At 46.0% G+C, this 286,565-nt stretch overlaps 5 protein-coding genes across 9 annotated transcripts; 2 read left to right on the forward strand and 3 right to left on the reverse strand.

Annotated features, from left to right (window-relative positions):
• Positions 1 to 531: 531 nt before the first annotated feature.
• On the forward strand, positions 532 to 6,755 carry BCL2L14 (BCL2 like 14). Its single transcript, XM_054399722.1, has 6 exons — positions 532 to 747; positions 3,151 to 3,226; positions 3,405 to 3,539; positions 4,677 to 4,741; positions 5,709 to 5,981; positions 6,714 to 6,755. Exons 1-6 carry the CDS (start codon positions 532 to 534, stop codon positions 6,753 to 6,755), a joined length of 807 nt encoding a protein of 268 aa, XP_054255697.1.
• Positions 6,756 to 27,087: 20,332 nt separating this feature from the next.
• LRP6 (LDL receptor related protein 6) lies at positions 27,088 to 154,151 on the reverse strand. 5 transcript variants are annotated; one of them, XM_054399948.1, is made up of 22 exons: positions 154,124 to 154,151; positions 140,201 to 140,594; positions 92,847 to 93,043; positions 91,956 to 92,087; positions 82,065 to 82,461; positions 80,935 to 81,106; positions 65,736 to 65,952; positions 64,127 to 64,416; positions 60,716 to 60,942; positions 59,163 to 59,347; positions 56,664 to 56,990; positions 52,233 to 52,435; positions 49,809 to 50,020; positions 49,112 to 49,302; positions 43,113 to 43,322; positions 40,742 to 40,867; positions 37,608 to 37,844; positions 35,983 to 36,093; positions 33,595 to 33,825; positions 31,614 to 31,750; positions 30,335 to 30,432; positions 27,088 to 27,382 (listed from the first exon to the last, which is right to left on the reverse strand). In XM_054399948.1, exons 1-22 carry the CDS (start codon positions 154,128 to 154,130, stop codon positions 27,088 to 27,090), a joined length of 4,596 nt encoding a protein of 1,531 aa, XP_054255923.1. In that variant the 5' UTR covers positions 154,131 to 154,151. The 5 variants fall into 5 exon arrangements, with proteins under 5 accessions (XP_054255923.1, XP_054255922.1, XP_054255921.1 ...); XM_054399947.1 differs by lacking the exons at positions 140,201 to 140,594; positions 154,124 to 154,151 and adding an exon at positions 107,324 to 107,521 and having other exon boundaries at positions 37,608 to 37,709; XM_054399946.1 differs by lacking the exons at positions 140,201 to 140,594; positions 154,124 to 154,151 and adding an exon at positions 107,324 to 107,521.
• Positions 154,152 to 167,088: 12,937 nt separating this feature from the next.
• Positions 167,089 to 170,451, reverse strand: MANSC1 (MANSC domain containing 1). Its single transcript, XM_054399875.1, has 3 exons — positions 170,232 to 170,451; positions 169,243 to 169,383; positions 167,089 to 168,065 (listed from the first exon to the last, which is right to left on the reverse strand). The coding sequence occupies exons 1-3, from the start codon at positions 170,449 to 170,451 to the stop codon at positions 167,089 to 167,091; spliced, it is 1,338 nt and encodes a 445-aa protein (XP_054255850.1).
• A 1,825-nt stretch (positions 170,452 to 172,276) lies between these two features.
• BORCS5 (BLOC-1 related complex subunit 5) lies at positions 172,277 to 228,710 on the forward strand. Its single transcript, XM_054399836.1, has 4 exons — positions 172,277 to 172,334; positions 172,975 to 173,118; positions 212,476 to 212,633; positions 228,480 to 228,710. The coding sequence occupies exons 1-4, from the start codon at positions 172,277 to 172,279 to the stop codon at positions 228,708 to 228,710; spliced, it is 591 nt and encodes a 196-aa protein (XP_054255811.1).
• A 7,544-nt stretch (positions 228,711 to 236,254) lies between these two features.
• DUSP16 (dual specificity phosphatase 16) lies at positions 236,255 to 263,030 on the reverse strand. The gene is made up of 6 exons (XM_054399782.1): positions 262,800 to 263,030; positions 261,005 to 261,143; positions 245,554 to 245,717; positions 240,697 to 240,856; positions 239,933 to 240,056; positions 236,255 to 237,431 (listed from the first exon to the last, which is right to left on the reverse strand). The coding sequence occupies exons 1-6, from the start codon at positions 263,028 to 263,030 to the stop codon at positions 236,255 to 236,257; spliced, it is 1,995 nt and encodes a 664-aa protein (XP_054255757.1).
• Between the last annotated feature and the right edge of the window lie 23,535 nt (positions 263,031 to 286,565).

Below are 286,565 nucleotides of genomic sequence, written 5' to 3' on the forward strand. Positions count from 1 at the left end.
AGCTGCCTGGCAGAAAAGGACCTGGTGGTGCTGGTCAACAGCCAGGTGTTTGGTGAAAGCTCCTGTAAAAATGTGAAGTATTGGTTGAAATTAATGAAAATAGGCTGATCCCTAAGCTATTAAAACTCAGGGGTTGCTCAGCCTAGAGAAGAGAAGACTCTGGGGGAACCTTAGAGCTGCCTTCCAGTACCTGAAGGGATCCTGCAGGAAGGCTCAGAAGGACTTTTCCTGAGGGTGTCTAGAGACAGGACAAGGGGGAATGGTTTGAAGCTGAGGGACAGCAGGGTTAGACTGGAGCTGAGGAAGAAGTTCTTCAGTCTGAGGGTGGTGAGACTCTGGAACAGGCTGCTCAGGGAGGCTGTGGCTGCCTCCTGCCTGGGGGTGTTGAAGGCCAGGCTGGATGAGGCCTTGAGCAGCTGAGTCTAGTTGAGAGGTGTCCCTGCCCATGGTGGGGAGGTTGGAGGAGATGAGCTCTGAAGTCCCTTCCAACCTGAGCCATTCTATGTTTCTGTGATTCTTGCAGGAGCCAAGATGCCTTTGGCAAATGATGTCACGATGGAAGACACACTCCTGGAAGACGATGAGCGAGACAGCATAGAGTACAAGATCCTCATGGCCTACGCCCGGCGGCGGCTGCCTGCCAGCACATACAGGAAACTCCTGGAAAGTGAAGCTAACGTGCAGAAATCAGCATCCTCAACTGGGACAGGAGTAACAAGTGACCCCCAATGGGATGAAGATGAACCAGTAGGAAAAGTCTATTATCAGGGTTTTGTGACATCTCCCAAGCAAGCAGAACCAAGCTACTTTCCAGGATATCATCTACCTCTTCTCCCCAGCAAAGGAGAGCTGAAAAAGCAGGGCAGCTACACAGCAGATCCCTGCCCTTCTGACATCGTTTCACAAGGGAATTTTCAGGATCAGTCAAGTATGTCTTAGTTCTTTCCTTCTGCTTTAGGTTTAAATCTCTCTCTGGATAGCTTAAATGGCTGGCTGCCTGTGGAGAGGCAGGATGAGGAAGGGGATTTCTTGCACTTTTTGGTTACCTCTTGTTAGCTCTACTGATTTCCAACTAGGAAGGCAGGTGGCCAGATCTTCAGTAGTACTTCCACCCACAGGATTCATGCTTGTGAGTGGCTTTGCTGTTTTCTAGCATATTGTGGAATAACTGCACAAAACACTGTTGTTTTTGTTTGTTTGTTTTCTTCTGAGAATTGTCCTTTTGTTTTTCATGCCTAGTTAAAAAGCAAACATAAAACACTGGTCAGACCAAAGACCTCCACACTACTATCAGGGAAGAGTAGTTGTCTGAAGACCTGTTCAAGGGGCTTTATCATGAGATGAACATTCCATGCCAAAGACAGAAGGGCTAGATGCTGCTTGGAACATGGCAGTGACCAGCCTCAAGCACAGAGAAGCCCATCTCTCTGGTCCAGCTCTTATAACCCCACCATGCATCTCAAATGGAAACAGTCTTTCAGAGTTATCTAAGTCTCCCTTACAGTCTGCTCATATATGAAGTCTGGACTTGCCCTCCCTGGTGTTGCAAGAAGAGGCAGTAGGTGGCTGTAATCCATCCAACATCTTGGGATCCCGTCCACATAAACTTCTTGTACCCCAGCCCCCAAAGCCAGCCCTGTATCAGGTGCTGCACCGCAGCCAATGAGGTTTTTCTCTTTGAGAGAAAGGCTGAGGTCTCCCTACCAAGCTGCCATCTCCAGTGCATGACAGATGAGGTCTTCCCACCAAGCTGCCATCTCCAGTGTATGACAGATTGGCACTTTATGTAGATAAGGCAGAAGATTTTTGGTTTCATTTGTCCCAACTTGACACTATTGGTGTCACAGCAACTGCTCTCCCCTTTCACTGCATGTAAAGGTATGTCCAAAAATTATCCATCAGGGACTTCTCCAGCTAATGCCCATCCCTGATCACTTCAGCTGTCCTGAGCCAGCCCCTGCCCACCAAGCCCATAAATCCAGCTCTGCCTTTCAAGAAAGTGTCTCTGCCTCAGCCCAGTACCTTTTGCTAGGGAGAAGTAATTGTAATTTTCTGCTGGTTTGATTACCAAGGACATAAGTCTGCATCTGGAGAGCCAGTTTTAGGCCCAGTTTATTTTCACATTACCAAGAAAGTGCTCAGGAGTTGGGGGGGTCAATCATTTAATGACCCTGCCAATGCATCACCATGTTGCCTGCAGCATGGGTGGCAGCAAGGCCTTGAGGTCAAATCTCCCCCTGCTGCGTGTTAACTTCCCTGAGATCCTGCTTGGCTTCAAATCTGGGCTTTGCCTGTCCTTCAGCAGATTGCAGGACCAATTCATAAAACATTTATGATGATGATGATGCACACTGCTAGCAGCTGCACTGCAAGGCTGGCCAGGCCATTCTACAAAAACTGGGGGTGCTTTTCAGGATTCCCCACCTAAACTGAAGGCTTGTTCAATTCAAAAGCAGTTGCCTAATCTTAGGTTTCCAAAGACAGCAAGACCCCGGATCTGCTTCCTAGAAGATTAGCAGCTCCTTGACAGGCTATGCAAGCAGACAAGGCCATGCAGCTGGTTCACCAAGCCTTGCAATGCAGTTTTTATTGGTTACATTAACCCTTACTGCTCTCACAACAAATTCTGCTTGTGAATTTTACACGGCATGGGTCAGGCCACTGCTGCTCACACAGGAGCTGCTGCTAGGCAGTGGTGGGGGGGAGATTTGAGGTTTGCATTCCAAGCTATGTGAGGCAAATTGTAAGGATGAGCACCTTTTAGATGAAAAAAGCCTTGCAACAGCTCCTCCTGCTCTTCTTGATGCAGCAGAGTCTCTCTTGGAGTCCCCTCAACAAGCAATGCCTTCAGCTGCTACAGGTCCTGAGTCAGTACATGAGGCGGATAAAGCCAATCCAGTTGCTGAGTGTTCCCAGTGTTAATACAACAGTGCCAAGGACACAAGAAGGTTTTGTGCTAGAGGTGCCTCTGAAGTGAAGTCTGCTTCTCCTTTGCTCAGGGTTAGCCTGTGAGAAGGAGGAAAGAGCTTTCAGATACCCATCTTTTCTGAATCTGCACCTAGAGGTGAACTAATCATGGGCAATGCAACCAAGATCCACAGTCCTATACAGCAGTACTTGCATGTTTCTTAGTATGTGGTGTGCTTCTAGATTGCAAGGATGTACCCCGGGGAGCAACACTTGGTGCTGTATGGCTTAGCTGTTGCTCAGATCCCAGAGAGGGACTGTACCACATCACTTCTCTCTCTCAATTATTACCACCTCATCTCAAGCAATAGTAAGGCCCCAGCAAGGAGAAATGGATCTCCTGGTATGCTCCAGTCACTTCCAAATGAGTCAATCACTGAATTATTTCCTGGAAAGATTAATTGCCTTCTTTATTTCCCACCTTCCTTCCCAACCAGGTGAACCAGCATACATCAGTCACATTGCAGACAATCTTGCCAAGCTTGTTACTGTTGCTCCCAGACCCTGGGAATTTCGGTGTCAGTATGAAGCCCCACGTCAGAAGCAAGACAAAGGTGAATCTACTGCTGGAAGTGAGGCTAAGGAACACAGTAAGGGGGAAGCATTCCTGCTCATGGGCAGTATGCCAGGCTGGGACTGCACACTGCAGTGTTTTCTCTAGACATGCCAAAGCACTTAGGATTTCTGTAATAAGATGCTGTGAAGAGGGAAGTTTGCTCTGCTGGTTCTTCCTCTGTTGCCCACATTTCAGGGACTGCTCTTGCAGTCATCTAATGAGCCCTACCTGCTACTGCAATTAGAGAGAGCATCCCTAAAAATCCAGAGAGGTGAGATATGATAAAAGGAGGATGGAGACAGTGATGTAAGGTCACAGAGCAGTGGCAGGAGTGGCAGAGCTGGGGGCAGAGTAAGACACCAGTGCTTCAAGGCCAAAGAGCAGTCATTGGGGCACAAATGTCGTGGCCAATCCCTATTTGGTGATGGAATAACACTGCTCAACAATTCCACAGAATGGTTTGGGTTGGAAGGGGCCTCAGACCTCCTCCAACCTCCCCACCATGGGCAGGGACACCTCTCAACTAGACTCAGCTGCTCAAGGCTTCATCCAACCTGGCCTTGGAACACCCCAGGGAGGAGACAGCCACAACCTTCATGGGCAGCCTATTCCAGAGTCTCACCACTCTGGTATTGAAGAACTTCTGCCTAAATCTCTGTGAGAAGTTTGAACTGCTTATATTCTATGATGCCTGCAGAGACGTAGTTTTAACAGAAACTTTCCAGAGATTTCTGGTTACAAGAGGGACCCTGCCAGAGCTGCAAACCCACAGTTTGTCCTAATGAGGGGATTTCCTCTCCCTAATTTTAAGTCCATTCTAGCTGCCATTCTGCTAGCTGCTCTTTTGTTCTGGCTTGTTATCAGGCACACCTCAAAGCCAAAAGGGCTGGCAGCGGGGTGTTAAAGCTCCTGCTCTTTCCCAGATTCTTAACTGGAGCATCCATTTTAGCATCCATTGGGCAGATGGAGAAACAGCACAGCTTAGTCCATGCAGACTTACAACAGTGAGCTTGAAGCCTGGGTACACAATTGTGATTGTTCTGCCAACTAGCAGGTGTTCTGATGATCAAATGACACAAAGGCTTTTGCCATAGCTTGCCATCTGGATCTTACTAGAAGGCTGTGAGATTTACATTATTCTTTCCTTTGACAGAACAAGAAATAATATTATCAATAGTTTCACTGTTAAAACAAAGAGGGGACCAACTGGAAGAAAAGGTAACTGCCTACCCTGGCTAGATCATGAGAGAAAGATGACACTGCTCTTGGGAGTGAGGCTTCTGAAACCTAGCACACTCTGTCTCTATCCTCAACTGCCCTTTTTGCATCTGGCACTTTCTGAAACCTTTGCCATTCATCCTGACATCTTCCTTAAGAGCAGAGGACTAGCAGAGATCTCTGTTGGGGTGGGGGGAGGAAGGCAGTGAAAAGATTGTATGTCTCAAAGCAGAACCACATCACTCCTGTTGAGTTTCATGGGATGCTGAGCACTTGACCAACTCAGAGAAACTCTTGTGCTCACATTAAATTTGACATACAAGCTGTTCCCAGTGGAGGGAGGGAAACTTTACAGCTTTGAGAGTTGCTGTAGGGAAAGGGGAATAAATCTTCTGAGTGCATTTTGAAAGCCCTGCCCAAAAGCTATAGAAGCACCTCGACAGGTCCTTGAGCAGGAGTGGGTGTTTTCTTTATTAGAAGGATAGGCACTGGTTCCCTTTACTCATTTTTTATCTGCCCCTTCTGCTCTGCAAAGGCACACTCCCACATAAAGGACATGCCCAGATTCAGGAAGAAGCATCACAAAGACCATGCCTGAGCAAATGGAGCTCAGCACTGCAGCTGCTGCTATGCTTCTTACAACCTTGGCCTTTCAGTTCATCCTCCCAACTCCTTCTCTATTCCCCTGGCTCCTCACCTGCAGGTCTCAATATCAGTGTCACACTTGTTTTGCTTTCTCTCTCTCTGCTTCTCTTATTCAAACACAAAGAATTATGGATCCACCTGCAGAGCCTGAAGGAATGGCATTGCAGTGAGGTGTGGCCTTTGTGTGCCATGTCTTGCATTCAGCACTGGAGCTGGACTGTATTTTGTGTACTACCTAGAAACGTTCTGTTTTCCCAGTGGGGTGGGGAAAGCAATTCCAACCAAATGGCTCAGTTTAAACAATCCTTACTCTTATTTTCAGATGAAAAAGGATGGAGCTTTCTATCAGTGTTTTAAAGACATGCTGTCCTACAGCTTCTTCAAGGGGATCACTGACTGGTTCCTGAAAGACTTCTCAGAAGATTCACCAAGAGTAACAGGAGGCCAAGCACAGCGCTTGAAAATTGCCTATACAATGGAAGTTGCCACCAGACTGAAAGCTATTGACAACCATCCCATGAACCGGGTCTTGGGCTTTGGATCAAAGTACCTCAGAGAACACTTCAAGCCATGGATTCAGGACCAGGGTGGCTGGGTATGCATTTTGTCTCCCCTGACCTGTGCACAGCCTAAAGGGTCTTGAAGCAGCATACTCTCACAGAGCTGACATGGCCAAATGAAAGCAACCCAAGCTGCAGGTTCTTTAACAGTGTGTACTCCAGCTGGGGAATTCCTTGCTACAAGGCATCTTCTATGCTGCAAGTTTTTTATTTGCACAGGTCCAAAAATCAGTAGGAGATTCCTGGAGTATAAAACACCATTAATTAAGTAGAAAGCACCACTCCTGACACAGTCTCTCTACCACAAATAGCTGAGGACTGGGAGAAACACCAGGAAACTTCATGTTTGCCCTAATCCTGTACTTCTCCCTAGAAGGGTGCTGTTGGCAGGTTCTGGGGACAGCACAGGAGTTCATACATTCTGCCCTTATGGTGTGATTTGCTTCCAACCTTCCCTACACAGAAAGCCATCTCCTTATCTTCATATCTCTTTTAAAGTCAGTTGTGCAAGGTGCTCTTTGGCCAGCAGTGGTGCTGAGCTGTTGCCCTTCATAGCTCATTTGCATGGAGTTGCTCAGAAGCACTAGCACTGGACATTACACAGAATGCAAACATTCAGCAGCTGTACAGCCTGTGTCCATTGGCCTAGGTAGCATGGAAGCTCAGAAAACCCTACTGGCAAACCTGCTGACTGACCTCAGCAGAGCTGAAACTAGAATGAGGTCCTCAATGCTTTCTTAATTGTCGGTTTTCTTTCTGTGTTACAGGAGAAGGCTGTGACTTCACAGGATGAGGAAGAAGTGGAGTAATCACAACTGAATCCATTCTTCAGGGTGCAGGAGCCTCCAGTTACAGCACAGGCAGGCTCTTATGAGATGCCAGGGTGACAATGGGTCTGTATTTTATTTTTTTTCCAGGGAAGGTACAACTGCACTTTCTTAAAGCCATTACTGATGTAGAGGGTTTTCCACCTCCAACTTCCTACGAGCATTCAGCCCCACAGACAGCGATTTTAGGTCTCTTTTTGAGTAGAGGTGCTTGCCACTACTCCTGTTGATGGATGTTGAAGTACAAACTGGGGGAAAATATCAAAGCATGCAGTCTGGAACCACTGGACTGTGATCAGCCAAGTGAGACAAGTGCTGCCAGCTTGGTGTGTTTCATAGCGGTATCATCTGTTATCAGTTCCACAGCCCCTTGTTAGAAGACAAACCTACACACTGCTACCAGCTTCCCCTCTCCTCCTCCTCTGATTAGATTCTCCAAAGCACTGATGTCATTTTATACATCTGAAAGACAGTAAGTAAGGCAAATGAGGGCTTTTGACTTCAATGCCTCTCCCATTCCCCCAGGAAAACAGACTTGATTTACCTACAGATGCTTTTAATTTGAGCTCTTCTGTTTTAAACCCCTTCAAAGCACAGCACAATAGATAGTGACTTCTACAAGATTATTTTGCCCATTAATGTGAAAGATACAAGCACTGGGAGAGCTTTGCAGGCCAAGAAATTCAAAACTTACCCTACTGTGTCAAGTTTTCCTCCTTACTCAAAAGGAGCTGGACGCTAGATGTAATCTCAGGGATTTCTACATCAACTCAGCTGGCCCTACAGCCACTGCAAACAAGTGAGCTGATTTGAGTTCTTGAATCTGTGTAGCAGCAGAAGGAACAGCACTGCATCACTTAGATGAGAGGCAGATGTCAGTGAATATAATTCTTGACTTTGAGGCTTGGTTTGTGGCCCATTTACTCAGGGACTTTTGGATTCCATCCCAGGTGGAGAAAGAGGGAACCTGGGACATCTGATGCAACTGTACAAACATGGCACCACTTCTGTGACTTTCCAGTACAGAGAATCACAGAATGTTAGGGATTGGAAGGGATCTCCAGAGATGATCCAGTCCAACCCCCCTGCCAGAGCAGGATCACCAAGGGCAGGTCACACAGGAATACATCCAGGTGGGTTTTGAAAGTCTCCAGAAACGGAGACTCCACAACCTCTCTGGGCAGCCTGCTCCAGGGCTCCATCACCCTTCACCATACACAAGTGTCTCCTGGTGCTCAGGTGGAACCTCCTGTGTTCCAGCTTGTACCTGTTGTTCCTTGTTCTATTACTGGGCACCACCAACAAGAGCCTGGCACCTTCACCTTGACACCCACCCCTCAGAGATTTATAGATATTGATCAGATCCCCTTTCAGCCTTCTCCTCTCCAGACTAAAACAGCCCCAGGGCTCTCAGTCTTTCTTCATAGCAGAGATGTTCAAGTCCCCAAATCATCCTTATAGCTCTTCATTGGATTCTCTCCAACAGGTCCCTATCTTGAACTGGGGAGCCCAAAACTGGACACAATATTGCAGGTGTGGTCTCCCCTGGGCAGAGTAGAGGGGCAGGAGAACATCCTTGGCCTGCTGGACACACTTTCCTTAATTTACCCTAGGATGTTCCCTGAAAAGGCTCCCTGCAAGACATCTTTCCATTACAGATGCTTATTCTGTGTGTAGATGAACTAGAAAGACTGCATGAAGATGTCAATAAGAAATCAGGAAGTTGGAAGAAAGTGCTAAAAGCATTTTGACTGGCTGTATAAAACATGCAGTGCTACCAAAGAGCAAGGGGAGCAAGGGTTTGACTAATAAACCTTCAACTTGCATCTCGTGTGTAGTGAACTCTGCCTCTGTCCGGACATGTACGTGGGGAAACAAAAGTCAGAGAAGATGGAAGCAACCTACCTTTGTTCCCCTTCTTCAAAGGAGGTGGAGAACACTTGCTGCAGCTCCAGACTGTAATCCTGCTGTTAAGAACATCCCCTCTTTCTGATGACATCAGATATCCCCAAATGGGGGCAGATTTGTGGGGGAGAGGCAAGAACCTACTCAAAAGTTCCAACTGTTGTTCTTCCACCTTTCTCCAACATTTTTTTCCTATGGAAAAATTAATAGTGAGCTGTTGTAGCTTCCCACAGCCTGCAGGCTGATGCTTCCTTAGAAATGTGATTGGTTTCCAAAGCAGGCTTGTTAGCTAGCTCTTGGCTCTGAAGAACTAGATCTGATTTCAGTTACACCAAGCCCAGCCTTGGTCAGCCTGCCTGCAGTGGTTTGCCATTAGCTGGCTGCTAGCTCATGGAAAAAGCTTTTTGCATTTTCTCTGCTCAGATAACAATTTGCTGTTCAGGGAGGTGCACAAACTGGGTGTTTGGGAGTGTGATTCTCAAGCTGAAGGTTTAGTAGCCCTAAAGCCACACTTGTCCCTCATCCCCAGTTTGGTAGCTGAGGGCCAGTTTCATGCCAGGAGTGGAGACAACAGCCATCAGCATCTTAAATGGGAATGCAACAACTCTCCACCTCACAACAGCTACTCAGCTGGGGGTTCTTTCAATCTGGGTTGGTAAGAGGGATTTGCTTTTCAGCAGCAGTAGAAGCCAGCATAGGAAATCAGCCCAGGGAGCCCTTTCTTATTTAGTTGTTCTTATGCAAGTTGGAATTTAAGAGGAACCTGTTCCTTTTATGGCAGGGATCTGTGGCAACCTCCTTGCTGGAATGATGGCTTTGGTTTATTCTAAGAGCAGACAACAAGGCTGAGCTCGGAGCTGTTGCCGCTGCTGCTGCCTGGCATGAATGACAAAGCTCTGCTGCTGGCTCAGCCAGAATTCATCTTGCTGTCTGTTTAAAATCCGTGGTGTCTAAAGCAGCAGCAGACAAACGTGTGTTTGAGGTGTGTGTGGAAGGGATGCTGGGAGGGAGGGCAACTGATCATGAACATCTTTGTCTGTGTTTAGCTGTAGGATCCTCTGCTGCTCATGTAAAGCACACAGAGGTTTACTGTTGAAACAAGAAGTGTTTTCTTATTCTCAGCAGCATACTTTTTGTTACAGCTTAATTATAAAAGGAGCTGATTTCACTGAGCATTAAGGTTGTGATGACAGTTTTACCCTGTGCTGGTGGTACGGGGAAGCTAGAAGTATCCTGCAGCTTCCTTCTGCACAGTGTTCAAGGGAGTCAGCCCACTGGGGCAGGCTGTGTTAGTGCCTAGGAGCTGCTGTCTCAGCCTGACATCACCCTCTGAGAGGTTCCAGCAGCAAGTATGACCTGCCCGGGCTACCATTCCCTGCAGCACCAAAAGCATAGGATGAGAAGCCCTCACTGTCCATGTGCACACATGTTGCACGAAGGAGCTCTGTCCTGGCTCGTGGCAGCAGTGTCCTTTGCTCCAGCGAGTAAGGAGGAGGCAGAAATGGTAGAAAGCACTCTGAAGACTTTGCTCCAAACCAGACAATTTATTTGTCTGTTCCTTAATTTTGCTTCACCTCTCTTGAGGAATGGATTTCCTTCACTTCCCAGGAAATGCTGGGCAGTGCAGTATTGCTCTGCCCAAGGCAGATGAGGTATATGGAGGCACCCTTTGGTCTTCGCACAGCATCAGTATTGCATAGTCTCCCTCTTCTCAAGCTGCTGCTCCTTTCCCTTCTTCCCACAGGTGGGTAGCATGCTGCTACTACCAATACACACAGCTGAGTAGCCAGAAAAGCTGCAGGTGGACAGGAAGTGCATTGCAGTGAAGCACCAAGGGGAACAGCTCAACAGACACTATGGCCTGAAATGTAGATTTACTGCCTATGATTTGTCAGCTGCAGAGCCTCACAATTTGGAAGAAGTTCAGGGTGAAAAGTTCACAGCTGGGGAGTTGCAGTGTGAGAGAAGGGTGAGAACCAAGCAGGAACCATTGAAGTTGGTTGCCTCCCTTGCTTTTTATCTGCTGCTGGGATGATCTCGCCAGGCAGGAGGTAAATCCCAGATGGCAAACAGAAATTCCAGTTCTGTTGCACAACACCTAGCACAGCAGGTTGTGGGGTGGGGCTAGGAGATGTGCCAGGATTAGGAGCTGCTGTGATCCATCCTAGTCAGTCCATAGAAAAGGCTTCTCCTATGTATGTCCCATAACTTGCTCCACTGCATGTCTGCTGCAGCCATGCAGATGCAGAGAGGATGCATTTTCCTGCCCCATAAAGAGCTACAGGCTGGGGACAGAGTGGCTGGAGAGCAGCCAGGCAGAGAGGGACCTGGGGGTACTGGTTGACAGCAGCTGAACAGGAGCCAGCAGTGTGCCCAGGTGGCCAAGAGAGCCAATGGCATCCTGGCCTGCATCAGGAATAGTGTGGCCAGCAGGAGCAGGGAAGTCATTCTGCCCTGTACTCAGCACTGGTTAGACCACACCTTGAGTCCTGTGTCCAGTTCTGGGCTCCTCAATTCAAGAAGGACATTGAGACACTTGAATGTGTCCAGAGAAGGGCAACAAAGCTGGGGAGGGGTCTGGAGCACAGCCCTGTGAGGAGAGGCTGAGGGAGCTGGGGGTGTTTAGCCTGGAGAAGAGGAGGCTCAGGGGAGACCTCATTGCTGTCTACAACTACCTGAAGGGAGGTTGTAGCCAGGTGGGGGTTGGGCTCTTCTCCCAGGCAACCAGGAACAGAACAAGAGGACACAGTCTCAAGCTGTGCAGGGGGAAGTTTAGGTTTGATCTTAAGAAGAAGCTCTTCCCAGAAAGAGAGATTGCCCATTGGAATGGGCTGCCCAGGGAGGCGGGGGGTGTTGATGTCCCTGGAGGTGTTTGAGGAGAGACTGGATGAGGCACTCAGTGCCATGGTCTAGCTGATTAGTTAGGGTTGGGTGATCAGTTGGACTTGATGATCTTGGAGGTCTCTTCCAACCTGGTTGATTTTGTGATTCTGTGAAGAAGATAGCCAAGAAGCTCATCATCACTCAGACTGAGGGCTCTGCTCACATCTGGAGGCAGAAATGCAGGCAAGCATGGGACTATTTTCACTAAGCAAGGCCTGAAGCAAGCCTGGTGATGCCAGTGATGCCTAAATATTACTGTAGGTACCTTGGGTGAAATTGAAATCTTTTGGTAGGTCAGGGTTCTAGGATCAGCCAGAGGCAGGGGTATGAAACACACTGGGATACAGGAAAGCTAGGCAGATGCTCTGTATTTAGAAGTTGCTGTGCGTGTTTGGCTTCAGCTGTCTTGGTTTCTCCTCTTTTATCAAATTTGGGAAAGGTGGAGAACCTGGGTTACAAAGGTTTTGTGTGGGGCAGGGGATACAGGAATTGCTTCAGGCATTATCACCATGTGAAACATCAGAGAAAAGGTGAGGGTGACCTTGTGACTCTGACAAAGCTATGGCAGGCTGTTAATAGCAGCTAAGTCTTGTGCTGTGCTTAAGCTGTGAGCACCTCAGCCCCTCCCAGAAAACCATCAAAGATTAACCCCCTCAGGTGGTGTTCAAGATTTTTGTGAAGGCTGAATGTCATATTTACCTCCTATATTTTATGCTCTCAGGTAAATGCAGACCATTCAGTTACTTTCCTTCAAGAAGCAGGAGAATGAAGACTGTTAATGGAAAGCTGAGCTCTCCAATCCCATCCTCGCCAGAGCTGGAGACTAAGCAGATAGCTTAGACTAAGCTGGAGACTCTGTAGAAATAATTACAACAAATTCACCCTGCCTAGACAAGCTGTATGGACAGATGATTTTCCCAAGCCAGTGCTCACACAAGAAAAGCTCAGCTCTTTTCGTAGGAGTGGGGAGCATTCACCACCACCCCTTCAACAGCCTCTCCACTTCTTCTGTCTGTTGTTTTATCAGTGACTCCTGGTATGCATCCATCTATGTCAAGGAATCCATCTGTTGTGCCAGTTTGGGGTATTTGGGTGAGTGGGACATAATCTATTCACTGTCACTGTTGCCAGTGTGGGGCAGCTATTGCTGTACTCTCCCAGCTCACAAAGAAACCTTTGAAGGTTGCTGACCAAGGGAGGCCCTGTGTGGATTCAAGTGGTGAAGGAGCTAAGCACCCACAATGAAGTCCTAGATTTTAGCCACAAGAGGACACAAGTTAAAAACTCCAAACCTCAAAAGTTTAAATATATAACTCCAAGCCTGAAACCCAGGCCAGATAGCTAACAGACCTCAGAATATCCAACAGATCCTGGGAAAAGGGATTTCTGCCAGTCCAGAGGGCAAAGCACACAAGCCAGAGAAGGTCATGCAGGAGATGGTGCAGCTACAAAATGCAGATGTCCATGGAAACATTCACTGGGCACACATCTGCTTGTTTTCAGCCCCTATGCCCAGTGGTACCACTCCGTGCACCTGCTGCCTCTTCCCTCCCTGTGTTCTCACAGGTGAAAAGCAGCTGGGGTGATGGAAGCCTCCTGCCAATAAAGTAAAACTCACCCTTAAAGCAGTGACAAACAAACAAGGGGTGGTGGTGAGGCAGAAACCTGAGTGTGCTCTGCTGAGCCTTGGCCTGAATTAGCAAGGGAGAGGGCAGAGTTCAGGGCTGAGGTCAGCCTTCTGCTTCTCATTAAGGCAAGGAGGAGAGCCAGGAAAGACAATATCTCATTACTGGGTGGGCAGAGCCTGTCATGTTAGATGCAGTGTCTGCAATCAATTAGAAGAGGCAAATTAGCCTCTAGTGCCAGAAGCAAACCCCAAAACAAGAGCCAGTTTGATGGATCAAAATGAGATGTGAGACAGGAAGAATTTATCATCCCCACAAATACGTTTGGAATACACACTGGGAAGGAACTTCAAGAAATCCATGGAAATGCTTTGAGGGGCAGTGACTCACCATCACTTTGAAGGCTAAATTTTCCTTTTTAACTTTCTGTTTTTGAAAAAGGTTTTAAGATTCATGAACTCTATTTAGCTCTAAAGGAAGGGGCCTGGGATAACTTTCTACTCCCTGCTACCTCAGACACTACTGAGCAAAGTGCTTATCCTAGAATCATAGAATGGTTTGGGTTGGAAGGGACCTCCAAAGGTCATCTAAGTCCAATCCCTGCTTGCAGTCAGCAGGGACATCCTCCACTAGAGCAGGCTGCTCAGAGCTCTATCCAGCCTTGAATACCGCCAGGGATGGGGCCTCAACTACCTCCCTGGGTAACCTGTTGCAGTGTTCCAGCACCCTCATGGTACAGAACTTGTTCATCACATTCAATCTAACTCTCCTCTCATTTCAAACCATTGTCCCTTGTCCTGTCACAGCAGACCTCTGCAAACAGTGTCTCTGCAGCCTTCTTGTAGCCTCCTTCAGGTACTGTAAGGCTGCTCTTAGGTCTCCCTGGAGCCTTCTCTTCTCCAGGCTGAGCAAACCCAGCTCCCTCAGCCTGTCCTTGTAGCAGAGGTGCTCCAGCCCCTTATCATCTTGGTAGCCCTCCTCTGGACCCTCTCCATCAGGTCCATCCTTTGCTTACCACTGAGCCCCTGCAGGGGGATGCTCAGCATCCCATCCTCAGTGCTCTGTTGTAAGCCCAGCAGGGTGAAGAGCAAGTGGCAGTTACCGGGTGGGTAACTCCTGCTTGCACAGGACATAGGACAAAGCACAGGAAAAGGATGGACATGTACAGCAGGGTCTCTCCTTTGGGGAGGAGGAGTAGGCAAACCTGCAAAACATTATCTGCACTGACTGGCCTGCTTTGTAGAATCACAGAATGTCAGGGGTTGGAAGGGACCTCCAGACATCATCCAGTCCAACCCCCCTGCCAGAGAAGGATCACCCAGGGCAGGTCACACAGAAACACAGCCAGGTGGGTTTTCAAAAGTCTCCAGAGAAGGAGACTCCACAACCTCTCTGGGCAGCCTGCTCCAGGGCTCTGGCACCCTCACCATACACAAGTGTCTCCCTGTGTTGAGGTAGAACCTCCTGTGGTCCAGCGTGTACCCATTGTTCCTTGTCCTATCACCAGGCACCACCAAGAGCCTGGCACCTTCATCTTAACACTCACCCCTCAGATATTTCTAGACATTGATAAGATTTCCCTCTCAGCCTTCTCTTCTTGCCCCAACACTACTCACCCTTTGCAAAAGGAAGGGTTGGAAAGTGTCATCATTTTATCTACCAAGAGTGACTGAAGCAAAACAAGCTGAAAACCACCATGGGAACAAATTTGCAGCTAATACTGTGCTTGTGAGTTTGCGGTTCCTTTGTGAGGATTCAGCAAGGACATTAGCAAGAACATCATCTCAAAAGAAACTTGGCTAATTACCTTCTGGCCTCAGGGTCCCTCTTCACAGCAGCCCAGGGATGAGGAAAATTGGCTCTCTCTCGCAGCTCTTACAGAGTTGAGCTGTAGTTGTTCCCCAGAAGGATGTGCTGTCAGTTTCTTTGTGCACGTAAAAAAATAAAAATAAAATCTATAAACCCAAATCTGTTTGTTTTTTTTTTTCTCCCTGAAAAAAAGGGCAATGAGAACAGTGGAAGCAGTTGTAATTACCAGTAAGGTATTGAACTCTAGGTACATAAAAATATATATCATACATATAATATAAAAGAGATTTTAAACCCCCTCAAAGGTGTAAATCACTGAACTTATTCTATCTGGAAGGAACTGATGTAGAAATCATTCAACACAAAACCAACATCACAGCTGCAAGGCAACAGTAGCAGACAGAGGGAGAAGAGCAGATTCTTACTCTTGATTACAATTCTGTCCTTTCTCAGAATGTTTAGACTTACAAGTAAGAAAGTACCTTTGGGCAGAGATCTTCATATTTCATTCATAGAGTACCAGGTTGGAAGGGACCTCAAGGATCACCTCGTCCAACCTTTCAAGATAAGAATGTAGCATAAATGAGCTGGCCCATTTCATATGTGCCCTTGTGGCCAAGAGAGCAAATAGGATCCTGGGGTGCATCAATAAAAGTGTGCCCAGCAGGGCTAGGGAGGTTCTTCTCCCCCTCTACTCTGCCCTGGGGAGACCACACCTGTCCAGTTTGGGGCTCCCCAGTTCAAGAGAGACAGAGACCTGCTGGAGAGAATCCAACGGAGAGCCAGGAGGATGCTTAGGGGACTTGAGCATCTCCCCTGTGAAGAGAGACTGAGAACCCTTGGGCTGTTTAGTCTGGAGAAGAGAAGGCTGAGAGGGGATCTCATCAATGTGTATAAATATCTGAGGGGTGGGTGTCAAGTGGACGGTGGTGTGCAGTAATAAGAAACAACAGCTTCAAGCCTGAACATAGAAAATTTCACCTCAGCATGAGGAGAAACTTCTTTACAGTGAGGGTGTCAGAGCACTGGAACAGGCTGCCCAGAGAGGTTGTGGAATCTCCTTCTCTGGAGACTTTCAAAACCCACTTGGATGCATTCATGTGCAGACTGCCCTTGGTGATCCTGCTTTGGCAGTTGGACTGGATGATCTCTTGATGTCCCTTTCAACCTCTAATGTACTATAATATTGTTTGCTTTGCTTGCAGTGCTCTTGTATCTCCCTCCCAACTCTTCCATGTCACAAGACAACACAGCAATAGAACTGGCCAGGGATCATTAAAAATATGGAATGGTCTCACACAGCTGTGCAATGAAGAAGAACATCTTACCCCAAGCCAAACCCTTCTGTCTGAAGCAATCTTTTTCATGACTTACAGCTGGCTCCCAGCGGTGTGCAGGCGGCAGGAAACCAAATCCAGCAAGTACCTGCTTACAGCACCGGCAGCTGACCATGCACAACAGGGAGACAAATGCAAGGGAACGGGAAACAAATATTGGAGAAATCCTGCAACAAACCTTCAGGCTGAATCACCAAGTCCTCCTGGTGCCACAGGTGCTCTGCCCCATGCTTTTGCCGTCGTGAGCAGAGATAGGTTTTATTAGCAACACAAAATTGACGCAAGCAGATAAACAGCAGGGGTAGGATGATCACAACTCATCTGTTTTCTTGCTCCTCTCTTTTTGGAGTTAGCTAAAGCTGAAGGATGATTCAAACATCAGATGAGAAGAGAGAAAACCACCTATGTGACAGAAGCCAAGCATCTTAAAGCAGTGGAACTCCCAGCTGTCCCAGTCTCCCACCCGTTCCCATGCTCTCTGCACTGCCAGGCAGACCTATGCTTTCTGTAAAGACTTGTTAAAACAAGAGGGACTCTTCCTTACCTGATGCTGGTCACCAAAGAACTTCCCCTCAGATCTTCTGGCTCTCTGACAAGCCTGTAATTCTGTCTAACTTTTGACTTCTGAGCACTTTTTTTTCTGTCTCTGAAGAAGAAAAAAGGGATGCCAGTGAAGGCCACAATTGGTGTCTCTTCCCCTCCTTCTTCAAAACCTGAACGCATCTTTTCTGCTCAGTTACTGAAGCTTAGCTGACATCAGCTCTTTTCCTCAGCTGTTCAGGAAACCCTGGGTGTGGGATTGCCTGCAGAGCAGTGGTTTCCCTCTTTCCTCCTTCTCCCATGCACCTCACTTCTGCCTTAGCTTCTATCCCTGGGAAGCACCATTTGCTGCCCTTCCACATCACCACTGTGCTACTTTCCCCTCGACCACCTCCTTCCCACTCTGCTCCTCACACGTGCAAACACCAGAGGCGACTTGCCCAAAAGGGTACAAGTGGCAGAGGTCCTCACCCACCCTGTGGGGTTGACCTTGCTGCTGAGGAGTGCTCCTCAGCATCAGCTGCTGGTAGCTCTGGGCACAGCCCAGCACTGGATCCATTGCCTTTTTGCACAGTCAAAACCAAGGGGTGTCAAGGCAGGAGTTTGAGAGGTGGAGGCAAGGCAGAGCCAGCACGGAAAAGGCGTGTGGGCATTGCACGGGAAGGACAGGGAAGAGAAATAAATTCTTTGAAACAGGAAAAAAAAAAACAAATTAGCCTTCATTATTAACACACTGCTGGTGGAACAGTTTTGTATTAGAAGCATCTGAAAGTGGTTTTCTTCCATCAAGTAATTAATCCCAACCAGCTGCGCTACAGCAGAAGAGCCCACATGAAGGTGCCTGCGCTGCAATGCTGTGGCCAAAGGGTTTCTCAAAACACTTGCAGAACGGGAAGAAGAAAGTGGTGTCAGGAGAGGGCTCTTTCTGTCTCCAGTGTGCACCCCAGCGTGCTTGAAAAACAAAGTCACAAAAAAATACACCAATGGGTTGTTGGTTTTTTTTAAGTGTCATTTACAGACTCTCCTCCTGCCCACAGCAGGGGCCAGTTTCTGATCTTCTCCTCCTCGGTGTTTCAGCACTGGCCATGTTGTTATCTGCAGGGCTAACCTGCTGCTCGCTTCCAAGCTGAAGGCAGCCGATTTTGTGAGACCCTGTGGCAGTTTTAGGCTGATGCCTAGGAACATTTTCCACAGATTGAGTAGAAAAGTGGTAGAAGGTAAATAAATTATCATTGGATGTAAAAGGGAAAAATAAGGATAAGGTCTAAATAATCACATTGGTCTGATAACTAACATAAAGTTAGTTGTATAAACTAACTCTTGTTCTTTTTGGTTTTCTAGCAGATACTAGCTGGTTGCTTTTGCTTGGCTGTTGCTGACCTTGGCTGCCTTCTTCTTGTGGCTAAGTGCTAACAAGCTACTCTTTGCTCTTTTCTTTCTCTTTCCCCTTGTATAGGGTGAGGAGCAGGGAGGGGGAAGCTGTTGGTAACACCTTGGTTTTGGCCAGGGGGGATTATTGTGTGGCTTATAAATTGTAAATACATGTAAATGTTGTATATTTTGTATATATTCATTGCATTTCATAGTTCTAGATTTTAGTCTGCTTGTAAATATAGCTTCATTTGCTTTCCAGCTGAGCTGGTCTGGCAACTTTTATTTTGGGGGATAATTTCAACCCACCACAGACCCCCATCTCCCTGGCAGCCAAACGTAGTTTCGCTGTGAGGACAATGGAAGCCTCCACTAAGCAGTGAGCCCCGAAAGGCCTCGGAGGCCAAGATCTGGTTTTCATTAGGCACTCCACGTAAGGAGGGCCAGGGGAGGTGCCAGACAGGAAAGGGGCTGTACACAGGCACAGCTCACAGCAGATATTTGTGGCTTTTTCCATGAGCATCAGCCCTTTAAGAGGAAGGGCTCACAGCACGCCGATTCCTGAGGTATCACCCCCATCACCATCTCCTCCCCCAGCCTGCCTGCTGCCCTCTGACTGGCCCCAAACCTTGGAAGCTGCTAACTCCCAGCACCCCAGTAGCCAGCAGCATTGCCTGTAGCCCTTCATTCAGCAAACCAGCAAGGATCAGCAGTGGTTTGAAACTTGTCACTCAGGGAAATGCAGGGGGAGCTTGGTGCTGGGTCACTCGGTCATTCCTCTCCAGCAAGTGCTCTGTGGGTTGAAGTGGTTACTAGCTTCCTGGCAAGGAGACAGGGCTAAGAATTTTGGCAACACTGACAAATGGAAAGCACCACAGGAAATCCTTCCATCTCCTCCCATTCAAATTATATTCTTTCTGTGTCCTCAGAGAAGTAAACTTGGTTGTTTCTGCAGAGCTTCCCCTTAAACTCGTCCACAAGGTATCCTGCTGTGAAAGCAAAGCTGTGGCAAGATCACTGCTCTGCCACCCCATACCAGGTAACCCCAAGCATCAGATCTCTCCTGCCAGGCCTTTTCTTTACACAGCAGAAGATGGAAGTGGGATAGGGCTGGCAGCTCCCTTTCCTAGCTGCCATCACAGATCAAGACCAAGATAAAGCCTCATTTACCCAGACGCAGTTTCTACAAGAGAAATGAGTTTTGTGTCGTTACTGTTTTAAAGTCACTAAGCTCCACAACATTTCTCTTATGTTCCCAACATGATGCATGAGGCAGAGGGATGCAGGAATAGCTGCTGCACACAGCAGGCTTGATACAAGGTGAAACTTCCCCTTGTAAGGTGCCTGCTTTTCAGCAGGCTCTCCTACCAAACGTGCAGAGGATTCTCAGCTAGCTACAAAATCTTCTCTGTGACAACTGGTTAAACATGTCCAGCAGCTCTCCTACAGCAATAAGCACCTGATCCTGCTTCCTCACCTTAGGGCAGTGCTGCCAATACCAATGCAGAATGGACACTTTTACTCAATGGAATACAAAAGCACATCGAGACCAAAACCAGACACACACAGGGTGCTTAGGGTTATTCCCAGGCTGTGATTTTTATGCATAAAGGCTTGGTAGGAAAGATTTGGGGCTGAGCAAGTGTCCTAATGCTTGGCCTCTAGAAAGTTAATCAACGATGACTCTTTATTAACTCTCAACATCACTAACCCTTTGGCTATCCATCATAGAATGGCTCAGGCTGGAAGGGACCTCAGAGCTCATCTACTCTGACCTCCCCACCATGGGCAGGGACACCTCTCAACTAGACTCAGCTGCTCAAGGCTTCATCCAACCTGGCCTTCAACACCCCCAGGCAGAAGGCAGCCATAACCTCCCTGGACAGCCTATTCCAGAGTCTCACCACCCTCAGACTGAAGGTGGTCTTCCTCAGATCCAGTCTAACCCTGCTCTCCCTCAGCTTCAAACCATTCCCCCTTGTCCTGTTTCTAGACAACCTTATGAAAAGTCCCTCTGCAGCCTTCCTGTAGGATCCTTTCAGGTACTGGGCTCTTGCCACTACCAGTGCTGAATTCCAGCACTTGCAGTCACCTCTGCCCCTGTGTACATGTGATGAAAGACACAGATCATGCAATGGAAAGAAATTGTTTTCAGATTCCCAAGTGGTCTTTCCTCAGACAGGCAGGGAGTGTGTTTTAAACTATGCAAAACATTCCAGTGTCTCTTACCATGGCTGCAGCCCCGTGGCACGTGGCAAACACAGCTTCAGCATCTCTGCAGGCCTTGATCACTAGCACACCTGCTGGAGCTGCTGCTGAAACACAGCTTCCTTCTGCTTCCTGAGCTACACTCTCCCTCTAAAGAGTATTGGAGTTTTTTTCCTTCAGGCTTTAAGTCAAGCTGATCCTGCTCTTTGTGGTGTCCCTCCGTACTGCCTCTCTGCTGTGCACTTCGAAGAACTGCGTTTGAGATGCACCCTGATGCCTACCAGCTGCATCTGGAAAAGACCAGGATTCAGGAAATCTGAAACAGGACAATACTTGCACCAGAACTCTACCACATTCCAACTGCACAGACTTTGTATAAAGGCAGCCTCCCATAGGCCACCAACAATTCTGGCTTTTATGTAGAGCAAAGACACACCATTGCCTTCAGTTACCTGTCTTCCAGATGCTGAAATAAAAAGAGCAGCTCTCTTTTTTTTCCACTCTTAGTTTTATTATAAAAATCAACATTTCATTTGTTACAACTCAGTTTATAGCAATAATTGGACAAGGTTTTTGTACAAGGTTTATATACACTTGACAAGTAAAGCACTTTATTTTACCAAAATTAAAACAAAACAAAAACAAAAAACCGAAAACCAAATCACAAAAAAGTTAGTGAATGAGTGACTAGGAGTGACCAAATATTGGTCATTATAATATAAATACATCCTTGCAAAGCACCATCGTACCAAAGTTGATGAACAAGAGACACCAGCTAGCTTTAAGACAATGACAAACAGGGATTAAAGCTTACAAAAAAAAAAAAAACAACAAAACCAAACAAAAACAAGATTAAAAATCTGAAAGCAGCACCAGATCCTTCACTTGCAAACAAGGCTGGTTCAGCTTAAGCCTGGTGGTATCCTCTTCACCAAAAAACACTTTCATTTCCCCTGGCTGTTTCTTAACTGCTTGGCTTAAGGCTGCAGCCATTTGAATCAGGACTTCAAAGCCACTCCTTGTTCATTTAAAGGAGGGGAACAAGCCTGCTCCTCAAGAGTTTCAACACCACAGCCGTGCTGCCTGCTACCAAGACAATCTCTGGCCTGAATTGAATATAGGCAGTTTACTCACCCTGCCTGACACAGTCTTGGGAGTGGAACACCCAGATCCTGTAAATGCTACACTGGCATCATCCTCTCAGCTGCCCTTTGTATAGATGGAAAGAAAATTGCCCCTCTTGGATCATTGCTGTGTTTTATTTGATTTTTTTTAAGAAAGAAATGGAATGTTTTGCAGTCATTTTCAAGTTTTAGGCCATTCCTAACTTAGTTAATTCTCAAGCAATAACCCAATTTAAAAAAAATCTCATGGCTAAGGAAGACAAAGGTCACATTATCTTTTGCACCCAAAGAACCTAGCTATGTTCTTGTAAGTAAGCTGCTACATGCACAGCACACCTTCAAAAGCAGATGCAGTCTGCGACAATATTGGTGACAAACAAGACAAAAATGTCATGGGGAAGAAGTGACTGATGACTTCTGAAGGGGTATTTTGATCAACAGCAGCAATGACCAAAGAGCTCTGCAGTTCATGCAGTCCCCCCCACAAATGGCAATAATCAATTAATTCAGCCATTGATTAGCTGATCAGCTAATCAATGAGGAATGGAAATACTCACTGTTTCATGACAGTGGCCTTTTCTTCAGCTTAGCACAGGCTTTATATTGAACCTATCTGCCTAAGACTCACCAATGAAGTCAGTTCTAGAGAATGGGCTGTAAGAAATAGAGAAGCAGTGCACAAGTGGAGACCAGAACACCACCAAAGGCCATTAGTGCCGTAAAAAGGGATTCTCTGCACGCACCTTCACTGGCAGTGGATTGTGGCACCTGTCATGATAAGCTGTTTGGGTGCAATTTTCTTCACAATTATGCTAGGACTACAACAAATTAATTTTTAAGCACAGAAGATTTTACTCATCTGTCAAATGGGACTCCAAAAGTAGGGGAAGAGCATAAAGTACATGCTGCTGCTCCTGCTTGATACTACTCCAGTTTAAAGTTGCAAGTGTTCTGTTGTCTGTCCTACACCCTGGCCAAAAGAAGTCCAACTTACATGAGACAGCAGGACAGCACCCAGCACTGGCACTCTGAGTCTGCCAGTGGGGGCATATCAAATGGGTATGCAGGAACATGATGAGCTTTGGGTAAATTCACATAATCAAAAGATCTATGTACCAAGAGATACACTTGTACCTGCACCTGGGGGGAAAAATGTTATAGCAGTCATCTGGAATTTAAAATACTGTGAGTTCCAACTGGCAGCAACAAGAATCCTTTGATATCAGCTGGCTCATTTGCATATTTTGCATTACTGCAAATATTTCACTTAATGTTGCATTAATTGCCATGAATGGAGCCCATTCTTCATTTCCAATGCAAATGCTATGTCCATGTTCCATTTCTTGGATCTAAGGTCTTTTCAAATAAAGATCTTGGTATCCAAAAGCAGTGGAGGAAAAAGGAGTGCTCCTTAGGAAGGTATGACATGGCAGGTAGACTTCTAAAATGCAAGGTTAGGTCTCATTAATAGCACATGGACAGGGCAGGTTGGTTGGAACTAGATGATCTTTAAGGGCCCTTCCAACCTAAACCATTCTATGACAAGCTCCTGTGGAACATTTAATAAATGCTTAGAAATATCTGGGAGCTGGGTGTCAAGAGGGAGGGGACAGGCTCTGCTCAGTTCCAGTCTGTGATAGGACAAGGGGCAATGGATACAAGCTAGAGCATAGGAGGTTCCACCTCAACATGAGGAGGAACTTCTTCACTGTGAGGGTCACAGAGCACTGGAACAGGCTGCCCTGAGAGGTTGTGGAGCCTCCTCTGGAGACTTTCAAGCCCCATCTGGATGCATTCCTGTGTGACCTGTGCTAGATTCTATGGTCCTGCTCTGGCAGGGGGGTTGGACTTGATGATATTCAGAGGTCCCTTCCATCCCCTGACATCCTGTGAGCCTGTGAACATGCAAAGATTAGTTTACAATAAACTCTGCTGCAGTGTCTGGTTTTGTTTTGTTTTCAAACCACAAAGGTCTGTTTCTCTCCTAAGTGACATGCCAACTATTTCCATCACTAACTAGCCAGCTAGGAACACTCCCCCCAGGTGTCTACACAGAAGGTGCACAAAGAGTTAATGTCTCACTGTGTGTGTATCTGATGATGTAAGGACATTTGTACTTAGTTTAAAAGACAAGGAGCAGCTTTGTTGACATCAATGAGACCATTTCTATGGTTACAAGACAAACTCACTTGAGCATCTCCTGCGCTGACACGTGTGTCATCTACAGTTCTGACATCCTGGCTGGCCTGAGAAGAGGCAGAAAGCATGGCCCTTTCTGAGGGAAGAGGAGAACAGTGGTGAAGAAAACCAGAAAACTTGTTAAGTGTCAGTCTAGGGTCCATTCCCTGGCAATGTTCCAGGCATGCATATTGGCTGCATCAATGCTTCTGTCATCTGGAGATCAGCCTAAGAGGAACTTCAAAGATCATCGACTCTTTCAAACTGCTACTCTAGATTCACTGGGAAAACACATGGACTTGCCAAGGCAGATCACAGCTTCCCACTAAATACATTCTTTGGTTAGGCCAGATGAGAAACAGCCAAAGCTCTCCATGCTGGTCAGCTTCAGTGGAAAAACACAGTCTGTGCAATTTGCCCCTCTTCACATGGACCTGCCATGGGACAGGTGACTCAAAATCCCTGATGCAGGAACTGAAATGTATGGAACAAAAAAACTCGACCAAATCCTACCCTGAATTTTATGTCCACTCCACTGACTTCAGCTGAGCAGGCAGCATGACCCATATGCAGAGAAAATACTTGCTGGAATTAACACACTTTAGCAATTTACCTGCAGGAAGTCCCCTCCCCAAGAGGAAGCCTCAGTGAGGCAGTCCAGCTGCAGCCGAAAGAGGATACCACCACTCCTTAAGCTCAACCACCTCATCATTTTTCAGACAGACATTGGCACAGTGAAAAAAGTCTTTTGCAAGAAGAGCTCATTGCCATCGCAGTACAAGCACTTGGACTGAGATACAACAATGCAAGATTCTTCTGAGTTGATTAGTGCAAGTTTCCACATGTGAACCCCCACACGGAATGCTGCACGTGAAAAAATGTAAACAGAGAACTTTCTAATCCTCATCGGTGTGCCAGCCTCAGCAACCTCCACCCTGACACACCTGCCCTCCCCCCCTTCATATCAATGGTTTCCCTTATAGTTCATAATACCCTCCCCATCATCCATCCTGCTGGAGAACACAAGCAAGCTTCTTCACCAGCAAGGAAGAGCCAGAGTAACAGCCACTATGATTCCTAGATATCTAGAATGGAGCTGGGAAAAAAAGCCTTAGTATGCCAGATCCAGAGATCAACTGCAATAGCCTGGAGACCACCAAGGCTTTTTAAGGTTTCCTCAGGTAAGACCCTTTATTGCAGCTGGCATCCCAATGCCACAGATGTACTGGGAGCTGAAATCAAGGGAAGCTCCAGGACTCCAGATGAGTGGCAGCACTAGCAAGAATGACTTGTCACCAATTCTGACAACAGCATTGAAGGCCCAGGCCACATTTTCAGCTTATTTCTCTTTCTGTTCAAACTGGCTGGGAAACAAGCAACAGAGAACAATAAAACCCAAAGGGCACCTCTGAGCAGTTGCTACACCCATACTATGCCCAAAGGCTAGGAGGCAGAAGCTCCTCAGTATCTTTGTTTTGAGAGGGCAGATTCAGAGAGCCACTCTTTGAAGGCATGGAGCACCTTTGAGGGATTAGATGTTGAGAGAAGGTGCAAATGCATAATGCCATTCTAACATCAGGTACTCTTTGAGTTCCACCACAGCCAAAGCAAACTCAAAACACTGCACTGAAGTCAGAGAGGAGTTAATAATATTCTAGGCCGCCCCTCAACCTACACAAATAATGTTTTCACTTGATTCTTATATACTCTCCCTGTCCAAATCACCATGGTGAGGCTGATAGGAGAAGGGGCTAAATATGGGAATATACAAAAATAGAGATGCAAATATAAAATGGTTTGGTTAAAGAATGTCTTCAAATGTGACATTCCCAGAGGTTAATACCAAAGTATTAAACTCACACCATGCAAAAGAGGAGGTATGTCAAAAATCATACTGAGAAAACTTGCCTTTACCTAGCACAAAGCAATCAGGAGCAGTTCATACAGAATGGGAACCCCTTCCAATAATCAAAACATCTAATTTGTTTTTTTTTTTCCTTTTCTATGGACAGATGCTCCACTGAAAGTTAAATGCTTCCTTATATTAGGAAAAAATAATATATATATTTTATATATATATATATATATATGATTTGTATACTGTGATATCAATATACACTGAAAGTACTGCAAGGATATATTATAATAATAATTATTATTATTCATTTACAGGAAAACTAACAATCCATGGTTAAATTTATAGTTTATAAATATGCTGTCTATATTATATGTGTTATAAAAATATTTGACATTTTGTGGGCACTAGATCAAAATAAGGTTTTCTTTTTTTTAAGGGACAAAAAAAAAAATCATTCAGGTATATGAATATTACCCTTGTCAATGATGCGAAAAATCATACTGACCTGGTACAAAACAGAATCCTACTGCACTGGTAAATGAAGGAGGGAATCCTACCTCTACTGGCTGCATGAGAAGGCTAATTGGAAGAAAAAAAAAAGAAGATAATTTACAGCAGCCCAGTTCTAGCAATACTTTAAATAAGGATATTGTGATTTAAAGTGACAAGGGCAGGAAGAAAGGATACAGAAGAGATGGGAAAAGCTAAAAAGAAGGGGGGAAAAAGGCAAACTTTAAAACAGGGCAGATAAAACTCATTGAAATTCCAGAAGCAGGGAGAAAGCTCTAAAGGCTCTAGTTTGGTAAATTCATTAAGGAAAAGCAGAGGTGCATTAACTTTAAAAAGTGTGTGATTGGTTTTGTGGATTCACTGCTACCATTGCTGTGTTCCTGTAGAAATCAAAGCCCTTTGTGTAAGGTTCAGATCTGTCCTGATTGCATTTTCAAGTTTAACTTCAGTTGCTGGCCCTCTGTAGTTAACATAGAGGTTATTTGGCTACTTCCAAGTATCTATGGTACACTGCTCCGAGGCAGACTTCTTTATTCTCCATTACTTTAAACATTTTTGGTATTGACAAACCCCACAGCTCACCTCGCTGGACAAGTGACACATCCCGGTCCTTCCACTTCCTTATGTGCTGAGTCACTTCACTGGATTTAAGGCATGTTTTTGTGTTCCATTTGCAAAAATAAACACTTTTTTTTTGTACAAACGTCTGGGTTCTTTTATACAAAAATTTTTTTTCTTCTTATGGCACAAGCAGCAGTTGCTGGTTAAGAAAATATATAAATATCCTTTTTTGTTTGTTTTTCTGTTTTCTTCTGTACAAATATCTTCAGCTTTCCTCCACCCCATTCAATAACATTTAACTGTACACTGTCCTACCTCAGCCACGGCCGAGAAGCTCCCCAGCAGAACATTTGGATATTTACACTTCCAGGGCAGAGGCAGAGAAGGGGGTGGGGGAGCTGCTCCTCATGAGGAGTCCGTGCAGGGGGAGGGGGGCGGTGGGTAGAGGTGGTGCGAGTAGCTGCGCTCCGTGTAGGGCGAGGGCGGGCAGCTCTCGTAGTTCTCCTCTGCCGACAGGTACTGGCTGCGCGGCGTGGGCGGCGGGGGCACGGGCTCCGAGTCGTAGTTCAGGTCGCTGGTGTAGCCCTTCGCTGCCGCCGCCGCCGTCACCCGGCGGCTGGGGGCGTAGTCGCTGTCGCACACGTCCGTGCTGCAGGGCGTCGTGGGCGGCGCGAAGTGCCGGTAGCTGTACGGCCGGTAGCTGCAGCGGGGACAGGCAAGGCAACACCGTTGGCGTCTAAGCACCGTCAGTTGTGCGTTTCAGGGACTGCCCTTGCAGTCCTCAAATTTAGAGCCCTCCCTGCTACTCCAATTATAGAGGGATGCTACTGCAATTGTAGAGGGAGCATCCTTAAAAATTCAGAGGGGCACGACACGATAAAAGGAGGATGGAGGCAGTGACGGAAGGTGGCAGGAGCAGTGCTAGGAGTGGCATGGCTGGGGGCAGAGTGAGACACCAGTGCTGCAAGGCCAAAGGCCAGTCATTGGGGCACAAATGTCATGGTCAATCCCTATTTGGTGATGGAACAACACTGCTCAATAATTCCATAGAATAGCTTACATCGGAAGGGGCCTCAGAGCTTATCTCCTCCAACCTCCCCACCATGTGTGTAAGAATGCTGCTGCACAGATTTTCTCCCTGAAACTCATGAAAGTTCTCCATTCTACAAAGAGGAAAGAAAAAAAACCTATGCATGCACACAAGGACATGCTCATACTGCTTCAAATCTCAGTCACAGAATCCTAGAATGGCTCAGGCTGGAAGGAACCTCAGAGCTCATCTATTCCAATCTGCCCACCATGGGCAGGGTCACCTCTCAACTAGGCTCAGCTGATCAAGGCCTCATCCAACCTGGCTCTGAACACCCCCAGGCAGGAGGCAGCCACAGCCTCCCTGTGAAGCCTATTTCAGTCTCACCACCCTCCAGGAGGAATTGCAGCCAGCGAGTTTGCCTCTGCCAGCTGAGCTCTGGTAACCACACATCCATCTCAGCTGGACATCTAAGCAAATCTTTTTATCTACATATGTGAGGAACACACTGAGAAAGTTACTGCAACTCCTTCAATGCACATGAAGTAATTAGCTATTCAATAGAATCTCAGAATGGTTTGGGTTGGAAGGAGCCTTTAAAGGTCATCTAGTCCAATCCTCCAGCCATGGGCAGGGACACCTTCCTCTAGAAGAGGCTACTCAAAGCCCATCCAGCCTGACCTTGAACACTTCCAATGATGGGACACACAACTTCTGGCAGTTCCAGTGCAGGCTGTTCCAGTGTCCCACCATCCTCACCATGCAAAATGTCTTCCTTATGTCCAGTCTAATCTACTCTCTTTCAGTTTAAACCCATTGTTTCTTGTGCTGTCACTACAGGCCTTGGTGGAAAGGCTCTCTCCAGCTCTCTGACAAGCCCCTTCTATATATTGAAAGGCCACAATAAGGTCTCCCAAACTCTCTAAACCTTTCTTCACAGGAGGCATCCACAGCCTCCCTGGGTAGCCTATTCCCTAGTCTCACCACCCTCTGACTCCCTTGCAGAAGCCCCACCTTTGCACTACAGTGTCAGTCAAATCGCAGCAACTAGTGAAAGGCATGCTAATTGTTAATTATCTGTGGACAACAGGCCCCCTGAGGACTCACTTGAGGTAGAAAAAGTTGCTCCAGAGACAGTGGGGCAGGAAGGGCACAGGGGCAGTGGGGGAAGGGAACCAGTTGTGTTGCAATTATACAGAGAAGATGCTGTGTTTCCATCATGCAATTTATGGATACCAACTTCCAAGCCCAGGAAGAGAGACTGAAAATTGCCTGGCACATTCATAGCATTCAGGAGAGTCACTCACCAGAGCAGTAATTAGGGTGGAATTCCCAAAGGCTGATACCACAAAACATGTTTTAAAATGAGCCCAAGATAGCTCAACAGAAAAAAAAAAAAACAGAAAGGGAGATTCATGGTGGCTGCAACTACCAGCATCACAGTCAGTGGTTAGGGACAGGTAGGGATGCAGCCCACTTGAATCTATATTCAAGTCAGAATTTTTGGACAGAGAGGAAGATCAGAAGAAGCAAGGCTAGGGTTGATTTTTGGATGGGGGAGCACTCAGAAAACATTCAACCCTACACTACATCTCTAATAACATTTATAATACTAAAAGTCACTAACCGGCACTCAGCATGATTTATGTCTGGGCCAAAATTTGGGTTTCTTTCATTAGAAAATTACTCATCATTTTAAAAGATTTTTCCTATGGCTGCAAGGGATCATTATGAAGATCTGGGCTGACCTTCTGCACAAGAGAGGCTGCATGTCTGCTAATGGAGAAGAGATGTCTTTTCAGCCCCAGAGACCTCATTATCCAAGAGCCCCCAAAGGCTCTGTGTTAGGCAGGCATTCCTTTCACTAAGCAAGCACAGAGCTCTCTTCTCACTGACCACATCTACTGGTGATCTGGGAGGGGAGCATCTACACCCTTGGGTACTAGGTGTTTCTTTCTCTATTTTTGGTAACTAGTTATAAAACTATAATGAACTCTGTATCTTTTTTTTTTTTACCTTCCTCCCAAGATGCCATTCAAGTAAATAGAGCTAAAGCCTGGATGCCAATTATACTAGTCAGAAAACAACCAAAAGGTTAGCAATCTTTTTCAGATACCACCCTTAACACACCAAACTAGAATTTCTATGCTTTATCTGGGCCATAATAGTAATGTTACTTCTGACCTCCTAGCCCTTGCATTGCTGAGTTTCCTCCCATGGCATTTGTTTGTCTCTCACTTCTGGTAATTACATGACAAATTATTTATGACAGAAGCCTAAACAAAAAGTGGAGTTCACTCCAGGGTAAGCATTTTTGGCTCAAAGTTATTGTGGTACCTTTTTTTTTTTTTGCCATTTATCTGATTTTGTGCTACATGCTGCCATTCCGCCTAAAGCAAAACAGCCCAGAGGTGTGCCACTAACCCACTTGCTGCAGGATGTGCCTCAAACAATGCTGCACTTCCAGGCATGCTTCAGTGACTTGCTGCATGTGAACCTGTTTCAGTGCTTGCAGAGCTAGGGCCTTTGATTCCAATTCTCATGGAGCAAAGGCTGTCTTTATTCTGCATTTTCTCCACTAACTGCTCTGAATCTGATGACAGCTATTGCAAGGGTAATTACCTGTAGGATCTATGAGTGGAGGGGCTGTTTGAAGAGTAACCAAATTCCATGGTGTAATGGGAGCGTTCGGTAGCTGGGGACGGTGGTGGGTTCAAAATCTGAGAAGAGGGGGGAAAAAAAGCCAGTCATTAAAAAAAAAAAAAAACAAACCACAAAAAACAAAACACAAGATATAAAGGAGACTCCAAAAACATGTTTATAGAGTTTGTTTTTAGCAGTTCTTAATAAGAACGTCAAGTAAAGACCTGCATGCATAGGCCCTCCCAGCAAGCAGGATTCTTCTTCTGTTCCTCTCCTAGTTCTTAGACACTGGAAATGCTGCTTGTTCCCACTCCCACAGAAGCTCTTACTAAGCTCTTTTTTCAAACAAATGCTGACTGCTGTTGCTATTTTGACAGACCCAGTGCTGGAAAGTAAAGTTGAAGCTGGCTGTTCAATACTAGATAGTCACTAGGGATACCACTGCCCTAGGCAAACTGGCAGACGCCTGCCTCCTGCAAGCTGGAGTCCCCAGGCCTTACGCTGTTTATAATCCGTGCAGTGTGCTGTCCACAGCAAGCTTTTCTTCCCTGTACAGGCATGCTGCTACTGCAGGCAGGATTTGGATTACAGGTGCAACATGATTGCTTGATTCTCAGAACTGAAGACAGACAGTTGAAGGTTTCATCCTGCACTGACCAAGCCTGAACCTCTTTAACACTCAATTATGTCTGGTGGACTCCAAATAAAAATGCCTAACCCAGCAAGCACTGCAGATAGAAATAGAGACAGGGAGCCCCTCTAGGGCTGGTGCCAGCTTTTGTCTAGCATCTACAGCAGCACACTACTCATTTGTGACTAGAGAAATGCTGTGTAGTTGCAAGACACTCGTTTATTTATTTAGCTGTCACTCACAAGACACATGACACAACATTTCTATAGAGAATCGAGCATAGTTTTACCTTTTTAGACACAAGGAGGAGTATAATGAAAGGGGATTGTACTGCCAGAGCTGCTCAACAATTACAGGGCTTTTTTCATCTCCCCTGACATTCCCCCTAACATCTTTTTCTGGCACTGAACTCTCTTGTAACTTTTTGAAATCAACAGAAAATCCCCATCCCGTTTTGGAAAAAGACAATCTCCCCTCCCTTCCCTTTCAAAATCACTTACTCCAGATTCAAACAAGTTTATTAGGCTAGAAATGGAAACCGAAGCATTCCTCTGCCAATTATCCTCACAAAGACATTGGTAGTACCTTTAAAGTTATTAAAGGTCTATGAATAACAGAATGACTTACTGGAGGAAAGTAAGTGCCTTTGGTACTTGAAGAACTACTGGAAGAGGCTCCAGTGACATGGGCCCTGTCATAAGGTGGTCCACTGCTCCCTCCCATAATGCTGAGGGAGCTGATCACAGACTTCCCTCGGGACATCCCTGAAGAACAAAGATGTGTGTCAGTATCCAATTCTTTAAAGCAGAGAAAGGAAAGCTTAACAAATTAATACTCTAGAGGATAACAGAAGTATAAGCACAATTCCTAAGCCCAAAATTAATCTTCTTGGTATTAAGAGCAAATTCAGTGCTTCTTGATGGACAAGTGGAATGAAGACTGTCGTGGAACAAACAGGTTGGTTTTGTGAAGCAGCTACTCAACTGCAGGACTTGGCACCAGGCTACATTAGAGCCGTGTGAAGAGAAGCAGATTTATTTCACTTGAATAGCTAGAAAAGACTTTGAGAGAACAGGCATTCAGGAACTATTTCAATGCTTCAGAATGAAACATGAAACTGACTCTGACCACCTCAACTGAGCAACTGAAATGTGTGGGAGAGAAGAGAGGGTTTGTGTTCTTTCATTTCCACACAGTTAAGTGAGCTTTTGCTGCTGGTCTGAAGCATGCTGGCAGAGAGTCCAAGTGGGAAATGGGAATGTATGCCCCCTGTGCACAAAATAATGGTGACAATCCTGCTCAAAGGCTCTCCTTATGAAAGCAGCTCGTTACAGAAAGAGAAAAACAACACCAGTGGTGCATTATTTTAACCCTGCAACAGCCTCACAGAACCTCTGTGTTCAGACTGGAACCTGCTGGATCCAAACCCATGAGTTACAGTAGAAGTGCAACACTGTGGTTGAGTTTTGCTTTTCCAACAGCAGTAGCATCACATGTGTTGTTTGAGTGATGTTTGAAAACTTCATCATCAAACAAAACAAACTGAGACCACAATTATTGCTGGTCATGACAGACTTGACAGGAAGTTTCACAAACATACAAACCCAGGCTACAAATTTAACAAAGATAATTACATAATATTTAAAGTCTTGTGAATATAACTCTGTATAACTTTACCCTGTATTGTCACAACACCTTGCTGCTGCTGTAATAGTCCAAAAAGAGGTTTCTTTAGTAGCAAACCAGGAGAATTCCCATGGTATGTGCATCTGTTTGAGCTTATGGTTCTGCTAAGTACCTAAATGCTTCTGACTACTATAGGTAAAATAGTTCAGTATTATGTAGACTGATGGTGACGAGCCCTGACAGTTCCAGCTTCCAACAGCTTACAAGAAGAATTCATAGAATCCTAGAATAGCTCAGGTTGGAAAGGACCTCAGAAATCTGCTGCTGCACAGATTTTCTACCTGAAACTCATGAAAGTTCTCCATTCTACAAAGAGGAAAGAAAAGCCTATGCATACACACAAGGACATGCTCATACTGCTTCAAATGTTAGTCATAGAATCCTAGAATGGCTTGGGTTGGAAGGGACCTCAGAGATCATCTCCTCCAACCTCCCCACCATGCCCAGGGACACCTCTCAGACTCAGCTGCTCAGGGCCTCATCCAACCTGGCCTTGAACATACACAGCGAGGAGGCAGCCACAGCCTCCCTGGGGAGCCTATTCTGGAGTCTCACTACCCTTGTGCTGAAGAACTTCTTCCTCAGCTCCAGTCTAACCCTGCTCCCTCTCAGCTTCAAACCATTCCCCCTTGTCCTGTCTCTGGACACTCTCATGAAAAGTTCCTCTGCAACCTTCCTCTAGGATCCCTTCAGGTACTGGAAGGCAGCTCCAAGGTCCCTCTGGAGTCTTTCTTCTCTTCTCCAGGCTGATAGCTCTCTCAGCCTATCCTCATAGGTGCTCCAACCCTTGGATCGTTTTTTGTGCCCCTCCTCTGGACTCAGTCCAACACCTGGAAGACTCTCCTGTGCATACACACAAAGTATCCTCAGGTACAACTACGTGGTGCCAAACATCAGGACAAGGATCACACCATTTACTCACCAGGAAGAGACCCTGATAAAGAGCTTGGGTGAGGCACATATCCAAGAGGCACAGAGGCTGGTCCATGCACCACGTAATCATTGGTCATTGTTTCCCCATCTCCCTTCATGCGTGGGCACAGCACCCTCTGGCAGATGAAGTACATTGCTCCAACCACGAACACTGTGAGGATCACCCCAATAATGGAGCCTATGGTGTTGTTGGGCTGTGGGGCAGGCTCCTCCGTTGTGTCTGAAGAGAGAAAAGAAAACCAGCCTATGTAAGCTAATCCAGCAGCTTCAGGTACCAACATCAGTTTTCCTGGCATCTTTCCACACAGGAAAAATAAAAGTGTCCTCTTCTGTCAGCAGATAGTTTTCAGGTGAATACAGGAGGAACAAAGGGGCATGGAAACAGGGATGTTTATGGACTCCAGGTATCCGTAAGGGCTACCTGGGCACAAGATGACTCCCAGACATGCAGAGAGGTTTTTGAATCACAAGTGACAGGAAATGAGCAGTGCATGATTGTGTGAGGTGAGTGATGAATGAGGTCCTGACCTTGCTTCATGCTGACAGGCAGGGCTGTCCTTTGAACTCGATGGACAAGACCTGCAGCCATGGCTCTGGATGGCACTGTGCTGGGGACTCCGGTGAGATGACTTCTTGTCATTAGAGGCAACGACAACTACTTTTCAAGTTGCACTTCATCACAGAAGCACCCAGGTTATCACTCAGTGTAACAGATCAACTATTTATCATTCACTTATGCTGAACACAGAGGTGCTGCAGCAATGCTGAATTCTGGATTTGCTATTTATTCAACTACCTACCCTCTCCCCATCTGACCCACACTAATGGGCATAGCTGACATCAGCTTTAGAGGTGCCATCCTCCTGTGAAATCTCTATCTGAAGTGATTATTCAATTCAAAATGAGTGGCTTTCCCTACAATACCATTCTAAGCAACGACATTTCTGGGAATAACTGACAACCCCCTGCCTGTGCTTCATGAATCTGACAAGAAAAGCAGACTTTAAAGTATTTGCCTGTTCTAGTCAGTGTTTTACATCTTATCCATTACTGAAAGGCTTTTCCTCAACACGTTTTCTTGTCCCTGAACACCAAACTCAACATTTCAACTAACTTGTCACAGCCTACAGAGATAAGAGAATAGACTTCTGATCACAGTGTGAGAGGGACAGTGACAACTGCAGGCTTACTCTGGGTGGGCTACTTTGCCATCCTCTGTTCCCAACTCAGAAAACAAATGAACCATACTAAAGATAACTAAACACCTCTGTGATAATGTCACTAATAACTTGGTAGTATGACATCTCCTATTGCTCCTTTGGGTCCAACTCTGGCTTTGCATGCTCAAATTCTGTGTGTCAGTCAGAAGGATCCCTAACAGAGGAGGTGTCTGCATCTTAAAGCATCAACAATGTACTAGCAAAAATGAACTCTTCAGATGGAATTTTAAAGGCAGTGGTTTACTTGCAGAGCTCTGGGGATTGCAAGGTGGGGGATATCACAGGATCACAAGATGTTAGGGGTTGGAAGGGATGTCCAAAGATCATCAAGTCCAACTCCCTGTCAGAGCAGGATCATAGAATATAGCACAGGTTGCTCAGGAACACATCCAGATGGGTCTGGAAAGTCTCCAGCGAAGAAGCCTCCACAACCTCTCTGGGAAGCCTGTTCCAGTGCTCTGTGACCCTCCCAGTGAAGAAGTTCCTCCTCATGTTGAGGTGGAACCTCCTGTGCTGGAGTTTCTTGTAGTACCCCTTGTCCTATCACAGGCTGTAACTGCGCAGAGCCTGTCCCCTCCCTCTTGACACCCAGCCCTCAGATGTTCATAAACATATATAAAATCCTCTCTGTCTTCTCTTCTCCAGACTAAAAAGCCCTAGGTCTCTCAGCCTCTCCTCATATCACATTACAAATCATAAATCAAGCCCAGAATTACATCAGTATGAGATACAAAAGGAAATTTTAGAAGGTTTCCTTTATAGACAGAGTGCCCCCCGATTCTCTGGATGGAGTAGAGCAGTTGTGTACAAAAAGCCTCTTGCTGCTAGAAAGATCTTTCAAACATGGCACCAGCTCAGCACAGTAACAGATTATAGTAAAACAAATCCTTCACTTTCTTTAAAAGTTTTTTAAAATGAAGTGACAAAATGATTAGGCTGCTCTGCCTCAGAAACTGCTGGTTCAGAGTACTAGTCACTTACTCCTCTTCCACCACGTTGTTCCTTAAGTGCATGAAAGCAGTTACAAAGAGGAGCATTCCATTTGGGAAGAGCTCATTAAATCTGGCTGGTTAGCAGGATCTAATCCAACTCATAGGAAAGGTAGGAAATAAAGCTCTGACAATGCAATCAAGTCTAATCTCAGGTTTTACACTTACAGCATCCTTGTTCATCTGAGCTGTCACTGCAGTCCAGGTTGTGATCACATTTCTTGCTTTTCCCGATGCACTGCCCACTGGCGCAGCGGAACTGATCGGTTAAGCAAAGCACTGGAAGGAGAACCCCACACACATCAAAGGTCAGTACCAGAGACTCATTAAGAAAACAAGCTACCACAGCATGCAGTCAAGAAGTATCCTGGGAGAGCTTAGCCTGCTCCTAGCTTCATTTCTTAAACATCCAGTGGCACACAAAGTCCCTTATGTCAATCACGTAGAAGTAGTGATTGAGTGTTCTGAGGACGCTGCATGGTGGGTACCTGCTCCTCCCTGCATATTTACAGTAAGGACACTACAAATAAAGTTACCATGACAAAAATAACTCAGAAGCAGAAGGCCTCTGACAACACAGACACTTACCACAAGCATGGTTATTGAGAAATTACTGTAAGAATATCTTCTGTAATATAAGAATTAAGGTCTAAAAATAAATCTGCCAACCTATGATAATTAAAATTGTTTAGGAAAGGTAGATGTAGTTCTCCAATGCCCTTGTGCTCTTCCTGGAAACCAGAACACCCCTTGATCACAAGACAATGTATTTCACTCGACATTATGTTTTTAAACTGAAATGAAAGACAGAAGATAGAGCTGGAGCTTCGCCAGCACACTCCACAAATCAGCTTCCACTTTGGGGAAAGAAGGTGCTGCAGGCAAGGTGCTAGCTGCTGTTGTTTACACAGATGTTTGCTTCCTGTTTCTCAGAAATTCTTTCTGACTTCAGTTGATTTAAGAAGATAAACCAAAGGCTTTTCTGATCTGTAATCAACTGCATAACAGGGACATTGAAGGTGACAAACAGCCCTATGTCCGCTGTCTCCCGCGGCTGGATGGCAACTAGGAAGCTAACTTTGTACAACCTATTTTCAGATGGCAGCATCTCATTTGGCTTTCTCATCACCTTTCATCACACAGGAATTTCTGCATAGAATCACAGAGTGAAAGGCAGCTCTAAGGTCCCCCTGGAGTCTTCTCTTCTCCAGGCTAAACAACTCCAGCTCCCACAGCCTGTCCTCACAGCAGAGGTGCTCCAACCCTCGGGTCATCTTTGTGGCCTCCTCTGGACACACTCCAGCAGCTCTGTGTCCGTATGCTGGGGACACCAGAACTGGAGGCAGGATTGGAGGTGGGGTCTCAGCAGAAGCAGAGTCAAGGGGCAGAATGCCCTCTCTTGCCCTGCTGCCCACACTCCTCTGGCTGCAGCCCAGCACACAGCTGCCTTCTGGGCTGCATGAGGGCACTGCTGGCTCAAGGTGCACAAAATACTATGATAATGGTTTGCTCCACTCTGTAATTCACTCCCAGTTACCAGGTTTTTTGAGCTTAAACCCACACTGTTTTTAGTAGCACTTCTCACAAACAGACCTTAAACCATTGTGCAGGAGATCAGTGACGGAGAAACTCAAGTGTGGAATTGTGAAACTGTGTAGAATTGTGAAATGTCCCACTTAAAAACTAGCAGGAGCTCACATCCTTCCAAATCCTGCTCAGCAGTAACTTTGGGACATTGTGACAGATACCAATCACTGCTCTGTTTTCATCACCCCCTCCAACAACCTCTGTACCTTCGCAGTTCTTCTCATCCGAGTTGTCCTGGCAGTTCGCCTCCCCGTTGCAGCGGAGGGCGCTGTCTATGCACTGCCCACTCTCACACTGGAACTGGCTGTCTGAGCACACTGGGCAGTTCTTTTCGTCACTGTGGTCTTCACACTCAGTGAACCCATCACAGCGCCAGGCGACCGGGATGCAGTCAATCTCACCTGTGAAACAGGTGAACTGCTGAGGGGAGCATGTTGGTGGTTCTTTAAAAAAATCAAGCAAACAAACAGAAATTAAAAATCCAGGTGAACAAACAGCAGATCAGGACAGGCAAGGACAAGATGCGCTCAGCTGCTTTCACTTAACCAAGCAGCTGACAAACGCGCCACGTCATAAGGCAGCTCCCACCCCTGCTGCCTCCACAGATCTTGAGCCCCATATGACCGAGGAAGGCTGACATCAATGTGGGGCTCATCAGATAAAGAACAAGAGGAGCAGAGAAACATGCACACTCAAACCCATTATTTCCTTCCCTGCCCACTTCAGCCTCTAACATCCTTCTCTTGGTAGGTCTTCAGAAGTCTTCACTTAAAGACAACAGATTTCTCCTCCTCCTCCTCCTTTCCTGCACCATACCCAGGGTGGATGGCCTAACTTTCTTTGTAATGCTCCACAGCCATTGTATAGAAAACAGTCAAAGGATGTAATGTGCTGCAGATGGATGCACTGTGACTCAGTGTCTAGTTATGTGCCCTCGACAGCTCTCTTCAGTCAAAAATTCTTTTAAAATGACAAAAATCTGCTCCATCTAGTCAAGTCCTGCTATCCCAACACAGCTGTTAGCTGTTACTTCACATTTACTACAGTAACTGTTAATCTCACACAGTAAGTAAATGTGGATTTTCTCCCCCCTTTTTAATCCCCCTTTCCTCCCCCCTCCCTCTCCCCTGCCATTTTTGGCCTGGAATTAAACTTTTTCTGAGAAAATATCTGGATTATGTTAGCTCTTGTTCCCTTGTGAGACCACATGTTGCCTCGATGGCCAGGAGATTGCAAAATAAATCCATTCAGTGGCACAAAGAGACCCAAGCACCAAAGTGCCTTTCCTCTGCCCCATTTCAACCCCACCCTCCAAGACACCATGGCACAGGCTGCAGTGGCTATATTGCCATGGAGGGGGCAAGTTGCCCTTCTAGGACTGCAGTTTGGAAAGACACACACAGGGTGAGCTTGATAAGGCCAGGAGAGAATAATGAATTGGCACAGAAATGGTGCAACAGGCCAGAATGTGAAAATCTACCACCATCTAAAAAAGAAGAACATACAGAGTGGTAGGAAAAATAATAAGATTAAAAAAAAAAAAAAAATCAACACAACACCAAGATTAAATAATTCAGTGGCTTAAGTAGAAAGAGTGAATAGAAATCCTTACTGAGCTAGTGAAGTTCTCCTCTTCCCTTACTAAATCCTTACTGAGCAGTCAGCTAGTAAGCTTCTCCCTTACCAAATCCTGAGCATCCAGCTCGTGAACTTTTCCTCTTCCTTTACCAAATCCTTACTAAGCAGCCAGCTCGTGAACTTTTCCTCTTCCCTTACCAAATCCTTACTGAGCAGCCAACTCGTGAACTTTTCCTCTTCCCTTACCAAATCCTTACTGAGCAGCCAGCTCGTGAACTTTTCCTCTTCCCTTACCAAATCCTTACTGAGCAGCCAGCTCGTGAACTTTTCCTCTTCCTTTACCAAATCCTTACTGAGCAGCCAGCTCGTGAACTTTTCCTCTTCCTTTACCAAATCCTTACTGAGCAGCCAGCTCGTGAACTTTTCCTCTTCCTTTACCAAATCCTTACTGAGCAGCCAGCTCGTGAACTTTTCCTCTTCCTTTACCAAATCCTTACTGAGCAGCCAGCTCGTGAACTTTTCCTCTTCCTTTACCAAATCCTTACTGAGCAGCCAGCTAGTGAACTTTTCCTCTTCCTTTACCAAATCCTTACTGAGCAGCCAGCTAGTGAACTTTTCCTCTTCCTTTACCAAATCCTTACTGAGCAGCCAGCTAGTGAACTTTTCCTCTTCCTTTACCAAATCCTTACTGAGCAGCCAGCTAGTGAACTTTTCCTCTTCCTTTACCAAATCCTTACTGAGCAGCCAGCTCGTGAACTTTTCCTCTTCCTTTACCAAATCCTTACTGAGCAGCCAGCTAGTGAACTTTTCCTCTTCCTTTACCAAATCCTTACTGAGCAGCCAGCTAGTGAACTTTTCCTCTTCCTTTACCAAATCCTTACTGAGCAGCCAGCTAGTGAACTTTTCCTCTTCCTTTACCAAATCCTTACTGAGCAGCCAGCTAGTGAACTTTTCCTCTTCCTTTACCAAATCCTTACTGAGCAGCCAGCTAGTGAACTTTTCCTCTTCCTTTACCAAATCCTTACTGAGCAGCCAGCTAGTGAACTTTTCCTCTTCCTTTACCAAATCCTTACTGAGCAGCCAGCTCGTGAACTTTTCCTCTTCCTTTACCAAATCCTTACTGAGCAGCCAGCTCGTGAACTTTTCCTCTTCCTTTACCAAATCCTTACTGAGCAGCCAGCTCGTGAACTTTTCCTCTTCCTTTACCAAATCCTTACTGAGCAGCCAGCTAGTGAACTTTTCCTCTTCCTTTACCAAATCCTTACTGAGCAGCCAGCTCGTGAACTTTTCCTCTTCCTTTACCAAATCCTTACTGAGCAGCCAGCTCGTGAACTTTTCCTCTTCCCTTACCAAATCCTTACTGAGCAGCCAGCTCGTGAACTTTTCCTCTTCCTTTACCAAATCCTTACTGAGCAGCCAGCTAGTGAACTTTTCCTCTTCCTTTACCAAATCCTTACTGAGCAGCCAGCTAGTGACCTTTTTTCCTCTTTCCTTACCAAATCCTGAGCAGCCAGCTAGTGAACTTTTCCTCCTCCCTTACCAAATCCTTACAGAGCAGTCAGTTAGTGAACTTGTCCTCTTCTCTTACCCCCCAATACTTGCAAATTTGGTTGGGGAGGAGGCAAAGAAGTGAGCATGTAGCAGTGTCTAACAGCATCTGGTACAGTCATGTTCTTTCTACTCACAAGCAGCCCCTGAAGATGGAGACTTCCCCCCACCAGAAGCTGAGTGCCCAGTGGCAAAGAGCATGGGAAAGACTTACCTCCACAGGACAGCTCATCCTGCAGCAGAACAAGGTGCACTGGGCACGAGCAGCGTGTGGTGCCATCACCCTTCACAATGCAAATGTGTGAGCAGCCACCATTGTCTTGAGAACAAGGATGTTGTCCTGTGATTTTAAAAATAAGACAAACAGGCACTGACAATAAATCCCCATCTCTTTTCCCACCTTTCAATGTTGTTTTTTTCAGCACATGGAACTCCATTCTTTCCTTCCCTCTGGGGAGCGCACTACTGAAAACAACTCAGACTATTTTGCTGTATATGTTTTTTCCCTTTATACACATCAATAATTATCATACACATAGATTCATAGAATAGTTTGGGTTGGAAAGGACATGGAAGACCATCTGGTTCCAACCCCCCCTGCAATGGGTAGGGACACCTTCCACTAGAGCAGGTGGTCTTGAACACTTCCAGGGAGGGGTCATCCACAACTACCCTGGGCAACCTGTTCCAGTGTCTCACCACCCTCACTGTAAAGAATTTCTTCATAATCTCCAGTCTAAATCTGCCCTCCTCAAGCTTCAGTCCATTCCCTCTCGTCTTACCACTGCAGGCTTTTGGAAACAGTCCCTCTCCAGCTTTCTTGTAGGCCCCCTTGAGGTACTGGAAGGCTGTTCTAAGGTCTTCCTGGAACCTTCTCTTCTCCAAGCTGAACAACCCCAGCTCTCTCAGCTTGTCCCTGTAGGGCGGTTCTCCAGCCCTCTGAGCATCTTTGTGGCCCTCCTCTGGACCCATTCCAGCAGTTTCATGTCCCTGTTATGCTGGGAGCAGCAGAACTGGAGGCTGTGCTGCAGGTGTGGTCTCAGCAGAACAGAGGGGCAGAATCCCCTCCCTGTGCTGCTGCTCTTCCTGCTTTGGATGCAGCCCAGCGCAGAGCTGCATTCTGGGCCACCAGTGACCACTGCTGGCTCATGGGGAGTTTGTCACCAACTGACCCCCCCAAGTCCTTCTCAAGACTGCTCTCAAGCCATTCTTCCCCCAGTCTAAATTTGTGTCTGGATTGCCCAAACCAAATATAATATAGTACAAAGAGATGCCTTGGACTCCATACTTCATTAAAAAAAAAGTAAAGTTTTCTATGATTTCTGAAGTTTCTACACTGCAACTCAAATTACCATGCTCTAGATAAATATGTCTCCTCATTTTAATGTTTAATAAGGACAACATACTTCTCTTAGAACTCTTGACAGATTTACTAAGATTAATAGCAAACAAAACTAGTAGTAGTCTGCACTGATGCTTTAATTAAACATCCCCAGACATTTTTCTACATATGTCTCCAAGGCATGCACCACAGCCTATTAAACAGCCCTATTTCCTCCAGGATGACAGCAGCTCCACTGCTTTAACCAGCCAGTTCCCATCCTTCCAAGTGTATGTGTGGAAGGCTACATCCTGGTAAACAGAGAGCTTTCAAAAGTGCAGCCATGGTCCAACCAAACTCTCACTGAAGACACATTGCCTTGGGGCAATGCAGCATTGCTCTTCTGGCTTTTTCTTTCAATACAAATGGCCACCAACGAGAACTGTTCAAGGCAGGCAGTTCACTGAAACATTTACTGCTAGCAAAAGGCTCCCAGAGCTGTGCTTGTGTCAGTGTGTCAAACACCTACAAGGATGACTGGGGGACTTGAGCATCTCTGCTGTGAAGGGAGACTGAGAGACCTGGGGCTGTTTAGCATGGAGAAGAGAAGGCTGAGAGGGGATATGATTAATGACTACAAATCTCTGAGGGGTGGGTGTCAAGGTGAAGGTGCCAGGCTCTTTGTGTTGGTACCTCATGACAGGACAAGGAACAACAGGTACAAGCTGGAGCACGGGAGGTTCCATCTCAACACAAGGAGACACTTCTTTATGGTCAGGGTGATGGAGCTTTGGGAGCAGGCTGCACAGAGAGGTTGTGGAGTCTCCTTCTCTGCAGACCCACCTGGATGTGTTCCTGTGTGGACTGCCCTAGGTGATCCTGCTTTGGCCGAGGGGTTGGATTAGGATGATCTCTGGAGGTCCCTTCCAATCCCAAACATTTTGTGATTGTGTGATATTTACTCTGCCTACAGACACTCAAATGCCAGGTGCCTTGTATGAGACTACCAATAAAGCTGTCATCAGCCACAAAACGTGATGCTGGGTTTGTAACAGATTTCCAACCTATTGCCAACTGCCTGAAGGCAACAAACCTAACTGTACCCTGGCAATGTCCAGGCACAAAACAATACCAAGTTGTGGCCCCTCCAATCTGCACTGATGTGGATCAGTGCCATGGCCAATCAGGTCTCCCTGCAGCCCCTCCTTGCCTGAAGCCCCACGGGGTGCTGTTTGCACTTGCAAGCAGGGATGATGACACCTACTGTACTCCTGAAGGTTGAGCTCCTTCACAGCGTGGATGTCACTGAGCTGTGCAATGCGAGCCTGGACCTTTGTGCGCCCTTCCCGCCCGGTCATGTCGATCTTCTCGATCATCTGCTGCTGCCTGTCGATCCAGTACAGCCAGTTCTCAAACACAGTCAGGCCCACGGGCTGCAGGATATTGGAGTCCTCCAACACGATCCGGTTAGCACCTGCGGGAGGGGCAAAGGCTGCTTCAGCTCCACTGGAACCAACTGAGAAACCATCACAAACATTTTCCACACTGCTCCCACAACTATTTGCTACTTGACATTGCCAGGGAAGGCTCCTATAAAACCACAATGTTGTAATGTGGTGGGTTGAAAGTCCCTTCCCACATTAACACCATCAGACTAGCTCAGTTTGGAAGCAAATGAGGCTGTATTTTACAAGCAAAAACTACAATTTACAATGAAATGTAATGAATATGTATAAATATACACTATTTACAATATTTACAAATATGTACTATTAACAGAAACAGCACAAAACCCTCCTGGCCCAAGCCAGGAAAGCTGTCCCTCTGCCTCCCCCTTCCCTGCCTTCTCCAGACCCCCCCGGCAAAAGGGAGAAGGAGAAGCAGAGAGGTTGTTAGAACTTAGCATTTCAAGATCAAGAGCAGGTGTGTTATCTCTCAAGCAAAGCCAGAAGAGAAGAGCAGAAACACCCTGCTAGAATGCTGCAGAGAGAACTGAACTTTGTTTTGAGAACTGAATGTTAAAGGTTTCTATCTCTCCAATGGAATCGTTTGGAATAATCATTATTTTTCTTTTTTACACGCAATAGTGATTTATTTGCATTCTTATTACTTTCTGCTTAAGATCTGTGAAAAATTTCAAAGGCATAGCCCTAAAACCATCACACACAAGAACCCTGGGCCCTCCAATGCAAGGCTGACGCATTCAGCAGACAGGTGACGGATTTGTTCTCTGCTTTCATCAAGAAGCCACTGCTTGTGCTTCAAATCTGTTTCCTGTATTTAAGAAGCACCTGGAGTTGGGAGCTCAGCCTTCAGGAGGCTATCCAGTCTTTTATCAATATGATGGGAACTGGTCTTTCTTTTCATTCTTCTTTCTGGAGAGCCTAACTGCTTTGTCTTGGCATACAACAGGGAATAAGAAGATGGATTATTAGCTTGAGTTAACTAAACAAGATAAAATCCAAGTGAAGATGAGGTAGTTAGGACTTCTCACATGAATTAGGAGATTAAGGTAAACACTTCTGACTTCCTCACGGTCTTTCATTTCAACTATCTATCTCCATTAAGGTTTTCATGCTAAATTGGGAAGGCTCCTTTCTTTGTAGCAAAGACTTGCTTTCCTCAGTTCCTTTAGCAATGACCAGCAGCAGATAAAAGGTCTTACACCTCTGAAGAGTACTTGTTGACTTTTATGCTGATTACCTGCTATTAAATACAGTCAAGAGTAACTGTCACATTTCATAGGTAACACTCCATATGAACAGAGGACAGTCCACAACTGTTTTCTAAGTATCATTGCAGACAGTAAAGACCTCATAGGTCCTCCTACACAGCAGGAAGGCCTCCTAGCTCCTACACAGTAGGAAGACCTCCTAGCTCCTACACAGTAGGAAGACCCCCTAGCTCCTACACAGTAGGAAGACCCCCTAGCTCCTACACAGTAGGAAGACCCCCTAGCTCCTACACAGTAGGAAGACCTCCTAGCTCCTACACAGTAGGAAGACCCTTAGCTCCTACACAAGTAGGAAAATAAGCTATTCAAATCTGAGAATTCAGGACTGCTTTGCTTATTTTGCATGGTATAACATGGTCATTAACACTGCGATATTCAGTGAGGTTTATCAGATACTGAGCATAGAATTACTCACAAACACAAGGAATCTGCTTCAGTTATGAAATGCTGGAACAGTATCACAGAGTCTGAACATGTGCCACACTGAAAATTCACATATCAGTCCTGGTGTTGCAGGTGTCTGCCCACTGCTTACTTTTCACTTTGCCTACAGCAAATAGCTTTGCCTGTGTTCATTCACAACACAATTTCCAGTAAGTTTTTATATTGAGTCCTGTAAAACTACACTGTAGAGCTGAAAAAAACCCTCCCATGGCTCTACCACACCTACACAAGATAATGTCATGGACAAAAGACAAAGCTTTCATAATTTTATACTTTGATTCAATTCTACCCCTCTCTTTCCTTTAGAAGCAAGAATGGTTATTGACTTGTTGAGAATTGAATCAAGAGTAGGTTGATTAATCAACAGGGATGATGACCTACAAGAAAACTCAGCTATGAAAAGTGTCTGTATCCCTATGTCACTAAATGCATACAGAGCTCAGAACTGAAGCAACCTTCCAAACATTTAGCAAGTGGTAACAGCTAAAGCAGAACCAAGACAGTAAAATATTAATCCTCAGCTGGACTGAGCTCTTGGCCATCACTTTGGAACAACACCAGCCATAATCTGATTAAGAAAAGATGTGGCTGGATTCTGTAGAAGACTATACCCAGACTGATGTAGAAATTAACAGACTGAGTGATGCAAGTCAAATTAAACAATAGCTGCAACCATCTCTTAACCCCCACCAATATGAATCATTGCATAAAGGTAAGAAACAGCAACCTGTAAGGAGAAGAAAAGCTAAGCTGGGAATAGGGGAAAATACAAAGATGACAGGAAGGAATCTAGTTAAAAGTAAGGCCCAGATGGAGCCTGCCCTGCCCTGCTCTGCCATGCCCATGTTAATCAGCATGGCATTTTGCTCCAAAAATTTCACTCCCTTAATGTCTTCATCTTTCTTTTTCATCTTTGTGACCAAGTGTAGCTGACTCCTTTTGACTAAACCCCGACACTGAAATCCCTCCTTCCATAAAGCAACAATAAAATTCCATTTTGGGCTCATCAAGGGTGTTAGTCCCCTTTATTTGGAACGTCAGATGAAAGGGAGGTGTGATAAAGAGAAGCTTTGTCTCCTGGCATTGCCATTCTCTTTCCAGCAATACCTTTGACAAAAAGACTTAAACCCAACCAAATAAATACAAAATCCAGGGCACACCCACAGCTCATTCTATTTCCAAATAAAAATTACTTAATTCCAGAATCATCAGAGGTTTCCAAATCACAGTAACTATTCTGGACGAGAAGAATCCATTTCCAAATAGTTTCCATGGTAGGGAACTAATTCCAGTCATCTTGTCATAAACAACCCCTTAATCATCTGAAGAATCTGGTTAGCTTCAATAGGATCTTGAATTTGGGCAGCAGAACTAAGTCCTAATGCATGCCTGAAGGACTGGGAGGAAGGCAAGGACTGCATCACATAAAAGGCATTCTAGCTCTCCTTCTCTTTATAGATACTGGCAACTACAGGATCAATAGAGCAAGAAGCTGTGCATGTTTTTAAGAAACTAACATGCAGCAAAAGGACTGCTGGTAAAAAAAAGAGCCTATTAGTGAGCATTCCTGAGCACAGGAACACAGCTCAGCAGTTAGCAATTTATTGTGGAGATTACAGCAGTCTATTTGTGGTGCAAATGCCAAAAAGCAAGAGAGGTTTGGAATAATATTCCCTCATATTCTAGGAAAACATAGTGAGCTTTTACTACACCACACACTGGGGATCCAACAGCAGCATTTTTGGAAAGTTTAAAAAAAAAAAAAAAAAGCCCAGCAGAATCATTAAACCCAGACTGATGAGAATTCAGGCTTGTCTCCATCTCTGATGTCCTTAATTTCTGGCAAATAACAGACAGAGAAACAAAGCACATGTGAAGTTTTGCCACCCAAAATCTGCTGCAGAGTCCAATGGAGGCTATGAGGATGAACTGGGGTACTTGAACAACTCTGCTGTGAAGAAAGACTGAGACACCTAGGGCTGTTTAGTCTGCAGAGAAGGCTGACAGGGGATCTGATGAAGGTCTATAAGTCTCTGAGGGGTGGGTGTCAAGATGAAGGTGCCAGGCTCTTATTGGTGGTGCCCAGTGATAGGACAGGGGGCAATGGGGGCAAGCTGGAGCAGAGGAATTTCCACAGGAACGTAAAGAAAAACTTTTTCCCTGTGAGGGTGCCAGAGCCCTGGGGCAGGCTGCCCAGAGAGGTTGTGGAGTGTTCTCCTCTGGACACTTTGAAAACACACCTGGATGTGTTCCTGTGTGACCTGCCCTAGGTGATGCTGCTCTGGCAGGGGGCTTGGACTGGATGATCTCTGGAGGTCCCTTCTAACCCCTGCCATTTTGCTTTACTAGTGTTGGATCTGGGACAGCCTGGAACAAACTGGGATACACCTTACCTTTTTGTAAATTTTTTTTAGAATGATTCCCTAATTCAGGCTCTGGCCTGAGTTTTAAAGTAGTAAATAATCAGAATATCACAAATTCATTAGTGACCCTGAGTCCCCAGTGACACACCACATGAATCACTGGGAAAAAATGCTATCTAGCTGGGCTTAAAGTCCAACTATCTAGAAATGACATGCAAAACAAAAGCATATTTTAGTAACTTCATAAAAGGCTGACAATCCCAGTGGTGCCAATGGGATTCCATGCTGCTACTCTGAATGATGGGAGCCTGTCATCAGTGCAAGACCTTACCCCAACCCACCACAGTCCCTGTTTTCAAACGTTCTCACAGATTGCAAAGGGTGTCCTTATTTCCTTACAGGGACACTTATGCTGAAGTACAGGGACATGCACTGATCAAACTGGGGATGGATTTACTGTAGAATTAGGAGAGACTGCCACTGCAGAGCAGCAGCAGCAGTGCTGTGAAGGGGGCTATATCTCATAATCCACCAGAAATGGGTATGCACATGCTTAGAATATCCTGTCACTGCCAGCAGCAACATCCAGCCCAATTCACAGAATCACAGAATGGTTTGGGTTGGAAGCTCATCTAGTCAAATCCCCACTGCAGTCAGCAGGGACATCCTCCACGAGATCAGGCTGCTCAGATCCTCGAACAGCCTCTCCAGGGATGGGGTCTCAACTACCTCCCTAGGCAACCTGTTGCAGTGTTCCACCATCCTCGTGTTAAAGAACTTTTTCCTCATGTCCAACCTAAATCCACTCTTCCCTCATTTCAAATCATTGCCCCACATCCTGTCCCTGCAGGCCTTTGCAAACAGTCCCTCTGCAGCCTTCTTGGAGCCCCCTTCATGTACTGGAATTCATATCACAACAAATTACTGCTGAAGCCACATGAGACAGCTGAGCTGATCCAGCAGCTTGCTGAATCTGGCTAGTAAATAAGAGATATCTCAGCCTCTCACCCAATCTGACTACATAACTTTCCCTCTCCTCTTGTTCCAGTTCTGGTTGTTTGCTGGATTCTTTCCTGAATCAGTTCAGCTTCCCAAACCAACAGAACATTGTTCTCTGGTTTTCTATTTTTTTATATATTGTTACATTATTGTTTTGCTTATGTGACCTGAATGAACTCACAGAAGGTCAGACAAGCAGCATAACGAACCTCAGCGAGCAGGCAAAGAGAATTCCATAGCTGCAAGAGGAAGTTTTACTGCCTTTTGAGAACAGAGAGATGTCAAATCTGCCCTATCCTTCTCAGATAATTTCACTCTACATGATAGATACAGGAAAGATTTTCCCACTAACAATAAACTTTCCTCTGCTTGACACCTTACTGAACCAAAATCAATGCCTTCAGAAACAACCCTCTCCCTCCCCTTCCCCAAACTGCTGCAGTTTATCTGTGAACTGCCTTTGGAAAACCACACAAAGGTCTTGCAATGAGAAATGGAACTAAACAGCATGTGTAGCAATTAATAATGCAAATCACAGATAGAAGCATGAGACTGTAAAGGCACAATGTATGAATCATGCACATTCCCTGGCTGGGAATTTAGGGAGAGATTAGAATCACAGTACAGACTGTTTATAGTAGGAAGGAAAAACCGACAGCTCTCTCTTCGTTCCCCCACACCCACAGCACCCAAGTGAATCACTGCCTTCAAGTGATACTCTACCTGACAGGTCGCTGCTCTCGATTCTGCGCAGGTCTGAGTCAGCCCAGAACAACTTGCCCAGCTGGCTGTCGAGAGCTAAGGCTATAGGCTTGCTCAAGCCACTGAAAAAAAGCACCTCTCGTTCGGTTCCATCCAGGGCTGCCCGCTCGATTTTAGGAGACCTTTCCTGCAGGTTGGTGAAATACATGTACCTGGAACAGGAGTGAGCAGAGGAACAAGACTTTATTTGATCTTTCCATGGGTTTGCTGTATGACCTAGATAACAAATTCAGAGATTCACAGAATGCTGTGGGTTGGAAGACACCTCAAAGATCAACTCTTTCTAGCCCCCATGCCATGGGCAGGGACACCACCCACTAGCCCAGGTTGCTCAAGGCTTCATCCAGTATGGCCTTAAACCCCTCCAGGGAGGTGGCATTCACAGCCTCCCTGGGCAACCTGTTCCAGCATCTCACCACCCTCACTGGTAAGAATTTCTTCATAATCTCCAGTCTAAATCTCTCCTCCTCAAGCTTCAATCCATTCCCTCTTGCCCTATCACTCCAAGCCCTTGCAAAAAGTCCCTTCTTGGCTTTCTTTTAGCTCCCCCCTTCAGATTCAAAGGTGTTTTTATTCCAACAAACAGCAACCAACCTGCAGCAAGCAAACAATCTGACCCTCAACCTGATTTCCCCACATGGCTCTTTCAGCTCCATACCCTTTCTCCGGATTGACCACAATGGCCCTGGGCCTATCCTGATCTCCTTTGAGTACCACTCCCATGGGTCTGCCATCCAGGCGGGTGACATTGATCACATTGGTAGCTTCACAGGTCCAGTAGATGTAGCGGCTGTAGATGTCAATGCTCAGGTCATATGGCTGCATGTCGAGGTTCTGGTTGGGAACTGGACTTGTCACCACAGTCAGGCTCTACACAGGAAACAATAACAAGCCACAGAAGAGCATTTAATCTGCCCTAACGTGAGCAGATTCATCTGCTATGGATGCACCACATCAAGTTACTGCTCAGCAAAAGGAGGTTGCCAAAATATCATTAACTAAGGAGACACCCAGGTCCAGCTGCTCCACCAGCACCTTTGATCAGATACAGACACTTAGTGCTGTGGGTTTGTTGTAATGGCGATCTTGTCAGTTGGTTGCAGCTATTAAGACTTAAAAAGTCTGACTAGTAAGTTCAGTTTGTCTCTGTGCTCAAGATTCAGGGTCAGCTTCTTGTTTCCTCTGCTTTCTTGACAGCCCTATAGATTGGATAGAGCCAAACTCAGCACAAGTAGCACTCTGCAACAGAAACTCATTACTACTGATTCCAAAGCTGCAGCTGAACAAAGTGAACACAAAGTGAGGCCAGACAGCACTTGAAATTCTTGCCTCATTCTTCTCCACCATCACTGCCATCACTTTTGGGGCACACAATGTAGGGATGAATAAGGAATGGAAAGGCAACTCTGCCAACAGACAGAAAGGACATCAGCTAACATACGAAAGTGACTAGAGAACATTCCCAGCTAAGACCTGTGATATCTTCCAAAAAACCTAAAGTGACCAATAACTGCCGAACCACATAGCCTTACAACAGCTTTTTGGGAATCATAGAATCAGTCAGGGTTGGAAGGGACCACAAGGATCGTCTAGTTCCAACCCCCCTGCCATGGGCAGGGACACCTCACACTAGATCAGGCTACTTTATATGCTTTTGGGGGGAGCAGCCTCCAACTCTCAGCTCCCAAATTAGACTTCACCAGAAAATGTGCCTAACTTTTTTTGGCTTGTCACCTCTATGGAAGGGTGTGCCTGCAAGTTTGACTTTTGTTTATTCTGCTGAAGCTGCCAAAACCCTGGTGCCTTCGATTAGCTTTGAGTACTAAATTATTTAGATGTTCCAAAATTCAAACCATTACTAAATTAAGAGTTAAGGTTGAAGGGCATCCAGCAGGATTCAGCTACCACCACACCCACCACCAGAAACCACAGTCTCTTACAAATGAAACTGAATACAGCAGCTCTGTGTGGTTCATCTTAGTCTCCTGCTCCTCCCCCATTCAAAAGCTCAGGCAGGATTTATCTGAACATGTGAAAATGATTAAGCAGGCATTGCTCACAATTCATGTCACTCAACTTGTATAATATTTTGCCTCCTCCTTCTGTACTCCTCAATCAAATATGTTTTGCCCGTCTTACTACATCTCTTACAGGTCACTAGTTTCAAACTTCTTGCTCAGTGCCTTGGTGGTTGACAACTCTCTTCCTGTCCTCATCAGAACCTGGCTTTGGACACTCAGAACCTGTCTATGGACACTCAAAACCTGGCTTTGGACACAGCCAGACACTCACAAAGGCCAGCTCTCTTCATTTCAGAGTCAATGTCTCACATCCTGCTCACTCAACAACTCTGCCTTCTCTTGTGCACATTCCATTTCTCCAAAGAACCCTCCCTCCCAAGCTTCACTTCTTACAAACTGAAGTTTCCACCATTCCCCAACCAGAAGATAGCATTGACCAAATGATGTACTGTGAACAACAGCATCTGGAACCTAGCCTTCATTTTTCCATGCCTTATTTCTTGCTGCCCCTCTCAGATTACAAGTTGAGGACTCCAGAAACTCCAAATGCCACTTGTTTTGCCAAGTGACAGCCAGTAATCTCCAGGAAGTCCATGTATCTAAAGGATTCTTGGTTGGGTGTAAGGGATGCCTGCCCCATCTCTCAGGAATCACAGAAACATTCAGGTTGGAAAAGACCTCAGGATCACCAAGCCCAACCCAGAACCCTACTCTACAAGGTTCACCCCTAAACCATAGCCCCAAGCACCACATCCAAATCACCTTTAAACACATTCAGGGCTGGTGACTCAACTACCTCCCTGAGCAGCACATTCCAATCCCTGACCACTCTTGCTGGGAAAAAAATTTTCCTAATGTCCAGTCTAAACCTACCCAGTCACAGCTTGAGGCCATTCCCTCTTGTTCTATCACTAATTACCTGTGAGAAGAGACCAGCACCAGCCTCTCTGCAACCTCCCTTCAGGTAGCTGTAAAGAGCTATGAGGTCTCCCCTCAGTCTCCTCTTTTCCAAACTAACCAGCCCCAGATCCTTCAGTTACTCTTCATCACCCTCAGCATACCTGGCTGCCATCCTCCTGTGCCTTGCGGATGATGTTCTGCCGAGAGTCAATCCAGTAGAGCTGCTTCTCCAGGGGGTCGTAGTCAATGGCTCGAACATTCCTCAGGCTGTGGATGGGGAGTATCATGTCTGGACTCTGCTGCTCATCTATCACCATGCGGTTAATTGCATTCTTCTGACTGAACAACAGAAAGGTTGTCGGAGCTTGATTGGGTGGGAAAACAAAAAGAGGGTGACAGGGTTACAGACAGCAGTAACAGTGGGTACTGCACACAGAATCACAGAATGTTAGGGGTTGGAAGGGACCTCAAAAGACCATCCAGTCCAACCCCCCTGCTAGAGCAGGGTCCCCCAGGGCCAGGTCACACAGGAACACATCCAGGTGGGTTTGGAATGTCTCCAGAGAAGGAGACTCCACAACCTCTCTGGGCAGCCTGCTCCAGGGCTCTGGCACACTCACAGGGAAAAACTTTTCCCTTCTGTTCCCACGGCACCTCCTCCCCCATTGCCCCTTGTCCTGTCCTTGGACATCCCTGAGCAGAGCCTGGCTCCATCCTCCCCACACTGCCCTGCACATCTTTATCCCCAGGAATGAGGGCACCCCTCAGGCTCCTCTGCTCCAAGCTGCAGAGCCCCAGCTCCCTCAGCCTGGCCTCACAGGGAGATGTTCCACTGCCTTCAGCAGCTTTGTGCCTCTGTGCTGCAGTCTTTCAAGCAGGTCCCTGAGGTCTTACTTGAACTGAGCAGTCCAGAATTGGACATGATATTCCAGATGTGGCCTCAGCAGGGCAGAGTAGAAGGGGAGGAGGACCTCTCCTGACCTACTGATCACAGCCCTTCTAATCCACCCCAGGATGCCATTGGCCTTCATAGCCACAAGGGCACATTGCTGGCTCATGGGCATCTTGTTGTCCACCAGGACCCCCATGTCCCTTTCCCCTGTGCTGCTCTCCAAAAGATCAGCCTCCAACCTCTACTGGTCCATGGAGTTGTTCTTTCCCAGATGCAAGACTCCACACTTTGTCTTGCTGGATTTCATTCAATTTCTCCCTGCCTAACTCTCCAGCCTGTCCAGATCTCACTGTATAAACATTTTTGTATGTCCAATGACAACAACTACTGTATATAACCAGACAGTACCTACTATTTCATTCTCCTTCTCCTCTTGGAGAAAAGAAGAAAATCCAAAAATCTGAATCTCTCTTCAGTTTTGAAGGCCTTTCAAATGACTTTTTTTTACTATAGATGTCAGAACTGGCATGTAACAGGCAAAGATAATTTTTCAAGTTGCAGGACTAATGGATGTGAAGATCTGTGTCACAATCCTTTCAAAGAAGAACCATCAACCACGTCTCTCTAAGACCTGCCCATTTGCTTTCTAAAGCAGTTCCAGGGAAATGCAGCTCCACTGTGCTGTAACTGAACCTTCTGCTAGGTGCACTTCTACTTGCAGAGGAAGCTGAATGAAAGACAACACTGGTTCCTTACTCAGAGGTCCAGGCAAGAAAGTGCCATTGGAGTGGTTCAGTCCTGTTCCCACAAACCCTCTTCCTGCCTACACTGGAATGGAACCACAACTGACTCTCAGGGACATCTCTTAAGTGTATTTGCTCTTCTCAAATTTATCTGTATTTCTTATTTTTCAGTGCTCATCTGGGAATACTGAGCTGCAATCAGAACAAATAATCTGATTCCCTGCTCAGGCTTTCCAGATGCCCTGCAAAAATTTCTCAGACAAATTCTTTTGTTCTCAGAAACACCATCAAACATCAGAAATAAGATTCCCTTGCTCTAGGTTGCTGCAGTTTACTGGCTGTACCTCACAGTAAGTGAAAGCAGCACTCAATACGTTGTTAAACAGAAATTATCCCTGCATTACATAACTGGGTCAGAAACCAGAGGAGGCAGTTCAAGCATTTTTCCCTTTTCACAGCTCTCTCTTCAATAATGTGCTACCTGGAGCCACTGCTGTGCAAGACAGCACAAGAGCCAGAAATGCAGTTTGCAGCCTCCCTGAAGTCTGTACAAGCAATTCTCCAGAGCACAAGTCTGGAGAGATTAGCAGTGGGACACTGCACTCATTGAATCCAGCCTGCAAAACAGGTAATGCAGCACCTCCATGCAAGGAGGAGGTAGCAAAAGTCTCCAGAGAACATCATCACCCTGCTTTGCTTTTTTAGGCAAACACTTTGAACATTTGTTCTGGCAGCTGAAAAAGGTGAAGAGGAGTTTCCTTGGTAACTAACACTCAGTCCTAACATCCTGTAACAAGCAGACCTCACTGCAAGGTATTTTTGCTTTCTGGAAAATCTCCATTGCCCCTCCAAGCATTTCTCCAATAATTTAAGCCACCTTCTCCTTAGCTCTAAACTGTAGAGGAAAGCACAACAAAAGCAAAGCAGCAAAATAACGATTCAGAAACCATCAGAAGCAAGCAGTTAGGAGAGTAATGGAACGGGAAGGTTAAAGCAATGCAGGTAAACACACCATCAACCACGTAAAATTCTTTCTCCTTTTCCCAGCAGTGTCTCACTAAGATTGCTTGGCCTGCAACTTCCAATTGACTCGTGACAAAAAAGCAGCAGCAGGATTGCCCCCTTGAGTCCTCCAGTCTCTGAACCAGTACCAGTTTCAGAAATCCCTTCCCAGTTTTCATCGTTCTCCCCCCCCACAGCCACAGATTTTAACTAGATTTTTGGCAGGCAAACAGAGTGCAATGAGCATGTCTCCTGTGTAACATTCCCTTCAAACTTCAGGACACGTGGTAGGTCTGATGAGATACCACATCTCACCAGAGCAGTATGTCCTTCCCATAATTAAAAGAATCTATGCATGCATGAGCACAGTAATCCAAAAGGGAGGAGCTGGCCTCTAGACAGGACTTGAGCTAATAATAATATTCAGGAGTACATAAGCAAGTAAAACAGGCATGAGAGTTAAAAACAATTCATGTTCAAACTCTAGTGGCCAAGAAAAAAAAAATTAAGCTCCAAGCAGAGAAGGCTAAGTCTCCAATTACCTACAGATGAGGAGCTGGAAAGCTCCCAGGTTTGAACATGGCAGAAGGAAAACTTCTAATAGCTCATAAGCAGCTCTGAATTGTAACACAGAGAAACTTCTATTTTGCTCACATTTCCTGTGTTTTCCTCTTTCCTTTGTTTCCAAAAGCATTTTTACAAGAAAACATGACCTTTGATCATTTTGCTACTTAAATTCCACTGGAAGTCAATCTCCTCTACCTACAAAATCAGTCATCACCAGAGAGGTGCCAGCTGTGCTTCTCTCTGTATTGCAGGAAGGGATGAGAGTGGTAAAAGTACAAGAATCCAGTTGCAAGTGCCCTGTGTCATCAACCAGGAAAGGAATAGCAGGGGTGGGGAAGCAATGTTTTCTCTTCTCTGAAGAGCATGATACTCAAAAAATGCCATGGTGTGGCATTCGTGGAACCAGCTGCCCTGCTTCTGGCTGTAAAACAACAGTTGGCTCTCTCTACTCATGCATAATGTGGATGAGATACAATCTGTCTCTCTGCACCACGAATCTCTTCACCCACTGACTAATCTGAATGACACCAGTGGAAATCAGCCATCCAGTGTGGCTGCCAAAATTATGGGAGCTTCACTGGCAGCCAGTTATTGAGAGACGGATAAACTATTTGGTTAGAAACTAATTACACACAGCCTGAGGGGCCTCACTGTTCGTATTCTGCACAACAATAAAGTGAAATGGGGCTTGGCTGCACTGAGAACAGAAACCTCTGCTGTTGAGCGTCTCCTCACTGAGGAAGAAACACTTCTAGGTATAAGAGTGTACCTCAGCATCTCACCAGCCAGGAAACACAGCTACTATAGAATTAAATCACCACCTAAAGGTTACCACATAGTCCAGAGTACAGACCAAGCTATCGCATATCCTTTATGCCAGGCAAGATTAGAAATAAGAAAGCTGATAAATAAACAAGCAAGCAAGGAAGGACTTGAGAAGGGTCTGACACAGATACAAAACCCAGAGCATTTTGATCTTTCCTGTTTACACAGACTTCTCTGAGTCACTGAACCATTCACCAACAGCCACTCTCCTTATTTCAAGGTGTTACTAGTATGTTGCAAGATTTTTTTTTTTTTTTTTGCTTTCAATATCCCAGACTCCCTTAAAAGTCAGATTTTAGTGTTAGGTAACTCTATTTAAAAGCACATCTTTTGATTGTTATCTTTATCTAGATACATCTCCTGCTTCCTGTGGAGAAAGGAAGACAAAGAAACCAAATATTTTTCAAATGCATGTTTAAAAGAAACTAGCTTTAACTTGGCCCAGCAGCAAAGGAGCTTCACTATCTCATGTAAAAATCAAATTCCTCTTCCCTCCAAGTACAATGTTTGCATTTGTCACTGACATCTGCTGCTCTGCTTTATTTTCATTCATTCCAGCTTACCACTACAGGTCCTGTTGTCAGAGTTGAGGGAATAGTGAGCTGGGCAGCCACAGACAAAACCACCAACAGGGACTGCTAAGCAGAGGTGGGAGCAGTGACCATTGCTAGAAGCACACTCATTCCAGCCTGCCTGCCTGGAGGAATGGAAGACCAAGATGTCCATAACATAATCCAGGTGCCCTTGGATGATGGTTCTGTTCTGGCCACTGGTCTTGTTGGCTCGCTCGATACTGCGCCGGCTCCAGTCTGTCCAGTAAATGTAATCCTGGTATTGAGTCAAGCCAAAGGGGTGAGGCAAGTCATCAGCTATAATCTCACGGTCAAGGCCTGTTTGCAAAAAAGGAAGGGAGAGAAAAAGCAGAATTATGTGCAGACAAATTAAATGCTCTTTAATGTTGCTGGACATTCACCCTGTACAGAAAGGTTAGCAGGTAATTTAAAGTTACTCTTTATAATTTACTTTTGTAATAATGAAGGTAACATGCACTGTTCAAAAGACCACCCTGAGGTCTCAAAGCCTGAGGTCTCTGCTCATCTTGCTTGTGACTCACAGAAGACAATATGGGCTTACTAAAAAAGAAGTCTCAGTTTTGAAAATTATTAGGGTTCTGTCCCATGCCTCCTCCCTGAAGCAAACAGGATCCCTCTGGAGGAGATGCAGGATTCTGTGTTACTAGTTCAGTGTCTCTCACACCAGATTTGAGTCTCTGCCTGCTGCTTCCAGAGACAGAATTGAAATGAGCTTAATATTCTACATCATATTATGAGAAAAATTAACTGCACAAGGTTAAGCTGGCCTGTCTCTGGAAGGACTAAAAAGGAAGGAGCAGTCAGACACTCAAGGCAGGAAACAGTTAATTGTGTATACAGTGGAAATGTTAAGAGACCTTAGGGAAGGGAGCACAGGAGGTAAATGATCTCAAGCCACTTTATTACCACGGAAATGCTGCTGTCCAGTCACAGAAAACGAATGGGGGATTCTGAAGCAAGAAGTCATTATTCCCCCTTTGCACAGAGAAGTCAAGGATGCACAGCCCTGCGTTCTCTGTTGCCTCTAGCCATAGACACGGGCACAGGATGAAATTCCAATGCTATGTCCCGTTCCACACAGGGGAACACACCAAAACACATGAGGAGCTGAAGAAGAAGCTTTTTTTTTTAACATAGAATTATAGAATTCCTAGAAAGCATTTTCCTGTTTTGACCTTTTTCTAGCTTTGTTCCACTACTGCAAACCTACTGTTTAAAGCAGACTAACTCCTTCAGCCTGAACTACTGGCTAGTGATAAGGCTTATCCGAACGATGTGGCTCACAACAAGGCAGCCCAGAAATGCCACAAAAAGATACTGTGCAAATCTGAGAGGGTTTAGGTCCTCAATGCACTACTCTAGAACAGTGACAGAACAAAACATTCTGCCTTCATTTAGCTGCAATGGTTATAAAACAATTCCACAGACCCCAAGTGTGACCAGTGCTAGGGCAGTGATGGTGTCCTCATACTGGGCCATGCTGAAGCCACAGCTTAAGCACTGGGTTCAGTTCTGGGTGCCACAGGACAGGAAAGACATTCAAGGACTGGAGGGTGTCCAGAGAACAGCAAGGAGGCTCAGGAAGGGTATCATATGGAGGAGAGGCTGAGGAAGCTGGGGTTGTTCAGTCTGGAGAAGAGAAGGCTGAGGGAAGATCTTACTGCTCTCTGCAGCTACCTGAAAGGAGGTTGGAGTGAGGCTGGTGTTGGTCTCTGCTCCCAGGTGACCAGCGACAGGATGAGAGGAAATGGGTTTGAGTTGTGCCAGGGGAGGTTTAGGATGGACATGACAAAAAACTTCTTTAGTGAGAGAGTGGTGAGGGGTCAGAAAAGGCTGCCAAGGGAGGTGGCAGAGTCACCATCCCTGGAGGTGTCCAAAAAGCTGTAGATGTGGTGCTTCAGGAAATGGTGCAGCAGTCATGGGAGTTCAGTTACAGTTGGACTAGATGATCTTGGGGGTCTTTTCCAACCTTAAAAATTCTATGATTCTACCATCCAGGAAAAGCTCCTTAGCATGCAAGGATAATGGCAATGACAGTGCCTGAACTCTGAGAATACCAACAAAGATTAAACCCCAAATTGTGTTAAATCACATTGTGAAAAATGTCCAATGAGCTGTTATCTTGGCTTTCTCTCTACCCTTCTACAGATGAAGTGTTTGTTATGTTTGCCAGTGCTCTTCAGAGCAGCAAAATAGGAGTCTCCAAAACACTGAAAGTTGACAGCTTTGTCCTACTTGTACAGCTTGTATATTTTAACTCTGTGAGCAACTACCTCACCTACAAGAAAATTGAGGCCTTGCTAAACACTGTGTTGCATAAACATCAGGTACAGAAACATCAAATGTTAAAGAGCTGTGAATTTAGAGAAATCTATTTTTATCTTAAGACCTGTATCTTTGCATTATTTAAGCAGTAATTTGCCACAGGGAGCTGTGAGAAAGCAGCCCAGATGCTGCCCAGAGGCTTACCTAGCATGTTGGAGGACTCTATCAGGTTGGTGTCGAGGTCGGTCCAGTACAGGCGGCGTTTAGCGTAGTCAATGGTTAAGCCATTGGCACGTCCCACGTTGGGTACCAAGGTGGTCCTCTCACTGCCATCCATAGCAGCTCGATCAATCTTTGGCTTACCACCCCACTCAGTCCAGTACATAAACCTGATGAAAAGGACAAAGCAAAAAACATCAATCAATCCATTACGTTCAGTCCAAAAGAGAACTCAAGGTGAGAAAGAAAACCCCTTAGAATGAACCAGAAAAAAACAAGAGCTGTGAAATCTGAGCAGTTATTGAGTCCCTTCACACTAAATGTTGTTTGCAAAATACAAGCAAGGTAGTGAGGCAATTTTCCTCAAAATGCTTCCAACATTGTTTTTTCCACTTGGAGCTAAATTTCCACCAGCAATTTCCACGTGAAGCACTTCAATCCCAATTACGTCATGCACATCAGTTAAGAGGTTGGCTGTTGGGCACCTTCATTTCACGGAACCACAGAATGTTAGGGGTTGGATGGGACCTTGAGAGATCATCCAGTTCAACGCCCCTGCCAGGTCAAGATCATCCAGAGCAGGTCACACAGAAACACATCCAGGTGGGTTTGGAATGTCTCCAGAGAAGGAGACTCCACAACCTCTCTGGGCAGCCTGCTCCAGGGCTCTGGCACCCTCACAGGGAAAAAAATTGTCCTTCTGTTCCTGTGGCACCTCCTCTGCTCCAGCTTGCCCCCATTGCCCCTTGTCCTAAACATTTGAATCTGAGAAGCTTCTTCTCAGAAACTCTTTCATTTTAAGGCGAGGTGGGTGTAAACGTCTCCACCTGTTCTATGTCTTGGGTTCCCTTGTCCACACCAACTGAAAGTGCTGCCTTATCCAAAGGGACACACCTGCCTTATTCTCAGACAATAAGCTTCACTCCCCCACTCTCAAGTTAAATTACTTAATACTTCACTGGACTCTAACTTGTGATATAAAGGATCTGAATTTTTAAAAGGACAAATATTTTCTTTTCATTGCCACAGTCCTTTTCTAATTAATGAATTTCATCAGCCTAAAACTACTTTGATTCTTTGGTTAATTAAAAAACTAAATATAAATCCCTTTTTAATGAGCTGTTCTGATTTTTTTTTCCCCTCAGTGATTATTCAGGACATTAGGAGTGTATCCTTAGGAAGAAGTTATTCACCCTGAGGGTGGTGAGATTCTGGAACAGGCTGCCCAGGGAGGCTGTGGATGCCTCCTGCCTGGGGGTGTTGAAGGCCAGGTTGGATGAGGCCTTGAGCAGCTGAATCTAGTTGAGAGGTGCCCCTGCCCATGGTGGGCAGGTTGGAGGAGGTGAGCTCTGAAGTCCCCTCCAACCTGAGCCATTCTAGGACTCCTCCAGCCCCCATAAACTACCAGGTTGTACTCCTCAGCTCAGTTCTCTCAGGAATTCCACACCTAACTGCCATGCCCTAGAGGAAGCAGCAGTGATGTTTTTCCCAATTCCTGAACAGAAAATTCTGAACATAAAATTACATCAGCAACTTACCCCTCAGCAGGGTCCAAGGCCAAGGCACGGGGACTATCCAGATCTTTCCACACCAGCACCTGGCGGTGCTGCCCATCCAGCTTGGACACCTCTATGCGGTTAGTTCCAGTGTCAGCCCAGTACAAGTTCTTTCCCAACCAGTCTACAGCCATGCCCTCTGGGTAATCCAAGCCAAACTCCACCACGTGCTCCAGTGCACTGCCATTCATGAAGGCTCTGCTGATGGTCTGCAGGGATCCAGAGATACACAGGCAAATGAGAACCTTCAGCAGTCTGTCACTGGGCTGCTCGATTGCTTTGTTGCTTTTTAAAGACTTTCAGATTTTAGGCATGGCAGAGGAAAGAGGACCTTACAATATGCTACTTATTTGCAAGGCAAACAATGCTGCTATTCAGAAGTAATGATTTACTGTACTCTGTGAATGTATTCTCTGTCAATTACAGCAATGTTTCACTGGGGAAATAAATGGGATAACTGGTCTGGGTCAATTAAGCAGTCTGCATGCCAAAGTGACCTTAACAACTCAATGCCAACTTCAAGAAGGAAAGGTTTTGGCTCTCCCAGGACTATACAAAAGCATCAGTGCTATGGCACAGAACACTTTTTAAAAGCAGCCTAGAAAAAAAGTTCAGGACAGAACAGCAAACAGAAGAAACCAACCAATGACTGATTTACAGAATCACAGAATAGTAGGGGTTAGAAGGGACCTCCATATATCACCCAGTCCAACCCCACCTGCCAGAGCAGGGTCACCTAAGACAAGTCACACAGGAACACATCCAGGTGGATTTGGAATGCTTCCAGAGAAGGAGACTCCACAAACTTTCTGGGCAGCCTGCTCCAGGGCTCTGGCACACTCACAGGGAAAAAATTTCCCTTCTCTTCCCATGGTACCTCCTCTGCTCCAGCTTGCCCCCATTGCCCCTTGTCCTGTCACTGGACATCCCTGAGCAGAGCCTGGCTCCATCCTCCCCACACTGCCCTGCACACCTTTATCCCCAGGAATGAGGGCACCCCTCAGGCTCCTCTGCTCCAAGCTGCAGAGCCCCAGCTCCCTCAGCCTGGCCTCACAGGGAGAAGTCCCACTCCCTTTGCATTAGCCATCCTGGCCACAAGGACACACTGCTGGCTCCTGGTCATCCTGTGGTCTGTGAGGACCCCTATGTCTGCTTCCCCTACACTGCTCTCCAACAGGTCAGAGCATGGGGTCCATAGGGCTGTACTTTCCCAGATTCAAGACTCTCCACCTGTCCTTGTATTTCATTGGTGCTTCAGTACTAATAGTTTAATCTAATTTCACTAAGGATAATTTCTTCTTAGTCTTTTATTCAAAAGACTTCTTTTAACTCTTGCTACCATAGATCTGCCTGTGAGAGCAGATACATTTTTATTATGTGCCAGAATTTGTGCACTCCCTGATTTACTATGAACATCTAACAAGCCTGAAAGTAAAGGAATAACATTAGGGTGGTATAAAATTCTTTCTGGAAAATGTGGGTTTCCTTCTTGTGTTCTTAATATTCCTCTCCTCAAATTGGTAACCCACCAGAAGTTAACACAGAGATTGATTTCTTGTTTACTTCCTCATTTGGATGCTACCTGCTAATTATGGCAGCTTGTGACAGTACACAGCAGGTGAAGCTTGCATCTCAGTCTTCAGCTCTCTCACCCTTGCTCAGATCATTGCTTTATTTTTCTTTCAAACACAGCTCAAATGAATCCCATACCGAACGAGTTCAGCCAAGTCACCTCTCTCAAACTCATTTAAATTGTGTTTTGAACTGTTACAAAGGTCCATGGGTTATTACTGGCACAGGTCTCAACCAAGCTGAATTTTATCAAAAATTCCTTTTTGGTGCTCCCAATTCTGGAAAAACAAAGGGAACAACCAAACTCACTGAGCACAGAGCTGACAGACAGATGATACACAGGCTTCTGTCACTCCCTTAGCCACCATGTTTCAACACCTACCCTCAACCTTTTCCAATCTGTCAGTCCAGACCATAGACCTGTTTTCCAAAGCCTGTGATTCTTCATGTCTCATATGCAGTAGCTATAGAAGTTAATGAATGGGTAAAATTCATTTTCACCTGATGATCCAAGACAAGACCTCACCCATTAAGCACGTCTGGCAAAACATCTGTGACCCCCAAAAAAATCTCCTGCCATATGGCATTTTTTTCATCTTTCAGCCAAAAAAAGCACTAATGTTTGCAAGTTATCCTTTATGTGAAAATGTATACATTAGATTTGACTGACATGATGGGTTGAGCCTGGCTGAATGCCAGGTGATCACTGAAGCCCTCCATCATTCCCCTTCCAGCTATGACAGAAGGCTTCTGCATTGAGGTAAGGGCAGGGAGGGATCACTCAGCAATTACTGTCATGGGCAAAGCAGGCTCAACTTGGGAAAAAAAGTAGTTTAATTTACTACCAATCAAATCAGACCAGGAGAATGAGAAACAAAACTGAATCTTAAACCACCTTCCTCCCAACTCTCCCTTCTCCCTGACTTTAGCTTCAGTCCTGATTTTCTCTACCTCCTCCCATCCACACAGGGGTACAGGGAATGGGAGTTGTGGTCTGTTCATCACACACAGTGTCTGATGCTCCTTCCTCAGGAGGGTACCACCTCACACTCTTGTCATGCTCCAGCATGTGACCCTTCCATGGGGTGCAATCTTTCAGGAACAGACTGCTCCAGCATAAGTCTCCCAAGGGATCACAAGTCCTGCCAGCAAACTTGCTCCAGTGTGGGCTCCCCTCTCTCCATATGTCCACAGGTCCTGCCAGGAGCCTGCTCCAGCATGGGCTTCCCACAGAGTCCCAGCCTCCTTTGAGTATCCACCTGCTCCAGAGTGAGATCCTGCAGGATCTCCACCGTTAACCTCCATGGGCTGCAGGGGCACAGCCTGCCTCACCATGGTCTTCACCACAAGCTGCAGTACCTGGAGGACCTCCTCTCCCCACTCCTTCACTGACCTGGGTGTCTCCAGAGTTGTTTCTCTCACTCCTCTCTCTGGCTGCAATTGCTACTGCAGGGTCATTCCCCCTGCCCTCTGATAAACGTTATCACAGAGGCATCATCACATTGCTGATGGGCCTGGCCTTGACCAGTAGCAGGCCCATCCTGGAGTCACCAAGCACTGGCTCTATCTATAAAGGAAGGTTCTAGCAGCTTCTCACAGAAGCCACCTCTGAAGCCCTCTCTCCTTTTATCTCAACCTTAGCACACAAATTGGATAGAAATGATTTAGAGGAGAAAATCCTGATGACAAAAATGTAAGACATCCTTAGAACAATTTCTTCTCCCTGTTTCTTGACTCCTGTAAATCACATTTGTCAATCTAGTCTTGAATAGCTCAAGAATCTTGCAACAACTTAGGAGCCAATATGGAATAAAGTTCTACCTTCAGTGAAATGTCAGTCCAGTAGATCCGATTGTCTGTCACATCAAAATCCAGGGCAGAAGCTTCCTTGACTCCGGTGAGTGGAATGGCAACGTTGTTGTTGTTTGTTTCTAAAGAGATTCTCCTGATATCTGCTCTCCGAGAGAAAAGCAGGAAAGCTTCTGGGACAATGCAGGTCTTCATGTCACTGATGAGCTCCAAGCCTATGGGGCAGGCACAGCGAAGGCCTTGGGGCCTGTACAGACACAGGTGGCTGCAGCCACCGTTATCCTCTGCACAAGGGTTTGTACCTAAGCAGGCAAGAAAAGCAAAGCAATCACTGCAAACTGAATTCAGCCAGGAGAGGAAGCCAGCCCTCACAGGCAGCAAGAACACTGCAAGAAATACAGCTAGCTTGTCTCCTTTTATTGTCTGAACCAATTCACTTTTGTCCATTCCTGTAACCCTCCAGACAGGAGTGACTGGGCTGGAAAGCCAGTGCTTGTTTTCTTGACTCATTGAAACAAACCCTGTACAAGGGAATGGGGATCTGGACTCCAACAGCTACCCATGTTCCCAACTCACAGCACAAGCACTGATGGCAATAAGCAAGCACTAGTTCTGCTGCCTTTTAGAGTTACTTACCCCAGATGAGCTCCTAGAGATGAAAATCTTGCAGCTCTGTTTTAACACCCATTCAACCTTCTCTTTTCCCAGGATGCTCATAAAGCAGCTCTTTGCAATACTACCTTGTCTACCAGCACATGCTAGTAGACATACCAGTTGTACCATCCACTAAGAGAAGTCCAGAATTACCAAGCTCAGGTGGTGAAACAGTTGGAAAAGGAGCTGCATTTAAACCACATATACCTTAGGGCACCTTGTTAACGTGGCAGCAGCAATGCAAACATGCAGCTCAGTTACGTTTGACTCATTTCCTGGGACACAATCCAGACACAGCAGCACGCTGCAAGTCCAGTCCACACAGCAGGATATTCAGGGAACCTGATGAGTTCTGCAATTCTAGATTGCACTGCTACCAGTGTTTGAAAAGCCAAGAAGAGCAAATGTAAAGATCTTGCTTTTTTTACACTTACCTACACTACTGGAGAGAAAGTACTTCCAGTTACTTTTAAAGATGGTTTTGCAGTATTTATGTGAATAAAGCACTAAGCAGGCTAAAACTGGCTCGTTGTTAACTTTTGCATACCAACAGCACATGTTCAGACTGCAAGATGAAAAGCTGCTACAGCTGCAGCTTCATAAACATCTGGGTAATCTAACAGCTGGCTGCTATAAAGAGAAGTTCTCACCCTCCATGATCCTTCTTCTCCCCTTACTGGTCTCAGGGTTGTTCAGACCTATAAGCTTCTCCAGTTCTCTAAGAACCAGAAAAGTACCTGTTTCGTGGGGTGCTTGGTTGTTTCCCAGACTGATAATACTTCCAAGTTAGAGAACTGAAGCACCTCACCAAAGACCAACCTCTCCCCGTCCAACTGCAGCCTGCTCTTCTCACACAAATAGAACTGGACTCTGCCCATTTCTGAAGATGTGCCCTGGGCTAAGTGGTATCTGCAGAAGAGCACTGCTGACATTTTGTTTCACTTGGCTTGGTTATAGTCTCACTCACCAATGATCTGGTGGACGTTTGTAGCTTTCAGGCCCATCAGATCAGGCAGTTGATCTATGATGATCTCTCTCTCTGCTGTGCGCTTATGCACACGTTCAATGCTGCGTCTCTGCCAGTCTGTCCAATAAACGTAGTCCCCAAGCAGTGTGAATCCAAAGATGTGAGGCAGCTTGTCCTCCACCAGAACTCTTCTCCCAGTTCCATCAGCATTCATGACCTATGGATACACACAAACACAAACTTATTACATATACAGAATAATTCTGTCACTGTTTATCAATGAACCAGCTGCTCCAGTTAGATTTCAGATTAAAGAACAATATCCTTAGCCACCAAAGTTATGCAGCAGCCTAACAGAAACACAGACTATTTCATGGAATCATAGAATGGTCCAGGCTGGAAGGGATCTCCAAAGGTCATCCAATCCAAGCTCCCCCAAATCAGCAGGGACATCCCCAACTAGATCAGGTTGCCCAGGGCCTCATCCAGCCTCACCTTGAATATCTCCAGGGAAAGATCCTCAACCACCTCCCTGGTCAACCTGTTCCAGTGTTTCACCACCCTCACAGTGAAGAACTTCTTCCTGATATCCAATCTAAACCTGCCCTTCTCTAGTTTGAAGCCACTGCCCCTTGTCCTGTCACTGCAGGCCTTTGTAAACAGTTTCTCTCCATCCTTCCTGCAGGCCCCTTTCAGGTACTGGTGGGCTGCTATTAGGTCTCCCTGGGTACTTTCCACAGGTACTTCCTGAAAAGGCCACGGAGGATTCCTTCTGCATAAGGCTAGTCTCAGAAGATCACGATGTGAAATTATGACACAATACTTCCTCTGTATGTGCTTTAGGAACTAACATTATGTGTGCACATTAGATGTTGCCAGCCTCTCTCATTTCCAACTGGTTTTCTAACATGTCTCTTGGTTTTATGTGGCAGACACTGTTTTGCAGAAATGAAGCCAAGCTTGCAATGCCAAGCAGTCCTGGCTCAGCAGCTGGTAGTCCAGAGCCCCTCCCCAAGCAAGCTTTCCCAGAATCACAGAATTAAGGCTTGAATAGACCTCTGAGATTACCAAGTCCAGCCTATGACCTAACACCACCACATCGACTAGGCCATGCCACCAGGCTACAAGATAGCAACCACAGAAGGCCTCACATCAATTCTAGAATGGTCTAGAATATCTATGGAACATGTTTATATTCCCAAGTCTGAATAAAGAACCAGTTTTACATTCTTCAAAAACTGAATTTCATTAATTCTTCTACTGATAGGAACAGTGAGAGTCTGTAAATAATTGCATGCCTTTGATCAAGACACCTGAATTTACTCTCATTTTTCTCTACTGCTAAAATGAAGTAACACCTACCTCCTCCAAGAGGCACTGAAAGGATTAAACACATGGATGCATGTTCAAGTGAGCAAACACCTTATCCATGCCAAATATTACTACAGACAGTACCACTGACATCACTGAAGACAGTCCTGTGCTTTAAGAGAGCTTAAAAACAGTTCAGCACTGCAATTTAACAGAAAACTTCTGAAGCATCTCTGCTGGTTTAAGTTTACAGTTTCAGTTTCCAGCAGGTAGACTAGCACTGAAACAAACAAACACCCTGCAAAACAACCACCAAGCCAACAGGAAGGACAAAACCTGCAGACCAATGTGATTCACAACATTCACAGCAGCATCCTGAGGCATTAAAACATCCTTCCTGCTACCCAAGGATGTTCCAAATTAAGGACTGGAAAAAGAGTGGCTTACAAAAATCACTTCACCGTTTCCAAATCTCTCTCTTCTTTGTGGAATTAAGAGAGCCATAGACAACTTTGGATGGGGTTGGGCTTGATCTCTGGAGGTCTCTTCCAACCCCAACCATTCTTTGATTCCTGTTCTTCCCATGACTCAGACTTGTGCAATGACAACCTTCAGGTTTAGCAACTCTGGCTAGACGGATGATGTTTTGTGGTCAGAAGGCTAGTTTGGAGCAACTCCTACCTTTTGCCTACCCAAGCACAGATGGGAAGGGAGGAAAGCAATAGAGCAACAGAACTGAAACCCACACCTTTCTCACTATATAGGATAAAGTGTAGGATAATAACATATTTTTAAGTTCACTAAGAAAGATGGAAAAAAATGTTAAAATATTCACAATAATCCAATTTCTCCTTAGAACTGCTCCCTGTCTAAACTTCTTGACATTGCAACACTTGCTCTAGGCATGCCTAGGAGAAGAGAAGGCTCCAGGGAAACCTAAAAACAGTCTTCCAGTTACTGAAGGGGGCTACAAGAAAGAAGGCTGCAGAGGAACTGTTTGCAAAGGCCTGCAGTGACAGGATGAGGGGCAATGGTTTGAAATGAGAGAAGAGCAGATTCAGATTGGATGTGAGGAACAAGTTCTGAACCAGGAGGGTGCTGGAACACTGCAACAGGTTGCCCAAGGAGGTAGTTGAGGCCCCACATCCCTGGAGATATTGAAGGTGAAGCTGGAAAATGCTCTGAGCAACTTCTCTACTAGAGGATGTCCCTGCTGACGCAGTGGGGTTGGACTAGATGACCTTGAAAGGTCCCTTCCAACCCAAACCATTCTATGATTCTCTGTTAGAATGGCAACTGGATACCGATGAGCACATTTCCTACAGAAAAACACAAGGGGCTCTGTGACTGCTGGTTCCTAGGAATAAACTCCATTTCGCTTTCTTTAAAAACAGCTCCCAATCACTCCATGGAATCAGTTTACCAAAACACCTTCAGTCTAGGAACATCCATGACACACCTCTACAAACACACTAGTGCCCACATGTTTTTATCCCCTGCATTCTCACCAAGGTGCTTTAGAAAGTCAAGAGTAGTACTTGGAGCTTCACTTTTGCTGTATCGTGCATTTAACATCCTAAAGCTGTAACTTATGTCTTTCCACTGATAAACAAATCAAAACATAGTTTTTGCTATCACAGATTGTTTAGCTGGGCTCAGAGCCCAGCATAATTGCCTAATTTCTGGCCTTCCCTCTGCAAACAAGACCTGCTATTTCATTTAGTCTACTTCAGAAAAATCTCAGCATCTGCTGGCTCTCTCAGTTCCTAGCAGCATGCCTCCTACGCTCTGTTTTGATAAATGAGGTTGTTAAACAACACATAATGGCTAACTTTAAAACCAGGGACAGAGATTTGACATCTGTAAGATGAACTGTCAGTTATAGCCCTGAAGTGCATCACCCCTTCAGGAAACCATCACCACCACCAAGCAAAACTGGTCATGCCTTTTTGTTTATCACTGCTTTCCTACCCTAAGTCATCTTACAGCTCTGTGATGCCTTGTTTTTCCCTCCCCCTTGAACAGGAGAGATAAGCCATTTGCTTGCAGCTAATTAATACATGCCAATTAGTGCTTGCTAAGCAGACCAAAAAGATACACAGAATGGATGGATGGATGTTGCAAAATGAATCAACTACAACCACACAGTAACAACCACTAAACCAGCACTATTTCAAAGCAGTAGTTTTAGAAGCTACTTCTTGCCTAGTACTCATGAAGTGAAAAAACTTCTAGATTAAGGGGGTGCTTAACCATGGGAAAGAGATTTAGTTGGAATTTGTACACTTCAAGATGATTTTTAGTAACCTTCAAAAGAGAAGCTGTTCTAAGAAGCTTCCTCTTACTACAGAACCACAGAACGCTAGGGGTTGGAAGAGACCTCCAGAGATCATCCACTTCAACCCCCCTGCCAGAGCAGGAGCACCTAGGGCAGGTCACACAGGAACACATCCAGGAGGGTTTAGAATGTTTCCAGAGAAGGAGACTCCACAACCTCTCTGAGCAGCCTGCTCCAGGGCTCTGGCACCCTCACAGGGAAAAATTTTTCCCTTCTGTTCCTGTGGCACCTCTTTTGCTCCAGCTTGCCCCCACTGCCCCTTGTCCTGTCCTTGGACATCCCTGTGCAGAGCCTGGCTCCGTCCTCCTGACACTGCCCTGCACATCTTTATCAACAGGAATGATAGTAATAAGCACAAGAAAAAAGAAACAATCACTAATCAAAGTATTTCAGCACCACATTTTCACACACAGAAATTCGGGTGACAGCCCTGTTCCAGCTAGTTCTGCTTTATGCAGAAAGTACATTCATTCCCCGTCCCAGCTCACCAGAGTTAGCCCCCCACAATAGACCCCCACCTTCTGCTGCTCTGAGGCAGTGTCCCGAGCCATTTAAGCTGCTTCTAACCACGATGTAGTGTGGGTTTCACATTCTGAGGCCATTCGGAATCCCACAAACCGCAATGCGAATACAGACTACAACGGCTGTGGTACAGCCACAAACACCACCCTTACTGAAAAAATGAGAAGTTCTATGAAAAAAAAAACAACAACCCCAAACACCACAGAATAAAATGAACTCCACTGCAGTGAAATCCTGACAAATCAGCAGCAGGAATACCTGGAACCTTTTGTATTTGCTTCAGAAACCAAATGCCCCCAGCCAGCTTCACCATTTCTTACTGTTAATTGTTTTCTAATAGCCATTACCAATTTCTAATTTAACAGTTCCCCAGCACCCTCAGTTTCCTTTGGAGCTGTAATTATTTCCCCCACCACCACAAAAAATCACTATCTATTTGTCCTGAGCATGGATAATACTCCTAATAGGGCTGAAGATAAATATGGGAAAAGAGAAGAGAGATTAACTTCATAAATAGCCTTTTCTACTATGCTACAGACAGTGTTATAAGCTCATTTCTTTCCCCATAAGACAACTTTCCTAGCTTGCTGATCAATCACTGCCAACAGCAAACTGTTTTCTCAGCAAGTTTAGAAACAACTACTTGGGTTTGCAATGACTTCAAGGCTCAGGTCAGGTGAACTGACAAGCAGGCAGGCAAATGAGTTTATAACCACTGTGACAATCAGATATGACAGGTCCTAGGCAATATCATGCAATTCAAAAACCTCCTGCATTTGGAAAGAACAGAGTAAGACAAAAAAGATGAGCTCAAACAATGAACAGGATGGAAGAGAGGTTTTCACAGGAAAAAAGGAACTCCTCTAAGAAGATTCAGTGTTAAAACGGGTACATAAAGATGCTTATGCTTGGCTATAGAAATTCTTGAAGGTGATTCTGCCCCTTGACTCTGCTCTGCTGAGACCCCACCTCCAATCCTGCCACCTGTTCTGGTGTCTCCAGGACACAGAGCTGTTGGAGTGAGTCCAGAGGAGGCCACAAAGATGACGTAAGGGCTGGAGCAGCTCTACTGTGAGGACAGGCTGAGGGAGCTGGGGGTGTTCAGCCTGGAGAAGAGAAGACTCCAGGGAGACCTTAGAGCTGTCTTCCAGTACCTGAAGGGATCCTCAGAGGGACTTTTCCTGAGGGTGTCTAGAGACAGGACAAGGGGGAATGGTTTGAAGCTGAGGGAGAGCAGGGTTAGACTGGAGCTGAGGAAGAAGTTCTTCAGTCTGAGGGTGGTGAGACTCTGGAACAGGCTGCCCTGGGAGGCTGTGGCTGCCTCCTCCCTAGGGGTGTTGAAGGGCAGGTTGGATGAGGCCTTGATCAGCTGAGTCTAGTTGAGAGGTGTCCCTGCCCATGGCGGGGAGGTTGGAGGAGATGAGCTCTGAGGTCCTTTCCAACCTGAGCCATTCTGGGATTCTGTTCTATTTTATGGCAACAGTCAGACCATGTTTCTCTTCCTTCCCAAAGTATCCTTCTAGTACCCAGGAATTTCTCATTTTTAAATTGTTCTCTATCTAACTTAGTGCTTTCCAGACTCCTTCCTAAGGGACTACAACTGACTTTTTTGTAGAAGGAAAGAGCATAGGAGGTTTTCTGCTGTTTTGACATGTTCAAGCGGTTCAGGGAACAGTTCAATGAGTGACTCAGGGCAAAGATAGGGGAGGGGTCTCAGATACTTTCTACTTTTGATGGCATGAAACTAGGAAGTTGATTCAACTACTCCCTCACTGAATCACTCCAATTCCAAAGATCTCTGAATGTCCAAAATCTTGGTTTTCCACCATATGTATTTACCTGCCCAATAACAGGCATTAACTTTCTTATCTTCCTTTTCTCGCAGATTTTTGCAAAGTCACAACATCATGAATGGTATAAAAATTGCTTTAGGTTAGGACTACAAAATCTCAGAGTGAAATAAAAAGCCTGTGTGAGCAAAGCTGTTATTGAGAGGGATCACAAGGTCATGTGAATGCTTCTGAAGAAGCCCAAGTCCAAGATCAGTACAATTTTATTTTGTACAGTAATCTAACGAAGCTTGAGAGATAAGAAACAAGCCAGAGAGCAAGGAGATAATAGCAGACTGACAAACAGCACTGAGCTGAATCAGAAATGCATTCCCCAGCTTACCTTCAAATATTATTTCAAGCATGTCAGACTCAGTGAGGTCAGGTGACAGCTCCAATTGTTCAAGTTTGAGAGTTTTTTGTATTTTCCCTTAGGTAACTGTTACCCATTGAGGCTTGTAACTTTCTAAATGAGACAACAGCATAAAATAAAATACAATATCCTAGCTCCAGTGGGAAAATCAGGAAGCATGCATGGCACATTAGTGGGGTCCAAATGCTGTACTTCAATTAGCTTCATGCTGGGCCACTGGGAGCTATAAGGTTTACAGTGCCTTCACTAGCAAAACAGGACTGTTTGTCTGCTAGCAAAGCTTGTAAGAAACACCTCTGAATTTCCAACAGGGAATGTTTCAGTCAGGCTACACAGATGTAAGCAGAGATAAGCATCTGAGCTGGGGCAATCCAAGCATCAATACAGGCTGGGCAGTGACTGGCTTGAGAGCAGCCCTGAAGAAAAGGACTTGGGGGTGCAGGCAGATGAGAAGCTCAACAGGAGCCAGCAGTGAGCACTTGCAGCCCAGAGAGCCAAGCAGAGCCTGGGCTGCAGCAAGAGAAGTGTGGCCAGCAGGGCCAGGGAGGGGATTCTCCCCCTCTGCTCCACTCTGCTGAGACCCCACCTGGAGTACTGCATCCAGTTCTGGAGCCTCTATTACAAGAAGGATCTGGAGGTGCTGGAACGTATCCAGAGAAGGGCCACGAGGGTGATCAGAGGGATGGGGCTCCTCTCCTATGGAGACAGACTGAGAGAGTTGGGGTTGTTCAGAAGAGAAGGCTCCCAGGAGACCTTCTTGTGGCCTTCCAGTATCTGAAGGGGCTACAAGAAAGCTGGGGAGGGACAAAACTAGAAGTGGGTAGATTCAGATTGGAATTTAGGGTGGTGAGACACTGGAACAGGTTGCCCAGGGAGGTGGTGAAAGCCTCATCCCTGGAGGTTTTGAAGGCCAGGCTGGATGTGGCTGTGAGCAACCTGCTGTAGTGTGAGGTGTCCCTGCCCATGGCAGGGGGGTTGGAACTAGATGATCCTTGAGGTCCCTTCCAACTCTAACAATTCTATGACCTACGATTCTAAACTTTTACTACGAACCATAATATGCAAAAAGGTACTAAAAGACAGTGCAACTTTCTGCTCAAATGTCTCTGAAGGATGTGCACCAGCCTCTGCCATGGCCACCACCAGCTCTCCTTAATGTTAACAGGAAAAAATTGGTGCTTTGAGAGAAAGACTCATATGCTATACACTTCCTTTAGGGTTAAGCAAGGCACACTGCAGAGTGCTGATTTCTTAACATTTTCTGTAAGGGCAACTTACCGAGTTGAAGGTATCTGTACCCATCAGATGAAAACCACCCTCAGATTTCAGGGAAAAATGCAAATGTACAGCACAAGAAGCATTTTAAAATTGAAAGTCAAAGTCTTCTGCAATATCACATCGTTTTTAAGGCAGTAATTTAACTTAGAAAAATACCATGCTAGGTACTCAGATCAGAGTCCAGTTACTCTTGGACCAGAGTTCTGACTGTATCTACCCAAAACCTTCCCTGAGGTGCTGGGAATCTCTCCCTGTTCCATTGACAGCTTACTGACAGAAGCTCTCTCAGGACTTTCTCTGAGAACTTGTCAGCACAAATGCTTTGCAACAGGTGTCTCAATAACCAAACTTATCACATCTACATGTTCTCAATTTATCAAAAATAACACGAAGTTGACTCTTTAATGTTCCTGAATTGAAACTGGCATGGATGTTTTAAATGTTTCTTCATTTTTTACCTTTTACACTCAAACACTATGCACAGCTGCAGAAGCTCCAGGCCTAAGTGCAGTACCAGCAAAAGGAATGGAAATAATAATAATACATAAATTTACATTAATAATAACAACAACAACAAGCTTATAATGCCAAGGATATCAGCTCAGCTTTTGAGGGCTACAGACATGAGATGTACCCTGCTCTTCCATAGTCAGAAGACCTTACTAACATGTGATGTGTGGCTGTCATTCATTTGCTTTGTAATAGAGTTTTGCTGTCTTGGGTTTGCATCATGAAATTTAATTCTTCCCTACGTTCATTCAGAATCATAGAATGGTTTGGGTTGGAAGGGACCTCCAGAAGTCACCCAGTCCAACCCCACTGCAGTCAGCAGGGACATCCTCCATTAGAGCAGGTTGCTCAGAGCCTTGTCCAGCCTCACCTCAAAGATCTCCAGGCATGAGGCCTCAACTGCCTCCCTGGGCAACCTGTGCAGTGTTCCAGCATCCTCATGATGCAGAACTTGTTCCTCACATCCAATCTAAATCTGCTCTGTTCTCATTTCAAACCATTGCCTCTCGCCCTGTCATTGCAGGCCACTGCAAACAGTCCCTCTGCAGCCTTCCTGCAGGCCCTGTTCAGGTATTGAAGGCTGCTCTTAGGTCTCCCTGGAGCCTTCTCTTCTCCAGGCTGAACAAGTTCAGGAATTTCGAAAGCAATCTCCCAAATGGAAATGATACAAAGCAGAAACTTTTTTTTTTTTTTTAAAAAAAAAACAACCCCTTACTACTGTTGTTAAACACCCACCTGCTCATTTCACAGCTCTCCATTATTTGTCAATGTAGGCCTAGCAGGTGTTAGGAAATGGTGACAAAATAAGCTTTCAATTTCTGAAACTGGGACAGAGTAGAGGGATCTGCCCCCACCCTATGAAGCACACAGTTGCTGTTCTTCACTGAATGAAGTTCCCAAGTGCAATAACTATCCAAATCAAGTGAACAAAGCACGTTGCCAAAATAAACAGTAAAGCAACTTCAGGTATTTGTTTCAGCCACCTTATTGCCCTTTACCTGCAAAAGCTTCAAGCAAACATATAAAAGCAGCTGTGTTCAACAGCCAGGAATTCAATGCTTTGTTTCTCAATTTTCAAACCTCTGCTTCAAAGTGGGGTGGATGGGCTAGGATCAGTAATCGAGCTTAGAAGTCACCAGCATTTCACAGCACAAAGACTAATTCTGTCAGACAAAATTTCTCTGAAAATAAATGGAGAATGCTTAGAAAACAAAATTTCCTTATTAGGGTGGGGGTAAAATTGAGGGAGTTGTCATCAGAGGGAAATGTAGCCCTGCAATTTCAGGATTAGAATATGAATTAGAGCATTCTCTAGATGCCAAGCTATTACCTCCTAGGTCAAAGACAAAGAGGTCTTCTCTGTTCAAGATTTCTACGCTCACAAAAAGTCTTAGCATTTGTGTTCTGTTGTCCTACGAGGCTGGGCTCTGAATACTTGTGGGTACTTATGCTGAAAACCAGCAGGCTCTAAGACTTTCCATATTAATAATGAGGATTAGAGACAGTAATGCCAGGCACAGCTAATAGATTTGGGAATGCAGAAACACTTGAAGTTAGCTGATGGTTGGATCTGCAGAGGAGGCAGACAATCCTTTCTTTACAGCCACCACTAGTAGGTGTCTGTCTGTGCCACCTCTGGCTCTGCGAATGGAGAACAGGAAAGAAGATGAATAAAGAAAAACGAAGTAAAGGCTGAAAATTTGTGAGAAATCAGCCATATCATCATTAGTTCCTCTTGATGCACCCAGGCACACATACAGACAGCCATTTCTAATTGCTTTATCAATATGGGCTCCGCTGACCAGTTTTAATCCAACCTGTGCCTTAAAACAGGTAGCGGACGTGCTCAGAAGGCAAATATTCACTTGAGCAGGAAAACATAAGACCAATTCAACAGAGCAGATCATACATTTTTAACCTCATAGCACGGCAGGAAAATGCTTTAAACCTGTAGCAAGTCAATGAGAAATCTTCCCTACTGGTAAGCACAATAGCAGCCATCCATTTCAATAGAAGTTTATCAGCAGTGAAACCTGACCGAGATAAATGACGAAGCTGTTGAGCCACAGCCTGCTTCTGCCTGCTGCAGGCTGCCAGATAAAATAGGAACAAAAGCTCCCTGCTGTACCCCCTACCAGTCTCCATTAACCCCTGCTGATGCTTTATTATCGTCTGGGGGCTCCAGAACAGCATAGCATGAATCACTGTGTAGAAATAAATAAATAAATAAACAAACCCCCTCATGTGTAGCACAAACAAACCAGAAATACAGCTGGCAAAAAAACCGTTCGTTTTGGTAGCACTGCAATTAAATCATGCTTCTGAGGAATTCTACAGACTGAGGGAAAAAAAAAAAAAACAACAACAGAAAAGTACAACGTGTGTAAAATCTTGCATGAAAAACTACCTACAGGCAACAGACTGCAAGTACACAAATCCCCCTTCTCCTGTTTTTAGACCCCTTTCCAAATATATGCCAGCACATACAAGAAAAGCAGGGATACCCTCTGTGCCTTCAAGTCCAATTCCAAGTTTCAAATATCCCCTTTGTTGCATCTCCTCCAAAGGTAAGCTTAAAACGTTTACTGAAGGTCAAAGCATCTTCTATTAAACTGATATTTAAAAAAAAATAGATGGGAAGAGCAGGAAAAGTGTTACAAATCTCCTCAGGATTCATGGTTGCCACAGGAGAGAAAGGCAGTGGGAGGAAAAAAGCAGACTTGAAATGTTAGCAACGTTTTACTACTCCAGATTTAGATGTGTCATTGCAGGCTGAGATTTCTGTAGCCTACCATAAGAAAATCAGTCTCTTAGATTACAGAAAGACCCCCAAGACTCATCAGTAAAGAAACTCACCACTACATCTGTGTTACTTAGCACGTTAGAGGGGAAAAAATAAATCCATTTCAGACTGACCCATTCACTTGTAACACTCCCTCTTTATCCTATAGAGCCTTTCCATGCTTTATTAATTACAGAAGTTGTACTGAACTCAATCTGATCTATCACTATCAGAGGTCATTGATTTTTAACCTGTTCCTGCCCCTCTGAAGTGAAGTTAGCAAGCAGCTCTATTACATCTAAAGAAGAATATAAAGTTTTTCCCTAAAGCTACTGCAAGAAGCCAACTGAATAAAGACTCCCCAAAGCTTCAAGGAAGAAAATGACCTCACCACAGGAAAAAAAGATATGCTATATGGGTTCAATCCAACAGTTCATGTATCCCAGTATGCCATCTTGGAGGCTAATCACAATGTACCCTTGCAGAACAGCACAATTCATAGATTCATAAAATGGTTCACATTGGAAGGGACCTCAAAGATCCTCTAGTTCCAACCCCCCTGCCACAGGCAGGGACTCCTTCCACTAGAGCAGATTGCTCAAGGCTTCATCCGACTTGGCCTTGAACACTTGCAGGGAAGGGACATCCACAGCCTCCCTGGACAACCTGTTCCAGTATTTCACCACCCTCACTGGAAAGAGTTTCTTCCTAATCTCCAGTTTAAATCTGTCCTTCTCAAGCTTCAATCCATTCCCTCTTGTTCTATCACTATAAGCCTTGTAAAAAGCTCTTTCTTGGCTTTCTTGTAGGCCCCATCAGGTACTGGCAAAGCTGCTCTAAGGTCTTCCTGGAGCCTTATTTTTCCAGGCTGAACACCCCAACTCTCTCAAACTGTCCCCATAGGAGAGGTTCTCCAGCCCTCTGATCATCTTTATGGCCTCCTCTGGAGCCACTCCAACAGTCCCATGGACCTCTCATGGTGAGGGTGCCAGAGCCCTGGAGCAGGCTGCCCAGAAAGGTTGTGAAGTCTCCTTCTCTTGAGACTTTCTCTGGGTATGTTCCTGTTCCACCTGTCCTGGGTGCTGCTGCTCTGGCAGGAGGGTTGGACTGGATGATGTCTGGAGGTCCTTTCCAACCCCTAACATTCTATGATTCTATGATTATTCTGGGGACACCAGAACTGGAAGCAGAATCCCCTCCCTGTCCTGCTGCTCTCCCTGCTTTGGATGCAGCCCAGCACACAGCTGCCACCTTCTAGGCCACCAGTGACCATTGCTGACTCATGGAACATTTGTCACCAATTGACACCCCCAAGTCCTCCTCCAGACTGCTCTCAAGCCACTCCTCACCCAGCCTGTATGTGTGCTTGGGACTTCCCTGACCCAGCTGCAGGACCTTGTTGAACTTTAGGAGTTTGACTTGGCCCCAGCTCTGCAGCCTGTCCAGGATGGACCCCTTCCCTCCAAAATGTCAGCTGGGCCACACAGCTTGGTGTCATCTGCAAACTTGCTGAGGGGGACTCCATCCCAATGTCCATGTTACTGACAAAGTGTTAAACAGCATAGAACCCAGTACCAACCCCTGGTACTGGGGTACCAGGTGTGCAAAGCAAATACATACTGAAGCTTTTCAAGATTTTCATTCTATAGCAGCTTCCAGTTCAGTGATTTGTGGTTCAGAAGGCAGCTCTATTTTCTAGGGAACTGCCCTGGAATTCCCTTCCACAGACGTACCCAGCAACACATGGAAACTTTTAACATCCACAACCACTTCCACAACTTAGTGCACACTGTTTGAACAACCATCTGCTTTTGTTTGTTCTGCACCCACCACCTGCCAGTATTATTTATAAATGCCAATTTCTTCTGTCATAAAAACGTGCGGGGAGGAAGCCCTGGTCACCTTAGACGTAATTTTCTTGATTTTATAGGACTCTGTCTCACACTCCTAAATTAAAATCATCTGCAATAAAAACCAAAAACAAACCAACCTGCCCCTCCCCCCCAAAAGAAAACAACAAAAAAACCCCCAAGCAACAATCAGCCCCCTATGCAACTTAAAATCCAAAATACCAAAAGAAAGCTTGTGGGAGAACTTAATCTACGTTGCTTTAAAGGTTTTAGCCAGACTTTTTTCCCCAAGACTTTCAGGACACTGATCAGAGTCAACAAATGTTAACTTTTAATACAAAGCAGCAGCAGTAAAATCACAACTGATCTAGTGTGAGGTGTCCCTGCCCACAGCAGGGGGTTGGAACTAGATGATCTTTGAGATCCCTTCCAACCCTGACAATTCTATGATTCTAACATCTGAAGCCTCATAGGAAAAAATTAATCAGTAACTCTGAAACCTTAAAATGATCCAAATTCTCTTGATGTCCTGCATAGATTGTACATGTCAACCTGAAGCAAACTCGATCTGTTGTCTCTCATTGCTTTAAAAACAATGAAATGGAAATGTTCCCAGCAGACTTGGTGCCAGATCAGATATCTTCTGTCCTGCCACAGACACCATAACGTTGGCATAAGCACTGTGTCATGTGTTCTAGACGGGCTGACAGAACCACAGCAGTGAGCTCATGCCTAAGCAAGATGAATATTTCTAACCACAAACTGATCCAGGATTGAACAGGATCTTTATTAACAAATATGGAACCAGGGTCTAAGTAAGACTGAAGCACATGACAAATGTTCCTGTTTTGGCGAGCATGAGAGTGGAGAACAATGAACTTTGCTTTTGCAAAATACATTCAAGTGCAGAAGAGTATCATAGAATGGCTCAGGTTGAAACAGACCTCAGAGCTCATCTACTCCAACCTCCCCACCATGGGCAGGGACACCTCTCCACTAGACTCAGCTGATCAAGGCCTCATCAGGAGGCATCCACAGCCTCCCTGGGCAGAGTCTCACCATCATTGCACTGAAGAACTTCTTCCTAAGATCCAGTCTAACCCTGCTCTCCCTCAGCTTCAAACCATTCCCCCTTGTCCCATTGCTACGCATCCTTAGGAAAAGTCCCTCTGCAGCCTTCCTGCAGGATCCCTTCAGGTACTGGAAGGCAGCTCTAAGGTCCCCCCAGAGTCTTCTCTTCTGCAGGCTGAACATCCCCAGCTCCCTCAGCCTGTCTTCATAGAAGAGGTGCAACAGGGCCAAAGTGCTCAATCTGTTAGAAATAAATCTCTAAGCACAGCTAAGACTCTTCCCCCCTCTTTTCTCAGAGCTAATATGTTAGGTGAATATATTATATACTAAAAATCTTGTTTTCAGGACAAAGAAAACTGCTCCCTGAGGCTCCCCCCCCAGAGTGCTTCAAAGCAACTCACCTTGCAGGACTGGAGTTAGTTTGACTCTGAAGGAGAACAAGCAGTTACGTGACCTTCCAGCACAAGACTATGACTTGGGCTTATTTTCAGTTATAAATAAACAAAACAACTTCCCAAGGCTAGAGAAGACATCGTACCTAATATGTTAAGTGCAATGCTAAGGAACCACTAAGGAAAGGTAGAATTCATCAAAAGAAATGGAAAACTATGAGGATATAGCAAAGGTAGATGGTGCCACCATGCCCCTGGTAGTGGCCATTTCTCCTCCTTCCAGATAAACTTCTGCCTTCAGTATTTTACAGTTTACTACTAACAGTATTTTTTTTCAAAGACTGACAGAGATAATACATGTCAAATTTGTTCCAGAAAAGTCATCTAACAAACTAAACACAACATTTTCAATGTGAGAGAGAAGGAAAACAGAACATTTTTACCCTTCTCCAACTAAAAATTTCAGCAAAATATAGCAGAAAGAAAGGAAAATTTGTCTCCTCACTGGAACCCTAATAGAAAGGAAGATGCTAAGATTAGAGAATTTGTGGAAACACAAATAATTATATGTAAAATGAGATTCAGTTCTGTAAAATATGTTCTACTAGCCTCCCAGCTGAGCAGTGCAAGGAACGAAAGATGAAATTTTTTAACATTACTCCCAGTAAAAAGCTTTTCTCCCCCCTGTGATGACCTAAGAAAAATCTTATCATACATTCTTAAAAAGATGGAACTACTACAAGGGTATAATTTCCATTTCACACACAGAAAAATGAGTAGTCAGTGTCTTGCCCAAAGACAAAAAACCTGAATTGCTTCTTAAAGCACAACTCAACCATTATCCCATTGCCCTTTTGGGCTAGATCAGAATTTGAATGTCCAGAAAAACAGTAGCTACATTCTATAGCTCCATGGAATTCAAACTGCAGGTGCAATTACAAACCTCTATTTTGTCTGTTTTGGCATCTCCCCAGTATATCTTGCTTTCTGCATAATCCAAGGCCAGTCCATTGGGCCAGCCAAGCGAGGTGTTGACCAGCACAGTTCTGTCTGAGCCATCTAAAGCTGCCCTCTCGATCTTTGGGATTTCTCCCCAGTCAGTCCAATACATGTACCTGCAAAGAAACACAACCTTAAGAACTCTTATCAATCCAGACTTTCAATATTCACACAGCCTCTTCTGAACTACAGTTTGCCAAGATCATACTGCAGAAAAGGACATTTCTAAGACATTCTTACCTAATTAGTGCAATGGGTTGCCCAGGGAGGTGGTTGAGGCCCCACATCCCTGGAGATACCCAGGGTGAAGCCTGACACTTGTTGGCAGGGGGGGCAGGGACATCCTCAACTAGATCAGGCTGCCCGGAGTCCTGTCAGACTTCACCCTGGGTATCTCCAGGGATGCGGCACAAGTCGGGGGGTGGACTAGATTACCTTTGGAGGTCCCTTCCAACCTAAACCATTCTATGATTCTACGAATTAAGTCTACTCAAACCATTCAGAAAGCACTGACATGCAAACACACTGTCCCTTTACACAAAGCTCCTGTATCAGTTTGCTCAGCAAGCCACCATAACCAGTGCTATTAGCTACGATAACAAACAGGTCCACACAGTTCCCCAAAATATGTTAAAATTGGAAAATAATACACAAAGATAAGATGACCACCCACGTGGTCAAGACATAGAGGTAGTCCCTGTGTCTCAGAGCCTTGACTTTAAAAGAATCCCAGTGCTCTCATTTTGAAGGCTCAGAAGCTCATCTTTGTATCCCATAATCTGCATGTATGTAGGCAAAGAATCATAAAATCCTAGAATTGTTAGAGTTGGAAGGGACCTCAAGGATCATCCACTTCCAACACTCCTGCCATGGCAGGGACACCTCACACTACATCAGAGCCACATCCAGCCTAGCCTTAAAAACCTCCAGGGATAAGGCTTCCACCACCTCCCTGGGCAATCTGTTCCAGTGTCTCACCACCCTCATGGTGAAAAACTTCTACCTAACATCCAATCTGAAGGATCGTTCCTCACATTACTGACACATTAAAAACGCTCAAGAACACATCCTCACCCAACCATGGGATCCAGCACAATAGCTCTGGGTTCTTCCAGGTCTTCTGAGATGAGGATTTTCCTCATGGTGCCATTGAGCCTCGTGACCTCAATGCGGTCGGTGCCGGTGTCAGTCCAGTAGAGGTTCCGGGCGACCCAGTCGACAGCGATACCGTCGGGATGCGCGATCTGCGCGGTGACGACAAACTGACTGCCGGAGCCGTCGATGAAGGAGCGCCGGATGGCCCTGACCTCATCGTCAGTCCAGTAGATGTATCCCTCCAGAGGGTCGAAGTCGATGGCGATGGCGTGGCGGATGTCCTCCAGGGGCAGAACGATGTCGGTGAAATCAGGGGTGTCTAAGGAAATCCGCCTCAAGTCTGTCCGGCGGGCTAGGAGCAGGAGTTCAGTGGCACCTACGTGAAGGAGGCAAGAACACAACCATCACAAAAACGCTGTGCTGGAAGCCTGGCAATAACGAGCCTGAAGCTATACTCCTAGCACAAGCTGGCATAGCTACCTAGTAGAGAATCTCACTCCAAAGCTTCGAATGGGAGGTTACTCTGCTGCAGAACAAGTCAAATGTGTTTAGAGAAAAAAATCTGTGCTTATTTCCTCCTCCCAAATCTATTTTCCTTGTTCCAAAATCTATTTTCCTTGTTCCAAAATCTATTTTCCTTGTTCCAAAATCTATTTTCCTTGTTCCAAAATCTATTTTCCTTGTTCCAAAATCTATTTTCCTTGTTCCAAAATCTATTTTCCTTGTTCCAAAATCTATTTTCCTTGTTCCAAAATCTATTTTCCTTGTTCCAAAATCTATTTTCCTTGTTCCAAAATCTATTTTCCTTGTTCCAAAATCTATTTTCCTTGTTCCAAAATCTATTTTCCTTGTTCCAAAATCTATTTTCCTTGTTCCAAAATCTATTTTCCTTGTTCCAAAATCTATTTTCCTTGTTCCAAAATCTATTTTCCTTGTTCCAAAATCTATTTTCCTTGTTCCAAAATCTATTTTCCTTGTTCCAAAATCTATTTTCCTTGTTCCAAAATCTATTTTCCTTGTTCCAAAATCTATTTTCCTTGTTCCAAAATCTATTTTCCTTGTTCCAAAATCTATTTTCCTTGTTCCAAAATCTATTTTCCTTGTTCCAAAATCTATTTTCCTTGTTCCAAATGTATCCTGCTGGATGTTTTCTATCCATATAATTCCCTTCAAAGCTACTGAAATACATATTGACTACGATGCCACTTTATGCAAATCAACAGATGGCCTGCAGCCTCTTAGATGAAAAATTAATTAGGTAATAATTTACTGGCTGTTTGCTGTTGTTGGTATAGGGGACAATCACAACAAACAAGCTGCATGTTTCAACAACACCCTTAGAAGGGGGGCAAAAAAAATAGAACAGAATGCCACAAGTAAATCTCCTTTGAGAAAGTCCCATTGGAAGAATCAGATCTGGTAAGTGACAACTGTCCAGTGACCAGACAAAGCATGAGGGCTGTCAGCTGCTCCCTTATTTGTTGAGAACAAGCTTATTGAAGACATGAAGATAAATAACAGTGCCTCATTTTGAGTTCAGGCACACAAAAGCTTTGCTGTTTTTTTTTTTTTTTTAGGTTAGAAGTCAGAATCACAATAACTAAACTAGATCAGCTTGGACTGCAGAAGGTACTTTCAGCTAGAGCTGGTTAATGGTACACGTGCTGGGCATCTCATCAGGGCCAGCTGTACTCATTGGCTATTCTAATTCATTCTCATTTCACTTTCTAGTCTATGTCACTAAATTTCAATGTAATGAAGGATAACCACCACACCCCCATTGAAATCGGCTTATCAGTTTGGAGTCTCAGAAAGATAAGAGCAGCTCAGGCCTCAGGGAAGCCTGAGCTAAGGTGAAAAATTTGTGCATTCTAAATGCAGGGAGTGTTGCAATTGTCTCCTCAAACCACGAGGGGAAAGGGCTTGGCAGGGACTGATGTAGGTGTGAGGACAGCAGCGGGGCAGGGAAGCTTTAGGAAAATAAATGCATCCAGAAGCTACATTGTGTCCATCTGTTGGACCTTACAGAGGTGTAAATATCAGGACTGGAAAACCAAAAGGACCAACAACTAAAGCAAGTTTGCTGATGAAAAAAGGAATTTGGTGTCTGTTGATAACTTTCTTATTAAAAAAGTAATTGTTGGTGGTGCTAGATGAAACCTCTCTGCATGCTGAACTTTGGAGAGATGCCAAAGCAGCCATTGCTTCATTTGCAACAAATTTAAAACATTAAAAACATCTAAGACACTTTCACAATCTTGCAAGAAACAGCACCTTTCAACAACTCCAGCTGAAAACATTATTGCAAGTGTTCCTGCTAGTCCAGAATGGATTAAGATCAGTTTTGGGATCATCTGTCCTGAAGCACCTTGTGTCAGAAACACATGTACACACTACTCAATTGTTCCCTTCTGCATTAATTAGTATCAGGAAGGGGATCCTGTAATTACATGTCTGTGCATCCTTCAATAATGTGAAGCATGTGACAGAGTAAATGGAAGCCAGGCATGTTAGTAAGGTTTTTCTGTAATTACAGAATCAATTAATCCTGTCACGGCAGACAATCAGTACATCTGCATTTGTTGCTACTAAGGATATCAAACAATTCAGCATCCAGATCTAAGCATTCAGCTGCAATATGGTCATATAAAGTATTCATGCATAACTAATCCAAACAACTCAAATGCAGAAAAAAAAATCCCTACTCCTTACTTTCTCACCACCTGCAGTCATTTACCCAGCTTGCCTTTTAAACACTATGAAGATCAGACTAAAAACCTCACACAAAAAAAAATAAAACCAAAACACAAACTTTCCTGCACTACCTGGTGAAACTAAGGTTGAGCAAATGCACTCACTTCAGATTTCTAACCAGTTAAAAAGCTAGATATGGTCTATCACACACAGAATCCTAGAACCTAGAATGGCTCAGAAAGGGAAGGGACCTCACAGACCATTTACTAAAACCTCCACACCATGGGCAGGGACATCTCTCAACTAGACTCAGCTGCTCAAGGCCTCATCCAACCTGACCTTCAACACCCCCAGACAGAAGGCATCCACAGACTTCCTGGGCAGTGTATTCCAGAGTCTCACCCTCTAGTATTGAAGAACTTCTTCCTAAGATCCAGTCTAACCCTGCTCTCCCTCAGCTTCAAACCATTCCCCCTTGGCCTGTCTCTAGGCACCCTCAGGAGAAGTCCCTCTGCAGCCTTCCTGGAGGATCCCTTCAGGTACTGGAAGGCAGCTCTAAGATGCCCCCAAGAGTCATCTTTTTTCCAGGCTGAACACCCCCAGTTCCCTCAGCTTATCCTCCCAGCAGAGCTGCTCCAGCCCTTGCATCATCTTTGTGGCCTCCTCTGGACTCACTCCAACAGCTCTGTGTCCTTCTTCTGCTGGGGACACCAGAACTGGAGGCAGGATTGGAGGTGGGGTCTCAGCAGAGCAGAGTCAAGGGGCAGAATCCCCTCTCTTGCCCTGCTGCCCACACTCCTCTGGCTGCAGCCCAGCACACAGCTGCCTTCTGGGCTGCATGAGGGCACTGCTGGCCCATGGAGAGCTTCTCAGCAATCAACACCCCCAAGTCCTTTTCTTTAGAGATACTCTCAACCCACTCTACACCCGGCCTGGATTTGTGCCTGGGGCTGGCCTGACCCAGATGCAAAAATCATTTGTCTGCTCCACCTGAAGCTGACGATCATTTTGAAGAACCAATGCCAAGTCCCCAGAAAGGTTCGCTTGAGTACAACCTCAGCCGCCTTGGCTGAAACTCATCCAACTGACCAACTGACCTTCCACTTCTTCTCAAAGAGGATTCATTTCAACAGCTTCAGCATTCTGGTTTCAGGTTTAGCCAAATGCCCTACTGTAGCTAAGCTTTAATTTAGCACTGGGAAATGACTGGCATTCAGCCAACCCATGATGGACTCTGGATCACTAAGCTAAGAATTTCACGGTGTTCATCTGCAGGGTTGGCAAGCATTCCAGCCCCAGTCAAACACCACCACCCCTCCAATCAAGCAATAAAAAGTTTAAAGCTTACTTTAGAGCTCTTACCCACCCATCTGCAAACTGACACCTCAGCTGCTTAGTCAGATCACCAGTCATTCTGTTTAGGACAAAGAAACTTTGAGTTGCACAGAAGCATCTCACCTCAACATAGGTTGAGGGAAAGATCAATCTGAATGCCTTCAGGATGGTCCCAGCATCAGCAAAAAAAGAGCTGGGCACACTTATGGACTGATTCCTTATAACCTTGATAGAGAAAAAGAAGGTGGTTCTCAATATCAAACCAATTTGCATTTGTGGTGACATCAGCTGCACAAAGCTTACTTAGTCAGGCACTGATGATTACTCACTCAGAAGACTGCTCAAGGTTGCCAGGACATAACAGAATCAACCAATTTTGTTCACTTCTATTCCAAAAACCAGTTACAGTGCATGGAAGCTGCAAGCAGAGCTCTGCCCTCAGCATGCACATTCTGCAGACTCGGGGCCATTTCTCCTCTCCACACCTTGGACTGCATACACAAGGAAGGACAAAGCAGCCTAGATTCATACACAGGAGACTGGGTGCAGTGCTTACTGCCTGTGCTGCTGTCTTCTCTCCAGCTACTGCACCCAACACAAGGGTGCCTGAAGCTACAAGCGCACCTCAAATCTCAAATACAGTGCTGGGCTTGAGGGCACAGCTCACCAGGCATACATGTGGTAGTTTTAGGCTGTACCTTTAAAATTTTCCACAGATCTTGAAAAGAAAGTGGTAAAATGTAAATAAATCACCATTGGGTGTAAAAAGGAAAATTATGGTAAGTTCTAAACAATCCCACTGGACACACTATCAATAATGTGGGGTTGTATATACTATCTTTCTCTCTCTTTTTAGGCTTCCTTGCTCTGAGAAACACTAACTGGTGCTTCTGCTGGCTCTTTGCTGACCTTGGCTGCTTTGTTTTGTTTTGGCTAAAGTCCAACAAAACAATTCTCTGGTCTTTCTCTTGTCCCTTTGTGTCCAAGGGGATAAGCAGGGGGGCAGGGAAGGGGAGGCTATTAGTTCCCCTGGTTTTTGTCCAGGGGGTTTCTTGGGCTATTTATAAATTGTAAATACCTATAAATATTGTAAATATTGTGTATTTTGTACATATTCATTGCATGTCATTGTAGATTGTAGTTTTGCTTGTAAATACAGCTTCATTTGCTTCCAACTGGGCAGGTCTGGCAAAGTCAATGTTGGGGGGGAATTTTCACCCACCACAAGGTGTCTGCTAGCAGCCTTCAAACCATGGGTTCCCACACAAACACTTGCAGGCAGAGCAGTCATATGGCTGTCCCCTACCTAAGGTCTGATCCTCCTGCTTATGCTCCGTGCTGGTCTCCCACACGAAGGGATTTTAGGAAGCCATCACTGGTTTTTAAGAAACTCTCCCAAAATACTCAAATTGAAGACCAAGTTTGAGATTCTTTTTAATAGTTCTTCCAGGCATGGGGTATTCAGAGACATAGCAATTTCTCTAAACTCAAGTCCTTAACTTAAGATGTCTAAATATGGACAGAAAAGCTTTACTCCACTCTCTTATTTTTTTGAGAGCTTTAGCCTACTTTTCTTAAGCACTTTGAAAGCTGGGATTACAAGCTCACAGATGGTGCATTACATTAGTCCTGTAACTAATACTTTCCTCAAACAAGTCACTACTAAAAATCAAAATAATTTAAATCTATGTGCTAGCTGAAGTCAAGGGGAAGGGGAGAGAAGACGAAACAAGACAAGCGTGTGGATACATACAGTGGCTAAAAGTTCAGTGTCTAATGCCCTGCTAACCTTTACAATTAATTACATCCTCTCAATGGTATCCAGGACTTGGCCATTTGTAGGTTGCGGAGCTTGAAAACCATCGGTGATTGCTGAGGCCAGAAGAGCTGCACAGCCTCGGGAATTCATACATAAGAAGTGCTAGAAGTAGGACAGATATAAGGCATTCTCTGTATCCAAGAAATCAAGACTATTAATACATCCTCAACAGAATTACCACACATTTGACTAAAGTATTTCTTTCTTAAACGTCTTTCCCCGGTTATAAAGTCACTATCAGCACTGATAGAAGAATACCAAAAAGATTTTTTTCACCTAGATGAGCTCAACCTTAAACTACAAAAGGACATGCACATGCATTTAATTTTTTTTTTCTTTCCTTTTAAAGAAAGAAAATAATTAGGTTGTTAAATAAGCATCTTGATCTGTACACTCAAATCTGGATTGCGTACTTGTAGCAAACACAGGAAGTAAAATACAATAGAGGGACAGGCAGAAGCTGAGCACATGGACAGAGAGATCTTGGAGCAGTAATATAAATATTAACTCCAATGACAACCTCAGAAATTTTCTCATAAAAACAGCTGTCAAACAGATCATTTAAATGCAGCACTGCCAAACTCAGCACAGCAGTGCTTATAATGCTGGAAAAAAAAAAATCCCAGTACATCCTGCACAAGGGGACAAAAAATTCTGAAAAAGATTATGAAATGGGTAAAATCTCTCTGGCAGAAGCACCTGGGTGCTCAGACAGGACTCTTTGCTTCAGATCTTACTGACTAAGGGATGAAAACTGCTTCTTCTGCCTCTCTTTGAGGGTTTTTTTGAGGTTTTACAACTTTTCACCTAGGCAGTGGGGGAGTTGAGAGCTTGCTCCATGTCCACATCTCTGTTACTTAACTGTTTTGTTTTATAAGAGAAAGAGGAATTAAGACATGAACAACCTGCCAGTATAATCAGTTATTGAAAAACCAACTAATTTTATTCTCAGTTATCACCCTTCCCTGAAGCACTATGGAGAAGTGTTTCCACAAGAGGGGTGGAGTATTTTATCACAAGAATTGTTAAAACTCTTCTAAGGTGTGAGGGAAAAAAAAAATACAAAAACCCCAGAGAAACTAAAAACTGGGAGAACAGGGAGGCAGGAAAAGATTTCCTATAAACCAAAATTATTCAAAAATAGTAGGTTGTCATGGAAACTGCTGAGGGAGGGTCAGCTAGCCTCACCTTTGGCTGCAAGGATCATCTGTCAATGCCAAAGCACTGCAAACACCACCAACACACACTCAAAATCCACCCGTCACAATCTTTCCAGTTCAGGCTGATACCCTTAACAGCACAGCATGAAATTAAGTTTCTCCTCAAAGACAGCATGAAACAATTTGGTTTAGGAACCAGGCTGGGTGTAGTCCACTGCTAGGAGATAAAACCACCCTAAAAAAAAGAAAAACTTAGCCTCAGTTTTCACCTTTCTTCACCTATAAGTCACCCCTCCCTTCCTCCACAGTCACATTCATGTTCTAATTGCAAATAGAGATATAATCACTTCAGCAGAATAGATGCATACTGAAGTGATCCAAGGCAAAACTGCTCATTTCCCCAGGTTCTGCTCTGCTTTCAGAGCAGATACAGTACACAGGCAAGTATGAAAGGAAAAAGCACCCTGAGACACCAGAACCAACTCCCCCACCTCACACAGCTGGAAAAGAGGAAATAAATTTACTTCCCAAGAGTCACTGTGCAGCCTAAGAAAGAAAGTCAGCAGATGAATACATAGATTTACACCTCAAAATCTGCTTCGTGGCTACTCTTCCTCTGTTAACTCCCTTCCCTGAATCAGTAATTGCAGCCTTTGCAACTATGAGAAGAAATTCCAGTGCTTTTCCTTAAAGAGCTCTGGAAAGTTGTAGATCACTTGCAAGAGCCCTAAGTCTCCCACTCACACCTCCTCTTCAATGAGAGGAGTGAAAAAAGGTCAAAACTATCTCAGTGTTTTGGGGTAAGCTGGGCTCTATTTGCTGAACCTCAAGCTCCCTGATGCTCCTCTCAAAAGTTAGCTCTGCAGAGGATCATCAAAGTGAAACCAATGGATCTGATGCACAGTCAGAGCAGGCTGACCACCTGGATGATGTGCTAACTGGTTTTTAAGTTCAAGAAGCAGTGCTATGCATCACTCACTGAGCCAAATAAACACAGACTCAGGTTCGCTATCCCTGCCTCCCCACCCACCTCCCTTGAAAAGGGAGGAGAAAGACACAATAGCAGAAGGGTGTTTAAGAAGCTACTATAAATAAATGTTGTTGTATAAAGTGTTTTGCATACAGACAGACCAAGTGCTGGATAGAGGGGATTGATATACAAAGTTGCCGACAAAAGGGAAGCTCTCTTTGGTCAGCCAAAGACACTTTGTAGCTAACTGGGAACATGCAGTTTGGCTTCTCATGCTTCTCATGGCTTCTCATTCAGGAAGTGGGAGAAAAAGAGCAATAGTTTTAAATTTTGAGCCATAAAGGTGGGCTGAAAAAATGACCTGATGATTTTCAGTATCTCTGCACAAGAAGTCCTTTTTAGAACACCATTCCTCTACAGGCCTTTGGGAATTTACGTTGATACACTAGGAAGGTGCCAACCAGCATTCCAGCGCTGGGTGGTAGGTTGCCTCCATGAGGCCATGGAGCTGAACCTGAACAGTGAAGTGGGCACCTCTGTGCTACATTACCTGCTCCTTGGAACACGGCACACAGGGAATTTTCCTATTAGCAGCAATCCTCTCTCTTAATCACTCCAGGGCTTGTTCAAACCATTGACTTTATTCCTTCAGCCTCTGCTGCCTTACCTTTCTACATCTGCTTGACAAGTGACCAAACCTTCACCACTCCTCATCCCTACATTGCCTTGAGAAATGTGCCTGTACTAACAACTGCTTTAAGTATCTGCTGCCACAAAGGAGTTTTTCTGTGCCTATCAAGCATGAATTTGTGTCACATTCTGACTAAATATGACCAACCCATAGCAGTGTTATAAAAGCTTGCTTCTTGTGGTGGCAGAAATAGAAAAATACCCACCTTGTGCATGTATTAGTAAATTCTTACAAACAACCCTGCAAGGCTAAACTGGGAGTTGCTTTCTGAGTTTTTCACATAAAAGCAGCAATTTATTTCAACAAGATTCACAGACACACAAACAGCCACACAAAAATAATCAGCAGAGAGCATGAAATAAAATGAAATGAAGCAAAACACTGAACAGCAATTGAGAAGCCTAGAAGAATCTTGGAAATATAAAATGGCAATTTAATCAAAATTCTTTCTGCATCTACTTTACTTTGCCTCTTTACAGTAAGTCCTGCTGTATTTGCTTTTTCCTCCGTTTACCCTTGTCATAAGAGATGATCTGCATGTGACAGTGTTTATTTTCATCCTGCTAATGCACCATTTTGCAAGACCTATTACTTAAAAATGTAGCCATTTAACATCATATAACATTAGCCCACAATGAGACACTAAAACCAGTTTGGGGTAAATACTTGGAGCCCTACACCTCAGTCATATCTTAAGGCTAAAACACTTCTACCACCTCTAAAAAGATGCCATTCTTTTCAGTTCCTCGGTGCAGAGGTAGGTGCCTCACTTTCTGTATCTGAAATGAGATATTCCAGGTGTGTGTGTGCACAAGGTCATAAAAAAAAAAAGTGTTTACTCCTGTTAGCCAAATACTAATTCATGACTAATGATGTCATAAATATTTTAGAGACAACAGAGAAGGCAGGTTGTCATTTTCTCTAAGAAACAGTAGAGCTTCCCCCCCAGACTTGCAGGGAATTAGTGTTTGTAATCGAAGTGTTGTAACTGGAGGTAACCTGGACTTCAGCCATGAGGCTCCTTCCCTTTCTGAACAGCTGGGGGTATTTTCCAATCACTTTTATCTGCACTGCAAAAGCATGCACAATTTCACAGTCTGTCACCCTTAAGGTGCATGCTAGAGTGCAGCTACAAGCACCCCTTTCCCTCCAAAAGCTACTTTGTGCTTAAGCTACAAGAAATGTTAAAAACACAGCCTACCATCTTTGCAGGTCTTGCCATTCTCAAGAAGTTTCACACCAGTGGGACATGCACACTGATAAGAGGGCTTGGTAGGAGACATCAAACACAAGTGGGAGCAGCCACCATTATTAATTCCACATGGGTTTGTAGCTGTTAAACATAAATCACACAGATTAATGCTTCTGATAACGAATGACCTCATCTCATGTTAAGACACAAACGGTGTTTCAGTGGTTGAAGTGGTGGCAGCAGCAACACAGATTAAAGAAGGAAATGATAAACACAGAACAAGGAAAAATTAATTCCAAGTGTGGAGTAGTGGGGTACTTATACAGTACCAAAGTGCATGGATGTTAAACGTTTCCTCTCTTGGGGAAGTGGCGCTCAGCTCTAAACTAGAGCTTTGTTTCAGCTCTCCCCAAGCTATTCAGCACCTTGGTGCTGAATGCAGAGCAGGTTGTATAAATAAAAACAAAATGCAAACATAGTAAATCCACACAATGGGTAAGACAGTGGTTATTACACAGAGCTGGTTGTGCTTAATATCACATGCCAAATTAATATTACTTTCCATTCAAAAACTACCACTTGAAAAAAACCCAAAGATGTTATGCTGCCTAAAGTTATGGCACACCAAAAAGAAACTGAATGCAACAACAAGATAAATGTGGCAGGCTGGAAAGAAGCAAGAAATATTTTTTTCCCTTTAAAAAACAAAACAAAACAACACAGAGAATAGTTGGGGTTTGCTTTGGGTCTTTTCCCAATCTCTGCACTGGAAAAAACTGCATCATGACGTGAGTGAAGCCACCCACTGCCATACAGAAAGACTAATTAAGATTTTTTTTTTTTTTTTTTTTGCAAATCAGTTCCAACTCGCAGTTAAAAAAAGAAAGCAAGACAGCTTACCATTTGGCTGCCTCTTCTGGCTGAAAGCATGGATATCCATGGGAGAGAAGATGTTGGAATGTACTTCACGCAGGTCCTCCCCGGAGTACTTGCTGCAGGCCAAGATGGAGTGCGTGTTCCAGTCAGTCCAGTACAACGTGTCCCCAAAGAGCGTCAGAGCAAAGGGATGTGGAAGGGAGCCTTTAACCACTGCTTGCCTAACAGGGGAGAGAGAAAGGGAAGAAAATGAACACCCCAACACAACTCATGCTAAGTTTCATGGTGTATAGCAGTGCTGGGCAGAACTTTCCCTTCAGTTACAGGGAAAAAATAGAGCACACCTACTTTGGGGAATAGCACAGGAGTCCTATTTCCAGGCTGCCTCCTGACACCAGGGTGGCCAAGAGATGCAGACTGGAAATCCTTACCTAGGTCTGTGGCTTTTCCTGAGCACCCTTTTAACACTCAGCACCTATGGGGTCTCTATGTCACCACATGCAAGAGAGGAGAACACCAGCTGATGTTATGCAAGCCTGATTGCTACCTGCTGATTTACGATCTCCATCAGCCTCAGCAGATTTCAAACTGAGACAGCATTTAGTCAACTAGCAGCCCATCCATCTCTTCCAGGGTCACTCTTTTGAACCATCAGAAAAATGCTCTAGTGGCAAAACGTTCCACTATAAAGACATCCTTCAGGTGACTTTTTGTGATTCATTCCTATGACAATTATGAAGCTGTTGTCTTTATTCTAAGCAGTGCCATTAAAGGGAGTTCTGCTGATCTGCTGGCATGGTAATGGTCCCTGCTCTGAGCAAACTGGGTCACCGCCTGTCTGCAGGTTCATACACAAAATTAAAGAGTAGACCCATGTATTTTATGTATATATACAAACACATGCTCATTAGCCATGACAAAAATGCAGCACACATTGCTGAAGACAGTTTTTCCAGGTTCTTGTGATGTAGAAACTAATTATCTGTAGCCAGGTTCCTCAGAACTGGATTAAGTAGCTTAGTTTTTAAGCTTACTTTACTGAGAATCATAAAAAATACTTAGGGTAGAAAGGATGCTGAAGGTCAGCTGGACCAACACCCTGTTCAGAGCAGGGCCCCACACAAGTACCACAGACACAAGCACCTCTTCCTACCTCGTTGCTCCTCACCTGTGTGGGTGCACAACCATCCCCATCTACACAAGCTCCCGCTGAACAGCAGCAATCACCACCCCTCTCTCAGACTAAAAGTGTAAGGGATGGATACACAACACTACTGCTCCTTCAGGTATAGCATATGCTGTGATCACCAGCCTCCTAATTTTCTCCTTGCAGGGATGGGTCTGTGTATTTACTGAGAAAACACAACCACACTGTGTGCATCACTTCTGCAAAGAATCTGGGAACTGAAGTAGTTCAGAAGAGGACAAACCCACTCTTATTTCCTAAATATTTTCTGTTAAAATATAACAAAAGAGTATATTAAAGCAAGACACTTGAAGGTGTCTTCCGCCAACGATTTTAAGTACAAAGAGACTGCAGTCATCACTGCTCTTTCACCTTAGCTTCTTCAACAAGATGCTTTTCTCTTTAAAGATTCTATTTTTCCCTTCTCCCAAGCAAAACACATACAATCCCTTACTTGTCACTCCACTGTTCTGATTCTACACCAAACAAAAATTTCTACTTCTTGATATTTTACACTCCAAAGTAGGACATGTTATCTCCTCTTTCTTATCTCTGTCTGGAGTCAGGTATATATTTGCTTCTAATTAAATGCAACAGCTAAGCATCTTCCAAAAGCCTGTTGTAATATAATTTACAGCTGAAACCTACCAACCAAAGAGTGAAGGCAGAATTACACAATATGCTGCTGTATTCTAATCAGGTAAACATTTTTACCATCCCCACCCCCACCCCTTTGCCTTCAAATTTGATAATTTTACTTCATAGCAGGGTTGAAGACTAAGTCTTTATGACAAATTCTGACATTTGTCCTATGGGACAGAAGCAACAGAGGTCCAAAGCCTTCACAATAACCAAACATGCACCAAAGGCAGCATTCCCATGCACAAGGGAAACCACATTTCTCTGAAGCCTTCCATCTGCAATTCACTTCAAAAACCCCCAAAAGCAACAAACCAAACCAAAATCACCAGAGAGTTTTCAAATGCCATAATGCTCACTGCCCCTGGTAGGAATAACTTTAGAGTACAATAAGCACTGTGACATGCCCAACTTCCAGGCAACCATCCATTCCTAGCACAAGGTGAACCCATATTTAAAACAGACTCATCTTGAGAGATTCAGAAGCACTTCATCTGACTGCACTTTCAGCCACAGCCTTGACACAGCAGTCAGGTTGTGCTAAATGAGCTGCCGCAGCCTAAGGGCAGTCAGGGGGGCTGGAAAGCCAAGGTGATAAATTAAAACAACAGGGAAAGGAAGGGGAGAAGGAGCAATAAATGTCCTTCTGATGACTGCCAGGAAGCAGTGATGCTTTAGCATGATCTGTGTTAGGAACTGCAGGGCTCTGATTTTTGCAAGTGAAAAGAGAAGTCCCTGATTCTGCTTTGTCTGATTGTCATCTCCAAGGGATCAGAGAATCACCTGGGGTGGAAGGGACCTCTAAAGGTCATCTAGTCCAACCCCCCCGCAATGAGCTGGGACATCCTCAACTAGATCAGGTCTCTCAGAGCCCTGTCGAGCCTCACCTTGAATATCTCCAGGGATGGGGCCTCAACCACCTCTCTGGGCAACCTGTCCCAGTGCTCAACCAACCTCATGCTAAAGAACTTTTTCAATACTCCCATGTGAATGAAGGGGACAAGAACGTCACCCATGGCACCCAACTGCTGGAGAGGGTTGACAGAGCAGGTGCTTCCCACCTACATTGTGTTTCAGAAGCACCTACAATGGGTCAGGAAGAAGCCAGGGCCACACGTTCCTGGCCTCACTAATAAAGCCACCAACCTGAGCACCAGTACTGTGCTGCAGGTGTAATTGGACTGACAACCTGACAGCTTCTTGGTTGCAACCACCTTCAGCCTGTGCATTAGCAGCCCAGGCTTGACTGGAACAAGAAATAGGACAGCAGAAAGCACCACTTCCTATTACCCTTAACTAAGCTCTTCAGTTCCTTCAAACTGCTGTACTCATAGCATTGGTCTTGTTAAAAGGAGGTGATGAGCAAGTGAGAGATGAGGATGAGTCGTTATGTTATGGGTGCAGGAGACATCTCCAGGGCTTCAGGAACATGCAAACTGGCTACATCTGAGAAGGCAATAAGCACACACCAACCTGAGCCAGCCAGATAAGCACATAAATCTGCCTTTAAAATCTTGATGGCAACTGGGATTTAAAATACCCCCATCTCTGTGCTCTTCAGTTAGCTGGGAAGGAAATGAAGAAGGGGACAGCAGAGAAGGAAGGTAGGGAGAGAAAAAGAGAGGGAAAACAAGCAGTTTCCAGAGGAATTGAATTCCATCTCTGCTGCGTATCATTATTTTCTCAATAGAATTCTTAATGGTATCATGCTGGTGGATCAGAGATGCAATTACAATAAACATTTATCATAGAGGAGAATTGTGTAGTGCCTGAAGAAAACACAGATCCAGTTTCAATCCATCCACCTTTGTTCCATTCTTACGCTGTTAAAAAGGCCTGGGAACTACTTTGTGAAGAGATAGGCAACAAATAATACACAAATTAAAGCAGGCACTAGAAGAGGAGCTACTGATGTCTGAAATGGAATAGCCACAAGAAAATCCACAGACAATCTAGCAAGTTTTATATTAACAAGGATAAAAAGCTCCTGCTTCAGGATAAAATGCATTTCAGACAAAGATTAAAGTGCTTGAAATGCAAATTTATCAGCAAAAGGAGAATAAAGCACATCAATTTTGATGTCACAGCCTTTACCACAACCAGGATTTCCTCAGTTGGCCTTTATTTTTACAAATCTAGATCACAGAATCCTAAAATGGCTTAAGTTAGAAGGAACCTCAGAGCTCATCTCCTCCAACCTCCCCACCATGGGCAGGGACACCTCTCAACTAGGCTTGGCTGCTCGAGATCTCATCCAACCTGGCCTTCAACACCCCCAAGCAGGAGGCAGCCACAGCCTCCCTGGGCAGCCTGTTCCAGAGTCTCACCACCCTCCTGCTGAAGAACTTCTTCCTCAGCTCCAGTCTAAGCCTGCTCTGCCTCAGCTTCAAACCATTCCCCCTTGTCCTGTCTCTAGACAGCCTCAGGAAGAGTCCCTCTGCAGCCTTCCTGGAGGATCCCTTCAGGTACTGGAAGTTCCCCCCAGAGTCTTCTCTTCTCCAGGCTGAACACCCCCAGTTCCCTCAGCCTATCCTCCCAGCAGAGCTGCTCCAGCCCTTGCATCATCTTTGTGGCCTCCTCTGGACTCACTCCAGCAGCTCTGTGTCCTTCTTCTGCTGGGGACACCACAACTGGAGGCAGGATTGGAGGGGGGTCTGAGCAGAGCAGAGTCAAGGGGCAGAATCCCCTCTCTTGCCCTGCTGCCCACACTCCTCTGGCTGCAGCCCAGCACACAGCTGCCTTCTGGGCTGCATGAGGGCACTGCTGGCTCCTGGGGAGCTTCTCAGCAACCAACACCCCCAAGTCTCTTTCTTCAGAGCTACTCTTAACGCACTAAGCAACCAGCCTGGATTTGTGCCTGGGATTGGCCCACTCGGCGGCAAAACCTTGCACTTGGACTTGTTAAACCTCATGCAGTTGCCACTGGCCCACTTCTCAAGCCTGTCAAGATCCTTCTGGATGGATCCCTGCCCTCACCAAGTCCACCTCAAGTGAGTCAGGTGAGTCCACTGTCAGCTATGAAATGTAAGAATTCTTCCCAGCAAAAGCAAGGCACCAAAAATCCATGTAATAGAAATGTAAAATATCATTAGAATTATGATTTTTTTTCCTCCTTAGAATTTTAACAGCTAATGTTTTCTATCCAAGCATAACAACATTTCTGCACAGAAATGAACAGGCACACACTTCCCATTAACCAAATCCCTTCTATTCTGACTGCAGTTCTGTTGTCCAGCTTCAAAAACTGAGCAGAATATCTGAAGAAAACATGGGGTGCTTGAGACATCTTGGCCTGTACATCTCTAAAATGTTAACATTCCAGCTTCACAGTAGCTAAACTCCTTTCAGGTGACTTCTAAGGCTGCCTGTGCTCAGTCTCCAGGGCAAGGTTCTAGAATTTTCATGTTCGTATTTCAATCCATTTCTCCATGTTCCCCTGGAGGATCCTGTGTCTACTCGCAGCTCCCATTCAATCAGACACTGGAAACAAAAATAACAATAAACCTACTGCTGTACCAGGCTTTGCAATCCCATGTCAAATACAATTGTGAGAACTAAGGAAAAAAGCAAGTAGTTCATGAGTATTTTCGACGCTCAAGAGCGAACAGAAGAGAATAAACCTGTATTAAAGCTCTCTCTTATGCCTTTAAACTCCAGACAGCCAAAAGAAGGGTAAGTATCACAGTATATCAGAGGTTGGAAGGAACCTCAAGAGATGATCAGGTACAATGCCCCTGCCAGAACAGGATCACTCCACAAACCCCCTGGGCAACCTGTTCCAGTGCTCTGTCACCCTCACTGCAAAGAAGTTTCTCCTCATGTTGAGCTAAAATCTTCTATGTTCAAGTTTGAACCCATTGTTCCTTGGCTTATCACTGTGAACCACCAAAAAGAGCCTGGCCCCCTCCACTTGACACCCACCCCTCAGATATTTATAGACATTGATCAGATTCCCTCTCAGTCTTCTCTTCTCCAGACTAAACAGCCCCAGGGCTCTCAGTCTCTCTCCACAGGGGAGATGCTCAAGTTCCCTAAGCATCCTTGTGGCTCTCCATTGGATTCTCCCCAGCAGGTCTCTGTCTCTCTTGAACTGGGGAGCCCAAAACTGGACACAGTATTCCAGGTGTGGTCTCCCCAGGGCAGAGTAGAGAAGTAGAAGAAGTTCCTTAGACCTGATGGACACACCTTTCCTGATGCACCCCAGGATCCCACTGGCTCTCTTGGCCACAAGAGCACATTGCTGTCCCAAGCAGAACTTGCTGTCCACCAGCACTCCAAGGTCTTTCTCTGTGGAGCTGCTCTCCAGTAGGGCAGCCTCTAACCTGTCCTGGTGCCTGTTGTTATTCCTCCCCAGATGTAGCACACATGATGTAAAGACACATGATGGAAATGAAGGGTTAAACCAACCAGTTAGTGAGACCCTGCACATGGACAACTCAGTCACACAGCCTGAGGACAGAGCAGTGCCTGGCCCATGCTGAGCACTATGGACAGGCTCACAGCAGTAACGTTTTCTAGCAGTGGGACAAGTTCTGTAGTGGGATGAACATCCACAGCTTGAGCCAGAGATGATCAACCACCATGCCAAATGGGTTTGTTCAGAAAGCATACAAGTGCCTGGTGTTTGCTTGATCATTTCCACTACTCTGAGATGCCTTCATTTTGTAGAGCTAACCCAATTCTCCAGCAGCAAGGTACAGAGGCACAATTACACAGAAAATGGAAATGAACTTACAGAGTCTACATAAATCACCCACTGCATTTACTGCCCAAGGGTCTCTCTTTCTAGAGCCTAAGGAACAAATGTGTCTTCCTGCTTTTCAGGACAGGAAGAAAACTTCCAGCTCCTCAGGGAGTTAGTCAAGAGGACCCCTGGGAAATGGTCCTCAGGGACAAGGGAGTAGGGCTGGCAGATCTTTAAGGATGCTTTCCACAGAGCACAAGAGCTCTTGATCCCCAGGGCTTAAGAATCCAGGCAAAGAAGGGAAGAGACCACCATGGCTGTGTAGGGCGAGACCTGCTGGCCAAAACAGAAAGCAAGAGGGAGCTACACAGACAGTGGAAGCAAGGACAGGTAACCCAGGAGGAACATAGGAACCCGACCTGGTTCTGTAGGGATGAGGTCAGGAAGGCCAAGGCACAGCTGGAGCTGAACTTGGCAAGGGATGCAAAGAATAACAAGAGCTTTTACAGGTTCATCTCCAGATGACTTAATGCCTGAACATTCAAGAGATCCCAAGAATTACACAGCTTTGACTTGTGGCAATTGGAAATACCAGCAAGTGACTGAAGCACTTAGAGCACAAATTCCAAACACCATCAAATGAAGCAGGGTGAAAGACCAAGAGACACACCAACGATGCCCCAAGGAGGGCAGGTACCTCCAGCTCCCTCAGAGGCTTCCAGGTTTCCTCTCCTGCTAACCTAACAAAAACATTTGTAAGCAAATGGAAAACCAAGCTGGATTTTTACCAAGAATGTTTGTTCAAAATATTTGTTAGAATTCCAGCCTGCTTCTAATTACCTGAGAAAAATAAACAGGAAACATGGCTTGTGGGATAGCATAATGTCTGTTAAAGCCAAATTATTTTCTTTTCTGCCACAATTGCCACGTTCCCAGAAAGTGTATTTAACATCTAACAGGTCTGGCAATGACATTTCAATTCCACCTTCAATGAAAGTCTGATCGAGTCAATCAGAAGTAAAAGCAGGGCTGAGAAATGAAGTCACTCTCTGGGTCATTTTTCAGGCAAATACCACCCTGACAGGCAGTGTAGATGAAAAGCCTCTGGAAAGAGGGGAGGAGGCTGGGAAGCCAGCAGGGAGACACAGGATGGGGTTTAGGATGACGCAGAGAGGTCTGTGTGCTTCCTAACCCAAGCTGTTCTTCCTTTGCTTTCAGCTGGGATCCTGCACTGATGCTGCATTTGCTCTCTCAGGTTGTGGAAGCAGTACTGATGAGCTGTTCCACTGAGCCACCTGGGCTAATGGCCCTGTGCTACAGATTTCTATTTAAAGACTACCAACATGCAGAAAGGTGAGCCCTGGTGTCTGGTTATATACACAGTGCATGTCCTTCACATACAGCCCAACACAGAGCTTTGAAGCTCCACCTTTCCACCATTTTATTTCAGAAACACCTTGGGGAAGAACCAAGAAATTCACCCTAGCTCTGTGTCCAAATAAGCTAATTAATTCTGCTTAGGCAGGCTTCTCCAGCAGTTTTAATTAGAGTAGTACTCATCTTCTGCACTGGTCTGTAATGTGTCGCTGAGGATTTTCACCACAGCCTAGTGCCTCTCTTCACTGCTTGAGGGTATTTACCATTTTTACCTCACAGCAATATACACAAAGCTATACAGAGAGCACAGGATTTTATCCCTTCCACATAATGTCATTTACTGTGTGCATTACATGCATAGAATGAAAACAGCAACCCTTCCAGATGCAGAGACATGGTATTTTTAGTGTTTCATCAAACCTGCAACTAATCATCTGGCAGACAGACATGAATTGATGCTTGAAAACAGAAACTGGGGGAAAAAAAAAAAATCAATGCTTGAGTGCAAACTTAAGACATTCACCTCCTTGCAAGCTCTTCCCAGCTTTCTGACAGTTGCTGAAAGTATGTTTTCTTACCCTCAAAACCCATCTCATTAGCACAAACACTTCCTGAGGGACCTTGTAAGTGCATTTCCCTTCAGCCAGTAATGTGTTAACTTATTAATTAGAACTGCTGCTGCAGGGTAAAGGAAGAGAAAATTAATTCAAGAGCTGCCTTAGCAGGCCAACCTATCTCGGGTACTCTACTCACAGGAGAGCTGTCTGCAATTCAGTTTTGTTTAATTAGTCCCACAAAAAGCAACTGCTCGCTCTGATAAGAGTGGGGCGAGAGCTGCAGAAAACAAAACCATCTCTTCTGTGCACCAATTTCAGTGTTTAATTATTGCATTCTGACATGAAAATTCTCTTCGCTCCTTTCTCTGGCTGGCAAACCAAGGGCATTAGTCATCAACTTCTGTGCTCTTCCCCTGGATTCTAACGAGCCCATGGCAGCAGTAGCTAGGGTTAATAAATCCCAGGGCTAGCAGGTAACGACAACACATCATCCCTGCAAAAATCTGCTGGAGATGTTTCCTCAGGAATGTGTGACTCTGCCACATATTTACTGAGAGCTACTGCCAGTGCTGTCATGCTGCTTGCTAGTTTTGATGTGGAGGCTCAGGACCTCCAAAAAGAGCTTACCATGGTCCTGTCCAAAAAGGTGACCCAAAAAAACCAAAAAAAACCCAAAACAATTAAAGAAGCAATTAAAAAGCAAGGCCTCCTTTGTTTCTCCCCCTGTATGTTCCTCCCACCTGCCTGCTGTACTTGTGCAAGCAAGAAGCGAAGCATCCATGCATATCAATGTCCTCCTCTGACATACAAATGTTTAAATTTTAATTCTTGTGTAGTGCCAGGTGTAGAGATGTGATAGTCAGCCTTACAGGAATAAAAATACAAAAGGAGTTAGAGATTTCTTAGAGAATTAGAAACATGCCAAGAATGTTCCCCTTTCATTCATTCCAAATTTTAGAACACTGAGTTCTGAATCTCAGCACTTTCATACTGTCAGTGACACTAATTAAAATCTTTTCCTATTTACATTGTATTCTCTCTCACCATCCAAATCACAAAAGCACTCTTCTTTGAACTGCCTGAAATTCCTTCTTGATATAAAGATGTTAGTTCCTGCTAAATACTTCTCACTTCCCCCAAAGCAATTAAAACTTGTGTCATCCCGCTTTGAATGAAGCTTTTACAACCACATTTATCTGCTACAGGCTCTTTCCCACCTCATGTTATGCAACACTAAAAGATTCGAGACAGGTCAAACCTTACTCATCTGCTTCCTTTGCTGAAAGTTACCAAAATTATTCAGATTCAGAACATCACATTTTTATGAACCATAGAATCACCAAGGCTGGAAATGAGTCCAACCATAACCCAATTCCCATAATCACTAAACTATTTCCTGAAGCACCACACCTACAGCATCTTGAATATCTCCAGGGATGGAGACTCCACCACCTCCCTGGGCATGCCTGTCTTCGAATAACTCAGCTGCATTTTTCACTTCTCCAATAAGCTCCAGCTTCCAGGAGCATAGTCTCCCAAACATGCTGACAGCAGGTAAACCAGCAGAAAAACTCTGCAAGAATAAGGAACATCCCTGGTTTAATCAGGACAAACGTAGATAACAAGAAAAATAAACTTACTTTTGAAATATAAAAGAGCAGTTAGAAAAATGGTGTAAATACTAATAATAATCCATAAAGATGCTGAAGGGAGTGGAACATCTCCCTGTGAGGCCAGGCTGAGGGAGCTGGGGCTCTGCAGCTTGGAGCAGAGGAGCCTGAGGGGTGCCCTCATTCCTGGGGATAAAGATGTGCAGGGCAGTGTGGGGAGGATGGAGCCAGGCTCTGCTCAGGGGTGTCCAAGGACAGGACAAGGGGGGCAAGCTGGAGCAGAGGAAGTGCTACTGGAACAGAAGGGAAAACTTTTTCCCTGTGAGGATGCCAGAGCCCTGGAGCAGGCTGTCCAGAGAGGTTGTGGACTCTCCTTCTCTGAAGACAATACAAGCCCACCTGGATGTGTTCCTGTGTGACCTGCCCTAGGTGACCCTGCTCTTGCAGGAGGGCTGAACTGGACAACCTCTGGAGGTTCCTTCCAACCCCTTCCATTCTGTGATTCTGTGAAGACTAGCAGTTTCTAAATAAGCCAAAACGTCTGTTTAAATTTGGATTACGCATTATTATCCAATATGATATATACATGATCTTGCCTTCCCCCATTCTTGACTCTTAAGGAAAATTACTCTACTCTAAAGGTGGCCCTGATCAAAGGGGATGCTAAAAGGTGGGAACAGTTGGCTAATCCTTGTGGCCAAGAAGGTCAATGGTATCCTTGGGGCACCTTATGAAGAGTATGTCCAGCAGATTGAGGGAGGTTCTCCTCGCCCTCTAACTCTGTCCTAGTGAGGCCTCACCTGGAATAATGCATCCAGTTCTGGGCTTCCCCAGTTCAAGACGGACAGGGATATAATGGAGAAGAGTTCAATGGAGGGCTACAAGGATGATTAAGGGACTGGAGCACTGCCCTCTTAGGAGAGGCTGAGAGACATGGGGCTATTTAGTCTGGAGAGGAGAAGACTGAGAGGGGTTTTATAAATATCTGAGGGCTGGGTGTCAAGAGGGAGGGGACAGGCTCTGCTCACTTGCACCCTGGGATAGGACAAGGGGCAATGGATAGAAACTCCAGCACAGGAGGTTCCACCTCAACATGAGGAGGAACTTCTTTGCTGTGAGGGTTATGGAGCACTGGAACAGGCTGCCCAGAGAGGTTGTGGAGTCTCCTTCTCTGGAGACTTTCAAGCCCCATCTGGATGCATTTCTGTGCGACCTGCGCTAGACTCTATGGTCCTGCTCTGGCAGGGGTATTGCACTTTGATCTCCAGAGGTCCCTTCCAACCCCTAACATCCTGTGTTCACACATCATCACCTTTGCACAGGGAAGAAAGGCTATTTGATCACTCTAGCTGTGTCTGTACAGTTTCTATTTCCTTCGACTCCACAATCCAACACTTCTCGTAAGTCTTGGCCAAACATTCAGGAAAGCAGAGACCACAAAGACATTTTTACTTTTGCTTTTTACAACTTTGCCTTAACAACTGGCTGGCTCTGAGGATGCGAGCAACTCTAAACCCCTGAATTCAACCCAGCTGAAATAAGCTGCCTGGGAACACGTTTGTTGAGATGCCAGACCCAGAAAGAGTGCACAAGGGACATAGACAGGAGGAAGGGATAATGCTGGGTGAAGGAATCTAAGGAGCCACGGGATGGAAAGAACAAGGAAGGAAAAAAAGGAGGCATGTGCATGCACATAGCAGGTGTGCACAGGAACTCACAGAAAGAAGCCAGAGACACTGCTGCTGGAGCAGAGGCAGAACTGCAAATCTCTCTAAGGCCACATGTTATTCACAGAAAAATCTCAGTAGTTTTGGTTTGGGGTTTTTTTTGGGGGGTGGAGGAATGGTTGTTGTGGGGGGTTTTGGGGTGGGCAAAGACTAGGAGAAAAGACTGAATAAAGGCTTTGCGGAGTTTGGTTTTGGCTGGTTGATTTTTTTTTTCCACTTTAGAGGAAGCTCTCAAGGTTGTTTGTTTGTGGTTTTTTGGTTTTGTTTGTTTGTTTTGGGGTTTTTTCTCCTTTGTCTGCAGCATTAGAAATTATCTTTTCTTTTTAAGTGTTAGAAAATCAGTTATTGAAAAAGATGGATAAAATAATCAAGAGCCAAAAACAAGAAGTACAGCTGTAAGATACATTGATAAAAGTGAATTTACTGAATAGCTGACAGTATTTAACCAGAAAATCACTTTAGGCTCACCAAAAAAAAAAAAAAAAAAAAAAAAAAAAAAAAAAAAATCTTCAGACAAGCAGAGGCTATGAGGTTACAGCAGAGGAAAAAAAACCAACACATAAAATCCCACTATAGAACAGCTCAACTTCTGCAATTCTTTCCTTTTTCCCTCCGTCCTGATGATGTAATTGCAGAGAATAGAAAACCAAAATAAAAATGCCTGGACACAGATGTTGACTATTTTCTGAAGCTTCAGAACTTTCGCACATGCCTAGGGAAAAACAGGTGCTGTTAGAAGTGCTGTTTGCCTCTGAGTGCTCAAGGGAAGTCATATGTGCTTTCCTCTCTAAGAATGATTTCCCTTTCTCCCCTTCAAATGGTAACATTTAGCCTCCTGACATATTTTTGATACATTTCAGTATGTTTAAAAATTAAGCCCAACAACTTTAAAGGATTACACTTGGTGAGTTTGTTTGTTTGCTTTTATTAATATGCAAGAAAGAATTAGCAGACCTAAAAATCTAAATTTCTTGTCTATACAGGTCTTTATTACAAGTTTTACCAATTACAGAGAATTTGCTCTGGAACGAATGAGGTAACTGCTGGGACCCAGGTGACTTCACTTCTGTGTCAGGAGACAGCTGTTAGAGGCAGCACTTTGCATTCAGACAACACTGATCAGCCCCTCATACTAAGGAAGACCAGCCCCTTCACAGCCTCATCTCCAGAAGGCATCACTTCCAGGTTAGCTAAAGGCAGACCAGGGAATAAACACCATGAAAATAAAAACAAAGTACCCAAACTGCAACACTGCTTTGCAACACAGCACCAGTAAGGCAAGAACTGCAAAGAATGGGGAGCAGTTTGAAGCTGAGGGAGAGTAGATTTGGAGTGGAACTTAGGAAGAAGTTCTTCAGTAAGAGGGTGGTAAAACTCTGGAATAGACTGTCCAGGAAGGCTGTGGATGCCTCCCCTCCCTGGAGGTAATTCCAAGGCCAGGCTGGATGAGGTCTAGTTGAGCGGGTCTCAGCAGAGGATCAAGGGGCAGAATCCCCTCTCTTGCCCTGCTGCCCACACTCCTCTGGCTGCAGCCCAGCACACAGCTGCCTTCTGGGCTGCATGAGGGCACTGCTGGCTCCTGGGGAGCTTCTCAGCAACCCCAGTCCTCTTTCTTCAGAGCTACTCTAAACTCACTCTGTACCCAGCCTGGATTTGTGCCTGGGATTGGCCTGACACAGATATAGATATCCATTATCTCCAACTTTTGAATTAACAATGCTAGTTATAATATTTATATCCAACTCTTATTGCTTCCTGTGAACAAACAGGGAGAATTTAAGAGCAAAATGACCTAACCTTCCAAAGCAGTGTTACAAGAAACTGCAGTTCAAAAGAAATATCCCAGGAAGACAGTGGACATGTTTCATGTGTGCCATGTTCCTACTCACAAGCCCACACAAAACATCTGTCTTGTCAATATGATCAATTTCTTTATGCTAAATTAACATTGATGGTGAAAGATAAGACAAGTCCCCAAGAAGGTAGAATGAAGAGCAGAAGAAAAAAATATGTCATTCTGATAAACCAGCTGAAGCATCACAAATGCTGGCAAAGAATAACCTCAAAAGAATCATATCTCTATAGGAAACATTTGGCACAAGTAACTGTGTGTGCAAACAGTACTTGTCAAAGCTATCTTGTTAAATGAAGAGGGTCTACAGCTCAGTTAGTGATAAAACCTTCTGCACAAAGTACCAGTTATATCCTTCATGAAGGAGTAGCCATGACTGGATCAAAAAGAATTACATCCTTGCTATAATACCATTACAGAAAAACAATAATTTCAACACAGTTCTCTGTAAAGTCTGTTTTCCACTCATTTCCCACCCTCCAGACTGATGAAACTGAAACACTACTATATGATGATCCACTTTTTTTCAGATTCTTTCCTTCATTTCTGAACACCACAGCCACAGAGCACTGAAGACCTGTTGAAAAGGGACAATTTTGCTATGTACTCTTACACAGTTAAGAGCAGGAGTCAAGGATTTCTTTATGGGACTGGTTCTGAGAAAAGACTTAGTGGGAGGTACAGGATATCCAAAAGAGGAGCACATGTTCACCTTCATGGTGGGGATGGGTAGAAGTTTCCCATTGCAGTAGTTTGCTGACCAGTTTGTGAGTGCTAACATGCCAATTCCCAGCCACACACGTCACAACATTGCTTAAGCAACACCTAAGAAAAGCAGCAAATCATACACATCAAATAAATCTTCTTACCTATGACTTCCATCCAGATTTGACTTGTGGATGAAATTCAGTTTAGCATCTGCCCAGTAAAGCTTCTGTTCCTCATAATCCAGAGTCAGTCCATTTGGCCAATATATGTCTGTGTTAACTATAACGGAGCGGCTTGAACCGTCCATCCCAGCACGTTCTATCTTTGGCACTTCTCCCCAGTCTGTCCAATACATGAACCTAAAAGCAGAAATAAACAAAACAAAAGTTTAAAACATTTAAATCTACAGCTTTGTAATATTGCCTAGAACTTTCACAAAGGCCCTCTGCTCTGCAGAGACAGTGTCTGTGGGGTTCTAATCTACAGGGCAACAGACACGCATGTCAACCACAACAGCACCAAGTTACTTAGCAAAATGCTGAAGAAAAATGACTTCAGACAGACCCACAGCACTAGAGCAGGTCACACATCCATGTGTGTTATTCATTCCTTGAGTCCAGTGAGGAAGTTGAGAATAACCAATGGATCTTGACAATAATTTGAGAACTCAACAGAGACCAGTGAAGAGAGATTGCAGACTGTCAGTAAAGCACAACAGCTTCTTTAGCCTGGCTCAGAGCACTGGGGAGAGGGGGGAACTAAAAAGGAAGGGCTGTGGACTTACAGTAGACACAGCAGTTACAGGCAAGGCAGGGAAATGGATTTGATGGCAGACCCATTCTTGCCCTTTTTCTCCAGAAAAATTCAGACAGGCAGCTAAGCCAACATGTTTAGGAGCACAGTTTGCAACCAGTGATGAGGAAAACCACTCCCTTAAAAATGTGAAGATAGGGGAAGCAAGTTTAAAACATGTTAGCATACACAGGCACTTGTTTAGACATTGCTTAGCAGCTAGTGGGGGAGGGATGTTATCTAGTTGCTTAAAAATAAGCCTGAGGTGAAGCAAAGCAAACCACTTCATTATGGCTGGAAACTAGCAGGGGTTAAGAATATTTGTCCTTTTTCTGCAGGTGGTAGAAAATGGATTTACTTTTGTAGGTTCTTAACAGAATGCATAACTAAACAGGACTAACATATAATATAAACAGATCAGAAAGGGCATCCATGGGCCTTGCTCTATTTTGTTGTTGCAGCTGGGACAGACAAGAACACTACTGTCCTAAATTGCTTCTCATAACTTCATGACATCTGCCAGTATACCTGCCTGTAGCTGTGCTCCTTAACCTCGCTCAGTCCAAACAATCTAGATAAGGAAAGAACTGAAACCTTTAAACTAACTCAGCACATCACACAACCACATCATGGCACTGTATGGTGCCCACATGTGCAGAGGCATGGCCACCCATCATTTAAGGAAAAACAAATTTGAAACACATTAAGAAAATTTTGCAGATGAAGTTATTCTTGGCAAAGATTTATTTGCTTTTCTTATTTGGAAAAGTCAGGAAATTCCATGTCTACAGTGTATTTGTTTTAATGCACAGCTGAATCTGTGCCAGAAATGCAGCTGATCAACACAAATATATATAGAATCCTAGAAGGGCTCAGGTTGGAACAGACCTCTAGAGGTCATCTATTCTAACCTCCCCACCATAGGCAGGGACACCTCTCAACAATCAAGGCCTCATCCAACCTGGTCTTCAACACCCCCAGGCAGGAGGCAGCCACAGCCTCCCTGGGCAGCCTATTCCAGAGTCTCACCACCCTGGTATTGAAGAACTTCATCCTAAGATCCAGTCTAACCCTACTTTCCCTCAGCTTCAAACCATTCCCCCTTCTCCTGTCTCTAGACACCCTCAGACACCCTGCCTCCTTCCTGTAGAATGCCTTCAGGTACTGGAAGGCAGCTCTAAAGTCTTCTCCAGGCTGAACACCCCCAGCTCCCTCAGCCTGTCCTCACAGCAGAGCTGCTCCAGCCCTTGCATGATCTTTGTGGCCCTCCTCTGGACTCACTCCAGCAGCTCTGTGTCCTTCTTCTGCTGGGGACACCAGAACTGGAGGCACTGTTGGAGGTGGGGTCTCAGCAGAGCAGAGTCAATGTGCAGAAGTTCTTGCCCTGCTGCCCACACTCCTCTGGATGCAGCCCAGCACACAGTTTGCGTTCTGGACAAAAGCACTCTGCACTACGCAGCTGGACCTTCAGGTATTTGAATTGTCCCAAATTAAAAGGTTTTGCCCCAGGAAAAGCCAAAGAAGCAAACAGCTTTTCTTGGCTCCGTTCTGTGCAATGAACAAATGTAGCTCTTTTTTTCCTTAAAAATGTAGCTCTTTTTTCCTTAAAAAGTCATGAAGTCCAGGCAGAATATCCCCATACACAGGAAAAAAGCTTGCGGAGTACAAAATGCCCAGACTAAACACTCTAATTTAGCAGAGATTTCTGACAGTATGCACAGAGGGAGAGAAATTCATCGCCAGCACCCATCAGCTTTGCAACTTTCTGATCCATACCGCTCCCTAACACCGATGCAGATCCTTTCAGCCCTCCTCTCCTGCACCAAACTAGGCTCCTGCCAGGAATGTCATTAAAACACCAGCCCCCATTGAGATGCATGCAACTGTTTCACTCATTGAACAGAGATACCCCACACGACATAGCTGATTTTAAGGCAGTTAATTGGGACACCTCACAGGGCAGGCAATCGTTTACCTTCCTGAACATTATTCAGTGGGAAGAACAGCTGCTTAATTGGGACAGCCAATTATTTGGTGAGGCCCTTCACAGTGAATGCTCCAACTTTTGCAATTATGCTGGTTTCAGCCCCTAAGAACCTCTGAGCTCTACAGGGACCCAAATAGCCGCCAAACTTCAGAGCTCACAAAGGTTTCAGAAGTGCAGCAACCCCTGTGGAGCTAATCAGCTCTGCAGTGGTCCTAGTGAGCTTACAGCCTCTCCAGCTCCAGCAGTGGCAGGACTGGCATTCACCTAATGAAGAAACACAAAGTGAAATGATAGGCACTGGAGTAGCTCAGGAAAATGACGCACAACAAATGTGTCTGGCTATTAAAAACAGCTCTTGGCTCGAGAAGAAGAAATGTTCATGGCCTTTTAGGAGTTTAAGGCAAGACATTCAAATCAAGTGATCTTTCAGTTACCAGAAACTTCTCGGGGTGGGTTCACAGAGGGATGGAAACTGGAATGCAGAAGGAAATAAAGTATTGAAAGATGCAGCAGATAGGTTTTCAACTACGGAGACTAAAAATTACACAGGGATGTTTCAGTACAAAGTTTCTCAGTCGAACACAAATCTAGAAAAGCTTTTCAGTCCTCCATGAGAAGCAAAAAATGCACATAAATTTAGAGATAATTCTTCATAAAAGAGAGGAAGAAATATCCCTTTGGGATGCAATCAAGATAAACATGAGAGAAAAGATATTCTTAGCTAGCTGAGAACTCTGCTCTCTTGCAGCAGCTTGTCTCTGTGAATCAGTAAGCATGGACATTGCTTCAATGTCACTTTCAGAGGTGCTCTGCAGTAATTTCTCACGTTACCATTCACTGCACTCAAGAGCATTTGTTTGTGAAGTAACTCACCCTACACACAGCTTGCCAGCTGCCTCCACGACATCACTCTTGCATTCCCAAGGAGCATGTAAGGAACCAGTATGAAGTAGTGAGCTACTAGCATCCTAACACACAATCTCCTTGTCTTAAACTTACTGGTTTTAGGAGCCCACAGGTTCCCAGTGAAGCTGCAGTTTCTCCTATCAGCTAGGCACAGCTGGCTGGGAACCACCTGTCAGAAATACTGTTAAATACACCAGACCAAAACAAACCAAGATTTCAAAAGCATTCACAGCCTAGCAAAAGCGTTCATAGTCTAGCAAACGACTCATCAATCCAGATGTGCTTGACAAGCAAGCAAGCACCAGTGGACCAAGCTGCACCTTTTTGGCTCCCCCCATCCCCTGTATCCTGGTGAAGGCTGCAAGACTGGCAGGATTCCACAGGTGCTTGCAACTCAGTTATTCCATTTCACAGCCCCAGATTATTACTGCTCAGACCATCAAAACTAGACACGAGCCTGCCCAGTGGCTGTAACACAATGACCTGTAAGAGACATCCAACTCATTCCACCACTGCTGCTAGCAAAGCAGTAACCTTGTGAAGAAACAAAGGGCAGTAACCATCACCTACTTCAGCCTCCACAGCCAATCAGCCAAGGATGCTAAAAGAGAGATAAATCAATGGGCAAAATTCTCTATCTATGCATGTCTACTATACACCAGAAAAAAAGTGTTCTGGTACCTTAAGACATACAACTTTTTCCTCAGTAGATTCTATGCTGGTTTCCTCAAGAGTAAGGTATCCTGGTGATAGAAGTTCTCTGCAAATAACTGCATTTATCCTAGGACATTAGGTAGTATACTAATTAGGCAAAGACCCACCTGTAAGCCAGTATGGCAATGTGAGGATTTTCCTTTTAGAGTTGACTTTACTCCCCTATTCAGATCTTATCTAGCAGGAGAAAGAAAATTATCATCAGACCTTCCCCTTTCTTGGAATTAATTTCTAAAACCAGGGATAAATTCAAACACTTAAGTTTTTGTAAAGAAGAAAACCAGTTATGAAATGACCAGATGCTGATGCTTTCTTTCTAGCTCAGAATCAACAACGAAACCAGGATGACGTTTTGGAGATGGTTTTCACAAGCCCTGAAAACAATACCTGAGCAACAACACTGAAAGCCCTTCAGGAGAAATCAGCATGGAAGCACAAACTTTCACAACATTCTCATTTCCTAACCAGAAACAAGCATCTTGCTACGCAGGATGATCTCTTGGCCATTGTGCTGTCTGTTCTCAGGTATTCTGGCTGAAAGAATAAGCTGGGAAATTTGACAAGAAAAACACTGCTGAGAGATTGTTTTTCATTTTCACTCAGACATTTCCGAGAGGCCATAGGAAGGGAGATTTGACTTCAGTGTCAAACACCCACTGCTGCACTGCAGAGTCACAGGCATATGGTTGTCCTCTTGGTCACAGATCCCAAGGAAAAAGTGAAAGAGGTTCATTAAAAACCAAGGAGCAGCTTTTTTTTTGCTGAATGCTCACAAAGGCACGATTCCAATTGTTGGAGCATGTGGAAAGGTCTCTTACTCCTTGAACTTGTAAATTAACCTTTACTACCTCAGACACAAAAAGGTCTAACAACATGCCTTCCACAGTTAGCAAACAGAAGCCATTTTCTGGTTTCTCCCAGAGCAAGCAGGAAATAAAGCTTGTCAGAACTTAGAAGCATTTTAAAACAGTATTTGGAATAAAAATGTTCCCAGTTTAAGCCAAATAAATATAGGATTACAGAGAGGAGAAACTGATTCCATTTAACACCATCCCTAGACCCCAGCGGAGTCCAAGATGGAAGCAAGAGGCAGATGTTCTTTAAAAAGCCTCAGCCTGCCCTTTACACAGGAATCACTCCAGGAGTAATACACCAGAGCCTGTGGTAATACACTAGACCCTGTGAAGTTCAGCCAGCTTTTTAGTGGCAGGTAAGCCAACAGAAAGCTAAAACCTAAGTTAATGTAACAGGAGATAAACACATTACCAAAGGAAAATTCTTGCCTTCCAACCTACCTGGGTTCCCCACCTATAACAAGAGGATAGCAGAGAAAAGCAAACCAGCTGTTGGTTTTGACAGACTTTCAAAAGACTGTGAAACAAAAAACCTCAACAACTCTTTCCTCAAGAGGCCAGGAAAGAAGTTGAGCTAAGACTATGGACTGCCACTGGGTAGCTCTTCAGGGCTGAGAAGTCTCACAGAGCTCTGCCCTGGCTCGAACTGTAGTTGCTCAGCATTGCCCTGCAGAAGTCCAGGTAGACAGAACCACCTCTTTTAAACAGCTCTTACAAGCTGCAGATCTATACACTTGTAAACTGAACAAAATGTTGAAAGTATAAAGGAACATTTAGGTACAATAAACCTAAAAGTGGTGGAGAGCAGTGAAAAAACTATGGCATCCCTGCTCACCATCTTCCCCAGATGAAATATAAGTTCTTTGGACAATGCAAAATAATCTGCTTCTTCACAGCGACTGAAAAATACAAACATCTGTACTGCAAGCATTTAGTTTGTAAATAAGAAGTTGTAATTCAGTAATTTCAAAGAGCCCTTGCCTGAAACTAAGCAAATCAGGTACTTGAAAGATCTTTTCAGTTCAGTCATAATCAAACTTGCTTCTTACCTTTCAATAAAAAACTGGGGGAATTCTTCTCCTTATTGCCCTATACATCCTGAACACAGGAAGTGGAGAAAGGTTTTCCCTATACTTGTATCTTAAATTGAAGCCCCAGGAACACACCCTCTGCATGGCAAGAGAGAGGCTCATACATCCCAACTGTGCCACCGAGCGAGTGAGGGCAAGAAGGAGAAATCTGCCATTTGCCAAGCTGGGCTGTTTCTTACAAGCAAACATCTTCTGGGCCCCTTGATTTAAGAAAGATGTTGAGATGCTCCAATGTGTCCAGAGAAGGGCAACAAGGCTGGGGAGGGGTCTGGAGCACAGCCCTGTGAGGAGAGGCTGAGGGAGCTGGGGATGTTTAGGCTGGAGAAGAGGAGGCTCAGGGGAGACCTCATTGCTCTCTACAACTACTGGAAGGGAGGCAGAACAAGAGGACACAGTCTCAAGCTGTGCCGGGGGGGTTTAGGCTCGAGGTGAGGAGAAAGTTCTTCACAGAAAGAGGGATTGGCCATTGGAATGGGCTGCCCAGGGAGGTGGTAGAGTCACCATTTCTGGAAGAGTTTAAAAAAAGACTGGATGCCATAGTTTAGTTGATTAGATGGTGTTGGATGGTAGGCTGGACTTGATGATCTCAAATGTCTCTTCCAACCTGATTAATTCTGTGATTCTGTGATCTAGTCAAAGAATCATAGAATGGTTTGGGTTAGACCTCCAAAGGTCATCCACTCCAACCCTTCTGCAGTCAGCAGGGACATTCTCCACTAGAGCAGGTTGCTCAGAGTCTTGGTCCAGCCTCACCTTGAATATCTCCAGGGTGGGGCCTCAACTCCCTCCCTGGGCAGCCAGTTGCAGTGTTCCACTGCACTCATGGTGCAGAGCTTGTTCCTCGCATCCAATCTAAATCTGCTCGGTCACCTCTCTCAACCTTCTGTCCACACTGCTTTTGCTGCAGCCCAGGCTGCCATTGGCCTTCTGTGCTGCAAGCACACACTGTGGGCTCGCGTCACAGTTATCCCACTGTATGTCATTGTCCAAGACTGAGTCACAAACTGCACAGAAGATACTCACAGATACATCAACCCCACTCTCACTCAAAGGAATGTGCTGCTATAATAATCCTTCATGCAGAGGCAGCTTACAGCAGGAACAGTTTCTATCCAAGACCTACTCACAACTTCATTATCTGTTTTCCTGGATTAAGCTGGGGCCTAATTAGTTCCCTGCAGCAGCTCACCACACCATGCAGTGGTACCTGTGCTAAAACATGAGAAGGCAGGATGGCACAGCCAGGAACAAGAGGAGGGATTAGCTGAAATCAGATGGAAAACTATCAGGGAGATGCCCCATTTTCCATCATCTGGGGAATGGCATCTTCAGTACCAGGAGATGTTTCTGGAATTTTTCCTTGGTGAGATTTTTTTTTTTTCTTTTTATCATTCCAAGTCAGTCTTTCATCAGAAAATATCCCCTTGTTATTCAGCTCCTCTCTCAGTACACTGCTACAAATGGATCATTTTTATGGTTTTGATTTTTGGCTCCTCTAAGAAATTCTAATGAACTGCAGTGCTCTACCAAACCAAACTGCCTCTTACTCTTCTTATCACATTTCCAGTGCTCTGCTAATTCTTTTCTCATAGTTCCCATCCTATTGCTTGGTATGTAAATCGGGATTACTTATACGCAACCATAATTCCTTAAGCTTTTTTTTTTAATTACTATTATTATTTTGATGATATGAATTCCTACTGTCATTTAGGAGTTCAGTACATTTGCAGTGCAGTTCCTGTCGTTGTGATTTGTTTACTGGTCTGTTGATATGGAAACCAACCTGATGCCCTCAAAAGGCAAGGCTTGCAGGCAGGCAATTCATTCATTTCAGCTTTTCTGCAATGGCTTTATTTGTCTTGACTAGTGGGGATTTTCCCTTCTATATTTTGATCATCCACTAGATTCACTAAACCACCCTCCTGTACGAAAGCAGCAAGCACCAACTGGTCTTTTCATGCCACAAAATTACCAAAAAATAAGGCCTTATTTTTAACCCATCAAAAGCTACATGAATGTTCACTACAGAATAAACAACAACAAAACAACAAAAACAAGCCAAACTGAAGGGAAAGAGGAGAGATTCCTCTATGGAGAGTAGAAGCAGACAGTGTAATTAACGCAGAATGAGACAGGCTGCATTACACTGGAGAATTGGTTCAAGCCCTACTTCTGGAAATACAAACCTAGAGGGGCTTGGCTTTCATCAAGAAGGAAAAATGTTTTCACAGAGCCTTCAGAAAGACCCAGTAAATGTGATCTGAATACCTGGCAAAGGCTTCACACTCAGATGAAACAAACATTCCTTCATTTCTTAGATTGAAAACACCATCAAGTAACTGACATGTCAGGGACTTCACTCAGTCTTTTTCCTATCTTAGGAATTAGGATTACTTTTACTTTACCATTCCTAATTTAAACAGCCCAATATCAAGTATTTAGGTTTGTCTTTTATGGAAAAAGTGGCTATGCTTTCTATAGTAACTCCTCCTCTAGAGTTTATGCACCTGGAACGCTGAAGTTAAAACTCAATTAAAAAAAACTTTAAATCCAAGTCATTAGCATCTCTCTCTACAAGTTTCTTTGGCAGGTCATTCACCTGCTCATCTAGTAAGAGCCAGCATTAAGCATGCACACTGCATACAAATAATTTCTGGCACAGAGATGCATCAAAACAGGGGAGAAACATCCCAAATCCTTCGCCAAACACAGGCCTCACCCACAAGACTTTTTCTAACAAGGCACAAAGAAAATGCCCACTAAATTATTACACCAAGGGGAGAAAACCAAACCATGCCTCCAATACAGCAATATCCACACAACTGTTCTGGAGTATTTTAAGAAAGTAATGAGATGGTGTTTTGCATTTAACTTGCAAAACCAGCTGTCACAGTAAACAAAACACTAACCACATATAAAGTAAATGATATGCTAAATACATGGAAAACAAGCAGAAGGAGAAACCTCAGAAACAAATAGACATCTTTTCTGTATCTAAAGACATTGTGAATTTACAGTCCAGTACTTTAAATCCTCACTGTTAGGTATCATAGAATGGCTCAGGTTGGAACAGACCTCTAGAGCTCATCTACTCCAACCTCCCCACCATGGGCAAGGACACCTCTCAACTAGACCCAGCTGATCAAGGCCTCATCTGACCTGGCCTTAAACACCCCCCCAGGGAGGAGGCAGCCACAGCGTCCCTGGGCAGCCTGTTCCAGAGTCTCATCACCCAGGTACTGAAGAACTTCTTCCTAAGCTCCAGTCTAACCATGCTCTGCCTCAGCTTCAAACCATTCCCCCCTTGTGCTCTTCCCTAGACACCCTCAGGAAAAGTCCCTCTGCAGCCTTCCTGTAGAATCCCTTCAGGTACTGGAAGGCAGCTCTAAGCTCACCCTGGAGCCTTCCCTTCTTCAGGCTGAACACCCCCAGCTCCCTCTGCGTGCCCTCACAGTAGGGTATGAGAGACCCTTCTAGTACACAGGTGCTTTATTTCAGAAAGCTGCAATTTTCCATTAAGAATAGAAAATGTCCACTTTAAACGTGCTCTAATCAGATGCAATATTTGTTGCTGTCTTTCCACTCACTACAGTTCATCTGTTAAAAATCTGTAGAGAAAAAGGCATTAAAAAAAAAAAAAGTTGGAAACACTGAACTTCAGCAGAGCAAAAGCCAACATGTACAGGTGGGGAAAATTTCTTCCTGAACCAGTGAGAGACATCAGCTTATTGAAACTGAGCAGCACAGAAGCAGCTCAGGCACTAATGTCATTTGAACAGGTTGCAAGAGGAGGGGAGGAGGGAATTTTCAGAAGTACCTCTTTTACTGCACTCCTTATACTTCAAGATTTCTAATTATTAATTCTCTACCCCTGCTCCTACAATATTCCTAGATACCCAAAAGCAGAGGGTTGGGGGTTTGGTGTAACATTATATCTCTGCTCCACTATTACTTAGCTTCATTTGAGAGTTTCTCAAGTTGATTGAATGGGGATCCAGCTGCCATCAACCCAAGCCCACCAAGCAACTGTGTATCACTCCCATGAATTCTGAGGCAGGACAGCATTAGTAGCCCTGTTTTTAAGAAGACAAAGCACTTCTACTACAAAATTGTGACTCTTCCAAGAGTCACAATTAAAATCTTAGGAATGGAAAAACTGAGGGTCAAAAGATAGCTCCATTAACTGTGACAGCACTGAGCAGGACTGCTGACAGCTTCAGATTTGTGTCCAAGCCATGCATCATTCCCAGTTTTCTCTGTGTATGATTTCTGTCCCATTAGTTCCTCTATGTTCTGGGGTTTCCTTGAAGCTTACATTTTGCAGGGAAATGCAGGAACATACTTATACAACTCGACCCCTCAAGGTTTTGCATCAGCCAGTACTCATAACAAAACATAAGTACACCCCAGATTATGTACGTTTACAATTTGGATATTTGTTCTTTTCCCCCAAGACGTGAGTTTCTGTACATCAGGGATGCACTCAGATCTCAAGTGCAACAATTTCTGAAAAATATCTGACAGGGTAACTTCAAAAAACAAAACAAAAAAATTGCATTTTGTTCTACACTGAATGTAGTGCTTTCACATCAGGTCAAATTTAGCCTGTCCATTCTGTGCTCTGCAAAAGAAAGCAACAATACTTTCTTTTGTTGTAAGTCACGAACAGTAATCCCTTCATGCTTGTTATCCAATTTTACCAAAGGCTTTTATCTGCTTTATTGACAATTACTGTTTAACTACTCTGCTGTGAGCTGAATTAAATTGTAATAAAACGGATCTCCAGTTCCGTAAACGACAGGGAGAAAAAAGTCTGGGATTACCACCGAGGGCAGAAATGTTTGGAAAAGAACTATGTGAAGGAATTCAAACAAGAGGAGCTGTTCTAACAACACACACAAGCGGTGACAACAGTAAGGCCTTTCTCCCCAAGAGTGTAAGAAACCGAGATGGTGAATCTATTCAGAAGACTCTTAACTCTTCAGAACCTTGCCCCTGCGGTTTTTTGTGGACTGCACTGTGAGCGGCCAGACTAAGTTAGTTTTGCACACTGCTAATAGGGAGGAGGCAGGGCACACAGACAGGCCAGGGAAGATTTGGATTCGATGGCACCTGACACTGACAGCTTGACAGAACCAGGCCAATTGCACAAAAGCAATAGCTAGACCAGAAGCAGATACTTTGTTGCTTGAGACTGGAAACTAATGCACATTTACCTCCACTTGACTAATTAAAAAGCCAAGAAAACAGGTACTGTAGCTTTTTCTTAAGCATGGGAAAAGAAAATGGACTTATCAAGGGCAGTAGGGCTTGCCCTAGCTGCTGAAAGCTTCTAACCAACTCCTTTCCTACATCAACAACAATGCCTATCTCTAAGTCACAATTTAGACATTTGGAGAAAAGTGGTGGGAGCCTTGAGATATTTTGTCCACTCGGAGTCTTAATTTTCTAATATCTTCAGCATCAGCTGAATGAGTTGACAGAATTCCTTGAGGAAAGGCTTTTCCAGGCCAGCAAGAATTTTTCTTTCAATAAGCCTTTTTCTGGAATAGGAACTTGAGCTGTTTTCAATACCATGCCCTGTACTCAGAGAAGCAAGAAGCTGAAATAATACATAAAATTACAGAGCTGTACATATTGGTGGCTTTATTAGCACCTCTTCAGCACAAAAATCTTGTCTGCTCAGAACCCTTCGGTGCTCCTCTATGGTGGACTGCAATGCCTAATAGAAGACTTTCTGACTGCTTTGGAAAGGAATGCTGTTGCAAACATGAGTTCTGTTAAAAGGAAAACCAACAACAAGTGAAAGGTTTCAATTTGCTTCGTAGATAAGCCAATTATTTTAATTTGAATACAAAGCAAATCGAAACCTTTCACTATTGGGTGTAAAAAGGAAAATAATGATTATTCTAAACAATCCCATTGGAGAGATATCTACCATAAGATTCAGTTCCCAAAACAATCTCTCTCTCTTCTTGCGACTACAAGTGATTTATTTATATTTTACTACTTTCTCTTCAAGACCTGTGAAAAAATTTTAAAGGCATAGCCTAAAACTACCACAACCAAGGAGCCTCCAGTGTGGGAATTTCTATGAAGCTCTAGTTTCTCACACTGGGATAGGAAAGTGAGATGCCCTTTCTGCTCAGCCTTTTACACCACATGAATACATTATCCAATAAACTCACATTAGAATCATAGAATGGGCTGGGTCAGAAGGGACCTCCAAAGCTCATCCAGTCCAACCCCCCTGCCATCAGCAGGGGCATCCTCAACTACATCAGGTTGCCCAGAGTCCTGTCAAGCCTCACCCTGAATATCTCCAGGGATGGGCCCCCAACCACTCCCTGGGCAACCTGTTAACATTAATGGTGGGTGCTTTATTTTAGGGGCCATTTTTTGTTGGAAGCTCATTTGTTAAACTGCAGTCATTTTTCAGATGAAGAAGATTCATTTTTGCCTCCTTGCTTTTTTACAGTCCATGGAAGCAATTGCACTCATCAAGTTTCACAAGCAAGCAATTATTTTTTCCGATGAGGGCAGGTGGCATTAATCACAAGGTTAAATTTTACAATACAGTTCCAAAGGGTTTTTTTTTCTTTTCAGAGGCAGAGTCACAAACCCAAACTGTGGTCAATGAAGCAGTTTTATCCAGGACTAAGCAAAGGCACTAACTTCTGCTCTTTAAGCAGGGACATCATCTCTTCCTCTGTAGGCAGCTCCTCCTAAAGAGATTGGAAAGCTTTGTCCAATAAGAGACTGATGATTTTTACAGTGCAAAGTTTAAGCGATCTAGAAAAGTTTGTTCTTTGCACTGAAAAAAATGACCCAGCCTCTTGCTTTAACAGAACTTTCATTTCCCTCTAGAAGAGACTGGGTCTGGCTTTTTTCAGGACAAGACTCAAGCACTCTAATATTGACTAATGGGCTGAAAAAAGACCAATTCAAGTTTCTCTGTGAACACTGGAATTAAGAAAACTTTGCTCTTCTAGAGAGAGGCACGTCATGGCTAGATTCCTTCAAGTCTAATGGAGGCAGAAGCACTGAAAAGTTCATCCAGCTGCTATAGCTCTTGGAGCAGGTTTATCCCATGTGAGTGCCCTGTTACAGACTTGCATGATGCCACTGGGCTCCTGCTGGGAGGTGAAGCTGGTGTCTGACTTCACTGAATCTGAGCAATACATTGCAAAGATCACATTAAGATTTATTTTCAGTCTCAGGCTCAGTTACTGTATTCACCCATGTATCTTATCCATTAGCTACAAGTGATGCTTGTCCCTATTTTCAGGCTACTGGCAGCTCCTAGAGTCATAATTTTTTGTCTGCTAGCTTAGCATAACCCAAGCTCATACACTTAGTACAAAGAGCTGTGAACACCGCTCTTCTCAGCTACACAAACCTCAGATGCACAAACCTGTAACCTCAGAGGAGCTCATTAAGAGTACAGCAAAATCCTGCAGCAACCTTTTTCCTTAGCACTTGTACATGTGACCCAAGGTCAAGAGTAGAACTAACCACCTATCACCAACTCACCCACCCTCCTAACACTTTTTGGCCTTTAATTGCATTGGCAGAGGTAACAAGAAACACCAAACATCTATCGCATGAAACACGCAGAGCTGTTGGTAAAACTGATACAGAGAAACATGAGGTCTTCAGCTGATTGCTCATTTGGTTAAACCCTCCATGCTGTGTCAGGGCTGCTTTTGAGCTATGTGTATTTAAGCCAAAATTATCAGAGAAAATAGGTATTAGTTTGCAGAACAACCTGTCACTAATTATGCTGTCCCACCAAAATGCTATCCAATCCCCATGCCATTAAGCAGCTCATACATCTGGTTAACAGCTGTCTTGATGAGATCGGAGTGCTTCATGAGCCTCAACTTTTGTTTTACTGGCAGTGTAACGCTGCTACTTCTTTTCTATCCTCCCCAATCCTACCTGCAGATGCAAGAATATCTACCAAATGCTAACAAGTGTCTGCTAAGCAACAATGTCTATTTACTTTTTTTAAATCCGCTCCCAGGACTGTCACAAAGTAAGCTATTCACTGTTCAGATAGAAGATGACCAAATCACAGGATGAATTAAAAGGCTACTGGCTGCAATTTAATGGCAATGCTTTTGACAAGAAAAATGCTTCTGCATTTCCAAGCACAGACCATGAAAATCTGACCTTTAATACAGGTTACACAGACCTTAAAATTTGTAATCACTTTAGAGAACAAAAGCCAGTGAGAAAAACGTAGAAAACTGATAGATAGCTTAGGAACTCTTAAAAAGAAAAATACATAATTGCCTTTGAAAACAATTAATGGGTAATTAGCATTCCTATATGATAACCAGAATTTGCAGCCAAGTATATACAAGTTAACCACCACAGGAAGCTAAAAGTTCTGACAAAGGGAAGAAACCACAATCTCTCCTCAGCTGCTCTGCTCCTGTACCAGAGCTGGAAGCTCAAGGCTCCAACCATGCAAACCAGGGTGACAGCCTGATGAAAAGCTGTCAAAACAAATGTTCCCACAAAACATTTCCATTTTGATGAAACAGCATTTCTTTTTCACCAAAAAAAAAAAAATGTATATATAAACTGCCAGATAACTCCCCACCAACTTTAACTCACTGCAAATCCTTTAATGAATGTATTAGCTCTTATTTCACCATTTAATGCAGTTTCTATAATTCATCTCCCCTAATTAAGAAGGCAGGTCAGCACCTCTTTCTTTGTAAACAGTTCAGCAACACATTAGCACCAGGTTTGTTGCATTTGGGGATGTAGCAATGAACTGAGTGCTTTTATCACAAGCATTCCTTGAGTCTGTCTCAGCACCCCCCCCGAAGTGTTCCCCAAAGTATTTATACTTACACTAGGTTTAGAAACACATTTTTCCTTCTCCTCTTCTAATTAATTTAAATTGTTTGACAAGCAGTGCTGTTATAATGAATGTGCAACAGCACAGCTGCTGCCTGAGAGGTTTTAAAACAATCACAAAAGGCTGACAGCCTTGGTCCAGGCCTACACCATTCAGGCAAACAGAATTTTAGTTTCTCTTCCAGCAAGCATCTGCAGGAGCGGGAAGAGGCAAAAAGAAAAGCAGAAAACTGTGCTGTGCTCACAAACCGGCTAAATAACACCAAATGTCTTGGGGAAGAAGTTATGGCAGGAACAGTGATTTGCCCACAACTTCTCATCAAACCAAACAAAACCCATAAATCACAACACACTACACAAAGAAGACTCAGACACAAAATTCTCAGTCATCCATCCCTTGAAAAATGTTGCAGGTAAGCAGTGCATTTGCTCAGTGATACTCCAATCATCCCTCCCAACTAGAGTCATAAGGCAACTGCCCCACCACCAAATCTCGTCCTTTTAGATCCTTTACACCACTGAACGTGTGCTGCTTTTACAAAGTTATATGCTTTATTGCTATTTCAAGGCACAAAGTCTTCTGACTAAATCTGCACACAAGCATTCCTTAGCTGCAGAAGTAAGCTCTGCAAGATTTGACAAGAAATCTATGCTGACATTTGAAGAATGACCATGCTGTGGATGCCTGTTAATTTATCATGGGCTGTTCTTCTTCTAAGCACAGGAGTTAAGCTTCCTCTGTACCAGGAGTAAGTACCCACAGAAATTTTCCCCTTGAGAGACTGCATATTTATCTATGCAAGTGGTTTGACAGCTTTCAACTTTAGAAATTAAACAGTCTCTGACTCCTCACTAAGATACCTGGCTGCTGAATACAGGCTATGTTTAGACCTTCACTCACAGCTCATGCCCTGACAGATAATCATAGAACAGCTTAGGTTGGAAGGGACCTTAGAGATTATCAATTAAACACTCCTTTAAATACCTGCCTGTTCTAGGCTTTGGCTAGTGTTGTGATTTTTAAACTATCATCTCTATGCTTAAAGAGGACAAGAAACAATTCCCATAGAAATAAGCCACACATACCCCACAACAGCTAACTTTATGTTCTGCAGAGTAAGTTGTTTTACCACAGGGCTCTCACAACATGCCCAGCTCTGTAACACAGCACAGGCAAATGACTGGCAGCACTGCCATACCACCACACAGCTTGTGCAACCTGCTGCTGCTTGCTCAACTGGAGCTTTCTTAGCACTACCAGGTGACAAGACCAAAATACCAGCTGCTCGGCTGCAGTAGTTTTTGCCATCTCAAAAACACAGAACACACAAGACCCAGATCCTTCAAGTCACCATCAAACCACACTAGTTTCAATCTGAGCCTGGGGACATCAGCATTTTGAACAGGCTCCCTACAGGCTATGCAGACCAGATCAGGTCATTTCATATTGCCCAGGGAGGTAGCTGAGGCCCCATCCCTGGAGATATTCAAGGTCAGGCTCAACAAGGCTCTGAGCAACCTGCTCTAGTCGAGGATGCCTCTGCTGACTGCAGGGGGGTTGGACTAGGTGACCTTTGGAAGTCCCTTCCAACCCAAACCATTCTATGATTCTCTATGTGAAGCTGTTCAACCAGCTCAACACAACTAGGAAGAACCAGTTGAGCAGTTCTGTCCCATAGGTGTGCACACAACCTCCACCCACCAAATGACTAACCAAGTGTGCAAGACAACAGATGTCTTCAAGAAGATTTCGGTTCCAACCTAGCAGCTACCATTTCCATTCACACAATCATTCAAAAAACCCACGTGCTTAACTGTTTGTATGCAAAAAGCAGGGTTTTTTATTTGTTTATTTTAAAAGGCCTCCACAGAAGTCTCATCTATTAACAAATATCCCAGTAGAGGACATTCACCCCACTCACAGTCACTTAGAAGTTGACACAGACTGGCAAAGACAATTTTATGACTGGATTTACAACACAGTGTTACCATTAAAATGCCAGCTCAAGTGAAGGGGATTTTTGCTTCTGGCAGCAACAGGAGTCTGACTGCAGGATCATTCAGATTACTTTTGCTGACACGCTTTGCCCACTCTTGTGCTTCTAAAGAGAAACAAAAGAACTGCTTCTCTAAACAAATTCATCCAGTGCACTCTGAAACATGTCAGGAGTGACACAGACACAACACTACAATGCAGATTAAAGGCTGAAAAAGCAGAGGAGCTCTTAAAAAAGTGATTGGCAAAACAAAAATAGTTTGCTTCCTTTTATATGTGAATCCAGCCCTGTTTCTGACAAGAAGAATAGCAGTAAAACATTTCAGTTGCAAAGAAGTAGTAGGAAGGAGAAAAGCAGAGCCTGCTGTTCATGTGTGTTTGTGGAAGATACTGTATCAAGCCACACTGCCGTCACTAGGAGTCATTTTTAAGCTAGAGCATCCTATCTTTCTGCTTCCAATAGCCAACACAGTGCTAGACACAAACTTCCAATTCAGTCAAACCTGCACAAAAGAGACAAAGACTAAAATAAAACTGAATTCTGAAATAACCCAGTAATCTCTTCCACTACTGAACTGCAGTCACCTTTGCTGAAGGGCAACCCTATGCCAAAACCTGAATGCTGCTGCTGTCTCTGAACTCACCTGCTGACTACAGAGAATGTTGGGGTTTGAGAACATCAAGCACCTCGAGTCCTAGAGAGGGTAACAAATCTATGCATGAAAAAAGGTCTTGGATAAATAAGACTAAGACATTTACGCTCTTGAATAAAACTGGACACGGCCATTCGTGTCAGCAGTTCCTACTGCTGAGACACTGAATAAAGTATTGTAATTGAATTAACTATACAACAAGGCATTGTGAATTACATAACTCAGCCTACACATGTTCAGGAGAAGATGGAACCAGACCATAAATTACTATTTCATTAACTCACATGATTTCTTGTCATGCACAGAATCACAACTACCTCAGAAAAGTCTTGTCTTCACTTACACTAAACAGGGTAATTCTAGGTGAAACAAAATGATTTAGGGTCAGAAGGCTTCTCCTGTACCTAGTTTGTCCAAAACTTGTCGACTCCCAGCAACTGTTCATATTGCTTTACAATTTTGGAGCATTCTATTATTCCTATTTTGTAAAGATTGACAACTCTACAGCTAGCCACACAAAGAAAACACCAAGCTAGCTCTGTGAAGATTAATATAGAGCTCTCAACAGTATGCAGAGAATAGAGGCCAGAACTTCGTGACTTCGTAACTCCAGAGGACAGGCTGAAAGGAAGAAACAAGTCATGTAACATCTTCAAAGCTACTCAAAAAAGGCTTACTGTTCCCATAGATTTTTCCTACTGTTTCTACCAAAAAAAAATAAAAAAAAAAGAGGAGCCAGAACTTTTCCATCAGAAAAGCACTCACTGAACATGTTTGACAAGCTGTGTCTCAATGTTCATGTGAACTTCTTGACTTCTTGTGTCTTAATGTTATTGTGGCCTTTCAGTAATTAAAGAGCCCCGTAAGGGGCCAGTAAGAAAGTTGAGAACAACATTTTTAGCAGAGTCTGTTGTGACAGGACAAGGGGTGATGGTTTTAATCTAAAAGAGGGGAGATTCAGCCTAGGTACAAGAATTTTTTTTTTTACACTGAGGGTGGTGAGAAGTAGCATAGGTTGCCCAGACAGGTGGTAGGGAACCATTACAGGACAGCTTAGACAGGGCTCTCACCAACCTGATCTAATTGAAGATGTCCCTCTTTACTGCAGGGTGGTTGGAGTAGATGACATTGAAAGGTGCCTTCCAACCCAGACCATTCTATGTGAGGATGATTAGGGCACTTGAGCATCTCCCCTATGAAGAGAGACTGAGATCCCTGGGCCTATTTAGTCTGGAGAAGAGAAGATTGAGAAGGAATCTCATCAATATCTACAAATATCTGAGGGGTGGGTGTCAAGTAGAGGGGGCCAGGCTCTTTTTTGTTTTTCACAATGATAAGGAACAATGGGTTCAAACTTGAACATAGAAGATTTCACCTCAACATGAGGAGAAACTTCTTTACAGTGAGTGACAGAGCACTGGAACAGGCTGCCCAGGGGGGTTGTGGAGTCTCCTTCTCTGGAGACTTTCCAAACCCACCTGGATGCATTCCTGTGGAGACTACCCTAAGTCATCCTGCTCTGGCAGGGGGGTTGGGCCCAATAATCTCTTGAGGTCCCTTCCAACCTCTGATATACTGTGAGACTGTGAACTTCTTGACCATGGTCACACCAAAGGAAACTTTAGAAGCAACAGAGAATGGTGAAAATGGCAAGTTTCAAGAACAGTTTATTTGCCAAGAAGATGTACAGGTAAGAGAAAAAGGTTAAATTCTTTTCACTAAAAATATCAAAAAAGCTCAGTCATAGGAGTAATCTGATACTTGTTCTCAGTACTTAGCTTGTACATTTTCCAAATGCTCAGCAGAACTCCATCTTATTAATTTCCATAAAACAGAACAGTCATCCATCACAGTGCTTTAAATGTGATTTTGAGCTTTCCTTACTTAATAGAAAAAATACACAGATTAGGCTTACTTATACCCCTTATGATCTCAATGGGGAAAAAATTGCAGTTAATATTCAGCAATTCCTGAACACAAGTTTTATACCAACACCTAGGTCCTGACATAAGAAAACAAACATTCAAGTCTGGACACTGGAATGCCACAAACTCTGTGCAAAACCACAGTTCTCTACATACCCAGCAGATTCTATATTGCTATAGCAGAATAACTGCTCATGCTGTGATTTGATCTATCTCAGCTTCGTGCTCTACCACAACAGGCCAGGCCGAAAAATGAGGCAGTTCATAAAACAGATTCTAAGAACTACCTTTAAAATCTGGGGGGACCTTGGAGTTGCCTTCCAGTACCTGAAGGGATCCTACATGGAGACTGCAGAGGGACGTTTCATGAAGGTGTCTAGAGACAGGACAAGGGGCAATGGTTTGAAACTGAGGCAGAGCGGGGTTAAACTGGAGATGAGGAAGAAGTTCTTCAGTACAAGGGGTGGTGAGACTCTGGAACAGGCTGCCTCCTCCCTGGGGCTGTTGAAGGCCAGGTTGGATGAGGCCTTGAACAGCTGAGTGTAATTGAGAGGTATCCCTGCTCATGGTGGGGAGGTTGGAGGAGATGAGCTTTGAGGTCCCATCCAACCTGAGCCATTCTAGAATTCGATGATCTCTTGGAAAACAGAACCTCAGAAAGGAAACTGCTTAAAAGCCACAGCAATAGAGAATATGCCTGGATGTTGTCTTTTAGAAAGCTGAATGTAAAGAATACTTTGAAAGCTGAAACTCAGAAAAATGGAAGGTGTACATAGTGGGGGCAAATGGTGGGGATGGGGAGGAAGAGAGTGAAAAGAAAGACAAAGTTAAAGAATCTTAATAATACTTGATAAAAAAAAATCCATAATCTTGATGATCACATCAACTGGACTAGTAAAATACTTTAAGTCTCATCTTCCTCCACTTCCAAATGCAAATACTTGCTTCTATTCTTTTTAATGCAGAAACTTCACTAAGTACAACTATTTTCAGAATGCTACTGACTGTTCCATTAATACACTTTTGTTTTTTTTTTTACACCCCCCTCCCCCCCCTTAGTCACTTGATAAACTTCCTTTACAGCTAACTGACTCTGCAGAATCTTTCACTGGCACAAAAACAATTTTTTCTTACTTAGCAGGCAATTGTGAATTCAGGAATGATCATTCCCAAACAAACTCCGTCTTGCACATTAACAATAGAAGAATCTATGCCAAATTATTCATGACCAGAAGCCAAAGATTAGACATCTTAATCCATAATATGACAAGAAGCACAGGAGCCAAGGTTTAAGTACAAAGTAACTATCATAGATGATCTTCCACTTGATTTCAGGAATGTTCTCTTCAAGCCTATTTTATTTTTTGAGGGTCACTTTCTTCCCTTTTCTCTGGTTTTAAACTCAGTATTTCTGCCAGTCTATAAAATAGCTGTTTATGCAGCTTTCCCTCCACATGAAAAATTTTACTTCTCATTTTCAGAAAGTTGCTTTTAGAGTATCTGAAGAAGTTTCTCTCTCCTCCATTGTTTCATCCTCACAAAGATAATGATAGCTATGCCAGTCTCAACTCCAGGAGCACAAACAGGTAAGTAAATATTCAGCCTGTATCCTGCAAAATAGACAGTTTTAATTTGCAATGAGCAGTGCTGTAAGGATCAACAGAGCAGTCACAAGTAACATAAGATTCTGCCCCTTGACTCTGCTCTGCTGAAACCCCACCTTCAATACTGTGTCCAGTTCTGGTGTCCCCAGCACGAGAAGGACACAAAGCTGTTGAACAGAGTTCAGAGGAAGGCCACAAAGATGATCTAGGGGCTGCAGCACCTCTGCTACGAGGATAGGCTGAGGAAGCTGGTCTTGTTCAGCCTGGAGAAGACTCCAGGAGGAACCTCAGATCTGTCTTGCAATACCTGAAGGGACCCTTCAGGAAGGCTACAGAGGGACTTTTTGTAATGGTGTCTAGAGACAGGACAAGGGGGAATGGTTTGAAGCTGAAGGGAGCAGGGTTAGACTGGATCTGAGGAAGAAGTTCTTCAGCAGGAGGGTGGTGAGACTCTGGAATAGGTTGCCCAGGGAGGCTGAGGCTGCCTCCTCCCTGGGGTTGTTGAAAGCCAGGCTGGATGAGGTCTTGAGCAGCTGAGTCTAGTTGAGAGGTGAGGAGGTTGGAGGAGATGATCTCTGAGGTTCCTTCCAACCTAAGCCATTCTATGACTCTATGACATGCATTGAGGGTCACCAGATAAATCTAAAGGCTTTAAACCTCTGAAAGACCAACAGCCACGCCAAGTTTTTCTGTAACTCCATTCTGTAATAGAAATGAGGCATTTGCAGATTGTTTGGCATATGTGCTGTTAACAGCTTGCACTGGTGAACCCAACTGTCAGATACAATATGCCTACACAAGCCAACAGCCACATGAGCAGCCAAAGTAATCCACCATCTTTACAAAGCTACTTCTCTTCAATCAAAGCTTTGGCTACGGCTATCTGTTTCTAGGTGTCACATTCTCTAAAGGAGCTTTTAATACGTCATTTATAAGGAGGATGAAGGGACTACACAAGAAGCCTTGGGAGATTTTAAAAAACATGCAGGTCAGGGGTGAGGGTGTGTGGAAAGAGTCCCAAACTACACAAATCCAAAGTATGTCTCATGCTTTGTGTTTTGGAGAATCACAGAAGACAACTAATACTTTCACAGCCACACATGAAAAATTCAGCTCAGAAGATCTCAAGTTTAGATTACTAGCAGTTGTTTGCAGAGGGCCAGGCCTCAAAAGGAGAATAGTGACAAAGAACTTAAATAGGAACCAGAGCTCAAAAATCTTAAATCTTCCCTTTCTGTTGCATGGGTGGCCCTTTGGCTCTCACTGAAGCAAATGACAAGACTTCTGTCTCTGGATCTGTACTGCCCCCAGATGACCAGAAAGAATTTCAAACTCAAAAATCACCAAGCCTTTCTCCAGATCATTGCTTGCCTCCCATTACAGCTATATCCTGCTGGATATGTATAAGATGATGCATAGAAATCCTTTGTATTTTGGTTTGGATTTTCCTTTTTTTTAGCCTTTATTAGCTAATTCTATGTGTGAGAGAGCGGTTGATAGCACCCATTTTATATGAAGGGGGATAGAGAGACAACAAAATATGCAACAATAGGGAATCTGGGAGCAAAGAGACTCACAGAGTTACAGAGTATCAACAAGACTGCCCTTAAGGATGCTTACTGGAGTGGGTAAAATGCTCTGGTTACAGAAGCTCCTGAGATGTGTCACAGGTTTTCATGAAGCTAAAATAAATACATTAAGGTAGTTTTCTGGGTCATTTCTGCCTTGAAAGAGAAGAACATTTTTCTGTAAGGAGACAATTCTTCCCTAGTTAAGTAACTCATCTCTGTCAAACCTCAAGAACACTTTGTGCTTTCATAGTATCCATCTCTTTACATCCAGATTCGGTTTGTAGCTATAAAACATTGATCAGGACTATGGAATTTATTTAATGCTAAAGCTTTTAGTGGTTATGAGCAGTGATCAGACCTTTGCTGAAACAAATCTCTGGTTTAGCTATTGACTGTTTGGCCAAGCCTTTCTGTGCCTGACAGCTTGACAATGAATGTTGGCTTGAGCACCACATCCAGCAACCTTTCTCAGACAAGTGACTTTTTTTTTTTTTTTTAATGTCCATCTAGAAGCCAACAGAAATTCTTAGTCAGAACTTCCAATCATCACTTTCGGCCACAATAAGCACATTATAAAATTATGTTAAAAACAGCATGGGCTACAAGAACAATGAAGGGATTGGAACATCTGTCTTATGAGGAAAGGCTGAGAGACCTGGGGCTGTTTAGTCTGGAGAAGAGAAGACTGAGAAGGGACCTTACTCTGAAGAAGGGGCCAGTCTCTTTTCAGTGGTGCCTTATGACAGGACAAGGGGCAACCGATGCAAACTGGAACACAGGGAGTTTCACCTCAATATGAGGAAAAAATTCTTTACTGTGAGGGTGCTGGAGCCCTGGAGCAGACTGCCCAGAGAGCTTGTAGAGTCTCCTTCTCTGGAGACATTCAAGTCTTGTCTGGATGTGTTCCTGTGTGACCTGCCTTAGGTGATCCTGCTCTGCCAGGGGGGCTGGACTTGATGATCTCCAGAGGTGCCTTCCAACCCTTAATATTCTGAGATTCTATATCAGGCTATCAAACTAAACCAACAAATTATTTAATCAGGAAAGTGTAGTAAAGTCAATGCATAGTGTGTACTTCATGCAATTACCACAACATGTGTGAATCACATGATCAGGTGAAGCACCAGAAAAAATAAACCAGTCAGCTCTGTATTGCTACCAACTGCTCAAGGTCCATCACATTTCACAGAATCACAGAATATTAGGAGTTGGAAGGAACTTCCAGAGATCATCCAGTCCAAGTCCCCTGGCAGAGCAGGATCTCCCAGAGCAGGTCACACAGGAATACATCCAGATGGGTTTTGAATGTCTCCAGAGAAGGAGACTCCACAACCTCTCTGGGGAGCCTGCTCCAGGGCTGTCACCCTTACCATAAAGGCCTCCTGGTGCTGAGGTGGAACCTCCTTTGTTCTAGCTTGTACCCATTGTTTCAAGTGTTCACAGTAAGAAATAGGCCAGCTTTGTTTCACACAGTTGAAGACATTCTGCCAAAATTTTCTTACAGCTGGATACCTATCAGAGCCCATTATGTTACAAACCACTTGTACCTCTTGAGTAATTCCCTCCCCCTAATTTTCACCTGGGACTAACCAAGCCTGCACCTAAATCTAAATATGTACTTCACAGAAAGATTTTGTTGTTAAATGTACACAAGAAAAATGCATGCTGAAAACAAAAAACAAATATCAGCCTACTCAGAACCTTGCCAGGGTTTAACCTAGAGGTTAGATAAGGATATAAGATAGTTTTATTCTGCAACAAGCAGATGCAATTTCAGTAGAAGAACCTTCTACTCAAGAATTGAAGAGATTTTTATGCATCATTGCAATTCACAGCAAAAGGACCACATAAGCTTCCTTTGCAAGCCAGTTTTCTTGAATTTTAGGGTAATTTTGAACAACCTGCTAAGAGAGCAGAGATCATACTTAGCCTTTGAATAAGAAAAATAAATTTCACACTTACATAGATTTATTTAGGGGGAAAAAAAGCTCTCCGACTTAACAGAGCTTTTAGCTGCATAATCTTCTATCTTTAACACTTCTTGCTCGACGTGACAGAAGAAACTTAATACAAGTAATATCTTATGCTGAAACATGGAATTAAGATGTAAAAGCGAGAAACTAAAAGGTTCCCATGAGAAATGAAAATGTAAAGTATGTGTTAAACAACCCTAGGGAAAGAAAGGAGGCAGTGGGGGGGAGAAGCCCAGCATGGATGCTCTTTTTTAAAGTGTTATTAGAAGGATTCTAATTAAAGCATTAAGGTCCAGAAAATGTGTTACTATTTTTTTTTTAATATTTCTACTCATCAGTCCAAGGGCAAAAAAAAAAAAAAAACGGTTTCCACATTTATGGGAGTTTGGGTCTTTTGTGTGAGGGGAAAGAAGAAGTGTTTGGGGTTTTAGGTTTTAAGGTACAATATAATTAGAATATTTCAAGCATAAGATACAATTAAGTAGACACAGACACCACAAGTACATATTACATATACATTCTCACCCACACATATGCATTTAAAGCATTCCATTTCAAATCTAGTGCATTACTGTGGGACAGCATCACTGAAGTGACCCTGCTCCCACGGCCAAGGCTCAGGTTTTTCTATTGCTTGTTTTTATTATGAAACACCTGCTACTGGCCCGGATGTTTTAACAATAGCCTGGAAGGGGACAGCCCCTACCAAAGAAACAGAGACCAGAAACTCAGTGCATAGGATACAACCATACAACAAAGAATTAAAACTAGTAATTCTTTCTCCAAGCATCAAGCATCAACTTTTGCTTTGCTCAGCTTATTTTCAGGTCTTTTAGTACACAGATCCTGAAATGGTAGAATTGTACCAGTTCAGACACAGGTCCAAATGGCAACTCTGGCATGCTAAGTGCTATGCAAATCAAATGTGAGACTCTGGAATAGGCTGTCCAGGGAGGCTGCAGCTGCCTCCTGCCTGTGGGTGTTGAAGGGTGGCCTTGAGCAGCTGAGGCTAGTGGAGAGGTGTCCCTGCTCATGGTGGGGAGGTTGGAGAAGAGCTCTGAAGGTCCCTTCCAACCTGAGCCATCTTGTGATTCTCCTGTCCCAAGGTCACAAGTTCCAGAAACTTACTTAGGTATTTTATTAGGCCACCTCACAATTTATGTCCTTGCTATGTCTTCCTTTCTTACTAGCTACACTGCAAAAGCTGCATTTGCTTGATGCCCTCTCTACAATGTATTACCCCATGACATTTCATCTGAGCACTCCACAGAGAAGACAGTACTGAAATACACTCATTCTCCACAGGGATAGCCTTATTTTTTCCAGGAATGCAGCCAAACTAAGATGGTTCTTATATAGATTTTTTTTCCTCTTTCTTAATGGTATCACACTTTCATACAGCTGAGAGCCATGATTTTCAATTTTTAAGCAAACACTCTATAGTTTCTGTAAAGCATATTATCAGTATGTTTCACATCACGCTATCAAGCAAATTTATCAGCTTTCAGCACAAAATAAGGCATAAATCAATCAATCAATCTTTTCTGTGAACAACACAAATCCAAAAATCAGCTTCCTCCAGCAGGCACAAAGTTGACTTCCTGCTCCATTTTCTGCAATGCAGATAAAATCCTTGGGTCTCAAGTTTGGAAAAAACTTTAAAATGTCCACATTTCAGTCACTCCCCAAAACACTAAGGAGGGGGTAGGGAGGAGGCACACAGTCCACAACCAACCAAGCAACGCTATATTGATTTGTTTTTTCTTTTTATTTTTCCTTCAGCATTCCTCTTTCCAGGCACACACTGCACAAGCCCATGAACAAGCAGGCTCATTAAGGCCAGACACTACCACATGTACAATGTGTTTGCCTACACATCACAATGCACAGGTATACAATGTGTTGGCCTATTCATCACATTGAGGATTGAAGAGTATAATCCCAGGTGATAGCAGAAATTGTTCTTGAGAGCGAAGCTCATTTAGAAAGTGAGATAGTCCCAAGATCACAGAACGTTAGGCGTTAAAAGAGACCTCAAAAGCTTATCCAATCTGACCCCCCTGCCAGAGAAAGTTTCAATCATATTGCAACAAACTCTCTATGAAGTTATCATTTCTAAAAATCTTCCTTTCACAGCATCCTGCCTTTAAACAGCAGAGAGATTACAAACAGCTTTTTCCTAAGATGAAGTATAAAAATAATTTCTTGCAGCAATTTGCAATTGCTAAGCCAAGTCAGCTGCAATGATTTTAGTGAGCAATAGAAAGCTCTCTCCTACAAGTCTTATTACACATCATGGATTTTCAAGTAATGATTTCCTGACAAACACTGTCAAATTATGCAAGTTAGAACTAGGGGGGAGAGGAGGGATCATTGTATTTGTTTGGTTTGGGTTTTTGTTACTCTGATCCTTTTCCCAGAAATAGCACAGATGTTCCTTTAAAGACACTGCTTCCTTAACAGCAAATGTGCCTTTGAATTTCTCAGTCAAGAATGCAGAATGAACAATATATCAGATTATAAGTCTCTGCTGTAAATTAATATGGCCCCTTTGAGTTCCTCTTAATAGTTACTAAAAATTCTTAGAATTATTTTATTTTTAGAAGTGTGTGAACAAGCATTTTTTAATTACCACCTAGCTAGTAACACTTACCAGAAGTCTAAAATCATGATTTAAAGAAAACCTCACATTCCTTGTGTTCACTCAGCATAAAGCTTCATTGAAAATACTGTTAGTGAAAACTTCTTTGCTCACAATTTATTTTTTTTTAAACACAACAGGTCTTCACAGTCTAGACTTCGATGCTAAGTTATAATTGCAGGGCCTGAAAATTCAGCTAAACAGAAGCATGCCCAAAGACTCATCACCAGAGGTTCTTCACACAGACCAGAAATTACTACCTCAGTTTAAATATTTAGTTCTAACTTATTAAACAAACACTGCATGCAAATCTCTGAAGTACACATTAATACTTTACAGCCAGTTGCATACAATTTACTAATTCTTATCACCCCTGTCAGTGCAGCACTGAGGCACTGTCAGTGCAGGCCAGATCATCCTCTTGACTCCAGACCATCATTTAACACACTACATTCAGAGGCCTCACCAGAACAAGGCCAACACCGAAGACACAAAGTGACAAAAAGCCACTGAATGCAGTGTTTTGACAAACTCTAGGTTTCTAGATGCAACTATCTTATTAACAGGGAGGTTGGCAGAAGGGAAAGCACAGCTCTAACCTGAGCCAGACCATGGTCTTGTTTTCTAGCCCAAGCACCAAATGAAGGAGGTAGGAATGAAAATCAAAGGCTATTTTCAGACTTGCCCACAGCTGGAGGAATATGCAACTAGGATATCTGAGTCTGTAAGAACAACGGTTGTCCTGCACAAATCAATTCTGTGCACTCTAGTTTGATTTCTAACAAGCCAATTCTCTCCCATCTCTTTCCACAATGAGAAAACTGAGGTAGACTATCTGAAAAGTAAAGACAAGACATTAGTGAAAATGTTCCTCAGAGTTTCTGGCAACCTCTAGCAGCAGGGTGAGGATAGGCAGTCAATGGCAGTAACATCTAAAACCAGCACAGCGAGATTTACAAGAGAGGTCACCTCTGCAAGCCTTCACTCTTTTAAATATGTGGGTTTCTGGTTACTTTCTGGTTACCTCCCTTCACCTCCTCCTTCAGATGAGAGGAGAAGAGGAGAAAGAAATTAACATTTTAAGCCGTGCAATAAAACACCACCTTTAAAATTTTAGCTTCTAGCCACATGGAAATATCCTAACTTAGGACTGGAAACCAGATCACATGAACCATACATGACAAATCTCAACTAAATCTTGCAAAGCTTTGTGAAAGAGCCTTTCAAAATGAGCAGACTATCAAAACAAGACAACCACTCCCACCCCCACCCCCCAGAAAAAATAGAGTTCAACTTCAGTGCTATTACAGTAAGTATTTCCAAAAGCCACAAATATCTTCATAGGACCAACAGCCATACCCCACACACCCTATATTTCAAAGGCAGAGAGAGCAGAAGATGGCACTCCAGATACTATGCTAACCTTTTGCAGGATGAAGCACTGCTTTGCATGCTGGCAAGTTTTGAATCCTGTAGTATAATCCTGGTCTAGGCAATCTTTCATTTGTAGTCTCCCATGCTTAGAGATTCAGGTCACCTGACAGTCCCTGTGCTAGGATCACCAAGCTCCTAGCAACACAGGTGCTGCATTTCAGATCTTCCAAGAGGAAGCTCAAGAGGCAGCTCAAGAGGCAGGCCATTCCTGCTGCATATTGCACAATACGTGCAATCATATTGCAAACTTTTGTGTTAGTGTCACAAAAAAAACCCACCCTTTTGGTTTAATATCCTAGCTGTTACCACAATTTAGTGCTGTATTTGCAATCAACATCATCTTCCAATCAACAGAGCCTCCTGAGGTGAAGAAAGATTAAATACACCTTAGAAATCTATGCACCAACACCACAGCAGTCTGCAGATTTCATATCAGCTAAACACTAGGGTAGAAGTCAGCTAGACAACCTCACAATTAACTCCTTACTGCACAGCAAATGCTTAGCCTGTGCTATAAGCTACTATTGGCAGACAAGCAGCAGAAAGATTTTCAGCCAGAAGCAACCTGCTCAAGGGAGAGGTGACATCAAGCAAGAGAGATTACCAAGTACAGCCTTCAGTTATTTGCATTATCTGGGTAATTTGCATCTAAGGTATTATTTTATATGATGCTAACTTGAATGCAAACAAAAAACCTCTTCATTCAACTGAATTTACAAAGAAATTCTGGGGTTTTTTTATTTAAACTCCCCCCCACCCCCCGCCCAAATCAGAGACACTGTAACTATTATTAGAGCTGTCCATTTTCCTTTCCTTATATTGTTGTACAACATCTACCACTCAGCAACACCTACTACCAGTTCCCAGGAATCTTTTGTTATGATGTGCACATATAAGGTCCATACAGCTGCCTTTGTGCTTGACATGATCAGACATAAGTTTCCAACTCTCAAACAAACAAAAGAAGTAGGTCCATAAAGAATGAGCATAATGTATTCTCTGCAAAGGTTGGCATGAAAAAAATTATAAAGAGAAAAGCCTTCTGAGGGAGGGGTCTGTGTTAAATCTGAAGATCTTCTCCAGCACACAAGTATTTCATCTAGAAATCAACTTCAGCTGTCAAAAAGCGTTGTAGCTCTTTGTACTAATTCCATTCATTAACTGGAAACCTTTACAACCTGAAAGCTTTACAAGAGTTTAACAATTAAGGTAACTCTGTAGAGTCACTTGATTTAAAACATGTCCTGAAAAGTAAGCAATTAGTCAGCACTTGCAGAAGGCACTTAAAATTCTCTTTGTGTTGAACAATGCATCTAGAAGTGAGAAAAGCCAGTTCACTTGGTCCCTGCTTCTTAAGAAGAAAGCTGATCGACTTGTCTGAAAGGTAATTTGGGGGGGAACTGTAACAACGATAATGAAGCCTTTCCCCCGAGGACATAAGGGCAATACAAATAAAAAAACCAGCAAGAAACGGCAGTACACTGCATTTTTAAGCACTACTTGCTCAAGAATCTAAATAGTTGTTTGGTTCTTGGTTGTTTTTTTTGTTTGGTTGTTTTTTTGTTTTTTTATCTTGAGTGCTGAAGCAGAAAAATAACTCTTCCACTTCCTCGACTTTCATATGAACCTCAATCTGATGCTTTCCTGCACATGGTAGTCTAACACATGAACTTCCCCTGGCAAAAAGTCAACATTCAAGTGTCAGAGAATGTATTATTCCCAGCTGCTGATCTTATTAAGCAGGTCTTGTGTTTTACAGAGTTCAGACATGAAAAGTTTCAGAGGATGACTAGGATCAAGAAGACTTCCTGAAACTACCCCAAAAGCCCCTAGATCACTTCAGAAGAAAGCTGAACAAGCACCTCATGCCCTTCCTCTTCATCTAATGTCCCTTCTCCTCTCTCCTGGTACACACACAATATTTCACTAGGTATCAAGACAACTAAAATAGTGTACTGTATGAACATGTGAAATGAGAAGCTTGAACTTCAAAATATACATAGGAGATGACCCATAAGAGTCTTGATATTTTAGATTCTGATGGCTTCCCAGACACAAATGCCTGAGTAAAAATTAAATTTGGCTGCTGTGCCTCAGTTACCAGCTGAGAAATATTTTCCATCAGCAAAGGTATTACAATTCTCATTACTGCTAACAGAAAAAGGAGCTAAGTGACTTCTGCTCTAGGATTTCAGTTACATACACACACAGCTAAGGGATGCATTTGGCAGTAGTAGCAAAGTTACTCTTTATCACTTCTACTGTTGCTGTAATGTGCTCTGAAAGAGTCAAATCATATTCCTCTGAATTATCACAACAGCACTGAGTAGTGATCGCTGAATACCCTACAGCAGATCAGTTGCTAAGAGAAACAGTGCTGGTAAAACACTATATTTTTCCCACATGGCAGACTGGCAAGAAAACGCCCTATTGGTGACTACCTATTTGTGCTAGTTCACACTGCTCTTTACACTTCATTTCAAAGTAGCACTCATGTTCTCAGTAAGAGTGATACATATAATAAATGTGTGTGCACAAACACAGAACAGATGACTAAATTGGCACTTAAGTCATCTTGACCATGAAATATTTGATATATGCTATTTTAGATCAAGTACACTTGACAAACTCAAATGGGACTTGTGGGTAATGATAACCTTAATGCAAATTTTGCCCCTAAATCATTTCATGAATTGCAAGAGTTCATAAAATTCTATCTGGAATAGCCATCAACCGAATGCAACAGGAGATGGATTAGACTGCAGGAAAATGAGAGTGGTTTTGCTTTTCCAAGTTTCAAATTTTATTAACTGTTTTTCGATCCTTCTGTGGCTTATTCCTGCCACTGTCTGCCAGGCAATGGTGAGAAAAGATATTTACAAGGCTAAAAACCTGTAAATGGAATGCAGAGAGGCAAACATACAGGAATAGACTGGGGATTGACTTGTTTGTTGTTTTTTTTTTTAATTCACATCGCAGTGCTGACATCACCCTTCCACCTACATGTCGGAGGCCATTCTGAAATGTAACCAGATTTATTGAAAGCTTCTCTTATACAACTCCAAACAAGAACTGCACTTTTCACAAAGGCAGTATGATAAGACAGAAGGAGCACTGCTGTATTGCCTTCCCGAAAAAACAAAGGTGATCTAAGGGCTGGAGCAGCTTTGCTATGAGGACAGGCTGAAGGAGCTGGTCTCATTCAGCCTGGAGAAGAGAAGACTCTGGGGGGATTTTAGAGCTGCCTTCCAGTATCTGAAGGGATCCTACAGGAAGGTTGCAGAGGGACCTTTCCTGAGGGTGTCTAGAGACAGGACAAGGGGGAATGGTTTGAAGCTGAGGGAGAGCAGGGTTAGACTGGATCTAAGGAGGAAGTTCCTCAGTCCAAGGATGGTGAGACTCTGGAATAGGCTGCCCAGGGAAGCTGTGGCTGCCACCTCACTGCGGGTGTTGAAGGCCAGGCTGGATGAGAGGTGTCCCTGCCCATGGTAGGGAGATTGGAGATGAGCTCTGAGGTCCCATTCTATTATTCTGTGATAACCTCAAACTAGCAATTTATGTAACATCACCAAGCACACCACTGAATTCAGGATCAAAACACCATAAGCCAGATGCAGGGGTTCAAATGAGAGCTAAGAAGAATTAGTCTTGTTCCCTCAAGGGTGGAGACAGGAACCCTTCTGTAAACATTCTGGTGAAGTTCTGTTAGAACTTCTCCTTTCCTGGTCACCTTCTGCACTACTGCCAAATAGGTTTCCAGTGATTTTAAAAAAATCTGATGATTCCCAGTCAGTCACAAACCAGCATGAACGCGATTTCAGAAGTGTAATAAATTCTTTTCAGACCACACTAACGGAAAGAGAAGCAAACAATGCAAAATGGCTTGGGCTAACTTTGATAACAATACCATCACACTTACTTAAAATCATTCCAAAAAATGAGAAGTAGCAGCAAGTTTACTACTTGTAATTATTTTACTTTACCAATTATTTTATTTAATGTTTGTAATTATTTCAGACTTACCCTCTCGCAGGATCTAAGGCAATCGCTCTGGGCTGATCCAGTTCTTGCCAAAACAAAACTTTTCTCAGTGATCCATCTAAATTAGAAACTTCGATTCGATTTGTTTCGGAATCTGTCCAGTATAATTTTTCTCCCAGCCAGTCGCACGCCAGCCCATCAGGTGAGAGAAGTCCAGAAATGACCACATTTTGTACACTCCCAGATTTATTGAATTCTGTTCGTTTAATGGCTTCTTCACTGACATCACTCCAGTATATCAACCCCTTCACAAACACGAAGTCCACTGCTGCTGCATCCTCCAAGCCACCCACGATCACCGTGGCGTTCTCCTTCCCGTTGGCAGCATCCACCAGTCGCAGGTCACGTCGGTTCGCATACAGCAACAGCGGGGCAGCTTGAAATGGGAGAAAGAAGGGGTGAGGGGACAGAGAGATGGATTAACACCACTCATGTTAAGTATAACTTGCTCTAAAATGGTGTATTGGGTCATAACTACTAACTTAAGACATTTTTTTAACAATAACGGGCCAGGTGACATTTTGACATTTGACTGAAAAGCAGCATCCCAAAGCCTTTCAGCAGTGCTACAACTCAAGATGGTAACTTCATAATGGGCAGCTCATCATTCTAGGCTGTGCATTATTAAAATAACATTAAAGAAGTAGTTGGATGAGAAAGTGGGATTTGAAGTGATCAAGTGAGACTGTTTATAGAGAAGGATAGGATGCTGAAATAAAAGTCTGAAAGACCAGGGTAAACAGTTTTCTAAACACTTGGTGCTGGCCTACCTGAGGAAAGATTCTTTTTTCTTTTTTATTATTTTTTTCTAGAATTTAGTCACACACACCCCACTTCTACAAAAGCAGCATGCAGGTACATACTACGATTGGCTCCTCTACCTGTCACCACACAGATTCAACAAAAATCTTGCAGATTTACTCATCAGAAAAGGTGGGCAACTTTGAAATTCTAGCAGGATATATGTCCTAAGCCAAAAGGTTTGCATTTATAGAGCCAAACATGAGAACAATGAAGTAACATCAAGGGCTACGCTGCCAGAAAAGGTACAGTTCTTAGTATGAGAAACCCACACTGAAACACTAACAGAGCCTTCCTGAAATCCAAAACCTAGTTTCCACACTCAGACTGCTCCACTCATTACCACAAAACTCTATCAAAGACATTGCCACATGTGCATTGGGACAAGTTGAAGGAATGAAGAAATTCCTTAATCTACTTCCACATAAACAAGAGGAACAAAGAAATCCCTTATCTACTTTAACATGAACAAGTTCTGCTATATATGGAACCTTTTCTTTCTTCTTGTGGTTTTGGGTTTTGTTGGGTTTTGGTTTGGTTTGTTCATTTTGTTGTTTGGGTTTGGTTTTTTTAAACCTAAATTGTTTAGGCTGTCATCCTCATCTGAGAAACGTAAAATATAAAACGATTTATGGCAATCTTTAGATACAGAGCTTTCAATATGAAGAAAGAGGGGAAGCTTTGTTGCTTTTAATAATGCTAGATTTGTATTTCCTTGCATAATTTCTCACCCTCTAAAAATGTAAAATTAATTACAGTGGAGTTTCTTAAAGTGAAAGCTGCTTATGATTACTACATTTTTCAAGGGGGGGTGGGAAAAAAAGTGAAGTGCATTAGATGTACAACCAAGCCCTCTATATTTTAAAGCTTGCATAGAATTTTAACCTGGCAAATCACTTTAATAGCCATCCCAGTGTCATCTGGCACATGATAGGAAAGCATGCATCCAACTGGCAGAGCTCTCTCTAATCAGAAAGCATGCCCAGCATTGGAAAGAGGTAAATCCAGGCACAAATGAGTACAGGTTCCATTATTATGTGCAACACAGAGCAAGAGTACCCCTGCACACAGCATGCACTGAATTGGAACATCAGACATGTCAAGTGTAACCACCGAGGCCTGAAGGCCCTGCTAAGCCTAACACAACCTCACCGCACAGGTTATTCACTCCTTGCTGGAGCTCAGAGCTGGCTGAGGAAGGTCTGGAGAAAACCTCCTGTTCATGAATGATAGAAGTTATTTCAATGATAGTGAAAAGAAACACAGCTACACTTAGGATGTGCAGTTTCAGGCAGACTGATTTGAAGCTGTAGCTTGTAACACATTCTGCAGGGCTGGCAGATGAAGATATGAAGCTTTGCAATTTGTTGTGACATTCTGGGATGAAGCATGCATCACCAAAACAACAAAACCAAGGTTTGTTCTCTCAACCCTCTCCAATCCTTACCAGAAAACACAAAGGCTTCAACATCCTATCAACCCCAACCACTGAAGCTGGCAGCATTATTACCTAGTATCATCGTTGCCGTTAATTTGGATCAAACAGCAATGCCAAATGGAAAATTGTGGCAGACGATCCCACCCTGCTCAATATAAATCACTTTTAAAGAAACCAGGATAATGAAAAGATGTACAGTTAGCAACTGTACTAAAAACCCATGGGGAAGAAGTCCAACAGAAACTCCTTTCAAATCTAGGCAACTGTTTTGCAGTTTCAGTTATAAGAGTGCAAAGAGATTCAACTCCAGTTTTTAAGAAGCTGAACTATTTAAATGTTTCTATTTCCTTTTCTCTAGACATCATAAAAATACATATTTTAATTGCAAAAAAACCCCAACACCTATAATATACTGAAGAGAGGCACTGATTTTAAAATGAAAAAAAAACCCACACTGCAAATCAACAACTGAAGGAGAAGTGAGAGTTCCCATGTCCTCTACCATCTGAGAGACCTGCATGGAATTTATTTTTCTGATTAAAGAAAGGTACCCAACACAGAGTAAAAGTTATGCTTAGTTAGAAAACATTATTTATTTACTTAACCCACCAGCAGGAACAAATCCTTGTTTAGAGAACATAAGGGTTAAAACCACCTCATGTTTAACACATTTGAACTCTTAAAAATAATTCCCATCATAAGAAATTCCTGTGTTACTGAGGCTAACTGCTTCCTAACTCAAATATTCACATAACCCCCCTCTCTAAGCTTGCCACATTCAATATTAACATCCAGACACTGCATTTTTTTGTCCTACCTTAACCAGTACAATCCACATCAGCATCCTTTTCCTCACCAAACTCCAGTTCTTGCACCAAATACTTCTCTTGGCTGCAACTCCTCTCTCTCCCCAACATACTGGGAGTTGTTAATCTCCAAGATACTTCAACCTAGTTTCCCTCACCCTTGGTTACTGACATCTTGCTTTGTACATCTGATTCGTGAGCTTTAAAACGCTGCAGCCCACAGGATGTGTGATGGTTTAAAACCGTCTTTTTAATTTTTCTTCACAAAGCATCCATGGAAACGTCAGGATGCAAAGTGATGACAACATAAAAAGATCACTTCACCAGCTATAAAAGTTTTCCCATTTTTCTGGTGTTTAAGTAGCAACTTGAAGCTGTCAGAATTTGTCTTTTTTTTTTTTTTAAACTAAGTCCTGAGGCCTTTTCCACAACTCCTGCGGCCTTTTCCATAGCTCCTGCTTGCTCCCTTTCCACTTTCAATGATCCATGATATCTCTGTGTGCCACAAGGTCAGTATTACCTTCAACATGCTCATTTTCCTTCACTGATGTGGAATCGAGCCTGGATAGAGCAATTAGCAGTCTCATTTTCCCCAAGCCGTGTTTTCCTCATACCCAACCCCCAGCAATGCTGTTCTGCTCCCTCACTTAACTAGGGGCCCCTTCCCCAGCTGATTCAAGGCGTTATATCAGTGACAGGTTTGACTGGGTTAGTGAGGTGAATCAGGTCAAGAAGTGGTCCAGCAAACTCCAAAACTAACATAAGGTGAGCAGCAGGGAGCTGGAATTTAGAGCAGCTCTCCACCCTTTCACTAGCAGCTTCCTAGATCTGCTCAAGATGTGACTGCAGCCACATCCTTTCTCCCCAGCTCTACTCTCAGCTGTCAGTTCCCAACTTCTCTTTTGCTTTAGCACCAGTACTTGTCCCATACCATGTCAAGACAACACAGAGAGCTGAACCATCGGAAAGCTACCAGGAGCCCCATTCCTCCTTTGCTGTGAATGGAGAACTGCCTCCTTCTCCTTGAACACCTTTGTTTTCACAAATAGACTTGCAGGATACAGCAAGCAACCATGAGTAGTAAACAAGCATAAGGCAGCCCAAGCATATCAGAAAGGACCTTTTTCTCCTTGTTTCAGCTAATCTAAATTATAGTCCACATGTAAAGCCAACTGAAGGCTGTTCAGATGGTAACTCAAAAGGTCACAGAAACAGTCAGGCTTGCAGTGAATTAGATGAGTAACCACATCAGTGCAAGAGCAGACACCAAGTAACAACATCACCACCATTTGGGATTCTGCACCAAGCTTCTACCATGACTTTTGCAGGCCTTTGGCCACACTGGAGCTGTGGAGACCAAGACACCCTGCAAGACTAGATGGTACAGAGGCCTGCTGAACAACAGGAAAAAAATTATCTTACTAAAGAGCTAGAAGGATGGAAGGAAGTGAAGAAGACGACAGGGTGGGAAAGGGAGTACAGAGAAGTCAAGGCATAAAAAGCCAAGAGACCTGGCACACACAATTGAAGTACACCACAAACTGCAGCTTATCTCAGGCTAAGAACTTTCTAAATGTCAGACACTGTCCATCAAATCATGCTGCTGGCAACAAGAGCCATACATGCAGCAACTGATGATTTCCAAATTATCACAGCATGCCTCTTCTCACTGTTGGCTAGCACACCCACACCAAACCTCTGGCCATCTTTCCATTACCTTGACTCTCCTACGCTGAAGTTCTTTCCATTGCACTCTCATGAGGATAAACCACAATACTTTAGCAGCTGACATTATCTTAACTTTATATGCTAAGACCACCTTGCCAACAACAATCTAGGATGAGCAGAGAGCTGTGCTCCCAGGTCAGATATCTACTTTCAGCTGCACTGCTATGTAACACCACCACCTTCTTCTGTTAACCTGCTGCTTACAAGAGGGAGCCACGAAGTGACAAGAAAATAAAGGTCACGACCTGGAAGCAGCACAGTACACTTTCCTTGGCCAGCAGCAGACTCTGGAAAGCAGGAAGGCTCCTAGGGATGTGTGACCAAGTCATACCATGACCCACATTAATGTCTGCAGAACCTCAACATTACTCTTCCCTTTTCCTTATAACCTTCCTTCAGCACTCTCCCAGTTTCTCGCATTTGTCAGAAGAACACACAGTGCTGCAGATGAAGTCATACCAGTTCCACACACACTGGCAATACTTTCCTAGTTCTCCTCTAAAAACAGCCATGTTTAAACTGACACAACATGTGTGGTGAAAAAGATAGCATGCATACAGCCTGCTGCAAAGCATCTCGTGTCTGCAAGGTATGTTTCTGACAGCTCTCCCAGCACACACCTTTGCTCACATAGAAAAGAAACTTTGTCAAGCTATACTGCACCAATCAGAGCCCCACATCTGAATAGGGAAGGTATTTTGCAATCCAAACTTGAAGCTGCATGATGACAGATGAGAGGACTCGATTGCACTGAAATAAAACTCTACCCTTCACACCTTCTGGTGCCATCATTTCCTACATCACTTCTATCAGCAAAGAACCAAACCCAAATCCTGTCACAGTCCTCACGGAGGTGTCGAGAGACTGTGCATTGCTTAAGGCCTCCACTGAATTGGAGTACCAAGACTAAACAGCACATGATGCTGTGACAGAGGTAGCCCATTTCTCAAAGACTAAGGCGGCTAAAGGCTGCAAGGTACATCTTGAACACCCTGGCAAACTGATATGGGAATGCTCCCAAAGTTTGTTGCTACTCTGGAGCTACTGCACTTTGTTCTGTGTTCCAGCCTGAACCTCACTTTTGAGGGTGCACGAGTAGTTAACAATGGCCTGGGAACGTCTGCCCTTAATCACTCTTGCCTCCTCACTTGCCTCCCTAGCTGGAGGACCCATGATGGCTAACACTCTGAGGAAAGAGCTCCAGTCAAAGGGTTTCACGCAGATCGGTAATGCCAAATGGACCAGAAAGATTCTGAGCAGCAGCAGACTAGTTTACCTTCAACTAATATAGGCTTTTTCCACACAGACAAGAAGTAGCAATGAGCTACTTTCATGAATTTATCTGAGCTGGCACGTCTAGCACTTAAAAAATATTTCTTAAGTCTGTCAGTTTCATCAGGTAAAAATTTGTTTTGTGGGGCTGTTTAGATTTTCTGAAGCAGTACCAGGAAGTTGTTATAAAACATGAACGCAGAATTTAGCATAAAAGACCCCAAGTGGAGGGCAGAATGACACATAAAACAGAGAAAGTTGCCAGTGCTGATAAGTACACCACAGAAATGACAGCCCTCAGCTGGGACACCATGGTGGAACTGATTTAGGGTGGAGGAAACAGGGTGGGGAGCAGCAGTACTGCCTGGAAGGCTTTATCACATTTTCATCTTCACTTCTCTGCAATTCTTCAACAAAGAATGTATCAGCTAGCCAAGGATTTCTTTGTGGCATGCATTCTAGACTAAGCTTGGTGAATGGCATCTTTGTCAGTTCATCCAGCACAAGACAGAATAAAATAAACCAGGTTGCCAGCTGGTAAAACAATTACACTGGGTTTGTTTCTCCAGCAGGTTAAAAAAAAAAAACATTTTCCCTAAGACAAGACAGTATCAACAACTTTGCAAAAATATGAAGAATTCACACTGAACTAGAAAATAGTTTTATGATAAAATGTGAAGAAAACACTCACAGTACAACCTTAAAACAACTTCAATCAGCCCAAAGGAAAAAAGTTCTCAAACCAAAATTACAGCTTTAATGGTCAAATTCTTAAGATTAGTAAACTTGCTACAGACTAATGGAATAAATAAGAATTCAGGTTAAAATGAACAGTTAGGGGCTGTTTTTTAAGAGGCAAGATGTGCACATATTTCAAAAACTTTGAATATTATGACACATCTGGGTTTTTTTAATGTAGTTGGGCCCAGGTGACTGATTTTATTTTTTAACATTCAAAAATGCTCACATCCCAGCATCATTAATGTCAAATCTTCAACAGGCTTACACTAGTTGTAGTTAGGAGGGATAAAAACCAAATCAAAACATACAGGCTCAGGATCCCTTGAAAAAGGTAAATGATTTACTCTTCTTCATGTTGAATAAGATTCCCTTATGGTTATCCAAAACAAAAAGAAACCAACCCATAAACAAAAAAATCATCAGCTTGGAAATATTTTACTTATGAATTTTACCATTACCCACTACAAAAAGATTTAACTGCTGAGTCCCAATTAACTTTTTGAGTTAGTAGAACAGCAGCGCATTTTCCAAACGGACACACAATAAGAGTCACCACAAGGTTTACAAATTCCTGCTCCTCTGTTATTCCTAATATTCCTACTCTATTCATCTATATGTAGACAAGAGGATTCTGAGATTTTCAAAGTGTTACCATTTTGATTACTATACTATAAGTAGCAGAGTTTTATTCAATACTTTGAAAGAAGAACAAAGGGAAGAAAGTCTGAAATTCTACACCACCTTAAAGATCTCTTACCTTCCACATACCCTTAGCTTTCAGAATTCAAGTAAACACATCAGCTGCCTTCTAGAAGCCTGAACTCTTTGACAACAGAGGAGAATGCTAAACACTGAGGAGTTCTGGAGGTATAAACAACTGTATCTTTACAAAACAAAGCCAAAACCATGCAAACTGTTTTTCTTCTGCAAACATATTGGGGAGGGAAGAGTAAGAGGAAAAACACAAAGGAGAAAATTGCATTTTGGTATCATAGGGATGAAACAAAATTATATAGCTAGTTGATTAAGATTTTCCATCTCCAATATGATTACTTTTCAAATCTGACATCAAGAGCTCACACATGGCCCTCATAAACAGAATTAAAACTATAATCCCATTTCTACCACATTGATTATATCACGAGGGAGTAATTCTATTTAGGTAATGTGATCCTGTAACAAGATACTAAAAAAAAAAAAAATCTGTATGGATGTTGCCATTTTCCATGTCTGTTTATATTAAAAACATCTCCTTATTGTTCTCTCTGTATAAATAATGAAGCTTCGAAAGCATTCCATCTTTTAAACTGACATGCTTCTTTCTCCAAAGAGTTTATAACATTTTGCAAAGGAAACAAAGTATTACTCACTAAATTATTGCTTCTTTGAAACTGCACTTCAAATGGTGTGTCCTTAAAAGTGTATTACAGAGGACACAGGAAAAAAATGTATTACAGGATTCCCATTCCATTCAGAGACTGCTAGGTTTGACTCAGTTTCAAAACTGGCAGGGAACTGTGCCAATGACATTGACATAGAAAGGTCCATAGCACAGCCCTCTCTCACAAAGAGACAAAAGCCCCACTCTGTTTTCACAACCATTTCACAGGAGAACACATGGAAAAGGAGAAACAGCGACAAGCTCACTTCTACTGCAAGCACCATCACAGTGTTCAGACCAAGTTCTGTCCACCTTGAGCAAGCCGAGCCTGTTCATGTTGTGAATCTCTTACCATAAATATTTATAAACTACAAGAATATCTAAAGAGCTTGCTGAGGGCTATGTCAGCTTGCCTGCCAAATACATAAATAGCAAAAAGTTACTTAGCATCTAGTGTGTCAATAGCCAGCATTTATGTCCAATCCATGATACCACAAAAGTATGACACAGCTTCTTTGTTCAGAGCAGTGTATTCTGCAACTCTGCAAGCAATATATACTCTGAAACTACACAACTGAGGTAGAAGTTGAAAAAAAACAAAACAATGCTGTTATTAGAGAATGCATTTCTTCCACCGAACAGCAATTACTCTCTAGAACAGCCATCACTACAAAATACTTGGCACAGAATAAGTGGCAGCTCTCGTTGCTTGTTCATCCTAAACCTCAAGTCCACACACCAACAATTGCCCTTGGTGAGCCACAGCATTTAGGTTCAAGGGCTCAGCTTTTAGGTGAGCAATACCAGCTGCTTTATACAGATTTTAACAGACCATCCCTGAAGTGTGTAAGCCAGTTGTACTCCCCCATGTCTTTCTAAGCAACTTGTATCACTTACCAGTTCAAGTCCATCTGTGGGAAATTTCTCACCAACCTAAATTCTGCCTCACTGGCAACAATTGCATTCAAAGGATAAACTGCCTCCACACACCATCAAAGAAGTGGGTGACAGCAAAGAACCTCACCAGCCATGTGTAGTTTACTAACCAAATCTCTTTTAGGTGAGTGGGCTGAGGTGTGAGGGTTTCCCACATGAGAACTGGGAGAGGAGCTGTGCACACTCCATGGCACAGCAAAGCCATGGGCTCAACCAGAAGCAGGAGCTTTGGTACAACTGCATTTCTGGTGCCACTCAACAAGAATACCTTCCTCTCCCTACAGCAAAAGGGAGGGGACTCTTTTGAAGAAGCCACCAGTAAAGCAATCCAAGTATTTCACATTTCATAGGAAACTAAAGAGGTCAAATATGCTGTGGACAAAGAATAGTGGTTAAGTCTGCAGATTGACTGCCACAGAAGTGAATGGTGACAAATGAGCAACTGAGACCTGTTGCTGTTTTTTTTCTCCTACTCCATTCCCTCAGAAGGAAGGGCAAAATTAAAAATCTTTGCTCTACTTGATTTGAGCTATAAAGTAGATCTTTTATTACTTGTACTGCAGTAGATCTTTTTGAAGCCAGCATTTTTGAGATGCGACATCATCATAAGGGTGGATTAGAGATGTAGAAAGGAATCAGATTTTTTCAGCTACCAAACACAGAGAGTTTAAAAGGCTGCTATGCTCCAGATCCTGACCTGTCTTCCTCCAAAAAGCTCCTCTACCCATTCTACAGCTTTTAGACAAATTCCTCCTTTACCTAGAACTCAGGGAACAGACACATAATCAGTTCACTAGGGAAAAAGGAAACACAAACATGGTTAACGCCCCTCTCACCAGTATTGGTGCAAAACCTAAACAAAGCTTTTTCACCTGAATCTCTTTAAACAACTGTCACTGAAGGAGACAAGAAGCCCATCATCCCCACATAACTCTGACAAGATAAACACAGCTTCATCCACATACCCAGAACTTCCCCGTGTGGTCAATGCATCTTGCCAAAAATGCTGCTTCACCTTACCTCCAAGACACAGTAAAAACATTCCAGCCTTTCTAAGTCCTAACTTTTTCAGTTTTAGAGAAAAGCTAAAGCAATCTGATGATAAGTGAACTGTATCACAGAGATGCAATTGCAAAACCTATTAAAGTAATGGTGGATTTTGTAACACCTTAGATCACGCTAATTTTAGACTGTTCTGTGGAGAGATGAAAGAGGAAAATGCATTGGAAATCACAGCAGACAAAGGCACACTGATTTGTGAGGAATCATACAATGACAAAACATGACTAGAATACAGTTGATTCAAGCTTGGGTGAAGAAATAGACTATGATGGTTTAAAAAAAAAAAATTATTCCAAGTCTCGCTGTCAAAACCTAAGTATTGTACAATCCTAGGTGAAGAGACCCAAAACATAGCTCCAGCTGAAATGCCACATTTCATCTCCAGTGTGGTGCTTCAGAACTCAAAAGCCTATTCCTTGCCCCCTTCTCTGGTTTCTAGTAGAAAAATACACACAAACACATTCGGTCACAGCTTAGCAAGTCCTGAACACTAGGCTCTTTTAAACTACAAGCAAAAAAATATTCAACAGCAAAGATTGCGTTTATCAAAAGCAAATAACAACAGATTAAAACCAATTAAAACATCAACAATATTTAAACAATAACAGATTAAACCAAACCCTCTTAGGAATGCCTAACAGGGCAGCAGTACTTTGAACGTGCCCATCACTAAACAGGCATTTTCCTTTCTTCGCTAACTGACCTTAAGCACAAAGATCTGCAACTTTCAGCATGTCTGCACAAATATAATTTGTAAGGTTCCTATTCAAGCAAGAGCTTTCTGCACTGTCTGCATGCTCAGGGTTTAAAACCAACACAAACTAGCAATTGCATTCTGACTGGAGAGTTATTTCTGCAAGAAAAGCCAGCCATGAATACTTGCAGAGGAAGAACTATCACTTATTAAAAAGCTGAAACCTCAGTTAAATACTTCTCTGTAGCTCCATGCCAGATGCTATTGCCTCTCTGAAGTTATCTAAGCAGATCCCGATTGGTTTCACAGCTGTCATGAAGAATATGGCAAACCTGCCATGCAGCAGCTCTACTTCATACCTCTGGGAAGTGGCTTCAGGAGGCACCGCTGATGGTCAGAGAGACTGGACTGTGACAAGGGTCAAGATGTTCCAGAATCATAGAACATTGTTAGGGGTTGGAAGGGACCTCCAGAGATCATCGGGTTCAACCCCCCTGCCAGAGCAGGATCACCTAAGGCAGGCTGCACAGGAACATGTCCAGGTTGGCTTTGAAAGCCTCCAGAGAAGGAGAAGTGTGACCCCTTTCCTCCATCAGTCAGAATATTAATAAAAAGAAGAAAGAAAAAAAGAACCTAACTCCAAATGACAGAACCTCCATAGCAAGCTGTCATGACAGTTACCTCCCACCTCTGAGAAATGCGAACGTCTGCCCTGAAAATGCCAGTAGGATCTAGTTTGATATCACAGTCATTGGATGACTTTGAAATGTGCCTTGCCCTGTGCATCCATTTCTGGCTAGCATGGTACGTCAAGTCATTATTAGTTTACAGGGCACTGAGCTTCCAGGTTAGCAGTTTTGTTCCTTGCCAGATCTGTAAACGAGCCTACCATAGTTACCTCAGACTATCAGTCCCAGTTCAGCTGCTGTAAAGCTCTGTCCATAGTTGTGTTTTTCTTAAGTCAACCAGAACAGGGAGACTAGTTCTGCAAACAGAGAGGATGCTGCAATCCACAAATAGACACTGTCACATTTTCTGCATCTGTCTCCAGCACTGCTGGCTTGGCATCCTTCACAGCACTGAATTCATGAAGCAAATAGTGAACTTCATAACTTCACCTCGACTTTCATGTATAAGCTCATTCATACTCATGCTGACACTGCCTCTGCCTCATTAAGGAACTGCTGACATCTCTTCTGAACTCAACACATCTTATTTAAACCAATCCTACTTGCATAGATGTTGTTTATTAAGGAGGATGCATGTGTTAAAATCTGATTTTTGTTTCTTCAGAGTTCAGCTGTTCCTGCTGTTTATCTCTATCTAAAGGTAACAATTAGTCAGTAAGAAATTATTCTCATGTCACAAACAGAAGATTAAGGCTTCAGGTAGATGATCAAACAGCAGGAGCACGTGAACACAGAAGCAACAAAAATGATGTCCTTAGAAACAGACATAAAGACCAGAAAAGAAATGACAGTCCAGATGGTTTAGGAACTAAATCTTTCTTCTGAGTGTCTTTTTAAGCATCATTAGGTATACAAATATCTGCAAAAGGACAGGTCTCTATTTCAGGATTAACCTGAAGAAATGACAGTGAGGCTATTATGTGACATTATATATGCCAGTGATTTCCACCAGAGCCTAACAAATGGTTTATTAAGAACGGGTAGGATTGCTGCTTAATAAAATGAAGTAATGGGTAGCAGTTTCTCTCTACACTACAGACCAAACTCAACTTTTAAAAACTGGGATTTAACCACCGCAATAGGAGAATGAAATGTTACACAGTCCATTGAAATAAACATTCTTGTATCTTTGGAAACAGGATACAATATGGCAAACAGATGCATAGGGGAGGGGGAAAAAAAAAAAAAAGAATATGGAGGAAAGGAAAAATTTTGTTTTCCAGACGACTGAACATCTGGAGATTGAGCAGTCACTTTGACCTAAACCACCTTTACTGTAACTTTGTTCATAGCACAGTACTGTTGAATAATTTTCTAAATCAAAGTGTGGTCGATTAACTGTTAGTAATTAATCTCTGACCTCATCTAGCACAAAAAAATAGAACAGCAAAATGACGGATGCAAATACCACAGGTGACTGAACCCGATCAAGAGTTGCTGTAGCAAAGTTTACAACATTAAAAAAAAAAACCAACCCTCTCTTTTTTTTTTACCAGTTGTGCCCTATCAGACAAGAAATGTTGTTGGAGAGGGAAACTGGAATAAAAATCTCAGCTACTTTAAGTGACATCCTCTTGTAAGGCATTCGACTGCCGACTGCAAAGTGTACGAACATCCATGGCAGTTTCACCAGAGAAACACAAACTTCTCTGGAGTCCCAGCGCAAAGCCAGCACAGCTGAGAGGGAGCCTTCATTCCTTTCCTCGCCAACTCCGCACGCTCACTTCGGAGGGTTTCAGTGAAACACCACTTCCCGGGCGCTTCCCAACTTTCCTCCCAACACCTCCCCGCTAAATACGTGAGTCTCCCCGCACCCCCCAGCAGCCGGCAGGATGAAACCCCACTCTCAGTGGGAAAACGACAGGAGCCGAGTCACAGGGGTATCAGACTGACACCGGGCACGGCAGAGCTGCTGCCTCACGGCCAGCTCGGGGGGTAAGGAAAGGCTGGGGGGGAGGGGGAGAACATGTACAGCTTTTGAGGAGGTTGGATTTTTTTTCTTTTCTTAAAATATTTTTTTTTAAAAAACGATAATAAAGAAGAAAATAAAACAACAACAAAAAACACCACAACTTGAAAACAACAATGGAGTGACGAGCGAAGCGGCCGGTGTCCGCTGGCAGGGCGAGCTGCTCCCCAGCACGGCTGGGGCTGCCGAGCCGGGCCGGGCCGACGGGGAAGTTGCTCGGGAGCCGGGGTGGCCGCGGCGGCGGCTGGGCGAGAGAGCTGCCCCCGCGCCGGGCCCCGCGCCCTGCCGGCAGCCAGGCCTCTCCCCTCCCGCACGCCCAAACATGGCCCCTCGCCACCAACCCTGCAACTTTTCCCCCCCTGCCCCCCCTCGCCGCCGCCCCACTCACCTCTCATCAGGGAACAAAAACTGCAGGCAAGTAGGCTGCGCAGGACGGCCCCCATCTTCCTTCCCTCCTCGCTCTCACCGGCGGGGAGGCGGCGGCGAGGAGCAGCACCTCCACTGCCAGTTCATGCTTCCAGGCGGGCGGGGAAGGTGGCGGGGAAGGAGAGGGAGGGGGTGAATGCGGGGAAGGGCGGCCACGGAGATTTTTTTTCTCCCTCGCCGGTTCCTAAGAGGCCACTTGCCCCACCGTGCCGCCACGGGAGCGGGCGCTGCCTTCCATGCCGGCCGCTGCCGCCACACCGCAACCACCGCGGCCGTTCCCCCACCCACCCCTCCGCTCGCTCGTCCGGCCTTCGCCTCCACCGGGCGCGCACAGGCGCAGGGATACACTCCTACTCCTCCTCCTCTTCCTCCTCCCCCTCCTCCTCCTCCCCCGGCCCAACCCCGCCTCCCCGCGCCGCGCCCGGTCGGTTCCTGGCTGCCAGAGCAGTGCCCGCCCCCCCCGGCACCTCTACCGGGAGGGAGGGAGGGAAGGAGCGGGCGGGCGGAGGGGCGGGGCAGGGCAGCTTCCTTCACAGGGCCAGTCCCAAGCACACGCTTGGGCGCCCCGCGCCTGACAAAAGCCCCGCGGAGTCCGAGGCGCGGCGGAGTTGGGCCGCTGGCAGGGAAGTGGGTGGGTGGGATCGCGGTATCCCCCGAGCTGCCCGCCCACGGGGTAGGGTGAGGGACGCGGCGGGGGACGTCCGCCTCTTTCGCATTCCAGCGGCACTACTTTCCTACCTTCACCGCCGCCTGCGATACGATCCGCGGAGCAAGATCGGTTGGGAGGGACGGAACTACTTTCCGCCACAGAGCAGCCGCGGTCGGCGGTGGCACAAAGCCAGCGGCCGGACCCGGGCCAGGTGTTGGCCGCTCGGCCGGACAGCGCGGGGCGCCTCGGAGTCACCGGCTCCGACCTTGCTTGCCAGTCCGCTGGCTCTCCGTGAGGGACTCGTTGGCGCCGCTGAGGCGCTCCCTCGGCCCTTCCCTAGGGCCTGGCGCTCGGGGTAGCAGCAGGGGCACGCTCCCGGGTAAATATTTATGGGCCTGAGCTGGCCTGCCGATTGAATTAGGAACAAAACGGAGGGGAGAGCGGGGACTTGGAGCAGTAGAGTGTCGCTGTAGAGGAAAACCAAAGCAGTATGATGAAATGAAGTTACAGTTACTAACCTCTTTGGGGAGGTTCGAGAGCTGTAATGTTGACCCTTCACAGAGCGTTCCTTGTCGGCATGCTGCTTGCCTGAGGGAATGGGGGGGTGATTTATTTTTCTTCATTTTTGGGGTGGCTTGGGGGGTTTGCCCCTCTTGCGAAACTAAGTGAAGTGAGCTGAGTTTGTGCTGCTCTTAACAAACTAAAATGAGTGTCCAGTGTGCTGTGAGCTTACTCTTCCCCCGCCCCCCATCCCCCGTATGTCCACTCTTCTTTGCTCTGAGGAAGCTAAAAAGTTAGGATTTTGTAGTATACTCTCACTTGGAAAAAGCTTCCTTTCCTGTTTTGGTTTTGTTTTTCATTCATAGAAATGAAACAGAATGCAGCTTTCTTGCATTTCCTCTAGATTAGAAAATCTACTTCAGGATTTCTACAGGGAACTTCAGGTGTTTTCATTAATTTCTTCCTCATAGAGGATGGCAGCTGGTTAGAAGGGTCATGATACTTACAGCAAAGTTTGGCATCCCTACATCCAGACGTGTGTGTTATTTTCAGGATTATTAGAAGCTTACAGAAATGTTTAATTTCATATCTGCTGAACATAAATTTTCATAGCTTCTCTTGTGAATTACAGTAGGAGAGGACATCTAGGTTAGGTTAAAGGCCTGGGCATTGTAGACTGACTCTTAACATCAGGCTCCTGGATTCACATAATAACATCAGACTCAGCTTTTACTGGGGGGGGGGGGGGGAAAACAACCTGAGCTTTTCATGAAAAGAAGTATATTTCCAACCTTCAAGGTTGAAAAAAAAAAAAAACCAAACAAACAACAAAAACCCACTACAAACATTTTGAAAATGTAAACAATGTGACTCAACGGCAATACCTGCCTGAGGCCAGGTGTCCATTACAAAACTTTGTCCTTGACTGTGGGATGAAATCACCTCTTCCACTCCTGCAGTGTCAGCTGGGGGCTTAGCAAACACCAACAAGACCCACACAGATAGTGGAGGGGAAGGGCTTCCCCTGCAAAAATATACCCAGACAGTAGCTAACCTGCATCTACCTAGTAGATTTTGCAGGAGCAGGCAGAAGGTGCACACCTTGATGTGTGTTTTCATTCCTTGACTGGAATCAGAGGAGAAAAAGTGGTTTGTTGGGGGGGAGGGGGTTTAACTTGCCCTGCACTCCCATAGTGTTGCACAATCTGTGATTAACTTCTTGGGAAGTATGGCAGATCTGTAATGAAACTCTTCATTATCTTAATCACCCAGTGCACAGCTGAGGGAAACCTCAGTGAATCCCTGAATCACAGAACATATTTCTCTACATGCAGTTCCCTCTCACATCTTACCAGCTTTTGCTGGCAAAACTCTGGTGTCTTGACTATCTCCCTTGGGAGCCTGATGCCCTGTCTGGTTGCTACCCTTAATCTTAAAGATGTCTTCTCTGCTGACTGGGCTGACTGGTTTATTTTTAGCTTTCAAACATGATATGCTGTCACCCCTCACACTGGTGCATTTCACCCTTTTTATATAATCCCAACCCTTTTCTTCCCTGCTTGGATTTCCCTGTATCCATTTAATGAATGCTGGCTTCACCTCTCTCAGCCTAGCCCCTTTCCCCCAGGTAGCCTTTTTTGAACTCTTTTCTCCATCAATGCTTAGGATTCAAGACCAAGACCATCCTTGCTGCTTCTCAGCTTTCCTTCTAGTTCATACATGTAGAATAACTCAATGGCAGAGATTTTTATGGAGTAAAATAGGAGACATGATTACCACACAGAGAAAAGCCTCCAACAGGCAAGGTGTCTCTGAGATGATGATGATCATTTATTTCAGCTTAAAGTCAATGGGAGTGAAGAGGGAATGTCTCTTTTGTTTTAGTAAGAAGCTTCCCTTGTTGATTGCAGTTACTTTAATGAACCTTAGGAAGAGAAACTTTGCTTTGTTGCCTCTAATCCAATACGAGACTCCAACTGCTGAGAAGCCTTACCCTTACTTCCAGACTGAGATGATGGCTCAAGGACATGAGAGCTTTCATGAAATTTTTTTGGTTGGTTGGTTTGTTTTGTTGTATTCAGGTTAATTCCCTGTTTTGGTTGGTGTCCCAGCCTCACAAGCAGTTTTGTCAGCCCACAGGACAGCAAGGGATGGCAGCTGAATCTCCGGAATCCAGCAGCAAATAGCAAAGTCAGTGCAATGGGACTTTTTGTAGGACTGAGACCCAAGTCCCTAAGGAGCAAAAGCTGTTAGAAGATGGCTGCTTAGCAAATGAATTTGTGGCTGCCCACATCACAGAAACCACTATCATAATTAGCTCTCTCAGTGAATGTCTCAACAAGAATTAAGGGGCATGGTGTGGTGAAATCCTGGTCCCTCTGAAGGCAATGGCAAAATTCTCCCTGACTTCAAAAGGGACAAGTTTTCATACTGAAACTCGAGCTCAAGTCATCTCTTGCCCCCAGCAGGAAAGTCTGCAGCACAGTAGCTTGGGAGATGGGATGTGATGCAGTGACAACTTCACCAGTGATGCCTGTTACAGTAATTTTGCAAGTAAAACAGAAGACCCTGACCTGCAACATCAGCACCTTGCCACTTTGCCTAGGTTGCACAGTTTGTAAAATAAAATGCTTCATCCACCTCCTCCCCCAAGCAAGGTCAGCTCTAAGAAATGTGACAGATGTGCCTGAGGAGGTTTATGCTGTTTCAGGAGTGCAATGGTTTCACCATGGTATTCCTTCTCCAATGAACACAGTAGTGGATCATGTCTTCTTTCTGCTCACTTCAGTAACAAGCAGACACACTTCTCTTCTCAGTTTTACTCCCATGCCTGTGAACTGCACCTTTTCCCTGGGACACAGGTAGCTTATGAGCAGATTTCCTTGGGCTGATAGTCATGTCTCTAGCCCAGAAATTTTCTCCAGGCCATGAGACCTTCCTTGGTTTTGCAGTTACTGTCTGCAGGGCTCCCCACAGTCAGTCAAACCACAGCAAAAACTAGCGCTTGTGCTACTTCTGTGACAATTTTCCCATCAAACATTGCATCAAATCCCCTTTTTTACATGCACAGAACTGCCTCTTCTCCCTGCATGTCAGCATTACCTTGTTCCCCACCCTGTATAATATCCATTCTTTCTTTCCCTTCTCCTCTCCCAGCAGTGGCTGCCTGGTGCCCAGGACAACAACTCTGTTTCTTTGTGTCTGAAAAAAATCCTTACAACAAAAACTTCACAGAGCAGAAGGTGCTTGAGTTCAGCAGCCCATACAGGCAAGCGAGTCCAACAGGAACCTGGTGATATCCCCAAGGGGAAATATGAAATAAGATGACCTGAAAGGCTTGGGCATTTTCTTTACACCTTTGGAGCAGCATTTGGACTCCTGCTGATGGTGCATCCAAGGTCAGGCTGTCTACCTACTACATCTTTTCTCAGCCTCCATCTCCCAGGGAGTTGAAAACAGCACTACCTGAGGATACTTTTCTTCAGTGGTTGTGTTTTCAGTGTGAGCCATGCGAGATTCTGACTTTAATTTGGTGCTGCCAACCAGACCACAGGGCAAGTCCAACGTTTTGCTTAGGAATATTTGGCCATGGCTACATTTCAAAGCCAAATCACAGAACTGTCATTTGAGAAAGTTGCAGTTCTAACATTTGTAGAGCACTTCAATGCTAGGTCAATACAGCAAAAGCATCTTTGTAAAAGAGCTCACATTTCAGACAGACACCAAAACAGTATTTTGGTTTAGTTTACCCAATTTTTCCAAACCAGGCAGCATCTGGTCTCTATCAACCATAACATGCGTGCCTTCTAAGCAACAACAATTTAAGAAGATTTCCTTTTCAACCCCCTTTGGTGGAATTCAGCATTTTGCAGCATGCATCCCTAACATTTAACATTTCTGCTTGGCACTGCAGCTTTTTTTGATGTTTAAAAATTAGTTACTGCTCAAGTGTTGTACATTTGCTTGAGCTCCTTTAGACACAGGGATTCAGGACTAGAAGTTATGCCTATGGTCAAGAAAGGTAAGTCCTTGTGTCACAGCAATTAGCAATTTTTCCTATAAGAATTTCCAGTTTCTGTGAAATGTAATCAGGATGCCACATCTTCTCTGCATGGGAAAGAGCTGATTTGAGACTTGAAATAGCCACTTCTGGGCTACTCTGCTGTACCACTGAAGTGCAGTTTATGACAACCAAAGAGATTTGTTGCTCTCCAGTTTAAACTCTGGGAGGAAAGTTCATATTCATAGAATCGTAGAATGGTTTGGGTTGGAAGGGACCTCCAAAGGTCATCTAGTCCAACACCCCTGCCCTCAGTAGGGACATCTTCTACTAGATCAGGCTGCTCAGAGCCTTGTCCAGCCGGATCTTGAATATCTCCAGAGATGGGACCTCAACTTCCTCCCTGAGCAACCTGTTGCAGTGTTCCAGCACCCTCATGATGCAGAACTTGTTCCTCACATCCAATCTAAATGCTCTTCTCTCATTTCAAACCATTGCCCCTTGTCCCGCCACTGCAGGCCTTTGCAAACAGTCCCTCTGCAGCCTTCTTGGAGGCCCCTTCACGTACTGGAAGGCCACTGCTATATCTCCCTGGAGCCTTCTCTTCTCCAGGCTGAACACCCCCAGCTCCCTCAGCCTGTCCTCATAGCAGAGCTGCTCCAGCCTCCTGAGCATTTTCATGGCCCTCACCTGGACCTGCTCCATCAGGTCCATGTCCTTCCTGTGTTGAGGGCTCCAGAGCTGGATGCAGCACTGCAGGTGAGGTCTCAGAATCACCTCTCTCCGTCTGCTGGCCGTACTGCTTTTAATGCAGCCTTCTTAATTGCTTTCTAGGTAGTAATTAAAAATAAGGAGGCACATTCTTGGTGAGAATTTCATTGGATTACTGTTATCCAGGATTTCTCAGAGAAAAATCAGTGCCTCTGACAGTTCAGGACTATTACTTGTACTCTGTTCTGTAAATTTTGTGTTTTACTATGGGAAGAGGGTTTCAAGGCCTCTTCAAGGCCAAAGGTAGCATGCAGGACATATGGAAGTCCCCTGTTTAGTTGAGAATCATAACATGTTTTGTGAATGCCCTAGAGGATGACACCCCTCTTGAACAAGTAACCTAAAGGACAAAATCCTTACCTCTCTTTTTTTTTTTAAATCTTTAAATTAGCTAATCACAGTACAGATAATAGATTTAATTAGTTCTTGCTCACTTCTCAGCTAATGAAATCATTGACAGTGGCTGATTCTCCAGTCTACCCCTTTTTTAACAAGCCTTTGCCAGAAACATAGTCAGTGAATTTCTGGTTTATTCAAAATGTGATCTTTGCATTAAAGCCATGGGGCCTAGAGGGAATGGCTGAAGTGCCAAATTCTCCCCACTACACCACTATCCACTGGCAGCAGCACAAAGTGCAGGGAATGCTGCAGCCACCTGTGTTTCAACAAGACACTTGAAATTCATGCCCAGGACAGCTAAAACCTGGGCACATTCACCCTGGCCATTAGCTAAAGTGTCTCCCATTGAGTCCATTGCTTGTTAGAGCAGGGATGAATGTAGGTCCTTAAGCTTGCACTGGCTCTGTATATAAAGGTTTCTGTGCCTTATGGCCTGTAACTCTCTCTTCATGTGCTGAGGGGAGGGAAGAGGCAATTATATATGGCTGAGGTCTCATTTACTGCTTTTCCATCTCCATTAGTTCTTTGAGTAATTTCTTTACAGTGTGGACTTTGATAAAGACTCTTCCGGTCCAGCTAGCAACTAAGTGTAGGTGAGTGACAAAGGAGAGCACAGAGACAAGCCAGACCTACTCCCCACATGTGTATTAGAGGAGTTGTGTCTGCTAGAAGGATATTACTGAGCGATCATCACATTCCATTTGGGAATAATTAGTTTCTATTTTCTCCTCTCAAGAAAAAACAGTGATTAGAGTGAGGCTATCCAATCCATTCCTCAATCTTCCTTCTTCCACCCCCTCTCCAGTCAAACCCACAAAGAAGGTATTTGGTCACATGGATCTTTGAATAAAAGACAGGAATCGTGTGTGAATAGCCCTGACTCATAAAGCTCCTTCCAGTGCCTTTTTCACTGTCAGAGCTTTGCAGTTAATGCAACTTCTACTACTTTTTTTCCTTACTACAATTGTGAAAAATCTAATACCTTTAGAATGATCTGCAAAGAGCTTACACAGAACAAAATCCCTGTTTAATCTGGGCATATTAAGAAATCTTTTCTTTGAACAATACATTAAACATGCTATTTTCCCCAAACAAAAAAGAAAAAAATAAAGAGAAGTAAAGCTCTAAGTGTTGCCAGAAATGGTGATTTAGAATCCTGTCTTCATTTGTGTTTTAGGAATCCCAGCACTTCACCTGGAGGAAACAGGAGTGAGGTTATGTGCATCCTATGACACACTGTGGCAGTAAATCAGTATGGCAAATGGGGTTCTAGTCACCATGTTTTAAAAAAACAATGGGAGCCACAGGCCCAAACCTCTCAAAGGTAGGAGAAAAAATGTTTGCAGAGCATCATACATACCAGTGGTTTAGTTGTTGTTACTGCTATTAGGTCTCCCCAGAGCTTTCTCTTCTCCAGGCTGAGCACCCCCAGCTCCCTCAGCCTGTCCTCATAGCAGAGCTGCTCCAGCCCCCTAAGCATTTTCTTGGCCTCCTCTGGACCCAAGCCATCAGGTCCATGTCCTTCCTGTGTTGAGGGCTCCAGAGCTGGATGCAGCACTGCAGGTGAGGTCTCTCTATAGCAGAGCAAAGTGGCAGAATCACCTCTCTCCATCTGCTGGCCACCCAGTTGCCATTGGCTTTCTCAGCTGCAAGTACACGCTGTTGGCTCAATCCAGCTTCTCATCCACCAGAACTCCCAAGTCCTTTCCTGCAGGGCTGCTTTCTATCACTTCATCCCCCAGCCCATATTGATAACGAAGATTTAATCTACTTTCAAACTCACCCTTGGGATGGGATCTCGAACATATTTCTGGGAAAGCTTACACTCTCTCTGGATCGGTTGGACTGGATGATCTTGGAGGTCTCTTCCAACCTGGTTGATTCTATGATTCTATGATTCTCTGCTAGCCATAGCAGGTGGATACACTTTAGCATTCAGGCCTGTCACTTTTCAAACTCTACCAACCTTTCCAACATTCATTTGAACAAGCTATATAGCCTTGCTTGGTATATTGGTCGGTGTAGGAGAGCCACATGTGTATCTTGTTAAAGTTTAGTAGTGAGCAGCATAGCGTGAGCTGTTCTCACTTGTTTCAAACTATACCTCACAAGCAAATTATTTTTTACCCCTGCTAAAATGGGAGTGCTCCACAAAAGCAACACAGAGCATCTGCCAAATCTGGAGTCTTTCCAGAAACAGTGCGTGAGTTATCACATGGTGGAAAAAACGTTTGAACTCCTCATTTTGTGCCCTGAAACAAAACAAGGGCAGTGCTGCCATAGTTAAATAATCAGAAGCAGCTGGGGAAAGTCTTCAGATTCTTTCAGAAATGTTACCTCTGGGCTGAGAAGTCCTCTCGTCTTATATGGCAATTGTTTTGGAAAGTTATGAGCCAGTAAGTGGGAGGACTTCACTTATAGCCATAAGCCCTGTGCTGGAGGACCTCCCACTGATAGCAATGGGAGTTGCAAGCACAAAGAGCAGGGCACAGCCACTGAAGTAAAGGGATCAGCTCTTTCCTCCCTTGGGCTACATAGGACTTGGGTAGTGTCAGTGGAGCTTGGATTTGGGAATAGGGGGAAAAAAGCTCATAAAGCCAGAAAAACTGACTTGGAAACTAAGTAAACAGCAGGAAAGTCCATAGGAAAACTGTCTTAATGAGGAGTTTTCTATGAATAAATTTCAAAACATTTTGCAAATTGTCCATCTTGGTAATGCTGAGAGGAGTTGCAGAAGTCACAATACTGAAGTCTGTGCACTGTTGATCACATCCTTCTTTCCATGGAAGTGGGGCATGGAGAAAACCTGGTGCTGCTCTCAGTGGCTCTTGAACAGCCATCCAGAACTCAGATACTTCTCTAGTGGGGCAGGTACCAAAGCACATTATGAGTACTTACACCTTATACAGCCATCCCTCAGTAGCCTAGCATTTTGAGAACCACCTTTGTGGTCTTCAGAGTGACTGCTCAAATCAGCAAATGTTTCAAAACATTCCTCTGGTTTAACCAATCTAACCTACAACATCTTGAAGTTGTTCTGGATGTTAACAGCTTGTTAAATTTCTTTGAGGAAATACAGAGGGCATAAATTATGTGATATCTATTCCTTGGTGGTGTCAGTACAAGGAAACTTTAAATTGTCTGTTAAAAATACAGCAAACCAAGAAGATGGATCAGAACACATTGGACAAGGCATGCCTAAACTCCTTTGCCACTTAAGACAATGACATTTTATAGTTTGGAAGGAGAGGAGTAACAGAACAGAATTTAATGCACAACCCTCGGTTGGTTTTTTTCATAAAGTAAGCCAATATACAGAGAACAGTCATCTGGTGCAGTTGTACTGAAACTTAAAAATGCATTTATTCATTGTTTATAATGCCTATCAAACACAAAGAGTAGCAGTTTTATGCTTTACACCTTGATATCATCAAGAAATGTAGAGACCTAGAAGAAAAAAGCAAATTCAGACTCTGAGATTGAGAGTAGGCTTCCCAAAGATGAAGCAAAAGTTTCAATATATATATCCTCATCCTTCAGGGAATGTATTTATGAAGAGGCTGGAAAAGCATCTGGGAATAGCATGTGTACTTCTGAAGGCATGTACAAGACTTTTAAATCCTAGAATGGTTCAGGTTGGAAGGGGCCTCAGAGCTCATCTCCTCCGGCCTCCCCACCATGGGCAGGGACACCTCTCAACTAGACTCAGCTGCTCAAGGCCTCATCCAAGCTGGCCTTCAACACCCCCAGGGAAGAAGTAGCCACAACCTCCCTGGGCAGCTTATTCTAGAGTTTCACCAACCTGGTACTGAAGAGCTTCTTCCTGAGTTCCAACCTAACCCTGCTCTCCCTCAGCTCCAAACCATTTCCCTTGTACTATTGCCAGACACTCTTATGAAATGATGGGATGCAGCTATCCCATGAGGGTAAATGAACAGAGAGGTAGAGAAGTATATTAACTGTATGAGAGAATGAGTAATGCATAGGAAGGGCCCAGTTGCCTATGCAAATTTGAGAAGTGTGACAGAGCACAAATAGCTCCTCTGTATGAAGGGATACTGAGTGCAAAGTATTGCCTGTGGCAGTGACACTTCAAATTCTGTGCTTCTGTCAGCATCCAGTGTGGGATGGTGGAATCAAAGCAGTATCTAATGGTATAATCAGATCCAAATCCACCAAGATGGTAGGAGGAAGGAAAATGAGATTCAATTTTGCAACTGTCTTCACATGCAATTCTTTTTTTTTTTTTTTTTTTTTGGTTGGTTGGTTTGGTTTTGTTGTTGGTTAGCAATTTGCTTGACTGAATCCTGAGTATCAGCATTTCCTAGCCTTACAGGAATTGCAGTATACTGAAGCACTGTTGGAAGACAACCTGCACACTGAGTTTGCAGCCCTTTGAGACAAGGACTATGCACTCTTCTCATACCTCTCAAACAGATCTGCAATTTATTTCTTTATGATTGTTTGCAGTGGTTATAAAATCTGGGCTTTCTCTTTGCCATACTGAACAGTACCACCAGTTTTTGTTCACGACAGCCTATATTTACACACCTCATGTTTCCTCAGCACTATAAAGCAACATGAAAACAAGCAGCTACAGTATTTATTACACTCTCCAGGTGATTAAAGTCAATCAGCTTTTGGCCTTGAGCCATCACGTAACTGGTTACTTTCAGAAAGAGCCACCCCAAGTGCACAGGTTGTCATCATAGCATGATGGCTAATGATCCAGTCCCTGTGTGGTAGATGTCAATGGGAAAATAGAAGAGTGGACAGAAGTTTTAGATAAAGCAGTGCTGAAAAGCATAACAAATAGATGGATTTTTAGTCTCATTCCTTTCTGTTTCAAAACACAAGAACATTATCCAGACAAATATATAAGCCTCAGAAATGCATATATTTAAGCATCATATTTGGAAGAATGATGATGGGAAATCTCCCTCTCCTGCTCTGTTAACTGGCAATGCCAATACATGACTAATAATGATGGAATAGGTCCAGAGGAATGCCACAAAAATTATTATGGGGCTGGAACACCTCTGCTATGAAGACAGGCTGAGGGAGCTGGGGTTGTTCAGCCTAGAGAAGAGAAGGCTCCAGGGAGACCTAATAGTGGCCTGCCAGTCCCTGAAGGGTGAAGGGGGCTACAAGAAGGCTGCAGAGGAACTGTTTGCAAAGGCCTGCAGTAACAGGTCAAGGGGCAATGGCTTCAAACTAGAGAGGAGCAGATTTAGATTGGATGTTAGGAACAAGTTCTTTAGCATGAGGGTGGTGGAACACTCCAACAGATTGGCCAGGGAGGTAGTTGAGGCCCCATCCCTGAAGATACTCAAGGTGAGGCTCTATAATATAGTCTCTGAGCAACCTGACTTAGAGGAGGATGTTCCTGATGACTACAGGGGGGTTGGACTAGATGACCTTTGGATGTCCCTTCCAACCCAAATCATATTATGATTTTATGATTACTAAAACAGAGAAGACACTATATTGAGTTTTGTTGTCTTCTACAGCTATCTGATATCATAGAAGTTTTTAAGGTCTGTTTATATATTCCTCCACCTAGAATTTTCCAATTAACAAACCAGCTTTCCTATAAAACAGCCATTCCCTGAAAAGTTAAAAACTGAGCTAATTAAAATGTTTCTCAATTATCATCCTCAAAATTTGTCACTCCTATTTCATAAACTGTTGTTGCCCTCTAGTGTTCAAGCACAGCTTGGAAGTACCCCTCCAGAAAGATCCAGACAGGTGATCTAACAATTCCCTCTTTGGTCTTCACCCAACAAGACATATGACAAAAAAAGGAAGTGTTTCAGTACACCTGCCTAAAACCTGCTTTTCTTTGCTCAAGCACCAAAAAAAAAAAAAAAAAAAAAGTAAAAAATATTTCAAGTTGGTTGTTTCACTCAAAAATTGTGACAGGCCACTCAGCTTGGGGTCCTCACCCACTTAGGCATGGTACCCATGCAGCTCTCTGCTTTACTTCTGCCATTCACCATGCTCAGTACATATTGGAGGGCATGTTTCTAATGATATTAGCCAAATACATGCCCAGTGCTCTGACTGACCCCAGGATATGATTGCCTGCTCTTAAATCTATCTCTACTGTACAATAACTGTATTAATTTTTGCCACTCATCTCTCCCTCCAACAGATTAATTGCAGCAGAAATGTACAGTGAGGATTCAAGGTTTGTTCTCAGCACTTCTCCTGCCGTTAGTTGCCACGATGGCACCAGGAATCACAGAACCATAGAACCATGCTGCACGGGTACTAAATCTATAAGGTGAGCTTCTATTCGAATCACTGATCTCATCAGAGTACAGATTAAGCTCTTTAAATGTTTTTTCCCCTCAAATATAAGGCCTTCTTGGTTTAACTTGGATTCGAGTGTTGATTTTCAGGATTTAGTCATAAATCAAAAATTATGGACATAGTTGAGAGCAGAAACAGCAGCTCCCTGCCCTGCCAAAGCCATTTCCTGTTTTCCCATTAGCACCCACAAAACAAATCTATCCTCTGCTGAGATTTCAGTATCTACTGTTACATTTCAGAGTGGTTGTCTCAAAAAAACAGTTGCTCCTCACAATATCATTCTCTCTTCCCATCACACATCAGCATACATTCCATTGATCAAGTAATCCAACCTGGTATAATGCCTCTTCTGAAGGGATTCATACATTTTCTTCCCTGTCAGTGCAATAACTAGCAATAAGAATATCACCCCAAAAAGCAAAGCTGCTATAAGGCTGATTTCTTCACCCAGCTCAATGACACCTTTCCCTCTCAGAACACTCTCTAGCAGGTTGCTTTCCGAGTCAGATGGGTCATAACCCCCAGGGTTGTTTTGGGAAGATGTGAGGGAATCCTTGGTAGACAGACAGAAATCTGAAGCAGAGAGGAGAGAGGCATGACTGGTATGGTTGGAAGAGACACCTGTTGGCTCGGGAGGAAAGGCTGAAGTTCTTTGCCCTGACAGGGCAGTAGCAGATCTGGAATTTGTGGTCACCTGCTTGGTTGTAGAAGAAGTTGGTATGTGTCTGGAAAGAGGAACATGAGTAACAGTGATGCTGGTGGCTGGGAGACCAGACTTAGCTCCAGTGGTCCCAGTAGGCAGAAAGGTAGCTCTGGTGGTGGAGGTGGGGAGAGCAGTAGGTTTAGTATCACCAGTAGGCAGAGATGTTGTGTGAGATTGCAGCTGTGTGGTACTTGTGGGCAGAGGAGTAGGAGCAGTACTGCTGGGTTCAGGAGCTCTAGACTGAGTGGTGGGGAACAAAGCAGATGGGGTTCCAATTCGAACAGCAGAAGACATATTTGGTGGCAAGTTCTGCCTTGGAACAGGGTCTAAGTTCTCAGGATGCTTTGCACTTTGAGACTCAGGAAGAACTGTATGAAATTCACTGTGGTCTAACTGCTTGCTCACATGCTTCTGGAGTTCTGATTCGTAAGGAAAGACAGCAGCAGCAGGATTCTGATGGCCAGGCTGGCTGTGAGGAATAAAGGCTCCAGCATCCAAAGACAAAGAATGCCCATCTGAAGAAAGATACTCACTTTTGAAAGATGGATCCTCTGGGACAGGGGTGTCTGGGAACAGAAAGGCAATAGCAGTATTTCATTATTTAATCCATTTCTGATTAGCAGAAGCTTACTGTATGCTTCTAAGAGAGATCTAAGGGGGTGTCCTGAAGGGTCAAACCCCCAAACATGCCCTAGCCCAGACAACAGGCTAAGCGCCACCTGCAAATGTGCTAACCTGGACAGTTCCTGGGGTCCAGATGGCCAAGGTAAACGTATAGCACGTATGATTAACATTGTAAGCACCTGTGAATGTGCAAACCTGGACACTTCCTGGGGTCCAGATAAACATGTACCATGTGTAATTAGCTTTGTAACACAGCTGTGAATTGTGTGTGCCCCTGTCTACAAAGCACCTGCAGCATGCTGTATCATCATCCTCAGTTTGCTCACCTGTGGAGCAGCTAGAAAAGCACAGAGCATGCAGGTAGCGCTCAAAGGATGGGTAGAAGGAGCTCAGGGATGAGGAGTTAAGTTATCACTGCTGCTCTGCAGCACTCGTTAATTAACATACCTGTCTGCATTAACTAACTCTACTCCACATTTTCTGTACCAAACATTGATTTTGTAGTACTCTTTGTCTCCAGTTTAGGCTACCAAGTTCCCAAATGCAGTTGCCCCAATCTGTCACATGTGAGGTAGAGCTGGGGTATGAGGTTAGATATGCTTGTTGCTAAGAAAGAACACAGGCACTACACAAGTCAACCCTTAAAAAGAGATTGAAAAAACCAAAGTGATACAGCTGATATCTCCAATCCACTAAGCTGCATTACGAAACAAACTTCAGGTCATCTCTCTTAAAAAACAAACTAAACACCTCCTGAGTGTACTTGGTAGAACCTGGGTGGGGTGGAGAAGACGAAAGTGCATGAACAGCAGAACCCAGAAATATCATTTCCTTTTTAGCAAGAGCTCTTTGCAACTGGAACCAGGAAGTGTTTTGGTTCCCAAGCCATAGGATGTTTCCATTAGTTAGCAGGGTCAGGATGTTATTCCAACTGGGAAGCTAAGCCCACACAGGAGCTCACCACACACCTGCCCGTCCATCTCCAAAGCAAAAAAGCAGCATTTTCAAATTACAGTGCTGGCAAACACACAAGCCCCAGATATTTTCTGGTTACCACTGAAAACTCAGAGGTGCAAAAGTCATCTAGTGTGGAGACTGGTGGTTCTAACTATCATTTACCTCTCGTTATCTTGTAGCTGACGAGTCCTGTTGCTGGTTTCATTGGACAAGCCTCTGCACTCGGGCAGTAAAAGAGGTAGCAGTTTGGCTGCGTGCTTGTCCTTCGAGCATCAAAAATCAACAGATTACACTTCTTGTCTCCTGCAAAAAATGGTAAATACACGTTTCAGCCATGAGAACTTTTATGGCACTTTGATAACGAGCTTTAGTTTGTTAAATTGTTTTTTTCCTCATGAGAGCAAGAGAAAAGCTACGAGTGTGTAACATTCCTACAGGAAATCAGCCCAGGAGTGCAAAAGAATGGCTCAGGGCCAATATACAAAGGGTCACACCTTCCTCTTCCTGCACAGATGAGCTCAGGGAAATAATGACTCTAATCCCTCACCACACCAAGCACCATTTTATATAATAATTTATCACTCACAAATCCTGATAAATCTGAAAACCTCCTTGATATCCTCATGGGGAAGGAAATTGTTTATACTCCTATCACAGCCCAGGAATTGTTTGGCTTGTTGCTGTTTGTGAGGGTCATCTTTTACCACTGTCATTTCTACTTGCTGCTCTACCTCCTACTGCTCCCAGAGCTTGCTGCAAACCATCAGTCTTGGAGAAAGGTAAGAACTTTGATTTTTTGCTAAAAAGAAACATAGCACAAAACATCACTTTGCAGGTTAGGCATCTTAACACTTTGGGGATCTGAAAGGTTTTGACACTTAAAACTACCACTGTTTCTTTGCTGCAACCATTTTCCTGAGCAGTACCCTGGGCACTACAGGGTTTTGCATTAAGATCCAAAATCCCCCTTGGCCAAAAAGGATAGCAGCCACAGGCTGGTACCAGTCGCAGCATGAATGGAAGGGCAGATGAGTATTTCTGTGCTGGATACAGAGAACAGCCTTGTCCCTTCTGCTTCAGTACCATGCGAGCCCAAACTTCAGAGGCAATTTCCAATTGTTTGTATGTACTGAAAGACCAAAGCCAGTTACCTGAGAGCTTTTCCCCCGAGCAGCAGGCATGAACGCAAGCCGCTGGGCTTGGGGCGTGCAGTGGCTCTGCGCCCCTGACGCCTCTGGGCAGAGATAAGTTGATATCGATGATGCTATTTTCCATTTTCTCGGCGGAGCACTCTGCACTCAGGGAAGGTCCGGCCATCACCCAGGTGATCATGAGCAAGCAGAGCGGCCACCGCCTGCGACCAGGAGACATGGTCACTCGGCTGGGGTCCTCGCTGGCCTCGGGGCTCCCCTTACCGCAGGCGTGCCGGACCCTCCTCCGCCACAAACCGGATTTGCCGGCAAGCTTCCTGGAGCGCTGGTAGTCGGGGAAGCCGCCGCCGAGATACCTCCTCTGCTCCCGGGGCGGGGATGCGTTCCTAGGGGCCTCCTTCAGGCCGCCTCTCCGCCGTCCGGTGGCGGAAGGGTAGCGGCGAGGGCCAGGGCGGCAAGGCAAGCACGGAGGAACGGCGGACACCCCACTGCCCCGGCACGTCCGGGAGGAGGGGCCGCGGGGGAGGCGGGCCGGGGCCGCCTGCCTGCCCTGCTCTGCTCGGCGGAGTCGCGGTGGTATCCCAGCCTCTTGAGCTGCTCGCAGGCCCCAGGGGCTGGTAGCCGGCGTCAGGTGTAAAGGAAGTACAACCTGGTGGAACTCTTCAGGTCGAGGTGATGGTCAGGCTCATGCAGTTCTGCTTGCTGCCTTGGCCTGTCTCATCTCCGACTGAGATCTGCTTTTGGAGGCTGTAATGAAGGTCATTAATATCCCTACCCTGGCCTAAGTGAACAAATATATGTTTCAATGTCTGCTAACTGAGGAATCCTGGTCAAATCATAGCCAAGCACAGTGCACCTGGGAGCTTATGGTTAGGACTGTCTCCTAGGAGCAGACTGGAGGCTTTGCCATTCTTCCCTCAACAGCCTCAGTGGAATTGCTTGCTTAAATGATGTTTTTCCTTGGAAATTTTTCATTTCCTTTTTTTAAAAAAATATTTTCAGAGCAGTATTTACGAGTAAAAGTGGCACAGAAAGCAGAGTGCAACGAATTAAAGGATTGTAAGATATAATCCTTTGCTTTCAGGTCACTCATCCTTAAGAGTTATGAGAGTCATAGAACACTAGGGGTTGGAAGGGAGCTCTGGAGATCAAGTCCAATACCCCTGCCAGAGCAGGATCACTGGGGCAAGTTGCACAGGCAGGCATCCAGATGGGTCTTGAAAGTCTCTATAGAGAAGGAGACTCCACAAGTTCTCTGGGCAGCCTGCTCCAGTGCTCTGACGCCCTCAAAGTAAAGATTTTCCTCATGTTGGGGTGGAACTTCCTGTATTCCAGTTTGTTACCCCTTGCCCTACACAAGGCACCAGTGAAAAGAGACTGGCCTCTCCTTGACACCCTTCAGACATTTGTCTTCTCTTCTCCAGACTAAACAGCCCCAGGTGTTTCAGCCTTTTCTCAACAAACAGATGTTCCAGTCCCTTCATCATTCTTGTAGTCTTGCTTCCTCCTGCCCGGGGGTGTTGAAGGCCAGGTTGGATGAAGCTTTGAGCAGCTGAGTCTATTTGAGAGGTGTCCCTGCCCATGGTGGGGAGGTTGGAGGAGATGATCTCTGAGGCCTTTTCCGGCCTGAGCCATTCTAGGAAACTATGGAAAAAAAAAAAAAACTAGAGAGTTGCGCTGTTTTGCTGGCCACCAGCTCTCCGAGTCCCCCGTCGGCGCTCGCTGCGGCAGGCCCAGCTCACTAGAGGCCCAAGTACAGGGCCGAGACCCGCGCTGACCCAGACATCTGGCCAACACCACCCCATCCCGCGCTCTCCTTATTTCGCGCCACCCTGTGCCGCGGCTTCTAAGCGGAGCCCCGCCTGCCCGCCGTGCCGTGCCGGGCGGGGCCTGCCTGTGACCCGGGCGCAGACGCCGGCTGGCGTAGCCGGAAGCCCCGTGGGCGGGCAGCGGTGGCGGCCGCGGGAGCGGCGCTGCCCCCAGCGCTGCAGGAGCAGCTGGGGGAGGAGGTGGAGGAGGAGGCGGCGGCCGGTGGCCCTGCTGCCATGGGAGCGGAGCAGAGCGCAGAGGCCGAGAGCCGGCCGAGAGAACCCAACACCTCAGGTTAGTACCCGCCGCGTTCTGGGCCCGCTGGCTGGCGGCAGCCGGGGGGGCGAGGGCCCGGGCCTGGAGCAGCGGGGATAGCGATGGGAGGGGTGCGTGGTGCTCTGACGGCGCAGCGTCCCGCTCCGCTGCAGGCGAGGGGCCGAGGCGGTCTCTGTGGTGACAGGAACGGCTTTTTCTTTGCGAGGCAGCAGCCGGTGGGGGCTCAGACCTTTTTCTGGGGAGTGTGCGGAGCCCGCTTAGGGGGGCGAGTGGGCCACCACCCACATGGAGAGAGGCAGAGCCGGCGAGGTGGGTGTGCCCCAGAGACCGGGCTGGGACCGATCTCACTACCGAGGCACGGGAGGAAAGTAACAGGGTGCGGAGCTTGGATGGAGAGTAATCAGGAGGATGACAGTGTTGCGGGAGTCTTAAAATCTGCTGTTATCTGATACTGAAAAAGCTTTGCTGAGCATAATATATTCCTGGAAAGGGGGTGAGAAGGGAGCATGCAGCCCTTCAGTGATTTCGGTAATGTGTTCATACTACAAAAAAAACGTATCTGCAGTATGTTAAACATTGTCTCATTCATTGAAGGTTGAATTGTGATGGAAGGTGCTTATTAATTCACTTGTTCCCTTTCCCTCTTATACCTGTCCAGCAACTCCATCGCCAGCCAAGCAACGAGCAAAAATGGATGACATTGTGGTGGTAGCCCCAGGAACGCAATCCTCCCGGAACGTCAGTAACGATCCAGATGTCATAAAACTGCAGGAAATTCCAACTTTCCAACCGCTTTTGAAAGGTGAGTGATTGCTCTTACTCTGGTTGTGTGCTGTGTGTTGGACACTCGGTGAGCGAATGCTTTTTGATTATTTCTGGCCTGCTGTGCTTGCTTGTGTTGCGTCTAGCACTTGTGCTTTGTAGGCCTGCTGTGGCAGAGAAGAAGGAGCTGGGATGCTGCGTCTTCCCTGCCAGTGGAAGGACTCTTGATTTTGTTTCATTTTTGTGTGTGTGTGTGCTGCATGAGGACCTTGGGACATGACTAGGAGCGGTGCAACCTCTGATAGCCGAGTGGGCCGAATGTTTGCATTTACTGGGTACTGCTGGAGAGGGGACTAGATGTGTGCAGCACAGCCTGCTGCTGCTGGCAGAAGGGAAGGGTAACAAAGCTGGTGAAGGGTCTGCAGAACAGGGCTGGTGAGGGGTGACTGAGGGAACTGGGGTTGTTTGGTCTGGAGAAGAGGAGGCTGAGGGGAGACCTCATTGTTCTTTATAGCTACCTGAAAGGCGGTTGGAGTGAAGTGGGGGTTAGTCTCTTCTCCCTAGTATCAGGTGGTAGAAGGAGAGGAAATGGCCTGCAATTGTGGCAGGGGAGGCTTAGGTTGGATACTACGAAAAATTTGTTTCCTGAAAGAGTGATCAGGAGGGATTGAAATAGGCTGCTCAGGGAGGTGTTGGAGGTGTTCACTGTCTCTGGAAGTGTTCAAGAAACATGAACATGGCACTTCAGGATGTGGTTTAATGGCCACGGTGGTGTTAGGTCGATAGTTGGACTCGGTCTTAGAGGGCTTTTCCAACCCAAACAAATCTATGATTCTATGAAACAGAAATATTTTGGGGGCTGGTGCTGCCATCCCTCTTGACCAAGGAAAGAAGAGTGTATTTGTTACACTGTTGTGTTGTAGGTTTTTTTGCTTGAGCTCTCCAGAGGATGATGCAGAAATCTGTATATTGATTCATTCCTGACACTTTGCCTGCAGTTCTAGAGTGGACTGTAAGATTGCTGATGTTGGTGGAACATTCATGTCAACAGCAATCATTATGTGTGGGTAGAACGTGCTTTGTCTGAGTCCTGCCTTGTACAAAAGGAAGAATCAGGACCTCACCAGTGGCAGTTTGGAATGCAAATGCCAGAACCCAGATCCACAGAAGAAGGAAGTTTTAATCCCGGAGTCCCATCTTAGAAGATGCATTAATATTTGGCACAGGGGTTGTTGTATGTATATAAGAGCATGATGAGGAAGAGTTTCAGTTCCACCCAGCCTCCAAGTGTGATGAGCAAACCTGGTCTGCATAAGAGCTGTGGAAGTCCTGGGAAGCAGGAAGGACTGGCCATCACTTCTAGAGATGATGTACCTGTATAGGTGTCTGAAGAGCAAGGACACAGAGTTTGAGGTAGGAAGTGAGAAAGGAGAAATAGCAGCATCTATGTGTCTGAGAGAGATTGGAAGGCACTGCCTTAGATGGCCAGTCCAGGTCCTTTAACTCCTAAACATGCATGCATTAAATTGTTTGATAGGAAGTCATTTTGGTCTCTGTTGTTCTTGCTGGTCTTACTTTGCACCTGAAGCTGTGCAGGAATGATAGAAACATCTAGTTCTGTGAGTCGGTCTGGTAAGAGTCTCTTGAGCTGTGGTGACATCTGGTGACTGCTCAGGAGTACGGCACACTGAGTCACAGTCATTTGTGTGAACAGCTTTTCCAGCCTCAAGTGCTTACTCCTTGAACCACAGAACTGTGATACTCATGTTCACTACAGAAAGCAATGTGGTCTGTTGAGTGAGTCGAGTCTTGAGACGCCCCAGGTCTCACATAGGCTGGCTTGAGAAGCTGTTCACTTTCAGACTGGTTTCTTCTCTGTTTTGTTCATGTTTTCATGTTATTGATCATGTTGCTGGAATGGATGAAGAAAGATACTGGAGATCCTTTAGGAGTTAATCCTAAAAACCTGTGTCTTGTAATCTACCAGGCTGGAGAGCTGAATTCATAGCTTCATTGTTCTTTTCAGTTGGATAAGCAAAGGCAAGGGGTTTCATTTTGCTTTTATATCTTGAAAGAAGCCTAATAATTGATGGGCTGGGGAAGCACATAGTGATGAAGAGCCTGCCTGTTCTTGAGAGACAAAGCACTCATCTTTCCTAGCCATATTGAGTTGAGCTTGAGGTCAGGGAAGCTGGAGGGCTCTAGAACTGGACATCCTTGTGTGGAAGAACATGTTGGTGTTGTCTGTTGCATCTGTCATACTGTATTTACTTTGACTTCCACAGTCCAGATTGCACCTCAGGGCTGCAGCTGGGTCTCTCTGAGTAATGTTTGCCTCCTTCCAAGTACTGTCATTGTTACTGAGCATGCACAATAAGCAGTGCTTTAAGCATTTGCTGATTCAAGTGTTTTGAACCTGTTGGACATGGGCATTTCATGGGGTAGGTGCTACTGTCTTGAAGTGGTTGTGTAGCACCTACTATGGTGAGTCAAGGACTGGAATGTCTCTTGATGCCAGGGACTATATTCTCTGGTGGTATACTCATGTGGGCAGAAAGATAAAGCTTTATAGCTCGGGCATTTGCAGCTAACAGCAAGCTAAAGCTGCATTTTCGTTTTGATGCAATTAATACTAATGTCTGCTATGAAAATTGTCATTAAATATCATTTTAAAATCCATCCCATTTGTATATGCAAAGTCATTTTGCTATGATGTAAAATACACGGTGCTGTTCATCATGTCTGTTCTCTGGAATCTGGGGCTGCTGTTTTTCACACAGTAATTATTATCCATCTCTTAAAATGAAATCTAATGTCTGGTCCACGCTTGCGCAGAGCAAGAAAAATCATCTATATTCCAGTAGCACCAGGGCTGTTTGGGTTGGAGGAGACCTTTAAGATCGAGTCCAACCATTCTCCAACTCATCCGGTGCTAAACCATGTCCCTCAGCACCACACCTCTGCCTCTTTGAAACACCTCCAGGGATGGAGATTCAACCACCTCCCTGGGTGTTTGGGAACCCTTTCAGTGAAGATAAGTCTTGCAAGGACTGAATGGAAGTGGTTGGACTTGATGACCCTAAAGGTCTTTTCCAACCCTAATGATCCTGCAAAAGGGGAGAGTGTCCCACACATGGTGGGTTTAGGGAAGCATTCCAATGGATGCCTGTTGTGTTGCCATTTGTAAAGGTCAAATCCTCATCCCACCCAAAATGAAGCAAATGAAGTGCCCCATTGTTGTTCTCCAGCAACTGCTGTATGTTTGGGGTGTTTTACATATTTTTTTTTCCCCTGTACATAAAAAACTTTCTCTTAGAAATGGTGACAGGAATCTTCAGTGCTTGATGAAGCAAGACTTTTTTGTTTTAATTAAGATCTGTTATTTAAGTGAGGAACAGCAACAGAGGAAGCCTTCAGTCTTCTCCACGGTCACAAGCATTCCCTCTAGAGACCTATTTGTAGGTGATGCAGGCGAAAATGTGATGTGCTATTTCTTCCCCTTATGAAGCCTCTTAAAGATGTTTACATGAAAATGAAGCTGCTGTCTGTTCAGTGTCCCAGGTTCTTGCAGTCTGTTCACAGCATGAAGTAATCACCCGTTGTGTATAAAGCCCAAGTAATCTTCTCTGAATAACCCAAAAGGGTGATATTTTTGTAGCTGATGAGCACAGCAGCCCATCTTGTGGCAGGGTTTGGGAAAGAAAACCCTCCAAATGCAGTTTTCTGTGTGGTCATGACTATGGAAGGTTGAGAAATGTAGGGTTTATCTCAGAAATGCTCTTACTAGACCTGTAAAGTATCACTTTTGACCAGGGATTTAGCTTTTATGACCAAGGGATCCTCTTTGAGGATGGAGGACTGCTGGCAAGAGATGGAATCCATTTGACAAAGTGTGATTACAGCACTTCTACCAACAAGTGGACCAACCTGAATCCAAGAGTGCAATATTAGAAATGTTTAAGGACTACATTGATAGGGCAATGCCAGTTGCAGCAGACCAAAGCTTCTTTGTCCTCAAATGGTATGCATTTTTTTATAGCTTAAGCTCATATAGGTGGAATGCTAAGGTTGATGTTTGAATGTTAACGGTAAAAACCTTGTGCAGAAAATTGTCCAGTAAGATTGTTAGACTTGGCTTCCCCACCACCTTCCCACCCTTAGGAGACTTGGTTGTTCAAAAGAGTGCTCCCATGTCTGTTTACACATTCTGTATTAAATAACCACAAGCCAGAAAGCATTCAGAGCTCAGAAAAAGGGAACGGGAAATGGGATCCGCACTGCTTCCTTCACTCCGGCTCTCCCCCTTTTTGTTTATCTACCTCCTTCTTTGTTATTCTTTGGCCATGAGTTCTGAGCTAAGGGGTTCCAAACAGCCTTTGACAGGAGAGAGGTGCTGTTGAGATGCTGCTCAGCCTTCATAAAGCTGTGGTCATCCTTGACACACTGCAGCAGGATTTTGACAAAATGCTGGAGCAGGCTGCCCAGAGAGGTTGTGGAGTCTCCTTCTCTGGAGACTTTCAGAAACCACCTGGGTGAGTTCCTGTGTGACCTGCTCTAGGTGATCCTTCTCTGGCAGGGGGGTTGGACTGGATGATCTCTGGAGGTCCCTTCCAACCCCTAACATTCTGTGATTCTGAGAAGTTCTGAAGATTGTGCTGCAGTGCTGTGAGTGCTCTTTGTGGGCTGGTGTCTTGGATGCACGTGAAGTTTCTTGGGGTTTTCTTCTTGTGCGTGTGAGTGGTTGAGTTCCCTGAGTACTTTTACCTGTCTTCCGTGCATCTACTTCTCTTATGTTCCAAAATTATTACTAATACATAATGTTTGTTAATTCCTTAACTTCAGAGAAGACACTTGATATGCCCTGGTTTGCCTTGGTCTGTTCATTACATGTTGAAGGGCAGAAGTAAATGCATGTGCTGGTGTGAGAGGTATTTTGTTAATGAGGTTAAGAGCAAATAGTAAAAGTATTAGGCTGCTGTTTGACCTCTGTGGTTTGGTTTTGTTTTTTTTCCTTCCTTAGCTGATGCATATAAAAAGTACACTCTTGAATCAAATGTGTTGTGGTTTTAACCCCAGCTGGCAACTACAACAGCTGCTTGCTCGTTCCTCCCCTACATCCCCCCTGCTCCACCTCAGTGGGATGGGGAGGAGAATCAGAAAAAAAAGAGTGGCTGAAGATAAGAACAGTTTAATAACTGAAATAGAATAAAATATTCTGCTAGCAGTAGTAACGAAAAGGAAGACAACAGAGGGAGATAAATAAACCCCAAGAAAGACAAAGTGGTGCACAGTGCAGCTGCTTACCACCCACTCCCCATGCTCAGCCAGTCCCTGAACAGTCCTGGCCCACTCTTCCCAGTTTAGATCCTGTGCATGGTGCCATATGATATGGAATATCCCTTTAACTAGTTTTGATCTGCTGTCCTGGTTGTGTCCTCTTTCAGCTTCTTGTGCCCTTCCAAGCCTTCTTGCTAGCAAGATCTGCGAATCTGAACAATGATTTGACTTAGTGCAAATACCACTTAGCAGGAAGGGAAAACATCCAGGTATTATCAACGTTATTCTCATACTAACTCCAAGCCAGCAGTATGCCAGGTGCTAGGAAGAACATTGACTCTATGCCAGGACAAAATGGGAGGGCACAGCAGCAAAAACTCGGTGCTGCAGGGTCCTTTCTCCCTTTCCTGGTTTACTGTCCTTTACCCCGCAGTCCTTTGTGGGTGTGAATACCGAGACTTGGGCAGCCTGCAGTCTAGGTGACTGCCACAGGGTGTCAGTGAAATACAGAAGGAGCAGTGGATGTGGTCCTAGAGGGCTGGGAACCTTGCTCACATAATGTGTGATCACCCTCAGGTCCCTTCCCACCGGGCTGCTTTCCAACCTCTCTGCCCCAAGCGTTGCCTGGGGTTGTTGTGGCCCAAGTGCAGGACCTGGCACTTGGCCGTGTTGAAGCTCATCCTATTGACCTCAGCCCATGGATCCAGTCTGCCCAAGTCCCTCTGTAGAGCCTCTCTACCCTCCAGCAGATCAATACAACCACCTAACTTGGTGTAGTCTGCAAACTTAGTGATGGTGCATTCTAACTCCTCAACATCTTTATCAATGATCTTGCTAAATAGAAGTGGTCCCAATACTGAACGCTAGGGAAGATCACTTGGGACTGGCCACCAGCTGGATTTGACTCCACTGGCTACCACTCTTGGGGCCTGGCCACCCAGCCAGTACTTTGCCCAGCAGAGCCTGTGCCCATCCAAGCTGTGAGCAGCCACTTTTGTCATGAGAATGCTGTGAGAAATGGTGTCAAACACTTTATGGAAGACCAGGTAGACAACATCCACAGCCTTTCCCTCATCCACTAGGTGGGTCATCTTGTCATAGGAGGAGATCAGGTTCATCAAGCAGGACCTTCTTTCTCATGTCTAATCTAAATCTACCCCCCTCTAGCTTGGATCCATTCCCTCTAGTCCTATCACTACCTGACACCCTAAAAAGTCCCTCACCAGTTTTCTTTGTAGGCCCCCTTCATATATTGGAAAGCCACAGTGAGGTTTTCTCAGAGCCTTCTCTTTTCCAGACTGATACTAGAAGGTCCAGGTTGAAGTTTACATTGCATCAGTGACTTAAAATCTAAATTAATTTTCCTGTGCAGTGATCACAGGAGTGTGTCAGAACTCAAGGTGCTGTACCACAGCAATAGGACTGGTGTGGAAACGGTTGATCTCTCAGTAAAGCTACAGAAAGCTGGTTGGATGAGTTGGCCAAGAGTGGACTGTGCTCATGGGTGCTGTCATGGTCAATGTGCAACAGGGAAAGATAAGGATACGCACACAGGACAAAAGGAAAGGGAGAGGTTGGTAAATATTGACTGATCAAGTATACTTTTGGGAAAAGGGAAGAAACTGAGGATGTTTGTTTTCCAACCTCTAATCAATTAAACTTTAACTAGTGGTCTTGGGCAACCCATCACTGCTGTCTCTGCCTTGTAAATGTAGTTTTAGAATGGAAAAAGAAATGGAGTGTTGGCATAACCAAGTCATTATCTGAGAAATAAAAACGGGAAACTCTTTCTGGCAGGCAAGAAACTTGAGTTGGCTCATCATGGGATCCAGCAGGCACTGGAGCTGCTGTGGGGAGCAGTCCCATGGGTTGTGGAGTGAGCTTGCATTGGGGTCAGCTGAGATCGGATTCACAGTGGTGGAGCTGCAACCTCATGTGGTTGAGTAACACTGGAGTGCTCAGGCTTAGGGCTGTCGTTGCTACATCATTGGTCATAAATCCATCACAGAGATTTCCATCTCAAACTTCTGGCACTATGCTGGTTCACACTAGCTGTCCCAGCTAGGTACTTCAGAACTAAGGAGACTCTTACCTTGATTTTTGAAGTGAGCACGTCACCAAACTAGGTTCTAGACTCAATGTAGAGAAGATAATATGCAGAATTTGAGGTGCTTACGTTTCCCATGGAGCATCCTGGCTGGATTCGTTTATCTGCTTTGCTGGCCAGCTTAACCCTTTGGAACTGCAGAGCAGGGTGGGAGCGTGGCCATGCAGCAGCTGTAGGTGGTGGTGTGGTGGCAGGAGTGGAGCTCTGGCTGTCTCAGCTGGACTGGTGGACTAGCACCTCTGTGGCTTTCTGTACAAACATTTGGTATTCCACTCTTCGATTCCCTGTTTGGTTTAGTGATTTTTCCAGAAGCAGGGGTGAACATAACAGGCAAAGCTAAGGATTTGGGATTCTTTCCCCCACCCCTGAAAGCAGCAGAATTGGTCTTTTCTTTGGAAAGCAGCCATTAGAGGGAACTGAGATTGAAAAAGGTACAAAATGCTGAGATTGTTCACAATCCTTTTGTTTAGCAGCTGGTGTGCTGCTCACGAATGGGGGGTTTGTTCAAATAGGAGAGGAGTTAGGGTATAGTTGGGTGGGGGGGGTCGGGCGGCTGGCTGGAAGAGTTGGTGAAAAATGGAATTGATATAGGAGAGATTAGAAGAAGTGTTGATATTGTTGGAAATGGGGAGGAAGGGGATTTTGTTGATGTTTATGTGTTGGGGTGGGTGGGGATGGAAAGGGATTTTTGTTTTGTTTGTTGGCGAAAGATTGGTTTAATATGGTTTGAGAGAGGGGATGGGGAAAAATAAAGTGTAGGTTGGGTAGTATAGGGGAAGGGTTGGTTAGGGTGTGTTGTGGAAGGGAGAGGGGTAGTTTGAGAGGGGATTGGTTTGTTATTTTAATTGGGTAAAGAGGAGATGTGTTGTGGGGGGGTTTGGTTTTTGTGGGTGGGTTGTTGTTTTTTTTGGATGTTGTAGGTGGTATAGGTGGGGAATTTTGTGGGGGAAGGTATTGGGAGGGGGGGATAGGTGTGTGGCGGGGTGTAATGTTTTGTTGAATTGGTGGGGTTTGGAAGTTAGTGTTTTGTGGGGTTGTGTGTGTATGTGGGGTTTTTGGTGTGGGTTGGTTGGGGGGGGGGTGTTGTGTTTTTGTTGGTTGGGTGTTGTTGTGGTTTTGGTGGGGTGGGGTTTTTTTTGTGTTTTTGGGGGGTGTGTTTGGGTGGGTAAGTGTAGAGTGATGATGATGGGTGGATAAATTTTGGGAAATTATAAGTAAGGTAGGAGGAATTGTGAAGTATTGAAAGAAGGAATGAAAAATAAGAGTAAAGGTTAAGAGATTATTGTGTTATTGGGGGAGAAGGAGTTTTGATGGGATTGGAGATTACAAGTGAGGAAAATGCATAAAGAAAAGTGTGATTGAAATCTTCTAGTGGTGGTTGGGGACTGCTGGGCTGGTTCCAGTGGTGCTTTTTGCTGGCAGGTAAAAATAACCAGGTGACTGTGCATGGAAACACATAGAATCACTAAGGCTGGAAAAGACCTTTAAGGTCATCAAGTCCAGCCACGACCCAGCTCCCACAACCACCAAACCATCTCCTGAAGCACCACATCTACAGCTTCTTGAACACCTCTAGAGATGGCAACTCCACCACCTTCCTGGGCAGCCTGTTCCAACCCCTCACCACTCTCTCAGTAGAGAAGTGTCCCCCCATCAAGGAGTCTCCTGTGATCTGCTTTACTGCCTCTGTAAAGTAAGAGAAGGCTGTTGTAAGATCATTTTAAATGACTGCAACCTTCTGTTCAGTGACTTTCTGCTCCTTTTCAGCGTTCAATGTTAAAAACTTGGTCACAAAGTTGACTTTTCACTGTCCCCTGTTTCGGAATGCAAATCAACAGTCATTGCATAGTTGTTTTCTGGGGTCTTTGAAAGGATGCTGAGTGGATACAATCTGTTACCTGAGCAGCAGTTCTGGGTGCCTGAGCTGCTGAACAGCTGTGAGGAGAGGATGCCTTGAGTACAGTTCAGAAATGTTCTAGATTCAACATTTCTCTATCGAGGGGATCAGTCTGGTGTGTTTCTTTTTAGCCACGTCTAGCAAACTAGCACCTCATGGAGGATTTGGTAAAGTAAAGCAAGGAAATAGTCTGCTTTTATTTTTTTATTTTCTTAAATTAACATTTGATTCCTATCAAAATGACATTTATTGCCTTGACATTTTGTAGCCCTCTTGCATTCAAGTGAGGCAGTCACTGCAGAAGCACAGATTTAAAGGGTATTTGCTCTGAAAGCTTGAAGAAGGCAAAATTTCTCTGGCTGTGTGAGTGAAGTGCTTGGCGTGAGCTCTACCTGTAGCATCAGTACCACAGGAATTGTCCTTCACTTCTCTTCTGCAGGTTGTATGTAAGTTTTGTGTTATTTGCCTGTGCTGATGGATGGGACAAGGTGAAAATGGTGCTGTAGGCAACTGGAAAACTGATTGCAGAGACTAACGGAGAGTGGCTGACGTCCTCTCCAAAGCAAAGTGAGGCAGTCTGGCTCCTCAGAGTCAAGTTATGCATTGTAGCTCGAGCTGATGTAATGGCTCCCTCCTGTCCAAAGAAAGAGAAAATATCCCTTCAGATTCCTCCTCTGTGTGTCCTTCTCCCCTTCATCCTCACTGGCTTTTATCTAACCCTATGTGAATCCAGTTTGTCCCAACCTGAAGCTGATTTGTTCCTCTGTCCTGGCAGGAAGCTCTTTTGTGCCAGGTTAGTTTCCCACCCTTAATGAGCTGATTTAGTTTGCTACTATCAGGTACAAGACAGGAGGTAGCTGCAGGACCACCCTTTCCGATAATGAGGACTCTTAGGAGTAAGCTGATACAACTTCATGCCAAGGCTTTGGCTCCTGTGACACTTGATTGAGTGTTTTGGTACTTGATGAACCAGTCCCTTCCCACTTTGCCTTTATGTTGGCTCCAGCACTTTGGATAATGTGCTGAAATATGTTGGCATCTAAGCTGCTGTGAAACCATGGTTGCCAGGTGTGATTAAAGACCTTGCATCTATATTGACCAATTCAGCTCTACTGGTGGATTTCTTTAATTTTGTTTTTTCCCCCTTTTCTTTTTTTCTTTTTTTTCCTCTTATTTTTCCTTTTTCTTATTCTTGCCTTTATTTCCCCCCCTCTCTCTTGCCTTTATTTCCCCCCCTCTCTTGCCTTTATTTCCCCCCCTCTCTTGCCTTTATTTCCCCCCCTCTCTTGCCTTTATTTCCCCCCCTCTCTTGCCTTTATTTCCCCCCCTCTCTTGCCTTTATTTCCCCCCCTCTCTTGCCTTTATTTCCCCCCCTCTCTTGCCTTTATTTCCCCCCCTCTCTTGCCTTTATTTCCCCCCCTCTCTTGCCTTTATTTCCCCCCTCTCTTGCCTTTATTTCCCCCCCTCTCTTGCCTTTATTTCCCCCCCTCTCTTGCCTTTATTTCCCCCCCTCTCTTGCCTTTATTTCCCCCCCTCTCTTGCCTTTATTTCCCCCCTCTCTTGCCTTTATTTCCCCCCCTCTCTTGCCTTTATTTCCCCCCCTCTCTTGCCTTTATTTCCCCCCCTCTCTTGCCTTTATTCCCCCCCCTCTCTTGCCTTTATTTCCCCCCCCCTCTCTTGCCTTTATTTCCCCCCCCTCTCTCTTGCCTTTATTTCCCCCCCTCTCTCTTGCCTTTATTTCCCCCCCCTCTCTTGCCTTTATTTCCCCCCCCTCTCTCTTGCCTTTATTTCCCCCCCCTCTCTCTTGCCTTTATTTCCCCCCCCCTCTTGCCTTTATTCCCCCCCTCTCTTGCCTTTATTTCCCCCCCCCTCCTTTATTCCCCCCCCTCTTGCCTTTATTTCCCCCCCTCCTCTCTCTTGCCTTTATTTCCCCCCCCCTCTCTTGCCTTTATTTCCCCCCCCCTCTCTTGCCTTTATTTCCCCCCCCTCTCTTGCCTTTATTCCCCCCCCTCTCTTGCCTTTATTTCCCCCCCCTCTCTTGCCTTTATTTCCCCCCCCCTCTCTTGCCTTTATTTCCCCCCCCCTCTCTTGCCTTTATTTCCCCCCCCCTCTCTTGCCTTTATTTCCCCCCCCCTCTGCCTTTATTCCCCTCCCTTGCCTTTATTTCCCCCCCCCTCTCTTGCCTTTATTTCCCCCCCCCCTCTCTTGCCTTTATTTCCCCCCCCTCTCTCTTGCCTTTATTTCCCCCCCCCTCTCTTGCCTTTATTTCCCCCCCCCTCTCTTGCCTTTATTTCCCCCCCCTCTCTTGCCTTTATTTCCCCCCCCTCTCTTGCCTTTATTTCCCCCCCCCTCTTGCCTTTATTTCCCCCCCCCTCTCTTGCCTTTATTTCCCCCCCCCTCTCTTGCCTTTATTTCCCCCCCCTCTCTTGCCTTTATTTCCCCCCCCCTCTCTTGCCTTTATTTCCCCCCCCCTCTCTTGCCTTTATTTCCCCCCCCTCTCTTGCCTTTATTTCCCCCCCCCCTCTCCTTTTCCCCCTCTCTTGCCTTTATTTCCCCCCCCCTCTCTTGCCTTTATTTCCCCCCCCCTCTCTTGCCTTTATTTCCCCCCCCCTCTCTTGCCTTTATTTCCCCCCCCTCTCTTGCCTTTATTTCCCCCCCTCTCTTGCCTTTATTTCCCCCCCCTCTCTTGCCTTTATTTCCCCCCCCTCTCTTGCCTTTATTTCCCCCCCCCTCTCTTGCCTTTATTTCCCCCCCCTCTCTCTTGCCTTTATTTCCCCCCCCCCTCTCTTGCCTTTATTTCCCCCCCCCTCTCTTGCCTTTATTTCCCCCCCCCTCTCTTGCCTTTATTTCCCCCCCCCCTCTCTTGCCTTTATTTCCCCCCCCTCTCTTGCCTTTATTTCCCCCCCCCTCTCTCTTGCCTTTATTTCCCCCCCCCTCTCTTGCCTTTATTTCCCCCCCCCTCTCTTGCCTTTATTTCCCCCCCCCTCTCTTGCCTTTATTTCCCCCCCCCCTCTCTTGCCTTTATTTCCCCCCCCCTCTCTTGCCTTTATTTCCCCCCCCCCTCTCTTGCCTTTATTTCCCCCCCCCTCTCTTGCCTTTATTTCCCCCCCCCTCTCTTGCCTTTATTTCCCCCCCCTCTCTTGCCTTTATTTCCCCCCCCTCCTCCTTTCCCCTCTCTTGCCTTTATTTCCCCCCCCCTCTCTTGCCTTTATTTCCCCCCCCCTCTCTTGCCTTTATTTCCCCCCCCCCTCTCTTGCCTTTATTTCCCCCCCCCCCTCTCTTGCCTTTATTTCCCCCCCCCCTCTTGCCTTTATTTCCCCCCCCTCTCTTGCCTTTATTCCCCCCCCCCCTCTCTTGCCTTTATTTCCCCCCCCCCTCTCTTGCCTTTATTTCCCCCCCCCCTCTCTTGCCTTTATTTCCCCCCCCCTCTCTTGCCTTTATTTCCCCCCCCTCTCTTGCCTTTATTTCCCCCCCCCCTCTCTTGCCTTTATTTCCCCCCCCCTCTCTTGCCTTTATTTCCCCCCCCCTCTCTTGCCTTTATTTCCCCCCCCCTCTCTTGCCTTTATTTCCCCCCCCTCTCTTGCCTTTATTTCCCCCCCCTCTCTTGCCTTTATTTCCCCCCCCCTCTCTTGCCTTTATTTCCCCCCCCCTCTCTTGCCTTTATTTCCCCCCCCCCTCTCTTGCCTTTATTTCCCCCCCCCTCTCTTGCCTTTATTTCCCCCCCCCTCTCTTGCCTTTATTTCCCCCCCCCTCTCTTGCCTTTATTTCCCCCCCTCTCTTGCCTTTATTTCCCCCCCCCTCTCTTGCCTTTATTTCCCCCCCCCTCTCTTGCCTTTATTTCCCCCCCCCTCTCTTGCCTTTATTTCCCCCCCCCTCTCTTGCCTTTATTTCCCCCCCCCCTCTCTTGCCTTTATTTCCCCCCCCCTCTCTTGCCTTTATTTCCCCCCCCTCTCCTTTTCCCCCCCTCTCTTGCCTTTATTTCCCCCCCCCTCTCTTGCCTTTATTTCCCCCCCCTCTCTTGCCTTTATTTCCCCCCCCCTCTCTTGCCTTTATTTCCCCCCCCCTCTCTTGCCTTTATTTCCCCCCCCCTCTCTTGCCTTTATTTCCCCCCCCTCTCTTGCCTTTATTTCCCCCCCCCTCTCTTGCCTTTATTTCCCCCCCCCTCTCTTGCCTTTATTTCCCCCCCCTCTCTTGCCTTTATTTCCCCCCCCTCTCTTGCCTTTATTTCCCCCCCCCCCCTCTCTTGCCTTTATTTCCCCCCCCCTCTCTTGCCTTTATTTCCCCCCCCCCTCTTGCCTTTATTTCCCCCCCCCTCTCTTGCCTTTATTTCCCCCCCCTCTCTTGCCTTTATTTCCCCCCCCTCTCTTGCCTTTATTTCCCCCCCCCTCTCTTGCCTTTATTTCCCCCCCCCTCTCTTGCCTTTATTTCCCCCCCCCTCTCTCTTGCCTTTATTTCCCCCCCCTCTCTTGCCTTTATTTCCCCCCCCCTCTCTTGCCTTTATTTCCCCCCCCTCTCTTGCCTTTATTTCCCCCCCCCTCTCTTGCCTTTATTTCCCCCCCCCTCTCTTGCCTTTATTTCCCCCCCCTCTCTTGCCTTTATTTCCCCCCCCCTCTCTTGCCTTTATTTCCCCCCCCCTCTCTTGCCTTTATTTCCCCCCCCCTCTCTTGCCTTTATTTCCCCCCCCTCTCTTGCCTTTATTTCCCCCCCCTCTCTTGCCTTTATTTCCCCCCCCCTCTCTTGCCTTTATTTCCCCCCCCTCCTTGCCTTTATTCCCCCCCTCTCTTGCCTTTATTTCCCCCCCCCTCTCTTGCCTTTATTTCCCCCCCCCTCTCTTGCCTTTATTTCCCCCCCCCTCTCTTGCCTTTATTTCCCCCCCCCCTCCTTTATTCCCCCCCTCTTGCCTTTATTTCCCCCCCCCTCCTCTTGCCTTTATTTCCCCCCCCCTCTCTCTTGCCTTTATTTCCCCCCCCCCTCCTCCTTGCCTTTATTTCCCCCCCCTCTCTTGCCTTTATTTCCCCCCCCTCTTGCCTTTATTCCCCCCCCTCTCTTGCCTTTATTTCCCCCCCCCTCTCTTGCCTTTATTCCCCCCCCTTGCCTTATTCCCCCCCCTCTCTTGCCTTTATTTCCCCCCCCTCTCTCTTGCCTTTATTCCCCCCCTCTCTCTTGCCTTTATTTCCCCCCCCCTCTCTTGCCTTTATTTCCCCCCCCCTCTCTTGCCTTTATTTCCCCCCCCCTCTCTTGCCTTTATTTCCCCCCCCCTCTCTTGCCTTTATTTCCCCCCCCCCTCTTGCCTTTATTTCCCCCCCCTCTCTCTTGCCTTTATTTCCCCCCCCCTCTCTTGCCTTTATTTCCCCCCCCTCCTCTTGCCTTTATTTCCCCCCCCCTCTCTTGCCTTTATTTCCCCCCCCTCTCTTGCCTTTATTTCCCCCCCCTCTCTTGCCTTTATTTCCCCCCCTCTCTTGCCTTTATTTCCCCCCCCTCTCTTGCCTTTATTTCCCCCCCCCTCTCTTGCCTTTATTTCCCCCCCCTCTCTTGCCTTTATTTCCCCCCCCCTCTCTTGCCTTTATTTCCCCCCCCTCTCTTGCCTTTATTTCCCCCCCCCTCTCTTGCCTTTATTTCCCCCCCCCTCTCTTGCCTTTATTTCCCCCCCCCTCTCTTGCCTTTATTTCCCCCCCCCTCTCTTGCCTTTATTTCCCCCCCCTCTCTTGCCTTTATTTCCCCCCCCCTCTCTTGCCTTTATTTCCCCCCCTCTCTCTTGCCTTTATTTCCCCCCCCTCTCTTGCCTTTATTTCCCCCCCTCTCTCTTGCCTTTATTTCCCCCCCTCTCTCTTGCCTTTATTTCCCCCCCTCTCTCTTGCCTTTATTTCCCCCCCCCTCTCTTGCCTTTATTTCCCCCCCCTCTCTTGCCTTTATTTCCCCCCCCTCTCTTGCCTTTATTTCCCCCCCCTCTCTCTTGCCTTTATTTCCCCCCCCTCCTCCCCTCTCTTGCCTTTATTTCCCCCCCCCCTCTCTTGCCTTTATTTCCCCCCCCTCTCTTGCCTTTATTTCCCCCCCCCTCTCTTGCCTTTATTTCCCCCCCTCTCTCTTGCCTTTATTTCCCCCCCCCTCTCTTGCCTTTATTTCCCCCCCCTCTCTTGCCTTTATTCCCCCCCTCTCTTGCCTTTATTTCCCCCCCCTCTCTTGCCTTTATTTCCCCCCCTCCTCTTGCCTTTATTTCCCCCCCCTCTCTTGCCTTTATTTCCCCCCCCCTCTCTTGCCTTTATTTCCCCCCCTCTCTCTTGCCTTTATTTCCCCCCCCCTCTCTTGCCTTTATTTCCCCCCCCTCTCTCTTGCCTTTATTTCCCCCCCCCTCCTCCTCTCTTGCCTTTATTTTCCCCCCCTCTCTTGCCTTTATTTTCCCCCCCTCTCTTGCCTTTATTTTCCCCCCCTCTCTTGCCTTTATTTTCCCCCCCTCTCTTGCCTTTATTTTCCCCCCCTCTCTTGCCTTTATTTCCCCCCCTCTCTCTTGCCTTTATTTCCCCCCCTCTCTTGCCTTTATTTCCCCCCCTCTCTTGCCTTTATTTCCCCCCCCTCCTCTCTTGCCTTTATTTTCCCCCCCCCTCTCTTGCCTTTATTTCCCCCCCCTCTCTTGCCTTTATTTCCCCCCCCTCTCTTGCCTTTATTTCCCCCCCCTCTCTCTTGCCTTTATTTTCCCCCCCCTCTCTTGCCTTTATTTCCCCCCCCTCTCTTGCCTTTATTTCCCCCCCCCTCTCTTGCCTTTATTTCCCCCCCCTCTCTTGCCTTTATTTCCCCCCCTCTCTTGCCTTTATTTCCCCCCCCCTCTCTTGCCTTTATTTTCCCCCCCCCTCTCTTGCCTTTATTTCCCCCCCTCTCTTGCCTTTATTTCCCCCCCCTCTCTTGCCTTTATTTCCCCCCCCTCCTCTTGCCTTTATTTCCCCCCCCCTCCTCTTGCCTTTATTTCCCCCCCCCTCTCTTGCCTTTATTTCCCCCCCCTCTCTTGCCTTTATTTCCCCCCCCTCTCTTGCCTTTATTTCCCCCCCCTCTCTTGCCTTTATTTCCCCCCCCTCTCTTGCCTTTATTTCCCCCCCCTCTCTTGCCTTTATTTCCCCCCCCTCTCTTGCCTTTATTTCCCCCCCCTCTCTTGCCTTTATTTCCCCCCCCTCTCTTGCCTTTATTTCCCCCCCCTCTCTTGCCTTTATTTCCCCCCCCTCTCTTGCCTTTATTTCCCCCCCTCTCTTGCCTTTATTTCCCCCCCCTCTCTTGCCTTTATTTCCCCCCCCCTCTCTTGCCTTTATTTCCCCCCCCTCTCTTGCCTTTATTTCCCCCCCCCTCTCTTGCCTTTATTTCCCCCCCCTCTCTTGCCTTTATTTCCCCCCCCCTCTCTTGCCTTTATTTCCCCCCCCCTCTCTTGCCTTTATTTCCCCCCCCCTCTCTTGCCTTTATTTCCCCCCCCCTCTCTTGCCTTTATTTCCCCCCCCTCTCTTGCCTTTATTTCCCCCCCATTTTTCTGGTCAGCAATCTACAGTAAAAAACAAATCTCTAGTGGAATAAAATTCAATTTCTTTTGGCCATGATGCAGTTGTTCTGGCTATCGAAGACTCGTACTAATTCTTTTTTGTTTTTCAAGTAATTGAATAGCTTGTTCATTCTTGGCTGTTTTGTTCTATTCCTCCTCCTCGTCTCAAGTGGTTGCACAACTTGACATTAAAATCAATAATTCCTCATTGATAATTGCTCCCAGGCTATGACATCAGGGGTTTCTGGCAATATAAATCCATGGTGTTGATAGCAGACTATATGATTTCATTCTGGAAGCTGGCCAGTACAGTTGGGCTCCCTGATGTAGAGGATGCAAGGGAGAGGATGATACAGCATCAATGTGCATATGTGCCTGACACATTTGGTCTGGGTTTTCTAGGGACTGCTGTGTGACAGGAGAACGTCTCTAATTCAGGTGTGCTCTGATAAAACCAGAGTATCTCCTTGCTCTTAATTGTTTTGTTGTTGTGATTCAGCTTTCCTGTTTTCTGTCTTTGTGTTCCTTACTGTTGCCTGGCTGAGTGAATTAACTGCTGCTTACAAATCCTGCTGCAGGCATTTGCCTGCCATAGGCATTCCACTTCTTGCCCTGCCACAATTCCTGATGGCTTTCAGGGGCCTGCTGCAGACCTGCATTTAGGCAGCATTCTGCTCTGAAGCAGATGTCTTCAGCAGCATTATCAGCAACATTCTTCATCTGCACGTGGGTGGAGTGGGCTCAGTGTTCAAGTGAGAAAGGCTATGGCAGGCAACTCCAGAAGTTAGGAATTGCAATTAGATGCTGGAACAGCCAACCACAGGATGCTGACGAGGCCAAGAATTTATCAAGGTTCAGAAAGGAGTTGGATGTTTGCTTAGGGGTTAGGAGTGGAGGGAATTGTCAGACTAAATGATTACCTAAACGTTTTGAAGGGAGTCTGAAACCTTGTATTTTTGAATCTGTGCTAGTTTCCAGGGTTAAAGGTAGGTTACCCAGCTTCTGCTGATTGGAGGGCTCTTTAGTATTGCAAGTGAGGTGCAGGCCTAGTCACATCTCTAGTTAGTGATCCACTTTGGCAGTTCTGTGGTCAGAAAACTATGCCTGAGTCTTTTGGGCACTGGAAGCATCAAATCTGTAGGGCTGACTTGCAGTGTGATGTCCTCTTGGCTGCAAACGTTTGAGATGCTCACACCCCTAGTGGTTACTACTGCACCATTTCTGTGGGAGCACCCAGAGTGCCTTGGGGAGGAGGAAATTGTGTTAAGGGCTCTTAGTGGCTTTTAGACACCGCAAGGCAGTCTGAGGGAGACTCAGACCAAAGCAGTGAGGCAGAACCATTCTTGGCTAGTAAAGGCAGGAAGTGTATCCCTGAGCTGCCTCCAACCCTAGGCCTGTGCCTTTCACAGGATACAGGCTTTGTGGCTCTGCCTGCTTACTGACTCGAGCTCTTCACCAAGCTTGCTCTTTTTAAAGACATTTGCTTCCCTCCCACAGGCACTGCAGGGGGCTTTGGGGAGTGGCATGAGCACAGCAGGTTTCATCTCCTGACATTCCAGCTGGCTGGCCAAGTTCAGTTTGAGCTTAAAGCTGGTTGAAGGCAGTCTTGTTTTCCCTACTCCCTTGTGTTATCCCTGCCTCTCACACAGCCAGACAGGGAGCTGAGCCAACTGAAAACTTAACCCTACCCTCTCTAAAAATAGCACTGCTTTTCCTCAGCCTCAGTTCCCCAAAAGAGCTTTCCACCTACCTGTAAACCCACCAGTGAGAGTGGAAAGGAGAGGTCAATATAATGTGGCCAGTTGTACATGGAGGTGTAGGGCAGCAGGTTTGACCTAAACTGACTTACCCTGGATGCTGAGATCCTGTATTTCTTCCTGCAATCCTAAACCAGATGCAAAGCAGAAACAAGTGAAGGTTTTGCTCCCTTTTTGCCTTAAGAAAAAAGAAACTTTCAGTCTTTGAGCTTAGGCTTCCTGGAACTGTCTTCATTTGCAAGGAAGTCTTGTATTTATTTATTTATTTCCTGTGGGTTAATTCCAGTGCTTTTGGATAAATATGTAAAGAGAATTTTCATCTTCTTCCTATGGTTGCTGGAAAAACCCATTGCAAACAAGGACAGTGACACCCACCATCAAGGAATGCTCAGGTTCTCTTTCTCTAGGAGCAACTTCTTTTCTTGCTAGTGAAATGGTAGGGTCTATACTATGCCTCTACCAGTTTGGATGTTTGTTGTTGTTTTTTTAAGGAAATGTCAAGATGATGGAAAGAAATTTCCAGGATTGCTGTGTATAGCACCGTGGATGAATGGATGAAACCTTGCAGTGTATAGTCTGATCTCTGTTGAGAAGCTGGCATTTACCTTTAGGAAAAATCACCATTATGAAATTACAGAATCACAAAATGTTAGGGGTTGAAAGGGACCTCCAGAGATCAAGTCCAAAGCCCTTGCCAGAGCAGGCTGCACAGGAACACATCCAGGTGGGTTTGGAATGTCTCTTGGACTCTCTCCAGCAGGTCTCTGTCTCTCTTGGATAGGGGAGCTCAAAACTGGACACAGTATTGCAGGTGTGGGTCTCAGCAGGGCAGAGCAGAGGGGCAGGAGAACCTCCCTAGCCCTGCTGGACACACTTTCCTCAATGCACCCCAGGATGCCATTGTCCCTCTTGGCCACAAGGGCACATTGTTGTCCCATGGAGAACTTGCTGTCCACTAGGGCTCCCAGGTTGTTTGGGTGATATGGGTGAATGACAATGCTGCCTTTGATACAGAATGGTTAATGCCAGGAGACTTCAGAGTTTAACATTGTGATTTTTGTGCTGCAGCCATTGTTGAGAAGTGATTCACTTCTCCAGAACAAGGTTTCTGCCAACTGGTTTTCTGTGTTTTGAACCTATCTAGGTGTCTGACAGTGGTCAGGTGAAGGGTAATGTCTGGGCTGCACACTGCTGTCTTCTGGGTCCTCTACTAAGACCACCCCTCTCTCTTTTGGAACTCTTGCAGTGAAACCTGGAGGATGCACCCTGCTGCAAACCTACCTCCTCAACAGACTGATGGGTTAAAGCATGCAGAGGGATTATGGGGCAGCTAAGTTTTTTCTGCTTTTCATACTGTGCTGAGACATGATAGTATTCTGGGCTCAAAACCGGTCGAGCTTGCAAAACTTGTTTTATGGTATTGGCCTGGTAGAAAAGCAGGTGCAGACTGAAGGTGGGGAAGTTGGAGATAAATGGCCATGATGTTTGGTGTGCTCGAGGGGTTAGAGGTCAGGAGGAAATGAAGCAAAAGGAGAGTGGCTTTCTGACCTAGAGCTTTGAATGATCTTGGTAAAGTGGACCAGAGGGAAGCTTCAGGTTCTTCACTTGGAGGAGGGAAGGGCAAAGGGAAGGGCAGCTCAAAAGATGAGCTCCATGTGGCTGTTGAAGGTGGTGGGTGTGGGTGGCTGAAGTTGTGTGAGTTGGGGAACCTTAGTAGCTAGTTGCTGTGTGACCTCGGGGAACGCTCCTGTGTACAATTCTGGAAGGTAGCCATGCATGGTTTTTAAGAGCTTGTGTAGGCATCACAGGAATTTGAAGTTGAAACACCAGCTTTCACAAACCTTAGTTACCTCCAGTGAAAGACTTGACATGGACTGAAGTGTTCTGGTTGAACGACAGCTCTCTCTGTCAGCCTCAGGCACTGAAGAGTTGCAGGCTAACCACAAAAGTTGCCACTTAAGGAATTTTGGGATTTAGCCCAAAAAAAAAAAAAATATATCAAAAGGCAGATGGAAGAAGCATGGGGAGAACATTTGTTTCCAAACTCCGCAGGCAGCATGTCTAGAAGGAGAGGGGATGGTCCTAGAGCTTTGCTAATGCTGTAAATAAAAATCTGGCCTGTGAAACTTGCAGGGCAGTTCTGGGCACGTGGGGTGGGTTCATGTGAACGTTCACACATACAGCAGTCATTACGATAGCCTCAGATTCATGCCCTGACCACAATGATGTTGCTCCAGTTTTCAGTAACTAAGAACGGAATTTGGCCAGTGAATGAACTTGAAAAGCTCTCAGTTGCCTGAGTGATCCCAAGGCATTCCCTAATGTTAGCAGGAACGTGTGGGTTTGATGTTCACAGGCAGTGATTGCTTTAGACCAGAATGCAAACAGAATACTCTTTGCTGCTGCTTCTCTAACTCAGGCTGAACTTGACTAGTCTGCATTAACCAAGGAGGCATCGTGCAGGCCTGAGTTAGAGCTGGGTGTAAGTTTAAGTGTGAGCCTACTGCAAAGGTGTAATGGGCAGAGTGGTTTTCTGATGCTCTTTGAGAGCAGCAGCAGCATTACAGAAGCACGCAAGTCTTTGGTGGCCTTGCAAAGCCTGATGTTTGTCTTTGCCCGTTGCTCAGAACTGCTGAGGGTGGCATGTGCCCCTGCAGGCAGCCTACTCCAACTGCCCTCTTCAAAGCAGGGTCAGTAAGAGTGGGTTGCCCAGGACCCTGTCTCATTGTGTTTTGAGTATCTTCAAGAATGGAGACTGTGCAGCCTCTCTGGGTAACCCATTCCAGTGTTTGATCACCAGAGAAAAAACCAAAACCAAACCAAGCTTTAATTTCTGTGGACTTTTCAGTGTTTCAATTTATGTCCATTACCTCTTGTCCTTTCACTGCATACCTGAGAAGAGCCTGACACCATTTTCTTTACTGCCTCCCATCAGGTGTTGATGTTGATCAGATTGCTCTCCACACATTCTCTTCTTGAGGCTAAACCATCCCAGGTCTCTCAGCCTTTTCTTGTGTGACAGATGATCTAGTCCCTTAATCATCTCTTCACTGGACTTGTGCCAGCATGCCCACGTCTCTCCCATACAGGGATACCCAGCACTGGGCACAGTACTGCAGAGGTGGCTTCTCCTGTGTTGCGCAGAAGGGAAGGTTCACCTCCCTCAGTCTCCTGGCAACTCTTCCCAGTGCAGCCTGGGATCTGTTGGCTCTCTCTGCTGCAGAGGCATGCTGCTGGCTTATATTCAACTTGCTGTCTACCAGGACCTTTGAGTCTTTTTTTGGCAAAGCTGCTTTCCAGCCAGTTGGCCCCCAGCATGTGCTGGTGCTTGGGGTAGGTCCTCCCCAGGTGCAGGGCTCTGCACTTCTTGGTGCTGAACTTCATGAGATTCCCATCAGCACATTTCTCCAGCCTGTCAAGGTGCCTCTGAAAGGTGGCACAACTCTCTGGTGTTTTTAGCCATTCCTCCCAGTCTTGTATAATGTGAAAGTCTGCTGAGGGTGGGATCTGTCCCATCATCCAGGTCACTATGGATATGTTAAACAGTGCTGGCCCCAGTATTGCTCTCCAGTAACACCACCAACTGGACTTCATGCTGCTTACCACAACCCTTTGAGCCTGGCAGTTTAGCAGCCACTTTTTGATCCCCTTCACTTTGTGCTCATCCAGCCCATTTACAGGTTGTACAAGGTTCAAATCTGTATCAGTAAATAAAGACCCATCAAAGTACTGCTGGCTTAAAACTCCAGATAAATATTGTTGAAAACAGGAGGTTAAATAATAAATAGCCAGGGAAAAGCAGATAGAGAACTGCAAAGGAACAGGGAGGGGAAAAGCACAGAAGTACAGTTTGGGATGGAAGGGGAGTTCTGCTAATGAGCTGTGGCTCAGCTTTTCCTTTGTCTAGAAGAGATTTTGGGAGGGCAAACTGATATATTTGTGTGTGTGTGTGTTCAAATCTATTTTAGAAAGTAAGTCAAAATGATTGGAAGGACAAGTTCACAATCTTGCTTGGAGATCTCAGAAAGCTTCTCAAAAATACTTCAGCCTTGCCATGGCTCAGTTTCACAAGGATGTCTGCCTGAAATCAATGCCCTGGATTCAAACCCTGCTGGTCCCCAGAGGAGAGCAACTTTCCTTTGATTATTGTTGATATATACAAACTTTTCTGCCTTGAGTATGGGAAAGGATCCTGCACTTAATTATTAGGCATCATGAACTTGAGGTTTATGTTCTGTACATGTTTATCTCAGCTTGTTCTCTTTAAATTGATACTAATTGGTTTTGTTGAAAGCACAGCTTCTGATAAGATGTCTCCTTATCAGCTAATTAAAGCCCTGAGACAGCACTGCTATATGTTGGGGTTTTTTGGTTTGGTTTGGTTTTCTTCCTGAAAAAAAAAAAAAGTGTTTTTGTTCCTGGGCATAGGAATTCTTGTACTGTACCTCTCACCTCTTGTCACACAGGGCTTTATCTTGCTCTAGCAAATTCTGCAGTCTATCTATTGAAATAAACCAGCTAGAGACAGTCAGAGAGGTGTTGGTTGGCCAAATGCCACTATAATTAGATAGTTAATTATAGTCAAGGGCGTTTGGAAATTTGTGGCCCTGTTGGTATTTCTGTAACCAAACAGCCCATTTCCAGATACTGGAAATACTCAAATAGCATGAATCATGACACTTTACAAAAGAAGTCAACCCTAAAATGAGCAGAGGTGTAAATATTGCCACTGGAACAGGTTGCCCAGGGAGGTAGTTGAGGTCCCATCCCTGGAGATATTCGAGGTCAGGCTCACCAAGTCTCTGAGCAACCTGATGTTGTGGAGGATGTCCCTGCTGACTGCAGGGGAGTTGGCTGTAATTGACATTCCATGTTCAGCTATGGATTTGCAGGGTTGTTTCTGTGTAAATCATTGGTGCATCTGGCTGCCTGTTTAGTCATGAAGGGCAACAACAGAACTTTGAGGGCTATCCATTGCCATAGAGATGTGGCATCTTCTTAGGCCTTCAAAGCAAGAGGAGAATTTCCATTCATTTAGATGCTTTCTTACTGAAAAGAGAGAGGAGGGGATCTCAATAAGTAGAAGCACAGAAATTAATCTACTGGAGTCTGCTTTGCAAAGTATGGATAGCTGATGGCTTTGGTATTTTTTGAAGTGCTGCTACTACTATATTACAGTTTTGAAGGGACTGCTACATAAAGAGGAAGTAAGACCTTGATCTTCCCAAACAGCTTTCTAAAAAAATAAGTTACATTCTCATTAGACACTGATTCAAAATAGCTCTCATTTGTTGCTTAAAGTGTTATTTGAGAGCCTGTGTTTCCTTCCTTCGGGTTTGTTTGAAAACATATTTCTTGGCTGACCTCAACTGTGGTTATTAATGGTACTCTGCTTACTTGCTTAGGGCACTGACGTGGCCATGAAGTTCAGTGGGAGCAGTTGAAGCTTTTAGAAGTTGAGACCGAGTGGAGAACTGTCTTGTTTATTACCATTTTCTGTCTGAAAGAAAAAACAGTAATGGGAAAGGAAGCCTGGAAACCAATGAGCACCTCTACAAACCAGTGTTTGCTGTTCACACTCTAGAATGGCTCAGGTTGGAAGGGACCTCAGAGCTCAGCTAGTCCAACCTCCCCACCACGTGTAGGGACATATTGCAGACAGACTCAGCTGCCCGAAGCCTCATCCATCCTGGCCTTCAACACCCCCAGGCAGGAGGCAGCCTATTCCAGAGTCTCAGCTCCCTGGTACTGAAGAACTTCCTCAGCTCCAGTCTAACCCTGCTGTCCCTCAGCTTCAAACCATTCCCCTTGTTCTGTCTCTAGACGCCCTCAGGAAAAGTCCCTCTGCAGCCTTCCTGGAGGTTTTCTTCAGGTACTGGAAGGCAGCTCTGAGGTCTCCCCAGAGTCTTCTCTTCTCCAGGCTGAAGAAGCACCCTCAGCCTATCCTCAGAGGTGATTCAGCCCTTGGATCACCTTTGTGGCCCTCCTCTGGACTCTTTAAGAGCTCTGTGTCCTCCTTCTGCTGGGGACAGCAGACCTGGAGGCAGGATCGGAGGTGGGGTCTCAGCAGAGCCGAGTCAAGAGGCAGAATCCTCTCTTGCCCTGCTGCCCACACTCCTCTGGATGCAGTGTAGGACATTGTTTTTTAAGGCCAGGCTGAATGTGGCTCTGGGCAACCTGATCCAACCCCCATGGCAGGGGGGTTGGAACTGGATGATCCTTGAGGTCCCTTCCAATGCTAACAGTTCTATGATTCTATGACGTGATTTGCTGCATGAGCACAGTGAGGATGTGGCAGGTAGTCCTGTGGCCACAGGTTTTGCTAACATTTGTGAATTTGCAGGAGTGTCAGGGTCCAAGTTATTGCAGCTGCACCACTCAGAATTGGAGAGGCTGGAAAATCCAAGGAGAGGTTGACTGACCCATCAGAACACTGCGTTCCAATGCTTTGTTTTAAGCCAGGTCATCACCTTTCTTCTAGCAGGTTCCTCTAAGTGGACCATGTTTTCTTAAGTTGTTCAGAACAGCCGCAGCCTTCTCATCAACTCCAGCAGAGGTTTCAGGACTAGTTTCATAGAAAAGTAGGAGTTCTGGTAGCATCTCCTTCCATTTGCAGCACACTTTCCTTCTGGAGACCTGTGCAAATGATTTTTCTTCCCTGATGCCAAGGGAAGGATGCAGCTGTAGATGCAACACATCCATCGTCCTGTAAGTTCCAAGCACTGTAGAGTTCTTCCTCTTCAGTGGAGCTGTAGATAAGAGCCACCCCAGCTGAAAGCTCTCTGTTTTCATTCTTTGTTCACTGCTAGACTTTTCAGGGTTCTTGACTTTTACTCAGTCCTTTTGCTTTTGTGAAAATCTTCTCTCCTTCTTGCTTTAATATATTTCAAGTCCATGCACTGATTGCACATTGCTGGGACAAACAGTCACTCTTTTCAGTTGGTTCTAGTTGCCTGAAGGCACAGGTTGCTGCATTTCAGATAAATGTCAGCTTGGATAAAATGCAAGGGGAGGTTGTGCATAAAGGGATCATCTGTTTCCCTTTGCTCCAGAAAGCTAATAGCTTGTGAGGAGGGGATGAAAAAAGAGGGAGGGGAGAAGAAGAAAACACCCAAGGAGCTTTATCAGATGGGGATGAGACTGCAAGTGCTGAGACAGTGTAGGTGGGCAGTGACTGGCTTGAGACCAGCCCTGAGGAGAAGGACTTGGGGGTGCTGGGGGATGAGAAGCTCAACAGGAGCCAGCAGTGAGCACTTGCAGCCCAGAAAGCCAACCAGAGCCTGGGCTGCAGCAAGAGAAGTGTGGTCAGCAGGGTGGGGGAGGTGATTCTCCTCCCCTACTCTGCTCTGGTGAGACCCCACCTGGAGTACTGCATCCAGTTCTGGAGCCCCAATTATAGGAAGGATCTGGAGGTGCTGGAAGGTGTCCAGAGAAACACCACAAGGATGAGCAGAGGGCTGGAGCACCTCTGCCATGGAGACAGACTGAGAGAGTTGGGGCTGTTCAGTCTGGAGAAGAGAAGGCTCTGAGGAGACCTTCTTGTGGCCTTCCAGTATCTGAAAAGGGCTACAAGAAAGCTGGGGAGGGACTTTTTAGGGTGTCAGGGAGTGATAGGACTGGGGGGAATGGAACAAAACTAGAAATGGGAAGATTGAGATTGGATGTTACAAAAATGTTCTTCCCCATGAGGGTGGTGAGACACTGGAAGAGGTTGCCCGGGCAGGTGATGGAAGCCTCATCCCTGGAGGTTTTTGCAGTCCAGGCTGGATGTGGCTGTGAGCAACCTGCTGTAGTGTGAGGTGTCCCTGCCCATGGTCGGGTGGTTGGAACTGGATGATCCTTGGGGTCCCTTCCAACCCTGACAATTCTATGATTCTATCTGAGCAAATACTGCTGAGTCTTAGTGGAGAGCGTTGTTGTGCACAGAGAGGAAGGGACATCAGCCCCTTAGTCAGGTGCCTTCTCACAAACTTCACAGCATCCTAGGGAAGAATACCAAAAAAAAATTCTGTACAAAAAAAAAAGAGAAAGGTCAAAACTTCATAGGTCTGTACTCCTGCATTGCATTTTGCACATGCTTTGTTCTGTGGTTTTGGCCTCTCCACAGTATCAGCTTTTTGTTGTTCACAGAGAGACAAACAGACTCTTGTTCCAGAGGGAAAGGGGCGAAGGCAAGACCTGGGTAAGCAGGGAGGAATGTCCTCTTCACTGGCTTTGGCTCCAGGTGGAAGACATGGGCAGGGGGGGCAAGGTATATTTCAGTGTGTAAGGAGCCATAGAGTGTCATAAAACAAGCAGCAATGAAAACAAAACACAGCCAGTAACCTTGGGGCTCTGACACTGAGCAAATGTTTATCAGAGGAAGATTCTGCTGGACATCACCAGATAAGAATGAGTTGATGTCACTCTTGGCAAGGGCAGGAGCTCGTTTTTTTCCACTCAAACAGCACAACACAGCAGGGGGGAAGGAGAGAGTAGGGTGGGAATAAGGGGAGGGGAAAGAGGAAGGGAAAGAGAGCGCTGTTTGCTATAAATTGGACTAATAAAAATATATAAAAGCGTGGCTTGTTTTGTTGGCACGGGTCTCACTGCTGGGACACAAATAAACAAAGGTTAAGGATGCTTCAGGGTTCCTCCTCCACTGCAGTTCTGAAGAGCTCTACAGAGTTTCTTGATGGCTGTTGCATAATTTGTTTTCACTTGCTCCCAGTCCAGAGTGTGCAGTGGACTCGTTCCTGTGGCCCTTACTCAATAAAACCTCGTTTGGCTTTAATGGGAACTTTTACTTCAATAGAGAGTTTCAGCTTTTGTGACCTCTGGTAGCTTCAGTGTCTGGCCAGTGAAGAGGAGGGGACCTGCTGGAGATGTGCTGTTTGAGATGCTGCAAAGTTTCTCTTACAATAAACCAATGCTCCTCTTCTACAAGTTTTGTTATATTTTATACTTCACAAGTAATGGAAGAAGAGAGAGCTGTGCCCAAAGGCAGCACAAAAGTGAGAGCTGACTGTAACAAGTCCCACTCTGAATCAAAAAGTAACTACTGGTATGTAGTAAATTTGATGGTGACAAAGAAGAGTATTTGCTTGGGAGCAAGGCTGTCATTGGCTTTACAGTCCATCCCTTCCTGGTATTTTATTTGCTATCTGAAGTCAGAACCTTCTGAGCAGAATATAAGAATTAATTGCTGTCAGTGTCACAAACAGAGATGTTGTTTGAAATGGTGAGTGAAGAGAAATTAAACTTTCTGGGAATGTGTATGTACATAGAGATGTTAATATAGAATTGTGTAGTTTCCTTGAGGTGCTTTTCTGCCCAGTGTTATGTTGCAGGTGTCTGGCTGTTTTACTTTTGCTTGGATGCTGCAGAATCCAGAGGCCCTGGGTGCTGCTGGCAGAGCAGTCCCGTGGTAATGGGCCACTTAGGGCTGAGGAGGTGAGTGCTGCCTTTGCCCTGTGGCAGGAGGCCTGAGCTAAGGGAGCAAGCCTTGCTTCTCACTGCCTAGGCTGCAGTGACCAAGTGCTCCAGCTCTACACTCTGACTCAGAGCCCTTGTTAATCTTAGGTTAAAGTGCTGGAGCCTCACCAAGAGTTTCGAGTGGCTCTGTGCACAAGCAGTACCCACTGGAGATGTGCTGTTTGAGATGCTGCAAAGTTTCTCTTACAATAAACCAAGTCAGCAAGTCTGGTTTGTTTGGGTATTTTTGAAGCCATACCAGATAAAATACTCAGTGGCTGAGTAACTGTTCAGAGGTTTAGGCTTTATTTGGCTCTTACACATACTTTCTAATGTGATGGGCAGAAGGAGTAGATGAATGTCCTTGTGTACCTGTAGCTACTCTAACTAGTGGTATTCTGATGCTGTTAGCATCCATAACATGATGTGTTTTTCTCTTTATGTAGGCAGAGCATGCTGAGAGTCCTGTGTGCCAGACTGTCTTTCTGTCCTCCCAATAATCCTCAGTGTGAAAGAGATGATCTAAGAGCTGAGAAGGAGCAAGGCCATATCTATAGCTGTGAAGTTTGTGCTGCTTCTGAGGCTTGTTGGCCTCCTCATGAGCCAGTTTGTCTTGGGGAGCCAGTAACAATGAGTGGGTGGTTTTTGGCTTGGTTCATAAGCTGAATCCATCAGAGTCCTGTGGCAGGCTGCCCAGAGAGGTTGTGGAGTCTCCATCTCTGGAGACTTTTGAAACCCACCTGGATGTGTTCCTATGTGACCTGCCCTGGGTCACCCTGCTCTGGCAGGGGAGTTGGACTGGATGATCTCTGGAGGTCCCTCCCAACCCCTAACATTCTGTGATTCTGTGAGTTGCTTAGTGAGAATCAAGACTGTAACAAGCACAAGGCCTGGCCTGCTTGGCAAGGAGGGGTGGCAGAGCAATAAGATTCATCTGCTTCTCGGTGGCAGAATGCACTAATGCCAGCTCAGGATGTAGTTCTGTGAGTGTGCCACCTTAAACAGGCTCAGGGAGCTGTCCCTGACTGCTGGGTGGCTTTCCAGCTATAAAGGCTTTATAGGTCTTGAAATGGACTTTATAAGTACCTTGAGGGAGATGTGATTTAGAATGAGCAAAACTCAACTACCCTGTGTTTAGAACTGGTACAGTGAGGAAGCGAAGTTCTGCTGTGAAGTGACTGACACTTAAGATGGCAGAGGTAGGAGAGAGGTTGGTGCTGTGTGTGAGCTGGTGAGGTTTGTGAAAGCTGGTGTTTCAACTTCAAATTCCTGTGATGCCTACACAAGCTCTTAAAAACCCCAAAGCATACGAGGGGGATGTTTTTACAGCTGCACTGTGTGCCTGGGGAGGGGGCTGAGTGGAGGAAGAAATGAATTGCTATATTCTGGGTATCTCCAGCCATAGAGGGAGCAATGGCAGAGCTGGAACGTGGAAGCTGTCAAGGCTGCCTCCAAGATGCAGCTCAGTGGGCTGATGGCCACGCTGGGACTGGAGGCATGGGGAAATGGGGTCTCAGGTGAGCTCACCCTGTGCTCTCACTTGTTGGAAGCAATAAAAGTGTTACTCCTGGATTACCTGTGTGTTGCCTATGAGGACAGAGTCACACAAATGTTGTCATGAGGTATTCAAAGCTTCCTTAAGTAGTGGCTTATTTTAATAGTAAGATGATGCTCTTTCATAATATTTCAGTCCAGAGTTCACTTACTGAAGTGCAAAGGGAATGTAAACTGTTACTGCAGAGGAGGTGCAATTTACTTGATGTTTTGTTGGGGTTTTTCTTTTAAAACACCTCATGCTGGGGATTCCTCATTGTGCTTCGTCTTCCTTGGAGGCACTTTGCCACTTGACAGTGTTTGAGAGGAGATGATAAACAGGGAGGTAATACAGAGCACAGCAGGCCACTTACTTCTGTGTAACTGTTTCATGTTTTAGGTGCCCCACAAAGCTGGGTGATTAGTTTTTTTTTAAACAAACTGTCAAAAGTAATTAGTGTGTGCCTTGTCTCCTCCTTCCTTCCCCGGTTCAAACTTTGAGTAGCCTAAATTTAGCTGCTAAAATTTCATGCCAGCTCTCTATTTCCTTCTGGCAGGGGAAAATACCCTTATGTTGCATTACAATGCTGGGAATGGTAATAGCCATTCAGTTCCTAATACTGCTGGGAAAATGACATCCATTGTATCCCTTGAGTTACTGCTAAAAATGGTTCTAATGGATGTGGGAAAAGAATCAGAGCAGGCTGATGAAGAAAAGTATATCAGCTAACTTCAATTAGGAAGGAAGGGACAAAGTCTGTGTGTTTAAATACAGGTGAGAGAGCTGGGACTGGGATGAAAGTGTTGGTTTGGATTTTGGCAGCAGCTGTTCACAGAAGAAATGTCAGCTGGTAGGATCAGGCCAGTAGAAAATGGCTCTTCCTGAGTTATTTTGTGCTGTTTGGGCAGTGGAGTTGCCAAAGAAATTTAATTGTCTGAGGGCATCTGGGTTTTCCCAAACTGCTGTTTCATTGCTCTGTAGTGAACAGGAGCAATGCAGTGGGGAGGCCTCTTTCTGCTTTACCCAGTTGGACTTGCTAGTAGATACCCACTTACCCACTAATGAGCAAAACAGTGCAGTTCAATTTGTTCTAAGAAAAAGGAGAAATTCCTGAATTGCTGTGGAGTACATGAGAAACAGAGCTATGGTTGTGTCATGTTAAATGTTTCGTCAGCCCCAGCTGGACTTTGCTACTCCTGACTGGTGCACCCATTCTAGTCATGCTGCTAAAGGCTTCAGAGAGTCACAGAATCACAGAATGTTAGAGGTTGGAAGGGACCTCCAGACATTCTCCAGTCCAACCCCCTGTCAGAGCAGGAGCACCCAGGGCAGGTCATGCAGGAACGTACCCAGAGAGAGCCTCCAGAAGAGACTCCACAACCTCTCTGGGCAGCCTGCTCCAGGGCTCTGGCACCCTCACCATACAGAAGTGTCTCCTGGTGTTGAGCTGGAACCTCCTGTGCTCTGTCTTGTACCTGCTGTTCCTTGTCCTATCACTAGGCATCAGCACAAAGAGCCTGGGACCTTCACCTTGACACCCACCCCCCAGATATTTACAGACATTGATCAGATCCCCTCTCAGCCTTCTCCTCTCCAGACTAAACAGCCCCAGGGCTCTCAGTCTCTCTTCACAGGGGAGATGCTCAAGTCCCCCAGTCATCCTTGTAGCCTCCACTGGACTCTCTCCAGCAGGTCTCTGTCTCTCTGGAACTGGGGAGCCTAAAATTGGACACAGTATTGCAGGTGTGGGTCTCAGCAGGGTAGAGCAGAGGGGCAGGAGAACCTCCCAAGGCCTTCAGAGTTTTTGTCTTAAAATTGTAGCAAACTGCATTTTAATAGAAGCTCAAAAGTGTTGAATCCTCCTTATTTTTTCTTTTTTTTTTTAAAGAGAAATAGTGGAGGAACAAAGAGGTAGGTGATTTATATACTTGGTGAGTAATGTCCTACAGGCAGTGGCTCAGACTGTGTTAGAAGGCTGAGGTGCAGTAGTCATATGAAGAGCATATTTGAGCTCTGCAGTCAGCAGGGTTGCCTGTTCAATGATGTGTGACAAGATGAGAATCTTCAGCCCATCTGTCACCCATGCAGAAGTAACCCATCACATCACATGGTACTGACTCCAAAGCAGAGGGAAGATCTGCTGCTCCAGCCAACCCTCCTTGCCACAGTACAAACATGTTCTTTGCTCACATTAGAGCTATTCCGTTTGCCTACAGTCCTTGTGCTCCCCCCATTAAAGTTCAAAGGAACTGAAAATACCCAGTTGGCAAAGCCAACTTGGAGTGAGGATGTACTGTGATCATAGGTTTCAGCAGTCAGCTTTATAGAAAAGAAACTAGTCTGTGAAGAAGACCACATCTGGTCATCCACATCTGACCTGAAAGATTCTGGGTGAGTACCAGGGATTTGATTTTTTTTTTTTTTTAATTATTATTATTTTTAAGTTGTTTGGGTTTTTTATTGGGTGGAGGCCCCATCACTAGAGATGCTCAGGATCAGACTTGATGTGGCCCTAGGCATCCTGATCTGTTTGGAGGTGTCCCTGCCCACTGCAGGGGGTTTCACAAGATGACCCGTAAGGGTCTGTTCCAACCTGATGCACTCTCAAACTACAGAATCACAGAATCCTAGATTGGTTCAGGGCTGGAAGGGACTTCAGAGATCATCTGCTCCAACTTCTGTGCCCTGGGCAGGGACAACTCTCAACTAGACTCAGCTGATCAAGGCCTCATCCAGCCTGGCCTTCAACACCCCCAGGCAGGAGGCAGCCACAACCTCCCAGGGCAGCCTATTCCAGACTCTCACCACCCTCCTACTGAAGAACTTCTTCCTCAGCTCCAGTCTAACCCTGCTCTCCCTCAGCTTCAAACCATTCCCCCTTGTCCTGGCTCTAGGCAGCCTCAGGAAAAGTCCCTCTGCAGCCTTCCTGGAGGTTTTCTTCAGGTATTGGAAGGCAACTCTGAGGTCCCCCCAGAGTCTTCTCTTCTCCAGGCTGAACACCCCCAGCTCCCTCAGCCTGTTCTTATAGCAGAGCTGCTCCAGCCCTTGGATCATCTTTGTGGCCTCCTCTGGACTCACTCCATCAGCTCTGTGTCCTTCTTCTGCTGGGGACACCAGAACTGGAGGCAGGATTGGAGGTGGGGTCTCAACAGAGCAGAGTCAAGGGGCAGAATCCTCTCTGCCCACACTCCTCTGGCTGCAGCCCAGCACACAGCTGCTTTCTGGGCTGCATGAGGGCACTGCTGGCTCCTGGGAAGCCTCCCAAACAGGATTAGTTCAATAGCTGAGTACAGTGTTTTGTGCCTGAAATTTTAATTAACAACTTTTGGAGAGAGGAAGTTTGTAGAAGATGAAGAACTACTGATAAGATGTGGTTTTCTAAATGTCCACTGATGTAAATCATTGGAAGCAGTATTGTGGGTAGACTTCTGGTCTGATGAAAGATGGAATTACTTTTCAAGTCCTCTCCACAGAGAGCTTGGTTAGCTGATGACATCAACCCTTTCTGACCTTAAAATGAGCAACAAGGCCACAGCATCGTTCGCTTTGCTGCCTGCAACAATCAATTCACAGCTGTGGTCCTATTAGTTTACCTTCAGCAGTGTCAGCTCTTAGAGGTTGAAGAGGGCTTGCCAAGTGCTTATCTAGAAGTGAGGTAGGAACATGAGTGCTTTGCAGGTTGGAAACCACTCAGGTGATTGTTAGGAGCATCCATTAAAGGAGCAGAACATAACTCTGGTGGGTTACTCTGTTCTGAGGGTATGTAGAATCAGTAAAGCATAGAATCCATTTTTTTTTCCCAAGAACTTCAAGTCATACAAGTGTTTTTGTTTTGTTTTGTTTGAAGCAACAGCTTTCTTCTGCTCAGTAGGATATGATTTGTTGGAAGTGTATGTTGACCTGGAACCAAGGAGGAGGTGACTAAGGAGGAGGAAAATGGTTAGAACATGCCTCTGCTCTGCCAAGGAATATGGAAACAATCATTGATTTGTCAAGTCCCTGGTTCAGCTGGCCTGATAGTGATGGATGGTGTTTGTCCATGCACAGCATACTTGCTGTATGGCTTGGTTTTGTCTGAAGCACTGCTTAAGAGCTGCAGTGTGAATCTTCCTTTGTCTCAGATGCTCTGTATCATCTTTGTGGGCCTGCTCTTTATTGATCAGATGTATCCAGGCTAGGTGGGAGATCTTGACTTCACTGTGGCAGGCACAGAATGTGATCTGTCTTCTTACTTGTTTGACAGCGTAATTTGAGAGTCAGGACTGTGCATGTTTGGCAGTTGCCAGAGCATTTTTGGTCCATGTGCTAAAGCTCTGCAGTAGTCCTAATGTTACCCCAGCTTTGTTTTTTCCAAACCACATCATCTTCCACACTGCCTTTCCTTATCATGCTGGGGGATGTTGCATCAGTCATCAGCCAAGCAGCCTCTTCTTGAGGTTTCAAGCAGTGTAAAGATGATTCCTGGGATGCTTCCTTCTTTGGGAGAGAACCAAAAGCTTGAAAAATGAATATTCAGTTTAATAAGAAATTAAAACTGTAGGTGCTGTTTACTTCCCATTTATCAGCAGAAATGTGCTCTCCTGGGGCAGTGAGTAATAATCATACAGAGAAAATCACAAGGACAGCTTTGCCTTGGTGAGGAAAAGGTAGGAGCTGAGCACTTAGTTGCTCTGAGGTGTGTGGGTGACTAGGTTCAGCCCAGAAGGCAGCTGTGTGCTGGGCTGCAGCCAGAGGAGTGTGGGCAGCAGGGCAAGAGAGGGGATTCTGCCCCTTGACTCTGCTCTGCTGAGACCCCACCTCCAATCCTGCCTCCAGTTCTGGGGTCCCCAGCAGAAGAAGGACACAGAGCTGTTGGAGTGAGTCCAGAGGAGGCCACAAAGGTGATCCAAGGGCTGGAGCAGCTCTGAGGATAAGCTGAGGGAGCTTCTTCAGCCTGGAGAAGAGAAGACTCGGGGGGGTACCTTAGAGCTGCCTTGCAGTACCTGAAGGAATCATCCAGGAAGGCTGCAGAGGGACTTTTCCTAAGGGTGTCTGAGACAGGCCAAGGGGGAATGGTTTGAAGCTGAGGGAGAGCAGGGTTAGACTGGAGCTGAGGAAGAAGTTCTTCAGTCTGAGGGTGGTGAGACTCTGGAACAGGCTGCCCAGGGAGGCTGTGGCTGCCTCTTGCCTGGGGGTGTTGAAGGCCAGGCTGGATGAGGCCTTGAGCAGCTGAGTCTGTCTGAGAGGTGTCCGTGCACGTGGTGGGGAGGTTGGAGATTATCTCTGAAGTCCCTTCCAACCTAAGTCATTCTAGGATTCTGTGATTCAAGTTGTGGCTTTCAGGAGTGAGCCTGAACCACTCAGTGACCTTTGTCCCTCCCCTTTTGGCACTTGTAAGAGTAACCGTGTGTAGAGCAGTCACCGAGGGATGGCCCTGTTCAGTGGAGAGTTCCAAGTGTGGGCCAAGGCTTGAATAAGAAGCTGTGATTTCCAAGAGGAGAGGTGTTTGATGGTACCTGGAGGTTTGCAGTGCTGCTCTACAAGTGAAGCTTTCTTAGTGCTGAATTTCTAGGGGCTTTTGGATATCTCTTCAGCTTTCTGTTAATGTAGGAACAAAGGACACCAGCAAACCCTTTTTAAGCTCCTGTCCTTTTCTGCGTCTCATTTTTGATTCAGGGTTTTTCCAGTGGGTCTCAGGTTTTTCATGGGTGTGAGGAAGTATGCTGCTGTCCTTTAAGTGCAGAGCTCATGAGAGAGATGTGGAAAACCACTCTGGGCTCACTACCTGCTGCTGGAAGAGGGGAAGAAGGGAAGAGATCTGAGTTCTATTGCATAGGGAGGGTCCTTTCCAGCCCTGCATCTCAATTTCTAGCCCCTGGGCTTTGCTGTCTGGGATCTGAGTGGTTGCAGTAGTCTCTCTCCCATGAAATTTCAAGATGACTATTGCCATCTGATCTTCTGGAGCAAAGCTACTGACTTGCTACAAAATAAAATGCAGTGCAGTAATAGAATTATAGAATGGTTTGGGTAGGAAGGGACTTTCCAAGATCATCTAGTCCAACATCCCTGCTTTGAGCAGGGACACCTTCCACTAGATCTGGTTGTGCAAAGCCTCATCCAGCACAACCTTGAACATTTCCAATGACAGGGCATCTGCAGCTCCTCTGGAGAAGCTGCTTTAGGGTCTCATCACCCTCATCATAAAAAAGTCTTCCTTCTGTCTCATCTAAACCTACCCTCTTTCAGTTTAAAACCATTGTCCCATGTCCTGTTACTGCAGGTAAGAAGTCTCTCATGGCCTGTCTTACAAGCCCCCCTTTAAGTACAAAAGGCCACAGTAAGGTCTCCCTGGAACCTTTTCTCCTCCAGACTGAACAACCCCAACTCTCAGCCTTTCTGAGCAGAACCTGTGCTCCAGCTCTGACCATTTTCCTGACCCTCTTTTGGACCTGCTCTGACAGGTCCATGTCTGTCTTGTGCTGGAGGCCCCAGAGCTCCTGAGTACAGTACTCCAGGTGGGACCTCATGAGCAGGGAATAGAGGGGGATGTTGATGGTAAGAAAATGTTAATTATTTGTAGTGTGAGTGGTTCCTGTGAGCAACAGAACGTGGTGGATGGAGTTTGTGGCAGTGGGAATTCCTGCCTGGTGCAATGCTGCACAGCCCTTTTCATGCTGCTCTTTACGTCTTCCTTTTGTGCAAGTTGAAACTCCAAGCTTTGGCATTGTCAGCAGGAGCCCAGAGGTCTTTAAAGAAGCTAATTTCTTTGGCTTCTCCTTACTGCATCACCCAAACTAATACTCCAGTCTATCTTTAAGCAGCCTATGCTGCTTGTTTTTATTGCTAGTCCAAACATTTGTACTGGGTTGTATTTCCACCTTGGCCGCCTTCTGAAAGAATTCCAGCTGAACAGTTAATGTCTCCCTTAATTGGAGCTTGTCATTTTCTGGGTAGTCAATGAGAGGCTCCTTACAGTTAATGAATTTTGCTTTTAGCATTATGTAACCTGCACTGGGCTGTAAGTAAATAAGTTTAAGTAGCATATTCCTTTAAAGCTCATTTGGCAGTCCTAGGCCTATTCAGCTTCTACATTCTCATAAGGAGTGTAAGCTGGCCAAAATACACACATCTGGTTAATTATGTCTCTTAAACAGAGTCTAATTTTCTTCCTCTTCTTGAAGTTGGTGAGAGATTAGTAATAAAAGGCAATTAGTGGGTTGACAGCATCGTGTGTTTGATCAGGACAGAAATAGGGGAACCACCTGGGGTGTGTGGTGAACTCTTCATTCCTGTGTGAGCATTCAACATATTAAAAGCTGACAACATTATTTGACCATTTATCCTGACAAGATAATTTGATAGGAGAGCCAAATGAACAAACTGAGAAGCAGTAGAAGATGTAACATAACAGATTTGAACAAAGTCTTACTGCCTTCAGAGGGATCACTCCTGTTAAATATTTGCCCTTCAGCTGGAAGTAAGCTTGGAAGATTTGCAGTTGATATTGCTGGACCTGAGGTTTTGTTTGAAGTGATTTTATTATTTTTTCTAAAGCAGAAAAAAAATCATACAATCACAAAATGGCTCAGGTTGGAAAGGACCTCAGAGCTCATCTCCTCCAACCTCCCCACCATGGGCATGGACACCTCTCAACTAGACTCAGCTGCTCAAGGCCTCATCCAGCCTGGCCTTCAACACCCCCAGGCAGGAGGCATCCAACCTCCCTGGGCAGCCTATTCCAGAGTCTCACCACCCTCATGCTGAAGAACTTCTTCCTCAGCTCCAGTCTAACCCTGCTCTCCCTCAGCTTCAAACCATTCCCCCTTGTCCTGTCTCAGACACCCTTAGGAAAAGTCCCTCTGCAGCCTTCCTGGAGGATCCCTTCAGGGTTTGGAAGGAAGTTGCTCTCCTAGTTTTTTCACTTCCGTCTATGAATGTTTTCAAGGAGGTTTAACTTTCATAAGATGCTTCTGTCTTATGTCTTGGTTTCTGTCTTGTTCTTGTGTTTTGGCAAGAACTCCGTGTTACCAGTTGTAGCTTCCAATAGGCATCGGGGGTGGGGGGCATCCAAAATAGTTTCCATTTCCCACTGAGGTCCATTCTTAGAAGGACTTTTGCAATAGAAATGCCTGGCACTTAGTACTTTCGAATTGCTTTGTGTGACACTTCTTACATTTCCTATTTCAATGTCTTTTTCTGTCTATAAACAGAGAATCTCAGAGGGCACAGGGCTGCAGTCACTCAATTCAGTTTGCATAGCTCAATAGATGTTTTGGGCAAAGGAAGTTGTGTGTCTCTGCTGTTTGTCACAAATGGTGTCCCAACAAGAAAAAAAATTGTATTAATGCTGAAGGAAAATGAAAGTAAATAAGTGTAATAGCAAAAAAAAAAACAAAAACAACCCTATGGCAGCAGAGTTTAGCATCAGCTCTGGGGAAAGCACTCAGTATGCTTGAGCACACACATGCTTGAGCTCAGTGAAGATTCTCAAATTGTTATGCAGGCAACAAACAATGGGTAAGAGAAATGTCTCTGGACTTTTTTTGCTCCTCTGGATGTTACCAGTATCCCAATTTAAAGTCTAATACAGTTTTTTGTGTGTTTGTTTGATTGCTTGTTTTTGGTGAGTTTTTGGTGAAACTTGGTCATCCAAGTAGATAAGGATCTTAATGCCCACCCTCAAAGCGTGTTGTAAAACTAGGAAAAACCTTAGAAGGTGAACGAGTTATGAAGCTGAAAAAGTCAGAGTAGGGAAACCAGGGATATTTCATCCCTAATAATTGAACTGAGGTGGGTCTCTTTCTATTCAAGTTTGTTTGGGGGGGAACAGTGAATTTTTGGAGCTCTGATTTTGACAGCGTGCTTCTACTGAAAACAGTTTTGAGCCTTACGCCCCTATGAGAATGCAGATCTCACCTCCTTCACCTTCTGGCACACATAAATGAGGAGGGGAGTTCATTTTTCCCAGTTCAGGATTATTTGTGAAGGACAAGAAGCAGTACTCAATTTATACAACAGACCACTGAAACCTAAGCTGATGGACCTGCTTTTGGAGTTCTGGCAAGGAGGGCTAAGCTGCATGTTCTTTGCACTACTATGAGCCCTAAACAGCCATGAATGTTCAATCCATGCCCTTCCCACTTTTAGCCTTCATTATTACATTACTGAGGTCCATTCAGTAGGAGCAGGGAAGTCATTCTGCCCTGTACTCAGCACTGGTTAGACTACACCTTGAGTACTGTGTCCAGTTCTGGGCCCCTCAATTCAAGAAAGATGTTGAGATGCTGGAATGTGTCCAGAGAAGGGCAACAAGGCTGGGGAGGGGTCTGGAGCACAGCCCTGTGAGGAGAGGCTGAGGGAGCTGGGGGTGTTTAGCCTGGAGAAGAGGAGGCTCAGGGCAGACCTCATTGCTCTCTACACCTACCTGAAGGGAGGTTGTAGCCAGGTGGGGGTTGGTCTCTTCTCCCAGGCAACCAGCAACAGAACAAGAGGACACAGTCTCAAGCTGTGCAGGGGGAAGTTTAGGTTTGATCTTAGAAAGAAAAGTTCTTAGAAAGTTCTTAGAAAGAAGTTCTTTCCAGAAAGAAATGGAATGGGCTGCCCAGGGAGGTGGTGGGGTCAGTGTCCTTGGTGGTGTTTAAGACTGGATGAGGCACTCAGTGCCATGGTCTAGCTGATTAGTTAGGGTTGGGTGATCAGTTGGACTTGATGATCTTGGAGGTCTCTTCCAACCTGGTCGGTTCTGTGATTCTGTAATTAGCTTTTCATTAGCCCTTACAAAGTTTTCCTTCTGGATTTGTTCTCATGCTTCTTGCCTGGCAGCTAAGCTGGTGATAGGAACAATCAGATTAACTCTGTTCCTCCCCTTGCCTTGTAGGCCTCCTGAGTGGGCAGACCTCTCCCACCAACACCAAACTGGAGAAGCTGGACCCCCAGCAGGTGCTACAGCTGTGTCTGCGATACCAAGATCATCTTCACCAGTGTGCAGAAGCAGTTGCCTTCGATCAGAATGCCCTTGTGAAGAGGATCAAAGAGGTACTGCCTGCAGTGTGCCAGCCTCTGCTGGGGCAGGGCTTGGGGCATTGGGTAGCTCTTCTTGTGCTGTGAACACAGGTGCTTGCTGTAGATGGTTGTGGGTCACTTGGAGCAGTCCCCCTCAGAGTAAGCCTTGTAAAGAAACTTGGTGGGTGTGCACTTGAAGCAACATTTCCTGGCTTTCATTGTGATCATAATCACAGAATGCTAGGGGTTGGAAGGGACCTTGAAAGATCATCCAGTCCAACCCCTCTGCCAGAGCAGGAGCACCTAGAGCAGGTCACACAGGTGGGTTTGGAATGTCTGCAGAGAAGAAGACTCTACAACCTCTCTGGCCAGGCTGTTCCAGGGCTCTGGCACCCTCACAGGGAAAAAATTTTCCCTTCTGTCCTTGTGGCACCTCCTCTGCTCCAGCTTGCCCCCATTGCTCCTTGTCCTGTCCTTGGACACCCCTGAGCAGAGCCTGGCTCCATCCTCCCCACACTGCCCTGCACATCTTTATCCCCAGGAATGAGGGCACCCCTCAGGCTCCTCTGCTCCAAGCTGCAGAGCCCCAGCTCCCTCAGCCTGGCCTCACAGGGAGATGTTCCACTGCCTTCAGCAGCTTTGTGGCTCTGTGCTGGACTCTCTCAAGCAGTTCCCTAAGGCCCTTCTTGACCTGAGGGGTCCAGAACTGGACACAATATTCCAGATGTGGCCTCAGCAGGGCAGAGTAGTGGGGGAGGAGAACCTCTCCAGATGTACTAACCACAGCCCTTCTAATCCACCCCAGGATGCCAATGGCCTTCTTGGCCACAAGGGCACATTGCTGGCTCATGGCCATCCTGTTGTCCGCCAGGACTCCCAGGCCCTTTTCCCCAAAGCTCCTCTCCAGCAGGTCAGTCCCCAGCCGCTACTGGTCCATGGGGTTGTTCTTTCCCAGATGCACGACTCCCCCCTTGTCCTTGTTGGACTTCCTTCCATTTCTCCATGCCTAGCTCTCCAGCCTGTCCAGGTCTCACTGAATGGCAGCACAGCCTTGCACGCTGCAGTTGGATTGTCCTTCTTGTGTGTAATTACTCTGATGTTGGAGCTTTTAGGATGGCCTGTTTGGGTTTTTTGTTTGTTTGTTTGGGGGGGTTTTGTGTGTTTTGTGTTGTTTGTGTTTTTTAAAGTCAAGCCAGACTGGCATGAGAAGTGATGCTGTTGGAGAGTGTTTTCTCCCATACTCCCAGGTGTGGAGGATATGCAGGTGAATGCTGCACATGTCAAAAGTCTCTGAGCCCAAGTTGCTTTCAGTGTCAAAAGAACAGTGTGTGAGCAGGTGGTTAATTTTTTATTCGTGCAATATAAACAATGACCTGGATTTGTTGTCTCTTTCTTGGCTCAGAGTTAAGAAAATCCCCCATGACACATTAGATAATAAATTTTGATTCATGGGCTGTTTTGAGAAGCTGCTGTCATCATGGAGTTGTAAGCCCAAAATAACATGGGAGCCATTAAAGAAAGGCCTTTTTACTTTGTTGTGTCAGGATCTGAGGCCAGCTGTTACACAAGATGTACAGATATTTGCAGATGTTGGTGACTCAGGTCATAACAGTCTCAGAAAAGGGATTTAATTGCCAGCCTCATGACAGTGTACTCCATCAATCCAAGCAGGTTGTAATTCTTCTGGCTGTTACAAGTGTGAGAGGGGAATACTGACAGGATTAAAGTCGTGGTAGATGTCTACATTAGTTGGATTTGCCTTCTCTAGGGCAAGTGGTAGGATCCCTTTCAAACAATTGTGATGCTTTCTTCTAGTTGCTAAGGCTTAGGATGTTGGGTTTTTTTCCCCTCTCAAATAACTAAAATGAGAATATTGTCACTACTTTGTTTATCACAGACTCCTCCCTGACAAAGTGAAGGAGAAATGGACAGCTCTGTCACTCTGGTGACTAGCAAGGCAGTTCAGTTAGGGCTTTTTTTGGTCACAAAACTTAAGTAATTTCAGATGCTCTCAGTCCCCCTGCCAGATCTGGTGGGGTTTTCCTGTTCATTTCCCCAATAGTTCCCAAATGTTGTTCTTGCCTTGGCTGTTCCCTCTGTGTGTGTGTGTTCTGGAGGAGCCAGGTGGGACCTACGCAGCTTAAATCATTCTTTCCAAATCGTTTGGGCTCTCCTTGGTGTGCACTAAAGGGACTTGCTGTTGGCAGTCATTGACAACAAGGGGAGCAGCTGACCAAGAGCAGGATCTGTCTCTTGCTGCAAGTGTAGACAAGGGAAATCGAGTTGGTTGTACCCACTTGTCAGCAATGATTAGTTTTGCCCTGTAGACAAAGCTTTGACCATTGGTAAAGAGTAAAAATGAAAGAGAAAATTGTGTTGTGAAGAGCATCAGGTGTGCATGAGTGTTTCCTATTGGAGTTCCAGTGCTGGCAAAGTGGATGTGCTGCTCAAACTATCATAGGATCAGAGAATGGTTTGGGTTGGAAGGGATCTCCAAAGCTCACCCAGTCCAACCCCCCTGCAGTCAGCAGGGACATCCTCCACTACAGCAGGTTGCTCAGAGCCTTGTCCAGCCTCAACTTGAATATCTCCAGGGATGGGGCCTCAGCTACCTCCCTGGGCTACCTGCTGCAGTGTTCCAGCACCCTCCTAGTGCAGAACTTGTTCCTCACATCCAATCTAAATCTGCTCTTCTCTCATTTCAAACCATTGCCCCTCATCCTGTCCCTGCAGGCCTTTGCAAACAGTCCCTCTGCAGCCTTCTTGTAGCCCCTTCAGGTCCTGGCAGGCTGCTCTTAGGTCTCTCTGGAGCCTTCTCCAGGCTGAACACCCCCAGCTCCCTCAGCTTGTCCTCGTAGCAGAGGTGCTCCAGCCCCCTGATGATCTTTGTGGCCTTCCTCTGGGCCTGCTCCATCCAGAATAGGCTACCTCCTCCCTGGGGGTGTTGAAGGCCAGGTTGGATGAGGCCTTGATCAGCTGAGAGGTGTCCCTGGGCATGGTGGGGAGGTTGGAGGAGATGAGCTCTGAGGTCCCTTCCAACCTGAGCCATTCTAGGGTTTTGTGATCTTGCTTTTCAGGAAGGGTAGGGTTTGCTTCATGTTTCTGTGTCAGTGGGGGCATGAGTGTTTCTATGTAAGAATGTTGTTATGCATTATTGCAACACTACTATAAAGGTCTGAAACATTTAATTTGCTAGTAATTAATTAGTGTGGGTGTTGTTTATGCCTGGATGTGTCATCTGCCTCTGTTAGCCTAGATGAAATGCTGAATGACAGTGTAGTAGAATACCCTGTAATCAGGTGTATGATCTGTGCCAAACAGCTGCAGGAGACAAGAAATCAGGTTTTTAATTTTTATTTTTTAACCCAGAAGAGCAGTTGCTGGGAATGGCACATTATCTGAAAGAGCAAATCCTTAATCAGATGAATTCCAGCTGAAAAAGTTGCCCAGGTGGTTGTTGTAAAACAACATAACATAACAGTTATAACAGCAGTGTATGGCAAGGAACTTAAAATCGGAGGTTTTAAGGTCAGGAAGGGTTCTTGGGTCATAAACTTCCCTTTTGGTTAGTAGAATCATGAGACCATAAAATGCATCAGGTTGGTAGGGACCCTTGAAGGTCATCTTGTCCAACCCCCACTGCAGTCATCAGGGACAACTAGATCAGGTTGCTCAGGGCCCCATCAAGTTTGACCTTGAATGTCTGCAGGGATGGGACCTCCATCATCTCTGGGCAACCTGTTCCAATATTTCACCACTCTCATTGTGAGAACTTCCTCCTGATGTCCAAACTAAATCTGCTCCAGTTTTGAACTTCTGAACAGTCCCTCCCCAGCTTTCTTGTAGCCCCCTTCAGGTACTGGAAGATGCCTATAAGGCCTCCTCAGAGCCTTCTCTTTGCCATACTGAACACCTCCAGCTTCCTCAGTCTGTCCTCACTGGAGCAGAGCTGCTCCAGCCCCCTGATCATTTTCATGGCCCTCCTCTGGGCCTGCTCCATCAGGTCCATGTCTTTCCTGTGTGGAGGCCTCCAGAGCTGGACACAGCACTGCAGGTGAGGTCTCCCCAGAGCAGAGGGGCAGAATCTCCTCTCTCCACCTCTGGCCACACTGCTTTGGATGCAGCCCAGGCTGCCATTGGCCTTCTGGGATGCAAGTGTCCATAGCTGGCTCCTGTCCAGCTTCTCACCCACCAGCACCCCAAGTCCTTTTCTGCAAGGCTGCTCTCTAATCATCCCCCAGCTGGGACTGATACCAAGGATTGCCCTGACCTAGGTGCAGGGCCTTGCACTTTGCCTTGCTGAACCCCATGAGGTTCACCTGAGCCTACCTCTCCAGCCTGTCCATGTCCCTCTGGATGGCATCAGCCTCCTCAGCCATCTCATTTGCACCACTCAGCTTGGTACCATCAACAAACTTGCTGAGGGTGCCTCAGTCTCGCTGTCTGTAGCATTGCTAAAGCACTGAACTTTTCAATGTCGAGTTCTCCTGCCAGATTCCAGGGTAGATTTTCAAATGCCTGGTTGCTTTTGATCAGTTTGCTCCAGAGATCCATTTGTAGACCTTAACAAGGAGAGAGAAATACTCAGCCAGTGCAGTTCCATGCAGTAACAATGAGTAACTCTGAGTGGGATGGAGCTACCACTGCTCACTCATTGACCTTCTGTCTGAACTGTTGGAGGGTGGTGGTGGTGGTGGTGGAAAGTACTTTTGGTATTTGGTTTTGAATAATAGTCTGTAGCCTTAGGAGAGCTGATCTACAGTGCCCAGGATTTCTTTGAGGCTTTCCTGAAGCCAAAGATGTTCACAGTATCACAGTACATTAGAGGTTGGAAGGGACCTCCAGAGATCATGGGGTCCAACCCCCCTGCCAGAGCAGGATCACTTAGGGTAATCTGCACAGGAATGTATCCAGGGGAGTTTGAAAAGTCTCCAGAGAAGGAGACTCCACAACCCCCCTGGGCAGCCTGTTCCAGTGCTCTGTCACCCTCACTGTAAAGAAGTTTCTCCTCACGTTGAGGTGAAATTGTCTATGTTCAAGTTTGTACCTGTTGTTCCTTGCCTTATTATTGTTGCGCACCACCCAAAAGAGCCTGGCCCCCTCCACTTGACACCCACCCCTCAGATATTGATAGACATTGATCAGATCCCCTCTCAGCCTTCTCTTCTCCAGACTAAACAGCCCCAGGGCTCTCAGTCTCTCTTCAGAGGGGAGATGCTCAAGTCCCCTAAGCATCCTCCTGGCTCTCTGTTGGATTCTCTCCAGCAGGTCTCTCTTTCTCTTGAACTGGGGAGTCTAAAACTGGACACAGTATTCCAGGTGTGGTCTCCCCAGGGCAGAGCAGAGGGGGAGAAGAAGCTCCCTAGCCCTGCTGGCCACACTTTTCTTGCTGCACCCCAGGAAAAGTGCTCCAGGACTTTTCCTGTGACCTCCAGGAAAGTGCCGGACACGTTTCAGCTTCAGCACTGCCAAGGTATGGTGGAGTAAGTCTTGAGAGTAGCTCTTCTGGGACTGAAGGAGTAGATCCTCCCCTTCACATCATCCCTGGGATGTACTTGGCTCATTTCAAGTTGTGTCTGAACATGAAAGAGCTGCTGTAGAGCTTCAAAAAGATACTTCAGGAATGTTTCAGATTATCAGTGGCTAATGTGATTAGAACTGACATACCTTGGAGTTTCCCTGGTGAGAAGTTGTTGATTGGTACTTTCACATGAGAACTGTGGCTGTTGGGGAAAGAACAAAAGCTTCATCTGGGCTGTCAGGTCACCAGAAATTCCCAGTCCCTGACTGCTGGGCTTGTGTCCCTGCACATCTCACGCTCCGGCCTCCTTGCGTGCGTAGAGGCCATCTGTACAGCACATGGGAGGTAGGGCTGCTGGAGCCACATGTGCTGGGCTGACTGGGGAAGTGCAGCAGGCTGCATGAACAGTCCCTTCCAACCTCTAATGTACTGTGATACTGTGATCTTTGACTGCAGCTTCCCTCACAAAGGAGTCCTTTCTTGCCCAGGTGGCCAAGACAGCCAATGGCATCCTGGCCTGGATTAGAAATGCTGTGTCCAGCAGGAGCAGGGAGGTGACTGTCCCCTTGTACTCAGCTCTGTGAGTATTGTGTCCAGTTTTGGGCACCTCAGTCCAAGAGAGATGTGGAGGTGCTGGAGTGTCTGCAGAGGAGGGCAAGGAAGCTGTGAAGGGCCTGGAGAATAAATCTGATGAAGAGCAACTGAAGGAGCTGAGGATGGTTAGTTTGGAAAAGAGGAGGAGGCTGGGGGGAGACCTCATTGCTGTCTGCAACTACCTGACAGGACATTGTGGAGAGGCTGGTGCTGGTCTCTTCTCCCAGGTGATTAGTGATAGAACAAGAGGGAATGGCCTCAGGCTGTGACTGGGTAGGTTTAGACTGGACAGTAGGAAGAAGTTTTTTACAGTGTTCAGGGATTGAAATGTGCTGCCCAGGGAGGTGGTTGAGTCCCCAAGCCTGGATATGTTTAAAGGTAGTTTGGATGTGGTGCTTGGGGCTATGGTTTAGGGGTGACCCTTGTAGAGTAGGGTTCTGGGCTGGACTTGGTGATCCTGAGGGTCTCTTCCAACCTGAATGTTTCTGTGATAATCCTTTTATTGGTTCACAGACTGTAGGAAATGGTTGAACTTCAGCTCCCTTGCATTCTCCCAGCACAGATTTAAGACCTTCTTTTCATTAAGTAGAGATTTTCCTCTGTTGTGTCCACCCCTGACTAACCATGGCACAGGTTGTATCTTCTTTCAAAAGACCTTCTGTAGGACATGTGGAAAGGAAGACCTACAGTTCTGAGGTCCCACCTATTGTTATCAGGTCCCAGGTGTGAAGCTGATAATAATGTCATTAGATCTGTGAGGGTGACAGAGCACTGGAACAGGCTGCCCAGAGAGGTTGTGGAGTCTCCTTCTCTGGAGACTTCAAGGACCCATCTGGATGCATTCCTGTGTGACCTGTGCTGGATTCTATGGTCCTGCTCTGGCAGGAGAGTTGGACTCAACAATCTTTGGAGGTCCCTTTCAACCCCTAACATCCTGTGATCTGTGATCAGATGGCCTGCAGCTGGAACGGTGCTGACAGGGTTAGATGTTGCCTTTTCACTCAGGAATGAGAGCTGTGCTGTCTTCTGTGAGATCTCTCAGTAACTGGAGAATGGGTTGGGGTGGAAGGGACCTCCAAAGCTCACCCAGTCTAACCCCCCTGCAGTCAGCTGGGACACCCTCTGCTAGAACAGGTTGCTCAGAGGAGCCTCAATCTAGTCTGCCTTGAGCAGCCAGGTCTAGTTGAGAGTGTCCCTGCCCGTGGTGGGGAGGCTGGAGTGAATGAGCTCTGAGGTCCCTTCCAACCTGAGCCATTCTGGGATTCTATGAATTTTAGTGACGACTTTTTTTAGATGGCTGTAGATTGTTCAGTGAAAGCAGCAGCAGAGAGCTCTAGAAGACCTGCTCTTACCAGTTCAAGTCAGTGAGCAACAGAGACATGATTGGAACCTTGTCTTGGGGACAGTTTAGAGAACTGATAAAATTGGGTCTTGTCTTTTTTTCTTTTTTGCCTCTTTCTTAAGACTCTTTTATGGAGACTTTCAAAGCCAACCTGGATGTGTTCCTGTGTGGCCTGCCCTAGGTGATTCTTCTCTGGCAGGGGGGCTGCACCTGATGATCTCTGGGGGGTCCCTTCTAGCCCCTGACATTGTGTGATTCTGGTAAAAGTCTGACACAGCCATGACAAACACTGAGTTAGGATCCAGGAGAAGGTGCAGTGGGAGAGATGCTGCTGCTTTTAATCTGGTGGGCCTTCTGTTTCTGTGACTGTCAGGATGATGGGCCTGTCAAGCAGGCTGCTGAGGCAGAAGAAGAGTGAGCTTGAGAAGACAACTTGGTTTATTCTCCCCTGCTGTCTTAGGTGCAGAATTGAGCCCAAGGTTCTGTAGCTAATTTGAAGGAGGAGGGTGGGACTGCTGCTTTTCAGTCTGAGGTGGTGGTGGATTCTGTGTGATGTCAGGCTCCCTGAGCTTCACTTACAGAGTTAAGAGTTCAGCCCTTTTGAGGGAGGAGGATGCTGAGTAGCTGAGGGAAATGTAAGCAGAGAAAGGCCAGCAGGACAGGATGTGTCCAAGCTGGAGAGCTGGCTGTACCTACAGCACCAGATTCCAGATGGCTGCTGGGTGCAGGGTTTGCTGTCCATCTTCTCCCACCTCTTTGATGTGGGACCCTGCTTCTTTCAAGCACTTGGAAGTCTCCTGGTTTGTTAGTGCTAGGTGGGAGGTAGGATTTGTTTTGATTGTAGCTTTAGGACTTGGGGGTTTGTTGGGGGGGGGGGGAGGGGTTGGGGGTTTTTTTTTGGTTGGTTGGTTGTTTTAGCAGTGGTTATTGACAGTCATAACTTAAGCTGGGGGACTGCCAGATGGCAGAGGGATGCTGGTGTCTCAAGCAGGGAAGGCTGGAGCTGGAGCTGTGAGGGAGATGTGAGTGGTAGAGGTCACAGTGTGGGGTAGTGACAAACATTCCCAGTCCAATAGTGCAATCTACAGGAAAAGATTCACATAAAACTGGGAAAAAAACCCTTCTTTGGAATTCTGAATTCTGTTGTGCAACCTAAGGCCTCCTAAAACAGTTACACCATGATGTCACAGGTGCAGCAGCCTATCTTATGTTATCACTTGTCTACTGTAGCTCTGAGACACCAGGTCTGGATTTAGCTGTAGGTGTTTTGAAGTGAGGGCTCTGCTGTACCTATTAATATTACTACCAGTCGATGTTAGAGCCAGTTCAAATGGTTCCTCTTTGTTCTCTTGCTGGCAAGAGAATAACCCTTGACATGGCTCACAACTCTGGCAAATTACAGAGGGAGCAAAACGCTTTAGTCTTGGAAAGCAAAACTGAAACACAAAGTTGTTTAACTGGCAGTGGCACAGAGGAAGGATACTCATGACTGATGCTGAAAAGAAGGAAGTGGGATCTTTGACTGAGGTCATAGAATGGCTCAGGTTGGAAGGGACCCTCAGAGCTCATCTCCTCCAACCTCCCCACCATGGGCAGGGACACCTCTCAACTAGACTCAGCTGCTCAAGGTCTCATCCAACCTGGCCTTCAACACTCCCAGGCAGGAGGCAGCCACAGCCTCCCTGGGCAGCCTGTTCCAGAGTCTCACCACCCAGGTACTGCAGAACTTCTTCCTCAGCTCCAGTCTAGCCCTGCTCTCCCTCAGCTTCAAACCATTCCACTCATGAAAAGTCCCTCTGCAGGATCCCTTCAGGGACTGGAAGGCAGCTCTAAGGTCCCCCCAGAGTCTTCTCTTCTCCAGGCTGAACACCCCCAGCTCCCTCAGCCTGTCCTCACAGCAGAGCTGCTCCAGCCCTTGCATCATCTTTGTGGCCTCCTCTGGACTCACTCCAGCAGCTCTGTGTCCTTCTTCTGCTGGGGACCCCAGAACTGGAGGCAGGATTGGAGGTGGGGTCTCAGCAGAGCAGAGTCAAGGGGCAGAATCCCTTCTCTTGCCCTGCTGCCCACACTCCTCTGGCTGCAGCCCAGCACACAGCTGCCTTCTGGGCTGCATGAGGGCACTGCTGGCTCCTGGGGAGCTTCTCAGCAACCAACAGCCTCAAGTCTCTTTCTTCAGAGCTGCTCTCAACCCTCTCTGGACCCAGCCTGGATTTGTGCCTGGGGTCTCTGTTTTCTACCCTGGCAAAGATGCTCCCCAGTAAGCTTATCACTTAGCAGTTGTGTGATGAGTGGGAGAAGCAGAGGCTGTTCCCATCATCAGGAAGCCATCACCATCTCTTGTGCTAACTTTGCGTGACTTTATCAAAGAGAGGGAAGGGGGGAGGGGGAAGGCCATTGCCTGAGCACATTTGTTGTGCAGCACTACAGAAAGAAGAGCTGTCTGTAGCTTCCAGTCTGTTAATTGAGAAGTATTTTCACACCAGCACATCGTGACTAATACTCCATGCAGTCATGTTCCTGCCTCTCACTTTCTGATGTGGGTTTTGTGCAGCTGCAGGAAGGAGTTCGTTTAACCCCAGCCAGGCACCTGACAGCATGAAGGAACAGGTCACTTGTGCCCAGAGTGCTGGTGCAGCAAGTCACAGAATCACAGAATGTTAGAGGCTGGAAGGGACCTCCAGAGATCACCCAATCCAATCCCCCCTGCCAGAGCAGGATCCCCTAGAGCAGATCACACAGGAACTCATCCAGGTGAGTTTTGACTATCTCCAGAGAGGGAGACTCCACGACCCCCCGGGGCATCCTGTTCCAGTGTTCTGTCACCCTCACTGTAAAGAAATAATTCTTCCTCCTGTTTCCATGGAACTTCCCATGCCTTGTCTTCCACCCACTGCTCCTTGTGCTGTCATTGGGCACCACTGAGCAGAGCCTGGCTCCATCCTCTGGGCACTCACCCTTTACATATTTATAAACATTGATGAGGTCACCTCTCAGTCTCCTCCAAGCTACAGAGCCCTCAGCTCCCTCAGTCTTTCCTCACAAGGAAGATGTTCCACTCCCTGAATCATCTTTGTGGCTCTGCACTGGACTCTTTCAAGCAGTTTCCTGAGGTCCTTCTTGAACTGAGGGGTCCAGAACTGGTCACAATATTCCAGATGCAGCCTCAACAGGGCAGAGTAGAGAGGGAGGAGAACCTCTCTTGACCTCCTGACCACAGCCCTTCTAATACAAGCCAGGATGCCATTGGCCTTCTTGGCCACCAGAGCACATTGCTGGCTCGTGGTCAACCTTCCATCCACTAGGAGCCCCAGGTCCTTTTCCCCTTCACTGCTCTCCAGCAGGTCAATCCCCAACCTATACTGGTCCATGGGGTTGCTCTTTCCCAGGTACAAGACTCTCCCCTTGCCCTTCTTGAACTTCATTCCATTTCTCCCTGCCCAACTCTCCATCCTGTTCAGGTCTGGCTGAATGGCAGCACAACCTTCCTGTGTCAGCCACTCCACCCAGTTTGGTGTCCTCAGCAAACTTGCTGACAGTGCCCTCTGTGCCCTCATCCAGGTCATTGATGAATAGATTGAACAGCTCTGGTCCCAGTACTGACCCCTTGTTGGAATAAGGATTGCACCTTAATTGTGTGTGAAACAAAACATTTTCTTGTCTTATTGCCGTTGTAAGGAGGCAGTGGAGGAGCTGGACACAACAGTGATCCTCTTCTGAGATGTGTTTGTTTTCTTACCAGTGTCAGCAGTGCCTCTCTAGAGGCTTTGTTCCAAGTGTCATGAAAATTCTAATTGTGTGTTCTGCAACCAGGGAAGAAGGGTCTAGCTGCAACTCTTCCGTCTCAGGCATTGAACTAACAAGCTGTGACCTCTGCTGCCCACCACAGAGGTGCTGTAAAACCATGCCAGGCAAGAGGTATACATAGGGCACTGGTCTGTTTGCAGTGTGGTCTCATTGAAAGGACTTGGGCAGTGTCCAGTACTGACCTCAGTCTTTTTTGTGGGCTAAATTAATGTCTTTATTCTGCTTGGCAGTGTGGGCCAAGAAGAATGTTAAAATGATTGCAAGAATTTGTGGTGTGTGAGATGTCTGAGAGCAGCCTTGGTTGTTTTTGTCTTTCATCAGTGTGGTGTGACAAGTGGCCCTGTGTAGTGCAGAGGTGAGTCTGCAAAGTCCTCAGCCTGCTGCAGGGGCTGTGCCAGGGCCCTTGTAAGTGGGGCAATATCCATTCTGCACTGTCGTGGGGTGTAATCCTGAATCTGTTTTCATGTGAAGAAAAGCAAAGCCCAGCAGATGTCATTTCATGTCTCTAGTGTGAAGCTGGGGCATAAATTAGTGTCCTGCTGCTACTGAGCCATGGAGGAATCATGAGCTTTGGAACAGGAACAGACCCAAATTCTGAATGTTGCTGGCTGTACACGTGAAAAAAAAAAAAAAAGAAAAAAGAAAAAAAAGGCAGGTGAGCTGAAAGGGGACTTTGAGGTTCATGTGGTTTACGATGCCATACTCCTAAAAGGAAAAGGTGAAGAAACTCTTCCATCCTTTTTGATGCAGGAAGGAGAAAAAGCCTGTCTTTTATTCTGGGCATGCCCAGCCTCAGGTTTTCTGTCTTAAGGAGTGGAATTAGCTTTGGAAAGAAACGAAACATACATTGTGAGCTCTCACCCTTTCACGGGCAACACCTCTCTTTCTCAAAACCAGGCTGGGCAGACCCTCTTGCTTTGATGGGAATTAGGACCCTGACATTGAGTGCTGGGCTCTGGCTTTGCTTTTGTTCTATTTCTTCTTAACAGTCTTTTAACAGTCCTGACTCTTTTGTATCTGCAAGCTGGGGGTGGTGATGGCTTACTCGGTGCTGATGTTTGAAGGAGAGATTGGTGATAGTGCAGCCTCAATGGTAAAGCCCTTGAGGGGCTGTTGACAGTGCAGCTCCACATCTGGCAGGCTTATGGGTACAGGGTGCTGACCTCTTGATGGGGAAGTTGTCCACAGCTGTAGTGGCCTGGTGTAGTAGGAACCTTAAAGGAAGCAGAGCAGAAACAGTGGTGCAAATAAATATTTGCAGATGGTTGTAGAGCAGTGGAATTGCTGCTGGCTTTGAGGCTTCTTGCTGGGCCTCCCAGAGAGCTTCTCAGCAAGGGGTAGGCAAGAAGGCTGAGACCTGAATGCTCTCCAGAAGAGAATGTGGTAGGGCCTTGTGTTGGGGGAGGTGGGAATTCAAGGGAGCTTCTCAGAGAAGGCAAATTCACTCATCTGATCCTTGAGGGTGTCTTGGAGTACCTTGGCTGTAGGTAAGGGAACAGACTCCTTGCCTAAGCTCTCCTCCAGATGCTTTTGATGACTCATGTGGAATGAAATAGGTGGCAGTTAGGCAGATTCTCATGCACATTCCCTGGCCATTGCAGATTCCTGAAGGACAGGTTTCATCTCTCTGGTGTGTGAATGGGGCTGACCCTCCTGAGTCCTGTGAGTGAAAGCCCCATCTGAGAGCCAGAGGAACAGGACTGTGTGCCAGGAGTGGTAAAAGCACAAGGTCTGGCACTGGCAGGAGCTTGCTTGGAGGGCGAGGAGCAGGAAGGATGTGAGTGTGTATTTAGGCTTGCTTCAAGGCAAGCTGCAAAGAGGTACTGGCATTTATAGACAGGAGTTAACACTTTCCCTACTCCCCACTTAAAAAGACCAGACTGAGTAAAAATTGACCTTTCTTCACAGTTAATTCAGCTTCAGGCCTCCTTGTCAAGGTGCTGGCTGTGAAGCTGCTGTGGCCTCCCCACTGCAGGCAAACTTGAATGTGAGGTGTAGGGAAGCCATAGGAAATGCTCACTTCCACCCTTTCTCTTTTTTGTGAGGCAGCTTTTTTTAAAGTCATTGTACGTGTGTCCAAAAGTAGCAGAGAGTTTGGAAGGCCATTCTGAATTTCTTCTTCCTTTTGCAGGTCAGCTCCAGCTCCTCCCCATGTTCCCCTCCAGTAAGGGGATGTTACACAAGGAGCCTAAAAGTCAACAGATGTAAATTACTGGAATGGAGACAAAACCGGGGGGTGGGGATGGTGGTGTTTAGTTTTTTTGTTTATTCAGAGCTTGGGAGGTGTGAGCTTTGCCTCTGCTGTGAGGCCACGTGGGAAACCTGCCTGTGGAGGAGAGCTTCAGCACCAGAGGAGGCTTTTGCCTGGGTCCCTGCACTGCTCAGTTTAATGAAGCATGGTGGCTTTTGGCAAGGCCCTGGCTGGCTGCTACTCTGTGCCGCTGTCTCCACAGACAGGACGTTTTTAGGTGCTGGATTGAATTGACTTCCACCCCGTGCAGACCTGGTGGTGGTCTGCTTTTTTACACACTCAGATTTACAGAGCTAGCCCCAAGCCACTCAATTATTCAGCTGAGGTTTTAATGGAAACCCCTGTGTAGGCTTAAATTGTTTCCACTCTATTTGGAGTTTCCTGCTCTGCTGGTTTTTATTTTGTCCTGAGCATGAAAGCGTGAAGGAGGAATTCACAGGAAAGCACAGAGGCAAAGAGGAAGAATTCAGCCTGAGAGAACTAGGAAATACAGACAAAATAAAAGGTTAATTGGTACTGGATGCAGCTCTGATGGAGGTGATGGGGGGGGTGGGCAGGGAATGCTTCCCAATCCTCAGGAAAGTTCAGTGGAAACGTGTGTGTGTGTTTGCAGTGCCATTTGTAACTTAGGTTTCTCAAGAAAGCATTTTCTTGCCTGACTGTTTTGGTCTTGAGTTCTTCCCCAGGGCTTTCAAGGGATGTTTGGCAGGAAACAGCTCCCCCCACTTCTATCCCCAGTTTCAATCTCTGCTGAGATGGCAGCGCTCTCTCTGCTGGGACTTCCCTCCTCAGGGGATGCTCCTTCTAGCTTTGCACCATTTTCACCCAGTCCTCCCCTTGCTGTGGACTCTCTCCCCTACAGCTCTGCACCATTCCAAACAGGGTCAGGACTGAGCCTGCTAATTCTGTATGGTGTTAGTCAGTGAGGCTTGGCTTTTAGCACTGGACTGATACATTTGTGTTGTCTTTGATGACAGTTGCTGTCCTCCACCAAAGGGCTTGATTGTAACACGCTTGAAGTGAGTGCTGCTGTTTGATCCTGTGCTTCCTGGAAGACCAGGAGCTCTGAGCACTGAGTCACCACAAGCAGTGACCTCCTTTCTCTGAGGGTGGTTAAGATGGGAGTGGTTTGGGACACTGGTGGTAAGAGGCATCAGTGGGCTCAGACTAGTCAGCATGCTCCTGCCCTTCATTCAGCAGTTACTGTGGGCATGTGCTGAGTTCCAGGCAAGGGGGCTGCTTTCCACAAAGTTGCAGGATGGAAGACCACTGCTCAGAAATACTGGTTTGAAGAGCTAGCACGCTGGAATGACTGGGAATGCCTAGCATAGCTACAGCAAACTGAAGCAACCCAGCTTTGTGTGTGCCCTTGAGGGCTTGGAGCAGATCTGGAGCCAAAGCCTCTGAGTGTGTGGTACAGTTTATGACACAGACAGCAGCTCAGGCTCTCTGACTCACTTGGGGCAGTAGCAGCAGCTCTCAGCTGAACTCTCCCTGGAGTTTGTAGGTCTGGCTGAAGAGAAAGGGGCTGTGAGTTACCAAGGGCACCTTCCTCACTCAATGGCAGGAATAGCACCAGGTTCCTGTCATTGTCATCAGGCTCCAGCCATGTGTGGGTACTTACTGTGTCTAATTGCATGGCTGATTGACCTAATGCCTCTCCTGGGCTCACTCCTGACACTTGTATTTTTAGGATTTGGGGAAATTGAGGACAGTAGCAATCCATTGTGGCTCGCTCTCAGGACAGGAGTTTTCTAGATGACAATGGCAACCACAGCCATGGCTTAGTCACACAGAGTAACCAATGAAATTAGCACTGCTAAGTGTGGTAGAACTTAACACTTGCAAATGAATGATCTCCACTGAAAACATACTACAGGTGTAGATGGAGGCCAGGAGTTTCCTGGGCTTGGACAACATGGAGGATATCTGTGTCCTTTCTTGGGAAGTCTCTGGATGCCTATTGGCTTTCAACCTTGTAAAAGGAAGAACTTTCTGAACTCGGTGTCTGGCTGTAGAACAGGGGTGGTTATATGCCCTCCCTGCTATACAGCTGTGAATCATCCCATTTCATGACAAAGTGGTTAGGTATTTAGAGGGGATTTAATATGTGTTTACAAATATGAGGGCCAAGAGGGAGGGGACAGGCTCTTCTCCATTGCACCCTGTGATAGGACAAGGGGTAATGGATATAAACTACAGCACAGGAGGTTCCACCTCCCAACCCCAAACATCCTATGATCCTTTTGGTGTCTCCAGTGGGGCACCTGAGGCACTTCTCAGTTGCGTGCAGCCAAGGCAGTGCGCCGAAAGGCCTGTGGCAGCAGCTGGCCTGATGCACCCCGCTCTGCTTGTTGTTTTGAACAGATGGACCTCTCCGTGGAAACTCTTTATAGCTTCATGCAGGAGCGCCAGAAGAAGTATGCCAAGTATGCAGAGCAGATCCAGAAGGTGAATGAGATGTCTGCCATCCTGCGCCGCATCCAGATGGGCATTGACCAGACGGTGCCGCTGCTGGAGCGGCTGAACGCCATGCTGCCCGAGGCCGAGAGGCTGGAGCCCTTCAGCATGAAGCCTGAGCGGGAGCTCCGCTCCTAGCTGGGCGGGCAGGCTCCTCTCCTCGCCTTCCCCGCTCCAGCCTCCAGCGCAGACGCGCTCCCAGCGCAGACGTGCTCCCGGCAGGCTGCCCTGGCAGATGTTGGAAGCGCAGGGCAGCGCTGCCTGACTCGCTGCCAGAGCGCTGGAGGAGGAGCGGCGTCAGCTGCCAGAACTGCACAGCCAGCAATCCAGGAGCTCCCCAGTCCTGTTCGCTGGAGAAAATGATTTACTGTTCCTTCATCTCCCTCCTCTTGCCCTCCTGCCTCCTAGACCACACCACCTCCCGTGCAGAGACATTTGTTTCATTGCTGACTGGGTGGGGGTTGGGGGGGGTGTTAGAGAGGAGGAGTTTGCTTTCAGCTGACCTTTTTGTTGCTGGTGTTTTTGGTTGTTTTTTTTTTTTTTTTAACTAGAGAAATTCAAAGGGATATGGGGTGTGACAAACCCTCTAACATGTTTTTTTGTGCTACAAGGAGATGGCTTCTGAGCTTTTTTACTGAGCTTCCTTGGCCTTGGAAGCATGTGTGTGTGTTTTATAGGTGAAAGTATGGGAGCCAGGAACTGGCCTGTTCAAATCTGCTCATTATCATAATGAACATGGTTTGCATGGCAGGGGTTTGGCACGTCCTCCTTCAGGCTCCTGGCTTTATGGGCTCACTAATTTATGAGGCTGTAAAGGACTAACTGTTGCAGATCTGTGTGTCTGGTAATGTTCAGAAAGCTTTAGTGTTGCTCTCTATGTCCCCATGCCCCAGCTGTTGTGGGGAGAGACCTCCCACCTCATGTCCCTCACCTTGCAGGGTGATTCTGACAGGCTCTGGCACTGACCTGCTCACTTTGCATCCCAGAGTTGGACTCAAGGTGTCTTTTTTTTTTTTCTGTTTTTATTGGGACACTCCAGTTATTTTGGTGCTGTTGTTTCTTTACTTTCAAGTGTGTGAATTTGGAGGAGGGAGACATGAGAAGTCCTTTGGGTCTTTGCTTTGGTATGGGCATTGCTGTGCTGCAAGCTCGCCTGGGCATGGTACTCAGTGCCTGAAACCATCTGGCCCTTGGGGACTGCACTCAGTCAACTGCTCCAAGGGCAGCAGAATCTTCTTTTGCCTTCTCCCAAGCTGAGGGCCCTGCTGGAAGGCAGGCAGAGTGTCCACACCGCCCAGGTGCTAGGCTGGCCTGCAGGAGATGGGTTGGTTGCCAAGTCTGCCCGTGGTCTGCAGGCTGCTGGCAGCACCTCTCCAAGCCTTGGTTTCTCCCTGTATAAAATGGGTATGTTTTACACAGTGCTGTAGAAACACAGATCTGGAAACAGGGCTCGACAGCTGGGCTCACGTTTGTGTGGCAGCTCTTGTCCACAGCAGAAAAAGCTTGAAAGCAGAAGTGAAGAGCCCTCGGTTTGCAGGGCCAAGGGTAGGTTTGTGTTTGTTACGTTAGTCCCAGGATGCTTTTTGCAGATGAGGAGGCTGAAGTGCACCCAGGAACCCCAAGGGTTGTTGTATGGCAGGAGCACAGTTCCAGGGGTAAGGGTAAGGGTAGCCCTCTTTGAGAGAGCTGACAGCAACCCTTCTTCCAGCACAGCACAAGGCTAGGTGACTTACTAAAGGCAACTTGCTTTGGTACCTCTTAAGAGCACTTAATCAGCAAAAGATTGTCTCTGGGAATAAGAGTTATGATGGTGTCAGTTATTGCCTGGTGGCAGGAAGCAGGAGGGCCTTCTCTTGCTGTACTCCCAAAGCCCATGTAGCCCAGAGTCAATCTCTGTGTTGCACACCACAGCCAACTTCAATGTGTATCTGAACCAAAGTGATAATTGGACCCTAGGACCTGCTTGAACAGTCTGAAAGCAGCGTCCCATTGAAATGAAGTCCCCTGGGAAGAGCAATTGACTGCTTCAGAGAGGGCAGGGAACTCAGCATGAGATTTTTCTAGTGAAGGGCCTTGAGTGGGCTGTGTTGTCTGTGGCCTCCACCTCAGAGGTGTGGCATGGTTGGATCTGCTGGATGTTGCACAGGATTTAACATGAGGCTTCTACCCTGCAGTTTGCAGCCTGCTTTGTTGCTTTGCCCTGTGAGGAGAGGCTGAGGGAGCTGGGGGTGTTTAGCCTGGAGAAGAGGAGGCTCAGGGGACACCTCATTGCTGTCTTACAACTACCTGAAGGGAGGCCAGGTGGGGGTTGGTCTCTTCTCCCAGGCAACCAGTGGCAGAATGAGAGGACACAGTCTCAAGCTGCACCAGGGGAGGTATAGGCTGGATGGTAGGAAGAAATTCTTCCCAGAAAGAGAAATTGGCCATTGGATTGGGCTGCCCACGGAGGTGGTGGAGTCACCATCCCTGGAAGTGTTTAAAATAAGACTGGATGAGGCAGTGTCATGATTCAGTTGATTGGATGGTGTTGGGTGGTGAGAGGTTGGACTTGATGATCTTGAAGGTCTTTTCCAGCCTGGTTAATTCTGTGAAGGGACTTAACATGAGACTTAACCCATGCAAACCTGCTTGTCATGGCCATCCCAGGGAGGTCCTGTTGGCCTATCACAGAATGTCTCTGCCTCCCACCAGACACAGCAGAACAGTCAGCAGCTTTAAATAGCAGCTGCAGGTGTTTTTGTCCTCAGCCAGATCCTGCTGTCTCAGAACATGCAGCCTTCAGCTGTCTGCCAGACAGGATCATGGATATCCCACACCCTGGCATGCTGGAATTCTATACCAGTGGGAAAATCCTGATACTGCATCTCCAGGCAGAGGCCAGGCTGCAGATGCTCTCTCTTGTAAAGCTGCTGGATGTGTTTGGCCTTGTGCTATTAGGCATCAGATCAAAGCATTGCTCCTTGTGGTGCTAATGAGGGCAAGCAGAGAGCCTTCCTGTCTGAAGGCTGCAGGAGTGAGGGCTGCAAATCAGCTCTTTCCTTATTTGCTGTAGAACACCCATGTGTGGGGTGATAGTGGGAGAAAATGCTTGTTCCTATCAACACTGCCCTTCACGCTTGGGGATCTGCTGCTGGGCCTGCCAGCTAAGGCTCTCCCAGCAGCAAAACTCTGCTAGCTTACCTAGAAAGAGATGGGAGCCTAAAGTGAAGGCATGCAGGTCATCCTCCTCCTTCCAGAGCCTGGGTGGGGCCTGTGAGGTGTGCAGGCTCCAGCTGTGCTCACATGGTGGTTTAAAACATGGTGAATGGCTTCATTAACTGTGAAGCCTTTGGACCCCTCACTGGGGGGGGAAGGCATCTTCTGCCTTTGGACCCCTCACTGGGGGGGAAGGCATCTTCTGCTGGCTGCTGCTTGGCTGCTCGCCATTTGCTTTGCTGGCTGCACCTCGGATGCAGATGATGCCCAAGGTGAGGCTGTTGCTTTACTCCCTGCTGTTCAGTAGAAGTGAGCTGTGGCTGGAATTACCTTTCTGCTTCTGAATTTCCTTTTCCAAGCCAAATGCTGTTGGAGAAAGTCTCAGGTATCTCTCTCTCACAGATGTGAGAGCCATGCTTCTACCACAGAGCTTGTGCTAGGAACAGAATAATCCAGTGTGCTCTGCTCCGAAAGAAAACCCTTCTGCTCATCTGCTGTTTGTGGTGGGGTAGAGGCCATGCCTCTTGATTTGCAGTCTTCTGAAAAGCTGGAGGACAGGGCACGTCTGTGGGGCTGTGGCTCACTGCTGGCCTGAGATGCTCTGGTTCTTCATCTGCCTCTGCCGTTTGCCACCCCTGCTTTGTGCTGCTGCTGGTGCTTGACTGCATCCTCCCTTGTCCAGTGTACTACACACACACGGCGGAGGTTTGCTTTGTCGTTTCCCTTGGTTTTTGTGATTTAATGCAGTGACAGGGTGCTAAAGTGCCAACCTACCTGCAGGGCAGTTCCATGAAGATCTGGTGAAAGGGATAGAAAAGAGGAAGTACCTGTATTTAAAATTAAATCTATTTAAATAGCTGGAGTGTTTCCCCCTCCTCTAAGCTTTTACACAGGCAGCAGAAGTAGCTGTTTTCACAGGCCCAGTCACTGCCTGAGCCAGCCCCTCTCTGACTGTGTGCCAGTGGTTTCCTGCTGTAATGTTCCTCCTGTTCCAAGCTGCCAGAGTGTATTCTGATTGCCAGCTTTGTGGCTGAGTATTGCTTGGTTTGTGGGTGGTTACCCTGTTTGCAGATGTGCTCTGCTTTCAGCTCCCTCCATGCCATGTGTTCCACAGCTCCAGCATTAAAATGTTTGGGATTGCTCTTTTCCAAGTGTGGTGTTTCTCCAATTGCTTTGCTTGTTCTTTCCTTCCAGTTCTGGCTGTACTGTCTGGGGACAGTGCACAGGCTCCAGAGGGAGAGGTAGGATCTTGGCTTTACTGCTTGGACACAGCTTGGTGCAGCAGAGATGGATGATTTGAGCTCTTCTGGGGCTGCCTCTGCCCTGGGACTGTAAGGAAATAACGTCCTGGAACGAAAATCAATGTTGGATCTTTTTGGATGCTGTCCCAGTTCAGGTTGGCACTGGTGTCCAGTTTAAATAAATGATGTGTGCAGCTGTGCTGGTGACTTGCCAGCAGTAGGGTGGGATCATAACTCAGCTGGCTGCCTACCTGTTCTGTGCTGGGAGCCTCTTGGGAGATGAAAAGGACAGTCTGAGGCTGCTGGACTCAGACACTTGTGTGAGGATGCAGCTTCCCTGCACAAAGCCCTTGTGGAGTGGAGCACTGTGCCTGTTCTGTCAGGGCACCTGCACCTCCTGTGCACTCCATTGGCTTCCCTAAGATTCAGTGGGAAGACTAAACATGAGCAGCAACTGATTGCTCATTTCTCTTTTTCACCCCCACACAGGCTCCTTGCTCAGCCCTTGTCTAGAAACAAGGTACCACTTCTGCTTTTATTTCCTGATAATATCCAGGTAATGCTTGTGACAGAAGATGAGAAACTCACATCTCTGAGACATTTAAGCAGTTTCCATCCACCAGAGAACATTATATTCATATGGAACATGTACACTTTGCCAGCCATCTCATCCTCCACTTTGCTTTCCAAACATCTGCAAACCATTCTCAGCATTGTTCAGGTACAGGACACTCATTCAGGTAAGAGACAGGGCAGAACATGGGGTTAAGGCTTCCTCCTACTGGAAGAAAGTTACTGAGCCTACAGCTTTGATTCAGTGATTAAAGTGTGTTGGAAACCAGGAGCCAGAAGAGCAATTTCAGTTCTTCAGAAGGCCATTCAAAATAACCCCAACTATACGTCTCTGTGTGTACAGAGAGAAGAGGGGAAGGGACCATGCGTGGAGGGGCACAAAGCAGGAGGATTGGGTTCCCACTTCTAGGGCTTGGTTTGTGTTAACCTCCATTAACTGCTTTAGATCCCACTGAAACGTGGCTGAAGGGAGCACTGCTGCCAGCCTGTGCCCATGGGCTGTACCCACAGCAAGTGTCAGTGCATGCAGCACACAGCTGTCCTGGACTTGCCTTTATGTAGAGACAAGCGGCAGCGCTTAAGAACGGCCCAGACCTGACCTGCTCCCCAGTGTGCTCTCAACCTCTCCCTTGCCCAGCCCCCACTTCTTCCAGCATCACAGACACACAGCATGAACCCTCTGGGTTCAGTTACTCTTGGTGCTGCCTCTCTATGCCTTTTGCACTTTTTGTTTTTTAGGCTCAAGTTAATCAATGCTGTAGCTTTCAGTGCTATTTTCAACAGTCTGCTGTAGGAAATGAAAGTCATGTCCTAGCTACAAAACAATGACAAAAATCTTCTCCACTTTTCAACAGAGTAAAACCTGAGATTTGAGTCACAAACTAGCTAAACTTACAGTAAAAAAGCCAAACCAAACCAATAGAACCCAAGCTGGTGACTTAATGAATTAGGGCTTCAGGTTGCTGCTGACATAAAGTCTTTTTAAAGCTGTTGGCCAGGGTTGTTTGCTATGTGAAATTTAGATTTTCATCTGCCTGCACTGAAATGGGACAAAGATGGTTCTGGGGGAGGGTTCTGGGGAGCGCAAGATGAAGGGAGCAGGGACAATGAAGCTTTATGCTGTGCCTCTGGTACCACCCCTCACTGAGTGTCAACCTCCTGCATGCAGAACAACTGGAGCAGCAGCAGCCAAGGTGCCACAGGAACCTCCTCAAAACCCCCAGGAGAAGGGCTGTGCCTGATCTGGCAGCAGGACAGCGATGGCTCCTTGAGCTGGCGAGGGCCAGGACGTCGGACTGGGCGGCAGCAGCACAGCTAGAAGCATCTGCAGCCATTAGTAGTTTGGGAAATCAAGACCCTGCAACAGGACAGAGAGCAACTGCCAGGATCCAAGATCCTCTGGAGCTGCAAGTGCAGGAGGTAAGCAGGCTGCCTATTAAAGCTGTCAGCTCTCAAACTCTCCTTTCTCACAGCACACCGGAGGGATCCTGCTTCCCTTCACCAGGCTTCTCTTCCTTAGATGAGGTTTCCCGTGGAAATTTTAGCTTTAAGAAAACAAAACCAAACCCAACAACAAACCCAAAAAACCCCCACAACAACCCACCCCAAAAAAAAAAAAAAAATCCTTGAAGAGCCATCTATTGAAGTGGCAAGGCCAGGCTGTTGTGGTACTGTACCAGCCTTTTCTCTTGCACATAACCCTAAGTATTGCCCCACTCCGTTGCAGCTCAAGAGCCAGAGCAGCTGCCCTCTGCCCACAAGCCAACTTCCCCTCCAACCCACCAACACTACTGAGTTCTCTTGCAAGAGCTTAAGGGAACAGGCCTCAGTCTGCTTCACTGGGGGGGCTTGAAGAGCTGCTGCTGCTAAGCCAACTGCAAGCCTTGTGCGTAGCCAGCTCCAGGCCATCAAAAGCTGTGTGGCCACTCATCCCTTGTTCACATTGCTTCTGAACTGACTGCCAGCAGCTGGCAGCCACAAAGCCCTACTTGATTTTTATTTTTGAGGTATTGGGGTTTGTTGTGTTTCTTTTTTCTCTGAAGCAGCTCTCTAGCAAATCACCTAAAGCCTATCATCAGTTAGAACAATAGTTACACCAGTATTTACATCTGTCTGGACTGGGTGCTCACATCAGCCTTGCTGTGAGCAATCCCTACCTCCTTTGGAATCTCTCCCATGTCTCCTTTCTGATGGGGGGAAAAAAGATCTCCCTCCAGAAGTTGGCTCAGTGTCAGGGCTAAGGTGCACCAGTGGGGCAGGAGGAGTGGAGAACCAAACGTAGCTGTGATGGGTGGGAGCACATCACAGTAGAACCAGAGAAGAGTGGGCTGCCAAGAGAGCTTGCTTTTAACAACCACTGACAGGGTGGTTGCCTATGATTGCTGCTTCCATCAGGGACAGAGCTTTGCAGGATTCTGCCCTCCTCTAGGAAAGAGGAGGAGAAAAGCCCAGCAGCATGCCTGGGGCTCCTCCAGCAGATGCTCACTCGTCATTTCTTTGCCAGACTAACCTGAGTCACTGTGCTCACACTGAACCCTAACATTTCTTCCCTCCCCCTCCACCTGTTTGCACAAAGTTTGTCCTTTTCAGATTTACCGGGACCGCTCCAAACGCTGGAGGAGCAGCCTGGAGGGAGGAAGCAACTCCACTACAGTCACAGAGGCCTGCTGCCCCTCAAGACACTTCAATGATTTCCATGCTGCCTGAAAAGCTGGACTGGCTGCCCACTTTGCCCAGTTCTTCTCTGGATCTGTTGTCTGCCAGGATGCTCTCCCCAAACTCCATCTGGCAGCTTCTGCGTTTGAACTGCTTTTCGAAAGAGCTTTCCTCGTGCCAGCTCCTCCTGGAGTCGCCTCGGTCAGCCTGCTTCGCCCTCCTGCGCACGGAGCAGGCCTGCTCACAGCCCGTGGGCAGCTGACTGCAGCTGCAGGCGGAGCAGGCAGCGCTGCCCCCATAGATGGCTGAGGCCGAGTAGAAGCGCGAGGACTCGGCTGCCAGGTACCAGCTGCCGGTGAGCGACGCGGCCGACGTCTGTGGAGCCAAGATGTCCGAGTGCCAGCCCTTGAGGCCCAGCCCGGCAGCAGACTTTGCCAAATGCTGCTGGCTGGTGGAGAGGCCAAACAAGAAGTTTGTCCTGTAGTTGTCTTCCACGCTCCCACTCCGGTGCAGGGGGTAGAGGAGGGAGCGCTGAGTGGTGGCACCGCCACCGGCTCGCCCCAGGTGCTGCCGCTTGCTCTGGCTGTCCAGCTGCCAGGTGCTCTGGGGCTCCGTGGGAGGGTTCACTTTCTCCTTGTCAGGGCTGCATTCTGGGCTCTGCTCTGAGACCTCCTGCACAGGGGAGAACTGGCAGAGCTTGCTGCCGCCCTCCAACACTGCCGCGTGTTTGTAGTACTCCAGGGGGTCCTCGGAGGAGGCGAAGCCCTGAACGGCTGCAGTCAGACAGCTACTGCTGGCCGTGTAGGACACGGATTTGATGTCCAGCGAGAAGGAACGCTTCAGACGGTTGCTGTCTTCCACCTGCTCCAGGGAGACCTGCAGCCCATTGATGCCCTGTACCAGGGGGCCATCCTCCAGAGGGGACAGGTGCCCGCGTGCTGTGCCCACGCAGTCCCCGGGCTGCTGCTCCGTCCTCTCGGAGGCAGCGGTGATGCAGAGCTGGTTGGAGCAGAGGCTGCTCTGTGCTGCTTCTGGGCCTGGCACGTGCTCGCTGCTCTTCTCCAAGTGCAGGAGCTTCAGCTTGCTGATGTGTCCGGGCTGACTGCTCTGGGTCTTGATCTTTTTCTCAAAGTCCAAGAGCTGTCCCAGAAAGTTGAAGTTGGGGGAGATGGTTGGCCTTTTCTCTTTCACAAACCTGGAAAGAGGGGACAAACAAACCCAGAATTAATTTAAGGACCTGCTGCTCAGACCTGAGAGAACCCTAAAGAATCTCAAACAGCCTGATCGTGGCAGCAGGCCTGGAACTGAGGGTCACTCAAGTGTAGGAGACATGGATGGAAAAAAACAAAAGGCAGCTTTTAAATAAGATAATGCAGGATCCTCTCAAAGCTCTCTGTAGCTTACTTCAAGGTGCTAAAAAGAGAAACCGTTTTCTTCCCACCTCTTTAGCATGGTCTCAACAAGGTTTGAGGGAATAACTTAACTTACTTTCCTCCCTCCCTGGAGGTTTTTAAGGCCAGGCTGGATGTGGCTCTGAGCAACCTGCTGTAGTGTGAGGTGTCCCTGCCCATGGCAGGGCGGTTGGAACTGGATGATCCTTGAGGTCCCTTCCAACCCTATGATTCTAGGATTATATTTCCCTTAACAAGTGGGATCTCTGCTACCTCAGTTTCTGACCGAAGTTAAGAGCTCAAGTTCTGCATGAACAACATCAGAGCTGTAGCTGGGAGACCTTGGCCTCCCTGATGCTGCAGAAGGTCAATCATCTTCCGCCTGCTAAAGGGGGGAAACCCCACATTCCTTTCAGCTCACGCTGTTACTGCAGTGAGCCCTTCCAGCCTTGATGAACTTTGTCAGGCAAGACAAGGAGCTCTGACCTTCTCCACTAGTAGTGATTTCTGCCATAGGCTGGCACTTACCACTGATAATCACCAAAAAGAAAACCAGAAAGGAGCAAAGGCAGCATTAGAACAAAAAAGAGTGCTGTGGATGTTCAGCAGTGAAGGGCCACAGTCTTGCCAACCCCCTGGAAGAGTGAACCTGTAAGGAAGCAGCCTGACCCACCCTCCTCTGCCTATCTCAGCATGCCCTTGCCTGCTTGGGTTGAATATGAAGGTGCAATGCATGCTTTGAATGTTGTCCTGAACCCTGCAGGACTCTCAAATTCACACATGCCTGAAGCATTAGAAGCCATGTCAGATACTGCAGAGTTCAGCCCAAAGGCAAACTTCCTGCCTGTCTGATCTGCAACAGAGCTAAGGAAGCACTCTGCTTTCTAACAGGTTGCAAACTAGAGAGCTTCCCAAAGCCCTCCTCCTTTGGCATTTTGTTCTGAAAGCATTCCTAGAGTGATGGTGAACCAGCTGAGAAGGGAATTAACAGTACCTTCCAGAGCTAAATCTACTACAAACACATGGGAGCATGAAATGTGAGTAAAATCCCTCTGAGGATGGGCACTGAAGGTGAGCATGCAGGCATGAAACACAGCCTGAGAACAAGTCAGAGGTGAGCTGCTGCAAGAACATGCAGGGAAGCACAAGACAAGTATCAAAGCAAACCCAAACAAGACTAGGAGGAGTGGAGCTGACCTGAACCCTGGAATATCAGACTGCACAAACTGGAAGTGCAAGTTTCCCCCATGAAGGGGTGACACTGGCAACTGGAAGAAAATAAGGAACTCCCCTGAGCTGAGATTCTTGAGTTCTTAACATTGAATCTGGGGGCTTTTGGTCCAGTGCAAGCAGCTTGCTCACAAGAATTCACAGAGTCTTCATTCCCTGTTTTGTTTTCCAGTCAGAGCTGGTTGTTACTGGGTTGGTTATGCAAAGCAAGACCTGGCTCAGCAGCACTGCAGTTTTGGGCCTGTGTTACAAGAGCCTCTGCATATAACTCTGCTCCTTCCACCTTCTCATCCTGCTCAACTACTGGGCAGTCATAGAATCCTAGAATTGTTAGGGTTGGAAGGGACCTCAAGGATCAGCCAGTTCCAACCCCCCTGCCATGGGCAGGGACACCTCACACTACAGCAGGTTGCTCACAGCCACATCCAGCCTGGCTGCAAAAACCTCCAGGGATGAGGCTTCCACCACCTCCCTCAGCAACCTCTTCCAGTGTCTCACCACCCTCATGGGGAAGAATTTCTTCCTAACCTCCAATCTGAATCTACCCATTCCTAGTTTTGCTCCATTCCCCCCAGTCCTATCACTCCCTGACACCCTAAAAAGTCCCTCCCCAGCTTTCTTGTAGCCCCCTTCAGATACTGGAAGGCCACAAGAAGGTCTCCTGGGAGCCTTCTCTTCTCCAGACTGAACAGCCCCAACTCTCAGTCTATCTCCTTAGGAGAGGAGCTCCAGCTCTCTGATCCTCCTCATGGCCCTTCTCTGAACACATTCCAGCACCTCCAGATCCATCTTGTAATAGGGGCTCCAGAGCTAGACACTGTACTCCATGTGGGGTCTCACCAGAGTGGAGCAGAGGGAGAGAATCACCTCCCTCACCCTGCTGGCCACACTTCTCTTGCTGCAGCCCAGGCTCTGCTTGGCTTTCTGGGCTGCAAGTGCTCACTGCTGGCTCATGCTGAGCTTCTCATCCCCTAGCTCTTTTCTTCACCGCTGCTCTCAAGCCAGTCCCTGCCCAGCCTGTATCAGTGCTTGGGATTGCCCTGATCAATTAGTGTGGAGGGAAGGTTGTCCCTACCTGTAAGCTTCATCCAAGGACATATCCATTCTCTTCATGATGTAGGCAATGGCGATGGTGGCGGAGCGCGAGATGCCAGCCAGGCAGTGCACCAGCACGTGGCCATTCGAGGCTTTGGCCTTCTCTGCACAGCAAAGAGATGAGCGAGTGTCAAAGCCAGCAGCAGTACAGCTTGCACAGAAAGCAGTGTCACTTGTAGCTGGGTCACAGCAGCCCAGCCCACTGCTAACTGCAGAGCTTGTGGAAGCTTTGCATAAAAATCCTTTCTTTTCTCTAGCACTGCACAGCGCTGAGTGTAGAGCAAGCACGTGAGGACGCAGGAAGCTTACTGCACCTCGTGATGGACACACAGACAACCCTCTTCAGATGGCTGTGAGAGGAGATTGTTCCCAATTTTATATGCAAGCATTCCTGCTGGAACTACTTGGCCAGTCTAGATCTGGCTAGCTCACTTCTCAAAGCTGAGGACAGGATCTAGATGTCCACTCATCTAATTCTGCAGCTGTAGAGCAGGCATCTACCAGGCTGCCAGGAAGCAGAGTTGTGCTCTTTAAAGGGGTCTTTATTCCATAAATCCTAGAGCATGTAGTGGTACAATCTCTCCCCTGTTGTTTTTCTTCTGTGCTTACCAAGTACATAGATCCTTAAGGTATTTTCATACCACCCAGAGAGCATTCAGGTCTTCTCCAGCCAAAAACAGCAAGGCAGACAAAAAAGGAAATCCAGAAACTGTTTTAAAGAGAGAAGTGAAATTTTCTCCTCACCTATAAAATCCACGGATTTATCCAACCAGGGCAAAATCTTCTCACAAAAGCTGTCGTTCACAGGCACTCTCAGGAAGTGGGAGTCTGGAATAAAATCTGGCTTTGGACAAGTGTTGCTGGCATTCAGTACGTAGCCAATATCATTCTGCTGCATCAGCTCCTGCCAAAACGGAGAAAGATTAAGCCCAGAGAAGTCAAACGAGACCTCTGACACATGACAAAGCTAAAAGCCAAACTGCAATTTGTGGTGGAACTGCTCCAGGTGGATTTTTGTGTGTGAAAAAGACATTTCACAGAACCACAGAATTGTTGAGGCTGGAAAAGACCTCTGAGATCATCAAGGCCAGCCTATGACCCAACACCATGACATCAGCTAAACCATGACACCAAGTGCCACATCCAAGCTTTTCTTCAAGACCTCCAGTGATGGCAACTCCACCACCTCCCTGAGCAGTCCATCCCAGTGCCCTATCAGCATTCCTGTGAGGAAGTGCTTCCTAATATCCAACCTAAGCCTCCCCTGGCACAGCTTCACTCTGTGCCCTCTTGTCTGGTTGCCTGGGAGAACAGCCTGACCCCCACCTGACTACAGCTTCCTTTCAGGTAGTTGTAGAGAGTGATGAGGTCCCCTCTAAGTCTCCTCTTGTCCAGGCTGAGCACCCCCAGCTCCCTCAGCCTTTCCTCATCAGACTTTCCCTCCAGCCCCCTCTCCAGTCTGGTCACTCTCCTCTGGACCTGCTCCAGCACCTCAATATCCTTCCTGAAGTGAGGGGCCCAGAGGTGCACAGAGTGCTCCAGGTGAGGCCTCACCAGTGCTGAGCACAGGGCAGAATTCCATCCCTAGTGCTGCTGGTCACACCATTCCTGACACAGGCCAGGATGCCATCAGCCTTCCGTGCCCCCTGGGCACACTGCTGGCTCAAATTCTCCAAGCAAGGTTTAATGAGAGCCCCCCCAGTGTGTGCAGGTAACACAAGGAGTGCAAAGCCCATGGAAACCAAGGTAACAGCAGCAAGAATGGCAGAATGCTTCCTGCCCCAAGGAAGCACCACCTCATGGAATGAAGTTTGTGCTACTTCAGCTTAAATCCTCACCCTGCAAGCTGAGCAGCTAACCAGACACTTCCCCAAGGGAGTTTGCTGCCCTGGATATCTATTTTCTGAATCCCTTATCTAAGACCAAGATTGCTCCAGCACAGATATCAGTGAGAAACACTAAAAGGAACTAATGCCTCCTGCAGTCACCTCTTAAAAGTGTTTGGGAAGTGCTCATCTCTAAGGGAATGCACAAAACTCACTCAAAACCTTGCAGGAAAGAGCTGAGCAGGATCTAAAGTCCTTGAATGAGGTCATTTTCGCATGACACTAATTGCAGCTTCACAGGAGTTCTGCTTCCTGCTTTAGTTGCTTATATTCTGGTATCCCCAGCATAAAAGGGACACAGAGCTGGTGGAGAGAGTCCAGAGGAGGCCACAAAGATGATCCAAGGGCTGGAGCAGCTGGGCTGTGGGGACAGGCTGAGGGAGCTGGGGGTGTTCAGCCTGGAGAAGAGAAGGCTCTGGGGGGACCTCAGAGTTGCCTTCCAATACCTGAAGGGATCCTGCAGGAAGGCTGCAGAGGGACTTTTCCTGAGGGTGTCTAGAGACAGGACAAGGGGGAATGGTTTGAAGCTGAGGGAGAGCAGGGTTAGGCTGGAGCTTAGGAAGAAGTTCTTCAGTACCAGGGTGGTGAAACTCTGGAAGAGGCTGCCCAGGGAGGCTGTGGCTGCCTCCTGCCTGGGGGTGTTGAAGGCCAGGCTGGATGAGGCCTTGAGCAGCTGAGTCTAGTTGAGAGGTGTCCCTGGGCATGGTAGGGAGGTTGGAGGAGGTGAGCTCTGAGGTCCCTTCCAGCCTGAGCCATTCTAGGGTTCTCTGGTTTAGATCACTACAATGAAGTGCCCCCAAAGCACCTCACCTGCTGTTGTCACTACTTCAAGGTGAGTGAAGAAAACCTGAAATAGCAGCTATGAAAGGGTATGGCAGGGTCACGACCTACATCATGGGTAAAGAAGGGAGGCAGTGAAGGCATTTGTAACGAATGGACGGCCATGGTGCATGCTTCTTCAGAACATGGCCAAAGGGTGCTGTTAGGCTTGGTACATTTAGAACAGAAAATCTCGTGAGTTTTTGTTGAAGCAGAAGTGCTGGTGGGCTGCAGAGTCCAACCACCACGATTCCACAGGGGGTTGACGTGGAATTGATTATCCAAACAAGAAAGGGAAGGCTGCAGATGCCAAGCCTGAAACCTCTGAGCCAGAAAACCACCCAAAAATGTGTTAGTGCTTGTCTTTGGGACTGAGGCTGAAGAAAGAAGTTGTGCTTCCTTCTGTTGTGAAGCATCAATCATTCCTGTGCTACATGCTCCCATATAATAACCATAACAGTGCCTTCTTTGTAAGGCACCCAGGAGGACCAAGTGAATTATGATGGGAGGAAGCTACAGAAATCCCAATGCTAACAGCTTTGTGTGAAGAAGGTAAATGCTCTTTTGTCAGCCTATTTACACTTGATGACTTGTTTAATCTGAAAACTAATGGCACTCTAAAAATGTTATTTTGCTCCAGGAAATAAAATCCAGGGCTGGAAGAAAATGAAATAGTTCTGCAAGTAGCAAAGCAGAAAGGTTCACAGTTTAAATGCTGGGACAAAACATGGGATGTAGGTAGAAGGCTCCTTCAGGCCCACAACCACAGGTTGTTTTGTCTTACATTACCCTGCAGAAGGGACACTCACTCCTGTGTGGGTTACCAGTTAGTTTGCCTTTCTTTCACACAGACCAAAAAAGATCTTTAAAAGGAACTGAATCTCAACAAGTGTAGTAAGTGTAAAATAAAACCTGGCTTGCATACAGCTAAGAAATCACAGAATCAGAGAATGGTTTGGGGTGGAAGGGACCTCCAAAGCTCACCCAGTCCAACCCCCCTGCAGTCAGCAGGGACATCCTCCACTGGAGCAGGTTGCCCAGAGCCTTGTCCAGCCTCAACTTGAATATCTCCAGGGACAGGTCTAAACTACCTCCCTGGGCAACCTGCTGCAGTGTTCCAGCACCCTCCTGGTGCAGAACTTGTCCATCACATCCAATCTAAATCTGCTCTGCTCTCATGTCAAACCACTGTTCCTCATCCTGTCCCTGCAGGCCTTTGGGAAGAGGCCCTCTGCAGCCTTCTTGTAGCCTCCTTCAGGTAGTGGCAGGCTGACAGATCTAAAATGCTTTGCATTTGTTCTAAACCAGGTAAGAAATCTAAATACCTAATTAATACCTAATGCATAATTAAGCCAATATGCTAGGGTGAAGCCCTCCTCCCCTCTCCCCAGTCCAAGTATTCAATGGCAGCCTCTGAAGGCTGTTGGAGATTCAAGTAATGAGCAGGGCTGTCAGATGAGAGGGGAGGCAACAAGGCACATGCAGCAGCATGAATAAAAATTCCCTTCTGAGGGGATTTGAGAAGCAGGAGTTTGTCCTCCTCATGGAGGCAAACACTTCTGCATGTGTCTAGGAATAAAGAGCTGCAGCAATTTGAGACAAGCTCCTTCAGCACCCTACAAAGTGCTGCATTTGGTGATTTTGGTGACTGCAGTAACTCTACCAAAATAACCCAAGCTGTTCTTAAGGCACAGAGACTACTGACTGCACATCTCTTTAGAAACAGAAAAGTTTCTTAGTACAGAGCTACCATAAAATCTCACTGAGTCTCCAGGTCTGACATTTCATTAGGTGCACAAATCTTTGTTTGCAGTAATCCTTCATTATACAAATCATGGCAGGCAAGTGCTATTTCTCTCAGCACTTGAAGGAAATAAAAAAAGCCAGACAATGCCTGAAGGGATCCTGCAGGAAGGCTGCAGGGGGACCTTTCCTGAGGGTGTCTAGAGACAGGACAAGGGGGAATGGTTTGAAGCTGAGGGAGAGCAGGGTTAGACTGGATCTGAGGAAGAAGTTCTTCAGTACCAGGGTGGTGAGACTCTGGAACAGGCTGCCCAGGGAGGCTGTGGCCATCTCCTGCTGAGGGGTGTTGAAGGCCAGGCTGGATGAGGCCTTGAGGCAGCTGAGTCTACCTGAAAGGTGTCCCTGGGCATGGTGGGGAGGTTGAGTAGGTCTGAGGTCCTTTCCAACCTGAGCCGTCCTATGACAACCTTCTTTCGTCGTACTTTAACTGTTACCATAAATGTGTTAACATCCAAGACCTGCCAAAGCAAACCAGCCAGAGCTGTGCACAGGAATGTAGCTGCCCTGCTGTGATGGCAGATTTGATAGCTTGCTGGTGGTTGATAGGTTACTGAGGAAGGTACCACAGCATCTCCAAGATGAAGGAGCAAGGAGCTCAAGTTTCATGTTATGTGACATGTAGATTAATTATGTGGCCTGTGCATCACACAGACTTCCATGGCTCTTTCCAGACAGCCACTCTCTTTAGATCATAGAATCAACCAGGCTGGAAGAGACCTCCAAGCTCATCCAGTCCAACCTATCACCCAGCCCTAAGCAATCAACCAGACCATGGCACTAAGTGCCTCATCCAGTCTTTTCTTGAACATCTCCAGGGACAGTGACTCCACATCCCAATGGGCAATCTCTCTCTCTGTGAAGAACTTCCTGCTAACATCCAGCCTAGACCTCTCCTGGCACAACTTGAGACTGTGTCCCCTCCTTCTGCTGCTGGTTGCCTGGGAGAAGAGACCAACCCCCACCTGGCTACAACCTCCCTTCAGGTGAGGTTTAGTAGCTGTAAGAATGCCACATGACAGAAGCATGGAGGAAGACCCAAGCAAGGAAGTGACAGACTCATCCCAGTGAACAACATGGCAGCCAGAACACTCACCTTGTTGAGGACATCCCGCTGACACCCGAGGTAGAGGTGAGGCAGGATTCGGGTTGGGCCAGTGTTGGAGACAGGTAGGCAGGGCTGAGAAATGCAAGTAGGGATGAGCGTGGATTTTCCTTCACAGAGACCCGGGAAGGAGCTGGAGAAGTCAGCAAATCCACCTAGGAGAAGAACAGGATGGACTGAATTTACAGGCAGTGCTGTAGGGCTTCACCAGTTACTGGAAAGCAGCATTTGTTGCAGGAGATGGGGAGGTGTTAAGGGACAGCATAAGGAAAAGCTTTCTCACTGTGAAGGTGCCAGAGCCCTGGAGCAGGCTGCCCAGAGAGGTAGTGGAGTCCCCTTCTCTGGAGACATTCCAAACCTACATGGATGTGTTCCTGTGTGACCTGCCCTGGGTGATCCTGCTCTGGCAGGGGGGTTGGACTGGATGATCTCTGGAGGACCCTTCCACCCCCAAACATTCTGTGATTGTGTGTGCCTCTTCCAGAGGTACCATGACTGTGCAGAACTATCCATCAGCAAGCAAGGCCTGGCTGTGCATTCCCACTCTGCCTGGAATGTTTATTTCTCTCTCTTTCCATCTCTCAGAAGTCTTTGCTGCTGCTTCTCACTCTTAATGATATATGGAAATGAGACTTTAAAACCACAGTACCCACCACACCCCCTTTCCATTCCATCCCAGCAAGCTCCTTTCTGAACACCTCTCTCTGTGTTAGGTCTATAATTAGACTTCATTAAGCAAAAGTAATGTTTGCTCAATGTGGGAAAGCCATCAATATGTTTTTATTAATGTTTGCTTTTCACCATGTTCTGACAAAAGCCAGCTGCCTTTTTCCAAGCATAGCTAAACCCCAAGCTCAGCCTATGCTCATACTTCATCTTTGCAAACCAGTCTGAAGAGCCACTGGAAGAGGCAGCTGCTGAAAGCAGCACCTTCTAGGCTTATCTTGACTGTTTTCATAAAATCATAGAATTGTTAGGGTTGGAAGGGACCTCAAGCATCATCCAGTTCCAAACCCCCTGCCATGGGCAGGGACACCTCACACTACAGCAGGTTGCTCACAGCCACATCCAGCCTAGCTGCAAAAACCTCCAGGGATGAGGCTTCCACCACCTCCCTCAGCAACCTGCTCCAGTGTCTCACCACCCTCATGGTGAAGAATTTCTTCCTAACCTGCAATCTGAATCTACCCATTTCTAGTTTTTTTCCATTCCCCCCAGTCCTATCACTCCCTGACACCCTAAAAAGTCCCTCCCCAGCCCCCTTCAGACACTGGAAGGTCTCCTCAGAGCCTTCTCTTCTCCAGACTGAACAGCCCCAACTCATTGTCTGTCTTCACAGCAGAGCAGCTCCAGCCCTCTGCTCATCCTCATGGCCCTTCTCTGGACACCTTCCAGCATCTCCAGATCCTTGTAACAGGGGCTCCAGAACTGGACACAGTACTCCCAGTGGGGTCTTATCAGAGTGGAGTAGAGGGGGAGAATTACCTCTCTCAACCTGCTGGCCACACTTTTCACCATTTCATAGCCCAGCAGTAAGGGTGCAAGATGCAAATCACAGTGAAGTCCCCAGCTACTTCCTCACATTAAGGCACAAAGACATGCTGAATCTGCCAGGTGCCACTGTCTGCAGATAACAAACTTTCGTCAAGGCTTGTGCTGCTATTGCCTGAATTCTGCCTATTCTGGGGATTTTAAAAACTGTATCTCAATAAAGACCCAAGGTAGGAACCATGTGTGTATCAGCTTACTGAACAAAAGAAGCCAGCAAGCAGATTTCAGAACAAAAAGTTGTATCAGCAGCAATTCCTGCTCAGTCTCCTGACTTAGAAAATGAAATAGCAAAAGAAATCACTTGCCTCTTTTGTTAGGTAACTGGTCTGAGACAACCACAACAGTGCTTAGCATGGAATTAGGAGTGTGAGGTTGGACTGCATGGGAACAGTGGGGGCAATGCTGTGCTAAGGCAGTGCCCATCACAGAGCCATACCCCTAACGCTGAAGTCTCTAGGCTAGGGTCACAGTAAAGGCTTGGCTCTGCCATACAATCCTGGAATGGCTCTGAGGAAAGGACCTCAGAGCTCATCTCCTCCAACCTCCCCACCATGCCCAGGGACACCTCTCAACTAGACTCAGCTGCTCAAGGCCTCATCCAACCTGGCCTTCAACACCCCCAGGCAGGAGGCAGCCACAGCCTCCCTGGGCAGCTTATTCCAGAGTCTCACCACCCTCATGCTGAAGAACTTCTTCCTCAGCTCCAGTCTAACCCTGCTCTCCTTCAGCTTCAAACCACTGCCCCTTGTCCTGTCTCTAGACACCCTCAGGAAAAGTCCCTCTGCAGCCTTCCTGCAGGATCCCTTCAGGTACTGGAAGGCAGCTCTAAGGTCTCCTGGAACCTCCTCCAGGCTGTACACCCCCAGCTCCCTCAGCCTGTTCTCATAGCAGAGGATCCAGCCCTTGGATCATCTTTGTGGTCTTCTCTGAACTGACCACCAGCTCTGTGTCCCTCTTCTGCTGGGGACACCAGAACTGGAGGCAGGATTGGAAGGGTCTCACAGGAGTCAGTGAAAAATGTGATCAACAAGCTTACACTGCCTGTGCTCTGAGAGAATTTCTTACCATGTCTTTGTAAAGGCAGTTGTGAAATTGAATGAAATTAAGATGAGAAAAATGTGTTCACATCACTTCCTGTGTTCCCCGAGAGCCTGTCAGCTACAGCTCAAAGCAGAATCCCAGCAATTGCTCTTTGTGCCCACAGCCTGGCAGCAAAGCCTGCCACCTTCTCCAGCTTCTGGAGACCAGAACAGCAGCTTTGTACTGCCACACTAAGCAAACATGGGTTTCATAGAATCACACAGAATCACAGAATGTCAGGGGCTGGAAGGGACCTCCAGAGATCATCCAGTCCAAGCCCCCTACCAGAGCAGGATCCCCTATCACAGGTCACACAGGAACTCATCCAGGCAGGACTTGAATAATTCCAGAGAGGGAAACTCCACAACCCCCCTGGGCATCCTGTTCCAGTGTTCTGTCACCCTCACAGGGAAATAATTCTTCCTCCTGTTTCCATGGAACTTCCCATGCCTCATCTTCCACCCATTGCCCCTTGTGCTGTCATTGGGCACCACTGAGCAGAGCCTGGCTCCATCCTCTGGGCACTCACCCTTTACATATTTATAAACATTGATGAGGTCACCTCTCAGTCTCCTCCAAGCTACAGAGCCCTCAGCTCCCTCAGTCTCTCCTCACAAGGAAGATGTTCCACTCCATCATCCTCGTGGCTCTGTGCTGGACCCTTCCAAGCAGTTCCCTGAGGTCCTTCTTGAACTGAGGGGCCCAGAACTGGTCACAATATTCCAGATGCAGCCTCAGCAGGGCAGAGTAGAGAGGGAGGAGAACCTCTCTTGACCTCCTGACCACAGCCCTTCTAATACAAGCCAGGATGCCATTGGCCTTCTTGGCCACCAGAGCACATTGCTGGCTCATGATCAACCTTCCATCCACTAGGACCCCCAGGTCCTTTTCCTCTTCACTGCTATCTAGCAGTTTCAACCAAGTCATTTGAGGGGGTTGCAGAACTGAAGATTTCCCACCTGCCAGCAGTGCCCATCTCACAGCAGAGTCCATGGCCCTCCCAAGGGCCTTTCCTGAATAGCTGGGGCCCACATGGCTCTGCTGCTTGGTCACACCAGCAAAACCACAATCAGCTCAGTCCAACCCAAAACTGCTGCTCAGGGACAGACACTAATTTGAGGCTCTGCACTGCAGCAGTGCTCATTTCCAGAGTGCTTACAAGACCCTCCATTATTTTTTTCATTTAATTACTCCTTTTGTGAAACCTTATTGAGGCTGACCAACAAGCTTAAGCATCTTTTGTGGGTGACAGCAAAGAGACAGACATCATGGCAGCTCCTGGGAGCTTGGCTTCCCTAGAACTCCAGGCTAAGAAAAGCCTGTGAAGTGTTTTACACAACATCCTCAGGGATCCAGCTGGCCCTGCAGCTCTGCATGCTTCACACAGCATGCACAGGAGGATCCTGATGGAGAAATAAAGAGACACTAAACGTGGTGTCTGGTTCTCAGAGGTCATGGAGGCTGCTGGAAAAGCCAAAGGACAATGCACACTGGTAATGGAGCAAACTGGCACTCCTCTTAAGGGCCATTTCCATCAGGTGCTTCTTCCCAACCCCACTTTGGATTCTGACTGTTCAGAAAAGGCAGGCCAAAAGGGGGAAAAAAAATCTTAAAAAAAATCATCTTTATCCAATGAATCCATGGAAATAGACTAGAAAAAACTTCCCTACTTTTCCCACAAGGCCTAACTGTCTGCCAGTTCATCAGTGTGAGCTCAGCATCAAACAACAATTTTAAAGCAGGGAGTGGAAGAGCGGTCTAAGATCCAAGTGGTGAGTCAAGACCCAAAGCCTACATGCATGTACTAGAAAAAGGATTGCAAGGTGGAGACTTTGGAGCTTGTGGATTTGGCTGAAGAGTCCAATGACCTTCATTAAATCCACCTTCATTAATGGCACCAATTATTCCTGCATTTGAATACAGCCATTTCTGTTGCTGGGATCCCTTTGGAAAGGAAGGGAAAACTAAAAGCAGCAAAATTTGCAGCTACTCCTGCAAACCAATGTTTAGAGACTCTCATTTTAGGTGAGCCCTCACCCACTCTGCATCCACCAAAGGTATGCAGCAGAGTCCATTCATCTCTTCACCTTTTCCTTTCTTCTCCTGATAGCAATTTAGGGTCTGTTGCTGTAAATGTTGGTCAGAGCTGAGCATGTAACACAACACTGCCAAAATCTACGCTGAAGGAAAATCAAACCCACTTCAAACAGCACTGCAGCTGAGAGAAAATGCCCAAAACCAACCTTTGCTTTGCCTCCCCCCATCAGATCTGAGTCTCTTACTGCTGGGACTTCACAGCACTTAGAATCATAGAATTGTTAGGGCTGGAAGGGACCTCAAGGATCATCCACTTCCAACCCCCCTGCCATGGACAGGGACACCTCACACTACAGCAGGTTGCTCACAGCCACATCCAGTATGACCTTAACCTCCAGGGATGAGGCTTTCATCACCTCCCTGGGCAACCTCTTCCAGTGTCTCACCACCCTCATGGTGTAAAACTTCTTCCTAACATCCAACTGAATCTACCCATTTCTAGTTTTGCTCCATTCCCTCCAGTCCTGTCACTCCCTGACACCCTAAAAAGTCCCTCCCCAGCTTTCTTGTAGCCCCCTTCAGATACTGCAAGGCCACAGGAAGGTCTTCTCAGAGCCTTCTCTTCTCCAGACTGAACAGCCCCAACTCTCTTAGTCTGTCTCCAGAGCAGATGAGCTCCAGCCCTCTGATCATCCTCATGGCCCTTCTCTGGATACCTTCCAGCACCTTCCATAGGCACATTTCCACAGAACATTAAATGCTTATCTAAAAGCTGCAGGATAGATTTCCCCCCCCCCCCCCCAGCCTTGCCCTGAGGAAGACAAGTTGTAAACTTTCTGACTCACAAAGCTTCATGAATCTACAATGTTTCCACTGTTGAAAGGAGCTGCAGACCTCCACAGGTCCTTACCATTGCAGCATTCCAGCTCTGCTCTTGCAGGGCCATTTTCCATGACACAAGCTGGGGCTGGAGAGCCCCAGTTAGGAGCACTGCCATCCCCTCCCCCTCATCAGCCACAGTCCTTCCAGTGGAGTCAAGGTTTGCTGGTTTGGGAAAGCCAGGGGCGTTTTGGTTACAGCAGCACTCAGAAAGTGGCCCTCTCCTGCCAGGTGTTTTACAAGCACGGTAGCAAGGGAAGTTCTTTTGCCCTGGAGGGTTTCTGCCTTTGGTAAGAGAAGGTTAATAGGCAGGTCAAATAAACAAGGTTGTGTGGGGAGAAGGAAGTCAAGCCTCCTCTCTCCCACCCAAGTGGCACAAATTGGACTAAGGAGAAGTAAAGAAAGCACCTTGGACGCTCACACGTGCCCTGTCTACCTCTTTTGGGTGTTTTTTTCCCTTTAAAAACCCCACAACCCTACCCAAACCCCTTCTTTCTGCCTTTTTTTTTTTCCACCTCTAAAACCACCCCCAACCCTATCCAACCCCCTTCTTTCTGCCTTCTTTTTCTCCTTTAAAAACCCCACAATGCTACCCAAACCCCTTCTGCCATTTTTTTCCTTTAAAACCCCCCCACAACTCTACCCAACCCCCCCTTCATTCTGCCTTTTTTCTTCTCCTTTAAAACCCCCCAACCCTACCCAAACCCCTTCTTTCTGCCTTTTTTCCCTCATTTTAAATCCCCCACAACCCTACCCAAGCCCCTTCTTTCTGCCTTTCTCATTTTAACCCCCCCAACCCTACCCAAACCCCTTTACTTTTTTCTCCCTTTAAAAAAAAAAAAAACCACAACCCTATCCAAACTCCTCCTGCCTTTTGTCCCCCTCTCATTTTCAATCCCCCACAACCCTACCCAAACCCCTTCTGCCTTTTTTCTCCTTTAAAACCCCCCAACCCTACCCCAAACCCTTTTTTCTCTCCTTTAAAAAAAACCCACAACCCTACCCAACCCCCTTCTTTTTGCTTTTTTTCCTCCTTTAACCCCCCCCACAACCCTACCCAAACCCCTTCTTTCTGCCTTTTTTCCTTTAAAAAAAACTCACAACCCTATCCAAAGCTTCTTTCTGCCTTTTTCCCTTTAAACCCCCCAACCCTACCCAAACCTCTTCTTTCTTTTTTTTCTACTCATTTTAAACCCCCCAACCCTACCCAAACCTCTTCTTTTTTTCTCCTCATTTTAAACCCCCCCCAACCCTACCCAAACCTCTTCTTTTTTTTCTCATTTTAAACCCCCCAACCCTACCCAAACCTCTTTTTTCCTCCTCATTTTAAACCCCCCCAACCCTACCCAAACCCCTTCTTTTTCTCCTCATTTTAACCCCCCCAACCCTACCCAAACCCTCTTCTTTCTCTTTTAACCCCACCTACCCACTTTTTCCTCCTCATTTTAACCCCCCCAACCCTACCCAAACCCCTTCTGCCTTTTTTTCCTCATTTTAACCCCCCCAACCCTACCCAAACCCCTTCTGCCTTTTTTTCCTCATTTAACCCCCCCACAACCCTACCCAAACCCTTTCTGCCTTTTTTCTCCTTATTTTAAACCCTCCACAGCCCTACCCAAACCCCTTCTTTCTGCCTTTTTTTCCCCTTTAAAACCCCCACAATCCTACCCAAACCCCTTCTTTCTGCCTTTTTCCCCTTAAAGCCCCCCACAATCCTATCCAACCCCCTACTTTCTGCCTTTTTTCCCTTTAAAACCCCCTGCAGCCCTATCCAGACTCCTTTCTGCCTTTTTTTTTTTTCCCTTTAAAAAACCCCCACAACCCTACCCAACTCCTTTCAGCAGCATTTCAGTCAATGAAGTTTCACAAGCATCCAGAGGTATCCAAAACAAAAGCGAACTTACCAAAGTTATTCTTGGTTTTGGGAACTGTTGTGAGAGCTCCACACTGGTCAAACTCTGCTGGCTCTCAACAGCCAGGGAGGGGATACACATCTGAAAGTAATAAAGCCTGCTCCCATTCTGCCAGGGCTTGACACCATCAGGGCATTGAGCTAACGCTCGGAGCTGCAGCTGAAGTGCAACAGGGTGAGGCCATTCACACAGAGCTGCCTGTAGCCAAGGGTCCTATTAAAAACTCATGGAGAGGCTGCCTCAGAGCTGAGCTGCTCTCTCTGGCTCTCATCTCCTCCCCACTGTCAGTGGCTGGCTTCCTTCCATGGGTTCTGAGACCACTTGGGGAATGCTACACTCCCGTGGCAAGGTTTTTACCTCTTCCATTAGAGATTTGCTTCTGATGGCATCAACCAGGCAGAGTATCAGGGAAGCTGGCATCAGTGTGCAGCTGTCCTTTCCTCCCTAAGCACTGGCAGGGTATCTGACAGCTCATTCATGTTGTAATTACTGCAGCTTGCCGAGAAGTTGATCCAGGATGAGCAGAGGGCTGGAGCTCCTCTGCCATGGAGACAGACTGAGAGAGTTGGGGCTGTTCAGTCTGGAGAAGAGAAGGCTCCCAGGAGACCTTCTTGTGGCCTTCCAGTATCTGAAGGGGGCTACAAGAAAGCTGGGGAGGGATTTTTTAGGGTGTCAGGGAGTGATAGGACTGGGGGGAATGGAACAAAACTAGGAATGGGTAGATTCAGATTGGATGTTGGGAAGAAATTCTTCCCCATGAGGGTGGTGAGACACTGCAACAGGTTGCTGAGGGAGGTGGTGGAAGCCTCATCCCTGGAGGTTTTTAAGTCCAGGCTGGATGTGGCTGTGAGCAACCTGCTGTAGTGTGAGGTGTCCCTGCCCATGGCAGGGGGGATGGAACTGGATGATCCTTGAGGTCCCTTCCAAGCCTGACAATTCTGTGATTTTCCCTGGTGGTTGCCATCTGATGGTGTGCTCTTCACTTTGAGGCACTGCAAAGACTTACACACAGGGAACATCCAGAACTTCAGACCAGGAGCTCCAAATCCAAATGTTAAAAGGTGTCAGGATGTTAAACACAAACCACAGCTGCCTCATGCCAACTTCCAGTCTAAGCTGGGTATCCTCCAATTTGGCACAGGAGACTGTAGAAGTGGGGAAAAGCTCAATCTCAGAGCCCTGGTCACTTGGGGACAGAAATGACCAGCTCTGTCTGCAAGATAATATTCTTTAGACTTCCTGCTTCTCTGCCAGAAGGAACAGTTTTTCTGATGACAAAGCAGGGAGAGAGCACTGGGCTTCTTTCTGTCCAGCTTTGCTTTAGTGAAGTGGTAAATGCACCCTGGAGACACTGACATTTTACACTGGGATTCCTTTAAATGGGCTTCCAATTGCAAATGTTTTTAAGAGAAATGCCAGCATAAACAAGGCTGACAAAGAGTTTCTTCTCCTTGCTTCTTCCATGCAAGTCTTCTGTTTTGTACACACAGAATCCTAGAGTGGCTGAAGTTGGAAGGGATCCCAGAGACCATCTCCTCCAAACTCCCCACCATGGGCAAGGACACCTCTCAACTAGACTCAGCTGCTCAGGGCCTCACATCCTTCCTGGGTAGCCTATTCCAGAGTCTCACCACTCTCCTACTGAAGAACTTCTTCCTCAGCTCCAGTCTAACCCTGCTCTCCCTCAGCTTCAAACCATTCTCCCTTGTCCTGTCTCTAGACACCCTCAGGAAAAGTCCCTCTGCAGCCTTCCTGCAGGATCCCTTCAGGTACTGGAAGGCAGCTCAAGGTGCCCCCCAGAGTCTTCTCTTCTCCAGGCTGAACACCCCCAGCTCCCTCAGCCTGTCCTCACAGCAGAGCTGCTCCAGCCCTTGCATCATCTTTGTGAGCCTCCTCTGGACTTTCTCCACCAGCTCTGTGCCCTTCCCATGTCAGGGTACACCAAGTATTCTAGACCTTGGATCATGGAACAAGTTCTTTGCCATGAGAGTGGTGGAATACTGCAACAGGTTGTCCAGGGAGGTGGTTGAGGCCCCACCCCTGGAGATGTTCAAGGTAAGGCTCAACAGGGTTCTGGGTGACTTGAGCTGGTTGAAGATGCCCCTGCTTACTTCAGAGGAGGTTAGACCTTTGGGGGGGTCCCTTCCAACCCAGACCATTCTATGATTCTTTGATCTTTGTGTCCCTCTTAGGTGAGGGACAGGTCAGAGGTGCCAGTGGTTTGCAAAGTTTCAGCAGAAACGTTGCCTTTGGCAGCAGTCCCTGGCTAATCCCTCAGTGCTCTGTTTCCAGGATCTTTGCCCAGTGGCCCTGGACTCTGCTGACTGCTTCCGTACTCACCCAGCTTGTGACCTCATTCCCTGTCCTCTGCACGTCACCTGCACTCCTCACTGAACAGAGCACTAATCATTCATGCATTTCTACTTCTCACACTGCCTTTGTGCTCTCTAGAAGCTGATTAGAGAGCTCTTGTGTTAGCACAGTCCACTCAGTAGCTCACTGCTGACGTTTCTCATAGGCAGGAGGGATCACAGCAGGCAGTTCACTGCCTGGACCTCCATTACCTGTCAGCACTGCTTTCTGACAGGGTGACTGCACTCACAGTCCAGCCAGGGGTCTGGGAGGAAGGCTGTGGTAGTTTTTAGGCTATGCCTTTAAATTTTTTTTCACAGGTCTTGAACAGAAAGTGGTAACATGTAAATAAATCACTACTGGGTGTAAAACGGAAAATAAAGATAATTCTAAACAATCATTGGAGAGATATCCACCATAAGAGTTGGTTCCCAAAACAATCTCTCTCTCTCTCTCTTCTCCTTTCTTTGCTCTGGGAGAGACTACCTTGCTTCTACTTGCCCTTGGCTGCATTGTTTTGACTGGTATTAACTTCTCTGCCTCTGTCTCTTGTCCCTTCTGTACAGGGGGGTAAGGGGAGGCAGGGAAGGAGAAGCTGTTGCAGCTCCCCTGGTCTTTGGCCAGGGGGGTCCTTGTGCTGTTCATTAATTGCAAATACCAGTAAATATTGTAAATATTGTATATTTGTACTTATTCATTGCATTTCATTGTAGATTGGAGTTTTGCTTGCAAATACAGCTTCCAACTGAGCTGGTCTGGCAAAGTTAATCTTGAAGGGAAATTTTCAAGCTACCACAAAGGCCTGCAGCTCCCCAGCTGAGAGCTCAGTGGTCTTGCAAGTACAGAGGTGGGCTTCATGCTGGGTAGCTAGAAAATCTGTCATTCTCTGCTACTAATTCTCTGACAACCTGTGCAGTAAGCAGCACAGAGAAGTTTGTGGATCCCTTTTCAAGAGTGAGGGATCACAGCTTCATCTCCAAACATGAAACAAGGTTTCTACAAACAAGACTGCAGTATACACAACCCCGATTACATCTGCAGCCCAGGGGGATGCTCTGTAATGAAAGGCATGGCTCCAGTTTTACAAGGACTTGTAGTGATGGGAGAGGGAACAGCTTTTTAAGCTTGAGGAGGGCAGATTTAGACTGGAGATTAGGAAGAAATTCTTGACAGTGAGGGTAGACACTGGAACAGGTTGCCCAGACAGGCTGTGGATGCTCCCTCCTTGGAGGTGTTCAGGGCCAGGTTGGATGAAGCTGAGCAACCTGGGCTAAAGGAAGGTGTCCCTGCCCATGGCACAGGGTTGGAACTGGATGATCTTTAAGGTCCCTTCCAACCTAAACCATTCCAAGAGTCTGTGACTACAGTCATGTACAATCTACTCCTCAGCACACAGGCACTGAGGGCAGGTTAAAACTCTGCAGGCAATTCTGGTAGCTCACCAAAGGCTTCCAGTATGTTTAACTCCTCTTCTGCCCAGACACTTTGTTTGCTGGTCCATTAAGTAAGTCTTACACATTGATTGTTCTCAGTGGCATTCAACTGCCATGGTGCATCAAGGCTAAGTGCCAGTTCAGTGACTTACAGATGTTCTTTGGGGTGTCCTGATAATACACCCTGCTGGTCTGCAGCACTAAAAGGTTCTTAGAGAGTTCAGGGAAACTGTTTCTGTGGTTCTGTATTACAGGATTCTGAAGCTTAGCTTAGTCCTTTGTGGACATTTACCATTGCTCCACATCCACCCCAGAAGAATTACAGACTGGTTTGGGTTGGAAGGGATCTCCTAAGGTCAGCAGGGACATCCTTCACTACAGCAGGTTGCTCACAGCCTTGTCCAGCCTCACCTTGATTATCTCCAGGGATGGGGCCTCAACCACCTCCCTGGGCAACCTGTTGCAGTGTTCCAGCACCCACTCTGTTCCTCACATCCAATTCAAATCTGCTCTTCTCTCATTTCAAACCATTGCCCCTGGTCCTGTCCCTGCAGGCCTTTGGGAAGAGTCCCTTTGGAAACAGGGCTGTTCAGCCTGGAGAAGAGAGGACTCCAGGGGGGACCTTAGAGCAGCTTGCCAATAGCTGAAGGGATCCTGCAGGAAGGCTGCAGAGGGACTTTTCCTGAGGGTGTCTAGAGACAGGACAAGGGGGAATGGTTGGAAGCTGAGGGAGAGCAGGGTTAGACTGGAGCTGAGGATGTTTAAATCTCATTTAACTCAGTGGAATAGATGGAACAATAGGAGTGGGGTTAAGCCTTCAGTCCCCCCATTTAATTATTCCAGGCACTGTTAAAAATGAAGAACCAAACCAAACATTTAAATTCCTGAAAACATTCCCCACCAGATTATATAAATATTTTTATGAAGTTAGATCAAGGGCTTAAACTAATTGGTAAAGGGTTCCTTTGAGGTCTTTACATTAGTTACTTCAATGAAAAACACCCTCAAGGGCAGAGCATACCATTAAGAACAACCTAAATAAGAAAAAAACCTCCTTTCTGAGTGCTCACTAATGAGGGGAAGCAGGAAGAACAGATGCAGGAATTTCAGATATTTGCTAATTGCTACCTATTCTATGCCAACCAAACAAAAAAATAAAAATAACAAAATAATATTTTCCTACCCCAAAATGTTTAGTTAAGGTCCCTGTTGGAAATAACCCAGATTGAGTGGCCCAGGGAAAGCTCAAGTCCAAAGGTTTTGCTTTTTACACAATGCCCTGACCTCTCTTCTCATTGTGGGCCATAAACATTAATGAGCCTTCGTCAGCAGCTTGCTGAGACAACACATTTTATCTGGCTTCCTAGAGCCACCTATCAATAACCTCCACAGAACCCTCCAGAAGACCACATCTAGCACCTTCTCCTGCAACCCACAGCCCAAAAAGCTGTGTTGGTAAAGTGGATAGGGTTTCAAATGGATGTAAGACGACAAGGAGGCTGTGAAATGTATTTGCTCATGTAAAGATTAAAACCAGAGCAAACTCATTAGCACAGAAGGGAATGCCTGAGAGCTGAAGGAATAGAGTTGGAATTCATCACTCTGCTACTAATTCATCTTAGTTGGGGGCATTTCCAGCAACAAGCACCTGCAAAAAACACTTCCCTTGCATTTCTCTTTTTTTCTTACCCTCTTCTACCAATGGTTTTCAAGCCACAAGCTGTTTCTGCACTCAGAAATATCACTATCACCATAACAAAAAAGAGGATTAAATTCATCACAAATGCTTCTGACAAGCTAAAATAAACCCCCTCCTTTCTGTAAGAGCTTGAACACATTGAGGTCTCTTTCCATGAACATGATCAGGGGGTTGGAGCACCTCTGCTATGAGGACAGGCTGAGGGAGCTGGGGGTGTTCAGCCTGGAGAAGAGGAGGCTCCAGGGAGACCTAAGAGCAGCCTTCCAGTAGCTGAAGGGAGCTACAAGAAAGATGGTGAGAGACTGTTTACAAGGGCTTGAAGTGACAGGACAAGGAGCAATGACTTCAAACTAGAGAAGGGCAGATTTAGATTGGATATCAGGAAGAAGCTCTTCACTAGGAAGCTGCTGGAACACTGGAACAGGTTGCCCAGGGAGGTGGTTGAGGCTCCTTCCCTGGAGATATTCAAGGTGAGGCTGGATGAGGCCCTGGGCAGCCTGATCTAATTGGGGATGTCCCTGCTGACTGTGGGGAGGTTGGACTGGGTGAGCTTTGGAGGTGCCTTCCAGCCTGGACCATTCTATGGTTCTGTGATTCTAAGTGCACACACTTCAGGGAGCTCCTGCAGCACTGACTCCTGCTTCTGAACTTCCCCATGATGTCTCTGTATGAAATTCTAGCTCATTTCTTAACCCAGAGTATGAAGGATTAATCATGCCAGGCTTTTTTCTCTTTGCACTGTTGACACTGCACAGGCGCTGTGAAACGCAGGTTCTGTTTTGCCAGCTTTCCTTTGCTAGGGCTTCGTGAGAGCCAGCTGCAGCACATTTCACCTTTGGAGGTCCCTTCTGGCCTGGACCATTCTGTGATTCTATGATTCCCTCCCCCTCTAACATCCAAATGAATCCTTACCAGCTGCACATGGCTAAGTTCACCTCTGCTAGCTACTGTGCACTAGTGACTTGCACATGGTTTAACTTGCATTTGCAGCTTGAACAGACAACTACCATGAGCTAAAAATAAAAAAAAAAATAAATCCTTAACTGCCTAATTCTCATAGGATCATTGTGATCCATGTAACTGCTGTTTGCCCAGACCACCAGTTGAGGAACACTCCCTTCCTGATGCTGTCCATTCCTACAGGCAAGTCTGAGGATGGAGACACTCTGATGACGAACTTTTAGAGGCTTCTCACAATTTTCATTTCCACTCCCACTCTTGTCTAGGCTGCTCCTCTTTGAACATCCTTGCTGCTATTCTCTGTATCATTTCTAGTTCTCTATGTCCAGCACAAGAAGGACACAGAGCTGGTAGAGTCAGTTCAGAGAGGACCACAAAGATGATGCAAGGGCTGGAGCAGCTCTGCTGTGAGGACAGGCTGAGGGAGCTGGGGGTGTTCAGCCTGGAGAAGAGAAGGCTCTGGGGGGACCTTAGAGCTGCCTTCCAGTACCTGAAGGGATTCTGCAGGAAGGCTGCAGAGGGACTTTTCCTGAGGGTGTCTGGAGACAGGACAAGGGGGAATGGTTTGAAGCTAAGGGAGAGCAGGGTCAGACTGGAGCTTAGAAAGAAGTTCTTCAGCACAAGGGTGGTGAGACTCTGGAATAAATTCCCCAGGGAGGTTGTGGATTGCTTCCTCCCTCGGGGTGTTGAAGGCCAGGTTGGATGAGGCCTTGAGCAGCTGAGTCTAGTTGAGAGGTGTCCCTGCCCATGGTGGGGAGGCTGGAGAGATAGCTCTGAGGTCCCTTCCAACCTGAGCCATTCTAGGATTCTGTGATCACCTCCTTCCTGCTTTCCAGCAGAGGAGATAGATGGAAGACATCTCTCATGCAACTCATCTCTAGATGGACAGCAGAAGGAAGGGAGTGATGTTCCTCACTCCTTGGCCTTACTAACTCCAACTGGCCCCCAACTCCTCCTTCCCATGAGATCAAATTCCAAGTTACTAGGGAGCTGTGTCCCCTTCTATCATCCTGCATTACAAGGACCTGCATTTCTGTGGATGCTTTGACCTGGGTTTAAAAACAAAATAAATGGGGAGCGAGGGAGAGCTAACTAGAGCAATGCCAGTAAAGGAGCTGAAGTTTAAAAAGCCACAGAAAACAATCTCCATAACTCTGGGAGATCATTCCTCTTGTTCTGATTGTACTAATTCAGCAAGGAAGAGGTTTTCCTCCTAGCATGTACAGTATCAAAAGACCAGGGAAGCACATTTCTTTTCCTAGTTTTGACCCTAAAATGGCAGATGTGTCTGAAAACCTCTGTGAATCAATTGGCATTTACACAATGTAATATATCCCCTGCAAGGGGCAACTCCTAAGCACTGTAGATAGTGTGAGTGTCACTAGGTGCACAAAGAACCAGAGGAAAAGCTGGGCTAGAGTTGAAGCTCACACCAGCACTGCTGCAAAACTGTGTACACACCTGTTATCACAATAGCATTTTCTTACTTCTTATTCAGGTGATTATTTTGTCTTTTTTTTTTTTCCTTGGTATCATACCTGCAAGCAGATACACAGAGCTGAAATTCTTCTCCAGTTTGCCCAGGAGCACAGTAAGAAAGCAGTCAGATGAGAGAGAGGTCACATCTTTAGAGTTTTGGTCATACACCACCACTTCCTGCTTGCAATCGATTTCAATCTGAAACACAAGGAATGGAGGATCAGATATGAAGGAGGGAAATGATTCAAGCTACACTTCATCACCTCTCTCAGGGTCCCACATTTGCTCTGCAGCAGTTAGGGTACACATACTGCATCCATTACAGGAAGGACTTGGACCTGATGGAGCAGGTCCAGAGGAGGGCCACTGAAACGATCATGGGGCTGGAGCAGCTCTGCTGTGAGGACAGGCTGAGGGAGCTGGGGGTGTTCAGCCTGGAGAAGGGAAGGCTCCAGAGAGACCTAAGGAGGCTACAAGAAGGCTGCAGAGGGACTGTTTGCAAAGGCCTGCAGGGACAGGATGAGGGACGATGGTTTGAAATGAGAACAGAGCAGATTTAGATTGGATGTGAGGAACAAGTTCTGCACCAGGAGGGTGCTGGAACACTGCAACAGGTTGCTCAGGGAAGTAGCTGGGGCCCTACCTCTGGAGATCTTCAAGGTGAGGCTGGACAAGGCTCTGAGCAACCTGTTCTAGTGGAGGATGTCCCTGCTGACTGCAGGGGGTTTGGACTGGATGAGCTTTGAAAGTCTCTTCTACCCCAAACCATTCTATGATTCTATGGTTTCTTAGACAGCTGTATACAAGCCAGTTTTTATTTTACACTTGATACACCTGATGAGATTTAGTTCCTCTGAGAGTCTGTAAACTCATTATATGCTCCAAGGTAAAACCTGCTCTGTAAATTTCTACCATTAGATAATTTTAGGTCACTTGTAAAATGCTTTATCTTCAGCTAGCTTGGTTGGTTTGCTTAAAAACTAAGCTTTTTAAAAGAAGGCCCTACCTCAGCTTCTGTTTCTGGTTGGGTTTTTTTGTCTAAAGAGACCTTAAATTGCCTAAAGCACACACATATTTTGGCCATTGAGACAACTTCATCTATAAAATATGCTTTAGATGCTAGTACTAGTAGTTAGAAGCTCCAGTTTTTAACACGTCAAAGCAAGAAGGTAATAGATTATTTCTGTACCCAAAATATTTGAAAGAAGTACCAATGGATAAAAAAAAAAACCCAAACCAAACCACAATCCAAACCCTTCCAACCACTCACACAAAAAGTGTTTTAAACAGCAAGTAGGAATGAGGACTGACAGAGCTGCAATTTCTTTGCACACTGTATGAGCACTTGCTAAGCAGTCCCTATCACCACAGACCCCAAAGAAGCCTTCCAGGTTTAGGAGCAGAATGTTTCCTGCCTTCATTGCACGTATTTTAGGGACTGTGCTTTGCAAAACATTACAAGAACCCTGAGAGCATTCTGAGTAATTAGAGTCATAGAATCATAGAATTGTTAGGGTTGGAAGGGACCTCAAGGATCCTCCAGTTCCAATCCCCCCTGCCAGGGGCAGGGACATCTCATACGACATAAGGTTGCCCAGAGCCACATCCAGCCTAGCCTTAAAAACCTCTAAATTTCTAAATCTCTCCCCATCATTCTGTCAGTTAGGGGAGAGAGCAGGCTACAAACAATCCCAAAGATCAAAGTCTCTTGGATCAGCAGAGAGCTCAGGCAAACTCAGTCTCCTACTTTTGGTGGGTTTTTTAAAACGAAATACCTAAAGAGAAATTCTTTTAAGTTGCTTTCCAGGAGGTCCTTTAAACAGATAGAAGGAATGAAGGGAAATTGCCCCCTACCTTGTGTTTTGCTGAATGCTGAATGAGCTCTGTAATCAGAACTTTGTCCTGCTGCAGCCTCCTCTTCATCAGCTTGGAGCAGTTGATGTTGATGGCATCCAGGATGTGGGACGTGTTGTACTCCACAAAGGGGCGGCTGTCAATCAGCAGCAATTTTTCTGTGCCGCCCTCCAGCAAAGCCACCAACTTCTCAGCCACCATGAGTTGAGTCCTGATCATCTCATCAGCCATGACAACACTGAGGCCTCTGTCAGCACCTCCCTCTCCAATTTGCTGTGATGATGTAAGGGCTGTGTACTCAAAGGCTTAGCCACAGCATTGTACCAGCAGCGTGTGAGGTCATGCTGGCGGTGAGCGGCGAAAGCGAAGTTGAATCCATCCTCAGCAGCACAGAGCTCTTCAGCTGAATGGTTCCTCTTGCTCCCAGGGGATGTGCTGGTAGAGAGGCCTCACTCCACAAAGCAGCCCCTCACATGCAGGAGATGGCTATGGGGCAGCCATTTCACAATTCACACAAAAGATGCTTTCTGGCTGCTGCTGCATGACATCATTCTGTACCTTTGCTCCCACCCATCGGCCTTACGCTGGACTAAGAGCCTGGAAGAGGGGGAAGATGAGGAAAACAAAAGAAACAGAAACAAAGGAAAACCAGATGAGGCCATGAAAATTTCCAGAACAAAACACTGAGCTGTGAGGCTAACTGCACAGTGATCTGTACCAGCCAATAAACACACTCCTGAGAAGCTCCCCTCTCTGCTGCCTGTGCCAAACACCTAGTGAGAGTATTTGCAAGCACAGCCTCTGAATCTATTCCAATGATCTTGCCTGGACAATTATCTTGGATTTCAGGCAGCATACCCTGCCTTAATTGCAGACTTTTGTTGCCACTAGCTCTGCCTCTCCACAAGACTTTGTCAGCATATAATGAGGAGATACTGCCCTAAATCGTGGTGCTCCTTTCAATAGCAAAAACTCATTAAATGCATTTCAGCACTTCACCAAGTTGTAAAATGAATTCAGATGGAAGGTTTTTCAAAATTCAAGGCTTTGGAAAGCGTTTCAGAAACCAGCACTGCAAGTCAGGGAACTGAAACTGTAATAAAGAGAGGGCAAAACTTAGGTTCACCTCTCTCCTCCAAGAACATGGATGAAGAGAAACCAGAAGAACAAGATGAACACCAGGACTCAAGCAGGGTATTTGAATTAATCATTAGACACAAAAGAGATGCCTCATGAACACCTAGAGAGCAGCCCTGTGGAGAAGGACCTGGGAGTGCTGGTGGACAAGTTCTGCATGGGACAGCAATGTGCTCTGGTGGCCAAGAGAGCCAATGGGATCCTGGGGTGCATTAGGAGGAGTGTGTCCAGCAGGTCAAGGGAGGTTCTCCTCCCCCTCTGCTCTGCCCTGGTGAGACCTCACCTGGAATATTGCATCCAGTTCTGGGCTCCCCAGTTCAAGAGGGACAGGGATCTGCTGGAGAGAGTCCAACAGAGGGCTACAAGGATTATGAAGGGACTGGAGCACTGCCCTGTGAGGAGAGGCTGAGAGCCCTGGGGCTGCTTAGTGTGGAGAAGACTGAGAGGGGAATTAATAAATGTTTATAACTATCTGAGGGCTGGGGGTCAATAGGGGGGGACAGGCTCTGCTCACTTGCACCCTGGGATAGGACAAGGGGCAATGGATGGAAACTCCAGCACAGGAGGTTTCACCTCAACATGAGGAGGAACTTCTTCACTGGGAGGGTCACAGAGCACTGGAACAGGCTGCCCTGAGAGGTTGTGGAGTCTCCTTCTCTGGAGACTTTCAAGCCCCATCTGGATGCATTCCTGTGTGACCTGTGCTAGATTCTATGGTCCTGCTCTGGCAGGGGGGTTGGACTCAATGATCTTTGGAGGTCCCTTCCAACCCCTAACATCCTGTGAGCCTGTGAACACGCTGCTGAGAGGCACAGCAGTGAGCATTGTCTCTGGTTCTTCTAGAGCACGTGGGACAATTACAAGAGGTACAGGACACTTTTCACACATGCCAAATAATATCTGAAGCAAACTCTACTTCTGTAAAATTACAGCCTGACCAGCACCTGAACCACATCTGTTCAAATGGCAGCAGCAGAGCAGCAGAAAAACCTGATGTTCTTCACCACTTCTTTGTGTTACTGCCTCACTGCTGTCCTCAGGCTTTTCAGAGACTCAAAACAACACACTTTGATGGAACAAGGCCCTGTAGGAACACTCCTCAAAGGAGCCACCACAAGAGATTTAACTGCACTTTAGCAGCCACAGACACAACAGCAAACATGAGTCAACTTGCTCTGCTCTCACAGTTCCAAACTCAGCCCCTTGGTGCAATCATGGATTCTGAGAGACAGCTGTCTCCTTAAGGATGCAAAAAACCACCCTGGAGGAAACAGAAGGCACACTTTCAGCTGCCCCAGTACTCAGCTCCAGCAACAGGGGACATCTGAGGGTGGTGACTTCTTCAGTGGAAGCTGCAGAGCTCACAGGTGAGAGCCTGTGTATAAAGGACAAGACTGACAGAGTTCCTCACCTCGTTAGTGTGGCAGACTGGATGTGAGCAATCTGGGCTCAAATCAGTGGAGGGTAAAAAGCAGCCAAGCAAGAAACCAGGTTTCTCTGGTGTGTGTCTCACAAGTTTTCCCTTTTCCTGGTTGGGGAAGCAAATTTAGGTCAGCAAAGCTAAGGCAACGTCTCTTGCACAAGGCCAAGTCTTCAAGCAACTCTCAGGACAGTTCTGGTGCATGCCACCCAGCCTGTGACCCAAGCAACCTGTCACCTCTGCTTTCTGCTGGCAGAAAGCAAAGTAACACAACTGGCACAAAAAGGAAGCGGACAGGGAAGGAAAATAAAAACCCAATGGATTAACACTCTTGAGGCAGCAAAGCATTGGTCAACAGAAGCAAGGTAGGAGGATACAGCTTGAGAGTCCTCAACGCAGGAAGGACATGGACCTGATGGAGCTGGCCCACAGGAGGGCCACCAAAATGATCAGGGTGCTGGAGCAGTCTGGTATGAGGACAGGCTGAGGGAGCTGGGGGTGTTCAGCCTGGAGAAGAGCAGGCTCCAGGGAGAGCTAAGCGCAGCCTGCCGGTACCTGAGGGGGCTACGTGAAAGCAGGAAAGGGACTTTCGACAAGGGCTTGGAGTGATGGGATGAGAGGGCATGGGTGGAAGCTTGAGGAGGGCAGATTGAGACTGCACGATAGGAAGAAATTCTTTACACTGAGGGTGGTGAGACACTGGAACAGGTTGCCCAAGGAGGCTGTGGATGTCCCCTCCCTGGAGGTGTCCAAGGCCAGGTTGGATGAGGTCTTGAGCAACCTGGGCTGGTGGGAGGTGTCCCTGCTCATGGCAAGGGGGTTGGAACTGGGTGATCATTAGGGTGTCTTCGAACCCAAACCATTCATGAATCTAGGAGAGCTCTAGTATTTACTGAAAGGAGGAAGCTGCCAGATTCTCTTGTTTAGAAAGGTCCTACAGAGGAGTCCCAGAGTCTGATAGTACCAGAAACAGAGAGAATTCAAACAAAAGCCCACTTAGAATCACAGAATTGTTAGAGTTGGAAGGGACCTCGAGGATCATCCAGTTCCAACCCCCCTGCCATGGGCAGGGACACCTCACACTACAGCAGGTTGCTCACAGCCACATTCAGCCTGGCCTTAAAAACCTCCAGGGATGAGGCTGGAGCAACCTGGTGTCTCACCACCCACATGGTAAAGAACTTCTTCCTAACATCCAATCTGAATCTACCCATGTCTAGTTTTGATCCATTCCCCCTAGTCTTATCACTACCTGACCTCCCAAGAAGTCCCTCCCCAACTTTCTTGTAGGCCTGTTGCTCCTCCCCTGCCCAGTGGAGCTGTTTGTGTCAAAACAGAGATTCAACAACAGTAACCTGAGGTGACATTCCTGGTATTACTTTGCAGCCATGGACAGAATGCTTTCAGAGAAGCTACCACCTAGCTAGCTGCTCATCTGAGACAAGGAGCCTTGTCTGGTAGCTCACTTGCCTTCTGTTCCTACATGCTCTTTACCCAGTCACCTTACATCACTAGTTTGAATCCTGAAGAGCCTTCTGAAACACAGTTCTAGGAAAGGAGAGTGAAATAATCCTGAAGAGCCTTCTGAAACACAGTTCTAGGAAAGAAGAGTGAAATAATCCTGAACAGCCTTCTGAAACACAGTTCTAGGAATAGTGAAACAATTCTGAAGAGCCTTCTGAAACACAGTTCTAGTAATAGACAGTGAAACAATTCTAAAGAGCCTTCTGAAACACAGTTCTAGTAATAGACAGTGAAACAATTCTGAAGAGCCTTCTGAAACACAGTTCTAGGAATAGTGAAACAATTCTGAAGAGCCTTCTGAAACACAGTTCTAGTAATAGACAGTGAAACAATTCTAAAGAGCCTTCTGAAACACAGTTCTAGTAATAGACAGTGAAACAATTCTGAAGAGCCTTCTGAAACACAGTTCTAGGAATAGTGAAACAATTCTGAAGAGCCTTCTGAAACACAGTTCTAGTAATAGACAGTGAAACAATTCTAAAGAGCCTTCTGAAACACAGTTCTAGTAATAGACAGTGAAACAATTCTGAAGAGCCTTCTGAAACACAGTTCTAGGAATAGTGAAACAATTCTGAAGAGCCTTCTGAAACACAGTTCTAGTAATAGTGAAACAATTCTGAACAGCCCTCTGAAACACAGTTCTAGTAATAGACAGTGAAACAATTCTAAAGAGCCTTCTGAAACACAGTTCTAGCAAAGGAGAGTGAAGTAATCCTGAAGAGCCTTCTGAAACACAGTTCTAGCAAAGGAGATTGCAAGCAGCAAGCATTTAGAAGCTAAGAAACACAGCCAAAGTGAAAGCTGCAGGCTGAAGTTTGTGTATTTTTAACATTCTCCTCTGTTCTGTAGTTTGTCAGCTGCTTTATTTTCCTGTTATTACTTGGCCTTTAAGTCAGCAATTTACCCATCAAAACAAACTGTCTAGCTCACGAACAAACTGTCTAGCTCACAAGGGAGCTGAAGCCAATTCCCACTAGAGCCAGTGGAAAAGTTTTCTTTGAGTTCAGAAGGGTTGGTATCTGGCAGCCTCTGATATCACAATTCATGACAGGACACATTACAAGGAATTAAAAAAAAATATATCTATATAAAGCTGGTGAAAAAAAATGGACACAATCATCACGTTTCACTTTTCTCACCCCCTTGCATAATGGCAGAGTCTTTTGATAGCTTAAAAATTCTGTCTCTGTAGCATTAGAGCCAGGGCAAAGAGAAAACCCCATTCTGTCCATGGGAAACCTCCTGCTCTTCTGGCATTGCTACATCAGACTGGCATGAATTAAGTTTCCTTTGGTTTTCTCTTTGGGTTCTTGAAGGGAAGTTGTAGTTTTTGCAGAATTTAATTTCTTGAAGGCCAACGGCATCCTAGGGTGTGGTTAGTAGGCAGAGAGGGACAGGAGAGAGTCCAGTGGAGGGAGGGCCATGATGATGAGGGCACTGGAGCACCTCTCGTATGAAGAGAGGCTGAGAGACCTGGAGCTCTTCAGCCCAGAAAAGACAAGACTGAGAGGGGATCTGATCAATGCTTATCAATACCTAAAGCATGGAGGTGGAGAGGATGGAGCTGGGCTATTTTCAGTGGTAGCCAGTGATAGGACAAGGAGCAAACTATAGCGCAGGAGGTGTCACTTGAACTTAAGGATGAAATTCTTCACTTTGAGGGTGATGGAGTATTGGACCAGGCAGCCCAGAAATGTTCTCTTTCTCTGAAGACTTCCAAACTCCACCTGGATGTGCTCCTGTGCAACCTGCTTTAGGTGAACCTGCTTTAGCAGGGGGGTTGGACTCTGATCTCCAGAGACCCCTTCCAACCCTTACCATTCTGTGCTTCTGTCATCTCCCATACAAACAACAGGGGGTCTCCCACTGCTGCCACGAACTGCAGGATCTGTCTTTGCTTCAGGGATTCCTGTCCCCATCCCAGGTGGCTTAGATGGAGGGAAGCAGGCAACCACATAACTAGAAGCCTGGCATTTAAGTTGGGCAAGTGATAATTCCGTCACAGTAACTCACATTTTGCATACACTCCCACTTTCTACTCACTACTTTCTACCCACTTTGCCTCCACGCAATTCCCTTCCATCACAGCACAACACTTGGAGTTCTCTCAGCCTTTGGCTCCTATGATAGCAACTACTCTGAAAGAGGCAGATGTAGTGAGAGTGTATTTCTAACATTTTCAGAATGACATTCTAATTCTACTTGGGTTAAGGAACCAGCAAAGAGCTTCAAGAAGCCTTCCTACAATGGCTGACAGACTGCTGCCTGACATCAAAGGACAGCCTTGGAAGTTGAACCTTGGTGTCATAAACACTCAGCAGTTTTGTCCCTGACATCACTAATGGCTGCTTTGTCAGGTGCTTACAGCAGTGCTCCCACACACGTCACTGCTGCAGGGCACAACACCAACAAAAGCAATTTCCAGCACTTGAACAGGAGAAGGTCCTGAAGAGCAACCTTTTGCCTGCTCAGCCTGAGACACCTGCAAGAGCTGTTTTTTTTTTTTTTTTTAAGGTGCCTTCTCTGCTTTCTAGAGGCAAACAGATGCAGATGTGAGGGAAGCAATCTCTCCCCCTCCAGCCAAATCCACTTCCATGTTTCTCAGAATGAGCACTGGCACAAGAAAGAAACCCAAATGCTGAGTCAAAACAGGAGCAGGAGAGCCTAAACTGCAAGACACATGCCACTGCTGTCACATCAGCTGTTTTCAAAGGACTCTTTGGCTTCATTGTCATCAAGCTGGGAGCTGCCAGTGCCAATACCATCAGCAGCAGGCCCTCCTAGCACAGTCACGTGATACTCAACAAACAAGCCTGCATAAACCTCTGCAGCAGAGAACAGCTCCTGCTCTAGGGGTCACAGGCTGAATTCCCACTCCTGCAAGGTGTTTTCCCCCTCAACATCTACGACAGCCATAGCACTCTCTCATCAGCCTCAGACTGAAACAGAAGTTGTTCTGGACAGATGCTTGGAATGTATGCTACTAGGGACTGAGTGACAAGGAGAGAGAGGAAAGATCCCTGCTCAAGCTGCCACTCATCAGCAGAGAGAAACACAAAGTGACCATGGAACATGGGGGAAGTAAGATCTGTGACAGTGAGGAGTGGCTACACTTCTGAATTCAGCAAGCAAGCTAATCCATTTCTGAGATCAACAACTCTGTAAGACAGTGTAAAGCCTGGGAAATAAAATGCAGCTGAGGGTACAAGAAGCCTAGGTCTTGCCTGCCACTGGGAAGGACACACAAGAGTGAGGTTACAAATCCTTGTGACTTAGAGAAGAGCTCTGTTAGCCAGGGTTTGTGTTCCTCAGCTGTGGAGAAGGAGGGTGTCTTTGGGTGATTCAAGTGTCATCATCTCACAAGCACATCATTTTCTTCACGTTGCTTGGTGGGGGTGGAAGAACATGGACTATCCCTCACCATCCTGCACACTCTCCACTGGGATAAAGGAGTGGAGAGCAGCATGGAAGTCACCAGGAATTAGACAGCTAAAGATTTGGGAGGTTAATTTCACTTAGGTACTGTGTTCATACCAGAGAGGCACATTTTCCCCCTCCTTTCCCTTGCTTGTCTGTATGACCAGAATGGCTGCTCCTTTCTCCTTGCTTTCAGTGCCTCTGCACTTTAGATCTTTACCTGCAGCCCAAATGGACAGTGCTCATTTTCACTTCCCTGCAGAAAGGGCAGCCACCTGCAGTTTATATTTCATGTTGTATAAGCATAACCCACTGGATAAAGATGAGAATTTTCTGTTCAGTACTCTTCTGTCCTTCATCCTACTTGACCAATTACTCAGTTTTGATTACTAGTCCCAAAGAAAAGTCACCCCACTTCATTGTGCTCACCAACCTGAAAACTGAGACATGGAGAGAGAGAGCCAGAAAGGAATCAACTTCCCATGAATAAGATGCATAAAAGACTTCCAGTTTAGACTTTGAAGCTTGCTCTGTTCCTACACTTTCTGCTGAGCAACACCAGCAGCACTCTGAGTGAAGCAGCATGAATGGACCTTCTCTGCAGAAAACAGTAAGCCACTGCTTGCCATACAAACAGTGGCAGTAGAAACACTCTCTTGTGTTCTACCAGCAAAACAAAACCAAAAAACACACCACCAAAACACCACATTTTGCTGACTTACTACTCAACACAGCCCTCAAACACATGCAGACTTCTTGTAAATATCACCCATGCCCAATCACCAACACCAAGCAATAAACCAGATAATCATTGCTTCCATTTACCAAGCAGCCAACCTTTGACATTCACTGTGGAACAATAAACATTTATAAAGCTTTACAGCAGGAAAGCCTGACTGATAGAAGGTGAGCTCATGGGCACTGGCAGAGCCTGCTCTTGTGATGTTACATCACTCTTCAACAGCCTCAAACTGCCACAACAGCTCAGAGATTTGAGCAGGGGATGGGATGAGCTTCAACAAGGCCACGTACCAGGTCCTGCACTTAGGCCACAACTACCCCAGGAAGCACTACAGACCTGGGGCAGTGTGGCTGGAAAGGTGTCCAGCAGAAAGGGACCTGGGGGTGCTGACAGACAAGAGGCTGAACATGAGCCAGAGTGTGCCCAGGTGGCACAGGAAGCCAGTGGCATCAGCTTGGATCAGCTATGGGGTGACCAGCAGGAGCAGGGCAGGGATTGTCCCCCTGTACTCAGCACTGGTGAGGCCACCCCTGAGTGCTGGGTTCAGGTTTGGGCACCTCCATGCAAGAAAGACATTGAGGGGCTGGAGCAGGTGCAAAGACAAGGGCAAGGAAGCTGCTGAGGGGCCTGGAGAATAAATCTTATGAGGAGTGATTAAGGGAGTTGGGGCTGTTTAGTTTGAAGAAAAGGAAGTTAAGAGGAGACCTCATCACTCTCTACAACTACCTGAAAGGACATTGTAGAGAGAGGTAGGGGCTGGTCTCTTCTCACAGGTGATTAGTGACAGAACAAGAAGGAATGGCCTCAAGCTGCACCACAAGAAGTTTAGGCTGGACATTAGGACAAATTTTTTCCTTGCAAGAGTGGTCAGGCACAGAGAGGCAGTGGAGTCACCAACCCTGGATGTGTTTAAAGGTTGTTGGGATGTGGTGCTTGGGGATATGGTTTAGGGGTGAATTTTGTAGAGTAGGGTTAATGGTTGGATTTGATGATCCCAAGGGTCTTTTCCAGCCTGAACACTTCTGTGACTCCCTTCTCCATCCATACAAGCAAGGTCTTTGCATTTCAAACCACTTTTCCAATACAGGCTCACAGCATACAGTTCTGTGACACCCAGAACGAAAGCTTACCTAATCAATCCACTCCAGACAAATATTGGAATACAGAGTATTTTTCATTTCATACTGCCTGGGAGACCAAGGCAACCAGGAAAAGCACCAATGGAGTTCTAAAAGCTGATTCTCCCTTTATGATTTCCAAGTCAAAGCAACTTAAACTCCTGCAGGACTTTACATGAATTCATTACTGTTTTGTGTCAAAGGCAATTACTTACCCACATGTAAGCCAAAATCTGAATAGGCAGAGCAGGACAGAGGGTGGTCCACATTGAAAGGCCAGCAGAGGGAAATACCTAAAAATAAAAATCCTTATTACAAGACCCCCAAAAAAATCCCAGCAAATGGATTTTACTCTTTCAGTGCAATTGTTTGCTGTAAAACTCTCCCAAACACAGGAAAACCTAGGGAAAACATAGCTGAAAAGGCTCTGAAATACAAAGTGATCTTATCCTGATTTTCTCAAATCACACCAAACACCTCCACAGCACAGCAAATCTCTCCACTATCTTTAAAATGAAGAAAAAAAAAAAAAAAGCTGGATAGTTGAAATAAGCAAGAAGCAAACAAACAAACCCCTAAACAACTAACAGCAGCCTTCCAAACAATTTGACACATCCCCCTGCTAGAAAGTGAATCTGTAAGTAGAATTTACATCAGTTCAAGCCCATTCAGAGAGTCTGGTTCAGTGGCTGTTAATGTGGGAGGCTGCCACAGTTAAGCCAAATTACAGCTGTATTCTGCATGAACAAAGACTAATGAAATACAAAAGAGAATGGTTTGGGTTGGAAGGGAATTCCAAAGGTCATCCAGTCAGCAGGGACATCTTCCACCAGAGCAGGTTGCTCAGAGCCTTGTCCAGCCTCACCTTGAATATCTCCAGGCATGAGGCCTCAACTACTTCCCTGGGCAACCTGCTGCAGTGTTCCAGCACTCTCCTGGTGCAGAACTTGTTCCTCACATCCAGTCTAAATCTGCTCTGTTCTCATTTCAAACCCTTGCCCCTCATCCTGTCCCTGCAGGCCTTTGCAAGCAGTCCCTCTGCAGCCTTCTTGGAGCCCACTTCAGGTCCTGGCAGGCTGCTCTTAGGTCTGCCTGGAGCATTCTCTTCTCAACCCCAGCTCCCTCAGCCTGTCCTTGCAGCAGAGCTGCTCTATCTTTGTGGCCTTCCTCTGGACCTGCTCCACCAGGTCCCTCTCAGGTAATTAATCCCACTTCTCCATATGTTAAAAATACCCAACACTGGAAACTGGCAGCCCTGGTGTCCCCCATCATTACACAGCCATACCCACAGAGCTTTCATACCAGACACCTGCTGTTCATACATGGACAAATTAAATGACAACCTTTACATCAAGAAGCAAAAATAACCATGGTGGCAGTTCCAAACTGTTTCCTAGGCAGCTAAAAACATGATTCAAACCATCACTATCAAGAGATGACAGCTCCACTGAATTGCTGTAACATAAACCATGATGATAACTTCTTGCCAAGCCCTGCCTCGTTACAAAACCCAGGAGTGGCTCTGCACCACGTAGTAAATGATACAACAACACTGCAGCAAAGGGCTGAGCATACTACAACACTCAAGGAAGAGATTCCAGACCCAGGGTATCTCACCAGGGAAAAAAAGAGTTGCAAGAATTGCCTCCCTCGTTGGGCAACGTCTCTATAAACCTTGCAACCAACAACAGAATGTGGGCCTAGAGTGCTTCAGAGAATTGAAGAGCTTGCCACCCAGAACACCCTCTGCTCACTGGGATGGACGCCTTCACTGACATCTTCTTCTTTATCCCTAGAAGGTCCTAGCATGGAGGTCTTCTCACTTGTCCATCATTAGCACATAGGTGTATTTGTGGGAGATCTGCTGAAGATTGTTCCAGGTCTGTTTCTCCCTCTACCTGCTCCAGCTGGCAGATGCCCTTCTGAATTCCAGAAAACAGCTCACCTGATCTCCTTTGCTCCCTCCCATCCAGAGGCAGAAGCCTAGCAGAAGGAAATGCAGGATCCTAGAATGGCTCAGATTGGAAGGGACCTCAGATCCCATCCAGCCTGGCCTTCAGCACCCCTAGGCAGGAGGCAGCTACAGTCTCCCTGGGCAGCCTGTTCCAGAGTCTCACCACCCTTGTACTGAAGAACTTCTTCCTCAGCTCCAGTCTAACCCTGATCTCCCTCAGCTTCAAACCATTCCCGCTTGTCCTGTCTCTAGACACCCTCAGGAAAAGTCCCTCTGCAGCTTTCCTGTAGGATCCCTTCAAGAATGGGAAAAAGCAGCTCTAAGGTCCCCCTGGAGTCTTCTCTTCTCCAGGCTGAGCAGCCCCTGTACCTCAGCCTGTCCTCATAGCAGAGGTGCTCCAGCCCTTGGAGCATCTTTGTGGCCCTCCTCAGCAAACTTGCTGAGGATGAAGAGAGAGCTCATCCTGCTCATGACACTTGCTGTTATCCTCTTACCTCATCCCTGGAAACCAAAGCTAAACTGCTGCTTAAGGCTGATCAGGCTCTGCCTAGACACGAGAGCCAAAGATCAGAGATCACCTTGTGACAATCCAAGGAAACAAAGTACTGGGATGAAAGCCATCTCCTTCTTGTCCCTTAGTACTTCCTAATGTTTCTGAAGCATCTCTGAAAACTGCCAGGTACTCTTCACACTGACTAGAACCTCTCTAAAGTCCTTCCAAATGAACTAGCCACTACCACCCCAGCAAACCATATGCTGGTTTTCCCACTTCCATGACTAGAAGTAAATCAGGAGTTTAAAGCAGCCTTCCCAGAGCCCTCATTTCACTGCTGGGCACAATTAATTGTGCTGAAGAGCCGTTGAGAAACAAAGCAGATACTCCATTTCAGCAGGGCTTACTGGAAGGAGGTGTCACGTTTTCAGAACAGGATCTGCTGGTGATTGAAGGCTGAGCTGCTGCAAGTTGAGCCCCAAGCACTCAGTGCACTTGGAAATTCCCTGGCAATGCTGTTAGAAAGGAGCAGACATTTCCTGTAATTTTCAGAAACATTTTATATCTCCCCTCCTCCTTTTTAGCCTTGGCGGTAAGAAGGGGGAGGGAGAGAGGATACCACATTGCCATGAAGTGCAACATGAATGAATCACCCAGGTTCAAAGTGGAAACCTCAGCTACTTGTGCTCAGGAGAAAGCTTAAAGCAACGTCTCAGCGTGAAGAGGCCAGATTTTTTTCTGCTGACTTTAGGAAAAGCAATATACACACTTTCAATTGGAGACAACTACAAAAGGATGTGAACTTGCCTTTTTACTCACTGCTGGCAAAGGAGAAGTCCTCCAGGCCTTACTGAAACACCCTTTTCTGTGTGCTGGATTTAGCAGTGCGAGCCTTTTGTTCTCCTCTCTCGCTCAGGGCCTTCTCTAAACAACTGAATGAACCCATCCAGTCAGGTCACACAGAGCCTTCCTCCCACAGCTATGCAGTGCTGCTGCATCAAGCAACCTAGAAGCCAGAGAGAGACTCAGCAGTCAAGCATGTCCTGCACGTGGGTCACAACAACCCCAAGCAATGCTACAGGCTTGGGACAGAGTGGCTGGAAAGCAGCCTGGTGGAAAAGGATCTGGGGGTGCCAGTGGGCAGCTGAACATGAACCAGCAGAGTGCCCAGGTAGCTAAGGTGGCCAAGGGCATCCTGGTCTGTCCCAAACCCAGTGTCCCCAGCAGGAGTAGGGCAGTAATGGTGCCCTGTGCTGGGTGCTGCTGAAGCCACAGCTTGAGCACTGGGTTCAGTTCTGGATGCCACAGACATAGGCCTTCCATGAAAGATACTTGAACGTGTCCAGAGAAGGGCAACAAAGCTGGGGAGGGGTCTGGAGCACAGCCCTATGAGGAGAGGCTGAGGGAGCTGGGGGTGTTTAGCCTGGAGAAGAGGAGGCTCAGGGGAGACCTCATTGCTCTCTACAACTACCTGAAGGGAGCTTGTAGCCAGGTGGGGGTTGGTCTCTTCTCCCAGGCAAGCAGCACCAGAACAAGAAGACACAGTCTCAAGCTGTGCCAGGGGAAGTTTAGGCTCGAGGTGAGGAGAAAGTTCTTCACAAAAAGAATGATCTGCCATTGGAATGTGCTGCCTAGGGAGGTGGTGGAGTCACTGTCCCTGGAGGTGTTCAAAAAAGGATTGAACATGGCACTTGAAGCCATGGTTTAGTTAGTCATGAGGTGCTGGGTGATAGGTTGGACTTGATGATCTCTAAGGTCTTTTTCCAACCTTGTTGATTCTATGATGGGACCTCAGAGTCTTCATGTAATGGTTAGCCTTGAAGTTTCAAGTGAGAGACTTTTTGTCTAGTGAGAGACTTTAAGGGGTAGACATTCAAATAATATGGGTCTGCAAATAAGCAGTCAAAAATTTAAAAACCAAAGCAAAAGAAGCTGCTCTGCTTTGTAGTCACTCTCTGATGCAAACAGAAGGAGCACCTGAAGCCTTTGTGCAAGAACCAGGCCGGATTAAAGGCAGAGGATAATGATGGTAATTTTACTAGGGAAATAAATCAGAATAGCTTCTGGGCAAGGCAGGGGTGAATTTCTTGCAACAGGCTTTTTAATGACTCGTCTTTTAAATTAAATGGAATGACTAAAGATCAGAGTGAGTCAAGCTCCTTGAAGAAGAAGAGACTCCTGAGCTGCTTCACAGCGCAGTACACTGCGGGTTAAAAAGGTTCTGCTCCTTCACCCGTTTGAGGAAATGACACCCGCTCTCCCGGAAGACAACATCCACATTCAACCCCTTCACACCAGGGCATGAGAAAGTTGGGAAGGAATTTCTTGCATTTTTTTGTTTTGAACTGTCAACATGAATACTTTGTTTCTTCCTGCTTATGTCTGAAAACACAGCGCGCTGCGCTGCGCCGCCTGCACGTCCTGCCAGCTGCACAAAGAAACGGCGAGGCGCTTCAAAACCCCCAAATCCAAATAAGCATCAAATGTAACATCAGACTCATTAAAAAAAAAAATCCCTCTGCAGGCTCAAACCAAAATTGTGTGAATATTGTGAGGAGAGTATGGTATCTAGTGGTAGGAGCACACAGAAGCCACCAAGGAAGGCATGCTCAGCACAATAGACACCAGCATTACACAGAATCCCAGAATGGCTCAGGTTGGAAGGGACCTCAGAGCTCATCTCCTCCAACCTCCCCACCATGGCCAGGGACACCTCTCAACTAGACTCAGCTGCTCAAGGCCTCATCCAACCTGGCCTTCAACACCCCCAGGCAGGAGGCAGCCACAGCCTCCCTGAGCAGCCTGTTCCAGAGTCTCACCACCCTCAGACTGAAGAACTTCTTCCTCAGCTCCAGTCTAACCCTGCTCTCCCTCAGCTTCAAACCATTCCCCCTTGTCCTGTCTCTAGACACCCTCAGGAAAAGTCCCTCTGCAGCTTTCCTGTAGGATCCCTTCAAGAATGGGAAAGCAGCTCTAAGGTCCCCCTGGAGTCTTCTCTTCTCCAGGCTGAGCAGCCCCTGTACCTCAGCCTGTCCTCATAGCAGAGGTGCTCCAGCCCTTGGAGCATCTTTGTGGCCCTCCTCAGCAAACTTTCTGAAGATGAAGAGAGAGCTCATCCTGCTCATGGCACTTGCTGTTATCCTCTTACCTCATCCCTGGAAATCTAAACTGCTGCTTAAGGCTGGTTAGGCTCTGCCTAGACACTAGACCTGAAAGGTCAGAGATCACCTTGTGACAGTCCAAGGAAACAAAGTACTGGGATGAAAGCCATCTCCTTCTTGTCCCTTAGTACTTCCTATTGTTTTTGAACTTATTCCTGAGATCCAGTCTAACCCTCCATTCCTTCAGCTTCAAACCATTCTCCCTTGTCCTGTCTCTAGACACCCTCATGAAAAGCCCCTCTGCAGCATTCCTGTAGGATCCTGATTCTGAAAGGACAAAAGGTGTTCCCTTACATGCCATTTGTATTACCCTGTTTGAAGCACGCTTCCAAGTATGCACAGCTCCATACAAATCCCTAAACAGGATTTGATATTGCTCCAGAATTTGCAGAGGTCCTCTGGTTGACACAGCCCTTTAAAAAAGAACCAGAAATGCATTGACTGTTGCCAGAGAAATCCCAAGCTAGGTCAGCTCAGTATCCTCCATTAACTGAAGTAACGTGGCAAGAGAATAGATGTGCTGGAACACGTCCAGAGAAGGGCCATGGGGATGATCAGAGGGCTGGAGCTCCTCTGCTATGGGGACAGGCTGAGAGAGTTGGGGCTGTTCAGTCTGGAGAAGAGAAGGCTCCAAGGAGGCCTTCTTGTGGCCTTCCAGTATCTGAAGGGGGCTACAAGAAAGCTGAGGAGGGACTTTTTAGGGTGTCAGGGAGTGATAGGGGAATGGATCCAACAGAGAGGAGGGCAGACTTAGATTAGACGTTAGGAAGAATCTCTTCCCCATGAGGGTGGTGAAACACTGGAACAGGTTGCCCAGGGAGGTGGTAGAAGCCTCATCCATGAAAGTTTTTAAGGTCAGGCTGGATGTGACTCTGGGCAATCTGATGTAATGGAAGTGTCCCTTCCCATGGCAGGGGGGTTGGAACTGAGTGATCCTTGAGGTCCCTTCCAACCCTGACAATTCTGTGACTCCTGGGATCAGCTTCAGTGAATGTGGAGGTAACTAAAACACTTGGAAAGAAGTAAAGCAGCTGCAGACTGCAGGATCTTTGTACTACTTAGATGCTCAGCAACAGAAGCAGCACCAGTCATTTGTCAAACAATCGTGGGTACATCAACACGTAACACTTATTAGTTTTATAATTCCTTCCTGATTATCCATCAATTCCTGCTAACACAGCTGGCAACTGCTGGGATCATTTTGAGACAGACTTCCAGGCCACACGTGAGCAGTGCAGAAGAATGAGTTAGGTTCTGGTACACAATCCTGAGGATTTTACCTCCAGGAAACTGATCCTGAAGGATAAAAGTATATGATGGGTGGTCCTTAATCACTTCCTTTATGTGAAGATTGAGGTCTGAGTGGAAAAAAAAAGCCAAGGAAGGAAGTCTGCAGCACCCCCTCGAACACACACACACACACACACCCCCACCCCCCACATGCACCTTCCTCACCAACTCCTTCAACACTTCAGATGGTTAAACTTGGAGCTGAACCTCAGTAAGTCAGAGGCTGGGGCAGAAATAAACAGCTTGCACAAGCAACACTCTCTGCTATTAAGTTTTCAGAAGCGACTTAAAAATTAGGTCAGCCTAATTTGTGGCTGCCACTTTGTTCTTTCACTGCTATGAACTCACAATGATGTCAGTCTCATGTTCAAACATGCCACATTTAGCAGCGTGCAGGCTTCCTGAGAGACTCTCTCAGCCTTCCTTTGTGCAAAAGGCTTCTGCCAGATTCTTAGCTCATACCTCCCTGACTCAGCCATGCCACTCCAGTTTCAAGGGAGTTGCACTGGCTTCCTGTCAAACACTGCAGAGTTTGGAGGAAGGGGGGATTTGTTTGGTGGTGTTTGTTTGGGCTTGGGTTTCTTTGCTTTTTGTGCATTTGACTTGTTTTTTTTCCCTTTACTGACTAAACGTTTAAGAGCATGTAGCCATCTTCAAGTTATGGTTTGAGGCTCCAGCTTCATTACACAACATCCAGCAGCGTAGAGGTCGTTAAAGGGTGTGTGGGGAAAAAAGGTGTTTGGAACTAATTCAGTCCACCTTTCAGTACTTAAAGGGGGCTTCTGAGAAAGATGGCAAGAGATTTTTTACCAGGGTCTGTAGATACAGGACAAGGGTTAATCACAGAATCACAGAATGTAAGGGGTTGGAAGGGACCTCCAGACATCATCCAGGCCAACCCTCCTGCCAGAGCAGGAGCACCAAGGGCAGGTCCTGCAGGAACACATCCAGGGGGATTCAGAATGTCTCCAGAGAAGGAGACTCCACAACCTCTCTGGACAGCCTGCTCCAGGGCTCTGGCACCCTCACCATAAAGAAGTGTCTCCTGGTGTTGAGGTGGAACCTCCTGTGTTCCAGCTTTACCCATTGTTCCTTGTCCTGTCACTGGGTACCACCACCAAGAGCTTGGCACCTTCATCTTGACACCCACCCCTCAGATACTTATAGACATTGATCAGATTCCCTCTCAGCCTTCTCCTCTCCAGACTAAACAGCCCTCAGCCTCTCAGTCTTCATAGAAGAGATGTTCCAGACCCACAATCATCCTCACAGCTCATAGTTTTAAAGCATGTCAGCAATGACAGCTTGTGAAGCACAAGGATGCTGTTGCCTTCCTAGCTACAAAACTCCATGTAAGCTTTGGACCCAGCAGTAAGCTTTTGCAAGTATCTTCATCCAGACCCATGTGAAGCAGCTGTCTGAACCACCACTGCTGTGGCAAAAGATAAAGGAGAGATTTTAAAAGCAGTTATTAGTCCCTTTCCCTTCTCACCTACCAGCAGCAGACCCACTCTGAGGTGCCTCTTCCCCTCTGCTTTCCCCTCACCCTCTCAGACAGGTCCTATCAGCCTTCCCTCAACTTGAAGGCAAAAAAATCAGGTGGGAATAAAGGAAAGCCATCAAAAAATACAGAAGTACTATGAGCAATACACTTCTCCCACTCTCTTGTCCGTGATGTTGAAGTTCCCAGCTGGTACAGATATTTGTCTTTGGGTTTGGTTGGTTTGTTTTGAACTATCGTTTCAGGATGTTCAAATCAGTATTAGACATCCAGGGGACGAGGCTATTGCATGAATCCCTAACAAGGTTAGAAAGCATCTTGCTGGCTCAGGAAAAGCTGCATTATCTCAGGGGCATTTCCAGCACCACAATAAATTCCATCTGCTCCATGAAAGGAAACATGCAGGTGTGGTTCACAAGAGCTGCACATCCAATAGATCCCCACTATTACTGAATCACAGAATCAACCAGGTTGGAAGAGACCTCCAAGATCATCAAGTCCAACTGATCACCCAACCCTAACTAATCAACTAGACCATGGCACTGAGTGCCTCATCCAGTCTCTCCTCAAACACCTCCAGGGACATCAACACCCTCTCCACACCCTGGGCAGCCCATTCCAATGGCCAATCTCTCTTTCTGGGAAGAGCTTCTTCCTAAGATCAAACCTAAACCTCCCCCTGCACAGCTTGAGACTGTGTCCTCTTGTTCTGTCAATGGTTGCCTGGGAGAAGAGACCAACCCCCACCTGGCTACAACCTCCCTTCAGGGAGTTGTAGACAGCAATGAGGTCTGCCCTGAGCCTCCTCTTCTCCAGGCTAAACACCCCCAGCTCCCTCAGCCTCTCCTCACAGGGCTGTGCTGTGCTCCAGACCCCTCCCCAGCTTTGTTGCCCTTCTCTGGACACCTTCCAGCATCTCAACATCTTTCTTAAATGGAGGGGCCCAGATCTGGACACAGTACTCAAGGTGTGGCCTGACCAGTGCTGGGCACAGGGCAGAATGACTTCCCTGCTCCTGCTGGCCACACTATTCCTGATGCAGGCCAGGATGCCGTTGGCCTTCTTGGCCACCTGGGCACACTGCTGGCTCATGTTCAGTCAGCTGTCAACCAGTACCCCCAGGTCCCTCTCTGCCTAGCCACTCTCCAGCCCCTCTGTATCTACAACTGTCCAAGGATATAGGAAAGGCAGGGAGAGAAGACTTCTTTTATGAGCCATAAGAGGGATGAAACGAACTCCAGCAAGTACCCAGCCCTGTGCCTCAGCAGGCACCCAGCCCTTCCTTGACACAGAAGCAAAACCAAGACTTCCAAAACATCTTCACATCCAGCTTGTCCTTCTTACCAAACAGGAAAAGAAGTGCAAAGCACATCCTGAAGTATGTCATAAATTACCCAATGAATCACATTCCTCATGGAAACTGCCTGGCTGAAGCCGTATCACTGAAAAGATGCAATAAAAGACAGCAAGAAACCCACAAGATAACCCCATAAAGAACACTTCCCTCTCCCCAAGTTCCTGGAGTTCATACCAAAGCAAGAAAACCCTGGAGTCATCAGTTCCTAGATTTGTGATACATTGTTCCCATAAACAAACTTCTCTCTGGATTACAAAGCTGTTTATTGTTATTAACTCAAACCTGACCTAGATAAAGCTTTATATTCACTGGGTTTGTTCCAAGTTTTAAGTGGGGTTTGTGTTTCTGAAACCTTGCTTGCCTTCTTTGCTCTGGTGAGACCTCACCTAAGTCCTGTGTCCAGCTCTGGAGCTCTCAGCACAGGAAGGACATGGACCTGATGGAGCAGGTTCAGAAGAGGGCCACCAAAACGATCAGGAGGCTGGAGCAGCTCTGCTACGAGGACAGGCTGAGGGAGCTGGGGGTGTTCAGCCTGGAGAAGAGAAGGCTCCAGGGAGACCTAAATTTTCAGTACCTGAAGGGGGCTACAAGAAGGCTGCAGAGGGACTGTTTGCAAATGCCTGCACTGACAGGAAGAAGGGCAATAGTTTGAAATGAGAGCAGAGCAGATTTAGATTGGATGTGAGGAACAAGTTCTGCTCCATGAAGGTGGTGGAACTCTGCAATAGGTTGCCCAGCCAGGTAGTTGGGGCCCCGTGGCTGGAGATTTTCAAGGTCAGGGTCAACAAGGCTGCAAGCAAACTGCTCTAGCAGAGGACATCCCTGCTGACTGCAGGGGGTTTGGACTGGGTGACTTTTGGAGGTCCTTTCCAACCCAAACCATTCTATGACATGTTTCCCTGTATACTTAGTGCACACAGCTTCATATAGGGATAAATGTTTTGCATTTTTTTTTAAATATATAAAAATTCCCATCCTCAGGAACTCTGAGTGGCATGAAAAGACTGACCCTAGTCAGTCATTCCAAAAACACACTTGAGAGCAGCCAACTCCTACTGAAGAGTGCCAAAAGCACTTCAGATGTGACCTGAATTTCAGGTGAGAAATCTTTTCCGGAAGAAGCTTCCTCCCTGCCTGCAGCTGCCCTCTCTGGCAGGATTCTGGCACAGGTCAAATTGTGCAGGAAAAGAGCTGAATGCAGCCACAGAAGTAGAGGTCACCAGGCAAGAGGGGAAGGAGTAGCACTCCTCCCACCCCCTTCAGGCTTCTTCCTCTGCAGCCATGCCACCATGCTCAACCTAAAGCAGTGAATTCCTAGGGCATGCACTTCTGAAATCAAGTAATCCATGACCTGGGAGCTGGGCAAAGGCAAGCACAAAGCCAAGGAATTTTGTAGAACAGATCAAGCTTCATTTATCTTAGACTGCTTGCATCTAGAAGGAAATGCATCTAGTCTATCTGTAGCTCCAATGTCTATTCAGGACAAAACCATTCTTCCCAGTCTTGCTCTTACCATCAACCTGAAGCATAATTTTGCCAAAGTTCAGCTTTCTGGCACTCTACTGCAAGCATAACCGAACAAGAGCACAGGATGTTAGGGGTTGGAAGGGATCTCTGGAGATGTCCAAGTCATATGACCACACAAAAATAATTTTGAGAAGCAGCTTTAGGTTTGGTAGGGAGACCACCTGGCACCAGATCATCTGGAGCAGATCACACAGGAACTCATCCAGGCAGGTCTTGAGTATCTCCAGACAGGAAGACTCCACAACCCACCCTGGGCAGCCTCTTCCAGTGCTCCATCACCCTCACAGGGAAATACTTCTTCCTCCTGTTTCTATGGAACTTCCTGTGCCTCAGCTTCCACCCATTGCACCCCATGGCCTGTCATTGGGCATCACCCAGCAGAGCCTGGCTCCATCCTCTGGGCACTCACCCTTTACATATTTATAAATGTTCATGAGGTCACCTCTCAGTCTCCTCCAAGCTACAGAGCCCTCAGCTCCCTCAGTCTCTCCTCACAAGGAAGATGTTCCACTCCCTTCATCATCTTCGTGGCTCTGCGCTGGACGCAAGAGGGAGGAGAACCTCTGTCAACCTCCTGACCACAGCCCTAAGGATGCCCTTGGCCTTCTTGGCCACATTGCTGGCTCATGGTCAACCTTCCATCCACCAGGACTCCCAGATCTCTTTCTCCTTCACTGCTCTCCAGCAGGTCAATCCCCAACCTATACTGGTCCATGGGGTTGCTCTTTCCCAGGTGCAAGACTCTCCCCTTGCCCTTCTTGAACTTCATTCCATTTCTCCCTGCCCAACTCTCCATCCTGTTCAGGTCTGGCTGAATGGCAGCACAACCTTCCTGTGTCAGCCACTCCTCCCAGTTTGGTGTCACCAGAAACTTGCCCACAGTGCCCTCTGTGCCCTCATCCAGGTCACTGATGAATAGATTGAACAGCTCTGGTCCCAGTACTGACCCCTGAGGGACTCCACTAGACACAGGCCTCCAACTAGACTCTGTGCCATTGACCACAACTCTTTGCTTTCTTCAACCAGTTCTCAATCCACCTCACTACCTGATCATCCAGCGGAGATGCTTTAATCTAAGCCTCACGAGCTAGCTCTGAACCAAACCACCAACTTTGTGTTTAAACTTAGCCTCTGAAAGCAAGAACAGTGAATTTGTGCAGGCTCACCCCATGGCACTGGCACAGAGCTTGCCACCCTTGGCTTGAATGCTTTCTCCACAGCACAGGGCAGCTGGATGAGGCCAATCATACCAAGCTGTGCTATCCCCGTCACCACCACATCCAGAATGATTTGTTCTGCAGTTGCTGCTGTGTGCCACCACAGTACCAAACACCAGAGAAAAGCAGATGATCTCTTCAGCTTGTATTACTGCTTCTTCTCAGACTGACAGACAGCACAAGGAATGCAAAATCAGTTCACCTCCCGCACACAGAAGCTGCTGTAGACAGCTGAAGCGTTCTGCACATGGAACTGAGTGCAAAGCAAGCTGGAAGGAGAGGGGGGGGGGGAAAGAAATGCACTACTGCCCTAAAAAATGCACCTGGCCACCAGGCATTAGTCTGTGATACCTACTGCTGTCCTTAGGAGCTGATACACTTTTGGCTTTAAACAAAGCATGCACTGCTTAGACAGGAAAAGGGGCCTTGTCCACCAGGAACTCCTGCTCTGCTGGTACCAATGGATGGTGCCCGCTGCCTGGGTCTGGAGACTTAAAGCCCTGTGGCACAGTTCAGAGTGGACCATTGCCCCTTATGCTCAGTGGCCTTACTTTTGTGGTGTGTTTCAGGTAAAATCCAAGCCAATGAATGCTTTCAGCATGTCTGTAGAGGCAATATGAGAAAGCACCAGTGTGGTGGTTGTTCATGCAGCCTTAGCTGTGTCCTTGTTCTTACCCAGCACAACAGGGACGTTCCTTACTTAGGAACCTTCCTCAGGGCAGTACTCGCTCACTTGAGGGCTAATTATTCAACCACAATCCCATCTGCTTTGCACTCCCCTTAAAGAAAATCTTATGCAAAAAGGTAAGAGCTTGGCTAGGAGCCCTTGGCCCAAAGATCCTCACACCAGTGCTGTGCTGCTTGCCAGGTCATCAGTGAGTGTAGTTCAGGAGTTTGCAGCAGACAGATCATGCCAAACTGGAAGAACTTTGTCAGTAAAATAGAATCTTTAAGCCTAACAGCAGAAAGTGCTCTTTGTGCTTCACTAATCTTGCCAAACTATACTGTAGGCAACTACAATTAATCGAAGTGTTCTTAGGAAGCTTAATGACAACTTGGGAGTTATGGTTTCTCTGCTTCAGGTAGACTGGAATTAAGAAGACAGGAAGGTTTTCTGCAGAAATTTGTCCTCCTGTACTTTGGCTGCTCACAAATGCAGAAGAGACTCCCAAGGGAGATGGCTTCACTACAGATAGCAACTGAAGGGGTACAGGTCTGCAGCAACTGAAGGGATACAGGTCTACCCAAGAACATCAGCTTCTCTTTCTGCCTCCCCATGGGCAACACCTTTACTCCCAGCCCCTGAGCTCACAGCCACAGAACACAGCATGACTCCACGGTGTGCTAGCTACTGAAAGGTATTTGTGGTGTCTCCTCAGAGTGAACAGCCAAAGCTCACCAACTCCAAGAACATCTGAAACAGCCACTTGTGCTGTCACCACTCAGTGAAAACAGATGTGCAACACATTGGCATTTTACACCTACTGCTGTACCTAACTCTTAAAGCAATGGCTCCCAGACAGGGCAGTGAATGGTCTGGGCTCTGATCTTTCAGCTCATGGTCATATTCAAACTTCTTTAGGTGAACAACTGACATCAAGTAAATTATAGGACAAGGGACAATGGTTAGTACGATCTTTGGAGGTCCCTTCCATTCCAAAACATTCTATGATTCTATGATTTACTGCCTTTTTGTTTCTTTTCAGGGAGAAATGATCACAGAGGGCTGGACTAACTAATAATCTAAATATGAGTATCTTCTTTTACTGTTTTAAAGGCACAATTAAATCCTCCTGGAGCCTTCCACAGACTGTCTATCCATCCAGTAAAGCTAAAGGCATTTCCCATGCTGTTCCACCTAACACTTGCTATTTTTAGACTTTAAATACATTAAGGTTTTGCCATGAG

This window comes from Indicator indicator, chromosome 3 (assembly GCF_027791375.1).
Source record: "Indicator indicator isolate 239-I01 chromosome 3, UM_Iind_1.1, whole genome shotgun sequence".
Lineage (NCBI taxonomy): Eukaryota > Metazoa > Chordata > Aves > Piciformes > Indicatoridae > Indicator > Indicator indicator.

What these genes read in the sequence shown, in the direction of transcription:
- BCL2L14 (XM_054399722.1), top strand. Translation starts at nt 532, where the DNA reads ATGCCTTTGGCAAATGATGTCACGATGGAAGACACACTCCTGGAAGAC. An exon ending in TCAGATCCCAGAGAGGGACT is followed by an intron (nt 3,227 to 3,404) that starts GTACCACATCAC and finishes CTTCCCAACCAG; the next exon opens with GTGAACCAGCATACATCAGT. An exon ending in AGGTGAATCTACTGCTGGAA is followed by an intron (nt 3,540 to 4,676) that starts GTGAGGCTAAGG and finishes TTCCTTTGACAG; the next exon opens with AACAAGAAATAATATTATCA.
- LRP6 (XM_054399948.1), bottom strand. An exon ending in CACAGGAGGATGGCAGCCAG is followed by an intron (nt 50,021 to 52,232) that starts GTATGCTGAGGG and finishes TTTCCTGTGTAG; the next exon opens with AGCCTGACTGTGGTGACAAG. An exon ending in GCTCAACCTTCAGGAGTACA is followed by an intron (nt 40,868 to 43,112) that starts GTAGGTGTCATC and finishes TTAAAATCACAG; the next exon opens with GACAACATCCTTGTTCTCAA.
- MANSC1 (XM_054399875.1), bottom strand. Translation starts at nt 170,451, where the DNA reads ATGTCTCCTGGTCGCAGGCGGTGGCCGCTCTGCTTGCTCATGATCACC. An exon ending in CTCGGGGGAAAAGCTCTCAG is followed by an intron (nt 169,384 to 170,231) that starts GTAACTGGCTTT and finishes CATTTTTTGCAG; the next exon opens with GAGACAAGAAGTGTAATCTG. An exon ending in CAGCTACAAGATAACGAGAG is followed by an intron (nt 168,066 to 169,242) that starts GTAAATGATAGT and finishes TTCTGTTCCCAG; the next exon opens with ACACCCCTGTCCCAGAGGAT.
- BORCS5 (XM_054399836.1), top strand. Translation starts at nt 172,277, where the DNA reads ATGGGAGCGGAGCAGAGCGCAGAGGCCGAGAGCCGGCCGAGAGAACCC. An exon ending in GAGAGAACCCAACACCTCAG is followed by an intron (nt 172,335 to 172,974) that starts GTTAGTACCCGC and finishes ATACCTGTCCAG; the next exon opens with CAACTCCATCGCCAGCCAAG. An exon ending in TTTCCAACCGCTTTTGAAAG is followed by an intron (nt 173,119 to 212,475) that starts GTGAGTGATTGC and finishes CTTGCCTTGTAG; the next exon opens with GCCTCCTGAGTGGGCAGACC.
- DUSP16 (XM_054399782.1), bottom strand. Translation starts at nt 263,030, where the DNA reads ATGGCTGATGAGATGATCAGGACTCAACTCATGGTGGCTGAGAAGTTG. An exon ending in AGCATTCAGCAAAACACAAG is followed by an intron (nt 261,144 to 262,799) that starts GTAGGGGGCAAT and finishes CTTGTGTTTCAG; the next exon opens with ATTGAAATCGATTGCAAGCA. An exon ending in CTCTGTGTATCTGCTTGCAG is followed by an intron (nt 245,718 to 261,004) that starts GTATGATACCAA and finishes TTCTTCTCCTAG; the next exon opens with GTGGATTTGCTGACTTCTCC.